The sequence below is a fragment of the Paramisgurnus dabryanus genome, chromosome 5 (genome assembly GCF_030506205.2).
Source record: "Paramisgurnus dabryanus chromosome 5, PD_genome_1.1, whole genome shotgun sequence".
NCBI lineage: Eukaryota > Metazoa > Chordata > Actinopteri > Cypriniformes > Cobitidae > Paramisgurnus > Paramisgurnus dabryanus.
This window is the reverse complement of record NC_133341.1, coordinates 16576361-16864718: the sequence shown is the minus strand read 5'-3', so window position 1 is coordinate 16864718 and position 288358 is coordinate 16576361. Positions and strand designations below refer to the sequence as shown.

At 38.6% G+C, this 288358-nt stretch overlaps 5 protein-coding genes and 2 long non-coding RNA genes across 11 annotated transcripts; 5 read left to right on the top strand and 2 right to left on the bottom strand.

The window, feature by feature from the left end:
* Positions 1-63790: 63790 nt before the first annotated feature.
* LOC135775015 (uncharacterized) lies at positions 63791-64280 on the top strand. The gene is made up of 3 exons (XR_012336769.1): positions 63791-63849; positions 63938-64005; positions 64083-64280. It is a non-coding gene; the product is annotated as an uncharacterized lncRNA (long non-coding RNA).
* Positions 64281-70085: 5805 nt separating this feature from the next.
* Positions 70086-70556, bottom strand: LOC141282241 (uncharacterized). Its single transcript, XR_012336768.1, has 3 exons — positions 70498-70556; positions 70342-70409; positions 70086-70264 (listed from the first exon to the last, which is right to left on the bottom strand). It is a non-coding gene; the product is annotated as an uncharacterized lncRNA (long non-coding RNA).
* Positions 70557-75767: 5211 nt separating this feature from the next.
* Positions 75768-188809, top strand: lamc3 (laminin, gamma 3). 2 transcript variants are annotated; one of them, XM_065266769.2, is made up of 29 exons: positions 75768-75901; positions 76189-76565; positions 87553-87857; positions 113247-113377; positions 116962-117128; positions 120378-120566; positions 122114-122231; positions 127617-127715; positions 128017-128153; positions 130551-130667; positions 144233-144431; positions 150811-150914; positions 155944-156177; positions 171490-171678; positions 171784-172035; positions 172386-172539; positions 172687-172829; positions 174503-174681; positions 176647-176827; positions 177040-177284; positions 177366-177442; positions 180314-180448; positions 180756-181002; positions 181492-181635; positions 183376-183478; positions 183746-183948; positions 185182-185325; positions 185638-185737; positions 188305-188809. In XM_065266769.2, exons 2-29 carry the CDS (start codon positions 76193-76195, stop codon positions 188550-188552), a joined length of 4917 nt encoding a protein of 1638 aa, XP_065122841.1. In that variant the 5' UTR covers positions 75768-75901; positions 76189-76192; the 3' UTR covers positions 188553-188809. The 2 variants fall into 2 exon arrangements, with proteins under 2 accessions (XP_065122841.1, XP_065122840.1); XM_065266768.2 differs by having other exon boundaries at positions 75784-75859.
* A 3260-nt stretch (positions 188810-192069) lies between these two features.
* aif1l (allograft inflammatory factor 1-like) lies at positions 192070-215548 on the top strand. Of its 2 annotated transcripts, XM_065266926.2 has the most exons (6): positions 192070-192210; positions 192376-192437; positions 201107-201173; positions 203665-203706; positions 204238-204400; positions 213828-215548. In XM_065266926.2, the coding sequence occupies exons 1-6, from the start codon at positions 192192-192194 to the stop codon at positions 213913-213915; spliced, it is 441 nt and encodes a 146-aa protein (XP_065122998.1). In that variant the 5' UTR covers positions 192070-192191; the 3' UTR covers positions 213916-215548. The 2 variants fall into 2 exon arrangements, with proteins under 2 accessions (XP_065122998.1, XP_065122999.1); XM_065266927.1 differs by lacking the exon at positions 192376-192437 and having other exon boundaries at positions 192111-192210.
* Positions 215549-218241: 2693 nt separating this feature from the next.
* gfm2 (GTP dependent ribosome recycling factor mitochondrial 2) lies at positions 218242-228159 on the top strand. Its single transcript, XM_065293461.2, has 20 exons — positions 218242-218541; positions 218638-218719; positions 218827-218872; positions 219040-219137; positions 219372-219497; positions 220592-220680; positions 220891-220979; positions 221107-221167; positions 221246-221431; positions 221553-221633; positions 221758-221906; positions 222656-222796; positions 223404-223503; positions 223702-223891; positions 223975-224051; positions 225652-225790; positions 226123-226302; positions 226416-226531; positions 226621-226803; positions 227550-228159. Exons 1-20 carry the CDS (start codon positions 218509-218511, stop codon positions 227676-227678), a joined length of 2295 nt encoding a protein of 764 aa, XP_065149533.2. The 5' UTR covers positions 218242-218508; the 3' UTR covers positions 227679-228159.
* On the bottom strand, positions 227920-236529 carry hexb (hexosaminidase B (beta polypeptide)). 2 transcript variants are annotated; one of them, XM_065266796.2, is made up of 14 exons: positions 236234-236529; positions 235873-236021; positions 235531-235596; positions 234592-234638; positions 234131-234241; positions 233210-233311; positions 232734-232866; positions 232461-232641; positions 232108-232194; positions 231871-231943; positions 230992-231166; positions 228718-228808; positions 228408-228512; positions 227920-228283 (listed from the first exon to the last, which is right to left on the bottom strand). In XM_065266796.2, exons 1-14 carry the CDS (start codon positions 236473-236475, stop codon positions 228220-228222), a joined length of 1626 nt encoding a protein of 541 aa, XP_065122868.1. In that variant the 5' UTR covers positions 236476-236529; the 3' UTR covers positions 227920-228219. The 2 variants fall into 2 exon arrangements, with proteins under 2 accessions (XP_065122868.1, XP_065122867.1); XM_065266795.2 differs by lacking the exon at positions 230992-231166 and adding an exon at positions 229526-229703.
* Positions 236530-238357: 1828 nt separating this feature from the next.
* On the top strand, positions 238358-249464 carry enc1 (ectodermal-neural cortex 1). 2 transcript variants are annotated; one of them, XM_065293466.2, is made up of 5 exons: positions 238358-238558; positions 238663-238780; positions 240235-240534; positions 240724-242252; positions 246741-249464. In XM_065293466.2, exons 3-4 carry the CDS (start codon positions 240241-240243, stop codon positions 242203-242205), a joined length of 1776 nt encoding a protein of 591 aa, XP_065149538.1. In that variant the 5' UTR covers positions 238358-238558; positions 238663-238780; positions 240235-240240; the 3' UTR covers positions 242206-242252; positions 246741-249464. The 2 variants fall into 2 exon arrangements, with proteins under 2 accessions (XP_065149538.1, XP_065149536.1); XM_065293464.2 differs by having other exon boundaries at positions 238358-238780.
* The last annotated feature ends 38894 nt before the right edge of the window (positions 249465-288358 follow it).

Here is a 288358-nt window from a genome sequence, read left to right as displayed (position 1 = left end):
ACACAGTTTCATGTGATGCACCTGCATTGTTGCGGTTACGGACAAAACTTAACTTGCGATTTCTGTTTGTTTAATGGTCTGACTAGTAGTTACACTGAACTCTGGAACAAATACCTCATCAAAAATAGAGAGGGCCATCATTCTGGTCATATATGGACCTAAGGCCGTCGTATGTGCTCATCCCTAGGTTCGCTTTCTGCACATGCGCACTTTTAAGGTGTATATGTGTGGTGGTCTGGTTTCAGCCATTCATTGAAGCTTGCGTTCTCACCGTGTTTTTTCAAAATGTCTGAGGGTCACAAGAGAAAAAGTGTCTACAAATTGTATGACAAGAAGAGAAAGGCCTACACTGCAAAAAATGACTTTCTTACTTAGTATTTTTAGTCTTGTTTTCAGTAGAAATATCTAAAAATTCTTAAATCAAGATGTATTTTCTTGATGAGCAAAATGACCTAAGAAAATAATACTAGTGTTTAGACAAAAAATATACAATTGAAGAAAATTTGTGCTTAAAACAAACAAAAATATCTGCCAATGGGGTGGGAAAAATTTACTTGAATTAAGTGTTTAAGGAAAAAAAAACTTATTTCACTTTTTTTTTCTCACCCAATTGGCAGACAATTTTGCTTGTTTTAAGGACAATTTCACTTAAATTGTATATTATTTGTCTTAAAACTAGACTTATTTACTTAGGTAGCTTTGCTCATCAAGAAAAAACATCTTTATTTAAGAATTTTTAGATATTTCTACTGAAAACAAGACTAAAATACTAAGTAAGAAAGTCATTTTTGCCATGTATGGAGAAAGAAACAAGACCAGAGTGTTTTGGGGAGGCTATTTCACACACTGACATGGGCTAAAAGCACAGGTTGGGCTTCTCACGTGAAGTTTCTACTCGACAGATAAAGTTTGGCATGCTAATTTAAGAAATCCATTTAAAATCACTGCTAGTAAAAGTTGATGTAAGCTATTATTAGCGATGCTAGCCCTGGCACAAGTCACGGACCGCGCAGACACGGTAAACATGCCGACAGCAACTTGTAAACAGAGCGAAGAGAAGAACTATAGCTCATGCATGCTCTATCTCTTGTGCACACGTTTAAAAGGCATTCCCTCTCTGGAGCGAAGGGGCGGTTCTTTTCAAAAATTCAGGAAAATCTTCCGCTATACCGTTTAAGATTGTGTACATTATATAAAGGGATGCATCGATACCGATACTGGTATCGAGTATCGGCCTCGATACCACATTTTCTAAAGTACTCATACTCGTTAAAAGTCCCCCGATACCAGGAATCGATACCACGGTCTGAGAAATGTCTATGTTTGAGCGGCGTGTACGGGGTTAATGCCTCTTGTGTTGTCCAAAGAGGCAGAGTTTACAACAAACTGGAAAACTAGTCCCTTGTTTTTTTGTTAAATTATATGACTAAAGCTGTTACCTGTAAATTTAAATCATGTTTTTTATTAAGTACTCGGTATCGGTAAGTACTGAAATGCAAGTACTCGTACTCGTATTCCAAAAAAGTGGTATCGGTGCATCCCTAATTATATAGTACACATTATGTAAGCTCTGTATAGTTTTTGAAAGGCTTTATATACTTTGAACTAAGGTAATCTACATGTTGTTTATTTTGCTTGTTATCAGAAAAAAAACTACTATAAAAGGACTTTGTTGTTATTGATTCTTTGCAGAGTTAAGTTTATTCAACGAAAGCAGTTTGTTTATGTTTTTACTGCTGAAACCGTATATAGCAGTCTTATATGACAAGCCAAAATTGGTTGACTAAGTTATCATGGCTACAGGAACAAAGAACATGACAGGACAGATAAACAAAAACATAAGCATAAACAAAGATTAGCTGTCAATAATATAAATGTCAAGTAGCTAAAGAGAAACAGTGTTCATTAAAGAGACACCTTGTCAAAGGTAGAAATAGTTTATCTACAGTATAATACAATTCTGACAAGACTATTAAACAAGTGGAGTCATGCTTTGCAATATACTGCAGATTCTACTGCCTGAATTTAATTGGATTTTCTTTATTATTTACACTTTTGTAACTTGTATTTAAAACATTACCAGAAACCTTACTTTATATAATGTTAAACAGGCTTTTGTAAATATTTAATTCAACATTCTTAAAGTAACCTATACAGTACGTTTGATCCTTGATGAGCTCTTTCAGTTTGTCCATTAACATTTTAGTAGTATGTATATTATTTTTGTGGCATTTGTACTAATGCATACCAATGCACTTATATAATATGAATATGAATGCACTTATATAACCAGAACTTTTTATAATAGAGGATGGATTTTTAATAATAGAGTTACTCAGTTGTGTCCCCATTCGGTTCTCGTTCATCACCTTATGGACTTTGTGTGAAGAGAAGTGAAATAAAACGACTCATGGGAGAAAATAATTGAGCAACTGACCTGAAACAATGCTGAATAAAAATTGGCTTGTTTGAAGTCTGTGGCCCGGGCAGCAGATATCCTCAGATATGCTAAGTAGTTAACTTTAATGCCATTGGAACCACTGGGGCAGCAGTTTCTGGTAATAAACGTGTTTTGAAGAATAGAGGCATACTAACATAAAGACAAAAAAAATGTTAATAAATAAATCCAACCACATGCCAGTTTTAATAACAGGTCTATCAAAAAAAAAGTACATTTTTGTATTTTAGTCAATCCTACAGTATAAACAAAAAGACATTTAAATGTTTATGAAATAGTTTACTTCAAAATCTCATTATAGGTTCAAATAAAAAACAAAAACGTATATAAGCGTCATGACTATCATATACTATTTAGTTATTATTTGACTGGTTCTTCCTTTATTGCCTTCCCTCTCTGCCACCCAAACATAAAATATTTGGTGCTTCAGTGCGTGTTTTAGTTGCATTGTGGTGAAAACTGAATTGCTATTTCTGAGCATTTGAGAGCAAATGGCTCATATATCTTGTTCAGCTTTGAAGCAGCTTTGCTGAGTAGATGTTTTGGGCCTGAGCCAGCCCTTTGTCCCTTTAGTGCAGAATGGACTTCTAGAGTGTTCCACAGAGAGGAGAGGTAATAGAGTCTAAGAGCAAAGAGGGTATCACTAAAGGGAGTTAAATGAGATCTCTTAAAACATCTTTGTCTATGCCAAAGTATGTCTTCCTGTACAATACAAGAATGCTGACTGAGCAATCTCTCTTTCTCTCTGTATGTTGCTCTCATGACTCAAGTGCATGCATGATGGATATTAGCTGTTTCTCAATATGCGTTCCTGTCTGTACTTGTGCTCAAAACGTCATCAATCGCTGTCCAAGTATTATTCCCATTCATAAAGTCCCCAGACGTGTGTTTGACCCACTCCTTTAATCCAGGATGTATCAGGAGGTGAATTGTGTTTTCCAAAATGCATTTCGCCTTAACAGCAATGTACATTCAAAATATTACTCTTTCTGTGTTACTAAATGTAGTTTTAATTTTAAAAGCTGTTTAGTACTCAGACTCTGATCCCCGAGTTTATATTACTGAATCTGTTCTTGTCAAGTCCAAAACTACGAAGGACACAAGTCTGAAATTACCATTCTTGTTATTGAAAAAAGGCCATTGACATTTCCCTGAAGTTCAACTGGCACAAGCAAAACCGAGGAGGCAAACAAAATGTATCTTGAATGAAAGATGCTTTGGTCGAAGGCATCTGCCAAGGCATTTAAATTTTATGTCTATTTAATGGAAATCAAATGCATGGCCTTGCATTTGCAAGCATAATGCTCTTAAAGCTGAGCATATATTTTCAATTATTTATGGCATTGTTTTTATCCTTATAGAAGTTAATAAATATTAGTGTCAATGCCACAAGACAAGCAGCAATGGAAATAAGGAATATACAGGGTATTCCACTGAATCGCTGCTCTTATTTTTCGAGGTTTCAATTAGAGCAGGTGCAAAACAGAAAGACGGTGTGAGTTAGTCTTACCATCCACTGGTTTTAACAAATACTGTTTTGTCCATCAACAGGCTAACTTAGCCATTTGGTATTCATGGGCACTAATGCAACTCCCTGTCTCCCTCCCTCCCTTCCTCCTTCCCTCTCTCTCTCTTCTCATTCACATACACAGATACATTCACACTAAACACTTGTTCTCTCTCTATTTCGCATTGCTATTCCTCTATGATGCTCTTGACGTCGCTTGAATTACCAAGTCAATTTGTAGGGCTTAATAAAAGACCGTCTTTCTTTGAAGGCAGAAAGGAATGAGGAAAAAAGCTGGAATGTTTTTGAGTTAGTTCTTGCACTCCAAACCCAGGGCATGACTTTCCTTGTATAATTTTTAAGTTTCCAAGAAAAGCAACAAATAACCATTTACATATAACAAATAGCCATTCCAACAAAGAACTGCAACACATTCAACTTTGACCTCTGCACACACATATCTCTGCCGTAGCTCTAATGCACCAAACAAAGCTTTCTTCTCCACCATTGTAGAAATAAATAAATAAATACATAAATGCAGAAAGAAAGAAAGAGGCAAAACCTTCAATAAGGCTTTCTTGAATTAAGAGTGGTAGTTGTGTAGAAATCACAAGTGTTTGACATTAAATCAAGGATAAAGAAAAACTGTAAGAATACAACTGATTTATTAGCAATGAAATGGACACTCTTCGTTATGCAAACACAAAATATGACTGCACTTTCCTTAAATAATTTTTTATCTGTTTTCAGTATTAATTGAAAACGCTTTTTAAGCAACTTTTAAAGGAAATATTTTTAATATTTTGCTATGTTCTTATCTCCACCTATAGATAAATTAATACATACCCATGTTTTTTTTCAATGCGTCCACTTTTAATCTTTGTACAGCGCTTCTTGAATGTGTTAGTATTTAGCCTAGCCCTTATTCATTCCTATGGCTCCAAACAAAAGTTTTATTTTGTGCCACAAAAGTCTTTGGTGGCTTCTAAATTCATTCCTTGTTTGAAGCCATAGGAATGAATGGGGCTAGGCTAAATGCTAATACATTCACAAGGCGCTGTACAAAGATTAAAAGTGCATGGACTGATAAAAGATAGGTATGTATTAATTTGTCTAAGTTGAGGTAAGAACTTAGTAAAATATTGAAAAATGGTGGTGTTTTCCTTTAAACAAAATGAATAACTTAACCCATGTTTTCACCATTTGTACAGTAAGTTGAGCCCCCATGCATAAGTTACAGTATAGTGCTTACATTTTAAAAACTACAATTTCCCATGTGATTCATCTTACTGTATATCCAACACAAATATATAGTTGGAAGTAAGCTGATAGCAGGCCTAAGAAGCAGATAAACCATGTGCAGAGAACTTTTGATAAAATGCAAAATGATAAAATACAAACCTACACAAACATGGCATGAACTATTGAGAGCCAAACAGAAACCCCAAACTTCACAAACTATGCTGGTTATCTTTAGGCTGAGCAAGAAAAACATTTCCACTGATTAGAAAAGCATCCATTTTCCCCTCCCTCAACACCAGGGGTGCCTTGTGACTGCTCTTCTGAGGGGCGCAAATTCTAAAATATGCTTTCGGAGTATTATGTGTTTTGCTCGTGTTTTCAAAATATGTGTTTGTTGCATCATGTGAACAATGTGCATCACATGTTTTGTCAAAATAAGTACCTGCTGCACATGCGCTGAAACAGTTTATGATAAAAGAGACGCTCACGTTCACAAAATACACTCTAAAAAAAAACAAACGGTGCTATATAGCACCAAAACTGTTGATTTGAATCGTAACCATAGAAGAACCGTTTTTAGTGCCATATAGCACCGGTGAAGCACCGGTGAAGCACCTGTGTAGAACCATATAGGGGCTATATAGCACCACTATAGCACCACATTTGGTTCTACATAGCACTATATGGTTCTACACAGGTGCTTCACCGGTGCTTCACTGGTGCTATATGGCACTAAAAACGGTTCTTCTATGATTACGAGCAAAGAACCACTTTTGGTGCTATATAGCACCGTTTGTTTTTAGAGTGTACTTGCAGGACACTCACTTAACAGTAAACTCTGATTACTCATGAGATGTGAGTATCTGGCAAATGCTAGTCATAAATTGTTTGGACATGTGTGCACCAGGCACTTACTGTAGTTTGACAAGACATGTGATGCACATAGGATCCCTTGACGCGCAGAAAACATATTTTGAAATGAAGCACACTCATGACGGGCAGGCTACAATATTTAGGTTTTAAGGTACAATGAATTTGATTTTTCTGTCAGTGAATCTAATCTGTTATTCTAGAATACAGGATTTTTTTATCTAAAGCAACTTACAACACACATGGGGACAAACCCTCTAGCTATCTGATACCTGAGCCTCACCAAATCCTCAAGCCTGCAACCTTCCAGTTACCATGCCTAGGGCCATATTTTTAAAAGTTGCTTATTCATGAAACTAGCCAAACAAAAGCTATCATAAAAACTAGAAATGTGTGTGCACAACACTGCATGCACATAGTGATTTTTAAAAAATCAATAAATATGTTCCCACCAGGAAATCTGCCTATATGTATAACTCTTAACTGGACAAGTCTGTAAAGCCCCATAAATTGCTCTCTGATTCTCTAATGCTTTGCCTCAATAGCTCAAGCTTTAAAGGTTGCTAGATTAACATGGTCTTTTTTCATCTGAGTCATCAAAATGAACATTCAATTTATACATTGCATTTTCTTACCCGCACAGCTGTGAACAGCTGAATTGTGTGTCTGTGTACATAAACACTTACAGCTGAAATGAAATGGCCGATATGTTAAACCTGGAGTCTCCAGCTGGTGTGATTGTCTTATTCAACAAGTGCCAGATAGACAAGTGATCTTCAGGTATGGTAAGGACAAACATGATAGTGTCTGAGTTATTTGGCTCTGATTCAAATATAAATTTAATGTATTTATTTTAGTTGGATCAGTTAAATATTATTTTCTTGTCATTAGGTGATGGGGTATGAGATATTGGCGGGGACAAAATTATTTTGCAGATAACGATAACAAACAATATTTTGTATCCTTCAAAATGTGTTTGTGAAAGACTTTTATTGTTCTAGCTCTCACAACATATTAATATGATTAATTATTCATCAAACAGAAAGGTCTTTATGATTTAAAAAGGAAGCATTCAAGTAAACAGTACTAAACAGTAGCGTACTTGAAGCAAAATAACATTGTAATACATTAAGTCAGAAAATGCAAACTTCTATTAAACACAGCATAAGAAGTAATGCACACCTTTACATACTGTATTGGCTTATTGCTTTAATGTAGCGTGTTTCTCTTCAGCCATTTCACACTGTTATGTTTATAATAGTTAATTGTTCATAGTTCATATTGGTAATCTTATAGTCCATTTAAAAATATTATTTTGGATTGTATTCATCAGAAAAACAATAAACCTTTTTAAACAACTTCCCTTTTGCCGCTGTTCTCTGTTCGTGTTCCCTCACAAGCATCCCCCGCTCGTGACAGACATGAGAAAAAGCATGTCACCAGTTCGCATTTTTAACATAATTCATCAAATATTGCTATGTAAACAAGACAACACAGACACTTGAGGCTTCGCTGACTAACAATGCAAAAATAATAGATTTCATTCTTCTTCTTTTTATTTTGTCTAATTCTACACTGTCAGAAATGAAAGTCCAAACTGTACCTTTTCTGTCGCTGGGTTGTTACTCTCAAAAGTTTATTTTTGTACCTTTATGGGTATACAACACATTGAAATGTTGTTCCTTTTGGAGTATTATTATACCCCAATGACCTATTGTGAAACTTTAAGGACCAATTTTGTGCAATGTACAAAACAGTTAACTGTACCTTTAAAGACACAATACACTGAAAAAAATGATTCATTCAATTTACTGCAATCAGTTTATTTAAGCTACATTTAAACATTTTTTTTTAAATGTAGCGTAAATAAATTGAATGCGACCACTTAGTAAATTGAATGAATAATTCTTTTTCAGTGTAGATCCTTAAGGTACAGTACAGTAATTTACCCAAATAGGTACAATATTGTTTTTTTGTATAACTGTAAAGGTCCAAAAACGTAACCATAAGGTACCCCCAGTGAAGGAAAAGGTAAAGCTCTGTACCTTTATTCCAGACTCTAAGAAATAAGGGTACAAAAGCTGTCACTGGAGCTGTACCCTCTTATAAATTATTTGTACCTAAAGGGTGCACATTAGTACCTTAAATGTATATACTTTAATGGTACACATTAGGACCTTTTATGAACTTTTGTAACTTTATTTCTGACAGTGTATGAAGACTGAGTGATTATTTGAAAGATTGATAAGAAACTCTTTTAACGTCAGAAAATGAATGAACCTATTTATACACCTTTATAAGTGTTCACCAGGGAATAAGTATGGAATGAACATCTATGTTCTAAATGTCAATTCTCTCTCCCATAACGCAGGCCTCTTTGGTAAGAAGTAAGTCATCAAATGTATTAGGTTCCTCCTTTTTTTCATAGGGTTAGGCTTGTAATTAACCTATGGATATCATTTATGCTATGCTGTACAGCTCAAGAGGGTTATGGCTTGGTTAGGGACGGCTAAATATTTTAGTGGATGAAAATCTATTCCTGTCCATAGTATAAAAAATTTCTGTTCTGCTAGCTTATTCTTTTCTATTTTTTAGTTATCAATATCCATTTCATATGCCCAGGTTCTAACAAACACCCTTCCATGTTTATTACTGCATACTTACCAACTGTGCTGATTTGGGAATTTAGCACAATTATCTTTGTTTTTCTGATTAAATGTATTTACAGTATATTTTCTAAATATAAATTATGAATGACTTGAAGCAGACTAATCTGAAGGAAAGTCATGTAATAGTCAAGAAAAATGTGATTATCCAATTTGAATCCAAGGCACGAAATTCAGCTTTTTTGTGCCTTGAGCACAATATTTTTGTGTGTCACTCACACAAATTTTCTATAAATAGTTTTCTGTGTCCGTGGCACGGCTTTCTTTTTCTTTTTTATTGCTTGGGGTTAGAATCACTTTCTGTTACATTTTAAACATCCCAATACATAAAAGTACATCCTAACCCAGAGCCCCAAATTTATCCCCAACCCCAAACTAAGATGATATAAAAATAGGGGAAAATAATAAATAAAATGACACGAAAAAGAAAGACGTGCCACCAACACGAAAAACGATTTTTAGAAATTTGTGCAAGTGACACAAAAAAACATTTATGCTCAAGGCACAAAAAACGGAATTAGACACAAATAAATGAATCATATTTATCTTGACTATAACACGACTTTCCGTGAGATCATGTTAATTGAAGATGTAACCAAGGACTTATGGAAAAAGTTATGAATATAATAATATATTAGGTTATGTCCTCTAAAAGTTAAGCTTCTGTTAAAGTCTCAGGAGATTAGGAATTATCCTAGAGGAACAGATTTAAATGTCACACCTAACTTGCTATAAAAACCTAAAGATCTAATTGCTATATTACGGGTATTGTGTGCAGACATGGTTGGATTTGAGAGCATGTATGAACATGATACCATTTAATGCAATACTAACCTTAACTATTTTAAAAGATGGCTAATTGGTATGAATTTTTAAGATCTGTTAATTTTGTACAATTTCTGCTTTCATACCTGGGACATTCAGGTTAGGGGTGGGGTTTCATAAAATACCTGCTGTCAGTCAAACATACGTTTTTGTGTGACTAACATCATATGAATTTATTTAAAAATCGCCACCATGTCAATAGATATGTTTTAGAGTGAGATCAGGTTTCTCAATTCTGTAACCACCAAACAAGACATTCATATGCTGGCCTACAGCAGATGTGTAGATATGGGGCCCTATTTTAACGATCTGAAACGCAATTGCGAAGCGCAATGCACAAGTGACTTTGTGGGCGGATCTTGGGCGCTGTTGCTATTTTCCCGGCGGGAGAAATAACTCTTGCGCCAAGCGCAAATCAATAAGGGGTTGGTCTGAAGTAGGTTCATTATTCATGGGTGTGGTTTGGGCGTAACGTCAAATAAACCAATCAGAACGCTGTGCAACATTCCCTTTAAACGCAAGGGTGCAAGTTCCATGGGGGGTTGCTATTATTATGACGGATTTACCAGGCGCACACCAGGAGCGGTTCACAGCCGAGGAGACCGACGTTCTTGTAAGAGCAGTCAAAGACAGAGAAGTTGTTTTGTATGGGGATGGGAGAAACCCGTCCAAATCAGGGTAGGTTAAACAGGCGTGAGAGGAAATAGCCACAATTGTCTCCTCAGCTGGCATTCCCATCGTTGTGCCAAGCGTTACAATGATGTCAGGAGACGGGGGAATCCCACGCTTGCCAGCATAAATCGGGCACGCCGTGTAACGGGAGGTGGATCTGCCTCTTCACAGATCTGCGTCCACCCTCACCGCTGAAAGGGTTTGGGGGCTTTGAAATCGGACCAAAGAAACGCAAGCAAGGTCCAACCCCAAAGAACACTTACAAATCAAGTTCATATACATTAAGGTTTCTTATGAAAACAATTTAATTATTATTTACATAAAATAAACGTAATACAGCCACACAACAAACTTATGAAAATATTTTAATCGTTATTTGCATGATAATTTTTTAACGCAGCCACACAAAATAAATAAAAACTATCACCACAATGCTCACCCCTATGATTTCCCTTATCTCATGTGTTAATATTTTTTATTGTAGCAATTTATGATTTGCAAAAATAACTGTTAGATTAGATAAGCAAAGTGTGTGCGCGTTGTGCACGCTATACATTATGGTCAAGCATGCGCCCTTAAAATAGCATAATGAACCACGCGCAATGCGCCACTGACTTTAGACTATTTTTTTTTTTGGTCAGTGGCGCAATTGTTTTTTGAAACTGCAAAATAGCATAAGGGATGGTTTGCGTCGGAACAAGCCTCCTTTTTTGTGCTGAACCGCCCAGGGAGCGCAAGTTCATTCCTTAGTTTGCCGACGTGCGTCTGTGGAGGGAAAAACCCACTGTGCGCCGGTGCAAAATACGAATGAAACATGCGTCACTGACAAAGTCAATTGCGCTGGGTGCAAGATAGGGCCCATGGTGTGTGGACTGATATGTGAAATCTCCATTCACTTTGAAAAATATAACTGAAACTGGAGAAATAACCTTTTAACTTTTATAGGAACATTTTGAAATTATTAGATATATTTCAGCCTGTACAGCATAGTGAACGTTGGTCTTTTTATCCACAGCTATGCGAAAAACAAATGTACTTTTTCATACTTTTTACATTTGACTTTCTACATGTCGTTAGATTGGAATATTTTAATGGTGTTAAAATAAAAAAACATCAAAAGAAGACAGCTGTCAACCGTACAATGGTTTAATCTGCACAAAGAACACACTACAGCTTGTAGCAACTTGAGTTACGTAATCTTTTAGTTACAGGACCAGTGCAGCACTATGTGTATCAATGCATGTATCTCTCTCTCTTTCTCTCACTCTCTCTCTCTCTCTCTCTCTCTCTCTCTCTCTCTCTCTCTCTCTCTCTCTCTCTCTCTCATTCTGAAATTTCCTTTCACATCTGATCTGGCTGTGTATCACTCACACTTTCTAGATTTAATTAGCGGAGGATTGGAGAGACTGCCCTTGGGAAACAAGTTTTCCCTCGTCTTAATTAGTCTGTTAACTTCATCAGAGAGGCAGCACATGGTATATACCCACAAGAGAGAGCAAGAGAAACAGAGAATATGACAGACTTGTTATTTTATTATGGAAAGCTTGCCATTTTTCGCACACTTAGACTTCCATCTCTCGTAATAAAAGTAATTACTGTCTACCTGGTGATCATATGTTTGTCTTATATCTCTTGTTTACATATTTATGCATAGATCCATACATAAATTAAGCCTCAGCAACACAGTTAAATGTACCATGTCAAAAATAAATAGACCCGCTATTCTCTGCTACTGGCAGAAATATTATAGAATGAAACACGTCTTTATACTATAAAAGCTCCCTAGAGAAGTCTTCCACACGGGATTATGGAAGTGCTTTATAAGGCATACAATAATCTAAAAATATGCGATAGGGATCCGTTGAAAGCATCGCTTTGCTTTGCCTTAAACTAACCGAACATACACTCACTGCACAAATGAAAGAGATAGGCCATACAAAATTAAAAGTTTGGTCATAATTTAATCATCCTTGTGTTGTTCCAGACCCTAGTTTGCTGTACAACTTTTTTCCGGTATGCAGCTCTTGCCATAAAACCACAATTGTATGATTTGTCAAGCTCTTAAAAGGACAAAACAAAGGATAGAAATCAGGTTTATATGAGAAACAGACCACAGTGCATCATAATTATCTGTACGAAAGTCTTTATTTAATTCTACTTATGTGATCCGTGGATAAAAACAGCATGAAATGAGAACTGCTATTATGTACAGTATATTATAAAACACAACTCTCCATATGTTTACTTTATACATTTGCGTGTGAGACAAAGGATGATGAATTCGCCCGGTAGATTTATAGACACTCTATCGGCTGACATTTACAGACAGTAATGACAAGTGACAATGAAAGATGTGAACTAATAGAAAAAATGACAGAAAGACTGATAGAAGGTAAGAATGAGAAGGTGGTGGCATTTCATAGTTTGCCAAGAACCCTTACAGGCTTGTCATATCCTTCAAGAAGTGAAGGAGAAGAATCTAGCATTAAAACCATTATAATGAGTGTGCGAGTTTGTGTGTGTGTGCAATACTCACAAAATCTAATATTTGTTTAGGATCTCTAACACTGTTCTCTGCAGTTCATTGCTCTGTAGTTAGTCAGGCTTTTTCGCCTATGGTGACATCCCTCAGCCCCCTATCTCAGCATGGGTTCAAGAAAATTAAATGTTCAGAAGAGCACCAGCAGCTCTGACCTGCAACATGTGAGAATGACTAGCCTCAAGCACGCTTTAGGGATGCAAAACGCTAAGTATACACCATTTCCCTGGTGTGACTTGCTGTATATGTGCAGTGCTGTAAGGCTTCTTCTTGGTTCTTTTGCACCGTCTTATCTCTCACCCTCAACCCAATTACATTCATTAGAGTCTATTAGAGTTGTAGGATGTACCACTGAGAGTTCGAGATTCACTCTATGTTCTCTCATTATATCTTTTCAAAAACCTAGTAAGCTGCTCACTGCCTACTTCCTACATTGTTAGCTGTTAACTCATAGGTGGAAACTCCTGACAGGACTGGAAACAAATTTGAATGGTATAGGTGGGAATGCCATGTGTAATTTTAACACAGACTGATCTCACAGAAAGTCGTGTAATAGTCATGAAAAATTTGATTCAAACTTTTCGTGTCACTTGCACAAATTTCTATAAATAGTTTTTTTGTGTCTACGGCACGACTTTCTTTTTCGTGGCATTTAATGTATTGTTTTCTCATAGTTTTTTCCATTGACGCTTGGGGTTAGAGTCACTTTCTGTTACATTTTTAGACATCCAAACCCCAACTCCAGGCGAGAATAGTTTTAAAAGTTGAAGAAAAACATGTAGAAACCAATACACAAAACTACATCCTAACCCAAACCCCAAATCTAACCCCCGTTCGAAGTGACATGGATTAAAAATAGGAGAAAAATACATAAACAATATATAAAATGACATGAAAAAGACAGTCGTGACACAGACACAGAAAACTTTTTTATAGAAATTCATGCTGAGTAACACGAATAAAACATTAATGCACAAAAAAAGCTGAATTTCGTGCCATGTACACAAATAAAATTCAATTTTTTTGTGAATATAACACGACTTTGCGTCAGATCATGTTGTTTTAACAGCATTACGTTAGCATGTCACTTTGCTAAAAACACAATTCTCTAATAAGCATAAAAACACAAAGCATGCACTTTATGTTTTTAAAAATACATAAATTAGCCCAAAGTTGGGTGTGTTTTAAATAAATTATTGCATCTGTAACAAATAATGAATATAATAAGTTGTAATATTATATATTGTAATAAGTTGTAATGCATGTTAAGCATGTTTTTTTACTTGTATGAATTGTGCGTTTGTCACGGGGTGACGATCTTTCAGGGCGGAACCAAAAGTTGAGGAAGTTTTGGTTCCGCCCGGATGTTTCCGTCCAGACCGGAAAACGGAAACACCGGACATCCGGCAGATTCACGGAGGCTGTAATCAGCCGATTGGGCACAGCTGTGCCTAGTTGAAGAGATCGCCGGGCAATTGGATGATTATAGTACAGAGAGGAGTATATAAAGCACAGTTAGAACACAGTTAGGAGTGCTTAGTGTGTGCTGGGAAACGGAGCTGTGCTCGTTTTTGGACGTGGTGGCTGTCTGTGGTTCTCTCTCTCTCTCTCGTTGCAGTCTTGATTGTGGACCTGCTGGAGTGAACAGGAAAATCCTATGGGTCGAAAGGAACTTGTTTTAATCAATACTGAAGGAGTAAAGCAGGAAGAAAATTGACCTTCTGGTACAACGTAAACAAAGGCTATTCGCCGTGAGTATACCCTTTTTGTGTGGAGTAACTGGCAAAAGTTAACTTGTATAACTATTGGAAACCTCCAGGAGAAGGAGGGCGGCCCTACCCCTATAAGAGTGTGGTGGGCGAGCCGTGAGAAGTCCAACTTCAAACAGCCACCGCAACGAGACTTATTGTGGTCGTATTTCCCATCGCCTTATCGTAGCCCAAGCGCAGTGGAGGACACCGGGCGCTTCCCTTGTTGTGGTGCACTTCTAGTGTGGTGAGTGAGACTGTGTAATAAATCTTTTTCACGTTTGGAGTGGTGCTGTGTATTGCTGTGGGTTGCTGTGTGTCTTGTAGACGAAGCCCCGCATCATCCATTTTCTTCCACTGGGCAGAGGACGGAGAGGCCAACGACTACAGAAACCACTGTTACTATAAATAGTGTGCTGTTTGGAGTACGAAGGGACGCAGACTAAGAGCTGTCCGTGACCCGGCCACCTGTGGAGAGAGAGCAGAACGAGAATGAATCATTGAAGAGCAAAACTGTGAACGTGATATCTACCCAGAAAGCTGTAAGCAGCAGAGCCGGTGAGAATTACTCGAAGTCTCAGCAACAGTGCCTTTGTGTTCTAGCGGCCACCTGTGGAGAGAGAGCAGAACGAGAGTGAATCATTGAAGAGCCACCTGTGAACGTGATACCTACCCAGAAAGCTGTAAACAGCAGAGCCGGTGAGAATTACTCGAAGTCTCAGCAACAGTGCCTTTGTGTTCTAGCGGCCACCTGTGGAGAGAGAGCAGAACGAGAGTGAATCATTGAAGAGCCACCTGTGAACGTGATACCTACCCGGAAAGCTGTAAACAGCAGAGCCGGTGAGAGATACTCGAAGTCTCAGTAACAGTGTCTTTGTTTTCTAGCGGCCACCTGTGGAGAGAGAGCAGAACGAGAGTGAATTATTGAAGAGCCACCTGTGAACGTGATACCTACCCAGAAAGCTGTAAACAGCAGAGCCGGTGAGAAATACTCGAAGTCTCAGTAACAGTGTCTTTGTGTTCTAGCGGCCACCTGTGGAGAGAGAGCAGAACGAGAGTGAATCATTGAAGAGCAAACTGTGAACGTGATACCTACCCAGAAAGCTGTAAACAGCAGAGCCGGTGAGAAATACTCGAAGTCTCAGTAACAGTGTCTTTGTGTCCTAGCGGCCACCTGTGGAGAGAGAGCAGAACGAGAGTGAAGCATTGAAGAGCAAACTGTGAATGTGATACCTACCCAGAAAGCTGTAAACAGCAGAGCCGGTGAGAAGTACTCGAAGTCTCAGTAACAGTGTCTTTGTGTCCTAGCGGCCACCTGTGGAGAGAGAGCAGAACGAGAGTGAATCATTGAAGAGCAAACCGTGAATGTGATACCTGCCCAGAAAGCTGTAAACAGCAGAGCCGGTGAGAATTACTCGAAGTCCCAGTGACAGTGTCTTTGTGTTCTAGCGGCCACCTGTGGAGAGAGAGCAGAACGAGAGTGAACCACTGAAGAGTAAACTGTGAACGTGATACTTACCCAGGGAGCTGTAAGCAGCAGAACCGGTGAGCAATACCCGAAGTCCAAGTAACAGTGTCCTTTGTGTCCTAGAGGCCGCCTGTAGAGAGCAAGGAGAAGCAACTAGGAAACAGACTGTGTAACGTGATACCCACCCAGAGAGCTGCAAACAGCAGAGCCGGTGAGAGACACCTCAAGTGCAAGCTAACAGTGCTTTTGTGTAGCAGTGACTATCTGTGGGGCATAAGGAGAACGTGGACGGACGTACGACAGGGAACGTAAAGGCACGTGGGGCGAGGACCCCCTGCCGGCCCGAGGGAAGGTACACCGACAGTGGAGATCTTCCTTACCAGTCATACCCAAATTATTCTGCCTCCAGGACGGAAGAAGGAGGGCGCCACGGTTAGCAGGGTCCAGGCCGGAGCCTGACGTTCCCTTTCTCCCCCGGCTTATGGTGGTTGGCACCCCTGTTGCCCTTGGCCTGTCTGCCCGTGGCTGCAGTCTCCCTGGAGGGAGAAGAAGAGCCCTATTAGTTTAATTTCCCCTTACCCCAAATTCCCAGTTCTTTTAAATATTTAAACTAAATAAAGCTTGTTTTAAATTTTACTTACCTGTTCCCGTGTTTGTCTGGTCATTGGGTTGGCTTTGGGGACCTCCTCGAGGTGGGAGTTGCAAAGGGGCGTGGCTTTAGTCTAAAACAGCCAGCCCCTGGTGGTGACAGATTTTGGCGTAGTCGGCAGGGCCCCACCTCGAGTTGAGTAACCAAGGTCACCCAATGACTGACAACGCGGGGCCTGCAGCCCCACCCCGTGCCACATCTATTATCATGGGAAGCCCATGGATCCAGAAATACGGAGGAGCAGAGTCGGAGGTACGACTGACCGAATGGAAGGCCCAATTAGAGTACTTGGCCGACTTGCAGGGCCTTAGCGCCGCTCAGCGGCTCCAGTTTGTGTTGAACTCCCTAGAGGGAGAAGCACGGCGAGAGGTACAAGCCGCCCCCGAAGCAATCCGAGCCACCGCCCAGACTGTGTTCCAGTTCCTTACTGAACAATATGGCGACCATACCCCCGTAGCTGTCCTCCGTTCACAATTTTTTAATTGTAAGCAAGGCCCCCGACAACCTATTAGAGCTTTTGCCCTCAGGCTGCGAGAGCAGTTCACTCGCCTGCAGGCCCGACGAGACCATGGGCTAGGAGACGGAGAGACCTTGTTACGCGACCAGTTCCTCCTGGGGATGAAAGAGGGCCCCGTGAGACAAAGTGTGAGGGTCCAGTTTCGACGGGACTCCGGGCTCACCTTTGAGGACCTAAAGAAGGAGGCGCTGGCCTTGGAAGGTGATGAGGTCGAAGTAAGTGAAACCCCTGTATGTGCAGCCGTAAGTGGGAACACCGCAGCACCACCTGAACACGCAGATTGGAAGCAAGCCCTCAGAGTAGAATTGTTGAAAGATGTCCGAGAGCAGATGTCGGAACTATCTAAGACTCTTCTGGGAGAACTTCGTCAAGGTAGGGCGCAAGAGGAACCGAGGCCGGCACCCCGAGAGCGAGTCTACTCTGAGAGGGGCCGAGAGCCACCGGGGCGCCCGAACCGTTTTAACCGGCCCCGCTTTGAGTGGGATGACCAAGGGCGACCAATCTGCAATCGTTGTGGAGAACCAGGGCATTATAGCCGTCAGTGTGGGCCTCGCAGGGCATCGGAAGGGGGTTTTTAGGACGGCCGGCCACAGTGGGTCGTGTGGCCGGGACCCCTCGAGGAGACCCGGAAAGACGTGATAATTCAAGAGGCCAGATGGTGGGGCATAGCCCAACGGCGGAGGTGAAGGTATGTGGCAAGACAGTACAGTGCCTGGTAGATACAGGCTCTCAAGTGACATTGTTTGCCGAAAGTCTCTCGCAGGAAGTATTCGGGAAGCAGAGAACCCAAGGAGGAGAGGCCCCCTGGCTGACGTTGCGGGGCGCCAACGGCTTAGAGATTCCTTACATTGGCTATCGGCTGACGGACTTAGAAGTGCACGGGGTGTTAGTTCCCCAAAAAGGGGTGATCATCGTGGAAGACAGGTGTTTGGGAGTCCACCGAGCCCTACTAGGGATGAACGTGCTCTCCGAGTGTTGGGAGGAGTTATTTCGGGCTAGGCCCGGCCCTAGGATCTCCCCTGTTGAGAGGCCCCTATGGGAGCGAGTGGTCGCCGACTGTCGTCGGGTCCAGATGACCCAGGTCCGTAGAGGCCGGGAAGAGGTAGGAAGAGTGATGTGTCGCTATGCTTTATCTATCCCCCCTAGGAGTGAGGCCATGGTGTGGGTGAGAGTGGCCCCCCGAGGAGTTGGCCCCGAAGAGTGGGTATTGGTTGAACCCCACGCTGATTGCCCCCAAGTGGAGGTAGCACGAGGCCTAGCGGCGGTCCACCGGGGGAGGGTCCCTGTAAAGGTTCGAAATGACCATCCCTACCCAGTACACTTACACCGACACCAGCGGCTGGCCCGACTCACGGGGGTTGCACCCCATCAGGTGAGGGAAGAGAGAGATGTTAAGTTCCGTCAGGTGTGCCCCACTGTCATCGAGGTGGCCCTGACACAGATGGAAGCCCCTTCGAACAACGGGGAAAGGGACGTGCCGAGACACCTGGCAGGTGAGTCCCTGCAAGGGGAAAAGCTGGAACAGGCGCAGACACAAAGACTCCAAGCCCTCCTTCAGAAATGGCAACATGTGTTTGCAAGACACGAGGAGGATTACGGATGCACTAAGGTGGTAGAACATCATATCCCGACTGGAGATGCAGGACCCAGCAGGGAGAGGTACCGGCCGATCCCACCCACTTTGTATACAGAGGTACGCTCACTATTGCAGGGTATGCTGGGGCGGGGCATCGTCCGGGAAAGCAGTAGCCCATGGGCAGCCCCCATCGTACTGGTGCAGAAGAAGTCGGGAGCTTGGAGGTTTTGTGTGGACTATCGTAAGCTCAACCTGGTGACTAAGAAAGACGCTTTTCCCCTACCTCGGATCGAAGACTCCCTTGCGGGTCTCACGCGGTCTGCATGGTACTCCACTCTGGATCTGGCCAGTGGGTATTGGCAGGTGCCAGTGGCCGAGGCCGATAGGGAGAAGACCGCTTTCACGACCCCGTTTGGATTATTCGAGTGGGAACGGATGCCCTTCGGGCTCTGCAATGCCCCAGCCACGTTCCAACGCCTGATGCAGCGCTGTTTGGGAGGTCAGTTAATGGAGTCAGTCTTGGTATATCTAGATGATGTAATTGTGTATTCCCCAGATTTCGATTCCCACCTCCGGCACCTCGAAGAGGTTTTCCAGGCAATGGAGAAATATGGGCTGAAGTTGCAACCCGATAAATGCCATCTGCTGAGGCGAGAGGTCCAGTTCCTGGGTCACGTGGTCAGCGCTGCTGGGGTGGCTGTAGACCCTGGGAAAGTCTCTGCAGTGAGAGATTGGAGTGCGCCCAAGACTGTGAGGCAAGTACGTTCATTTCTGGGGTTTGTGGGATACTACAGACGGTTCATCAAAGATTTTTCCAAGATTGCTAAGCCACTTAACCAGCTGCTGGTCGGTACAGGGCGGAACCGGGGACGGGGATCACCCCCGATTGACTGGGATGAGTCCTGCGAGGGGGCATTTCAGAGATTGAAACAGGAATTGTTACAGGCTCCTATCTTAGCCTATGCAGACTTTACTCAACCATTTATCTTGTATACAGACGCTAGCAACCTGGGGTTGGGGGCGGTCTTGGCCCAACGACAAGCGGGAACAGAACGGGTGATTGCTTATGCAAGCCGAAGCCTCCACCCAGCTGAGAAGAACGATGCCAACTACAGCTCATTTAAACTGGAACTGCTGGCCCTGAAGTGGGCCCTGAGCGAGAAGTTTAAGGACTACCTCTGGGGTGCTAAGGTAACGGTGATTACAGACAATAATCCTTTGGTACATTTACAGACAGCGAAGTTGGGAGCTGTGGAGCAGCGCTGGGTGGCACAACTTGCCAATTTCGAGTATCGACTGCAGTATCGGCCTGGGCGAGAACACACGAACGCGGACGCCTTGTCCCGATTGCCAGAGGCGGACCACCCCGGTTGCCGGGGAGGCAAGGAAGAAGAAAGCCAGAGGGAGGGCTATCTGATAGGGGCCGTGGAGGCCCCCGGAGGCCAGCAGGAGGCGGTACCGGAGAATTGGGGCTGGGACCCCTGTCGGTGGAAAGCGAGGCAGGCCCAGGATCAGGATGTGTGTCAGGTAAAGATGTGGGTGGAGCAGGGCCGACGGCCGACATCGTCTGAGAGGCTGACCCAAACAGAGACGGGAAAAAGACTGCTGGGACAGTGGGACAAGTTGGAACTACAGGAAGGGGTGCTTTGCCGGAAGGTTAGTGACCCAAAACTGGACGAAGAGGTGCGCCAGATCGTGGTGCCCGCCGATCAAGCAGCAGCCTTGGTGTCCGCCTACCATGATCAGCTGGGGCACCAGGGACAGGAACGGACAGTATCGCTGCTGCGCAGGTTTTTCTACTGGCCGGGGCTGGAAGCGTCAGTACGCAGCTTGGTCCAAGCTTGCCCCAGGTGTATGTTGTTTAAATCTCGACGAGAGGCTCGAGCGCCGATGGTGCCCATACATGCCAAAGCCCCCCTCCACATCATGGCGATGGATTTCCTGACACTGGGCCGGCCACAGGACCGCTATCCGAACATCTTAGTAATCACCGACCTGTTTACAAAATACGCATGGGCAGTTCCCACCCTTGATCAGACGGCAAACACCACCGCAACGGCTCTATGGCGGCATGTCTTCCAAACGTTCGGATGCCCAGAGTTCCTGCACTCAGACCAAGGGGCAAATTTCGAATCAAAGGTGATCCGAGAATTATGCCAGCTGTATGGGTGCACGAAGACCCATACGACGTCGTATCACCCTCAAGGAAATGGCTGTTGTGAGAGGTTTAATCAGACCCTGTTGGGGCTCCTAGGGACCCTGGACCAACGGAAGCAGAGCGATTGGGTGAGTGCTCTACCGAATCTTTTGCAAGCTTATAATAACAGCGTTCATAGTACGACGGGGTATGCCCCCACTTATCTGATGTTCGGCAGACATGTGCGGATGCCCACGGACCTGGTCTTGGGAGTGGCCGCTGGCCAAGAGGAAGGGAGCGTGACGGAATGGGCGGGGCGCCACCACCAACGGCTACACTTTGCTTACGAGCAAGTATCCCAGAAGATACGGGCTACAGGGGAAAAGAACAAGCGGCTGTACGACCGGACGGCCCGGGACGCCCCCTTGTTACCAGGAGAGAGAGTCTTGGTACGAGACAATCGGCGGCAAGGCAAAGGAAAGCTGAGTGACCGTTGGGAGCCCATCCCGTACGTAGTCTGCAGGCAACAGAGGCCGGGACAGCCGGTGTATACCATCCGGCCGGAAGGAAAGGCCGGCCCGGAACGTGTGGTGCACCGAAACATGATTCGCCCTTGCCCAAATTATCCCGAGGTCGCGAAGGAGGTAGTGGCAGAACCGGCACCGACGGCCCCCTGGATGGAAGGATGGGCTGTGGTACCAGGCCTACCCGTGGCAGCACCACCCCCGGCCGCCCCAGGAGAGCCAGAGCTAGCACCTGAGCCAGTTGAACCCCCGGCCGCCCAGAGACAAGCAGAGCCGGTACCAGCGCCAGCCGAACCCCCGGCCGCCCAAGGACAACCTGAGGTTGTGCCCGAGCCCGCCGAACCTGACTCCCCTGTGAGGCGCTCCCAACGGGAGAATCGAGGCCGACCCCCTTCCCGTTACGGTGAGTGGACTACTCAAAGGCATTCCAGGGACTGGAAACGATTGGGCACAGCTGTGCCTAGTTGAAGAGATCGCCGGGCAATTGGATGATTATAGTACAGAGAGGAGTATATAAAGCACAGTTAGAACACAGTTAGGAGTGCTTAGTGTGTGCTGGGAAACGGAGCTGTGCTCGTTTTTGGACGTGGTGGCTGTCTGTGGTTCTCTCTCTCTCTCTCGTTGCAGTCTTGATTGTGGACCTGCTGGAGTGAACAGGAAAATCCTATGGGTCGAAAGGAACTTGTTTTAATCAATACTGAAGGAGTAAAGCAGGAAGAAAATTGACCTTCTGGTACAACGTAAACAAAGGCTATTCGCCGTGAGTATACCCTTTTTGTGTGGAGTAACTGGCAAAAGTTAACTTGTATAACTATTGGAAACCTCCAGGAGAAGGAGGGCGGCCCTACCCCTATAAGAGTGTGGTGGGCGAGCCGTGAGAAGTCCAACTTCAAACAGCCACCGCAACGAGACTTATTGTGGTCGTATTTCCCATCGCCTTATCGTAGCCCAAGCGCAGTGGAGGACACCGGGCGCTTCCCTTGTTGTGGTGCACTTCTAGTGTGGTGAGTGAGACTGTGTAATAAATCTTTTTCACGTTTGGAGTGGTGCTGTGTATTGCTGTGGGTTGCTGTGTGTCTTGTAGACGAAGCCCCGCATCATCCATTTTCTTCCACTGGGCAGAGGACGGAGAGGCCAACGACTACAGAAACCACTGTTACTATAAATAGTGTGCTGTTTGGAGTACGAAGGGACGCAGACTAAGAGCTGTCCGTGACCCGGCCACCTGTGGAGAGAGAGCAGAACGAGAATGAATCATTGAAGAGCAAAACTGTGAACGTGATATCTACCCAGAAAGCTGTAAGCAGCAGAGCCGGTGAGAATTACTCGAAGTCTCAGCAACAGTGCCTTTGTGTTCTAGCGGCCACCTGTGGAGAGAGAGCAGAACGAGAGTGAATCATTGAAGAGCCACCTGTGAACGTGATACCTACCCAGAAAGCTGTAAACAGCAGAGCCGGTGAGAATTACTCGAAGTCTCAGCAACAGTGCCTTTGTGTTCTAGCGGCCACCTGTGGAGAGAGAGCAGAACGAGAGTGAATCATTGAAGAGCCACCTGTGAACGTGATACCTACCCGGAAAGCTGTAAACAGCAGAGCCGGTGAGAGATACTCGAAGTCTCAGTAACAGTGTCTTTGTGTTCTAGCGGCCACCTGTGGAGAGAGAGCAGAACGAGAGTGAATTATTGAAGAGCCACCTGTGAACGTGATACCTACCCAGAAAGCTGTAAACAGCAGAGCCGGTGAGAAATACTCGAAGTCTCAGTAACAGTGTCTTTGTGTTCTAGCGGCCACCTGTGGAGAGAGAGCAGAACGAGAGTGAATCATTGAAGAGCAAACTGTGAACGTGATACCTACCCAGAAAGCTGTAAACAGCAGAGCCGGTGAGAAATACTCGAAGTCTCAGTAACAGTGTCTTTGTGTCCTAGCGGCCACCTGTGGAGAGAGAGCAGAACGAGAGTGAAGCATTGAAGAGCAAACTGTGAATGTGATACCTACCCAGAAAGCTGTAAACAGCAGAGCCGGTGAGAAGTACTCGAAGTCTCAGTAACAGTGTCTTTGTGTCCTAGCGGCCACCTGTGGAGAGAGAGCAGAACGAGAGTGAATCATTGAAGAGCAAACCGTGAATGTGATACCTGCCCAGAAAGCTGTAAACAGCAGAGCCGGTGAGAATTACTCGAAGTCCCAGTGACAGTGTCTTTGTGTTCTAGCGGCCACCTGTGGAGAGAGAGCAGAACGAGAGTGAACCACTGAAGAGTAAACTGTGAACGTGATACTTACCCAGGGAGCTGTAAGCAGCAGAACCGGTGAGCAATACCCGAAGTCCAAGTAACAGTGTCCTTTGTGTCCTAGAGGCCGCCTGTAGAGAGCAAGGAGAAGCAACTAGGAAACAGACTGTGTAACGTGATACCCACCCAGAGAGCTGCAAACAGCAGAGCCGGTGAGAGACACCTCAAGTGCAAGCTAACAGTGCTTTTGTGTAGCAGTGACTATCTGTGGGGCATAAGGAGAACGTGGACGGACGTACGACAGGGAACGTAAAGGCACGTGGGGCGAGGACCCCCTGCCGGCCCGAGGGAAGGTACACCGACAGTGGAGATCTTCCTTACCAGTCATACCCAAATTATTCTGCCTCCAGGACGGAAGAAGGAGGGCGCCACGGTTAGCAGGGTCCAGGCCGGAGCCTGACGTTCCCTTTCTCCCCCGGCTTATGGTGGTTGGCACCCCTGTTGCCCTTGGCCTGTCTGCCCGTGGCTGCAGTCTCCCTGGAGGGAGAAGAAGAGCCCTATTAGTTTAATTTCCCCTTACCCCAAATTCCCAGTTCTTTTAAATATTTAAACTAAATAAAGCTTGTTTTAAATTTTACTTACCTGTTCCCGTGTTTGTCTGGTCATTGGGTTGGCTTTGGGGACCTCCTCGAGGTGGGAGTTGCAAAGGGGCGTGGCTTTAGTCTAAAACAGCCAGCCCCTGGTGGTGACACGTTAATGAAGATAACAGGGGTAAAGCTTACCAGAATACAATACACTACTTCCCTGACCCAGCTATCGTATATTTCCTATCATTCTTTGTGGGACAACAATAAAATACAAAGATAAAGCATCAGTTACACACCTAGAGCCTAATTTGGTTGCTCTGGAGCGAAAAGCATGTATTTATTATCACAAAACTTTCCAAGAGGACAACAATTTGGAAAAGTCTTAAGATGTTGCCTCCATAGGCAGTTTACCAAGCGATCAATTCCTTCAGATGACAGGAAGATACAGCTAATGTTAGGGCTGAGAAAGACAGAAAGAAACATAAAGAGAAACAAGTTATCAGTTAGAATGACATAGGAACAGAAACAAAAATAAATAGCTAAGTATTACCATTGGATAACTGTCCTCCTGCAACTTCCCTTGATGCTCTAAAACTCAGCAATTCCGAGTTCAGGTCAGGAATCTCAAAACACTCTAAGCTGTGTTTTCAGGTTTACTTCCCGTGGCAGGCAATTCATAGTTCACTGGGGAATCTCACAAAAACAGGCTGCCCATCGCAAGTCATCTTTTATGAAGTGTTTCTTGCTAGAATAAAATAAATATTGCGTGAATTACATGCTGGCTTTTAGGTTATAGACATACAGATAATATTATGTGCTATATGGAGATAACTGAAGAATTTTCTGGAACTTGAGCAGGTGCTAGTGAAAAATATTTAATAACTAATCATTAAATTTAAATGTATTAAATTTTGGTCCTGAAGGGCCACTGTCCTGAAGAGTTTAGCTCTAACCGTAAACCAACACACCTGAAGAAGCTAATTGAAGTTTACAGGTGCATCCCAAATTGAACACTTATGCACTATCCTACTCGTTTTATAGTATAAATAGTGTTATAATTAGTGTTTTAGCCCCTCAGGGCCCCCCATGCCAGGCCTGTATATGTACATTTCTACAGTGGCAAGAAAAAGTATGTGAACCCTTAGAAATAAACTGGTTTTCTACAGTGATTTGCCATAAAACGTGATTTGATCACATTTGTAGGATGACCTCAGGAGAGCGGTTCACACCAGACATTCTACAAATGTTTCTGAGTTGAAGCGGTTTTGTAAAGGGGAATGGGTAAAACTTCCTTCTGAATGATGTGCAGGTCTGATTTAGAACTGAAAGCGCTTCTTTGAAGTAATTGCTGCCAAAGGAGGTTCAACGAGCTATTAAATCCAAGTTATCACTTACATTTTCCTCTAGCACTGCGAATGTTTAATGGGTGTTTTCAAAAAAGACACAAGAAACTAGAATGATTTGTGTGTTGTCAGCTTATGCACATGTGTTTGTCTATTGTTGTGACCTAGATGAGGATCAAATCACATTTTATGGCAAATCACTGTAAAAAAACAGTTTATTTCTAGGGGTTCACATACTTTCTCTTGGTCCTCAGTATCCCCCTCTTTTTCTCTGTCGGCTTTTAGTCTGGTTAACGACCATAGACATTTTTTACATTCCTCCATTTCTCTTTCTATTGTAGCTTTACATTCATCTAATACCCATCCGTACTCCAGTTAAACATTCTAATGTGTGGAAAGGCATTAACGTTATATAAAACCATATAAAAATCTATAAAAGAGTGGTCACGTGCATAGCCGCTGGAAAGCTTTTCCAACAAAAAGCTGACAGAGAATGTTAGAGCTCTGAGGCAATTACAGTAAAGTTAATGAGAATTTGACAGAAAGGGAAATGTATTCTGGATTACTGAATCCTGACAGACAAATAGATACCTAGAGGAATAAAAAAGGTGTTTTGCCCCTAAAATGAGACGAATACTCTTGACGCTTAAGTTAAAGGAAGGCTGTTTGTGTCTCAGACAGAAAAACACATGTCACTAGACAAATATCATAGCTTCGGTGACAAGCAATGTCTCATCGCCTTGCCCTGTGCACCAAAAGGGGGAAGAGAAAGCGTGAGGAAGGATATAAACAGAGAAGAGCGAGATGCAGAAGGACACAGGTGGGCCAGCTGGTATAGCTGAGAAGAGCTTCTTCACTCTGCTGAGGATGTATAAGTGTCAACGAAGTATCAAACTGACATTTTGAAAACAGCAGAAGAAAAGATGTGTCGAAGAGGAAAAGTGGCACACACATGTCTGTTGAGGGAGTAAAGCTTAGCTGTGTTGACAGCTTTAAATGGTAAAGGAGGATCCTTTGCCACATAATGTTTGTGTCAAGATTACAGTTTTACATTTTCTATTTCTTTTGCTATTTATGTTTATTAAATTTAACTTACAGCTTTACTTTCAACTTTGGTAAGCTTTTGAAATTTCATCTTATTTTAATATATTAAATTGTCATAATACCACTACTGAAGTTTGGACTTGCTGATCTTGAGTTTTCTGGGGTTTTTTTTGCAATGATAAAATACCATAATAATAATAATAATTATTATTATTGTTATTAATATATAATAAATAGTAGATAAAAGTATATAAAAAGTACATTAAAATTACACAATTATATAAATTATTGTAAATGTATATCAAATGAATATATACTGTAAATAAATAGAAATAAATACATGTTTAACAAGCCATTTTTTTTGTTGTTCTTAGTGTACCAAAAATTAAAGAGACAAATAAAGTGAATTTAGTATTTACATGCCCTCACATCAAAGATACAGCAGTAAAAATATTTATGCATGAATTGAGTTTTTATGATTTTCCTGCTCAGTGGTTCTGTGATCCATCTCCATATTGTTTTCATTGTGTTTTCCTCCTGTGGTAAAAAATCTAAATTTTATTGTTGTTTATATGTCTATCTATACGGTGCTTTTAATATGCTTTAAGACAAACCATGTGCAAACACCATTGCTGAGTATTTTCTCCATAGAATTGGAGTTTTATCAAAGACATTCCAAAAATCATTTGAAATTGCTTCGGTTTTTTATGTTACAAACATGTAACCAGAAAATATAAAACCGGCTGTTTATGATCCTGCAGGTCAGCTAAAATATGAACTTAGTCAGTTTTCACCTATTTCAATTTAAATTACATTGTTAAGCAGCTCAAATCCCTTCCAGGTTATTTAAAAAGTGTTTGATGTAATGAATCCAACAATCTTAGATTTTATTAACAAATGCCTTGAGGTAGGAGTCGTTCCTGAGCACCTAAAACATGCCTCATTTTAATTCAGACTTAGGAGGCCTAACTTAGACTCTTCTGACCTATCAGACTTCAGACCCATTTTAAACCCTCCATTTTTAACTAAATTTTTAGATAAAGTAGTGCTGGAGCAGCTCAAAAGCTTCCTGGGAGAGTACAATATTTTTATATATATTTCAATCAGACTTCAGAAAATTTCACTCTACTGAAACAGCTCTTTAAAAATTGATAACCAGGTAAAGGACAAAGATCATGGGTGATCCAAGCGAATGTAGGGATTACATCTTCCTAGCCACTGACTCCTGTGATTTGGTAGTATTAATACCCTTAGATTTAAGTGTTGCTTTTCACACAGTAGACCATAATGTCCTGCTGTCCCGTTTAGAACAGATAGTGGGCATCAGAGTTTCAGCTTTACAGTTGTTTCTGTCAGTATTGGAAAATTGTAATCCTCGTCTGTGCCATTGACCTGTGGGATTCCTAGGGCTCCACATTAGTCCCTAAGTTATTTTCTTTGTATATGCTCTCTCTTAGTACCAACTTTTGAAAATATTATGGTCTGAATTATCATTGTTATGCAGACAAATATATTTTCCTCTTAAACACAAGAATGGAGTAGAGCTGGTGTCCGCCTGCTTTAGGATGTGAAAGCATGGATTTCTTTGAATGAGAGTAAACATGAGGTCATAATGTTTACCCCCTCTGATGTGTATGGTACAAGTAATGTAAATCTTAATGTTCTGGCACTGTATGCTAAGCCAGTGGTTCTTAACGTTATTCCTGGAGGCCCACTGCCCTGCACATTTTGTATGTCTCTTTTGTCTGACAGACTCAGTTCAGTTCATTGAGATCTCTTCTAATGAGCTGATGATTTGAATCAGGTGTGTTAAATAAGGGAGACATACAAAATGTGCAGGGCAGTGGGCCTCATGGAATAACGTTAAGAACCACTGAAAAACCAAGGCGTGGTGCTGGACTGGGCCCTAAAGCTGGATAGACACGTTAACCAAGTTGTTAAGTCCAGCTTTTACCAGCTGCGAACCCTGGTAAAAATGAAATCTTTTCTCTCTTTCACAAACTTTGAAAGAGTAATACATAGTTTTATCACTTCAGGGCTTGATTATTGCAATTCACTTTATTTGGGGATTAAATCGCCTTCAGATAGTTCAAAATGCTGCTGCCAGAGCTCTGACAGGAGTCTGCAAACGGGAACATATAACCCCTGTCCTTCAGTCACTCCATAGGATATCTGTGCATTATAGGATACATTTAAAAGTTACTACTGTTACTAGTTTTAAAGTCGTTAAATGGATTAGCACCATCTTACCTTTCTGATTTGGTGATAGTCCATCAACCGACAAGAGCTCGTAGGTCGGCCAATGGGTGCTCCTAGTGGATCCTAGATCGAGGCTTAAGATAAAGCAGATCGTGCTTTTTCAATAGCGGCACCAAGACTCTGGAACAGCTTATACTGCATGACTGGTTACTTCATTGCCCTGGCTTGATGTTGTTTTATGTGTTTACCTATGATTTGTTGGTTTTATGTTGTTTTTATGATGTTTTTATTTTAAGTTTTTTATTTTGTACAGCACACTGGTCAACAGCACTTGAGTTTAATTGTGCTTTTTAAAATAAATTGATTGATTAATTGATTAATTGAAGGGCTGTCGCAGTGTATGAATTTCCCTATGTCTCACTAGCACGGTTTGCGGTATTAACGGCATTATTTATTAACATTATTCATAATTTTTTTTTTATCCAAAACAAACATGGTGCACTGAGTAGAACGCAGGGTGATATATGTCTTTCCCCTAATGAAAAATAGATTAACACAAGCTACACTACAGCTAAATATATATATATATATATATATATATATATATATATATATATATATATATAGTTATATATATATATATATAGTTATATATATATATATATAGTTATATATATATATACATATATAAAGAAAATTCTATTTACAAAAAACAAATTACTCTCTTAACTCTTGACGATTTATTTGGCCTTTATTATACATGTATGAAGTGTAAAACAAGAAGATGAACTTGAAGATCATGGTTGTTGCGGTTGCTTGTCATTCATGCGGTTGGCTTGTCAGTATCGCAGTAATACAGGATTGTGGTTAACGCGACAGCCCTACTAATCACATCAACACAGTTGAATGAGTGAATCAGAAAGCCATAGATATGTTCTGTATGGATGTCGCATAGACTCAGCACTTCAGATCTACTTTTGTGATGCTTACATGTGCAGTGTTAACATCAGCACTAAAAAAATTTGTGCTGCATCACGTATGCATTGTGAAACAGAACTTAGCTGTTATGTGTCTGAAACTGATGAATGTAGCATCTATTTACATATATATCTATGGTCCAAGCTGTATGATTGAGGAGGGGATTATTTCGTATAATAAATGAGGCATGGGTGTTAAGTTACATTCAAGCTCTTTTAAAACTTCCTATTATGAGGCTCAAAGATAAGTTTCAAGGGGTAATTGTTGACTATCGAGGAATTTAAGGTATTTAACATAATATGCTATTGCAGACACAATCAGCTATAGACTGTTTGGTTAAGCAGTTGACTATTCATGCTTGAATCGTGAATGAAAACAGTCTGGATCATTTTCCATTCAAATCAATTCAAGTAATCCATACAGCTTAATCATGCTTTGAATTGTTTGCCGCAATGTCTCTAAAGCAGCAACCTTAAAAACATAAAGAGAAATATGAACGCTTGGTGAAATGTTTTCCTATAATCCATTAAAAAAATAAACCTGCAAATGAATCCCCTCACAAGCATTAAGACCAACACCTGCAGGTAAGATATTACCCATACATATGATTTACTTATGTGATTAGGTTTAGCCTATTAATACCACAAACAGCCTACTCGTAAATGGAAAATAGTTTTCGGAAAAAGGGTCCAAGATATTTAGTTTCAGTGTAAATTATTAATCCCAGTTTGTGCATATAGCCACAAAAATACAATAAAATTCCCATACTGCTGGCCAAATGGCACTCTAATGCTTAATGCATTGCACTTCATGTCCCATAATGGACTGATTCTCATTGTGCCATTGCACTTGCATATATCATCAAATAAATTAACTTTGACTTCTCTAATATGTGCTGCGAATGTTTGTCACCCTACAAATATACCACACAGCAAGTCTATGAGAATCTGTTGTGTTCACTTAAACTCAGTGCACTCTTATTGGAGACATTCGCTTGAAGAATAGCGTGGCCTTGGAATCTAAATTTCCCATTTATAGTCTGTGTGTGTGACTAAAAAGAGAGATGATGGTGATCATCTTTTGTTGTCCCCAGCCTTTCATTCAGCAAGATCTATCATCAGAATATATCATATAACCTTCAACATTATTAAAGAGAGAGAAAGAAAAAGAAAGTGGAACTAAAGAGTGTAATGAAAAAGCTGCTTACGAATTACTTTGGATATCTGACAGATTGGGTAAAGGTGGAAAGAGGCTTATTTGATGAGTTGCGTCTGGGTAAGTGAAAACAGATGCAGTGGGTGTGGCCTGTGGATTTAGAGATGTAATGTATTATAAATTAAATGTCCATGGGAAACATACAGTAGTGATAAGTGAAAGAAGGTGTTGTGTCTTAGCTGTTATTGAGCAAAGGTAGAGAGCTGCTCTTCCCCAGGTCATTTAATGTAGACCTTTTGACGCAGGGAAATAGCGGCCCATCATATTGGCCACACATATATTGACACATGCGCCCATCTTTGGGGTGTGGGTCTTTGTTGGTGAAATGCTGATCACCATTGTCTTTTCGAGAACATTGAGTCTAGTATTTTATGGAGAGGTGTTTGTAGGATTTAACATCAGCAGTGATAGGGCATCATTAAGTTCTCATATGCCTTGCTGTCAGCGGCGTTCATTATGTTCACCCTTCTCTCTCATGCTTGGATCCTGACCGCAGGTTGGCGATCAAAGTTTTTATGTATTAGTGTGCAAGTACCATAAATTCTGGCATGGCTCCAAATGCTGCAGTTTTGCCTTACACTGTATTGTAGAGTTGATACCAGCTTTGGGCGTGCAGAAATTCATTAAGAAATCATTTAAAACTCCGTCTCTCTGGGAGTGAAAAACCTGGGCTTCTTTCCAGCTTGAGATTTATGTGCAACACATGAATCGTCTCTCGGCCCTTTGAGACGAGAAGCTAAAGATTTTATTTTATTTGTGTACACATGGAACAGCTGAATAAGGGAATTAGACAAGGTGGGAGAGAATTTGTCTCCTTCCCTGTGTCAACATACATCTTTATGTGTTAACACATGCTTAACCATTTTTACAGTGACACAGTTGAAAACACTTTGTCAACACTCACCAGCCTAAACAATCACTGCATATATTTACTTTGTTAAGCCATACAGTAAATCCTCAGTTTAATCTGTTTTTGGCTAAAAATTTCCCTGAATCCAGTACCTGCAACAGTGCATGCAATGAGTGACGCAAGTTGGTGATTCTCACGAAATTAGACTTTTTGATAAAAAAAAGTAAATGCAAAATAAGAGTATCAAAATAAGAAGCATACAGTTACAAACAGTGGTGGCTGGTGACTTCTTTTTTTGAAGCGCACGATGCGAAGTTCTTCACAACATGTGTGTAGCTTGTCATGTGTGTGGTTCGTCATTTCAAAATATGTGTTCTGCGCTTTGAGAGATTGTGTGTGCATCACGTGTCATGCCAAAATAAGTGCCTGCTGCCTTGAACTTGAAAAGCCACATACTCGCATAATCTCATGCGTAATCAGAGTTTACTGTTAAGGGAGTGTCTTGCGTGTATTTAGGGAAACCTTAATCTTATATGTGCAAAAAATTGGCTTCAAGGGCTTTTTAAAAATCTGATGCTGGACACCTTCTAAATCTGGATTTCGTGAGAATCACCCAAGTGTTTTTTGCTAGTTTCAGCCCGACAGAGTTATCGTTTTCACATGGGAGATGAGACTCTCACAAAACACACCTGGCCATGACTCATTAAGAAAATAGGGACAACCTATTTGTCTGACCGTTTGTCTCGTTGCTAAACTAGCAAAAGTGGATTCAAACACGCCCTAAGTGAGCTGTGCGCTTTAGACCATGCTCTTGTGTGTGTGTGTGTGTGTGTGTGTGTGTGTGTGTGTGTGTGTGTGTGTGTGTGTACCTGGTAATTATCATGTTGTGGGGACCAATTGTCCCCACAAAGATAGGAATACCAGTGTTTTTGTGACCTTGTGGAGACATTTTGATGTCCCCATGAGGAAACAAGCTTATAAATCAAACAAGATGATGTTTATTGAAAATCTAAGGTACAAGAAAGGTTTTTGTGATAGTTGGGGTTAGGGAATGGGGCAGGTAAGGGGAATAGAATATACAGTTTGTATGGTATAAAATGCATTACGTCTATGGAATGTCCCCACAAAACATGGAAACCAGAATGTGTGTGTGTGTGTGTGTGTGTGTCTGTGTGCGTGCGTGCGTGCGTGTGTGTGTGCTTTTAATTGGAAAATAAACAATTTTAGGTACATTTTGTTTAATAACAGCTAGTGCAAAATGTGAAGTTGTGGTTTAAAAGTGTTTTCGGCAAGTGTTTTCTTTTTTTTATCTGGATTTTTTTAAGAAAGTGGATTAATCCTTTTATCCCAATGTACAATAGGGTTTGTCCATATTTCACCCAACGATAGTTTGAATAGAGATATACTTTTTATATAGAGATATACTTTTTATAATTTTTATATACAGATATACTGATTAATAATAAAAAATAAAGTTATAATGGAAAACATGGCTAAAATAGAAGTATTTAGTGGTTTAGGTGTTTGGAGTAGTACTGATGTAAAGCTAAGACGCATAGTCAAGATTCAAAGCTTTTGAGGGCCATGAGCACCAATTCAAATTGATCTGCCTTTACTTATTCAAAGGTGTGCTGGCCCAAACGAAAGGTCCAGTTCTTAAAACGGCCTCAGGTGAAACTGGATGTACATGAGGAAGTTTGTTAAAGATCAAAGTAAAGCGGGGAGAGAAGGTCTGAAAGTGAGAGGGGTTTAAATACTGAACTCGACCTCAGATAAAAGCCTAGCTAGTTCTCTTTGAATTCCCAAGGGAAAAGGTGGTTTCGACATCGCCCCACATGAAAGATATGTCAGTCTGAATTGTGTACAGGTCAGAGAGGCTTCAGTGTCGGATGGTCCCCAGATGAAAGCTACACTATTTATGGGTCAGAGCATTTAAAGTGCTCTTACGGTGAAGTGCATGTGTGAAGCTGTGTGTATGCACGCACGTCTCCTCTTGATCAAAAAGAATATTCTTCATTTGTCTCATCGTAATAACTAAAACACACACTGGCTTTCTGAACTTCTACTTCAATGACACACACACAGCTGTTGTTGCTGCATAAAGTACATTTGAAATACGCTCACCAATATTCATAAGAAAAAGAGGTTGAATGAGACTAAATGGAGAGGAAGGTGAAGAGAGGGTCTGGATAAAGGCAGAATTGTGCATGTAGTTTGAACACCACTTTCAATGTTTCAGAATTAAGGTCATTTTAATAGCTTCAATATTTAACAGGTGTGAAACAGTTGCAGTGAGTCCTTGGCGATTGTTTATGAAGATAAATGCAGACCTTAACCTCCTCTGTGAAATAAATTGTTACATACTGGAAAATTATTACACAACACTTCTCTGTGGATGAAAATGAGGGAAATGGTTGATGGGCTTTAAAATTATACAATACAACCTACTCGGATTATTTACTTGTTCCAATACATTATTTTCACATTGTATATTTGCATTCTTTGTGTCAGGCAATGCAAATAAAAACCCACGATAATACCCCAGTGATTTCAATATACACTGTGAAAAAAGGTACTGTCGCTGGAGTGGTACCCACAAAGGCTCGTTTTTGTACCTTTATGGGCATACAACACATTTAAATGTTGTACCTTTTGAGGTACAATAGGACCTACTGTGCTCCTTAAGGAACAATTTTGTACCAATTAAATTTTTGGGGTACAAACAGTTAACTGTACCTTTAAAGATGCACAATAGATGGTACAGTAATGTACGCAAAAAGTAACATAATTGTATTATGTTTAGTATACCTGTAAAGGTACAAAACGGTACCACTCCAGCAACAGAAAATGTACACTTTTGTCCCTTTTTTGCTAGGTAACATTCATAAAATTGTCATCTAGGTTTTTTCTGGTCTGAAGTGCCGAAACTAGAACTTGGACAAATTTATATTTGGAAAGCAAATTAGGCATATAAGTAATTAAAATGTTAAACCAATATTTTTTTTAGATTTGGTTATTTTTTTTAACTTCAGAACCAGAAGATTTTTCCATTAAACTAGCCAACCGGTCTAATGTGAGACATGACATGGTGCTGAACTTCGTTTTACTTATAATTGTGACCATGAAAAAGGCCAAGCCGTGCTGATCATTAAATTGTCTAATTGGAGTTAATTAATCATTATCTTCTCTCCTTCCTCTGAACTCTTCCTGAGGCGCGTATCATGTGCTGACGTTGAATAATGGAGCTCACGGAGGTGTATAAAGGTTTGAATGACTTTGGCTTTTCCTGTCACTTGACGATTTATCTTGATTGCTTCATGCTCCTTTATCTTGTTTACGTCTGCTCGGCTTATTTAGTAAATTACAATAGGAGACCGCTGATATCAGACTAATTATAGGAAGATTATAGTCATTTAGTTGTGTGTGATGTGAAGTTATCAGCCTGTGTGTCTGGCAAGATTTTTGAAACATTGAAATAGTTTGTCCTTTTTGAATGTCTTCTTTAATTGTACATAAGAAAAGGTAATTTTGATGTTAAAGATGAGCTTCAAAACCTGTCCCCTAGGGGGAGCACACACACCCCTGCTTTAATTAGACAGACTTTGATGCTTTTACATTTAGATCATTTAGCAAATGCATTCATCCAGAGCGACTTACTTTATGAATCGAGAAAAAATGAGTCATCCTGGGTAGACAGTAATAAGAAAAGTCCCAGAATAGTGGGGAGAAGCAGTGGTGTAGTCTACGTGATACGCAGGTATACGCCGTATACCCACTGGAAATGGTCAAGGATTTCCGTATACCCACTAAAAATAGCGCGAGGATGCGTAACAGCATGGTTTTGTGACATTTTAAAACTTTTAGTCATAATATAGATGTGAAGCACTGACCATTAGCATGCTACACTTGCCACTTTAGCGGGTTGAAATACATATTAGGCTATATACTTCCTGCCGAACTGCGCGATCCGATCGGCGTATGAATTTATATGAAATCAAATTACTATAGTGACGCGAAAGTGACTGAGGAGCAGACTGGTGTGGCGCCACAGGCGAGTGACAGTAAAGCACCGCGAGAGCGACTCCAGATATCACATGGAGAAATCTGCTTTGACTCGCTCTCGCGGTACTTTGACATCACCAAGAGGTCTGCTTAGCGCCAAATGAAGTCGAACCTACAGTGTAGCTGCTCACGCGACACTGAGAAGTGAACGAGTGAAGCAGTGCTGCAACATAAAATCCATAGAGCTTACAACGCACATGTGAGTACAACATTTAAATCATCAGTCCAGTTTATTACTTTATCTGGAGGTAAGGCTCCAAATGCAATAAAATAAGCCCGTGATAATATCCTGATGGTTTTTAGCTGCCTTCAGGTTCCTCTGCATGTTTGCTTGTGCTTCACAGTGTTAAACTTTCCTTCTCTGTGTTCATTTATATATCTGCGTTCAAGATCATCTTGACAAGATATATGATCTTAAACTACTGTGAGGAAATTCATGTCTGCGTTGATCTTCAGTTTAGACTTGCAAATATTAGACTACATGATGGTCTTGTAATAATAATTAAGTATAAGCCTATTTTCATTTTTAGACAATGCTTATATTATATGCAAAAATAAGCTTTAATATCAATGACTATGCAAATTATAGTTAATTCATGGTCATCTTAAATGTGTATTAATTAAAAACATTTACACCATTAAATTACACATGGTAATGTTATCAATAGTTGTCAGATAATAGCTGTTGAAAGAGTGAATATTTTTTCTCCTTCAATGCATGTGTTTGCCACGGATTGAAGATTGCAAACAGTTTATTTAATTTTAATTAACAGTTAAGTAACTTTTGTCCCCCCAAGTTAGAAGTTGATTAACACTAAACCAGTCTAAAAATCAGTCCAGTTTCCCCAGCTGTAAACCCATTGGCTGTTAAAGTCTTTTTTTTTCTTATAATAAACTGACATGTTGAGAACACATTCAGTTTATGTGTTTATGAGTACACTTTCAGAATGCTCTTAGTTACATGAATATCTATACTGTATGCATCTGTGAGTGTGGTGGTGCTTATGAGGTGTCACGCTAGGACGAGTGAGCATAAGGGTGAGAGGGAAAAATCACAGTATACTCACTACAAAAATCTAGACTACACCACTGGGGAGAAGTGAGAGTACAGAGTACTGGTGTGGATATGTGAGTGCGATGCGGTGTGAACAACTGAAAGAGAATAGCAGAGAATTTTGAAGTTTGGTTTTTTTAGCATGTGTATTCATGAGTCAAGTACTAACATTGGATGTGAATTTGTGAAGGAAGAGAGAAATTCAGATGTTCAGATAATTTCAGATCAATGGGTAAAGAGAATGTGAAGGTGGGCGAAAGTGGTTTTGTGCCTCTTTCTTTTGGTACCATGAGGTGCTGCTGACTCAGAGATAGATATCATACTGAATCAAGACTTTTCAAATCCAATGTGGATCAAGTTTAAGTTAATTAAGTAAGAATCAAGCTATTTAGGTCTGGATGTATACTACATCATTGAATAATTGCATGGTACCAAACACAAACACATTTATCCTTAAATTTACATTGCAGATCAGTTGCTATAGTGATTTCAAAACAACTTCATTTTCTCATATGTCTAAAGGGCTATGACTATTTTGGAATGATTTAAGGACTTTCTGAGGGAACCAGACAGCATTGCCTGTATATTCAAATACTTTCCTTGACTCTTCTGGATGGAAAAAAATGTAAGCCTGTTGCTTTCTTTTGATGTTGGACTGATTTAAGACTATGAGCTTAAAGATGCTCTTTTGGTCTCTTCTTCACAAGTTAATTTCACATTCTTTCACTATGGATTTATATTTTCTGAAATGAGTTATAGTTTCTAATATACAAGAATTTAAGGGTTCATCTACTTTGCTGAAAAGATCCGTGTCAGTATGGCTGTAGTCACCACACTCTCAAAAAAAGGTGAAGGTACAAAAGTTGTCACTGTTGTATACCTTTAAAAAAAACACTTTTGTATCTAAAAGGTGTTTGTTGTTACCTCTAAGCTACCCAATGACAAAGAGGTACAATTTTGTACCTTTTTTTCTGAGAGTGCAGCATATGTTCTTGGGTTTGAGGGGAAAAAATAAATAACTTAAACCAGTGGTTCCCAAACTTTTTCACTTCAAGGCCCCCTAGTTGCCCATAACAATATTTAAAATAAAAATTAAATAAAGCTTGGAATGACTAGACAGATGTATATTCGTCAAATGGCCAAAAAAATAAGGAACATCTTGATTTTTGCTTCTTTTAGCCTATTTCAATGCTTGTTTTATCCATTTTTTATAATTTTAAGTCAGTGGTTCTCAAACTTTTTCTGTGTGCGGCCCCCCTTGTGTACGGTGTATTTCTTCACGGCCCCCTCAAAGAAAAGTTATGACAAAAACTGTTCTAAAATGTAACATTTTAATTCAACAAAACATATTAAGTTGTGCTGTTGGTTAGTAGCCTTATTTTTTTTAGGTTTAATTACACAGAATTCATGATAAATGAATGTATTTTGTAAAATGTCATAAATGTCAGGCGCGGAAGGCTGTGGTGTGAGCGCAATCGTGCCTGAGCGCGATTCAAAAGGTGAACATGTCAGTTGCATGACCACTCACGTTCATCTGCCTCCATAAAAAACTTTTGATGCGAGCAGCGGGGTTATGTGAATGTCCGAGCTGCACATGTGACAGATCAACTAAGCAATATGATGACATGTGAGAGGGCTGTCTGTAATCGCGCACCAAATGACTCAGAATAAAAAAAACACAGACTTATCATTACGGTGGGTTCCAGTGTTAAGAGAGAGCTTTACTTCCTGCTTTTTTCAAAACAATCGCATCTTAATGACGACAGCGCGCCCGGACTTGGATCGATAAGAAGTACAGTGTGAGTGTGTGCATCTGGGGGAGTAGGGAGGGGTGACAATCACGCTGGGGCATGGTTTGGTTTGGTTTGGATAATGTGAGTGCGCCCTAAGTCATCTTGAGGCCCCCTTGGAAAACTGATGAGGCCCCCTGTGGGCCAAATCTGATGAGCACCACCACGCCCCCACCATGCCGTGGGCCCCGACCCCCTGGTTGGGAAACACTTACTAACCATTCGAAATTATTTGCTGGTATTGGTTTAAGTTGTAGTTAATTCCCCCTGTCCAAGCTGTTATTATACCTGGTCTACCAGCCTGATCAGCTTATAATGTGCACAAAATAGCACATGCTGCTATTTTTAGCTGGCTAACTAAGCATTTTCCCAAAAGGTCTGTCTTCATTTTTGAATGTCTCCTTATATTAATCTGTCTCAGTCTTCCTATTATCCTGTCTCTTCATGTCCATGATTCCCCTTGTCAGTCTTTCATCCCTTTTCAAATGCTAACCATCATTCAGAATGACATAAATTCAATAACATCAAACCAATTTAGGTTAATTCATTAGCACTCTACCCCCACTTCCCCCTTGAAATCATAATTGTGTTACTTGGCCATGGCAGTCACTGAAACATGAATATTGAGTCTGCCACAGGTGTTGAATACAGAATCTCAGAAGCATGACAGTCTAACCTTCCACAAAATGGAAGCACATAAAAAGGTGGCATGTTAAAAAAAAAGAAAAAGAGGGACATACAGTCTCACCGCAAATCTGAGCTGGACAACAGCCATAGAGAGAACGTTATGTTCTGTAAGGAAGCTAAGAAGAGGGAGAAGTGTGGATCAGTTGCTGTGGGAAAAGAGCTAAAGGATGTTCAGCTAACCATTGGAGAAATACCAAAACTGAATGTTGATCAGAAGAGGATGAACTGTAGTGTTCAGATTATACCTGTGCCTGTGAAAAACCAGCTAAAGTCATTTTTTGGGATTTCTGTTTTCTTCGTAAATTCATGTAAAGAACGTTCTGTGAAAATATAACATTTACATCAGATTCCAAATTATTATGCATGTCACATATCAGTAAAATTTCAGTAAAAAGACACTGAGATTTTAAAGAACTTGCTTTTTGATTTAGTTCCCATCTTTTTAGCAAACTGGTATCAATCTCAGACAAGTTTCTTCATTAGTTTGCAGGGAGATCTTAGTAAAAGGGAAACCTACTTGAAAAAGTTGTTCCACATTATTAAGCAAGTTGTAGTTTTCATACAATATGGGTATGACAAAAAAGATCTTGCTAAAGACAAAAAAGTTTGCATTATCTCAAAAAAGCAATTTATTTCCTATAACAATTTATATTTGGTTGACCTAGACAGAAATTATTGAACTGTTGTAAGATTTATGAGGGATTTACAGTACTGTACAGACAGATTTGCCTATGAAGGCTTTTAAAGGAAAATATTAGGAAAAGGCAGCAATAATAAAAACACCATTAACTCATTTCCTGCCAGCCATTTTTTTTTTTTAATTTGCCTGCCAGCACTTTGTGTGATTTTCACAAAAGTTTCACAAAAGGCCTTCCAGGAAAATTTCTTCTAAAAATATATAAACATACAAAAATATCAAATGAAAGAACAGACCCTCTGCTTTCAAACAAACAATAAAAAACAAACAAAACGAAAAAAAAAGTTTTATCCTATCTATAGATGATTTCAGTAGTAACAACATAAACAAGCGACTTTCATGGTCAACAGGTAACTTCCGGTAAACTCCGCTAAGAATAAATAAGTCCTTTTAAAGTAGTTTATTTATATAACAGCAAAATAAACAACACATAGATTACCAAGGAAACCAAAACATTTGTTATTTTCGTCGAGGTATTTGTTCACCATCGCGTCCGATGAAATGTCTGTAAAATATGGCTATTTTTCTTTTTAGCAAAGCTGAAAAAATTGCATTTTTGAGAAGGCATTTTGTTAGAGGTCAGATTCAGAAAGATTATCAAAACAAACACAGAGTCTTAAATTAGTAAATTACGTTTTGGCTTCAGTTTTTTTCATAAATGCATCATCTAGTGGATAACCGCGGTATTGCAGATTAACATAAAAGTTCATCAGGAACATGTTTTTTATGGAAATGTTTTCTCTTAATTGACGAGATAACTCGTCAATGGTGGGGAAAGAGTTAAGATACAAACGTGTTTAAATCTGCTGGTGTTTCTGTAACCCCTCAATATGTGATCCTTCTGTGCATAAAGCTGTACCCCCCAAACGAAAGACTATTTTCAAACGGTTTTATTAATTGACATGCCATAATACACTGAATACTATTCTGTAGATGAATGTCATTTTGGATTGTTGGTACAGTAGACAGTAACAGTAACATTAGGGCAGAGTAATGATTTGGACTGGAGCATTGGGAAGTAAGATGGTAGGTCCCTTTAGGGTCCCTGAGGGTGTCTACAAGATACAATATGTCGAGTTCCTAAAAGATGGTTTTTCACTATGGGATATGAAAGGAATCATGTCTTCTGAAATAAATGTATTTTCATGCAGGATAATACACCATCTCGTTCTGCAAAAAGCACAACTTACTATTTAAATTCAAATGGGCATAAAATAAGAAACAAATCAAGGTGTGACCACCATCCTCCTCTGACCTTAGTCCTATTTAGAGCCTGTGGATCATCATTATATGAAAGATCTTTGAGTTGGAGATCACTATACAGTAATTCCACCAAACTTTAAACCTTGCTTAAATAAAATGAGATTTACATTTTACCCATCATTTTGATCAGGGGTTTAAGTTATATTAAAGATGAGCTTTAGCCCTGTTGCACCATAACTTTAAACTTTAAAATTTAATAGAGGTTTTAATAAAATGCACATATTTGACTGACTGAACAAAATAGTAGAGGTCTGACAAAAGCAGGCTTGCATATGCATGAAACTTTAAACACACTTAAACATAATGAAAAAATGCCTGCAGTATTATCTGAAAACTATTCATAACATGCTGACCACGAATGCTCTCATTTGCATAGTGGCTGATATGAAAAGCTGTTTTATGCATATAATACAACCAGTGTATAGGAATGGAAATGGGCTTTCATTTCATTATTAACGCAGAATTACCTCACAGAAGTTTGAGATCCTATACATTAAAATCTTGAAAGTAGATATAAAAATGAAGACTTTTCCAAAGGGAAGTTTAACACTGAAGCACAAGCAAACATGCTGAAAGAGGTGAAACTAATGGAAGCTACTGAATATGAAAAACCATCAACATGGGTTTATTTTAGTGCATGTGAGTCTTTACATCCAGATAAAGTAATACACTGGACTGATGATTTAAATGTTGTTTAGTCACCCGTGCGTTGTTAGCTCTCTGGATTTTATGTTCCAGCACTGCTTCACTCATTTACTTCTCTATAGTGTTGTGTGAGCTACACACTGTGTGCAGGTTCGACTTCATTTGGAACTACAGACCTTGTGACAGTACACCAGTCTGCTTTCCAGTCACTTTTGCACCGCCGCGATGATTTGATTTAATACACCAATCGGATCACACAACGGGTCAAGTGCATGCTAGAGGGACCCATCTAGAGTGATAAGAACTCTGATTATAAAGTCTTTCATTATCAGTCACAGGGCTCAAGTCCAAGTCAAGTCTTGAGTCATTGCTGTCAAAGTCTAAGTTGAGTCTCAAGTCTTTTTAACCCTTGTGTGGTGTTCGTATTTTTGTTACTTAGACGATGTTTGTGGGTCTGGTGGACCCAGAGCATTATTAGTATCTTAAACCAATGCATTCATACAAATTTATGTAATATTGTTTACAGATGTTAACTTTAGCCTTATTGCAAGTAATATAGACAGAATTTATGGTTAATATTGGTCATTTACCACTGGTAGAGGACTATTTATAAACTAAAGTGCCATTCGTTTTTGTGGTAATATGGAATAAAAGAAGAAAATTCTATTCTGATCCAGATATTGGGGGGAAAATCATATTTATCTTAAATAAGTATAAATGAAACAAAGTTTTTCATCACTGTTGATGTTTAATTATTTTAACTTTTTGAAATTGTACACATTTGTGTCAGTCTACACAGCACAGGTCCCAAACTGAACAGATGCCGTATCATAAGACATCATCCACACTAAACACATAACCTGTTCATGCCAGCCAACACAACACATAAGAAGCAAATTTTTAATGTGTAGCTGTGTTGTGTATGCATTTCTTGCATTTTATACACATATACTGTCTCCATCTGGTCCACACACATTGAAGTACAATGTGTTGCTATTGGCCACAACTTAGAATGATGAAAATACATGGATAATATTTTACTTTCTCTATTATTCTCTCTCTCTCTCTCTCTCTCTCTCTCTCTCTCACACACACACACACATCTTTGTGGGACATTTGGTCCCCACAACGTGATAAATAGCAGGTACACACACCATAGGTTTTGTGGTAAACCCATGGTTTTACAAATGGTAATCAATATACCAAATAACCATGATTACTACTCTTTTACTACAATAAAACTATGGATTTTTTATAATGGTAAAATGTAGAATGGTTCCTGTTAGACAGAAGGTAAAGTGTTTGGGACAGTAGGTACAGACAAATGTTCATGCACGGCATATAACATGTTGTATCCTTGCGGCATTACAGCAAAAGCAGAAGGAGAAAACTATGACATGCATCCATCACATATGTACAGACATGTATACAAACACACTCATGCACTCACAGGAGTCCCAGGTAGGAGAAAAACAGAGTAAAGTTACATAGCACATTCAATTTTTACACTTTTATTAACCCCGGGTCCAGTGGACCCGAACACCACATATGTAATATAAATGTGTAGGGGGGGTGTACAGTGTACATTAATTATAAAGTTGTTTATTTTTATGTTCTTCATAGAAAATGAGCCAAGGCCAATGAATCTGAGGTTGAAACAACAATTAATTGCATAATTTTTCTTTCAGTAAACATTCAAAACGGGTCCCACAGACCCGAACACCACACAAGGGTTAATTATGTCAATCGTCAAATTTGGGACTCGAGTCCAAGTCCACATCCCTGGCGCTACACCACTGCTTAGAACTTGATGATTTAAGTGCAATCATTTCAAAATGATGTCTAGTAAGCTACTTTGTATTTTCAGTCACGTAAACACATTTATATCATGGAAAGTAGATGAGGATGTAAATGAAGAGCTTACAGTAGATGCAAAAGACACTAAACGGCACCTCTGTCAAAATAAGATAATTATTTTGACCAAATGTTCTCAGTATGTACATGTTCTTCAAATCCGCTTAATCCCAGCCTCGCACCATTCAGAAATACCACATTGTTGTTGAATCCGCCCAAAAGCCACATCGATTTAATTACTGACTAGCCTTTTTATTGGAATTAAAGTGAAATTACTGAACCTAAAAATAAGAGGCTGATAAAAATGCTAATTTACAAGAACACATGTCAGATGCACTCCTCAAATACAGCTATATCCTCTTAATAGCAACCATTCATTTCTGACGATGCTCAAAGTTTTGGGGCATATTGTAAATTTTTTATCTATTTGTTTGTAATTTGCTGTTAAAACAGCCATATGCATGTTGTAATTCGGTCCAAAAAATGGCGCCCCACGATGTGATGTCACATGAACCCATGAATACACTGATGGTTTACTGTATATATACTGAAGCAGAGTACATGGTTTTTCAGCATTAAACCAGGATTAAGCAAACTGGATCCGCATGGAAATGTATACTCTACTCTAAAAAGTAAGACCATCAATTATGCTTAATTTCCTACAATTAACAAGGATTATTTTTTTTACCTGGATGTTAAAGACCATTATTCAAGTAATCTACTTACTGGTAAAATTACAGAGAAAGCCGAACACTTTTTGTATTACTGATGATACAATCTTTGGCCTTTACTACCTAGGATCAGTCAATGTCTATCATGGTGAGAGAATTGCAGACGGTTCAATAGTGAAATGGTAAGAATTGATCTGATTAAAAGACAAGCTATATTGAACCTAGTCAGAGTCAGTTGTCTAGGTGGAAAAAGTCGATCATTAAGATATGACTCACTCTTGTTCACTCTTCACACTTAGTTATTTAAAAAGTAGGTAGATAGAGAATCAATCGATTTCTTTCTGAGACTCTGTAAAAATGTATAATTTGAATATATGGTATACTGACAGCCTAACCCTACGGTCACATTAGCTACAAAAGTGAGCGACACAGAGCGACAAACACTCGCTTGATGGGCGTTCCTTGGCTAGTATCTAAAAGCGGTATCAAAAGTCACTTTAGATGTATTGTTAAGTTACAAGTTAAAAGTATTTATTTCTCGATAAAAGTAACAAAATATATGAGGTACAATGCCAAACTTATCAGATGTATACAGAAATACACATTTTTCGCCATTTTGAATTATTTTCTTCGACTCGGCCACAGACGCTGCCCCTTCACTCCGATTGGCAGTCGCTTTGTCGCATCGCTCAGCATTTGCATAAAATAGCCTTCTTGTCTATTTTGTCCCCATCTTGCTCGCGCAGCGGCGACCTCGTCGCTTGTCGCTGGCAAACGGCCACTCCCAATGAAAATGAATGGTAGCCTGTCGCTCTGTCTCTGTCTCTTGTAGCTAATGTGACTGGGGGGTAATAATCATAAAATTCGAATGGGATTAGTTTTACAAAGGGAGGTGGGGTAAAGCCATTTTTATCAGAGCTTCTCAGTGATTTTAGTCCCGTCCGAATGCTCCATGTCAGTAATTTTACCTTCTATAAAAAGGTCCAGAGAAATTACCTCAGTTAATACTAATACAGTCCGAATATACAGTACACGTAAATTTCGTAATTTCCTGTAATTTTGCGCCGTTTTTTAAAATATAGAAGCGCTTAAAGAAGCATTCAGTTGCATTCTAGGTGTTGGAACAAGTCAGTGGCAAGTCAGTTCCTGCCTACCACGACACAGACTTTAAAAAAAGAACAAAATAAATTCTCAAAGGCCCCAAACTTTTTTGAAACAAACGTTCTCCCCAAACCGAAATTAAACACAGTGTTTCCTCCCTGGTCCAATTTAGAGTTTTTCTCGTCTGCATCATGTTGCGTGTTTGCACATGTGATATCAGAAAGCAAGGTAATGTGCATGTGGGATTTACCCCTCTCAGTTCTAAACATTTTACTGAGATTTTAATCTCATGTGAATTGACCATCAATATTACGGACATCCTGTGGTAAAATTATATTACTCCATTTACCGCCGTAAAACTAATCCTGTCCTAATAGGGCTTTAATATGTACCATTTACTGTAGGTACAGATATGAGAGTGTCACGCGTGTACCTTAGAGGTACCAATATACCCCCCCCAGTGACACGTTTTGTACCTTCATGTACCGTTTATTCTGAGAGTGTACACGTTCACTTCAACTAAGATAGCAGATGCTCCTCACTGCCTTCTCATTTTGTTTCCTCTTAGTAGTGCATAAGTGCTATGTACACTTACATGATGAACATTTATATGCATCAGAACTCAGGTGTGAATTGATGGCCATGTAGAGAATATAAGTGGAGCTTTATGGTAAGCAGTAGTGCTGACTTGCAGATGGAAACTATATTAGCTACATCTCATTTAGAATGCAGCGAGCCAGACCGTCAAGCATGTAGACCTGACTCCCAATCTGCGGTAATATAGGACGGTTTGCACGCAACCTCTCAAACTCACTGGAGTTTTCGTGAGCGCCCAGGAAGGACTAAGAGATGAGTTTTGACTACCCTCGGGCAGTAATCTTCTCGCCTAGTCTCCCTCATTGAATGTGCAGACATTGCTTCTGCAAAGAGTCAGCTCATGTCAGACATGAATGCACTTAATTAATGTACGGCTACCTCCCGGGAGAAGTGAGCTAAAGGCAGAGAATGCAAATATACGCACGCTGGTGCAGAACGCACATCCAACTCCTCACAAATGCACACAATATCCAGGGTCTTGCACGTGCAGTTACTTAAACAGGATGCACAATAGGGCTCAGAATAACAACAGCGGAGGCACAATGTTACCTAACAAACATCACACAAGCCCGTGAGCTTGATATTGACGTTCCAATTATTATTCAACAATTAACGCTCTTCAGGGGGGAATTAGCCGGAAATCTCATTATTACACAAAAACCATAACTCCACATGATTGATGGTAAACAGTGCACATTGCTTAGGGATAGCGGATGACACTGACACCTTTGCTTTTTCGCTCCTTACGCTGCACGCTTCATGCGCAAGTTGTCATTCGCAGCACACAGCCCATAAATCATATTGTGGGCTTGGAAAAGCCCCTCCTGTCAATCAAACATGTTGCTTTGATAGTGGTGGCTATATTTACATGTAAACCAGTGATCGGGGTAGGAAAATTTCAAATGCATGACCTCTTCGATCTCATTTGCATGCTATTTTACTTGCCAGCGCTTCAATTACTTGCTGAGTATTGCTGTTGTTTTTTACCAACATTTTATCTATGTTCACTTGTTGACCAAATCAACAACGCAAGACATTAAATTGTTAAACGCAGATGTTAGACCTTGCCTGCCTCCAGACAATTCTCTAGACAAAAGTTTACACAGTTATAATAAAATATTTTTCTGTGGTTTGGTCAGCAATAATTGTGGTAACAAGATATACAATACCTGTAGCAGTTACTGTAAAACCACAGTACTCCACATCATTTTTCTGTCATTATGGTATTATGATTATGCTCATAACCACAATCAGAGTATTTCATTAATATGAGCATCATTATAATCACAGTACTCCCTTAATCGCATTATGAGATGGCATTTAAACATTGCAACTAATGGATTTCCAGTAAAGCTGCTTTGAATCAATTCAAACTGAAAAAAGAGCAAAATGAATTGAATTGATTAGTTTTTTTATTATGATTGTGAATATTACTTGTTTACTGCCTGTAGGAAAGAGCATCGGAAATGATGATGAGATTTATCTCGCAGTTGTTTCTTATAGACTGCAATGAGATTAAATGGTAGGATTATCAACAAATTTATGGTCTACAAGTGTGTCTGATATAGAATTCAGTCCATAAAGAAATCTGATATTTGGAAATATTCAACATAATGGATTTTACAGACGTAATACTAAGATACATTCTAAAAAAAAAATATTTTGTTACTTGAGTTGCTAAGTACAGTATGCCTGCATACAGTATACTGCATATATACAGTATATTGTACATATTAAAAAGACTATATCATGCTTTTGTGGTTTTTGACAGTGTCTGTGACACATGTGACCCGACTGTAAAAACTCAACTAAAGTATTTTTTTGAGACTTTAGCCTGGATATCATGGGCAGGGTCACAAATCCATGCTACAGTCTCATAATCTAATAATGAGAATAGGAGCATCAAACTTTGAAAAGTAAAAATTGATTTCCAGTTTATTTGCAATCTTTAAGTCTTTCACATCAAACAATGACTTGTTTTCGAAGGCAGGGTAATTTGTATATTTGAAATCGTATTGTGCAGTACTGTGCAGTAAAGTATATTAGAGCACATATAAAATGTATAATTTTCTATACTGTATATGTTCATACGGCATTATAATTCTGTATTGGCTGAAAGAGATTTACTGTAAGCCAGGAACTGCAATAGGAGGATTTCGCTTTGAAATATCTTAAAATTACATTTTCTGAGCTATAAACTTTATAGCTCTATTGTGGTACAGAAACATAATTGAGAACTCCTTTCAGTCTCTTTTTCTCTAATTATTGGAAGTTTAATTTCAGTTTCACCATATGTTTCACCATCATAACTCATTGTTCACAGTTAAGCAGGAAGTGCTTTGGCAATGAAAATGTTAAGTGTTAGTCATGCAGGTAAAGATGGCATCAGAACAATGCCTGGTGAGGTTGATACTAATAAACATACAGAACACTGGAAGACAGACATACAGACGTGTGCTTTAATTGAGGTTTTGAGAAGGCAAGGTGTCTGCGGGTGTGATTAATGAGTTACTGTGCAAGAAAGTCGAAGAGATGCAAATGTCCAAATGTGAAGAAAAAAAAGGCAATCAAGAGAGACACCTGTGAAGAACATCTCCTTCAGACTGTCTCTCTCAGACAGAAGTCTCTGTCTCTCTCTCTCTCTCTCTCTCTCTCTCTCTCTCTCTCTCTCTCTCTCTCTCTCTCTCTCTCTCTCTCTCTCTCTCTCTCTCTCTCTCTCTCTCTCTCTCTCTCTCTCTCTCATTGACTGAGTAATATCTGCCGTTGACAGAGTGACAGAGAAACAGTACTGTGTGCCTGCTTGTGTGTCAGAGAAATACATAGAAAGGGCATAAAGGAGCAAACTGGTGAATTAATGCACAATTGCCCAAGGCGCCTATATAGCCTGAGGGAAAAAAAGATCGAGAGACTGAGAAAGTTGAGAGCAAGAGAGGCAGAGATGGAAAGAAGTAAAGAAAATGAATACTGACAGCTCCTGAAGAGGAATACACTGAGATAAAAAAAGGATTACACAAGTCTGGGAAAAATAAACACAAATGCAAGCACACACACTGTGTACAGACAAATAACGCAATGATTGTCCTGGGGTAAGACAATGGTGCAGCGTAAGTCATGTTTTTTGGCCATATTTTGAAGAACACTCTTGTGATCAGAGAGAGAAATTGGGAAGATAACAGGGCTGCAAACCATTTCTTAAATAATAAGCGAGAGATTGAGAGTTAACACTTTACATTAAGGTTACACATCATATCCCCACAAAGATAGAAAAAGTGTTTAAAGGAAAAGGAGCATCTTATTTTGTAAGTAGAGATTTAGAAAGTGTGTTAAATTGACATTCTGTTAAACTTATAGGGAGATTGCGTGTATGAGAAAAGTTCACTATGAATAAAAATTGTTTTGTGACTTTTGTATGCTGCTAAAAGTTGACTTAATTGATTTGGGATCAGATATGCGATTTTAAAAACCACACCCTTTGTCGTCTGAAAAATAACAAACCAAAAAATATTGCTAACTTTAAATGCTTTCCAGAATAGGAATGTCCCTTCCACTACAACTGACTAGCAAGTACCAATAATAAGCTGTTTTTGTAAAGCAATTTCATGGGCTTTTAGGAAAGAGAAAGTATGACAGGTTTTTCTTCTTTTGAAACAGCTCTGAACCCGTTGTTCATTAAATTAAGAGAAATCTTCCCAACCACACCACTTTGTGTGTTTGAAAGACACTGATGTGCTCTGTAACTGCTGACTTTATGTTGATGACATTGGCTTTACACTGCCTGAATTATTCCGGGGGTTCTTTTATTAATTATTCATTTAATTGCGACCCGCTAATGCGTAGCAGCAAGCTGTCCATGTTTGTATGAAATTCCCGTCGCTCTTGATATGGTTGGGTCATTAATGCAGGGTTTTTAATTTACTGGGAAGAACACGGGAGTAGAACAAAGACTAGCTATAAGCTTTATAACAGCAGCGCATGTCATTTTCACGTAGAAAGTCTTGTTAATTGTATCATGGTGTTATTAACCAAGTTGGAAATGACTTAAAATTGAATATTAACTGCTGAAACTTTGTGTACATTCATATTCTTCACAGACACTTTTCCCTTTGCTCAGTGGTAGAGCATTCCATTAGATGGCATGGGTTTAAACACTTTAAAAACTTTCTCATACCTTACAATTTTAAGAAACATCATTCTGTTTGATTTATAAGCTTGATTTCATGGGGACCTCAAAATATCCCCAAAAGGTCACAAAAATACTGGTATTATCTTTCTGGGGACATTATCACCACAACGTGATAATTACCAGGTACACAGAGAACACACACACACACACACACACACAAACACTAATAAAATGTATAAAAATTATGCTAAATAGTCCTGAAACTGGTTCACTGTGTTGTAATCATAGGGAACCACTTTAAGTGCAATAGAACCTATGTAGAACCATAAGCAGTGCTCTAGCATGACTATAGCACCATTATTGGGTGCTATAGGTGCAAATGTATTTATAAATCCTTCTTTTTTACAATTTTGCATTGTTACAAGGCAGCAAAGTGCTTCTCTCGTTGTTCTCAGAAGAAACATGTGTCTTTAGCTTTACTCCCACATACAACATCTGCATTCATATGTCATTTTAACAAGAATTTAATTATTCAAACCAAATTCAAGCTATGAACTCTTATGTTAGCATATGTCTCAAAGTTAACAGCTTTTTTTAAATTCAAAAGAAACCTCTGAGCAATTTAGTTATTCTCTGTCAATCTAATGGTGAATTGTTAGAATCCACAATAACTGCACTTATAAATGCACTCATACATTTTGAAGATTATTACTACATTAATACACAGAATATTAAGATATATACATACATAGTTATATATATATATATATATATTAGTTGCTGCAGGTAAAGGATAGTACATGTGAATTGTGACAGTTTTCTATTAAAGGGCACCTATGATCTGATTCACGATTTTATATTTCTTTTGGTGTGTAAGTGTGTATAAGTTCATGTTAATGATATGCAAAAGGTACATACCCCAAAGTGAACGATGACGTGAGTTATCGTCTCCAACGTAAATCTCTTTTCTTGGACTACAACAAACACACAGATTGTAGGCAACAGTTTACTTCCTGGGATTGGTGATGTAGAAAAGACCGACATTATCATAATTCCTCCCGCTTCGGACTCACAGCCTGTAATGGCGCTTTTCCATTGCATAGTACCCCACGGTTTGGTTTAGTTTGGGTCGGGTCAGCTTACATTTGGGAGCTTTTCCATTGGGTGCAGTACGTAGTACCCAATACTTTTTTTCGTACCACCTCGGTTGGGGTTCCAAGCGACCCGAGCTGATACCAAACGTGATGCGAAAACACTGTAGGTCACTGATTGGTCTGAGAGAATCGTCACGTCATCGCTATAATGTAAATATTAGCTTTAGCTTACTGCTAGCTTGCGCTGTCTCAAGCAAACCTGTTGTTATCTGTGTTCTGCTATAAGTTTCCAAACACCCTTTTAGTGATGAAAAACATCCACAGGTTGAGAATCCGGGACACCATAACAGTTTTTTTCAGACTTGCAGTTTGTGGCGGCACATTCGCGACGTGCACGTCCGCATTATATATGCTTAAATGCAACTTGAATGAGGCTCGGCGAAGCGCCGTCGACTGACGCAACGGGTCCGGTGTTTGAACAGAAATGGTCATGTGAGACAGAGGTAGTTATAAACGCAATGTGCAAACATCTATTTGTGGTGGCCAATTTTTATTTTGTGGCAGACTGAGAAATAAATGAATGTATGGGAATGTACAACAACGCTCTCACTTGTATGATGTCACAGCAGTAGGCAGCGTAAATATAACGACACGCCTATAATCCCTCCCACTCCGAAGTGATACTAAACTATATGGAAAAGCTAACCACGCCAAAGTGAAGTGAGCTGACCCGACCCAAACTAAACTAAACTGTGGGGTACTATGCAATGGAAAAGCACCATAAGTTAACTCCTGTTAGCATTGCATTGTGAGCAAACCTTTCAAACATGGTAAGGAGCGTCACATTTACGGCTGACGTCAGAGGTATTCAAGCCAATCACAACATACAGATTAGCTGGCCAATCAGGGACACAGCGTTTTTCAAATCGATGAGTTTTGTACAAAATCAGTGAGTTTCAGGAAGAGAGGGAAATCTAAAGCTACAAAACATATATGTATGTGTTTTTTAACCATAAACCACGCAAACACATTGTAAAAATTGTTTTTAGTCATTCATATATTTAGAGTGAAACCTGGATCAGGTGAATCATAAAGAGGTGGGTCTTTTTTTTATTTTGTGGCAATCAGGGTAAAAAAAACTTGCTAATGCGATTTGACTTTCATTTTGTCTAATTTGTCATTAATTTACTTTCTGAACGTCTTTTGAGATGACCATATTTTAATTCATAAACTCACAGCATCTACAAGCAATTAGGAGAACAGTAGTGGAGTTACTCTTGGGGGTGGCGACAGACAAAACCACCAAAGCATAAAAAATGCATGTTGCTATGGTGCTTTGAATATTTAAAGTAGTCAGAAATTTCATTAGCATGTATTGTGAATATCCAAGTTCAGAACTGCATGTCTAGGAAACCGGAAAAAGAATAAATGCAGCATAGAAAGTATGTGTGTACAGGGTGCTATAGTTGTCTCTTGAGACATGTGGAAAAATGTATTTTTAAATCAAGGCTGACAGTCTGGTTTAAAATATAATTATAACACAATCTAATCTATAGCTAGGTTCCAAAAATGGTGGACTGCTTCACTGCGTACTACCTGCATAGGCTGCTGCCGTCTATGTTAGTATCCTAAACAAAATGTAATCTCATAAGGACTGAAGGGCTGGCAATGTAAGGGGAACAGAGTGATACCAGAGACACTGTTTACTGCAGAAATGGACCATAATCTGACATCGATACTCAACATTCAGTATGCAGCACTAGAAAAGGAAGCCCCACCATCCAACAGTCGCCACTTGGTCTATTAGATCTCGTCTGTTTGACTGCAGTTGAATGTGATGGACATAAAGATGGTGAATAAAGTAAAATTTTTAACATCCTCAGATTTGAGGAAAAATGTAAACCACTCCCAATTAATTTAATGACACTGGAAGCATCCGTAGCATTTTGCCATTGGTTGCCAACCTGTTCTGTTTTTAACCCTTTTGTGTTGTTGGGGATGTTTTCATCCACCAAGGGTTTTTTAAAGTCTTAATTTGGCCACAACTTTGAGTAAGGAAACTTACATTATTTCTGGGAAGAGAAGATCACTTATAGCCATACTTTATTGGGCATATAGTTAGCTGTCATTTCAACGTCCGCGGTTTTTGCTTGCTGGGATCTGTCATTCACTGTCTGTGTACTTTCTCAATCTCTCGTTCTTTCCTGTCTCCCTTACTCTATTTTGCTCTTTCTCTCTTTCATGTATGGGGTACAGGGTTGCTGTTCTGGCTTCCTGCTGCGTCTTTAACTTTATTTGAAAAACAGCTTTTTATAAAAAGAAAGAGATTAAGAGAGTAGAAGGAGATCTAGACGCATGGCGCTTTTCACCCCTTAGCCCACTTCCCTAAAGTTAGTCTGCACCGTATAGAGACGGTCTGGTCAAGATGAACAATGATGAACTTTTGGATCCTGTAAAGGTCTCTCACACACACATGCATGCATGCACGCACACACACATACGCAGTGAATGCAAGTAATATAGTCTGTGATATGAATAGATTTTCTCCTGCCAATTTAAGAATTACGAAGGTTGAACATGAAAAGGAGCAATCCAGACTGTTAAAGAGTGAGAGAAGATGAACTGAGCATGTGGCCATATGTGACGGTGCAGCAGAGGGCATCAATTGTACACCAGACTGTCACATTATAGAATGACAGATTTAAACAAGTCCAAAGAAATTTCTTGTAAATGAGACTGAGACAGCAAAAACACACTTGAAGACTTCTGCTTCTGATGACTTGAGAAATAACAAGTGTGATAAGATGGATATGAGAAAGGAGATGACAATTAGGTAGTGGAAGGGTGTGTGGGATGCAGAGGAGGTGAGCTAATGTTACATGGAGATAAAAAGAAGAAAAAATAAGGTTGATTGGGTAGGCAGATGGTGACATGGTATAGAAGAGAAAATTGGTCTGCTCCATCAAAAACTGAGCTGTATGTCTACTGTTCTGTATGTGCAGATAAAAACAAGTTAAAGAAAAGGTTTTGTATATAACCATAATGAATCTTTGTAAAGTCCATACAGCAAGATAAATCCCCAGATCACCAACACTAGAATATAAAATGATCGCTATTTTACTTGCATAACACCCCTTGAAGCAAACTGCATCACTCCATTAAATCCACTCCAGTGTGTATCCCTGTTGAAACCCAAAGCAGTTTAATTCTCACCTGTGCTTTGATTACAGTTTGAACACATTTCACAGAGTAAATGAACTGAGGCCTTCGGTCAACAGGGAAAAGAGAGCAAACTCAAACGACGATCGGCTTACAAATGGCTGCATATTTGTTGCCATTTAAAAGCACTTATATATACATGCAGATAAGTGCAAAATTTGTACTTCGTCCTAAAGCTGATTAGTTTGAAATGAGATCAAATTAACTGGCATTGATAGCTAAGTAGTTTGTGTTCATGCTTATTAAAGCATTGGTTAAAGTCGCAATGAAATTGAAATGAAAAACTATATATGTATTTTTAATAGTGTGGTATTATTAACAAATGACTTATCTGTGAGCTTCATTATTTTTTAAAAATTCGTGTGTGCTCATAATCTTTAATCAAAAATGCAAATCTCCTCCCCTCCTCAAAACGATCTCTCTTCACTTCCGGTCAAAAGTATGGCAGGTGGGCGGGGTCCGGGAGAAGATCGCAGTGATTAGCAATTAGCAACACGACCCAACTTCAAACGATCCAATCAGATCTCGATGGACAAATTCAAATCCAGCCCTGCCTTATTTCATCTCAAAAGCCGTTTCATTCGGATATACGTCACCACGGGGAAAATAAGGCAATCGCTACTTCCGTTTCATGGCGACTTTAACAAAATACAGATGGACAGAGAGAAAGATAGAAAAACAAAGTAGATAAATGATTCATCCCACTCACAGCAATTACTTTCATAACAGCACATGAATGTAAATATAAATCTGCTATAGAACATGATGCTATTTCTGCAATTGACAAGATTTATGCATTAAAAGGCACTCAACACTGAACTATGTCCCAAAGGGAAATTAACAAAATTAGTGCAATACATTTAAAGGAACAGTATGTAGGATTGTGGCCAAAACTGGTATTGCAATCACAAAACGTGTGGCTAAAACTGGTACTGCAATCACACAGCTGGTGGCCAATATACCAAACGACAACATAAACATCAGTTGAGGGCTGCAACTCCACTTTTTAAATGACAATATCCTGGCCGGACCACTGTTGTGAGTGATATAAGTATTTGAAATGAAAATGATTTCTTAATGTCTAGTGACATTTCAGGACTATTTAATGATTAATTGATATAAATTTCTTACATATTGTTCCTTTAATTAACTAAATAAAATAAAGCAAAAACCACCGTGGAATTAAGCAATAAGGAAAACAATGCCCCTAGTGGTCAGGTGAATTTTTATTGTAAGTAAAGTGCACTAGCATGTTTTCTTGATTTCATGTAAAAGTGGTACGCTTTATAATCTTTGCTCTTTTGTGCACCTCCCGGAATCCACAGGAAACAGAGAAAGAAAATGAGAGAGCAGATTGAAATCAGCAATAAACATCTGTAAAGGTCAAACTGAGACCACTGTGGGAAATAAACGGCATGGCTTTTTTACCATCGGACCCTGAATTAAGAGCAGTAGCAGCAGTTAAACAGGAATGCTTTTCCTTTTGTTTTTCCTTAAAATTACTTTTGGGGATTTTTTAACCATGCGTTCCGTTTCAATGTGTCTCTACACAAAGACAAATGAGTTTATTATCTGAAAATGCTTACTGAATAACACAAAATCTTTCAAAGGGAACGTATACAGAAGAGTGACTTGCACACTCATTTTAAAAATTATCTATTCATTTCAGTTTCCGTGGAAGGGAAAGTATTACCTGTCTAGTGAAAAACAGATTCGTAAAGCTTGATGGAAGAACGAGCTATTGTACTTCCTGCAAGTGATTTGCATGCCTGACACCAAATTCCATTTGCACTTGATCACAAAGCTGCTTTTACCAACAACACTCGACTTGTCTGATGTCCTCATTTGCCCTCACAATGATAAATACGCTGTCACAAAGGCCAAAGAGGACAAGCAAGTCTTAAGGCCGGTGACACTGCGTGGCGTGAGAAATTCTAGTCATTCGAGACATTCACTCAAACTCCGCTGAGACTCCGGGACTCCAGTCTCTTCCTGTAATCACATCACTACAACAGCAAGGTCCTGATTGGTTAATGTGGCGCAGAAATCCTCCGAAGTTCAGATTTTTCAACTCACGCGTTTCCCGGAGCAACGCTCAATTCGCGTGGAATGCGCCATTTGCGCAGTGCTTACCGTGTGTACCACGCCGCAGGATGCCTAATCGCGTCTTTGCATTGACTTAACATGTAAATCACTCGCGCTTAGCTTGCCGCCTCTATCGCGTCTGATGTGAGCCCTGCATTATGCTACATACACACCAAACGCGGGGCATCGCGTTACTCACTCTAGATTACTCACGGGACTTTAACCTTGTGTCATGCAAATTTTTCGCTAGAGTTTAATATTTTCAACTTGGGCGAAGACGCGTTTAAGGTGAATAGTGCATGTTTTCGCAGCAAACACACCGCCCCTATCGCGTCATTCACATCGCCCCACGCGAGGACGCATCTGATCACGTCTTTGCATTGACTTTGTATGTAATCTACTCGTGCAAATTGTTGAACTCGCGTCTGGTGTGAATACACAGTTAGATCTTTACAGATTGTGTCTGAAAAACTCATCCGAAATTTTTGCACGCTAAAAAATAAATTCAACCTCATGTTGTTTGTCGATTCCATTTACAACACTGCCAGATCAGGTTCAATTTTGGCAGTTTTTGCCTCAATAGCAATCATTTTGAGAGGCATTTTGACATCAGAGCCACCGTAAAAGGGAATGCCAAAAGTCAAGAATGTTTGACAAGTTGATTCACATCGTCTTGCAGCACAAAGTAGGGAAGGAACGAATAAAAAAAGACAGAATATAAAGACAGACAGAAAGTGCTGTGATTTTCAGGTAACTCGAAATGTGACCTTTTACATTCAATTCAATCCTGTAGTGAACGTACACACATGCATGCCGAACACACCTGGAGGAGTGGACAGTGGCAGCATCCCCATTCATCCATTCATAGTGTAAACATTATGAAGACTTAATTTTGTAATGTTTTGCGAATTTTTTACAACGGATGAACTGATATGTATCAAATACAGTGTGCAAAGTTTGTGTGCGTGACAAACTAATACGAAAAAATAATGCACACAAAAATTATGACTACAGTGTGCAAAGATCTTTAGAGTGAGTTTAAAACACATTGATAATAATAATCAAGGTTTCTTATGGGACAGTATAGACAGTAGTAAACTAGTCATCAATCAGAAAAATGTCAGGTGTCTCTGACCCACAAAGTGTCACAATAGCAAAGACGTGAAAAGATAACAAAATCAGATAACAGGTTTTACTATTGCAATGCTCTAGGCTGGAATATTTGTTCTCCTTGTCAAATCTATTTACTGAATCAAAGATGACAGCCACATTTTTTACATCAGCATCCACATTAGCAGATAGAAGTCCTAAGGTGTTACTGTAGTTATGTCCTTATATCCTTACATCCAGTAAGGCCAAAATGATAATTCATGTTTCATTCTCATTTAACCGGAAAAACGATTTTATTCATTTAACATTATTTAGACTATCAAAAAGGGATTGAAAAGGATCATTGCCTAGTTTAAAATCTCTGCACCACCAGGATCCCCAATGTTATAGAAGCTGAAGATGGTGACAAATGTTTAATGCTGACAGAGAATATACTTTTATTAAGGTAGGAGGTAAACCACCTTACAAATCTATTCCTGGAATGCCAAACCTCACACAGACAGCCAATGAGAACAGCATGATCAATTGTATCACTAACATCCAATAAAATTAAGTTGAAACAACAACAAAGCTCACTTTTAGCTATAAATCTGTATCTGACTTTATTTACCAACCCTTAAACACAACTGAAATGTGCCAGAGAGATTGATCTTTATTAAGGAAGAAGTAAAAAAAGACTTTCAAGATTTTTATATAAATATCAATTTAAAGAGAGCTGTAGTATGGTTTAGGGGGTCAAGACTTTGGTTTTCGTGAAGAGTCTGGACTGAGATGGAGCAATCCCACACTTTAAATATGTTAAAAATAAACACCCGCTGGGTTTTAATTAAAGTATGCTAGATTATTTCAATCCAAAAAACTGGGTTAATTCAACTCATGGCTGATTCAAATATGGACAATTTCTATGTTAATTTAAACCAAGGGTTCGGTTGTCCATATCTTACCCAATCATACTGTAGGCTGAAACAACCCAGCAATTGTAGTGCATTTATAACACTCTTCATCTCAGACCAGTAAAGTGCATCATGCATTAGGAAGGCGTGGACATGACATAACAGAGCAGGACATATTGTACAATAACATCTTGTTACAGAGACACAGCTTCAATATACAGTATAACGAGTTCGAAGAGAAGCATCTTCTCTTTATTCTGTCATACCGAACAAGTGTAAGTAAATGGATGCTTATTTATATCTTGTGACTTATTTTTCTGGAATCCCTTGACAGCCCCAACTCCATTTCTATTCATTTACATTAAACATTCAGTAAATCATTTATTAAGTGGTTTGTGGGGATATCTCGAGTATGCTTAAGCCCTCCATCAATGACAGCAAGCCAATTGACTTTAGATTTATCTCACTCCAGGATTTTATTACATGTAAAGTACTATTTGAGCATAGGCATGGGGGTCTTTCAATGGTGGACCGGTCGTATGTCATCAATCGTACAAATGCAATATCAAAGCCATTTCACAAGTGTCTATGTAAAGTATGAAACAACAGGCTGTGACCGAAAACAACTTGCTTTGTCATATCTTAAAATATATCAGTGCGAGTGTTGTGTCTGAAGATGCACATCAGTAATGTTTAGTTATAAATGATGCTTTTAAAAAGGACTTAAATATCCTAATTTAACTAAGGCCTAGTCCTGGTTTAAACTAATCCCTGTCCGGGAAATCGCCCCCATAATTATGAATTGTGGATCTGTGGGTATTTCTGTGAGATTGTTCAGATAAATAATTTGGTCTCTGTGCTTTTTGAAACTTTTCTCAAAAAACATCTGCAGCTCATTTGTCTCCTATTTGCATTTTCCTTCTTAGCCCAATGACTAAAAATATATTGTATTATGTTGATATTATATAATATTAACAACAAATGCATTGTAAATTATTTTTGTTTGACCATGGTTGTGGTCCCACATTAAGTCTCCCAGTTAGTCCAGTTAAGCCATATAAGCCATAAACAACTGGCAAATCTTGAGGTAAACCTAAAATTGGTGGTCTGTGTTAACTTTAGACCACAGTGAGTCTGCATGTAAAGGTTGCATCACAAACATAAGGGTTATGATTTGAGAGTATTAACGCTGTATCGACATTGCAGACCATAAAGGAACTACAAAGTCCATGTGGGTCAGCAAAGAAAGTGACAAAACATAAATGGATCAAAATAAGCTAAAACTTTTAAGGCTTAGAGAGAGTCATACTGTAACTGCTTTTATGCACCTTTCAGCCAGAAAAGCTGAGGAACCCCGAATTGTGCCTCTAGGATCTTTACAGTGTAGAAAAACAAAAACATTGTAGACCGATACATCCTGTATATATGAATGACCCCCAACAAGCACTGTACAGCTGTATTTGTCTAGCAGTTTTTTATTAGAGACATGTGTCTCAGCCCTCAACATGATGACTCATCAACACTGCAACAGTATTAACTCTGTGTTTGCTGTTCTTATCATATAATAAGATCATATCATTCTAATTCACACTTTTTTTGTCTGAACAGGCCCTTGGTCCCATAAGGCCAATTCACACTGGTTAGACAACTACCAACTCCAACAGACACCAACAGACACCCACATTCTAAAGTCTCATTTACTTTGATCCAACAACTGCCAACAGGGGTTTCACACTGGTCAGATAGACTCCAACAGACGCGTCTGTTGGAGTCTGTCTGGGTCTGTCTGACCAGTGTGAATTGGCCTATAAAATGTACAGTCATACATGCCACAAACAACCCTGTTAACTTATGATGGATCAAATTATGAAAAATGTGATCCATAATAAAAATGTCAGTGACTGGTTGTTCATAACAATATGCCTGTTATTAAAAATCTGTTATTGCGATTAAATTGTACTTTAATTAACCAACAACAATAAAAAAAATAGAAATATATTAATTGAATACTCTCGGCACATACAGTATTATACATTCATCAAATACATTTAAAATCCGCTTTATCCTGGTCTCAGGCCATTCAGAAATACTGCTTTGTTGGCAGAACAAAACTAAAAAGAAAATCAGCATAATATAGCACAATTCTTTGTCATTCAACCTCTATGTGATTGTTTATGTAAAAAAATAAAATAATTTGAGACAATGAATATCTGCATTATGTTTCATTCAGAGGCTCATGGTTCCCCAGTGACACCCTGTCCTCCCAGACCAATTAAAAATCTGATAAAAAACAGAGGCTTGAGTCATCATAAATCATGTTAAAGAGCATTATTCATTTAGTAAATTAATGAACTTGTCCAAAACTACCTTTAATAAAGATACACGCACAAATGCACACACACGATTTTCACTCATTTCTACCAGAGAGTGGGATATCGCAGCTTGATTTTTTTCATAAAAGGCAGGCTGACTCATACTGTAGCTCAGTGTCTAGTCTCGATGGGAAGTTAAGTGTGTGTGTGTGTGTGTGTGTGTGTGTGTGTGTGTGTGTGTGTGTGTGTGTGTGTGTGTGTGTGTGTGTGTGTGTGTACCTGGTAATTATCACGTTGTGGGGACCAATTGTCCCCACAAAGATAGGAATAGCAGTGTTTTTGTGACCTTGTGGGGACATTTTGATGTCCCCATGAGGAAACAAGCTTATAAATCAAACAGAATGATGTTTATCGAAAATGTGAAGAAGCAGAATGGTTTCTGTGATGGTTGGGGTTAGGGAATGGGCAGGGGCGTCGGACTGGGGGTAAAACCAGTACTGATTACCAGGGCCCCAAGGGGAGAGAGGGCCCTTGAAAGTCTGGAATATATTTTATTTTACCTGGATATTTTCATTTCTTATTTTAATTTTATAATGTCAAATGAAATGTAAAGTTAGTGTATTTGCTGAATAACTGTTTGAATATATTTTGTATAAGTAAAAAACTATCTAAAGTCTCACGGTCCCACCCCTTCCTAATGCACCAAATGGTTTAGTCCATCTGCACGCGCATTTTGTTTGTAGTTGTGCGTCTGGTAGAGCGCAAACTTCTGCGTGCGGTTGAAATGTCTTTGTCAAAGAAAGCTAAATTGGGCCACCAAAACAGAAAGAAAAGACAGCAGAAGAAAAAAACAAACGTCCTACTATACTACTTCGCTACATTTTTTAAATCATATCCGTTACTGAGTAAAGAATATTTTTAAAAATGCAAGGTAATCACGGATGAATGATGATTGATTGATGGGCGGGGAACGCGCTAAACTCACAAAAAGAACCATGGAGACGGACGAGACAGGCACGCGCTAATGCAGACCCTCAATTAATTTCTTATGAAAGAAACCTCTGGCCATATTTAAGCGACCACTTTCCTCTGACGTGAAGCGAGTGTTTCATTCCTATGTAAGGTAGGATTTATGCTTATATGAACGGAATTGTGGACCGGGGTTTTATCGCTCATTTGCACGACGCGTTTTTAATACCATGCGCATTATCTTCCGATGTCAATCAGCTTTGCATCAAGTCAACCACAACTTAAGAACGTCCTTGAGAATGCGCAGGTCATTAGACATTGGAGAGAGAGAGAGAGAAATAAGAATAAAGGTCTTACATCAGGTACCCAGGTCTGGGAAGTTAGATAAAAGACAATAAGGATGAAAGTATATAGCCATGCACTCATCTCATGATATGCTCATTTAAACTATATAACAATGTTCCCAGCAATACATCAATTTCAACCTTACTATAGTGATTGTATTTACTAGCTGCTGAGCTCATTATTTTTGCTTTAAAAGTGCATACTCACCTGTAAAAATCATTAAACTATTCCATAAATGTTTCTTAGTTATATAAAAGCTTTTACTTTATTAACTTTTTGCTATTGCACTTTAATTGTAAAGATATTCCTACAATTAAAAACAACTAGTTTGAAATGTATATTCCCTTGTCGTTTTTGAACTATACTAGAATTCTCCACTTCTTCTCGCTGTAAAAAAGTAACTTTTACTCTGAGTAAAGTTAAAGTGACTTACTTTTTACTTTTACTTGAGGAGATTTTTAGACAAGTAACTTTACTTTTACTACTTAAGTAAAATATTATTAAAGTAACTTTACTTTTACTTAAGTAGAATATCAGTAGTTGTAACGGGCCAGCATTCGTCAAACTTTTATGACCCCCTCCCCCACCCGGTGACAGTTGCTGTCTGACAGGTCGTTTTTATGACCCCTTTGACAGGGGGGCGGGACCATCAATCAAAATCTGTACAAGTTGTCAACTTTAGACAGAAAGTATTTAATGGTTTTATTGCCGGTCATTTAGAGTGATTGTTTTTCCTGAGTGTGTTTTATGTCAAGCGTATGCTGTCATGTTTAATGACGGCTCGTGTTTCGACATTTGCTGTTTATTGACATTTGATGTCAGCTCTCAACCATACTCCCTCCTTTGCTCGCCCGTGCGCTTCTCAACACTGCGTGTCACACCGCGGGGGTGTTGTTGAATCTAAAGTTTTGCAACAGCATAAGTTTATTTAAAGGCAATCACGAATCATATATATATATATATATATATATATATATATATATATGTGATTAGATGTAACTGGTTAAACTTAAAGCCGATATTTTCTATCGAACTAGTCTATTTTCTGTTCAGACACAAAGTTTTCTGATGCTGATATTATGTCAGTGTGTGTTTGTGTGGGGGTCGTGTGATGTAATCTTTGAAAGTTTATGACCGAACCTTTATTGGGGAGCAACAAGAGATCTCCCGGAATCAGTTTGGATGGAGCAGAGCTGTTATACTCAAGTCTATTGGTATGTATGTGTTTCGCTGTGTTCGTTCCAGTATTTTGTCTGATTTATTTAAAAACTAAAAATTCAATCTGGTATTGCAGCGAAATTGTCTAAACTGGTATTAACTATTCCTGGTAAATCGCGGAGAAGAGTGGTCTGAACAAAAAAGTCAGCCGAGACTAGAACCTCCGCAGCGTAACAAGGAAATCTTGGAACAAAAGAGACGCCGAGTGGATCGTGTTGTGCGGTGTGTATCTATATAATCCTGTTACAATAGATTTAAACAAACTGGTTTGTTTTAATATTTTCTAATAATATGTGTTATCTGTTTACAGATTGGATATCAGAGGCAACGCGAGTATTGTGTGTACTATTGCAAAAATATATATATCGGATCTCCACGGTACGTTTATATTGCATAAGAAAAAAGTTGTTTTATTTAGATATTTGTCCTAATAACTTGTTTTTATCTGTTTACAGGTTAGGATACAGACCACAACGCTTTGGACGTATCTTTAAAAAAGAGAAAAATCAGAGACTTTTCGGATTTGTCTGGGGACATTTTAAACATTTTGTGTCAAATTGGATTTAAAACATTTCGGATACTGGATACCTAGTTTGATTTGTCCACAGAGCTTGTTTAAGACGTTTTCACCTCATTTTAGGGTTTATTTTTAATTAAAGGCTTCTTAAAACATGTATGAAAATGTGTTTATTATACAATGAGTCTTATATTGTCTGCTCTGACAAAAATAAATTATTATTTTAGATCTTAGGTCAAATGACTGCGTGTGTTTTATGTCAAGCGTATGCTGTTATGTTTAATGATGGCTCGTGTGTGACAGCTCGTGTTTTGGCATTCGATGTCAGCTCTCACCCTTCCTCCCTACTGTCTCACAAGCCATGCATTCATTCACAGGGGTGCGTGTTGTAAAGCGAGTAAAGATTTCTAAAACCCAACGTGGGTAAAATAATTCCCCATTACGGGGGTCAAAAAAGTAAATGTTTATTTTAGATTTAGACAAATCATGAACAATGTTATAATTAAAACTTTTGTTTGTAACATCACAAGTTATTTAATTAAATATTCCGTATACGTGTATAGTTTAAGCAATGACCTGAGCCATATCCTTCGGCGCCGTCAATACTACAATATTTAGACGATAGTCTAAACTAAATAAAATTTTTAAACGGTTTCAGGAACTCCGTGAATCTTTTCATAACCTGCTCTATAGTTTCACGCGTATTAAAGATCCGGCGGTGCCTGACAAAGCGCCGGGTGTGTGTTCATATATGCCGTTTTAAATTAACCTTAATAAAACGTAATTCTGTCCACTATGGCAAAATAGGAGTTTATTTTAGATTTAGGGGAATCTTTAACCAAGGCTCTGATTAAGACATATGTATACGTGCACCGATGGTGACAGAGAAACTTATAGCTGACGTTAATAAACTTTTTAAATGTTTTTAAGACGTCTACAACTCATTTTAGGGGTTTATTTTTAATTAAACGCTTCTTAAAACATGTGTGAATATGTGTATATTATACAAAGAGTATTATATTGTCTGCTCTGACAAAAATAAATTATTATTTTAGATTTTAGGACAAATGACTGTGTCTATCTTATAAATACAACTTGATATATACGTTTGTTTTGTCAAGAGACTTTTTTAAAGTCACGCAAGAATAAAATCTTTTAGTTGTAATTGGTTAACATTAAATGTACTATTATCTATTTAACTATAAGCTATATTTTTCTGATCAGATATTTTTCTGTTTCTGATGATGGTCTTATAACAGTGTGTGTGGGATGATGATGGCTGTTCACAGCAGGTGGCGGGTTGTAAACTAGGGTCTTTTTAAAACTGTAGTGGTAAAAATGTAATAGCACACTGACAAAAATAAAGCATTTAGTTGTAACAAATTATTTAATGAAATATTCAGTATGTGTATAGCGATGAACGATGTCAAAATCACCGGGGTCCCAACAATACTAAAGTCTTTAGACTAAAGGGTATTTATTTTAATATAAATAAAATCTTAATCTTTTCGTGCACAATATTCTGATCAAGCCATTAGATTGTGTTCCAGCGTTTACAATAGAGAACATACGCGGATGCGTGTTCATATACACCGTTAAGAAACTTTAAAACGATTAAAAAATTCATATCTTCGGGGTTTTGTTTTAAATTAATGACATCTTAAAACCAACTGGGAATATGTGTTTATTACACAATAAAATGTAATTCTGGCCGCTCTGACAAAATAAGGGTTTAATTTTAGATTTAGGGAATTCTTTAATCAAGTCCCTGATTAAAACACATGAATGCGCGAACCACAGTTGCCAGAGAACGTGCGCTGAGGTGCTCTTATGGCGTTAAGAACCTCATTATTGTTTAAGACATTTTGACCCCATTTCCTGGTTTTGTGTCCGCTGTGGATCCCAACCTCTATGTGTTTATTATACAACAAATGCAATTCTGTCAGCATTTCTAGTTTAGAACGCCTCTGATTTAAACATGCGGGTTTTAAAATGAAACGGCCATGTGACTTTTATGACAAAAGCTATTCGATCTTAATTTTTTGTTTTAACATCCAAAAGTTTTTATACACATTCCATAATTAAACATCTAGGTGTGTATGAGTAAGTTTATATCTAATGTCACACGAGCAGCACCAAATCGCGCTTGTGTCTCTGTGTGTGCATCCAGGCTGTTTATGTGGGGGCGTGTTTATGAGCCCGTGTCTTTGCAAGGTGTGTGTGCGTGTGTGTGTGCGTGTGTGTGTGTGTGTGTGTGTGTGTGTGTGTGTGTGTGTGTGTGTTTGCATGGTGGTCTATGATGTCTCTGTTTGTTACTAAAGTTTTGATATTAAGTCTGTGTCCTCATTGACAATAAGTAAGGGTTTTTAGATGTAGGCTTCATTACACAGATACTGATTAAATCATGTTATCCATTATTTGCGATTTAAAGAAACTTAAAAGGTTTAAGACATTTTATCTCACATTGTGGTGTTGTTTTTTAATTAATGTAACCTTAAACCCCTCTGTTATCCATTTAGGGAACAATAAAATGTTAGCAAATATTATTTATCAAAGTTGACGATGTTATAAGCCAGGATGTCACTAACGTGACAACAAACATTTATTTAAAGACAAAACATTTTAACAAAATTGCCATGGCTTACAGAGACACACTAGACTTAATAATAAAAATAAAAATATACTATTCGAACATCCTAACCTGATATTAGGTTAGATTAGGTTTAAGGTCAATCAGAGTCTTTAGCTTTACAACTTACAGCACAAACCCCCCCAATGACAGGATTTTTTATGAAGTGGAGCAGACCCTTGGTATGCCTGTGGGGTTAGGTTCAACTAAGGTCAACATCTATCAGTGCATAATAAGCAAACATGAAATTATATTTTACCTATGGTTTGTTAATGATGTTGCTAGGTTCGCGTATTTTTTCTGAAACAAACTTTTCTTTTCAAACTTAGTTAGGATACACATGTTTGTCGCCTCAAACACCTGATCAAAGTTTTTTCTTCGCTAGCGACAACTAATGTCTGAGATTTTGTAAATTCATCAGATGTTTCTTACTTGTGTATTTTCTTAAACAAACTATTCTTTTCAATCTTAGACAGTCTTCATACGTTTGTCTTTCGATAAGTTGTTCATAGTTTTTCTTCGCTAGTGTCAACTCATGTCTGAGATTTGTAAATTTCATCAGATGTTCTTACATGTGTATTTTCTTAAACAAATTTATGCTTTTCAAACTTAGGTAGTCATCATACTTTTGTCTTTCGATAAGTTGTTCATAGTTTTTTATGTGGTAGTGTCAACTTATGTCTGAGATTTTGTAAATTCATCAGATGTTTCTTACGTGTATATTTTCTTAAACAAACATTTTTTTGTTTTCCAAACATAGTTAGGATACACACTTTTGTCGCCTCAAACACTTGATCAAAGTTTTTTTTCGTTAGTGTCAAATAATGTCTGAGATTTTGTAAATTCATCAGATGTTTCTTACTTGTGTATTTTCTAAAACAAACTTTTCTTTTCAATCTTAGACAGTCTTCATACGTTTGTCTTTCGATAAGTTGTTCATAGTTTTTCTTCGCTAGTGTCAACTCATGTCTGAGATTTGTAAATTCATCAGATGTTCTTACATGTGTATTTTCTAAAACAAATTTATGCTTTTCAAACTTAGGTAGTCATCATACTTTTGTCTTTCGATAAGTTGTTCATAGTTTTTTATGTGGTAGTGTCAACTTATGTCTGAGATTTTGTAAATTCATCAGATGTTTCTTACGTGTATATTTTCTCAAACAAACATTTTTTGTTTTTCAAACATAGTTAGGATACACACTTTTGTCGCCTCAAACACTTGATCAAAGTTTTTTCTTCGTTAGTGTCAACTAATGTCTGAGATTTTGTAAATTCATCAGATGTTTCTTACTTGTGTATTTTCTTAAACAAACTTTTCTTTACAATCTTAGACAGTCTTCATACGTTTGTCTTTCGATAAGTTGTTCATAGTTTTTCTTCGATAGTGTCAACTCATGTCTGAGATTTGTAAATTTCATCATATGTTCTTACATGTGTATTTTCTGAAACAAATTTATGCTTTTCAAACTTAGGTAGTCATCATACTTTTGTCTCTACATACATTTGTTCAAAGTTTCTTGTAGCTAGTGTCAACTGATGTCTGAGATTTTGTAAATTCAACAGATGGTCTTACGTGTGTATTTCTTAAACAAACATGTTGCTGTTCAAACTTAGGCAGAGGTCATACGTTTGTCTTTTCATAAGTTGTTCATAGTTTTTATTTGTTAGTGTCAACTAATGACAGAGATTTTGTAAACTCATCAGATTCAAACAAAACTCATTCATTTCTGTAGTTTATGTAACACCTTGTCAAACTCTTAAAGGTAGTACTAACTGTTTAAAACAACAATGCAAAGTATTTTAGATTTACTTGATAAATCTTTTACATCAAAACAAACTAGGATAGCAATATGTCTGAATCTGTAACAGGTGATACCCCCAATAGCGTGTTGTACATAACAAAGTCTGCAAAATAATAAAGATTGATTAGGTTTTTATTTAGTAAACCTTTTAACATAAAGTGTAGAGTCTTTTGTATGTAACAACAAAGATGCGATGAAACAACGCAAAACAAGAGAGGATGCGTTTGTTAAAACACATATAAATTAAGATGCATACATCTACAAATGGGGCAATGTCTTTAATCTATTGGTCCCGAATTTAGATGCTATACGGGCAAACTATTTCAAACATTGCCCCATTTGTGTGTGGGATCATCATCCCACACACACTGTTATAAGACCATCATCAGAAACAGAAAAATATCTGATCAGAAAAATATAGCTTATAGTTAAATAGATAATAGTACATTTAATGTTAACCAATTACAACTAAAAGATTTTATTCTTGCGTGACTTTAAAAAAGTCTCTTGACAAAACAAACGTATATATCAAGTTGTATTTATAAGATAGACACAGTCATTTGTCCTAAAATCTAAAATAATAATTTATTTTTGTCAGAGCAGACAATATAATACTCTTTGTATAATATACACATATTCACACATGTTTTAAGAAGCGTTTAATTAAAAATAAACCCCTAAAATGAGTTGTAGACGTCTTAAAAACATTTAAAAAGTTTATTAACGTCAGCTATAAGTTTCTCTGTCACCATCGGTGCACGTATACATATGTCTTAATCAGAGCCTTGGTTAAAGATTCCCCTAAATCTAAAATAAACTCCTATTTTGCCATAGTGGACAGAATTACGTTTTATTAAGGTTAATTTAAAACGGCATATATGAACACACACCCGGCGCTTTGTCAGGCACCGCCGGATCTTTAATACGCGTGAAACTATAGAGCAGGTTATGAAAAGATTCACGGAGTTCCTGAAACCGTTTAAAAATTTTATTTAGTTTAGACTATCGTCTAAATATTGTAGTATTGACGGCGCCGAAGGATATGGCTCAGGTCATTGCTTAAACTATACACGTATACGGAATATTTAATTAAATAACTTGTGATGTTACAAACAAAAGTTTTAATTATAACATTGTTCATGATTTGTCTAAATCTAAAATAAACATTTACTTTTTTGACCCCCGTAATGGGGAATTATTTTACCCACGTTGGGTTTTAGAAATCTTTACTCGCTTTACAACACGCACCCCTGTGAATGAATGCATGGCTTGTGAGACAGTAGGGAGGAAGGGTGAGAGCTGACATCGAATGCCAAAACACGAGCTGTCACACACGAGCCATCATTAAACATAACAGCATACGCTTGACATAAAACACACGCAGTCATTTGACCTAAGATCTAAAATAATAATTTATTTTTGTCAGAGCAGACAATATAAGACTCATTGTATAATAAACACATTTTCATACATGTTTTAAGAAGCCTTTAATTAAAAATAAACCCTAAAATGAGGTGAAAACGTCTTAAACAAGCTCTGTGGACAAATCAAACTAGGTATCCAGTATCCGAAATGTTTTAAATCCAATTTGACACAAAATGTTTAAAATGTCCCCAGACAAATCCGAAAAGTCTCTGATTTTTCTCTTTTTTAAAGATACGTCCAAAGCGTTGTGGTCTGTATCCTAACCTGTAAACAGATAAAAACAAGTTATTAGGACAAATATCTAAATAAAACAACTTTTTTCTTATGCAATATAAACGTACCGTGGAGATCCGATATATATATTTTTGCAATAGTACACACAATACTCGCGTTGCCTCTGATATCCAATCTGTAAACAGATAACACATATTATTAGAAAATATTAAAACAAACCAGTTTGTTTAAATCTATTGTAACAGGATTATATAGATACACACCGCACAACACGATCCACTCGGCGTCTCTTTTGTTCCAAGATTTCCTTGTTACGCTGCGGAGGTTCTAGTCTCGGCTGACTTTTTTGTTCAGACCACTCTTCTCCGCGATTTACCAGGAATAGTTAATACCAGTTTAGACAATTTCGCTGCAATACCAGATTGAATTTTTAGTTTTTAAATAAATCAGACAAAATACTGGAACGAACACAGCGAAACACATACATACCAATAGACTTGAGTATAACAGCTCTGCTCCATCCAAACTGATTCCGGGAGATCTCTTGTTGCTCCCCAATAAAGGTTCGGTCATAAACTTTCAAAGATTACATCACACGACCCCCACACAAACACACACTGACATAATATCAGCATCAGAAAACTTTGTGTCTGAACAGAAAATAGACTAGTTCGATAGAAAATATCGGCTTTAAGTTTAACCAGTTACATCTAATCACATATATATATATATATATATATATATATATATATATATGATTCGTGATTGCCTTTAAATAAACTTATGCTGTTGCAAAACTTTAGATTCAACAACACCCCCGCGGTGTGACACGCAGTGTTGAGAAGCGCACGGGCGAGCAAAGGAGGGAGTATGGTTGAGAGCTGACATCAAATGTCAATAAACAGCAAATGTCGAAACACGAGCCGTCATTAAACATGACAGCATACGCTTGACATAAAACACACTCAGGAAAAACAATCACTCTAAATGACCGGCAATAAAACCATTAAATACTTTCTGTCTAAAGTTGACAACTTGTACAGATTTTGATTGATGGTCCCGCCCCCCTGTCAAAGGGGTCATAAAAACGACCTGTCAGACAGCAACTGTCACCGGGTGGGGGAGGGGGTCATAAAAGTTTGACGAATGCTGGCCCGTTACAACTACTAATATCTTATTACTCTTTCCACCTCTGGCTAAACTGTTTGAATTTTCCTGGCTGCGATTGTTAGTGCTAAAATGAACTGAGACAACCCAATGAAAAAGCAGAATATACACTTTCAGATGATAATTTGGTCATAGACTACATGCAAATTGAGTTGAAAGGCTAAATAAATAAACTGTATACTAACAGCTGTTTGCATACAAAACAATAGCCTATTTTTGAAAAAAAATGTTTAATTTTAAATGAATAGGCTATAGTATGCAAGCAATAGCATTTGTTTCATTTTGCCTTTTTTCCATATAAAATGACTAGTGATACATGTTTTGTTCGTCTTTTAATATGAATGGAGCTTTTTGTTAATGTACAAAACTAAAATGGCATATTTAAGATTTAATTTATGCCTTAAAGTAATAAAGCATAATATAAAAAATGTTCTAAAATTTAATGTCTTGTTACTTCAACAAAATAAAATATTTCTGAATCAATTCTTGTTTGGTTATCATACAGTTTGTTCGTGTAGTGATTAGAAAACTATATGGAAAAATGGGGGGCCCATCAGGACTGCCTATGCATAGGGCCCGGGACCTTGTGCTACGCCCCTGGGAATGGGGTAGGTAAGGGGAATAGAATATACAGTTTGTATGGTATAAAATGCATTACGTCTATGGAATGTCCCCACAAAACATGAAAACCAGAGTGTGTGTGTGTGTGTGTGTGTGTGTGTGTGTGTGTGTGTGTGTGTGTGTGTGTGTGTGTGTGTGTGTGTGTGTGTGTGTGTGTGTGTGTGTGTGTGTGTGTGTGTGTGTGTGTGTGTGTGTGTGTGTGTGTGTGTGCCTGGTAATTATCACATTGTGGGGACCAATTGTCCCCATAAAGATAGGAATACCAGTATTTTTGTAACCTTGTGGGGACATTTTGAGGTCCCCATGAGGAAACAAACTTGTAAATCAAACAGAATGATGTTTATAAAAAATGTGAAGTAGCAGAAAGTTTTTTGTGATGGTTGGGGTTAGGGCGTGTGTGTGCTGAAGGTTCATTTTAAAAGGCTCATGGCTCATTTCACTGTAAAAAAATAAATGTAAAAATTTTATTGGAGCCCCAAATAATTAGTCCTAGCCCCTGTATAGACCCATAAAGGTACATCATCTACTTTATTCAGATGTTTATTGCTAAAACACTACAATATCACACAAATAAGGGTTTTCAAGATCTGTTTAGACATGACATAAATGTGGTAACAAGGCTGAAAAAATTACAAACCTCATACAAAATGAATAGAAAATAAAATAGCTCATATAATATTTAGTTTGTCCTCTTGAGGTTGACAAGGACTTGAATCTCCTTTCACTGACCATTCATTGAGGAAAAAATTATATCTTAGAAGTGCAGTGCCCTATTTTGTACCCCATTTATGGAAAGTGCCATATGCTCCTGTGGGAATATGCATTAATAATGCATTATACATTCTACACACAAAAATGGTGCTAAATACTAAAAGCTCGTAATCATAAGGGAACAATTTTTAGCACTACAGAGCACCTATATAGCACCTCTGTGGAACCATAAGTGGTGCTAAAGCATAGCACCACTTATGGTTCAACATAGCACAATACGGCTCTTCACAGGTGCTACACAGGTTCTACATAGGTGATGTTTAGCACTTAAAGGGGCAGTTTCCCGGACAGGGTTAAGATTAATCCAGGACTAGGCCAGATTAATATTAGGTCATTTAAGAAGTTTTTACAAACACACCTTACAAAAAACACTACAGCATCTCAAGACAAAACAATGTCAACAAAATATTTAAAAATTTAACAGGACAAGCTGTTTTTAAATTAAAGCAGCTCAAACATGCATTTTAGTCTGGGACTAAGCCCGGTCCGGGAAACTGCCCCAAAATGGTTTCCCTGTGATTACGAGCCAGTGAACCACTTTGAGTGATATTTTAGTGCTAGATTACACATTTTACACAGCTTGTTTAACTTTCTCAAATATTATTATAAACAAAGACAATGCAGTGATAACAGAACAACCTACATTACAGCATTTTTGACATGTTTCATTAAATATAATGCATGTAAGCATTATATAAGGCCTTATATTAGGATATTTAAGTAGTTTTACAAACATACCTTACAAGCAATACTGGTGTGCATTTTAAGACAAAACAATATCGCTGATATATGTTACGATATGTCAGTGTAAGAAATTCAATGTTTTGAAATTAAGGAAGCTCAAACATGCATTTTGATCTGCGACTAGGATACAGTAAGCCCTGTCAAGGAAACCAGCCTTTAAAGGAAAACACCACTCTCTTCCGCCATACAATATCTAATTTTTTATCCGCTTAAAAAATCACCACGTTTTATTTTGTGCCACCATACTTACTCGTGTAACTACTCATGTAACAGTCTTTAAATAATGAAAACATTGAAGTGTTTGGTGGCTTCAAAATTCATCCCTGTTTGGATCCTAAGGAATAAATTCTGCTAGGCTAAATGCTAACACAGTCATGACGCGCTGTACAAAGATGCAAGTGCACACATTGAAAAGAGGTGGAAAGTATGTATAATTCATCTAAGCTGAGGTAAGAACATAGTAAAATATTGAAAAACGGTGATGTTTCCTTTTGTTTACAATATTGACAATATAACCACAACTACTGTAGTTTAGCTGGTACCGCGTTGTATTAGTAGCACAAAAGGCTTTGGGGGCAGAGGCTTCATGCCCATTCAAAGTTTTTTTTTTTTTTTGCCAAATGGATTTTGCATGCAACCTCAATATGCACAATATTCTTCTAATAATTTTATCTACAAATGTTTTAAATCATTTACATTCTGTGAGCTGTGTACACTGTGGTCTCTTAAAAAAATTGGTGCATGATGCCACTGTTTGGGGGGGCGGGTGATTTCCAGTGAACACAATTACTGATGAAAATGTATACCTGTAGCTCATTTTGAATAAAAGCAAAATACATAAATTTAAAATGTTAGTGCACAGTTTGAAAGTTACAGTAGATATTGATCCACATTTGTCAATGTCCAAGTCAGGCCTTCATACTACAGTTAAGACACTGAATTTCTTTAATTATCCTCATTACTAACTCATATCATTATAAATGTAAATTATGACAAGACGTTTAGACAGCTGTCCTCCCCCAAGTGTGCTACTAAGAACCGGTTTTAGTTCATTTACAAATGATGCCCGTTTTTGTGTGCCAAATGATAAATGAATGTCCGCTCCCCTACCCCTGTATTCTCTCCCATGGATGTTTAGTTGGTCCGCAGTGTGAAGTGTGCTCATTCATCTTGATAAAATAATGATGGGCCGTTTTTACAGCAGTTGTGGCTCTAAGGAGCTGCCCGGCAGCACGGTGCTATAAAGCCGCCAGATTGCACCCTGCTCGCTTTGAGACAAAGCCAATTAAATGCCTGTTTACTAATATGGCTACAAGTATGGAGATTTTTTTCTTTGTGTAACAAAAACTTTACAGAGGAATGATGTTGAATACAATACAACAGTGACATTGCATTTTATTAGCAAAACTGAAAAAAGCACAACTGTGATTAATTAATAATTAAAGCCAATTATCACTTAATTTAAATGAGTGATGATTTGCTTTGAAAAAAAGAAATCCTGAATTAACCTGATAAAAATGACATTCACACTTTGAAATATAATCCACACATTTGATTATATTGCAAGTGTATTGTTTCACATTTGGCAGGTACAGCTGGCACATAATTGCATATCACCGCATGATGCTGACTTTTGCATTGCATTTCAATTTAAGCAGTACAGAAATTGCTCCACAACTAAATGGAATCACTATCTATTCAAAGAAAAGCCATGTCATGGGTATATTGCATTTCATTTTGCTCCTCTGTAATGACTGCATTTCAGTGCGGCACAAACTCTCCTATACTGTATTTAAAAATGAAAATCAAACAATCCATTCTCTTCACTGCATTTGTTAAACAAATAATTTAGTTACTACTTGAGATTGCATTTACTCAATAAGCTCACATTATTAAACTACACTTTGCTGAAATTAATTGTCATTTACCGCAAACACTGTGCGACTAACTGATCAGTTCAAATATTTATGTGTACAACGAAAACTTGATTTAATTTGCATTCAATTAGATTAAGTTAAATATTAATGTATTGCTAAGTGATAAATGGGTCCCCACAAATCCTGTTGTCAGTGAAGTTTATTAGCCATGTCTCACCACACAGAAAAGGCCGTCTCTCATCCAAACTTCTCTTTTCCATTTTGTAGCCCCTCCCTCTTTTATCTAATTATTGGTCGACCCCTTAACTCCCTCCAACCTTTCTCTCCACCCTCTATTCTGACTGTGAATTCGCATGAGAGAGTTTGTATCCCAGGCTTGATAGAGCTGTTGAATAACCTGTTGAAAGGCAACAAGATGGAAATAAACTGTGGATAGAAGGATGAAGTAATATTTTGGATTCTTCACACCTTTCCTGCTCAGTCAAATGTATGTGTGCATGAATTTGTATGTGAGATAAATCAGCTTGTGTGTTGTGTGAAACACTGTTGCATGTATGCAAATTCAGAGGTGTGCTTTTTTAAAGTTTACGAAGAATAAGTGCATCTTTATCTACTGTATATGCATGACTGCTATGGGATATTTTTCTGCTTGTCTTTGAACTTTAGCACAGAAAAACTCAACTTCCTCTAAGTTCCTGTGTAGCATGTGGGTCTGATTTGGATAATTTCCTACACGTTCCTTGTTCTTCTGAAGTTTGTTTCTTTTTTGAGCAGAATAATGGATAGACTCCACACGTCGCTTTCTCTTGTTCTTTTGCTTTTCACCACCTTCTCCTCTATTCTTGCTGGTATGGACTCTTGTTACGATGAGGAGGGCAACCCAAACCGCTGCATGCCTAAATTTGAAAACGCAGCCTTCAATCGTTCCGTGATCGTTTCAAACGTGTGCGGCATCCCGCCCGAGGACTACTGCATGCAGACGGGCTCCACGCGATCATGTCACCGCTGTGACGCCTTTGACTTGGAACTGAACCGCAACGCCTCTTACCTGACGGACTTCCATGCGGATGAAGAGCACACCTGGTGGCAGAGTCAGTCCATGTTCTATGGAGTTCAGTATCCTAATTCAGTCAACCTTACTCTGCATCTTGGTAAGACGCCAAAGTTGGGCTTTAAAAAATTGCTTTTTATATTAAATATTTTTGTGTAGAAAATATACACTACTGTGCAAAACTCTTAGGGCACCATGTTACCATTAGATTTGTTGTTTTTGCAATTGTATATTGATCATATATAATTATTTCTCAGTCTCTTTATTAAAATATACAACCAGAAAATACAGGAAATGTGTATTAAAAACAGTATAAAAGTATAAGCTGAAGTGTCAAGTATTTAGGGTAAACTCCCCTTCCACTTGAGCAATAGCAGCCAGCTGCAGGATCTCATAAACCTAAATGAAAAGACATTCTAATTTCTAATTTTAATCGAGTGACTTCAGCTCAAAAAGCTCAAAATGTGTTTTGTGCCAAGAGAGGTCACACTAAATACTGACTGATGCCTGAAGAAGACATCTGAAAAATTTTTGGTTTTTAATTTTGTGTACATAGTTCCTGTATTTCTGTTTGTATCTTAAAAAAGAGTGAAAAATAAATAAGGATGAACATTAAAACTTTGCTAAAACAAAAAAGCTGGTAATGGTGGCCTAAGACTTTGCACAGTACTGTATGTCTCTAAATGTGTAAAAAAACAGCAATGGAAAGATAATTGTTGGTAGAATGGACGTAATGCAGTATGAAAAAATAAGGAATATGTTTGAAACATGCAGGATTGCGTGTTACACTTTCAGAAAAAAACTGTCAAAAAATAGTCCCAAGCTGTCCTTTGGGCAGGCAGAGCACTTTAAAAAGTACTAATATCTACAATTAAGGTACAGATAATACATTTGGTACCAATATTTAACTCTCTGTTACTAATATGACCTCTTTTTGAAATTACTGTATGGATATTTTTTAAACTGTTTTTCTGCCACTATATGTGAAAAAGTGTAATTTGTATTAAATTTTTCTTAATTTGTAGTTAAAAATTAAAAATTGCTGCTGTATTATTATGCAGCTATTTGCCAGTTACTGTAGATTTGAATTTTTGTTATTTACTGGCAACAGTTTGTTCAAAGTTAAATAAACATTAAACATTAACAAGTCTATATCTTTAAAGAATAAAATAACAGCCTCATGCAAAGCATTCCGGGAACCAGAAATCCTCATCAACCTTTTTCTGTTTTTTTTCTTAAGGTTTTGGTTCCAAGAATGCTTTGCATGAGGCTGTTATTTAGGTTTTATGTAAAGACACTTTATGCTTAATGTTAATTTAACTTTGAAGAAATTGTTGCCAATACATAATATAAATTCAAATCTACAGTAAGTTACTGGCAAACAGCTGCCAGTAGTACTGCAATTTCTACAGAAATCATAACAGTGAATGCAAGCATCTCTGTATGCTAACTTAAGTTGACAGAAAGAGTCTATAGCTCATGATGGGTTTCTTATGAACATTGTACTTTCTGTAAATCAGAACACCTGTGTCCTATGAAGTTAGATGACTGTGATATCTCAGCTCGGGGGGATGTATTTTTATTACTTTATTGTGCTTCAACATTTACAGTACAATTTAAGCCTTTCCATACAGTATACTTCTATGAATAAGTGACAAAGAAATGTATTGAAACTTCAGTTCCCTTTCAGTCGGTCACTACGACGTCACGTCGTGACCGACGAATTGGGAACTCGCTTAGAGAGACCAATCTGCTTCGTTTACTACAAAAACGCCAATGAACTTGGCATTGAGATATTTGCATAATGCTGGCGCCGCCCCGCCAGGTGCCTTTATAAGCAGCAGGTGCAAATAGGGAAATTAGCTTTTTCGCTTCGAAAGCCGGCTTTATCTGCTACTGAGAAGCTACTCTCTGCTCTTCTGGGAACGGTTGCTGAAGTTGATTGACAAGCAGTACTAACACAGCGGACGCTCGCAGTATTCCACGGCTCTGCATCTTTTTTGTTTTGAGTTTAGTGTGTGCGTTGCCTTCCCTGTGCGCATCATCAGCTGAGCACCTAAAGAGTGATTTCCCTAAAAGAGTGATACGTGAGAGCTCTGTGTCTTTTTAAAGGCAGCCACTCTCTCGTATATGCGGGGATCAGCGTCCTTTTCAGGATAGCTTTTCGCCCGTGCGATCTTGGATGTGAGAAGTATAAGGGTTCCAGTGACGGTCACGAGCGCTGTCTTCGTGCTCAGGCATCGAGCACTCCGGGGCTGCGTTCGTGGAGAGTTTCTGTTCTCTCTGTGAGAGCATAACCCTCTTGGATTGCGGAGACGACTGTCGTTTCTACGGGAACGCTGTCCGCGCCTTTGCAGTGCTGACGTCGCCATGGTGCGGCTGTCAAGCGCTCGCAGGGCGCCCTTCGCGTCACTACGCTGAGTAGGATGGAGGATGCGTCCTCCGCCTACCGGCCTTCTCATCCTCAGCCGGTTGAGGCTCCGGTGGAGACTGCAGAGTCGTGTTCTACGATGTCTGCCGAATCCATTGGACCTCCTTCTGGTCCCGTCACTTCTGCAGCATCAGAGGGGTGTCCATTTTTCCTCCGAGGCAGAGTCGTTCCGGAGATGGCGGCCGTGCCCGCGAGCGGCGGAGACGGTAGAGTTGGAAAGGTTAACCCCTCTCCGCCCGAACCGTCCCGCCCACATGATTGGTACTTCGGAGCTGCTCGGGCCTCTCGGTCCTCTCCTCCTGTGCCTTTCTTTCCCGCGGCACGAAGAGCTGACGTGATTTGCGGCCGTCCGGCCGTTCAGCTTCACCCCTCACCTCCCTCACCAACGGAGCCGCTAAGGGCGGGGACCCCTTCAGTGGAGCGGGATGCGTTCCTGGAGGGACCACCCAACCCTTTCCTCCCGTGTTTGTAGACAGTCGTCCGGTTACGGACGCTGCCCATCAGGCATGTCGGAGAGGCGGCTTCGGCCCTGCACGCAATAACGTTGCTGCAGGCTCACCAAGGCTTTACGAGGGAGCCCGCGACCTTCAGTCGTGCGATGTCCACCACAGTGGTTCAAGATCGCCACCTTTGGCTGTGTCTGGCTGACATGACGGACGCAGACGAGAACAACTTGAATGCTCCTGTCTCACAGACCGGCCTCTTCGGCGAGCCAGGGGAGTCGGACAGCTCCGCTGCGCAGACTGAGGCGATCTCCTAGGTCATGCCCCGGCGGAAGAGAGCTGCCCTTGGTCCACCACGCCGGCTCCTCAGTCTGCCTCTCGCCGTCGGCGTCCTGCGGCGACCACCTCCGTTCCCCTCCTCGGACCCCATCTCGGCAGCGCAGGGGAACCGGTCGTCAGCAGCTCGCCCCGCCCGCTTAGCCGCTTCCCGTGAAATTCGGGAGTTTAAGTGGCCAGTGAAGGGCGACCCGGATTGGCAGAGGATCACTCTTCAGGAGATGGAGCTCCTTCCCCCGATAGAGGGTCGGGTGGAAAATCCTTGGTTTGCATATGTTCCACCAGCTGTTCGGCCGGTACCCACTTAACCACACATAAGAGTGCATTCCTCTTCCCTCTCTAGGTCTCCGGAGGATCGAGAGAGCCGTGAGCGGGTTCACACCAGCTCCCCTACCTCTCCTCTATCGCCTGCGGGTGACCTGAGGAGTCCGAGTTCTCCGCTGAGGAGACCGGACCACCAGCACCCTCATCGGAGTCTGCACTCTCCGTAGAGGAGACCAGACGACCGTTACCCTCAGCGGGCTCAGGTCAGTGTCACACACACATACTGTAGATGTTTATGCTGTCACAGCAGACGCACCGGCAGTCCCACCTGTCTCGCTTCGCTGCCCCACCGCGGGTACTTCGGTAGTGTCGTTATTTCTCCTCGTACGGTGCCTGGGTGCTTGGCTTCAGTTCCCAGCCCGTTTCGTTGGGTTTTACGCACGATCCGCCTCGGTTACGAATCCGGCACTCCCCAAAATTCGGGCTTTCGTTTCACTGTGGTGAAAGCGTCCGATGCACATGTACTGCGTGCAAAAGTCGATATCCTGTTGGCGAAGGATGTTCGAGCCGGTCCCTCTTACCGAGATGATGATGATGATGATAGGGTTTTTCCAGCCTTTATCTCATAGTACCCAAAAGTACGCGGTGGGTTACGATCGATTTGATTTACGCACCGGCTCTACGAAGGTGTTCTTTTTGGATGATAACGCCGAGGCTCGTATTTCAATATTCAGATCGGTTTGCAGCCTTAGACCTGTAAGACGTGTACTTTATGTGTCCATCTCCCCTCGCTTTAGACTGTTTTTTCGCTCTGCGTCCTGGGGTGGGCATATTAATACTAAGTACACCGTTCGAGCTGTCTCTCTCTCTCCGTGTCTCCATGTAGTCACGGCATTAAAATATCAGAGAGAGAGAGTTGTTCGCATTCTGCTTTTATGTACGTCGACTTATAATAGCCCGTTCTCGGCAGACGTGCGCGAACACAGAGAGTTAATGCTTCGGCATCTCGCTCGTTTAAGTCTTCAGGTCGACTGGGAAAGAGCAACTTTGCCCCGTGCAGAGGTTCTTTTTTCTCAGTATGGAAATAAGACTCGATCGACTAATTGGCGTGTTTTATAAGAGCGCGCAACCTAGTCAGTTCTGACTTGCCTCGGTTTAATTCGAGGGAAGTACGCGGTCCCTCTGAAACAATTTCAGAAGCTCCTGGACATATGACAGCATGCTGCGGCTGTGACATCCGCCCGAGCTGCTTCATATGAGACCGCTTCAGCGTTGGCTTACGATCGAGTCTCGAGGAGAGCGTGGCACACCGACATACACCGTGTAAACATTGCACCTGCGTGTCATTTCAATTTTTCCCCGTGGTAGACCCGGCATTTCCTATAGAAGATATGCCCCTGAGGGGTCTCCTGGCATTTTCTAGCATGCAATGCCCTCAGCACGGGATGATCAGCCACGTATGACGGGCTTGCAGTCTCAGGGGTGTGCATAGCACCCCAACTGCCGCGAGCGGTGCGCTGTATATCTGGGACTTGTACGCTCCGCTATGGAGATGCGAGGGAAGGATGTATTAGCCGACACCAATAACATTGCGACTGTTGCGTTATTTACCGTTAAGGCGGTTTTGCGCTCTCGTCACCTGTCGCATCTCGCTCGTCATCTCCTCCTTTGGAGTCAGAAGCATCTGAGGTCCCTTCGTGCCATTTACATCCCGGGTACGCTCAATACAGCGGCAGACGCGCTTCCCGAGCTGCGCCCCCGGCGAATGGCGACTCCACCCCCAGACGGTCCAGCTAATTTGGAAGAAGTTCGGTTGTGCGTAGATAGATCTGTTTGCGTCGCCGGACGATACCCACTGTCGCCTATTTTATTCACTAACCGAGGGCAGCCTCGGCGTGGATGCGTTGGCACACAGCTGGCCGCGGGGGATGCGTTAATACGCATTCCTTCCAGTGAGCTTTATTGCGCAGACTCTGTGCAAAGTCAGGCAGGACGAGGAGAGCCTTTTATTAGTCGCCCGTACTGGACTCCAGGAATTGGGTTTCAGAGTTAATGCTCCTCGCGACAGCCCCTCCCTGACGATTTCCCCTGAGGAAAGACTTTCTTTCTCAAGGAAGGGGCACATTATGGCACCCGCGCCCCGACCTGTGGGATTTCCATGTATGGTCGTTGAGCGCGCGCAAGGTTTAGGTGATTTATCGCAAGCGGTATCTAACACCATCGACGCGGTTCGAGCACCGTCCACAAGACGGGCTTACGCGCTTAAAGAAACCTTTCTCGTCACCCGGTGCTCTTCGCAACGCGAGGACCCCAGAGAATGCCCATTAACATTGTGCTTTTATATCTTTAACATAGGTTAGATGGTAGGCTGTCCCTCCGCCATTAAAGTTGATATCGCCGCTATTTCTGCTCATCACTCTCTTATCAACGGCAGATCAGTTGGCCAGCATGATTTAATTATTACATTTAAGAGGCGCTCGCAGGCTAAACCCCTCGCGCCCTCCCTCTTTCCTCCTGAGACCTGTCCATGGTGCTGAAGCCTTCAGGTCCCCCTTTTGAGCCTTTGCAGTCTACGAGTCTGAGGTTTTTATCAATGAAAACTCTGACCCTGATAGCATTGGCCTCCATGAAGAAGAGTAGGGGATTTACATGCATTCTCTGTTGACGATTCGTGCTTTAGTTTGGTCCTGCTGTCTCTCTGAGACCCAGACCAGGCTACGTGCCCAAAGTTCCCACCACTCCCTTCAGAGATAAGGTGGTGAGCTTGCAAGCGCTGCCCCCGGAGGACGCAGACCCAACCATGGCTTTGTTGTGCCCCGTACGCGCACTGCGACTCTACGTGGTTCGCACGCAAAGCCTTAGGACCTCAGACCAGCTCTTTGTTTGTTATGGTGGCCAGCAGAAAGGGAAAGCTGTCACTAAGCAGAGGATGTCTCATTGGATAGTTGATACTATCACCCTGGCTTATAATCTTCAGGGTATTCCTTGCCCCTTTAATTTGAGAGCGCACTCCACACGGAGCGTTGCCTCATCTTGGGCTTTAGCTCGTGGTTCCTCGCTAACAGACATCTGTAGAGCTGCTGGTTGGGCGACACCTAATACGTTCACTAGATTTACAGTGTTCGTATCGAGCCTGTATCCTCTCGTGTTCTTTCCTCCACCAGGGGGAGCACGGAGAGCAGTCTCGCAGGTCGGCTTGCAGCCTCCAACTGATGCTTCATAACTGTGTCAGTATGGAAGGCCTTCAGAACAAAAATGCGTAATGGTTTGAATTGTTCTTCCTCCGCTGCCTTGGCAGCCTTTGTTGCGGAGCATTGGCTGTCAGCCTTTCACTAGCTGTATCCTCGCGAACCTACGTGTCTGGCTCGGGCTCCACATTGTGTCCCACCGGGTTCCTTTGTGAGTATTTTTCCGTGGGGTTAATCCTACCAGCCCACGTTTCCCTTAGCAGAGCACTGCTTTGCTTACACAGCCACGGCTGTCTTTATTCCTCAACTACGGTTGACTTTCGCCCACCATTAGCCCTTAAGACGGGTGGTGGCTTCCGCAGCGTTCCTATCCCGCTCAGGTAGGGCGCTTCCCAGTCGCTGGCACTTCTGTGGGGTTAAAGGAACATCTAGTGCCCGGCCTTCTGCCCTAAAACCTACCTCCTCCTCCTTAAGTGGAACCGGAGGGCTTTTACGCAGTCACTGGAAGAGGTCAGCCCCTAGTGGCGTTTTGATAGGGATTCCCAATTCGTCGGTCACGACGTGACGTCGTAGTGACCGACTGAAAGGGAACGTCTCGGTTACGGATGTAACCCTCGTTCCCTGAAGGAGGGAACGGAGACGTCACGTCCCGTCGCCACAGGTGCTGCCACCTGCTGTTACGACCGGTCACACTTTCTCCCGGCTTTCTCAGCGAAAAGAAGCTAATTTCCCTATTTGCACCTGCTGCTTATAAAGGCACCTGGCGGGGCGGCGCCAGCATTATGCAAATATCTCAATGCCAAGTTCATTGGCGTTTTTGTAGTAAACGAAGCAGATTGGTCTCTCTAAGCGAGTTCCCAATTCGTCGGTCACGACGTGACGTCTCCGTTCCCTCCTTCAGGGAACGAGGGTTACATCCGTAACCGAGACGATATTACTGATTATGTCTTTTGAAAGTTCACATGAATTTTTTTTAATCTTTTTGGGATTTTCTTTAAAATCCCACAATAAGGTGAGTAGCACAATTTTGGCGTGGTTCATAATTTTTTATAGTTTTTTAGCTGAACAGGTAGAAAACAGCAGATGATTAAAATGCAGAATGGGCTACTTTGATGCACACCTACTACTATCCAGTTTCTTTTAACATGTGAAAGCAGGGAAATATAACACATTTTAGACCAAAGATGACAAGACTTGTCTATCCTCCGGAGAGGACTTTAGACACGCTGAGATCAGCCATTTGGCAGTCTTTGGTGTAAAACAACAACATTTCAGTTTATTCCTATTACACTGTTAAAAAAAGAAAGAGTTCAAAGCCATCAGTTGCTCAACAAAATACCTGACTGTCTGGACAGACCTGTGTAAAAGGAACTACAAGTAGACATGAACATAATACAATGTTTTCACTCCCGAGAAAGAAAGATAAAAAGAAAGAAGGAAATATACTTAAGTTTTAGAGCTGAATACTTAGATACTGTAGCAGAACCGCATCCCTCATGTTCATTTATTAGCTTTGATTCTAAGATGGGTTGCGGTTGGGTGTTTATGAAAGGTCTTTTCATGTTTCCTAACCAAACAGAATACATCTCAGGGAGGCCTACACATACAGCGGAGGAAGCTAAAGGGGTGGTACAGAAAATATTACAAAGAATAAGACAAACACACAGACCAGCCAGTGTCCAGTGGCAGGTCAGGTCTTTCCCATACACACACATGTAATCACACAATCAAACACACATACACAGACAATTGAGGAATGTGTCCACATCTGGTTTCCATTGTGGTTCATTCATCTTCAAAGAAACAGTATGAGATACAGATGTTTGTAGCTAGACACTTTCCGACATAAAAAAAATTGTCAAATGCAAATTACACAGACAACCAAATTACATTGTGACTGAACGCTGCTGTTATTTTTAACCTATGGTGTTTATCCTCTGCTAATGATGTTAATGATATACCAAAACGTTAATTTAACAAAACATAGTTTACTTTTAATCGACATGATTGCAACAATCCAGCAAGCAGATTTGCGTTTTTAAAGACGTCTAAGCCCAAAAACACTCCTAAAACATGACCACATTTGGGCTGTCAGTGAACATTTTAAAGATCCCCAAAATAAAATAAGTAAATGAAACCAAACACCTTGTACAAGATAAATATCGTACATTCGCCAGTTATTTTGATAAAAACAACATGTAACCAAATTCAAGTTTATTTTGGCTAGAAGCAGGTCCACTCATAGCTGAACTTTTGAGTTTTATGTAAATATTAAGTCTGGTCAAGTTTAAATGAATTCAGACAAAACACACCCACAGATTTATACACAGATACGTTTAGTCTACTGATTTTGTTTTTCAGGACAAACAAGAACAGCTGCAGTGCTACAGTATGACCAGATTGCTTACTGTATAAAATAAAATGCACACATAAATCCGGTGTGTGGTAGATATACCAAACACATTAAGTAATTTGCTGTTTTGTTTCAGAATGCAGATTCATTCATCACAATTAGAGTTGGAGAGGAACTTTAATTTCTAGCTTTTCTTTTTCATTGTTTCTCTATTTCCTTGAACTGTTTTCTCCAGCCAAGATAATCGCTTTTCATGCTGAGATATAATGATGCTTAAATGATTTTAACATGGCAACCATCATGTTTGAAGACAGACAGCACTAGAAAGACAGAACGGTATAACGGTGGATACAAATATCTGAATTGTATTCTGAATCTTTCAGGTCAAGAACAGACCAAGGTCATTTTTATGGAGTCCCAACTCCCAAAACCACATGATCTGTCTGTCACCAGCCATGATTTTAACAACTGGGAGAGAGATACAGTAGCCTATAGTTTCTTGTCATCTGCAGATGTGCAAGTCAAGATATTGACTCTGCTTTACATTGACACTGTAGACAGGACGCATACTGTAGAGCCAGTTGGGAGATGTTTCAGTTTATTTGTGGATTAAGACATAGACATTCCATTTGTTTTACAAAAATGCAACAACAGCAAATTTTTTTGATGGTTAAATATTTATCGATCAAACTATATATTTCGTAATGGCCAAAAAGAAAGCAAATCAAATAGTATTTCTTGTCATTTTGTACACAACAGCTTTCTTGACATGTTTTATTTATATTTCTTAAACAGATAAACAAAATGTCATTGATAGCAGAAATGCACAAAATCACAGTTCAATGTGATGTTAAATACATAAAGGATAAAAAGATGCGCAGGAAAACCTAACACAATTTGGTTTACAGCAGGTGGGTCGCCCCCCAGCGTAAATCACCTGTGCCCCTGTATAAATCTCAAATTTAAATTTTAACAATTAAATTTCTTAGTGTATTCATTTACATAAATAATCGTGGCACAAAAAGAAAAAAATCAGTTTGCATTGCAACGTAGTAGTCCAATTCACACTTGTTAAAGCCAAGCAGTCGTACTTCAATAAAGAACACAAACTAACGCAGAAATCCATGTCCACGCGCGACTACAGTTGCCAAGTGCGCGACCTTCAGGCGGAGTTCTATTGGGCTACTTTTAAACTGTTTCCGTGAGTTGTTTTTTCAGTGGGTTAAAGGTGGTATGATTTCGATCATTATTTGTTGTGAATCATCATTGGAATGCTTTTGGGGCTAGTTTTGAATGGACATTGGGATGATTCTGTTACGCGGATCTGGCAACCCACGTAGCCGCGCGTGCGCGCGCACACAGAAGTGCAGGTGACGGTGCGTGATTGAGGTACGCTATGAATAACTGACGAAACGAAAGTGAGTTTCTAAATAATATTGATAATCTTATTTTGACTCTCTCACTATGGCTCATGTAGCGTTTACGTGATTTTTTGGGCGACGCGGTGAAAGAGTTCAACAGATGAGAGGAAGGTAAGACCTGATGAACGAACTAATCAGGTCAGGTTAGATATCAAATGAAAAGTCTCAGGAAAACCTCTTGTCAAGTCTATAGAATTGCATTTTTGTATGATAACAATGAATAAATCTTCCAGATATTAAACGATTATTTATTTAACTACCTAATTTAGTTGGCTGAGAACCTCAGTATTTTAAATGCATACATGTAAACATTCCCTAGTACTTGTAACAGTGTAAATATTTATCGATCAAACTATATATCCACCAACAGTGGATGGTGGGTTAAGCAAAGGTGGCTTTTAAAAAAAATGTTATAGAAAAAAGACCCAGTAGAGCTTTACTGTAGGCCTATGTTTAGCAACGTCCCTGGTTTACAGGCTACTCTGTTTGCTTTAATTGTAGATCACTTTAATTGACTTTTGTGGGATCTTTATAGCAACAGCTGTAATCGAATAATAATTTCTACAATGTCCATTTTATAACAACTATAAATATTATTTGTGTGAAAGCGTTATACACAAACTAATTTTTTGAAACATTTTATTCCCCAAGGTAAGGCCTTTGAGATCACATATGTTCGTTTAAAGTTCTACACCAGCCGACCAGAGAGCTTTGCCATCTACAAGCGTACAGAAGACAATGGACCATGGCAACCTTACCAATATTACAGCGCTTCCTGTCGTAAAACCTACAGGAGAGACAAGAAGGGCTTCATACGTCCAGGAGACAATGAGAGGATGGCTGTCTGCACAGATGAGTTTAGTGATATCTCTCCGCTAACTGGTGGAAATGTGGCCTTCTCCACGCTGGAGGGACGACCCAGTGCCTACAACTTTGATCAGAGTCCTGTTTTACAGGTTTGTTAAATCATCTTATACAGTTTATCTGGGTCATGGAATATAATGCATTAACAACAGGTTTCTAAAACATGGTTGTGCCAAAAAGTATAGTGTATTTCCAAATGTGGGTTCCTGAATAAGAGGTCAGTCATACAGTTTTGCTAAAGCCAATTATCATTATTCTGAATTTGCTGACCACTAAATACCATGCATACATAATGTTTATCTTTATTGTTGTCAATAACTTGTTTTAGTGGCTTTTTAATGCTTCCCTGTACAGTATATGGAGACTTCAAGGAAATATAAATTACTTTTAAAGGTGCAGTGTGGGGCATTTAGAAGTATCTCTTGACATAAATGCAATATAATATACATAACTATATTATCAGTGGTGTTTAAAGACCTTACATAATATTTCCTTAGAATGAAGTCTTCTTCATTGAAGTCGTCATCATGTTTCTACAGTAGCCCTAAAAGGACAAACTGCTCTACAGAGCGCGTTTCATCCCTATATTGTCTTAGATGACGAAGTGTCCAGTGGCAGCAACCATAGCTTCTCATTGTGTTTTGAAATTGAGTTTGGTTGCAATTCGCAATCTAAATGCTATAGATGCTGCTAAAAACCCACATTACACCTTTAAGGCCATATTTACATGACAACGATGAAGTGGAAACGGATAAGTTTTTCTTTTGCGGATCTGCGAAGATGACTAAATTACGTGTGCCAGGACAGTAGATGGTAATTTTACCTTAAAAAAATATAATATACATGTGCACACATTATTCTACAGCGTGATAATTCAAACTAGATAGATACATTTCCTGAAGAAAATGTGAAGTGGTGCTTGCCGTGGCAAAATTCTCGGGACAATATATGATTATACTCCAAGCCAAAAGTAAAACGGTCCAACCCCCATGTCTCTACGGTGTTCTGATGCGGAGATATAAGGCTTTGTTTATTCCGTTGCTAGGGTACTGTATTTGGTTGCTAGGGAAAAAATTAGCATCCACTAGTGATTGCACTCCGAGTCACGAGTCAAACGGTCCAACCCCTCGTGTCTCTAAGATGCTCTGATGCTGAGATATAAGGCTTTGTTTACTCTGTTGCTAGGGTACTGTATTTGGTTGCTAGGGAAAAATTGGCATCCCATAGTGAATACACTCTGAGTCACGAGTCAAACGGTCCAACCCCCGTGTCTCTACGATGTTTGATGCGGAGATATAAGGCTTTGTTTACTCTGTTGCTAGGGTACTGTATTTGGTTGCTAGGGAAAAAATGGCATCCCATAGTGATTACACTCTGAGTCACGAGTCAAACGGTCCAACCCCCGTGTCTCTACGATGCTCTGATGCTGAGATATAAGGATTTGTTTACTCTGTTGCTAGGGTACTGTATTTGGTTGCTAGGGAAAAAAATGGCATCCCATAGTTATTACACTCTGAGTCACGAGTCAAACGGTCCAACCCCCCTGTCCCTACGAAGTTCTGATGCCGAGATATAACCGTTTGAATTTTATGTACTTATCTCTACGACACTGTAAAGCAAAGATATCTCATCTGGAACTGTTTTATTCCCTTATATGGGCGTGTTCCCTGCCCCATTAAAAGTCAATGGGAATTTTCGGGTGCCTCTTACACCCCAGGGGTACAACTTACACCCCAATGCCATGTATGTTCTTACATAGCCTACCAACCTCTTCAAATTTAGTAACCCACATGTTTCTAAGAAATCCTCGCTCGGACCTATGACCTGACAAAGTTTTCCGCAATGTTAGTCTATGGGATTTTCGCCCCATTGACTTTTCATTAGGGCACTTTTGGGAGCCTCTTACACCCCAGGGGTACAGCTTACACCCCAATGTGATGTATGTTCTTACAAAGCCTACCACCCTCTTTAAATGCTGTGACCCACATGTTTCTACAAAATCCTCGAGCGGAGCTATGACCCGTCAAAGTTGGGCCCAATGTTAAGTCAATGGGATTTTTCGGGTGGTTTTACGCCCCCCTTTTGGAAATCCTGCACCCGATCCCATATAAAAGTCATAGCACACCTCTCCTCAATAAACCGGTCGATTTTAGCACTCTTTCATGGGTCTACAACAAACCGTGCGGGACGAGTTACACGCCGAAAAAAGTGTCCGGATGTAAGAAGAAGAAAAATATCCCCGCACAATAGTAATAGTGATGCCTTGCATAAATGCAAGCACCACTAACAATCAAGATGGCAAAGCATTGAGCAGTTTTGTTTAGGAGGACGATGAGGTGAGGAATCAAAGCGGGAAGAATTATGATAATGTCAGTCTTGTCCACGTCAACAGCCCCAGGAAGTAAACTGTTGCCTACAATCCGTTTGTTTGTTGTAGTCCAAGAAAAGAGATTCACGTTGGAAACGATAACTCGTGTTATTGTTTACCTTTGGGTTTGTAGCTTTTGCGTATCATTAACATGTACTAATACACACCAAATGAAATGTAAAATCATGAATCGGACGATAGTTGCTCTTTAATATACTCAGTATTTTGAGTCCTGTAGTCCACCATTGTTGTTTTGGTTATACTTGGCATGCTTACAGGCTGAATTGCGTATTTACACGGAGATGACAAGGCATATTAAAAAAGTGCACTTTTAAAAACCCATTTGCGTTTTCAGGACCCCAAAACGCTGTCGTCATGTAAACGAAAAAACAAATTGTCTTGTAAACGCCGGACCCTAAGTTTCCGACTTTCACAGCAGAATCACATGGCCAATTGTGAGCGTGCTCACCATGTCATATTTCTAAACAGAGCCTACAATCTTTTTTTAAGGTTTGTAATAGGCTTTTTTCCAAATAGAGATACAGTCATAGCCATCAAATGAATTTCAGAAAATCTGGAGTGACAGACAAAAGCCAGAGCTTGATAATCTCTAAAAAAAGACAACCACATTCACACATTCATTTAATGTATAGTTCCAGTACAAATCAAACCTACGTTGAAGGGATATTAGATGATAACTACCTGCCAAAAGAACACTAAGAATGACATGTCTCCTCCTCCACATCTATTTTTAAAATAAAAGATGATGATAAGAAAAAAGAACACAGGACTGGCCAACAGATGGATTAAAGTGTGCTCATCAAGATTTTTTTTAGCAATCTTTGTCTGTAACTTTGAAAAGATTATGATCATTGTAAAATGATTCAAGGATAAAAGGCTTGAGAAGTTTCACATAACACTTAAAGGGGCGGTGAATTTATCGATTTTATTGTTTTATACTGTTGTCTGATGTCTACTTATGATGTTCGCGTGGTTTTTACATTCAAAAACATCAAAAGCAATAAGTAATAGGCTATTTTGTAACATGGATTAGTGGCTGTCTGGAGAAATGGTTCGTTTGAAGGGGCGGGCCGCACTGAAGACCTGGACGTAAACACCCACTGCTATGATTGGACAGCTTCATTACCTGTCATTACATGTGGGCAAATGTTTTAAAAACATTAATGTGTAAAAAAAGCAGCCGAACAAATATATGTTTGAGCCACAAAAGATTCTGGGTGCTAAAGATGATACACATAAATGACAATACGTATAGTAAAGTAGAAATTTTTTTTTAACTTGACGTGACTAAATTACCGTATACAACACAGTAAGCGCGCATCAGAATATAAAATGCGGCTGATAAATCCTTATTAATAACTTTGTATATTTCTATTGTGCTTGTGAGGTTGCTCTTAGATACATGTAATGTTACATACCACAGTTATATGATAAAAAAAGCTTTGTTGAGTTTTGGACCTTTCAAACGCAACTCACCTAAATTACCGTACACAACACAGTAAGCGGGCATCAGAATCTACACTGCGGCTGATAAATCCTTCTTTATCAATAACACTGTATATTTCTACCGTTAAAGTACAGTCGTGTTGTTAAGTGGTGTATCTTTATTAATCGTTTAATGTTTTTAGTACATTAAAACAGTCAAACATACGTGTTTAGACACGGATGTTACAACAGACATATCAAGCGATCTCTTCTAACAAAGCAATAGTGAAACGCAGTAACTTAAATAAACTTACTGTGTACTGATGTGTCATTTTTGTCAGATCCAATATTAGTGGTGTTTATAATCACAGTCTCTCTGCAAATCCAGCATCGACTTCTTTACAAATGAATCCGTGTACACAAAGTAAACACTCCCCACTCGAGCTGGAACTTCTTCAAAAGCAAACTTTATCCATGCATTCCTAATGTTGAGATTCCGTTATCCAGGGTCTGTGTTCTTCCCAAAGACCGTTCTTCCACAACCGAAAATGCGTTTCCATGGTTACTTCAGATCACCGCGTCAAAATAAAAGTCTCTCAGAAAAAATGTATTTAAAAGTCATTTTGGTTACATTTGGCAATCTTTAAATACATGTTTACTTATTGTTGAGCCACAAGTGTGTCACGCGAAGCTGTGGGCGGGGCTACAAAAGTGGTCCTTGTATTTGGCTATGGGGAGGTGCTTCAATTCTACTTTGACGTCATACTTTTCCGAATTCCACACTGGCTTGTTTAACTGGCTTGGTGCCAAAAACTGTTATATTTCAGTAGCACGGACGTTTTCAGTTCTGAAACTTGCAGGATGTTCATTTAAGTATGATGACCTCTTATATAACAAATTATCAAGTTAAAATTGAGTATTTGATTCACCGCTACTTCAAACTACACTCTTTAAAAATAAAGGTGCTTAAAAGGTTCTTCACAACGATGCCATAGAAGAACCTTTTTTGGTTCATCAAAGAACCAGTCAAAGGTTCTTTAAAGAACAATTTCTCTATAATTTTTTTTAATATAAAGAACCTTTTATCATCTTAAAGAACCTCTTGTGAAACAGAAAGGTTCTTCAGATGTTAAAAGTGCTTTCAAGAACCCTTTAGACAGAAAATGTTATTGTATGGCATCTTTATTTTTAAGAGTGTATACTATAAAATCAGCAACATGAATGATACTGTAAGAGTTACTGGTGCTCTCACAAAAGAAACGTTGAATAACACATCTTTTATCTTTCTTTTCTAAGCCCTAAAAATTCAGCTTGGGCAGTAATAAGAAAATAGATTATGTGCATAAAATGGAAAGTCGTTTGATGAGAAAAATAACAGACCGTTACAGCATACACCTTCACATTTACTTTTTAGTATACTCAGATGCTTCACATAGTCAGATGCTTTATTCCAATGAAATAGTGCAGTAGCTAAACAGGCATCATTATATTTTTGACATGAGGTTTGTTTGGAAGCTCATATTAAATAAAAGCTTCATGCTTCATTCATCATGTCCTTGCGTTAAACCTTTTTCAGAAAAATCCTAAAGAAAGGATGAGGGAGGGGTGTAGCAGAAAAGATGTCATTACATTATATGTCAGTAGATATATGAGATAGAGTTTACTTTTTGTGACTGACGCTTGGGGTCTTGTTTGAGGAATAGTGTCTCTATCACAGGTGGGAGATGATTTGAGTTTTTAACAGGATAATGTGTGAGAACTATGTGAAGGAATCTTGTTTTGCATGTTTAGATTTTTGCAAAAGATAAAAATATATACTAAATGGGCTGAGTCACACAAGGCGATATTAACTCTCACACAGAGGCGCGAGAGAAAGAGAGAGAGAGGCAAACTTCCTGTCCACGGTAACAAATAAATAGCTGAGATCCATCTTCACCACATAAAGGCTCAGTGGACACAAGCTTATTATAGAGATGGACACACAAAAAAACATGGCTGCCACAGGAGGACAGGTTGTGTCTGCACTGTGACCAAAACCAAATTGAGACACAGCTGCAAATTCCTAACAGAATGCACAAAGTACACGGATATACAGACAATTTTCTACCAAAAAATAAACTGCATAAACAAAACTTATCAAACAATGAGAAATGGAGAATTAGGAGAATGCAAGGACGGCTGTGTGTTAGCAGCACAATATGTGTCTGCATGTTTTAATAAAAGAGAAAATCAATCTGACCTGACTTAATGTCTCCATTTTATGTAGATATACTTAATGTTTATTACTGCTTTATTTTGTTACTTAACTTTGTGTTTAGCTTTTTGTTCTTATTCTTTTATTGTATTTCTATGATTTACTATTCTACCTTTAAATTGAAAATTGAAATTGAGAGAGGCTAAATAATGGTCACTTTTTCAGATGCAATATAAAGCTATTTTCTTTAATGCACACAGAGCGCACTTCTCCCCCACCAATCTATGTTCTTTTTTATTGCACAAACTTGTTTATAATGACTAACAGCTCAGTATCCATTTATCACCTACACAGCAAAATCACTGGTCTTAAATGTACACTGCTGGTGTATACATGGTACCACCAGGTTGGTTTGGTGGTACTTATATAAACCCCAGCATTATATAAAGCCTGTAATAAAGGTTTTATATAATGGCCTCTGTACAAGCAAAATTGGATCCTCTGCAGATAGGAGCAGTAACAAAACTCTCCAATTATTTTAATGTCACCCTGTTGTTATTTTAATTCACTGACTTGCTTCTTTGTGATTGACATAAGGATGTAAACAGAACGAGAAAGCAGTAAATAGCTTAAATGATAGCTTAAAATAACTGCATCATTTAAGTTAAAATGTTGGGATCATAATGACACGAAAGTCAACATATGAGAAGCTCAGATGCAAACGCTAAATGTCAACTACGTCAAAAATGAAATAATGATATTAACCAAATGCTCTCTGCAGGCATTATACGGTCATCAAATACCTTAGCCTAAAATCATGGCATCAGACCTCATTCGGAAATACCAGTTTGTTGGCAGAATCCATTTAGTGAGTAAATAATGCTATTTACAAGAAAACAGCAATGAAAACTACATGGCACCAGAGGATGAGAAATAAGTGAGGGTTCAGTATACATGCAGGGTGTGAAGTACAGCTGTTCTGGGCGAGATGTGGGGCTTGGCAACCCCAACTGCAGGTCATTGTACTTCTTTCAGTATGGCTTTTCTGTCCACACAAGCGCACACACACACACTTGTATTTCACCCTCCATTTATTTCCCTCTGTACTCATTACTTTAATCACTAATTCTTTCACTCTGTAATTAGAGAGTGGATGTAGTGATTTAGTCACTTGAATAAAGTGTCAAGTGTCTTTCATTATCTTCTTTCACCTTTGCTAATGTCCAGACTGCTGAACCTTCCACATGCACAGGTTAGTCTTTATATAAGCCGCAGTCTGACTGCTGCGATCGCTTGCCTCAGGTTGATTAGTTCTTCTTCTTTCTCCAATCAAAAAAAAAAAACTGCTTACCTATGCGTCCAAAACCGTACTGCTCCCAAATTATATTGTTGGTTCCTCATATTAATTACAGATTTACATTTATTCAATTAGCAAATGCTTTAATCTAAAGTGACTTACAAATGAGAAAGCATTTTGTCTAAATCTCAGTTTCCTTCTCAGTTTTCCCATATCATTAACTTACACTCTGCACTATAAATATATTTTTTTGCAAAATTGGGCATGCCTGATGTTAAAAGAGTCATTCACTCACATAATTTGGAGTAAATTGATTGAAAAATTGTCTTATTTTATAAAAAACTTCACAACTTGTATATTAAAAAATGTAAAGATGCCATTGTGGACCCGCCAGAATTTTATTTATAGTTCGATTTAAATGTTGTGGCCATGCTGTGCTTTAGTAGAGGGCTTATTTCAGAAATGAGACACAACAGGAAACGGCAAACATCTACCACACATTGAAAGGTTTAAGGCCAATTGAATCTCTGTGTGCACCACATTACTGTAAATGCTTGGCTTCTGGAGTTTGCCCACTAAAGCCCTATTCGCACGGGATTAGTATTATCTGGGGAACACGTGCGATTTGAAAATTACTTCCCTACATCTGAATTTGTGGCGCATTCACACGGGATAAGCAAAGCCTGTGATTTGACTGACTTACACCGTGTCCTATACACGCAGTGAGACGCAGTAAAAGTTACCTTTTCCATTTAATGAAAGTTCTGAACATTATGATTATTAATCATTAAACATGGATGAGGAGAGACTGATAAGACATTTTAAAGTGTATATAAAACAAATCTCAAGTTTCACAAGGAAAGCCACAAGAAGTGGAAGGAATGAGTGCAAGTGGTGCGCAAAAGTAAATAAAAAGGTGCACAGGTATCATCACAGGACCTCTGTGTTTGGCAAAATATGGTCATTTTGGGGGAAATTTTTACATTACAAACATAGCCGATTTACACAGGATTAATATCACAGACAACCTGCAATTATTTCAAATTATTTAATCGCAACGATGCCATAAGAACGTCTCGGTTACGGATGTAACCCTCGTTCCCTGAAGGAGGGAACGGAGACGTCACGTCGTGACCGACGAATTGGGAACTCGCTTAGAGAGACCAATCTGCTTCGAATACTACTAAAACGCCAATGAACTTGGCATTGAGATATTTGCATAATGCTGGCGCCGCCCCGCCAGGTGCGTATATAAGCAGCAGGTGCAAATAGGGAAATTAGCTTCTTTTTCGCTGAGAAAGCCGGAAAGTGTGACCGGCCGTAACAGCAGGTGGCAGCACCTGTGGCGACGGGACGTGACGTCTCCGTTCCCTCCTTCAGGGAACGAGGGTTACATCCGTAACCGAGACGTTCCCTTTCAGTCGGTCACTACGACGTCACGTCGTGACCGACGAATTGGGAATCCCTATCAAAACGCCACTAGGGGCTGACCTCTTCCAGTGACTGCGTAAAAGCCCTCCGGTTCCACTTAAGGAGGAGGAGGTAGGTTTTAAGGCAGAAGGCCGGGCACTAGATGTTCCTTTAACCCCACAGAAGTGCCAGCGAATGGGAAGCGCCCTACCTGAGCGGGATAGGAACGCTGCGGAATCCACCACCCGTCTTAAGGGCTAATGGTGGGCGAAAGTCAACCGTAGTTGAGGAAAAAATGACAGCCGTGGCTGTGTAAGCAAAGCAGTGCTCTGCTAAGGGAAACGTGGGCTGGTAGGATTAACCCCACGGAAAAATACTCACAAAGGAACCCGGTGGGACACAATGTGGAGCCCGAGCCAGACACGTAGGTTCGCGAGGATACAGCTAGTGAAAGGCTGACAGCCAATGCTCCGCAACAAAGGCTGCCAAGGCAGCGGAGGAAGAACAATTCAAACCATTACGCATTTTTGTTCTGAAGGCCTTCCATACTGACACAGTTATGAAGCATCAGTTGGAGGCTGCAAGCCGACCTGCGAGACTGTTCTCCGTGCCCTCCCTGGTGAGGAAAGAACACGAGAGGATACAGGCTCGATACGAACACTGTAAAATCTAATGAACGTATTAGGTGTCGCCCAACCAGCAGCTCTACAGATGTCTGTTAGCGAGGAACCACGAGCTAGAGCCCAAGATGAGGCAACGCTCCGTGTGGAGTGCGCTCTCAAATTAAAGGGGCAAGGAATACCCTGAAGATTATAAGCCAGGGCGATAGTATCAACTATCCAATGAGACATCCTCTGCTTAGTGATAGCTTTCCCTATCTGCTGGCCACCATAACAAACAAAGAGCTGGTCTGAGGTCCTGAGGCCTTGCGTGCGATCCACGTAGAGTCGCAGTGCGCGTACGGGGCACAACAAAGCCATGGTTGGGTCTGCGTCCTCCGGAGGCAGCGCTTGCAAGCTCACCACTTGATCTCTGAAAGGAGTAGTGGGAACTTTGGGCACGTAGCCTGGTCTGGGCCTCAATGTTACGCTTGAGGCAGCAGGACCAAACTGAAGGCACGAGTCGTCAACAGAGAATGCATGTAAATCCCCTACTCTCTTCACTGAGGCCAATGCTAGCAGGGTCAGAGCTTTCATTGATAAAAGCTTCAGACTCGCAGACTGCAAAGGCTCGAACGGGGGGGCCTGAAGGGCTTTCAGCACCATGGACAGGTCCCAGGGAGGAATAGAAGGAGGGCGCGAGGGGTTTAGCCTACGAGCGCCTCTTAAAAATCTAATAACCAAATCATGCTGGCCAACTGATCTGCCGTTAATAAGTGAGTGATGAGCAGAAATAGCAGCGATATCAACTTTAATGGTGGAGGGTGACAGCCTACCGTCTAACCTATGTTGAAGATATAAAAGCACGATGTTAATAGGGCATTCTCTGGGGTCCTCGCGTTGCAAAGAGCACCAGGTGACGAAAAGGTTCCATTTAAACGCGTAAGCCCGTCTCGTGGACGGAGCTCGTGCCGCGTTGATTGTGTTAGATACCGCTTGCGGTAAATCACCTAAACCTTGCGCGCGCTCAACGACCATACATGGAGATCCCACAGGTCGGGGCGCGGGTGCCATAATGTGCCCCCTCCTTGAGAAAGAAGGTCCTTCCTCAGGGGAATCCGCCAGGGAGGGGCTGTCGCAAGGAGCATTAACTCTGGAAACCAATTCTTGCTCGTCCAATATGGGGCGATCAGTAAAAGGCTCTCCTCGTCCTGCCTGACCTTGCACAGTGTCTGTGCGATTAAGCTCACTGGGGGGAATGCGTATTTGCGCATCCCCCGAGGCCAGCTGTGTGCCAATGCGTCCACGCCGAGGCTGCCCTCGGTTAGTGAATAAAATAGGCGACAGTGGGTATCGTCCGGCGACGCAAACAGATCTATCTGCGCACGACCGAACTTCTTCCAAATTAGCTGGACCGTCTGGGGGTGGAGTCGCCATTCGCCGGGGCGCGCAGCTCGAGAAAGCGCGTCCGCTGCTGTATTGAGCGAGCCCGGAATGTGAATGGCACGAAGGGACCTCAGATGCTTCTGACTCCAAAGGAGGAGATGACGAGCGAGATGCGACAGGTGACGGGAGCGCAAACCGCCTTGACGGTTGATATACGCAACGGTCGCAGTGTTGTCGGTGCGTACTAGTACATCCTTCCCTCGCAGCTCCGTAGCGAAGCGTACAAGTCCCAGATATACTGCCCACAACTCTCGGCAATTGATATGCCAGTGCAACTGGGGTGCTGTCCACACCCCTGAAGCCGTAAGCTCGTCGTACGTGGCACCCCAGCCCGTGTCGGACGCATCTGTATGTACAACAGCATGCCGACAATCTGTCTCATGGACACACCGGACCTGAGAAACGCGGGGTCCGACCACGGGGGGAATGTTAGGCGACACGCAGGTGTAATGGTTACACGATGGATGCCGGCGCGCCACGCTCTCCTCGGGACTCGATCGTGAAGCCAACGCTGAAGCGGTCTCATATGGAGCAGCCCGAGGGGTGTCACGGCCGCTGCTGCTGCCATATGCCCCAGGAGCTTTTGAAATTGTTTCAGCGGGACCGCATTCTTCCCTCGGAATGAACCGAGGCAAGTCAGAATTGACTGGACGCGCTCTTCTGTCAAACGCGCCGATAAATCGATCGAGTCCAGTTCCATCCCGAGAAAAGAGATCCTCTGCGTGGGGCAGAGTTTGCTCTTTTCCCAGTTGACCCGAAGACCCAAACGGGCGAGATGCCGAAGCATTAAATCTCTGTGTTCGCAAAGCGTCCGTCGAGAATGCGCTATTATAAGCCAATCGTCGAGGTAAGCCAATATGCGAACGCCGCTCTCTCTGAGGGGTTTTAACGCCGCCTCCACTACTTTCGTGAACACACGGGGAGAGAGGGATAGCCCGAACGGTAAAACTTTGTACTGGTATGCCCGTCCCTCGAATGCAAACCGGAGAAACGGTCTGTGACGAGGGAGAATGGACACATGAAAGTACGCGTCTTTCAGGTCTATAGCCGCAAACCAATCTTGGGGGCGAATTGAATTGAATATTTGCTTCGGTGTTATCATCCTGAAAGACCTCCTCTGCAGAGATTTGTTCAGAACGCGCAAATCCAAGATCGGTCGTAACCCCCCGCCCTTTTTGGGTACTATAAAATACGGGCTGTAGAAGCCCGATCTCATCTCGGTTGGAGGGACCGGCTCGATCGCGTCCTTCGCCAGCAGGACTTCGACCTCTGCACGCAGTACATGTGCATCGGACGCTTTCACCGTGGTGAAACGAATGCCCGAGAATTTGGGTGTGTGCCGGTTGAATTGTATTTCGTAACCGAGGCGGACAGTGCGTAAAACCCAACGAGACGGGCTGGGAAGCTGAAGCCAAGCCCCCAGGGACCGTACGAGGGGAATTAACGGCACTACCGGGGTACCCGCGGGGGGGCGGCGGAGCAGGACAGGTGGTACTGCTGGTACGTCTGCTGGGACAGCATAAGTATCTACAGTATGTGTGTGTGTGACACTGACCTGAGCCCGCTGAGGGTGACGGTCGTCTGGTCTCCTCAGCGGAGAGCACAGACTCCGATGAGGGTGCTGGTGGTCCCGTCTCCTCAGCGGAGAGCTGGAACTCCTCAGAACACCCGCTGGCGATAGAGGAGAGGGAGGAAGAGCATGTGAATGCCCGCTCACATCTCTCTCGATCCTCTGAAGACCTGGAGAAGGAATAGGAATGCACTCTTTTTGTGGTTTTGTGGGTGCCGGCTGAGAAGCCGGCGGAACAAAAACAAAACGAAACCAAGGATTCTCCATCCGGCCCTCTACCGGTGGAGGGAGCGATGCCGTCACCGTCTCTTGACTTCCAGGTTCTAGTCAGCTCCTCGTGCACCTCGGGGAAGAAAGGCACCGGTGGAGAGGGTTGTGAAACCCGGGCAGCTCCAAAGAACCAATCATCCAGGCGGGACGGTTCGGGCTGAGGGGGGGAACCCACTCTAACCCTACGGTCTCCGCCGCTCGAGCGAGCACGGCCACCATCTCTGAATCGAACTCCGGCGTCCCAACCCGACCAGAGGGAGGAAGGGCGTCGGGGTCCACGTCAGGGGGAGGAGGCCCACCCTCGGATGCTGCGGCGTCGGTGGACCCGGAGGGCGGCACGATGGATTCTAGAGACATCGTAGAACACGACGCTGAAGTCTCCATCGGCACATCAACCGGCTGTGGATGAGGAGGCTGAGAGCCTGAGGACGAATCCCCCGCTCGGCTCAGCACAGTGATGCGCAGGTCGTCCTTTGAGAGCTTCACAGCCGCACCGTGGCGGCGTTCAGCACTCGCATGACGAGGGTTGCGTTTTTCCCGGAGGAAAGACAACCGTCTGCGCAAATCCACAAGGGACATGTTCTCGCAGTGAGAACACTTACCCCCAGCGAACGCTGCCTCTGCGTGCTCGATGCCCAAACACGAAAGACAACGCTCGTGACCGTCCTTCGGACCCATGTATTTGCCGCACCCAAGATCGCACGGACGAAAAGCCATCCTGAAAAGGACGCTGATGTCCGGATATACGAGAGAGTGGCTGCCTTTAACAAGGCACAAAGCTCTCTCGTATCACTCTTTTAGGGAAATTCACTCAGATGCTCAGTTGATGATGCGCACAGGGAAGGCAACGCACACACTACTCAAAACAACAAAACAGGTGTAGAGCCGTGGAATTAAGCGAAGCGTCCGCTGTGGTACTGCTAGTCCAACCAACTTCAGCAATCGAATCCCACCAGAGTAAAGTAGCTTCTCAGTAGCAGATACTGCCGGCTTTCGAAGCGATAAAAAGCTAATTTCCCTATTTGCACCTGCTGCTTATATACGCACCTGGCGGGGCGGCGCCAGCATTATGCAAATATCTCAATGCCAAGTTCATTTGCGTTTTAGTAGTATTCGAAGCAGATTGGTCTCTCTAAGCGAGTTCCCAATTCGTCGGTCACGACGTGACGTCGTAGTGACCGACTGAAAGGGAACTATTTTTGGTTTTTCAAATAACCTTTAGGTCAAAGGTTCATAAAACCTTATCTTTTTTATAGTCTGAAGAATGTTTTTCCACTACAAAGGACAATAACGTTTACTTAATTATCTCAAAACATTTTCTAATTTTAGGTTGGTCAGAAGTAGAGGTTGCAAAGTAAGAAGACTTTTGAGTTTTGTGGTTGTTTACACGTGGTATTAAGATGTGGTTTGGTCGATCGGATCACAAGTGGATGACACTAAATACTAGGGCTGGTTATTAGCAAGGGCCTCACGGTACGATACATATCACGATACATGTGGCATGATACAATGTATCACAATACTTTACAATGTGTTGCGAAACATTAAAATAGAGCTGATTTTTTTTAAGCCAAAGTGCTTCCAATCATCAGCTTTGAAAGCTACAGGTGTTTTTAAATTTTCTGCCATTTTTTCACTTCCGCTAACTTCTGAGACATTGGCCGAATGGCTATATATGACAGACAACTGGACAGTGCCAAGTAGAGCAGTGGCGGAGGAGGTCGTTTGACGCACACAGAAATATCTCTCTCAAATAGTTTTAAAATATTGATAGAGATTGAAATACCGATATACTATTGTGGAAAAATGTATTACGATAGTTAGCTGTATTGATATTTTTGCGCAGCCCTACTAAATACAGGTGTAAACTATGTGTAAAACGTTTTGAGCTCATCTACTTTCAACCACATTCAGAGATATTTTTTAAAACGCATTTTACTGGATTGCTTTTCTGGTGTAGACGCTCATGTGGCCAAATGTGTTCCAGTAGCCACAAAAGACGACATTCTCTCTGCCTACTGACCTAATGTGTAATGTACCGAGCACAATGTTTTTAATCGGTTCTGACTTCTTGTGCGGTCTTTATGCTATCATTGATTAAATGAAAGCGTTTTATGCTTCTTTCATTTTGGTTTTATTTTGCAAGCGTGTGAAAGTTGCTCTGACATAATATTAATGTGCGTTAATTTTAACCCGTCATTTCTCCCGCTTGTGTTTTAATGACTCGCCCATAGACCATTCCCTTAAAGTAATCAGGACAGAAAGTATGAACGGGAATGTGTCTCACTCATCCACTTGTGATCCGATCCAGCAAAGCGCATCTTAATACGAGGTACAAACATCATCTCTATTGTTTACTCTGCGTAGAGGGATTGACGGCCTTAACTTGCAACACAAATTTTCTCGTATGTCGTTTTAGTTGAAAAGGATCTCCCCGGGAATAAAATATATATGTTGCATCTCTCAGGAGACAGATAAAGCTATTATTTGCTGTTACCTCCCAAGCTTTCATGGTGGAACTGATCAAGGTTGCGCGACGCTGCAGTTCTGCATTTTTGTGATCGTTAACAAGAATGATGGCACAGCATGCCTCCCATTTCCCCTCTCTGTCACTTCTTTGATGATTGACTGTTTTTTGCTTTCAAAACCTCTGTCGGGGTTTTTAATAGCTGAGCTTTCCCTAATGGCCCAGTTTTCCATAGATTTCTGCTCGGCGAGGCGTTCATCGACATGCTGATTATAAAGCAACCCCAGATCAATAAGCAAGCCAGTTTACATGAAAGCGGTGACAAATCTTTTTATTTTTTGAGCACCTCTTAGCTCCTCTATTTTTCATTTTTTCTTTCGTTTTACAGTAGCTCAACTCTGTAGAGCATGGCATAAGCAATCCCAAGGTCATGGGTTTAAATCGTTTAAAACACACAAACAGGCAAAAGTATATGGGAATGAAAGTTGCTTTGGATAAACTTGTCTTCCATAAAATGCGTAAATGTACAATAAACGTTTCATCATCGCTGTGCACTTACGAGAAAGTCTGTCACAATAAATCCGTGAAGCATCACAAGAAAATGCGATCGATTCTGTAAATCCCATCTGGGCAGAATCTCATTCTGCCACCCTTTGTCATTTCTTTGTCTTTGCACGCCTCCTTATTTTAACGAGAAAACAGACTAAGTTCTAATCTGAATGCAACTGAGATCAATGAAGTCAAACCCTTTCATTAAAACGCACACATTTTCTCTCTGTCTCTCTCTTCTTTCTGTCTGTGACACTGTTAAATTAAAATGTGAAAAGGGAAAATGACTCCTTTGGCTGACCGCTTGCAACTCTAGCTGTAGCGACCTGAATGTTCATGGAAATGAGCTGAACTTGTGGATGTTATGAAGATGTGCTGACCTTTGTAAATGTGGCAGACAAGACTTGGGAAGTATGTTTTTCATTATTCGACTTCCTCTGCCTTTTTCAGTCTAGACGGAAACTATTTTAAAAGCCCTTCAGCTCACCCACTTAGCTAAAGAAAACCATTAAATGCAACAAACAAACACAAATGCAAGAACACAGACCTTTTTACTAGTATATGTTTGGCTAGGCACATTAAATCTCTAAAGGCCACTCTGAGGCTCTTGCTTTGAAAAAAAAAATGAAAGACTTCAAAATAAAAACTAGCCAAGTTGCCATGTTGTTCTGGACTAACCATGAAGGTCTAATTGTTCTTAAGTCATTTTCAACATGAACGAAGCATGAAAGAGAAAGTGCGAGTGTATCACTGACACATGGTTGACCTTCCTGCCTTGATCTTCACCAGTCTCTGCGAACCCATTCATATTTCATCAGCTTTAAAGCCACAAGACGACATCCTGCCTTTTAATATTAGCATTTTAATCCTCGTGTCTCTCCTACTGCTCTTTCTGTAAGAAGAATTTTAACAGACAGCTTTCTCTTCGCTTAAACCTCTCAGAAGAAAAAAGAGAGAAATGGAAAGCTGTTTGAACTCCAAATCGGATGACAGAGATGAGAAGCCCCCTGGGCTACATTTCCATCTTGAGACTAATTTGGGGAAAGAAAAAAAACAGAACGGTGCTTGAAATGACAGTAGTGTGGTTAGTGCTGTATTAAGCCTTTTTTGAACTCTTTTGTAAACTCTGTCAAATGCATGGTTGGGTTAAAGGTGACATAGAATGATTGAACGGGGTATTTATCCTTGTTCTGTGATGTGACGTGTAGACAATTTTTTTTTGTTTGGGTCTGTAATGCCTTAGAAGCTTCCTAAAAACCTCTCTCAGATAGCTCTGTTAGGGTGGGGGATTTTAAACAAGTGGTTTTGCACCTATTTGGCTCCCCCTACTGGCTTTACTTGCAATCTAATTACTGATTGGCTGACTTTCCTGCCACTCAGTTAGATGCCTGTGATGCCATAAGCATCAGTTTTTCAGACTGGGCCGTTTTCTGGCTGACATTTCTAAAAGAGGAATTTCTATAAGACTGAGATTTTAAGCATGTCTAGCACTTTTGTATGTTTGTGAATGCGGGTAGACTACCATTATTCAACAAAGACAAGGTAAAAATGTTTTTTCATTCTCTGTCCCCTTTAAAAAGGGACTAACCCAATGGTTGGGTTACACATTTACCTATGCTGGGTTGTTTCCACCAAAAATGTTGGGTTGTTTCAACTATGGGTTGGGTCAAAAAAAATATTTTAGTGTGGATTCAAATAACTAGCATATTGTTTTAAATGCAGCTTTTTTTCATAAGTTATTTTCAAATAATTCAAAGGACCGGAGTCAATTATTCCGCTTACACCACGGTTACCACAAAAATTGCTCTGGTGCCTATTTTAAAGACATTTGGAAAGTAAGGTGTGCGGTTATCGAAAAATAATGCATACCCATGTGGAACATTTCTCAACCAGAATACAGCATTCAACAGACCAGTGGTATAAAAAAGCAATAATGCACTCACAGTCATACTGTAGTGAGTATCGCCAGCCAAATCACATATGTTTATAAAATGTAATATTGCTTGAACACAATTCACAAAGTTACTACCCTGGTCCATCCAAACAGGAGTTTTTTATCTGAATGGGGGCGAAGTCTAATGTTGATCTTTTAATGTATGCATCTTTTCAATTTTCCACTATTATAAAACAAATTGGCTGGAATAAAAAACACTCACCTTGTTACCAGATGCTTAATGGTTTCTGCAAAGTAATGGATTACATCAAAGAGGGATTTTTGTATGCATGTTTTTACTCAGTACGGCATTATTATATATATTAATCCCGCAAACAAAATTCATGCTGAAGATGAAAGTTGTCCTATGAATTCAAATTTAATTTGTTCAGTCATCCATTAAATCAGCATACGCGCTCTCTCTCTCTCTCCGGGTGGGTCTGAAGAGTTGGGTGTTAAATTGGAATGCCAGCGTTGAATGAGAATGAGAGATGGGGAGAGCATAAAAGAGCAGCACACAGTGAACTTAAGCAATCAAATTAAAAAAAGTTATTCAGTTTGAAATGAGGAACAAGCCTTTTCCTGATGCATTCTAATCACGAGACCCTCCTGGCTGAGACCCTCATATTAGAGAGATTGGAGAGGGAGAGAAGTAGGACTGTAAACAAAACGTTGCAGTGTGTGATGGGAAGACAGGATGTGCGCCCCTGAGAGGCATTCAAGTATGCTTGTGAGGAGTGTAATTTTACAAAAAAAAAAACACTGCGAAGAGTGTAAGAAAAATAAAAACATGCTGCAAAACTGACCAAAGAGGCGATATTTAAATTTTTGACTTAAAACATTTTCTCTTTAGTCAGCAGTTTTAATGAACTCATCAGCCAAACCGGCAGAAGCAAATGAAGAGTAATTAACTGCATGCTGCCGTTTGCACAAAGAACCGCCAATAAGCCTTCTAATAATTAACCTTTCAAAGATTACTTCCATCCTGCCATGTAAATAATATCTCAAAGAGCAACCGGCCAGAGACAATTAGCTATAGTTCAGTTGGTATTAATCGGGAAAAAATAGCCAGACAAAATTAAAATCGAATGTGATATTTTCCTCATTATGGCATGCCGTCACTTTGAATGTCAATGCGGTTTAGCCGTATAATATTGGATTACTTTTATCAAGGTGGCAAGCTTTTTTCAATTGACTGAAATCAAAACATCTGTTTTGTCAGAGTTATCTACAGTACTGGTCAAAGTTCAGTCAGTACCTCCAGAAAAACGTTATTATGCGATCACATGATTCAATGCATAATCAGCCAAAGTCTGCATATTTATGCCTGGGCCACATTTTTTAAATACGCCGCACTTTCGCTGCATAACTTCTGCGTCTGATGTCTGCTCGCAAATTATGCAAGGTTTGCATGATTTCATAATCTCTGCATTTTCATAGCAAAAAGTCATATATATCTTAGCAGACAGTTGAAAAATGTTGCATTTACTTCACACATGCGCAGTCATGTCCCCTGTTGTCATGGCAATGTTAGGAAGTGACTTAATTATGTGACGTGAACATCAATGAAAAGCTGCAAACAGTTTTTGCAAGTTCACGCAATTTTTCCAAGTTCACACAATTTTTGGCAAGTTCCCGCAATTGCATTGCATAAAATTGCATCAATATCCAGCATATTCCATCGCTTTTTTTTAAGAAAACGTGCTGCAAGATCAAGGATTTTTGCCCGCAACAAAAAATAAAAAAAATTTTTTCTGGAAGGCCTGTTCCCTTTTTCCACATTTCAGAATAAAAGTAAACTTATCAATATGGAATAAAATTATGTAATTATAGGAATAATGTTGAGACAGTTCCATTTCGCTAAAATTTGCTAAATAATCTTTCTTATAAAGTAGTCTCTTAAAGGGGACATTGAAAATCAACTTTTTCAATGTTTAATTGCTACATTTGGGTCCCCAGTGCTTTTATCAACCTAGAAAATGTGAGATCAACCCAACTTAGTTTTGGTAAACAATTCTCTGCAAGCATGTGAAAAAATAGGTCATTGAAATTTGGCTCCTCTTGTGATGTCAGAAGGGGATAATTACGCCTCTAAATCTGCACTATCCAACCACAGCACTGCCATTTTGTGCAGAGATCATCTCTGGCATAGCCCTCTCTTGGTTCACCTCCTACCTCAACAACAGATCTCAATTCATATCCATCAATAACTGTATGTCTCACACCATACCTGTCAATCATGGAGTCCCTCAAGGCTCTGTGCTAGGTCCCCTTTTGTTTATTCTGTATATGCTTCCACTTGGATTTATCAATCATAATCACGGACTAAAAGTCAACCATTTCAAAAAACTTTTTTTAATAAACTTTAGTTTTCTAATAAAATTAATTAACAAAATGATTTCAAACATTTATACTTTCAAATGAATAAATCTTTAAGATCACGGAAACGCTATTTTTTTGTTTAAGTTTTAAATATGGCTATTTTTCTTACAAAATTGCATTGATTAATCTCAGAAGGCCTGTATTTACCCCCCTGGAGCTGTTTTGATTACTTGGTGAAGGATGGATGCACATTCTTTAGACTTGAAGGAAGTGGACCCTATTCTAACTGTTTAAGGTAGCCTGTACACCAAAGCGCTCACGCCAGCAGCCAGTGTATGTTTTCAATTGCTTCTTTTTTCCGAGCTGAGCATTGAGCGGCGAGAGTTGTAAAGTGTTCAACTTTAGGTGAATAGCTCAGCTCGCCAATGTCACTTCTCACTCAGGCATCCAATCAAAGTGGAGGAGGGGAGGGACAAATATCACAACAATGAACCGGTGCATCGCTCAACGACTGATAAACTAAGCAGAGGTACCACAGCAACAAAAGCGCTCCGTGTGTCTCACTGCAATGTCTCTCCAGTCGCGAGTGATTTCTTTGTGCTTCTGTCAGACAGTATGACGCGAGTGCCACACGCACACACAAAAGCACAAGGCATTATATTTGATGCGCTTTGTGGTATTCTTATACTGTAAATGATGCGATTGCAAACAGGACATCTATAACCTTATTTACTTGTGCCTGTCACTGAAAGTTCTCTCCAGACGCTAGTGATTTCTTTGTGCCTCCGTCAAACAATACAACGCTTTATTGTGATGGTTCCCCAACAAATATACTGCTGTCTATAAAGTATCTTTGCAGGTGAATGTCAATTTTTTTCCACTCTTCCCTAACCTTACCCCTTACAGTCTACTAATTATCTAAATATAGTTGCAAATTAATGAGAGTTCGTTGACGTGTGGTTGCAAAGTTATAGTTACAGTAGTAGAATGTCTAAAGTGGACTATCAAAATAAAGTGTAACCCAAAAAGCTGGCAAACGCATACAGTACGTGTTCCCCTGGCTTTTTAGCCGCATTTAAGTACTTTGGTGTGCACACCCAATTAAGGTTGGGAAAGCTAGGACATTTGCTAAAATAACTGAACATGTGTTTGTTTGAAAAAATTATTGACATATGTATCTCAGATGGCTTCATAGTGAGTAAACAATGTCCATAACTTTATCATTAAAAATAAATTAACAAAAATCTGTTACTATAGAAGTACATTCATTTTTCTTGTGTGTAAACTGATTTATCATTTGAGCTGTCATTAACGATTTTATGGAAAATATCAGTTTGACGTAATTTCCCTTCAATCCAAGTACATTACAGATAAGTAGGTAAAATAACCTTTTTCTTAAATTCTTTTAAATGCAGCTTTAAAATGGTTTGTGTTTAACCATATTCTGTTATCATACAGTGAAGACATAGATAAGTTGCAGTTGGGGATTATCTACCATTTTACTTCCTCATGGCACTTTGAATCAAATGTGCCTTTAATTTTAACCCAGGGAACATCCTTTAATGGCGTAGAGTCTGAGCCAATAAGCTGAGCTGTGAAGTGGCAATACGATTAATCACGGTACAAATACGGAGAGATGATAGAGCGCTTGCTAACACCGCCCTGACTCAAGCAGATAAACCAACAGGGTAAAGAAATCTTTGCATCTCTTTTCATTTCTGCTTGCTCGGTTTGTATGTTCTGCTTGTTTCATTTTGATCACCATCCCTATTGAATTAGACCCCCATTTATTGAAATGGGGCTTTGGGAGGAAGTTTTTAAGTTGGTGTCTCACAGAATAAATACACGGTTAACAGTGTGTGTCTGGTTGTACTGAGAAGCATTATCTCCATCTAAATCGAAAATAATATGCCACTTTTTTTGAAAGGCCTCTGAATGTTAGGTTAATAAATAAATGACTTGCTGTTTGCATTTACTGAGCCATAGCTCATACCGCTTAAAAATGAAATAAATAAAAGAAACATGAATCTAAATGTCATCTCAGGACCTGCTTGACACCCATGCATATATTAAGCTCTGCATGCTTATTTTGAAATATCCCCAGCCACTGAGGATCAGAAAAGTGATGCAGTTTGTGGGGATTTTAGGGACTAAGAATAGATTTGCCAGGCCCTTCTTGCAAATTTGTCTAGTGTACTATTGGAATTACACCAATCTCAGGGGCTGCCTCTCAGGTACGTGCCCATGCGATTGCCAGGCTTACCTGTCTTGTCAAACCACCTTTAGATATTTCTACTGTTTAGCCCAATAGAATAGAGTCAAAGGAGATCAGCTAACCACTCCATCTCTTCTAGTTTCTTTTTTCGCTCTGCAGTCCTCAAGTTATCTACGTTTATGATTCACATCACATTGTTTCTCCCCTTAAAAACATGATGCACAAACAATGAAAAACATAGGCAAGGGAAGACGCAGAGAGGATTGAGACAAAAACAAACTTTTAAAAAAGGGATAGGAATAAACTGTGCAGGATTGCGGATGATGGAACGAAAAGACAGCAGGGAAGATGAAGAATAATTTACACGGGGAGGATGGAGGGAGAAGAACAGAGGGACAATATTATGAAAACAGAAGCAAAGCCGGAGGAGCATTACTGGAGAGACAAAGAAACATGGATGGGGTTATTTGTTTCTCAGTTTTGTTTACTCAACTCTTCTGAATAGGAATGGAATTAGCAGCCCTCCGAGAGCAAAGTTGGATTTGCTTCTAGTGTTGTGCCGGCCAACTCTTTTCTTTCCTTTATCCTGGTCTCTTGTTCCACAGAATGAGAGATGCATGCAGTCACCTTCTGTACGCCGAGTTGTCACGCATGCTCATAACCCATTAACATGAACAGAACAGGAGTCAACGGGCAAACAACCGATAAGGACGGCTAAACTCTGTTCCATTCACACAAGATGCACACACAGACTTGACCAGACTTGTATAACATGGTAATATTTACACAGGCAAAATAAAATCACCCATCATTATTTCCAATTTATTTTGTCTCATGTGCAAACACATGAATAAACAAACAGGCACCAACCTCAGAAGATCTGACCTTGCACTATAAAATTAATGGTTGACATAATGGGTCCGACTTACTGACAAGACATGCAATGAAAAATTAGCATTGAAAGGCGTGGACACAGTTACTTTTGCTGACTGATCTTATTGCAAATGCATTTGTAGGAGTTTTCCTTTCAGATCTGATGCAACATTTGTGGGAGGAGAGTATTTAAATGAATCATGCAGCAAAATTTACTAAGGTTTGTGCTCGTCAGTTTACTGGTATTTGCACCATTATTTAAAGGAACAGTATGTAGGATTGTGGCCAAAACTGGTACTGCAATAACAAAACTTGTGGCTAAAACTGGTACTGCAATCACACAACTGGTGGCCAATACACAAAATGACAACATAAACATTAGTTGAGGGCTGCAACTCCACTTTTTAAATGACAATATCCTGGCCGGACCACTGTTGTCAGTGATATAAGTATTTGAAATGAAATGATTTCTTAATGTCTAGTGACATATCAGGGCCATTTTATGATTAATTGATATACATTTCTTACATACTGTTCCTTTAACGCCTTAAACCCATTGCTATAATTTGCACTGCTCTTGCTAGATTGCGTTGGTCATTCTGTGAATGCAGTTTTCGTGCCTGTGTTCTTTAAAGTCACAATGAAATTGAAACTAAGAACTTCAATTAATTTGGAATATTGTGGTATTTTCAAATGACTTATCTGTGAGCTTTATTGTTTTTTAAAAATTCTCCTTCTACTCGAACTCTCTGCCGCCTTTGACACCATTAACCACTCCATTCTACTACAACGCCTACAACATATTGGCATCTCTGGCACAGCCCTCTCTTGGTTCACAAGAGAACAACAGATCTCAATTCATATCCATCAATAACTGTATGTCTCACACCATACCTGTCAATCATGGAGTCCCTCAAGGCTCTGTGCTAGGTCCCCTTTTGTTTATTCTGTATATGCTTCCACTTGGATTTATCAATCATAATCACGGACTAAAATTCCACAGTTACACAGATGACACACAACTATACCTAAGCACCAGATCCACCAGTATTAACCATCACAAACTGCCTGTCTGCAATAAAATTCTGGATGAATGCCAACTTCCTTAAACTCAACTGCAATATATCGGAAATCATAATCATCAGTCCCAAATCACTCCTTCCCTCCTCCCAAGATTTCACTCTATCTGTCGATGGCCATACAGTTACCACCTCTCTCCAGATCCGAAATCTTGGTTTCATTTTTGACCCCACACTCACATTTAAGCCTCATATCCATCACAACACCAAAACTGCCTTTTTCCACCTGCGTAATATTGCTTGTCTACGCCCCACTATCCACATCTGCTGCTGAAATCCTCATCCATGCATTTATTACATCAAGACTCTACTATTGCAATAGTCTCCTATATGGTCTTCCTTCCACTGATTTACAAAAGCTACAATATGTTCAAAACTCTGCTGCCCATCTCCTCACCCACACCCGCTCCAGAGATCATATCACCTCTGTATTCTGACAGCTTCACTGGCTCCCTGTACAACAGCGCATTCACTACAAAGTTCTACTCATCACCTACAAAGCCCTCAATAACTTAGCCCCTCCATACCTCAAAAACCTCTTACAGCATCACCGCCCTCTCCAAAGTCTCCGCTCTACCGATTTAAACCTTCTCAAACCTATCACCAAATCAAAACACAGAACTTTGGGGGACAGAGCCTTCGCCATTGATGCCCCCACCCTTTGGAACTCACTTCCTATCCACATCAGAAACTCAGACTCACTGATCACCTATAAAAAACTGCTTAAAGCTCACCTGTTTCAACTAGCATACAACCTAAATTAGCAATCTTATTTTTGTTTGTTTCATTTGTAAAGCGTCTTTGTGTTCTTTGAAAAGCGCTATATAAGACTTATGTATTATTATTATTATTATTATATTTAATCATAGACGCAAACTCATCCACTCCTCGTAACAATCTCTCTTTTCTTCCGGTCAAGAGAAATATGAACAAACGTTGTCTAAAAGAGATTAGGATAGGATGGGGAATGCGCATAAAATAATAGATTCCTCAGCAATCTATCATCATAGGATTAGTAAGCAATACATTGATTATCGGAAAATCAGGGCATCTGTGATACTGCTGTTATTGTGAGTCATGTATCAAATTGTATTGTGAGGTACCCTGCGATTCCCACTTCTATTTTAAAAGCTGTTTCACTTAAAAATACGATTGGGAAAATAAGACAATCGCTATTTATGTTTCATGGACTTTAACATGCGCCTTCTCAGTTCCACTCTCATTGCTGCTTTTTTGAAATTGCACTCATATGCTATTTTGCCCTGTGTAGTAACTATGGCCCTAAGGGTTAACAATTCTGAGAATTTAAAGCTGTGTTAACACTCTTTATCATTGCACAAACAAGCGAACCATATGATCTTACAAGACACAAAAAAAACAAGAACATACTGGCACCAAAGTATTGGGCGCTCAAACTCTTTTTTTGTATCTTTCTCTGTTTAGGACTGGGTGACAGCTACAGATATCCTCATCTCTCTGGACAGACTGAACACTTTTGGTGACGAGTTCTTCAAAGATGCCAAAGTGTTGCGCTCATATTTTTATGCCATATCTGACTTCTCTGTGGGGGGCAGGTAAAAAATACAACACAACAACTAGTGAAATATGACCTAAGAGAGACAACATTGAAAATCTGTGTTTTTGTTGTTTTGTTTTCCATTTAATCAAATGAAAACTTTTTTAACTTTATTTTTAAATATGAATACAAGTTCCAAGTGATTAACTAATCATAAACTTTGACAGGAATAGTGACTTGCATACAGAAGTACCAAAAATAGGAGAAAGAAAAACATACAACATTGTTATGAGAGAGAGAGTGAGAGAGAGAGAGCGAGTGAGAGAGAGAGAGCGAGAGAGATAAAGCAGGGAATAAGTAAAAACTCTTTACTCATCAATTCAACTTTAATGCACATACAAACATTATAACAGGTGTCAATCCTTTAGTAGAAAAGACTTTGGGACAACACTTGGAATATCCTCAGATCATGCTGGGATGTGTTAAACAACTTGGGACATCCTCAGATCATGCTGGGATAATATGGACTTTCAGGTTTTTACAAACTTGGGAAGTTTATGTTATCTTGAGTCAAAATGCTCCTGGATATTTCATTTGTTTTTTTGTTTGTTTTTAATTTCAAAAAGGGGAGGAGCCACACAATATGTCCCGCCCTGAGTTTAAAGGGGCGGTGAATTTGTCGATTTTATTGTTTTATACTGTTGCCTGATGTCTACTTCTGATGTCCGCGTGGTTTTTACATTCAAAAACATCAAAAACAATAAGTAATAGGCTATTTTGTAACATAGATTAGTGGCTGTCTGGAGAAATGGTTCGTTTGAAGGGGCGGGCCGCATTGAAGACCTGGACGTAAACACCCACTGCTATGATTGGACGTCTTCGTTCCCCGTCATTACATGTGGGGAAATGTTTTAAAAACATTAATGTGATAAAAATAGCAGCCGAACACAAATATGTTTGAGCCACAAAAGATTCTGGGTGCTAAATATGATACGCATAAATGACAATACGTATATTAAAGTAGAAACAAAACTCGACGTGACTAAATTACCGTATACAACACAGTAAGCGCGCATCAGAATCTAAACTGCGGCTAATAAATCCTTATCAATAACTTTGTATAATTCGATTGTGCTTGTGAGGTTGCTTTTACATTCACGTAATGTTAAATACCACAGTTATATGATAAAAAATAAGCTTTGTTGAGTGTTTGACCTTTCAAACGTAACTCGCCTAAATTACCGTATACAACACAGTAAACGGGCATCAGAATCTAAACTGCGGCTGATAAATCCTTCATTATAAATAACACTGTATATTTCTACCGTTAAATTACAGTCGTGTTGTTAAGTGGTGTATCTTTATTAATCGTTTAATGTTTTTAGTACATTAAAACAGTCAAACATACGTGTTTAGACACGGATGTTACAACAGACATATCAAGCGATCTCTTCTAACAAAGCAATAGTGAAACGCAGTAACTTAAATAAAGTAAAATGTCTTACTGTGTATAATGCTGTGTCATTGTTGTCAGATCCAATATAAGTGGTGCTTTTAATCACAGTCTCTCTTCAAATCCAGCATCGACTTCTTTCCAAATAAATCCGTGTACACAAAGTTAACAAACACTCCCCACACGAGCTGGAACTTCTTAAAAAGCAAACTTTTTCCAGGCATTTAATGTTATGTTCCAAGCCTCTGAATTAAAGTATTTAGCTTCTGTGTTGTTCCCACGCGGTTCTTCCACAACCGAAAATGCGTTTCCAGTCTTTCATAACAGATCACCGCGTCAAAATAAAAGTCTCTCAGAAAAAATGTATTTAAAAGTCATTTTGGTTACATTTGTCAATCTTTAAAGACATATTTACTTGTTGAGACACACGTGTGTGACGCGAAGCTGTGGGCGGGACTTCAAAAGTGGTCCTTGTATTTGGCTATGGGGCGGTACTTCAATTCTACTTTGACGTCATAGATTTCCGAATTCCACACTGGCTTGTTTTACTGGCTTGGTGCCAAAAACTGTTATATTTCAGTAGCACGGACGTTTTCAGTTCTGAAACTTGCAGGATGTTCATTTATGTATGATGACCTCTTATATAACAAATTATCAAGTTAAAATTGAGTATTTGATTCACCGCTCCTTTAAGTGGAATTTCCATGAATGCATTGAACAAAGCCATGCATTTCAAGGCTCTTTATAGGGTCTTTAACTTGAAAGGGGTGCACCCAATACTAAAGGGCTCGTTGTAGTTGTGCGTACATCCTAAAAAGTAGCAACGACGGCATAGGCTATGCGTCGGTTTTCATATATACTTTTGCATCGTCGTCCGCGTTGACATGCAAATACATGCGCAGACCACTGGTATGCAGTATCCTCCTGCGCCACCACAGTAGCCGCTTAACCGCCAAAGAAGCAGCAGCTTGCTCAGTTAACCCACAGACGAAGAAGAAGAAACAGCTTGTTGTGTATGTTTTGAGAAGACCAGCAGTGATGGAAGTAAATAAACAGTGACTTTTTTTAAATCACTCCTCAACTTGGCTCATCTTTGTTCTCACAGTCACAAACGGAAATACATATGACACAGTTTTTTACCTAACGGGAGGGATTCTAGTGGACCAATCACAGCGCTCGATGTCTGCATAGAATAAATTGGACTTAACATTCCTAGTTGATGCTTATTTTGTAATTCAAGTTATTTTTTTACCAAAACCGTCATGCGTGACATTCATATGCAATAGAATACAATATAATCAGTGACAATAAAAGCATTTTTTCAGACCTTTGGAACTCTGTTTTTGTAACATCCATTAAAGATTACATGCATCTGGTTGCCAGATGTGTGATGCCACACATAAAGACGGGAAAACAGGATGAGGATGAGAATAAAATTAAAATGTCCACAAAGAGACTGATGAATGAGAGAGATATTTGTGAGTGAGTTGTGTGCTGCAGGGCCAATTTTTTTCTCACCTAGTTTATCTGTAGAGTAAACAGGATGAAAAGGATATGTGTATTTTTGTGTATGCACAGATGTTTTGCCATCTGTGTATTGTGATTGTGTGTTTCTGCAATTGTATACTGGGGTGCATGTCTGGTTTTGGTTTCATTAATTGAAAACAGTCTGGTCTTTATTCTGATTATTCTGTTTTTTTATAATAAAATACACGTTAATCAGGTCATGTAGTGGTCAAACAGTTGACGCACACACCAAGCATAATAAGTAACAATGTCTAGAGCCTAGACATTGTTACTTATTATGCTTGGTGTGTGCGTCAAATTCTCACCAATAACCCCCTAACCAAGCACAGTCTAGACTCTAGACTGTGCTTGGTTAGGGGGTTATTGGTGAGAATTTGTATATTAATCTATTGTAATCTTTCTTTGTTTTATTTTTAAAAGTATTTATATGGTCTGCAGATTATTACAGTAGTCTCATTTAAAGGTCCCTACAGTATTCCAATATTTGCCCTGTATTTTGGTGAAATATTCAACCAATTTTTAATGTAACCTTTTAACCAGTATACTGTTGTTTTGTTTTAGTTTCCTGACTAATATCCACCCAAACACTTGTCTTATAAGACATTTACAAAGGTAAATAGTAAGCAGGTAATGTTAACACTGTGATCTCGCCATGATTTCAGGTGCAAGTGTAACGGTCACGCCAGTGAGTGCGGAACCAATGAGGAGGGACGTCTGGTTTGTGCTTGTGAGCACCATACCGCAGGGGTCGATTGTGAACGCTGCGCTCCGTTCTACCAGGACCGCCCATGGGCACGGGCCACTGCTGACTCAGCCAACCAGTGTGTGAGTGAGTACTAGCCTACCAGAAGCCTTTCTATTTATGAAAGAGAGTTCTGTTTATAATTGGAGACTGTGAAATTAAAAAAGTACAAAATACATTTGCAAAAAGTATATTTTATAAATAATGTATAAGGAACAGCAAGGTCATCATGGGTTTTATTCCCAGACAACACACAACTGCACAGCTGGTTTTGGATTAAAGCATACAGGTAAACAAATGGCAATATTTAAAAATGTGTGTCTTAGAAAACATTACTTAGGTCTATATATATATTTTTTTGTCTTATTAAAAGTTTTATAAGTTTGAGTTTGGCCTGTTTTACACATTTTTTATTTGCGATACCTGGGTGGCGTGCATTCACTTCGCTGCCCATATTAACAATCACAGCATTCACACTGCATGAGTCCCAGAGGCGGTACAAATACAGAGATTTAGCGCTAAGATTTTTGCCTTACCTTACACCTTGAAATGTTTTAACACATACGAAATTGACTATAAACTTATTAACACATAATTTTATTTAAAGGCACCTTATATAAAATGGAAATGATAAGCACACCACACACAAACAGATTTTCAACCAGAGTCTCAACTGTGAACTCTCGCGGCCAAAAATTACTTCACAGTAAACAATCATGGCGGACAACAGAAAAGAAATGACATAAAATGTGCTTTCGAACATCTCTGATGTCTACAGGTATCTCACTTTGGACTGTTCCTGCCATGACTGTAGTTGTTATGGTTTGTCTATCAGCTCACTTTCTGATTGGATATTGTTTCGTTTCACGTGATAATCTCAAGAGCGTGCATGGGTTTGTCCTTGGGGATTTCCGAAACGTTTAATATTTGCGATTCACAATTGGGGTGGCTCCGAAGTTCTTCCGATCAGTTTCGGACAATCTTAACACACCTCACACCAAGGGAAAATCTGATAAAATAATCTGTACAACCATCAAGATAATCGGGACATAGTTTGTCGGAAATTGCCCAAAATCAGCACAAAATTATCTTTTGGTGTGTACCCAGCAACACAATCAGAGTTAAGTTAGAAAATGTCCTGACTGTTCCCAGGTTTATAATGGTAGTAAATGGTGCTTCTGATTTAAAACCAAAAAATCGATCCCTTACAAAAGTAATCCAAATGGTGAAGGGCACTCAATGTAATTTTGAAAAAAATAAAACTTTACAGACTAAATTAGCTAGCTTCTGGTAACGGCCGACGCATGTTCAGAAGATAGTATAGCGACTTAGTAAAGAAGACATAAGAGAGATGAGACGGCGCATCCTACATCATATGCTGTAAATGTAACTTTGTATAGTTTACCATTTACCCTCACATCACATCTACGAAAGTGGCATTTAAGAAAATTCTGTGAGTGTGTGTGTGTGTGTTGCTTTAGTGGAAGACTGTAATTGGCTATTCTGACAAACCCATAAGGCGAGAAAAGCATGTTAATTATTTTCTTTCTGTATCCCGCTAAGCCCCACGTTCCATTAATTAACTTCAGGTTTCTGTGGTCAACAGATGGGTTTCTGTTGTTTCTGTTGATAACTGTTGTTCCTTCTGATCAAAGTGGATTTAATGAATAAACAAGTTTTCATAAGCGTAAGCGGCATCAGTTGGTAAAGAGGTGAAATGGACCATTGATGCATTCCACGCATGGTTGCGTCACAAAGTTTTTGTGCCAAGTGTATCATTTGCATGGCATGCTGTGAGTTCTACCACCATATGTCTCTTGTAAAACTTCATTTAACAGATATGTTAATTGACAAAGGACGTCTGTTTTACCCCCTTGTCTAAAAGAGGCACAAACAGTGCGAGAGAAATTATGCGCATTTAGCTGGCGAACATTAAAAAAGGCTTATTTTTCCTTCTCTGGAATCGTTGCAGCCCTTCACAAGGTTAATACCCTAGTTTTGATATCTGAAATGAAAATGTTTTATGTTTTACGCTGCTATATATATATATATATATATATATATATATATATATATATATATATATATATATATATATATATATATATATATATATATATATATATATATATGCTTAGCATGACTCTCTGCTGACATTTAAGTGTGCCATTTTTCAAACATAGGAAATGGCACAACCTAAAGATGTTTGAAGATTACATTTACACATCTTCTCTTTTGCAATGTCTGGATTTTTATATGTGATCTGTAACCCAGCTAAAATATTTTTTTTTGATTAACAAATTTCTATATTAAATCATCCTACTGTACATAATGTAGTAAACAACCTATAAAATGTTACGTTGAATCTAAAATATTGCATAAGGTCATGTCAAAGATGCTCATTGTCTTATAATTAAATGATCACACTTACTGTAGGTTCACATTTGGTCATTCTGTCATATTTAATGCTGCTAGTTTGCGTTGCGTGTTTTCTCAAACCAGTTTCTTGAACATCCCCAAACAGAGCAAAGTGCCACAGAGCCATAAATATGTATACTTTTGGGCTAAAATAGCTTAAAATGGCTTTCATATAGTCTGTGTAAATTATGCTGGTAAAGAAAAAACATTACAATGTACATTTCAATGGATGCCACTTTACTATGCATTTTATCATTTGGTCAGTATTTGAGTATCAATAACTGTTCATTGTAAACTTTTGACTATACATCTTTATATGGTCTTTTTGTACCTCATAATTCGGTTCTGAACAGGTTAATAATTGTTTCTCACAATCTTCTGTGCCACGCTTTTGGTATAATGGTGGGTAATCCTTTTCTCAGCGGCAGCTCCAGAAACCAGGCCCCATTAGAGTGTGGTAATGTGATAGTTATTGCAGAGTCAATAGACTGGTGGATTGTAATAAAACAGGTAATGTCCCACAATGCCCCCCTGGGTGACTGGTGCATAAAAAGCTGGGTTTCGAAATTCTGATTTGGTGATATGATAATAAGGAAAATTGTTATCTCACAGGCCTGTGGCAGGGGAGCTTATTAGGGTGGTTGGTGTTTGTGTTACTACGTGATATAATGCTTAATAAAATTGAACAAGCTGTTGTAAAGTTTAACTAAAGGTTTTATTAAACTGGCTACTATTTTTTTTTTGTCAGATGCATTCATTCATTCATCCATCATTTACTATTTTTATCTTATTTTGTTTCATCTGTTTTACCCCGTGCTCATTCTGGCCCATTTATAATGTTGTACTTTTTCAGTCAATTTATTCTACTCCCCCATGTCAGTTTTATTCATGTGTTCCTCAATTGACACTTTTTCTCAGGGTGTAACTGCAGTGGTCGTGCTGATGAATGTGTGTTTGATGTGGAGCAGTACCGCAGCACAGGACACGGGGGGCGCTGTGTTGGCTGCAGGGGAAACACAGCTGGCCCTCACTGTGAGACATGCAGAGAGAACTTCTACAGATCATCACCACAGCAGCCCTGTCAAAACTGCAACTGCAATGCCTTAGGTGACTCAAGCATACACACACACACACATAATGTTTGCACACATGCACGTTATGTAGTCTTGTGTGTAATGAGTAGTTCTCAATTTATTTCTTATTCTTGGTTCTTAGGGGCTTATCACACCAAACACGCTTTAAGAGCATGGAAACGCAAGGCTTTTTACATTGCTAGGCAACCACAGAGTCAGCTGTCTTGTCAATCAAATATTGACGCGTGAGCGCTCTTTTGCTGTCATATTAGCAGAAACTTTACCTTGTTTGAGGGTAAGAGGTGCACAAACATGCAGGAGAGAGAGAGCGAGTGGAGTCCGGTTCTTCAAAGCAACTGTAAACTTCCCTCACCACAACGTAAGGCCCGGCTCTCCCCTGATTCGATTGGACAATGGAAAGACGTAAATGACGTCGGCTGCTTTTCCACTCTCAGCGCTCCTTCAAAAACGCGTGCTGCGACCGGCGGCAACAACCCACAAGGCGTTTGGCGTGCATACGCTCACTGCCCATAGTATATCATTCAAAGAAGACGCCTGCAACTGCCATAAACGCGTTTGGTGTGATTGGCCCCTTATTCTGCATTTTTATTTTTTGTCTATTTAAAATTATTATTTTATAATAATGCATTTTTTAACAGTGTGTAAGCTCTACATGGTTAAAAGGACAAAGCAATACATAACTCACCTATTGTGTAGGACTTTTAGTAGTACCTTGTTTTAGCTCATGTAATCGTAAATGCTTTAAATCTCACACATACATCACCACCATGCTCATGCAAAATCAGTAAATAATAATATTCAGTTCTAAAGTATGTGCACATGAGAAAATAAGAGTATCTCTTATTTTTTCATCTTTGTCATAATAGATAACCGTATAAGTCATATTCAGTTCACTTTAAAAATGCTGGGTTATTTTCAACCCAGCATTGGGTCAAAAAGGGACGAGTTGGGGGTTAAATTAACCCGGAAAATGTTTATATTTGACCCAACAATGCGTTAAAACAACCGAGCATAGGTTAAATTACAGCCCAAGGGGCTATGCTCGTCACTTTTTGACCCAAAGCTGGGTTAAAAATAACCCAGTATTTTTTAAGAGTGTATGTTTGTTTATATGTGTGTTCTTTAAAATATTGGTGATTTAAAGTTTTTTTGCTCTTCACAATGTAAGTGAAACTTGACTCTTTTAGCAAAAAGAAGCAATACGTAGGACTGCAGGATATCACAAATCAACAAGAATACTGTGTTTATTATTATTTTAAACAGTATGCCCTGCCTGAAGCTATAACATTTTAAATATGAAGTTGCATTCAGAAAAGGTGTTAATTAATTTATATTTACCAAATATATGATATAAAATCAAGCTTTATCAATATATCATTACGCACTATGTCCATCTTATATCTAAAATATTAGCTATTGCTTCAGGTCACAGACTGTATGCGGAAACTATTATAATTTATTGATCAAAAATAAGTGTAAGAAACTACCCATGCACTCATTAAAAACCCAAGAGATGTGAAGGACTATGTTAAAATCTGTTCACTCCTTCTCTCTCTTCAGGTTCCATGAGTTTGCAGTGTGATAACAAGGGAGTATGTGTGTGCTGGCCAGGTGTTTCTGGTGTAAAATGTGACATTTGCAAGTCTGGTTTCCATTCTCTCAGCCCTGGTGGATGCAGGTAATAATAGATAATCGCTTCCAAAAATTTGTCGAAAGGGATAAACATCACACTGAGAAATAGCTTTATTCTTATACAAATATTCTGTGCAAAGCAGAATTGGGTCAATAAACATTAATTAAAAAGTGCAAAAATAAAATTCTGGAAAGACTGTGTGATTCTGACTCCATTATAACATTAAGCTATATAAAGGCTTGCCGTATTAGTTTAGCACAGCAAACAAAAACATTATCCTTATTTAGCTGCCCTGTATCTTCAGTCTAAAATGTTCACTAACATCTATTAAAGGACAAGTTCGGTATTTTACACTTAAAGCCCTGTTTTCAGATTATTTATGATGAATTAGAACGGTTTTGACTGATATTTGGACATATGATGCTGGCCCGAGAATTTGTGGGTGTTTGTTGTATCAGCCCCCACCTCTATAACGGCTGTATAGGTGCACTGGAACATTCCTTCCTAAAATGCATTAAACTTTTGTTTACAAAGACGTGAAACTCACCGAGTGGTCAGGGGGGTGTTCACTGATATGCTCACAAAAATCCCTGTAAAAGATGCTTTCCAACAGGTTTTATCGTCGTTTTTGTCCAACTCCAGTGACTTGTATTAGATGTGCTGTGAGGTATGGTATTACTCCGCCACCGGGAACTTTGTTTGTATTCTTGCGATTGGCAAGGGCGGATTATCGCCACCAACTGAGCTGGAGAGTCTATTATTCAAGCTCTCAGCAGAAGAATATACGGATGTAAGGCGTTGAGAAAAATAGGTCCACAAGTTTACAACGAATGGTAAAACAGCTGTTGGAAAGCATCTTTTGCAGCGATTTTTGTGTGACCATATCAGTGAACACCCCTGACCACTCGGTGAGTTTCACGTCTTTGTAAACGAAAGTTTAATGCATTTTAGGAAGGATTGTTCCTGTGCATCTATAAAGCCATTGTGGTGGCTGATACAACAGAAACCGAAAATTCTCTGGCCAGCATCATATGTCCAAATTTCAGTCAAAACCGTTCTATTTCATCATAAACAATCTGAAAACAGGACTTTAAGTGTAAAATACTGAACTTGTCCTTTAACATCTGCGAATCCCCCTTACACTAAGACAGGGTTCCCACATGGTTTTAAAGCCTTATAAACAAAGTGGCGGAGACAGAAAGTGTATGATGAGCAGGCCTCTAAAAATCGCACCAGAGAATGCACATCATGCAAATCGTACCATAAGCTTTATTTTAGGTGTTGTGATCTGACTGTATACTGTGGGTTTGTTGAGAAACAAACCTTACATTTTGTTTTGCTTAAGCAAAAATCTTTTCTGGGTTAATTTAATTCAGCTAAATGCCCGTGGCATCCCTAAGCATTGCCATGTTCTGAAACATACTGTAGAGGACCCAGAAGCGAAAACAATCAGCACTTTTTTACGTTTTTACTCTCTTTACTTCAATGCTGCTCTCTGCTGCAGTGCACTCTGCGCACTTAACTAAGGCCCTGTCCCAAGTGGTGCACTTTATGTGGACTTTCGGTCTTGTGACCTTAAATTGCGCATGCTGTCTTAGTCTACGAGTCCTTAGGGTGTCCCATTTGTCATTTTTACGCTCCGAAGTGTGCTCATCAGCGCCCCCTTTGCAGCCTTGATGCAGTCTTCGGTGAAGCCTGCACTGCTGCAGGCTTCATGCACTTTACCAACCCAGAAGTCCTGGTAAAAAAGAGGATGGAAGGAGTTCACACTAATGGGCAACTTCTCTACCAAAGTCCGGCGTGACGCTCGAGTCTGTCCCAAAATACAATTCCAGTGCACCCTCGTGGACTCACGTCAAGGATCCCTAAAGCCCGGGATACACTGCACGATTATTGGCTGTCCCAGACGAAAGATTGCTATCGTGAAACAATCATCGTGATTTCTGTGATCGTGGCTCTTCATCGGTGGTCCTATGTCGTACAATGAGAGAGGTTCAAAGACTGCTGTTTTCCCGGTCTTGCGTCCAAAGATAGCCTACGATAGTTTTCTGACAGTGTCAGAAATTCGGCATGATCACCGCATGATGTTTGCTGCTACGACCTGCGTACTGGTATTTGTTTACCACGAGCGCATGCTGGTGAAGCTGCACTAACATGTGACGCAGCCACCGAAGCTTTTGTGTCATCATGGTACAGTCACCATGCCTGTCGTGCCCGAGTTTAAACGATCCATGTCACACAGTGTGATAAGTTAATGATCTTATAGGAGTGCAAAAATCTTGCAGTTTATTACGGGCTTGAGGGGGTGCATTACATGATGTCATCAAAGAGTGGACTCTGAGGAAGTCCACAATTCCAGTGTGTGCCATTTGGGACAGGGCCTAAAAAAAAACCCTTTAGCTCTTCAGATAACAGCAGCAATTGGCAGACAGAAAGCAAAAGCCAAAAAGCGCAATTTGTATTCTTTCATTATTTTTTTTGCGCAAATGGTTGAGGAGTTACAGTTAAATCAATAGCAGTAGAATCAGAGCCCTTTAGCAACAGTTTCGTCAACTACGTTCACTCCAATGGATTGTATAGAAATACATTTGAATCAAATCACTTTGTGCATTAGTTTGTAGTGGATTATTTCTCATTAGATTAGTACATTTAGGGGATGTTAGTAGAAACGGCAGGCTAGAACAGACTGACAATACCGTTAGCAACACATGACAAACCACGAACAGCCTTTTAATGGTACATTTTGTTTTCTTAATGCAGATTCATCAATTATTGTTTAATTAACAAGGCTATTAAACACAATGGCGGTACATAGTGACTATTTATGCATAAAACATATGGGTGGAGTGTTTTTGGCACTGTGATTCTGCTGGTTTATTAAATTAAATGCAATAAATTAATTTATTAATAACTTAAAAATGGATATATTGATAAGTCCAGAGATTAATAATAATTGAATGTGATGAAGATGGCATCTTAAGATGTTCATATTAACAACAAAAAGAAAACAACACAGAGCCAGTGGTATTATTATAATTTATAATAAACTTAACATGCCTTATGCTGAGTTTACACCAATCGCTTTTCGGGCGTCAAAATCGCGTCTACCGCGCGTGGTTTTCCGCTTGAACAATTTAGATGCATTCACGCGTGTAGAGCAGAGTAGACGCTCGGAAAAAGCAAGCATTTGACGCGCGTCAGAGGCAAACTCCGCTTCTTGTGGGAGGGACAAGTGCTATGCGGTTGTCTGTTTGCAAGATGACTGATGGTGATTTGTGCATTTATCAAGAGAGTTACCAGTTTGTATTTGGTAACCTTACTATAGGGGGAAAATAAACGATGCGGGTCGATAAACATCACGTGACTCCCCAATGTCACGTGACTGCCCAATGTCCATACTGACACTCTTCCAAGCAAGGTCCTTTTTATTCCTGTCTCCACTATAGAAATAAGAACTTGTGTCGTATAGCTCCAGGTGACTGCTTACGGACAATATCAAGCGTTGGTTGAATGAGTGACTCCGGGCGGGGCTGCCACAGCAGCAAGCAGGCTCCTGATTGGTTAACGCGGTGCGAAATTCCGCCAAAGTTCAAATATTTCAACTCGGGCGTCAGCCGCAAATTCGCGTGAACCGCAAAATGCACAAAAAGCACCATTCGCGCGTACCGCGCACAACGCTCAATTCAATTCAATTCAAAACGCCACTTCACGCGCGGAAACGCGTCTTCCTCGCCGCGCCGAACGCCTCTTCCGCGCCGCGGGACCTCTTGATGCGCGTCAACGCGTCTTCACATTGACTTAACATTGAAATCACTCGCGCTTCACACCTTTACCGCAGTTGGTGTAAACACAGCATTATGAGTCTATTTTTAATCTTGATCTTTGTGTATTTATAAACAGGCACAAAATATATACACAGCACACAGTCAACATGCATAAACATTATAAGCTTACACACTTGTTGTCAGGATCCCAAATGTTATTAATTGTATTTTGTCTTGTTTGGTGCCAGGATCCTGACACCCCCGTATACATGTTCTGTGTTTGTGTGGAGAGTCACGTGACCTGTGTGATGTGTGGCACGTGCTCTCCTGTCTTTAGTCTTAACCTTACCCTCCTGTTTCCAAATTATGTATGATTAGTTTCCTCACCTGTTTGTTATTGTCCCCTAATTAGTTTCCCTATTTATATGCCATTGTGTCTCTTGTCTTTGCCGGATCATTGTGTGTGTGACACCGTCAGGAGTCTTTGTCTTGTTTTGCCCTGGTTGTTATTTAATTCTTGTCTTGTTTACCCCCTCGAGGGAATTTTTTTTATATAATAAAAGTCTTTTGGGTTGAGAGCTGTCTGCACTTGGGTTCATCCACCACCATTCCTGACACTTGTGTGATGAATTTTAAAGTGAAATGAAAGTAGCGATCGTCTTATTTTCCCTGTGGTGACGTATATCCGAGTGAAATCGGCTTCTGAAATATAATAAGGTTAATTTGACATTTTTCTATAACTGAATCAATAAAGTAGAATGTTTAAAGAATTTCTGGGATCATTCGAATGCAATGTGTCATGTTGGTCTTAAATTTTATTCATAATGGTCTTAAAAAAAGTCTTAAATTCAACTCACTGAAACCTGCAAGAACCTTGCTAAGGGCTCTGAACTAGAACATTGATACCAATTAGATTAAACCCAATTACAGCACTAATGAAATAGTTCATCATATCACCTTTGAAAGAAAGACAAGCATAAAAAGCAATGAAAAGCAATGTTTATTATTACTAATAACCTTTATAATGCATTTTTTATTATTATAATTCACAATTTTTGTGTTCTTTTGTTATTTGACCATTTTTGTTATACCATGATTTAAATTAGCACTGTGTCTATGTTTCTATTTCCCTGTTATTTATAAATGTGGTTTTATTGTTGATGTCTTGATCTGTTGCCACTATGGAAAGCACTTTGGGCAGTCCTGAACTGTGAAAAAGTGCTAAAGAAATAAACAAACTCGAACTTGATTTGTTTGTGTAAAAGTATTTGTTTAAGAAAAATTATTTAAAATGAAATCCAATGAATTTCCTGTTGAAGCACATAATTGCATCCATCTGAGGAGATCTGCACTTTTTCTTACCATCATGGTTTCCTGTGGCCCATGTGGATCACTGTTTTTGGGTGTAAATTAGTTGGTTCATTGGAGCGAAACTTGAATGAAGAGAGATGGGAAAAGGGTGAAACAGGTGGAGCATTTGTCAGGTAATAGCATTATGGGTAATAGCAACTCAGTTAAAGCTTAGGTTTAAGGCCATGCTGCAGATCATAGATGGTGACATAAAGTTTACACCTGACAGATCAGCTCCAGCTAAACAGCAGTGCATCAACTATGGTTTGCTCTTTTTAATGGATCTGTGTACAGTACATGTCTGTGTTTCAAACAGGTTGTGTGAGTGTGATGAGAGGGGAAGTGTGGGAGTGTGTTCAACTGAAGATGGACACTGCCATTGCAGAAATAATGTGGAAGGACAGTTATGCAACAGGTGACCTTATACCTAACACCCCCTTGGCCTCTCTTCCTCATTGGAGGGTTTGGACTATATATGTTATAAATTGCTAAAAATGCCTCCTATTGTTTTCGTATCACACACATACAGTCAGGGTAACTACAGTTACCATAAATCAATAAAGAAACTGACATTTCTAATCACTTCTGCAAACAACTCAATAAATAAGTAGAGCATTCAAAATATCTTTACATATATAATTTAGATAGATTGGAGAAAAAAGCACACTGGCCTACATTACTATTGTGCCTGATATGTGTGTGTGTTTGTATAATAGGTGCAAACCAGGCTCCTTCAACCTTCAGCTGGATAATCCAGAAGGCTGTAAGAAATGTTTTTGCTTTGGCCACTCCCTCGCCTGCTCATCCTCCAATCAGCATGTTGCTGTCAATATTACTTCAGATTTTCTAGAAGGTAAATTGCAAAACATCATACACTGGTTTGACAGGTTTCATACTGTATATAGAGTGGTGGACAGATGAAAAGTCCAGTTTTGAACAATTGACATTTTTGGTTTTTTTTTTATGCATGTTGAATTGATTAATAAATGGATTTACATTTGAGTATAAAATGCTCAGCGTTGATTTCCATGATTAGAAGTAAATCGCCATCAGCTGCTTTCAAATAGAGTGGTGATATGTATGCAATATGGCCCAGCTTGTCAGTGAACTACGGCTTTGTGTAGTAAATGCCACTCAATCTGAAAGCAGCTGATGGCGATACTAATCAAGGAACTGGCTTTACTGACAAAATGCGCATGATATCGCATGCAAATTACCGCGCATCCATAGAGGCTTTTATAAAGTTTATAAAGACATAGCCCAGGACAATTACTACAAATTATAACCACGAAAGATGATATTAATAACAGATAAAATTGTAGTTAATATTTGCTTTATTATTCGTTTGCCATTTTTCTAGTCATTTCTTATATTTAAATAAAACCCAGATATACTTTGGTTTGCCTTTTTTGGCAAATGATTTTGTCCAGTATGCATTAAAAGTTTAGTGCACTACTGCATGTATTCCCATGTATGGTAATTTTGGTCTTTCTTCATACGTTATACACACTTATATGCGCACATTCTTTTAAATTAGAGCTGTTCATTTACAAGTATATGAGTTTACTTGCTTGAGTCATCTGATAATCATTGTAATCCTTGTGTAGCCTTTTCAAACCACACAGTGAGTTTAGAATCGATTGAAATGTGAATGTACCTTTAAAATACATATTCATGGGTACCAAAGACGTCACTTCCGCCATGCCCGCCACCATATTTGTGTCCATCTTGGCAGTGAACACAGCATATCTAATGCACTAAATGGTTACATTTATTAGTTTAATTGAGGGCTTACCTGAGACAAAATGCAATCTGGAGTTAGATGTCGGGTGCTAGTCAGTCCTTTAAGTTTTTTGCAATCGTGGAAGAGCGCAATATCAACACAATGTCGAATTTTAGGAATCCTGCATTATTTTTCATATTCTGTATTAAATATTTCCAGAAATTAAAAATGTATCATATATATATATATATATATATATATATATATATATATATATATATATATATATATATATATATATATATATATATATATATATATATATATATATATATATATATAATATCTGTCATTATAAATAGAGTAGAGAACTTGGTGAACATTTTTTACTTTAATTTACGAAAGAGGACGGACAATCCCTCTCACAGCACGCTGTATCCTGTTCCCATAACAGCCCAGCACCCCACAGTTAACAGTGAATCACATCTTCTGAGTACGCATAAAACCATTATCTCTAATATATTTCTAAGTTTAATAGTAAGTTATAATGCATTATTGTCATTACGATACACACGTGAAATGTCCTCGTGAAACTTGCTTGGCGCACCTGCTGTCTCATATGCAAGGATCTGGTGAGGCAATATCATAATGCATTACAATTTATTGTTTTGTAGTCCTTAAAATAAGTTGCTGGGACACAAAAGAAAGTTTGCTGTCCATAACATCTCAGCGGGAACAAATGTGCACATGCAAAACTGTGATCTTTCAGGCTTTAACGGTCACATACGCTCATAATTAAGTCAAAATGTCCATTGGCGTATATAAATGTATTTAAAAAGGTTATGTGTAAAGTGAAAAGTTTAGGGAAAAAGTGGTTTAAGATGTATGAATCCATTACTTTAGACTTTTATAGTGACAGCTGTATATGTTAATCAAAAACAATCTGCTACTTAATGTTATACTTATTATTTTAACTCCTTTGGAATAGAATAAAATTGTAGTTCGGGGTTCCTTTGACGACTGTTGTTACATCCACAGCACAACATATCCCAGGCATTTGTAATCTTGTTGTAAACCTCCTGGGAGAGTTTTATTTATCTTCATCTAGTAGTTGTGGCTGCTCTGACCATAGACTAAAGCAGGGCACGCAGCTGTAACCGGACACAAAATGGCGGCGGCAAAACACAGTGACGTCACGTGGTCTGGATGAATAGTAATGGTACCTAAAAGGTACATATTTCTACCTAAGTGGTACATAAGGACCTTTTTAAAAGAGTGTAGTCCCAGATTAAAATGCATGTTTGAGATGCTTTAACAACTTTGACATATCTTAACATATACGAGTGCCATTGTGTTGTTCCAATATGCACACCAGTAATGTTTTTTGTAAGGTGTGTTTGTAAAAACTTCTTAAATGTTAAAATATAATATAATCCTGGATTAATCTAAACCCTGTCTGGGAAACTGCCCTTAGTGTTTTACACATCCTTTAAATATTTCTCAGTGTTGATTGTGCTCTGTGTGAAGGTCCAGATGGATGGAGGGGTGTATTCACCAGAGGGCAGGACCAATCACTGATCTGGAAGGAGGGAGAGGTTTATCTGTTACCCAACAGAGAGGAGAATGGTTTCTACAAAGCACCTGGTAGGAAAGCCGATGCCTTACAATTGATCAAATACTAATTTCCAGAGTAATTTTTTGTATAACATTTGTTAAAGATTTCTTGTGTCATTAAATAGTTTACTATGATTTATATTGTTTTTCCCTCTTGGTAATTGCCTGTAATGTACCAAGCTAGTTTGCATGCATGGCAGTTTAACATTAGGCCCTTTCACACATACAGTCTTTACTGGTAATTTACTGGTAAATTGCAGTTAATATGTCATGTGTGAACAGAACCTTTCCGGTAAATCAGTGCTCCCAATTTACCAGTAAGACAGGTTGTAAGATTACCAGTAATTTACCGGTAAGCGCTATGTGTGAACGAAAAATATAGGATTACCGGCATTTAGAACGGATGACGTCAGACCGCGCTGACAGATCGGGCCAATCAGAACGTTTTTAAACAGATGACGCGTTTACCACCGCACTGTTTACGTACGTTTCCACACCCATGCTGCTTAAAAGTCGAGCACAACTGAAGTTAACATCCACATTTCTTCAAAGTTGTTTAAAACAGCTTACCAAATATTTGCCAAATTGCCGACGTCCTTAGCACACCCTCGGTGAAGCCTAATGTGCAAACACAGGTTCCGTTTGACGCCGCCTAATGCAATGTTGTCACGAGCAACTTCGCGACCGTTTGCCACAGATGTGAAAACAACAAAATACGGACCGACAATATTAAGTCATAACCCGCCATTGTGTACAAATACGACACGGAGCTCGCGGCCGCGCGCCACAGGTAACTTCCGCTTTCTCTCCGAGTTTACTGGTATTATGATACTAATGTGTGAATGATGTCTTACTGGTAAAAAGACGGAACGTCACTGCATGTGTGAACAGCACATTTTTGTATTTACTGGTAAATTCTTTCTGGTAAATTCATGGTAATTTACTAGAATTACTGTGTGAAAGAGGCTACTGTCCTATCCAACAAAGTGATGAGCAATCTTAGGGCTCACTCATATTAGGGGTAACCCAAGCAAACCGTGCCTGAGCACGATTGTTCCCCTCTCTGCTCCCCCAGAAGCATGCAATCAAACTATACTTTGACCGCCGCGAGCCCGGTCACGTGTTTTGATCATTAGGATGTAATTGTTTTGAAGAAAGAGGATTATATGCCAAATACCTTTACCGTGTAACCCACATACCATGTGCCAACTTTACAATGACTTTAAAGCAACACCAAAGAGTTTTTTTTTTACCTTAAAATAACGTTTCCAAAAAAGTTTCAGTGGTTCTTCCACTCAAAACAGGGTGAATGGCACTTTCACATTCGCTTTGCAGCCCTCTATCGGCCAAAACCGCACCAAAGAAGTTTCCAACCGTCGGGTAGTGGTCCTGTAGTTCGAGTGAAAACTACAAAAACTTGCTTTACGGCAGACCTACAATCCAATCAAAGCCAGCTATGCCGCAGTATTTACGACAGTGCTAATGAACAATTACGCGTCTAACCTGTAGGGGGAGCAAAGAGCAATAACTCTTTAGTGTTGCTTTAAGCTAGGCCTGTCAATGACATAATTTTGCGTCAACGCTTTGACACATCTCGCCACACACACTTGTGAGACCAAAAATTAAACATTTAATTTAAGGCCCAAAAAATGAATGATCACATTCGTCTAATCTTTCGCTAGCTGCCAGTCCCATAAGCAGGCTGTCAAAAAAATGTGTGCCTGTAGGCAGCCTGGGCTCTGAGATCTGCACACAAAAACAATTGGTTTCACCAACCACTCAAATCCAAAATAAAGTTTTCCAACCAATCACAGACAGGGGGTGGCTGTTGTAAGGTAGAATAAGCATAATCTGTCTCTGTCATTAAAGTTAATTAAATATCAAAAAAAGAAAAGGTTTGTATCTTCATAAATAAAGATTAATCCATATTTACTTTTAATTTTTTGCCAAACATCCTTTGTGTTGAGCTCTGCTATTTAAAATAAGTTTAAGGTTTATCATGGAGTTTAGATTTCCTGATCTTTTGCTTCATTAAAGGGATAGTTCACACAAAGTGAAAATCAAGCAACAGAAACTAATCGTTAGATTAATCGTCCAATTAGTCGTTAGATTAGTTGACTAATCGGAAAAATAATCGCCTGATTAATCGTTTAATGAATAGTTGTTTACTCCAGCCCTATTTTAAGCAATGAAAAGCTTTGCGTGGTTAATACAGTAGATAAGGTTTTTAGTCCAACAATTTTCCTTACAGAAAAGGTTACCAGACACACAATTCTACTGTAAAGCAAAAAGTGAAACCAAGCCCCTGACAAAATGTGCAGCTGTTCATTTGTCGCATTTCAGAGTTAGAATAAGAAATAACAAGGAAGGGGTCACTTTTTTCCTTTGTCAACACATGATATAAATAATAAACAAGAATCAACATGGTTGGCCATAAATCATAATCCAGAATGCAGCCTCTGATGTTAAAACAGTGAGACGAGGCAACCAAGAGGCAAAATTTTTGTCCAGATCCCCCAAGTATAGTGGAGAGGCTAAGGGTATTTACTTTTGAGCAGTTTACACAGCAATTCACCACCACGGGAAGACACTCAGCCAAAATAACTCTCCTGAGGGTAAATCCTGTTAACATCATGTCTTCATCTCTGAAAGCTTACTACAAACAAAACTAAACGCTCTCAAAATGCGTCCATGTCAGTGCATAAATTGCACGTTAAAGAGACTTTCTCATGTATTTACAAGGTCCAAATGAGCAAGTCTGTTTGTGTAGCGTGCATGTTTAGTCTCATCTGTCTTTGTTTAACCTGCGTTGATTAGTGGCCAACCAGCCGGATAGATGCAGCGTTGCATCTCTTTGCAGCTTTCTGCAACACTCGGTACCGTTTTGCTTATCGCTGCGGCCCAGAGCTTGTTTGTGCTGTTCTGGCTGCTTGGTTAAAATGTGCAGAGATCTATTGCTCCCCCGATGCTTTTAACGATCTCATTTTCTCTCCTTCCCCCCCTGTCGTCTCGTTCGGTGGTGTCCCTGTATTCGTGCGCATTCCACCCGCCACGCCACCCGAGGACTGCTTAGATGATCCTTTCTATAAACGCTGTTGTTTGATTTGAGCCGTGTGCTTTCTTTGGACTTTTAATGCTTTCCACACATCACTGCACTCTGCAGAGAGACATTTCTATGCGAAGAAGGGATGTTTCTCTGACTAAGCCTGTCTTGAGTATTGGAAGGAGTTTAATAGATACTACTTTTGTGTCTGTGTGTGCTTTACTGAATGAAACCGCAAATGTTTCTTCACTTGAATAGCTCATCTAGCCGGGCACAGCATTGCGCTTTTGACACCAGTGAGGCTGCCATGTCAACAGTGGTGACAAGATACCATAGCCAAGCATCCAAGCCAAGAGTTTAGCTAGCAGACCGAGCCAGACTTTGTATGCGTGCGAGTGATCTCCCCAGAGCTACATCTGCTCCGTGGTGAGAGGACAGAGTAGCACATTTATCATAGCTTTGAGGAGAAAACAACGTGTCACACACACACATGCACACGTAAACACACATGCACACGCAAACTCTCAACACGCCGCTAAAGCTGGTCACAGTCTGTCTCATTGTCAGGAACACAGATGGAGAGAAACAGAGGTCGGAATAAGATTAAAGTTAAAGAAGGATGGGGCAAGGTTTGAAAGCAGAACTAAATGTCCCCTGTCGACTGAGAGATGCGGTCGGGTACCAGTTCCCTCATCACATTGTGTCCATGGACACCTTTGCCAGTGCACTCTGACAGCCCAACGTATGCCTGGATGAACTCTCACAGGCAATTAGGACTCATTGGTGGGATGTACGTTATCTATGGTGATCAACTGAGACAAATTATGTTTAAAGCTAGATTCAATCATAATTTCCATCTCAAGTAGGGCTGACTGATAGGTCAGATATTTATGATATACTATTACTTACAATGACTAATATAAATAAAATTTTGAACAAGACAGGGATATATTAGAAGCATCTCTAATTTAACTAAGGTTGCATTAAAGTTGGATTAGGGGTTAGTTTAAATGAATATTTTTGGTTAATTAGTTGTGTCCACTGTTTGTTGTGGTAAATCGATTCAAAACTCTAATTCAGGGATTGTTTACAGATTTATTAAAGGGTAGTGAAAGCCCCCTCTTTCACCTCCAGTGTACCTCACCATCGCTTCAAATAAATGCAACTTAAATGGCAGAGCAACTGTGATGTCAGTTGCCTGCCTCTCAAAAATAGTAACAATTGGTAAGACTTACTTAGAATAGCAGCAGTGGTTTTACAGAAAGAACTAAACTTGTTTATTTCAAATGAAAGTTAGGTAAAACTGTTGAAATATAAAAGTACCGCATTTCATAAAATGGAAAAGTCCTCGTACCGCATCCTTAGCCTAGACGCAAACAGCCTTTCTGAGCAAGAAGGAAGTCCACCCACCTTCTCTAATTCTCAAAGCTTTCCCAAGAAAAATGATAGCTGATGGTCAACCAACTGCCTGCATCCAAACCAGGTCTAGCCTAGGGAAAAGCATGCAACATACTTACACTCTTACGCCACAGAAACATTTAGTTTTGACCCATGAACCCCTCTTTTTACTAAATGATCTTGCAGTGTGTGTATATATTCTCATATAATATTTTACCCCACCCAACCATACAGAAGTGCAATTTCTCCACTCCTCCGCTGGCCTGCGTGGAACACAAGTGTTGGGCAATATGCCCCATTGTGAGATCTTCTTATCATCAGCCTGTGAAATTGCTGATTCACAAGAGTATCGAGGGCGGGGCAATAGTTTACTAATTTATTTATTTGTTCCTTTTTTACTTATTTATGACAAGCAGAGCCGATCGGCCCTATACGCATACTACGCAGACTGCATAGGTGCCCGCAAATAACGTAAGGCCCGCCTCCTCCTGCCTCGTTTTACAGCGTGTGTTACTGTTTACTGAGATGACAATATGAAGCGGAACTATCCATCTGGCCATGAAAAAGGAAATAAAATGAGAGTTAAATGCGAGAACAGCAATCAGGTAAACTTGTGTTCTCTTCAAGTTTGATGTAATGTCAACAAAGGCAAACAGTAAAGTTAAGTTGATGTGATTCTGTCTCTCTCTATCTGACTTGCTAAATTAGCTGTGTAGTGTTGCCAGTGCATCTCTTAGCCTGTCTGTTACACAACAATTTATTGCGTGAATATTTGCTTGAATAAACGCAAGGGCAACGGTGTTTATAAACGACAGCTCGATAACTGCGCCGCGCGTGAATTTGCGTTCATATGCGCGTTCAATCGTGCACGAAATGACACGTGCGATTTCCAGCAGTAACATCTGTGTGAAGACCATAACAAAAATAGCGCGATAACACTCCTAAATGACAACGTTAATGCAATATGGAAACCAATGGATTTACATTGGAATGGGTATAATGCCAATGATAAGGTCAAAATGAATGCACATTCCTCAGTAAATAATAACCATCAGGGATCAAGTATTGCTCTTATGCATACTATAAACAGTTATACGGTATGGCAAGCCATTTTAGCTTTTATACATTCACATGATATGGATTTTTTTGTATATCAAGAATTCAGTTTTCACTACTGAAAATAGGATTAATAGTAGTAACCATATTTTGTATGTAGTACAGAGGTGGGCACAAATACATCAAAAACTATTTTGTTACAAACTACAAATATTGGCTTATGAAATGTAACAAAATAAATACTGATGTGAAAACTGTATTTAAATAAAATACAAGTAATTAGTATTTTGAAAATACAAAAATACTCCCACAAAAATCTTAAGTCTTTTTTATAACGTTACTGCAGAAAATGTTGGGGATAGGCTAATTCAAGGGGAAAAAATAACAGACTGAGAATTTTCGTCACAAAATCAAAATTCCATTTTAATCATAATACATATCGTATTAATCCTAATATGTTTGGGTTTGTTTTGCACACAAGACTCTACTGACCTTAGTACTGCCTTTTCCATAGTACAATCACGCTGCTGAATTGAAATAGTGCCCATGTCTGTGTAGTGAGGGCAGTGGTGTGTCAAGTGTGAATGTGTGGCAAAGCTCACGGGTCATGGCTCACGGCCCGGTTCAGGTACCATGGCTCAAGGGTCAGGTAGGAGGGCCCCTTACCAGAATTTTGCTTAGGGTCCCAGGGAGGTCAGGATCGGCTCTAATGACAAGCCACTTGATTGGTGAACAAAAAATAAGCTGATTTATCTAAGGGCAACACTGTCATGACCGCAACCTTCTTAAAACTGATGCCATTAATCAGAGTGCGTCATTAAAGCCCAAGCAGCAGGCGCTCTGATATTTTCTGTGTGCCAGGGAGCGGAAACAACACACTTGCTGGTTCAAACCCCTGCATGCATAACATCTCTAGTGCAAGGAAATGGCAGAGACGCAGGTATTAGGCCCTGTCCCAAACGGCCTTATGGACTTTCTCAGAGTCCACACTTTGATGACATTGTGTAGTTCAGACCTTAGGGACCCTTGACGTGAGTCTACGAGGGCGCACCAGAGTCGTATTTTGGGACAGACTTGAGTGTCATGCCAGAAATAGGAAGAGAAGTTGCCAACGTTGTGAACTCTTCCGTTGTCTGATTCGTCTGATTGCTCTTTCGCAAGGACTTCTGGGTTGGTAAAGTTTGTGAAGCCTGGTGCACCGCATCAAGGGTGCAAAGGGGGCACTGATGAACACACTCCGAAGTGTAAAAATGACAGATGGGACACCATACGGACTCGTAGACTAAACAAGCATGCGCAATTTAAGGCCATGAGACCGAAAGTCCACATGAGTGCGCCATTTAGGACAGAGCCTTTCAAGCTGAGTCATGCGAATTTCAAGTTCAGGTGCTAGAAAGAGTCCATGCGCTCATTTCAACTCCAGGTGCGTGCGAGAATGAATCCGCGCACGTTACAAACTCTCTCACGCAAAGTGAAGCTCACAAATCCTCTCAAGCATGCAATTCGCATGTTTATAACGATAATATATGATAAAATAATAACTATCTTCATGAAAGCCTGCTATCGGCTATATGCCTGACTATCGTCTTTGTCTATCGGCACAACTCTAGAACACACCATGTGCTATCATGAAGAATTAAGCGAACGTCTTATCGTTGGATAAGAATGAGACACAAAGACAACCTGTGATATTTACACAATGTAGATTTTAAACCCAGAAGATGAAAATAGCTCAATAAAGCTCAAACTTAACTTTCTCCTTTTGTAGAAAATAATAGATGCACATTGTGTTCTGCGATGTGCAACATATGTTTACATATGGGAAAATGTTATAAGGAATAGTTTACCAAAATATGAAAATTCTCTCATAATTTCTTCACCCTCATGTCTTTCCAGATATATTTAACTTCTTTATAAATGTCATCATGTTATCTTCTGGGCTCATCATGGTGAAGCTCCAAAGACTTCCATCCATCATTATAATAATCCAAATGACCTCAATGAGTTGATGTGTTTATGTCTTCTGAAGCGAATACATTTGAGAGAAAAACTAGTAATATTTGAGCTTACTTTGAGGGTGATATTTTTTAGTTTATCATTAAAATAGATAATTTTAGCTGACCACAGTATTATTGTTTAATTGGTGCATATACATAAAAAATCAACATTATTCTTCATTCATTTAGTGAAAAACCATGTAATTGTTTTTATTGTAGTTGCATTTGAAATATGGTTTCATTTTGTAGTCTATTTGGCTTGAATGGCTCTTTGGTTAAAATGTTAAAATAGTAATTTTAAAAAGCAGAACTGTCAATAGAACTGCAGCAATACAGCCAATTATGTGGATGAACACACACCTCTATTAAAAGATCTGCTGTGAGAGAGTATACCGCATTGATACCCCTGCAGGGTTTTCTATTAAATTAAATGTTGTGGGATGACACCGGCGAAAAGTGCTAGCACACCTCACCGTGGTTGCAATGAGAAGCTCAGAGGTTAATACTTGATATGAACATGTCGACCCTCACTGGCTAGATGCAACTCTAAACGGAAGTCCTAGTGAAGACAGATGATGCAGGTGTCAACCCATTTATGTTTCTCTCCTGCTCCCATGGCTCCCAGTGTAACAAAAAACTCCGAAGTGTGAAATTACAGACCTCAGTATGGGCAGACAACATATTAAATTTGACGCTAACAAAAATGTGGCTGTGAGGGATAAAGGGGATTGTGTTACTTTGGAGATACTGTTTATCGTAATCTCATTTTCTCATTTCCTTTTAAAAGCACAAATCCAAAACCTCAAAAAGATGTAAGGAATGCATTTTATCAGCGTCTCCCCTGGGTCCGTTTTCTTTCCTCTTGTTTGTGTGAAGCTCAAGAAATATAATTGCAGCTTTGTTGGTTTAATTGAGTCAGGGAAAAGTTAAAGCTCGGATTGATTGTTGAGTTTGATGGTGGTTGGCTAAATGTCACCAGGCTTTGTCATCGTGGCCACGATTAATTTGTTTGTCTGAGAGAGGGTTAATGGGTTGAGAAGATGGAGTTAAACACAAGTGCTGGGAGGGATATTTTATTTGTCTGCGCTGTGAATGCTCTTCACTTTCCTTCAGTCGTTTTTATATTTTCTCATTTATAGTTTCAGTTTTTCACCAGAGACAGAATCGTAAGTGCCTCTGGTTTTGGAAAGTCAGTGTTGGGTTATATATATATATATTTTTTTTTTGAAGTTAAAGTTTGCCTCTGCATCCCTATGGGTGCCGCAGATTGTGAATCAACTCTCATAGGGCTGTTTTTAACATGCTGTCAAGCCTGAAAACAGCAGGACCTCAACAGGTTTTGAACATTTTAGCCTCCCTTTGTTGAAGTTGATTCGTACTTGTCACTGCATGCAGAGCGATGGGGGGGGGCGGAGAAGAAAACGCACTCCTGCTAAGTATCTAACAAGCTTTCGGGTTGTCTAGGCTCAGAATGTTTTATGGTTCTTTGTTTCAGATGAGGCATGCGGTGCGGTACATGTTTTTGAGGCCTTAGGTCGATGGTGAGAGGATGATGGGAACAGGAAACTCTCAGGGGGTGTCTGATAATGGTCCAATATGTGAGATTTGTGCCCTACGGAGTGGCCGATGCGTTATGTAACATGAAGGACTGTAATTTTACTTTGATTTGCGTGTGGGCTTGCAAGTATGCAGATAAAGAAATTTAAATTTCTTTTAGGAAATTGTTGGAATGAACTGTGCCTTACAGATTAACAGTTTTTTTGTATGCAGTATAATTTTATATTTTGATCCTCAAATCATTTGCTTCCAGGTATGATGAATATAAAGAAAAAAGTTCCAAAACGCAGAAGAAAGAAAATACCTGACACTGTTGAACACATGCTCTCAAAAAGTACACTTTTGTACCTACATACTGGTACCTCAAAGGTACATACGTGTACCTAAATCCCAGTGATAAAAAGACACAACTTTTGTACCTTTTTTATGAAAGGGCAGACGCCAGATGATTTCTCCTAAAGCATTGCTCGAATCAACACCAATGTTTATATAATACCAGCTATTTTCAAATATTGATAGTGTTGCGAAAGGTTTCTCAACGTCCCAAAACCATAAAACAATTTTACTCTAACCACTGGCTATTTTGATGTCTAGACAGTTTTTTACAGCCTCTCTTTCCCATGGCTTACCCCTTTACGTTCTTTCTACCACATACTCGGAGATATTACTTTCTCTTTATGTCCTCATCTTTGGGAAATGAACTTTACCTTTTGGGAAATGAAAGCTTTAACATCTGTGTAAGGTAAAAAACTGCTACCTGAATACAGAGTGAGACAAACTAACAGCACAAACAGTATTTTATTTTACTAATTTCTCGATAATAATGTTATTTTTATTTTTAATCTGTTAAAAACAGAAATTAAACCAATAAAGACTATCAAAAAAAGTTTTATGTTGTTTTTAATTGGCACTATTTTTGTAAAATTACACTATTTCATAGAAATAATTTTCTGTGTGCATTTTAAAGGGTGGGGGGGGTCAATGGTATTTCAAGCATTCTGACTTATTAACTCAGTTATAGAGTTGTTTCCTCATGCTAAACGTAGTCGCCAGGGGTCGTACAAGTCATGGAAAGTTTTTTTTCGATTACAGGTCCAACTGAGGTTTCAGGGGTTTTCTATACGTATCACTTCTTTATATGGGCACTTCCCCCGGAAAACCCCGCCCACACGTCAATCAGCGGGAGATGCTAGAACTTGCGAACATCTTATCACGCGATACAGCTTTGTTTCATTTCAAAACTCAACAATGGCACGAAAGAAGTGTGTTTTTGGATGTAAGGGGAAGAAAGCCAGCCTTATGGAAACAATGGATATAGTTTATTATCCGGGGTAGCAGCAGAGTTTTGCTTGTGTGTTTAATGCGCTGGATTTTCCCAAACCGGGTCATGAGTTGCATGCGGCAAGTAAGACTTCTGTCTTATGTTAGTAATAGGCGCGTGCATATTATATAAATGACACAAACATGTAGTAAATCATAAGTTATAAGTGTTGTATAGTGTTGCATGACTCATACTCGCTCCTCCTGTGGTAGTGACTTTTCCTTCTTCATTTTTTGTACGTTATCAGAAAGATTTTGTAAAGCTAATATTTATTTTATAAATTTGATTAAACTAAAGACTATTCGGTGATAAAAGGATATAATACTACTCTATAGGTACTCCAGATTAACATCAGAAATGCAGAAACGTGTGTTACGTGAGCTTTAAGTTTAATATCCCTACAGCTTTCATTTAGGGTCCACAATGTTGAAATACAGTACAATGTAAAAAACAAACTATAGAATCTACTCAATAAAATTGAGGTAACAATTTGCATTCACTTTTTTGGTAGATTATATACTATATATTTAGGTAAAGAGTACCTAAATTTAACAACTATGACAATCTCAAAAGATAGGTAAGGTCTACCAAATATTTCTCATTACATTACATAAATAATTACTTATAAAAATATGAGTAACATTAACTCTATTGGAAGTAAGGTACAGTTCATCTACTAAATTATGGTATTATTATTAATGATTAGCCATTTAAGACAAATTACACATTAAGTGTATAATACAACATAAAGTATTACATTATGCTTTGAACATATTCCATTAAAAAATAAACCAAAGTCTTCCTGAGATGTCAAAATAGCAACATGATCTCACAGAAAGTTGTGTTGCAGTCACGTTGCCGCGGGAAATGCGAAAGTTGAAAAATCTGAACTTCGGCAGAATTCCACGCCACGTTAACCAATCAGGACCTTGCTTAAGTAGTGACGTGATTACAGGAAGCGAGTGGAGTCTCAGCGGAGTCACAGAAGCCCCTCCCATGACGCGAATTTCCACGTGAATGTCTCGAATGATAAGAATTTCACGTGCGACTTTCACGTGCGAATGAAGCGAGTGAACTCAAATGTTCAAGCGTCCAACTACGCGCAAACAACGTGTTTTTGCCGCCTCTACCGCGGCTGGTGGGAATGCACCATTAGAGTTGGGGTTTGAATGTCTAAAATGTAACAGAAACTGATTCAAAGTTCTAACCCCATCCCCAAGTGACAATGGTAAGAAAATGGGAGAAAACAATACATAAATACATAAAATGTGCAAAAAAAAAACACTCGTACATTCAATTTTAAGTGATTTAACTTCATTAACAAGTAACATTACATATAACATATAAACCTTAAAACATTTTTTTTAAAACAGGCATTAAATATAAAATGCTAATTATAAATCCCTTAATAATAAAAAATGGCTTTATAAATTGATCTATTCTAACAAAAAACTCAATATATCAACAGATACATGCAATAAAACTTTAACAGTAAATATATAGTATACTGCATCAACAGCTCTAATGTTTTTTGTCTGCTCGACGCCTTCCCGTCTGTACATTAACCATTTCTCTCTCTCTCTCTCTCTCTCTCTCTCTCTCTCTCTCTCTCTCTCTCTCTCTCTCTCTCTCTCTCTCTCTCTCTCTCTCTCTCTCTCTCTCTCTCTCTCACTTGCTCAAGTTTAACCACTCATGTGCAGCAGCTTTGCTGTTCACGAATTTCAGCCATGTAAATAATAATAATGCAAGTTAATTTCAATTATAAATATAGATTTTACTCTCATTCGCAGGTGCAAGAACCAGACAATGTATTCCGCTTTCAATGCTAACTTGACTGAAAACAAATTATAACCTCTGTCACCCAACAACAAAGACAGAGAAGTGCGCAAATGACTAATCTTCTGTCAGATTTTACCGTTAAACAACTTACACTTCAATTCATGATGATATCAACAAGTTAAATAAAAACGTACCTGTAGCTCAGCAAATTAGGGTTCTGCCGCCACGCCAATGACATGGAAAATGGTGATTCCGCGTCCCGCCTGGATGTTGATGCATGCGCTCTTTACGGTGCCAAAGCTAATATTTCGGGGCATATTTTACTTTATTTTTAACCGTAATAACTGCAACACTAAAAATTGACAGTGTAGGTTGAATGCACCCATTATTTTGTATTTTACTTGCTAGCTCATACTTTGTCTACAACAAATTTTCATTGATTGTATTTAACACCCTCCTAATTTTTTACAGTACTGTATATGAGAGCCTTTACTCTTACAATATATTAATCAAACGTAGCATTTTTTTCACACAACTTGCACCCATACCCACAGAGCCATGCAAATTGTGCCATTTCTACATTTAAAAGCAATTTAATATAGACCTACATACTGTACAGTAAAAACACAATGTGAGTTCACCCCTATATTCAATGAAAACAGATAATGGATTCAATAACAAATGCATTGCATTGTTAACTAGTAATAGCAAAAGAAATGTTTTCAAGCATATGACTGCTGCTACTCTTTAAAATGAGTTGGATGCATATAAATCCATTTTGACAATTTACAATAGTACTTACCCATTCGCAATGCAACATTGAACCTTTATGATGTTCATGAGATCTAACGGCAGACGCTGAAAAACATGAAAAACAAGCAGTGTAATTGTATGTGTCTGCACTGTGTGAGCTCTGCTGTGTCCATGCATGCAGATATATTTTGAGGATATGTGTGACGGTACAAGGGGTGCTTTGAAGTTTTGTTAATGCCTTTTAATGAGGCTGTGGGACATGAGCTGAATTTACAGCCATCCTCTTGCATTCTCTTGCATCTGGAGGTGTAAAACACAGAGATCCATAGTAGAAAGATCTCTTTCTTCTGTGAATTAAAAATGTTTGCCTCCAATTATTTTTACAGTCATCGTGTACACACACACACACACTTTCTTCTATTCTTCTGGTGTTTATCTTTGGTAATCGGGTCATCTCAGCTCAGTGGCTGGTGTAATGTGCTGGTAATCTGCAGGTTGTGAATTTGTGTTCCAGAAAATTCTGCGCTGCCCTTGAGCAAACCTCTTAACTCAATTCACAGGCCAGCTGTTGCTGCCTGATAGATGTTACAGTTGGGTTTCCCAATCACACCAAAACAGTATGCAAATCGTAATACACATGATAATTGGTGCCAGTTTGAAAAATTATGGTCTGTTTTATCTTATCTCACAGACAGATTTCTGGGGAACATGTTGCTAAGTTACGGGCGGACCCTTAGCGTGTCATTTACGGCTGAACTGGAGGAGCTCTTGCCCAGAAGTGTGACCGTGGTGTTGGAAGGATCGGGAATATCTGTTAGTGCTGAATTATACTCTCAACAGGAGCCTCATCGCTCACTGGACAAGACACCCATTAACACCTTCACTCTCAGGTGTGTGCAAGTTTGTTATTCTTTAATATATATGAAGAGTTCTGACTAAGTACCAAAAAAGTGACAAGAAAAAAGTGACATGAAAAAAGGGACATGAAAACCAATATTTTCTGTTTCAAACTTTTACATAGCATCTTTAGGTTATAATAACAAAAATTTAAATCCATAATAAGATTTTCAAAGATTTATTATAAAAACTGTTTTTTTTTTCAAAATGCAATAAATCTATTGAATCAATATATGAATGTGCATTTATCTTTGCCATGTTACATTGATTTAGTTGACTAGTGGTATACACTGATAAAAAAATAATCTGGCATTAATCAAAACACTTACTTTGTCATATTAAGAACACTGTCATTGCTGCTGTCATCCTTGGGACGTCATCGATTAACTTTTTGACAGATGACAGAATAACACGCCAGATATCGGATTTTGCGTAAAATAAAGAATTTACTTTTTAATACTGACAATACTGATTTTGGCAGTAACTATTTTTTTTTACAAATGGCGTTTATCACGTTTTGGAACCAAATTTTGATGTGGCTGGAATAGTTGTCAAAATCAGATGTTGAAATTCAATGCACTATTAATTTTTTTATTTTATTTACATTTTATACATTTGGCAGAAGCTTACAGTGAATTCAAGCTATATTAATTTATATGTTTGTGTGTTTCTCGTGTTTATTAAAGCTGCTGTCGTCAACTCTGGAGGATTGAGCAGTTTCCAAATGTTTACAATTTTATGTCCCTCCCCCACAACCTTTGAGCAACCTCCCTCAGAGCTCGTTCTCGTCAGCACGTGTGCACCAGTATTATTGTGAACGCATACTTAGCAAGAATACTTAGATTACTTACATAACACTCCGAAATACAATTAATGGTTGATAAAGCACAATTACCTGTCAAGAAGAAATGTGGCAAGCTCTGCATCCAGCTTGAACCCTTTAAAATCTCGTAGATTCCTCCACCTTTCAAATGCCGGTCCGACAGGCCCGGATTAAGAGGACTTTGGGCCCTGGGGCTATAGCAAACACCAAAGGCCCCCCTTCATCTGATTGCCAAGCCAGTCTTCTACCGCAATAGCCTACATATTTTTTATTGTTATTAATCAATGTATTTAATTAGTGTTTTTCTTTAACATTATTTATTATTATTTTTGCACACGAGTTCAGGCTATTTAACACAGTAACCCTCAACTGCACAGATTTCGGGAACATTTTATTGATAAAACATTTGTACCCTATGTAGTGCATTTACTCCAGATATGAACTCAAAAACATAAAGGTTGCCAAAAATCAGCAAAAACATTACTCCTACTTCAGTCATACTTCCTCAATAAGTACTTAACAATGAATAATTTAGGGATAGTTCAAAAACATCACCCTCATGTTGATAGCATGAGGGTTATTAATAGCCTATATTTACACTGCATTTACAATTACATAAATGCTATGATTGTTATTTTAGAAGAGTTTATTGAAGAGCTGATATACAAAGTGATTTTGGCTACACTACCTCTCAAGCATTGCAGAGCTTTAGGCTACTGATGCTCTTCTCATCTTGTTGTGTTTATGAGCGCTTTTAATTTTAAATGCAAGTGAAAATTGGATTGTAGATCGCGTATGGCGAAGACAATTCAGCGCAAATTCAAAAATATGAGAGAATACACTGTTACACAGAACTACAGAACACGCGCGCATAACGCACCGCACCATAGGGAAGGAGAGAGCTCGCACACAGAGAACCGATGTGTGTGTGGGAAAACACTACTAACCTTTCGTTAAGTTATGATAAAGTCTGTCAGCCGTCTTCTCTGTCAGTAACATCTGTTGACGTTTACGTGAAAATACAAGTACATTGAAAAATGACATGAAAACACCGCCAACTTTTAATTCTTTCACTCAGTGTCATGTGAGAGATGCACTGTCGAAGTGCCGCACACAGCATGAGACAGAGAGAGCGCGTGCGCACGAGAGAGGCGCCGCTGAGCCCTAGCAATAGTGAATGAAGCCGTTTTAAATATTAAAATAAAAATGTAAATGGTAATCATGAAAATCTATTCGTGGAGCCCAGTGTTGATTCTGTGGCGGCGCGCCACAAATAATGTATGGGAAACACTGCGATTATCATCCAAATAGTGCTTAACTCATTAACTTCAGCTGCTTGCTTACCCTTTTCGACATATAAAACACGCGGATCGGGGACGAGGCAGGGGGGTGAAGCTTGTTTTTCCTTTTTTTGTGAACCACTATAACTAGTGCGTAACTATTGCTCCAGCGAGCGTTTTATAGCGCTACAATGTTCATGAAAGCATAACGAAAAGAGGCGTTTCCCAACATCATGGCGCAAATTGTGGAGTTAATTTGATTGGGCGGTGAATTATATCATTCAAGTCACATTTTCCAATAACGTCTTGTTATTTTATTATACACAAATCAACCACCTATGATTTGACAATCTCATTTCCTCCAGCCAATCACGGGCCCCCAAATCCCGCGGGCCCTGGGGCTTCAGCCCCACCTAGCCCTTATGTTAATCCGGCCCTGCGGTCCGATATTGATCCTAGTTTTATTACGGTCACGGTCGCTTTCTATCTTTGTTTCCTTCTTTTCATTGGTTGTTTTTCTAGCTCTGGTTGGTAATCGGAAGTTCGTAAGTGAATGTTCTCTCTGCCATCACGCCGGGTTCAAACCAAAACACCTATAACTTCAGGCGGATGCACGTGATATTGTAACGCACGCGAGTGGGAGGGGGATCTGTGGCGCGTGCAGGTACTGTGATTGACAGGCAGATTTTACACAGCCCTGTGCTGATTGGACCAAATGAACCGGTCTGCGCTGATTGGACCAAATGCTGGGAGTGGTGGATTTTTTGCAAAACAAATAACAGGCTCCAGGTGGAGCTAGAAGCGCGGGTTTTTTTCTTAAACAGTCTAATTTATGTTGTTCTATCGGAGCATAGTGTTGGTTTCAGTGAATATAATCAAAAAATATGATCAAATAAGTTGCCGACCGCAGCTTTAACCTACTGAAAGGTTTTTTTCTGTAATTTGCAACAAACCATAACATGGGTTGATTTATGGCTTAAATGTGATTCAGTGATCAGATTTTGCTCAAAGGTTTGGCAAAATAACAAGGTAATGTGTACAGTATGTGACTGCATTGACTCATGCACTATAAAAGACAACTGGTTTATAATATGAGAAAGCAGGTCATTTTGAAACTGTGTCATCTGTACTTCATGTTTGTACTGTAAACAATGGTAATAGGACCAGATGGAGTCAACTTTTCCTGCCCTCATTTAATTTTCTGCACTCAGTCCAATGGGAAAATCTTTAGGATGGATTTTGATACAATTAAAAGTGTTAAAGGGGACATTTCACAAGACTTTTTTTGAGATGTCAAAAAATCTTTGGTGTCTCCAGAGTACGTATGTGAAGTTCTAGCTGAAAATATCATAAAGATAATTTATTATAGCATGTTAAAATTGTCATTTTTTTTAGGTCTGAGCAAAAATGTGCCATTTTGGGGTGTGTCCTTTAACATGCAAATGAGTTGATCTCTGCACTAAATAGCAGTGCTGTGGTTGGGTAGTGCAGATTAAGGGGCGGTATTATACCCTTCTGACATCACAAGGGGAGCCAAATTGCAATGACCTATTTTCTCACATTCTTGCAGAGAATGGTTTACCAAAACTAAGTTACTGGGTTGTTCTTTTACACATTTTCTAGGTTGAAAAAAGCCCTGGGGACCACCCAATTAGCACTTAAACATGGAAAAAGTCAGATTTTCATGATATATCCCCTTTAAATGGAACTAACGGTACCAACAAAGATACTGGATAGCTTGCCATGACTCACGTCTCTGCCTGTATCTCATTGTTCAACTACATCACAATGTTGACTGGCCACATCATGTTAAAACAATGTTGAATCTTTATTATAATATATTTTTGTTGTTTAGTTAAGGAAGGCACTGGATATAACAAGATTGAGCACTTTTATTACTATGAATAGGGAACAATGCAATGCTCAATATAGCTGCTCTGGCAACGGAAGTCACACATGGCAATGCTAATTATTTAGTAAACAAACATATAAGGGGAGGAATCAGCAAAAATCTGTGGTGCTTTCTGTGGAACACTGCAGACAAGATTAATGTGAGCTTTGCAATAGGCGTATAAAGAAACTGTTCAAACATGTTACTGCTGAGAAAGAGTTTTGAAATTTTGGTGAGAGCAACTTAATTTACAAAAGAATGAAAAGAACGAAAGGGATGCTACCGGATGACAAGACGCTTGCTTGATCTGTCTATAATTATGCTCTTTTGTGTGCTGTCATCAACTTTGTCTTCAGTTTTTGTGTGAGATAACCAAATAAACAATCTTCCTAGAAACTATGCTTTTTTAGGAAGTTTTCATGGCCTTCTGAGAGCCCTTATTCCACTTTCACGAGTGGGTGCTGGTGTTTAAGAAACATGCCAATCCCTGCAGTTTAGAAAAGTTTTAGGAATTATTAAATCAACAAAAAAACGTTTGTTACATTCATAAGGGAGGTGCACAGCAAGTCCATGTTGAACTGAGAATGCGCTTGCTGACAATGTTAATGTTTGTTACGTTGCACCTGTATGAATCTGTCATGGGTGAAGGAAAACAGATTTATCACAGGAATTAAATGACTGAAATAAAAAAAAAGGTGTTCATGTAATTGCTAGAATCATCAAAATTGTCACCAGGACACCAGGTAAAAAATAAGCAATTATAGCTATTGCTAAATGGCTGAATTGTAAATGCTATAGCTAATGGTAAATAGTCAGATGACTTAAAGGGACCATTTAACATGTCCGCCCAAAAAAAATCAATTCATACTCCACACACCAAACAGACGGGGGCAGTATACCTCCAGAAAAGTGAGTTGGTCTATTTTAATTTAGCAGCTGCAAATTTAGCAGTATATATCAAGTTTGATTTACATTAGCAACTAAGTTATCATTAGTCACAAAAAAAAACATTCGGTCTCATTAAAATTGCAATGTTTTCCGCTATGTTTCGTGCGTCCATTTGGTGTTCATTATAATCGAAGACATTTCAAGCTTCTTAGCTAATGTTACATTTTAGCATCAGCTTGGTAGATAACGGGTGAAAACCGGATCGGATCCGTGGGTAGAGCTAACTATTAAACGCTAACAGCTAAGGATGCGCAATAATTTGCATGCGATAGTCATTGCGCTTCTCGTCAGTGAAGCCAGTTTCTTGATTAAAAGTGAATCACCATCAGCTGCTTTCAGATGGAGCCATATTTACTGCACAAAGCCGTAGTTCATGTACAAGCTGAGCATAGGTTATCGCAATGCCTATTATAAGTGAACTTCTAGCGAAATACTAACAGCATCTTACTTACCAATCGAAAAGAAATGTTGTCATTTCGGAGTCGAACCTCATTTCTTTCATGTCCATTAGTTGTCTCCAGCGATGAAAAGCAGTGCCAGTATTTACTCTGGTTCGGTTACTTTATTTATCATATTTTATTTGTGATTCCGAGCGCGTTGTTCCCTGCAGCAAATGTTTGTGGTAGTAGTAAATGTCTCTTGCTTTAGCCATTCTTCCGCTCTCTTCCCTGAACTGAAATACGTCCGAAACCCCTATTGCAAGGCAGGAAGGCATCAAGGCATGTCCGAATCCATGGCTGTCCGAATTGCATTTCTCTGAGCTGCTTTCATGAATCTTAAGCCAACAAGTCGGCTGCCTTAGTTTTTGGACTAAGCGGTAGTAGTAGAGGGCTGTACTCCCACACATGCGACTTATTCGTGTATTGCAGTTTGGCTGGCGGTTATGTGCGTGGCCCGCATACCGCCTCCCATGGTCGAAACTGGTATTACAACACCAGTCGGGCTGTAGCTAGTAATTTAGCATGCTAATTCAGATTGATATTTCTGCAGCACTATACCTTGTCATTATTTTAATGACACCTTTGCCCTTATTTCTTCTCATTCTTTTGATGCGTGTAGCTAATTTTTTTAAATCTTTTACCTCAATTATTACAAATGGCACCTTTAAAATAGATCATATCTTGTTTTTTTTCTGTTTGTTTTTCTTTATTATAATCTTTAAGCAGGGACAAAGAAGATAGAATACTATTAATATTATGGATAAAAAGAACAACAAGTATGCCACCTGTATATGTGATAATTGAAAAGGTGGGAAGTAGTGCTAAAATATTTCCTTTATAGGAAAAATATATCTTTATAGGGACCATCTTTTTAGAGATTTGGAGGCCAGTAACAGCAAAACCCCAAAGCATCCTAGAAACCACTTAGCAATGTATTAAAAAACACTCTGATTACTCTAAAACCTTGTTATTACTCTTTACTGTTCCCAGGTTGACAGAGATGGATGTACAGCCACCTATAACCCCACATGAATTTCTCAGAATGCTCTACAATTTGACTGCTCTACATATTTACAACGCAGGAGGCCAGAACTGTGAGTGATTGTTTATATGCGTGTACGTTTGGGTGAGCATATAAATTAGATTTAAATTTTTCCGCTCTATATTTGAGTCTGAAGCGTTAGCACACTCCCGACCACTTGATGGCGACAACCACTTTGCCATACAAGTACGCTCGGTGTCTAGCGTTTAGACCAGGCAGGGGTCTTCAATTAAAATAGCTTGAGGTCCAGAAATGAACCCTCCTCCAAGCCAAGGTCCGGACAATTATGTACTGCAGGTAAAAACATAAATTGACGGCTTTCACCAGACTAAAGAAATTAGTGTAAATATTTGCTTTTATTGAACAAAATGTAATGTTATCATGTATTCTGAATAATCTCTCTTAATTCATTTGGATTTTCTCTCTTAATTTGTACTGTTCCTTTAAGTCTATAAAAATGTAAATAAGCTCAAATGAAATAAATGAGGTTAAACTGAATTTAACTTAAAGATGGAAGCATAATCTTCCTAGTTTAAAAAAATCACATTACATTTATGTTAACTTGCCTACATTAATCTGACTGAGAACTTTAGTGGGAGAAATTGCTTTTTCCTTTCCAGCTAACATTTTAAATATTATTTTCCTCACTTCATGTCTTTCTTTTCCATCTAAAAATGTTTCACGCAGCATCCATGCACTATTTCCCCATCTGTAACGGGCTTGTTATGCTTTCCTAAAATCCACTGTATTTTCAGTGAACACTCATAGGCTCGTTTTTGGGTGGAAGTGAGTGAGGACCCGTGTGGGTCGCTCATACTGGGCTTTTAGTTCATATATTTTTCGCACCCTTCCCTCGTACTGCTGAGGGTAAGTTTCTTTAAAGTGTCTATGTTTAGTTTCGTAATAGCGTTTAATGTTACCACTTTTGACAACCGCAACAGACTCCAAATGAGAAAAAATAAATGAGTATTTTTCCACCCACCTCAAAAAAGAAGTTTTCAGCACCAACTTTCCTAAATTATGAGAATGCCATTGTTTTTCACTCTCTGCTCTCTTCACTGCACATCTGTCTGTGATTGTTCTTGTTCGTGTCGGCGCGCAGCACTCAAACCTGGGTCGGTGTAGGACCCAAATAGCGCTACTGAGCTGCCTTTAAGTGCCTGATATAAAAAGGATTTTATAATAACGTTAAAAAGTATTTGCTTTTTATTTATTTCATTGCGTCAAAAGGATTTGCGGTCCGGAACGACGCATCTTGCGGTCCGGATTCGGACCGGGGTCCGCCATTTGGTGAACCCTGGTATAGACAGTCACAATCGAGCTCAACTTCAAACCTAAAGCTGGTCACTGAGCCATCAAATATGGGAAAAATTTCTTCTGAGAGAAACCGAGCGAAAAAACCACAACCACATGTAAACAGACCCTTTTTTGTTTCCCGGCGGCGGAGTGATATATCAGCGAGCAATGAGTCTTCCAAGAGAAGTCAATGGAATTTTACAAAATGCCAAATAAAACACAACAGAAACTGTTTTTCGCTACACAATATGTTTTTAATCATCAACGAACACCACAAACCACTCGGTGAGTAGCACAGTTTTGAAAATGAAACGTTAAGTGTTGTTTTAATGACATGTTTGTGAATGGTCATTGACTTCCATTCTGAAGCAGTCAAGAGACGCTTCTAAACGAGTCAAAAAATCAAGACACAACCCATTGTCAAAATTTCAGTGTCCATCACTGTAGTTCATCCAAAACAAACCAGAAATGAGACTCAAAGTGTTAAATACCGGAATTATACTTTAAATTACACTTCAAAATTTTCCTAATGATGGTTTCTGTTATTTTAATTATTTTTTATCATGTTGATATATTTTTAATAAACCAAAATATAAGTTTGGTTTAAGTTGTTAATTAGATGCTATTAGGGGTGTAACAACCTGTGTGTTTGTGATTGACTTAAATGGAAAAAATAGGCGGGGCCTATTAACTGGGGCTCCACCTCATGATCACAGGGTTCCCACGGGTCTTGAAAGTTTGTGAATCTGGGGGGTTCAAGGCCCTGGGAAGTTTTTGAAAATTAACATACATAGATACAGGTAATTGAAAGTGCTTGAATCTATTTTATGCAAGAAGTTTTATGGGAAAAAAATCCATATTATTACCTGTGTAGTGTAGGATAATATCATAATTATAGACTTTTTAAGCACACATGCTAAACTGTTCACTTTAAATGTTTATATCTTCTGTATGCGAATGTTGATTCATACCAAAATGCTTTTTTGCATAGTTGTGTTTGACACATGAAAACGTCTCGGGTTACGTATGTAACTGTTGTTCCCTGAGAAGGGAACGAGATGCTGCGTCTCCCTTGCCATACTTCCTGCGTCCCGCGTCACCCTGTCTTTGTTGTTAAGCCTCACCATTGGTTGAATTTGATATACATATTCAAACGCACATGGAGGCGTCCCCAAAGTGTCATCGCAGTGATGCAGCATGAGTTCCAGGAAACTGTAACAATGTATCTTAAAAAGTAACACAATGTAACCTTGCTCTCATAATGTGCCCCCCCATTTATTCCTTGAATTTGAGGGTATTGGACCTGGAAAGTCCTTGAAAGGTCCTTGAATTTGAAGTTAACTAAAGTTTGGGAACCCTGTGATCACTCACTACTTTGGTCCAAATTAGGTCATCGGCGCAAGATGTCAGCGGCCATTTTGGCTTCATTTTTTTACAATGGAAGTCTATAGAGACATGCCGTCCATATTTTTTACATTCTATGATTGAGTCACTGAACAAATAAAGTTTTAAATTCATGAGGCAGGTGCAGCAAGTCAAGTCTGAACTGAGTTCTGGGTTGTGGCTGGGTTATATTTGCTACATTGCACACATTTATCACACCGAATTCATGACAGGAATAAGATTTACTGTACTTTAATAAGCGATCAAATTGTCGTTTTTCTGGGGAGCCTGCAGTCTGTGCCATGCCCCTAAATTCTCCCCTGACCTGTGATTGGATATTGATTATATGTCATATGGCCGGATGTTTGCACAATTTAAACTGTTCAGTATTAAATATACTACAAAATGTAACAAAATATTGTAAAAGGTCAATTAAATTAAAACATAAATAAATAAATGTTGAACGTGTCATTAAATCGGTATATTTCCTTTAAAGTAAATCATCATAGATAGGTTTTAAATTTGCTTTTAAGAGATTTGCTTATGATTGTGGCACAGTTATCATGGCTAATGAAAAGCATGCATTTGTTTTATTCCTTAAAATTTGCTGTAATTCGAATAAAAAAGCTAAACATTATGGAGTTAAGTTTGTCACGACACAGATGCATACATCAGTAGGGAGCTGCTGAAAGAGTAATTTACAAGAAACTGGGTACATACCTGCCAACTTGTACACACACATACATGCTTTCTAGCTCATCAGCATGAGTCCCATCCTCTTTCTCTCTCCCACACATTCAATCTCTGTCTCTTTGTGTTTTCTTTATCAAAGGAAGTAAATTAAAGCTCACCAAAGACTATTATTATTCATCTCCCAGTTCTTACACAGTTGCTTTTATTGATTGAAGAAACTGCAGTGTTAAAATGAGTGCATGTGCCTTAAAGGAAAACACTACCGTTTTTCAATATTTTACTATGTTCTTACCTTAACTTAGACAAATTAATCTTTTTGCAATGCGTGCACTTTTAATCTTTGTACAGCGCCTCGTGAATGTGTAAGGATTTAGCCAAACCCCATTCATTCCTTAGGATCCAAAAAAAAAAAAAAAAAACGTTTTATTTTGTGCCACCATACTTACTTTGTGTAACTACTCATGTAACAGTCTTTAAATAGGGAAAACATGGAAGTGTTTGGTGGCATCTAAATTCATCCCTGTTTGGATCCTAATGAATGAATGGTGCTAGGCTAAATGCTAACACATTCACAACACGCTATACAAAGATTAAAAATGCATGCAATGAAAAAAGATAGGTATGTATTATTTGTCTAAGTTAAGGTAAGAACTTAATCAAATATCGAAAAACGGTGGTGTTGTCCTTTAACTTATCTACCTTACAGCCACAATATGCTGATTATAATTAATTTCTCTATAGATAAACTCGCGCTATAGATACTACAACAACATGCATGCATATCAAACTTATTGACAGTAACAGTGGTTTGAATGTTCAGAGGCTGAGAAGCAAACGACCCTGAGACGAGAGAGAGAGAGAGAGAGAGAGAGAGAGAGAGAGAGAGAGAGAGAGAGAGAGAGAGAGAGAGAGAGAGAGAGAGAGAGAGAGAGAGAGAGAGAGAGAGAGAGAGAGAGAGAGAGAGAGAGAGAGAAGTTGTCTGTGTACAGGCTCCCTCTAAGTATTTATGAAGCAGCATGGATCTATGAGAAACAAAGACCCACTCACCTTCGCCATGTTCCACCTCTCCTCCACCCAGTCCTTATTGATTAATTCATTCCTTCTTCATTTATTCATACGGTGATCAAAGATTCAATCTGTTTGCACCCAGTGGTCCATATGTCTGTGTGTAAGCAAAGGTGAGCTTTAGCAGGCAGGCTAGCTGTGATGCATCGTGAGGGCAATTGCAATTGGATGGGACACCGTGATTACTTTTCCTAAAGTGAATCTGGCATGACAAGTAGTGGCTTAGCTTAGTAACAGTGTGGCAACTAGCTTAGAATGCAAGAAGAAACGCTTAAGCAGTATCACACGGGCCAGAGCTGGCGCACTGAATATCAACACAACCGGGTTTCGGCCGAAGGCACAAGTCTGAAGGTTGAGCCGAAGGTAATGTGACTGGTATACAGAGTAATTTTAACAAGATGACAGTATTGAGTAACTTACTTTTAGACACAATATGGCAAGTTTTCTTCCACTAACCGAAATTGTTCCAAAAGAAACCAAATCAAGCGCAGGATATAAACTGGCAATGTATCTGAAAAGCCAGAATGAATTGTTATTCATTATTGTATGGATTGACTTCTTCAGTAAAAAAAAAAAAAAACATACATCAGCCATCACCCTGCTTTTTCACACAGTTTTTCTCTTATTTTTTTTCTCATTTACAGACACCTCACAACTCTCCATGGTAACCCTTGAATCTGCAGTCCAGTTAACTTATATGGGAGGACATGGTCCACTTGCTTCATGGGTGGAAGTTTGCTCATGTCCCACGGGATTCATGGGACAATTCTGTGAGCTCTGTGCCCCTGGATTCACCCGGGAGACCCCTAATGGTGGACCCTTCTCCCATTGTGTACCCTGTAATTGCAATCAACATGGGACCTGCCACCCTGAGACAGGTAAGAGAGTGGATTTATTTGTTTGTCTGTGTAGTCTGTAAAGAGCTCCAGTGCAGTGTGCCATCCAAACATACAGTAGTGTGCATTATTTTCTTTCTCCAGCAAAACAATCTCCATTTAAAGGTGTCATTTTCTTTTGTTTTCCTTTGTCTTTGGAGTGTTAAAAGCTGTGTGTAGCAGATCCGTAAAGTCGCAAAGATTAAAGTAAACACCCCAGAGAGATATTCTTTCTAAAAGGCTCATCCACGCCTTCCTAACACACCCCCACATATCTATGTCACTGTTTCGCATAACACCACCCAAAGTTTATGCAAAGAAGGAAGGTGTAACTTTAATATTGTTGCCCCTGCCATCGCTATGTTGTGGAGACCTGTATATGAGAGACAAAGCTCTAGATATAGATATTATAAATATGGCAGGTGTTATGTGATGATCATGATGTCAGTTTAAAGGTCTTGACGCCCTTTACTTTCTATTAGACCTCTTTCTCGTTTTCTGATCAAAGATGTTTGTTCTAGAGAAGTGTTTCTCAAACTTTTTCAGCGCACTGCCCCCCTTGTGTACGGTGCATTCCTTCCCCCCCAAAGAAAATTTACAACAAATTTGTTCTAAAACGTAACATTTTAAGTAAACAAAACATATTAAATTATACAAAGTAGTGCTGCTGGTTAGTAGCCTTATTTTTTTAGGCAAAAAGTTGAAATAATTGACACAGAATTCATGAAAAATTAATGTATTTTAAAAATGTCATAAAACTGGGGCCCCCCTGGCACCATCTCGCGGCCCCCCTGAGGGCCCCAGCCCCCAGTTTGAGAACCACTGTACTAGAGGAAATGGCACGTGAAACTTCATCGCTCACCAGCGCATGTGTCAATGAGATAAACGCAAGTTTTGTCTTAGCTTGCTTAAAGTTCCGAAAACTTTACAGCTATTAGCATTTTGTGAGTGCAGAGTTAGCCACGCCCACTTATTTACATTCCACGGTCTAGACGGAATAGAAAAATCTGTTACGTCTGACATTTTATTTCGTGGTAACGGAATTTACTGTCATACCACCCAGCCCTATAATGGGCATAACATTTCCGTCACACACTTATGGGGCGTGCACACCAAAGCTTTTACGCCCGCAGCCGGGGCATGTTTTCAGTGCAGCTATTTTCTTGTATCCATTTCAAATTTTTTTACATTATGCCAAGACACATTATTATTTGTAATGAAAGCTTAAAACAATTTTAATTCAAATGCAACAATAAATAAATAAAAAGGATGGTCCAACTAATGCACACACGTGTTAGATATAAAAATAATACAGACTCCAAAAATAAGATTTTCAACTAATAAGCAGGACAGCCATTCCTGCAGCTGCCATTATTGCAAGTATTGCGATTTGTCCTCTTCATTTATCTACAAGTGGTCTGTCTCCTCCTCCTCCTCCTCATATTGTCTCTAACTACAGTCTCTTTATTTAGTTTATTTACACCTTCGGCACATTCTCTTATAATCCCATTCCTGTCATATCCTTTACAGCTTCCTCTCATTCCCTAAGGTCTTCCTCTATTCTTCCTCCTGTTCTTTCTTTGACCCCATTAGCAGATAGAAAGGTGGGCTGTGTTTCTGTTCAAGCTAGATAGAGTTCACTCTCACAGTTCTCTCTTCCAGTAGACCTGTGAACAAGCCCCCAGCTAATTAATTGTAATGTCGATTACACAACAGAATTTATTTGTGCGTGTCTCCTTTAAGCAACGACTCCTGGCGTGGATTTGTGAATTTGTCTTTTCATCTCTCTCTCTCTCTCTTTGTCTTTCTTTCAAAGTGATGAGTAATTTCACCCTTTTAATATGCAGCAAATTAAATCCCCATCATTCGTATTATGGGCATAATGTGTGATTAGATTGGTGCAAGTCTTTAACATTACAAATTAATGTCAGACATGACTTTATCTACTACTTGGGGGGAGAAAAAGAGCAAATCGTTTGTAAGTATGAAAGAGAAGAAAAATGAAATGATGGAATGAGGAATAAGCATGCGGGAGAAAAGGAATCAAAGCTTCAGGAGCTTGATGAGCTTGAGGGAGGTGCACAAATATCGTATGCACAGGAAATCTCCACCTCCCTGGAGAAAAGGAGGAGCTGTCTTTCTTTATTTATTTATGAACCTGTTTAACTTCAAAGTAGATTTCACAGGAGTCACAGCGGGTGCTGTTCATTGCCATTTAGCTGCTTAAATATTTTCCAGGTTTGAACTAAGTCCCGGCTTTTCATTTGCATACGCTCACGTCGCTCTTCATTTTACCGTGCACCATAAACACAGTGTATTTTATGCTCATTTCGTATTCGTGAACCTAATTACGTTATGTTAGTGCTTTGATGATTGCTAATTTAATCTCAACGTAAGGTTGCGGTTTTAGCATGCCAACAGGCCACGCCCCTCCGATTTATTTCTTCAGAATGATAGTGTGTTGCTCACGGTAAAGTAATTTGGGTGTAATTGGCTGTTAATTGGTTATTAGTCTTGTCACTCAGCGCAGGTGTTGTTTGTTTGGCTTGAGATTGGAAAGGAGGGACACTTACCTCTCCAGCCTGGAGCTAGTGGTGCTTCATAATTGTGATTTATTTAAAGTGTGCTTCTGTGTGTCATATCTATTTCCCTGCGAGCAATACAACAGATTGGAGAATGTTAATATTTGCAGCAGAAAAATTGTATTCTTGCGTAACGTTGCGCCGGAGGGCTAATGAAGTCAAGCATATGTCCTTCGGATGCACGTATATTCTGTGCCTGCGTGTTTTTTGGAGTAAGTAGAGAAAGTTAATTTAAGGGATTCCATCCATAAAATTAAGCTGGGAGTGCTGGTATTTGTTTTGTATGTGGGAAAAGGAAAACAATAACAGAGGACCAGTTGTTTTGGCTTTTTATATAAATGTATAAAGTGTTTTCACTCACTGATGTGAAGCACATTCTTTCTTCACCTTAATATATGGATTGTAGTTGTGGTGTGTATTTCTCCTTTTTATCATTCTGCACAATACAAATGCATGGAGTAATCAGATTTGGATCAGCAAATTTAACGAAAACAATGAATTGCTGTATGCTAAATATATACACCACATGAAACGCCTCATATGTATCAGCGAATACAGAATTCCCACAAGCTTGCCTAAAACCACACAAAGCCTGACATCGGCTTGGCATGCTTTTTTGTTGTACATTTACATAATACTGTATGGTAGCCTCAGAGTTTAAAAAAATAAAGTTTATTCTTAGATCATCCTGTTATACGTGTTATATCTGAGAAAGTGTTAAAATGTGTTTTAAAAAGTGAGTCATGGATTTAAAAGCTTTTTTTTTCAGTATGTTCCATTCAAGTTTTCTCTCTGTCTGCTCCTACAGACACTATTGTTCTCATTTACTGCTGCAGGACATTTTAAAATGGGTGAAAATAGATAATGAAAGGAGAAAGAGGTTCTTTAACGAGAAAAGACAACTGTCGTTCTTGTCATAGGAGATCAGCAGTTTATTTTTCAGAGTCGTGAACACACAAACTCAACATCGAGGATAGAATGAAAAGTATATCTCATAGTTTCTTAACTTCCCAGCCTTATCCATACAAATGAATAAATACACATTTACATTCTAATAAACACACATGCGGTCTCCTTAATAAATCTGTTTGTTGTGAGCTTTACTCTGAGGAAAAGGGTTTGCAACAAAAAGTATTCTGCTAACCATCTGGAGCCTCATGAATTAAAATGCTACAGTCTAATTAGGCCTTTAATGTAGACCGAGCTTTAATGAATATTCCAACCGGCAACTGCGTTACGACGGATACACGCCGACAGGTATCGGGATAAAGATATTCTTTTCTTTTCCTAAAGGACAGCTGGAGGGTTGGGTCCTTTCATTCTTCTGTTTTTAGAAAGAGGGGAACGTCTGTATTTTTTTGTACTCTCATTCTTTTACCCCTCTGAAAGAGTCTGGAAGGGCCCGTGTGGAGGTGCTGACATTTAGCCACCGTTGAGCAGTGAATAATTTAAAAAGAGGAGAGGTACAAATGTCAGGCAAAGAGAAAAAACATTGCCCGAAGAGATGCGAGATTTCAAATAAAGACATTGATATAATAATCCCAGTAGACATCTGGCCGATGAATATAGTTGTGTTAAGCGCAGGAGTCTGCAGATATTTAGGATTCTGAAAATGCATTTCCCATCTTGTGTGTCTATTAATTGGACTTAATTTAAAGTGCACCTGTTTCATTGCTAAAAAAACAATGTTATTTTGTGTATTTGGTGTAATGCAATGTCTTCGCGTGGTTTATGGTTAAAAAAATGCATTGTTTTCATATCGTACATTTTTGTGTACGGTTTGCGTACATTGAATCCTTCTCCTCCCACTGTGGTCCGAGACCGAGTCAAGACCGAGTCTTTGAAGGAACAAGTCCGAGACGAGTCTGAGCAGTGGCGGTTCTAGAAAAATTTCACTAGGGGGGCCAAGGAGGGGCCAGTGTTTTACCAGAGGGGCACATAAAAAAATGGAAAGAAATTATATTTAAAGATTTTAGGGGTGGTTACAGGAATTAGTTTAAGACAGGACTAGGCCTTAGTTTAATTAGGAAATATAACTAGTTTTAACAAACATGCCTTACTAAAAACATTACTTGTGTGCATTTTGAAGCAAAACAAAGGGCACTGGTGTATTCCCTGCTGAAAAAAACAGCCAGCTAAACCAGCATCAAACCAGCATAGACCAGCATAATTCGCATGCTGGTCCATGCTGGTTTGATGCTGTTTTTTTTCAGCAGGGTTTTAAGATATGGCATTGCAAGTTGTTTTCCGTTTGGACAGCTCTTACATTTATTTTAGTCTAGGACTAGTCTAATCCCTTTCCGGGAAACTGCCCCTTAAACTTTATTTTACTTTACAATCATATAAATATTTATTTAATAAAAGAGTGAGTGCAGGTGCAAAAGGGGAGCTGGGCTCTTTTCTAAAGCACCCCAACCGAAAAGCATGCGAGCCTACTCAATAAACTTTATGAAATGCAAACTTTTATAAAGACAAACGTTGGTTTTAGTTTACATATAAACACACATTGCTAGACAGTTAGGGACCACAATCTAATCAGTATTTAAAATAATATTTATTTTAAATTGTAAACATTTTTATATGTAACATTTAATCTTATTCCTCCAATTGTATGCACGTATATGTAAGAGCATAATTACAGCGCATTTTACAATGTGTAAACTTTAAAAAGTTAGCGAGATGTGGGTTTTGCCGGTTGTTGATGAGTAACAGCTGTGCATGATCACCGCGCTTAAGCAGCCACGTCACAGGAGAACCATTGAACAGTGTCCCAATATGAAGTGAGCTAGAGTCCTTACCAGTGCCCAAACCTGCATACACACTCTCAACATCGGGAGGTTGGGAACAAATTGAGACACTCGCTGAGCAGCACCTGCAGCCAGCTACAGTGGTTGGGTGCGCCGCTCTAATTCGCCCGTGTAGAACGTTGCGTCGCATTAGTTCCGCTTTTGGCGCTCGCGTGTAAAATCAAAATAAATGTATACTTTTTTATTTGGTCAGCACGGGGTGGCCACAGGGGTGGCCAGGGACATGTCTACAGAGGCACGGGCCACCCTTGGCCTCCGTGTAGAACCGCCACTGAGTCTGAGAAAGCAGAAATCGGTCTAGAGACTGGTCTCGAGTCTGAGAATGGACTCAAGTACTACATCACTAACTAAAACACACTTAAGCCCTATTCGGACGGGATTAGTTTTACAGGGGGACCTCTGAGAAAATTGTGCTTCTCAGAGGTCCTCTGTGTTTTTAATCCCGTCCGAACCGGCCATGTCTGTGTTTTTCTCTGAGGACCTCCGTAAGAATTCCAGAGCAATTTACCTACTGTTTTTCGCCGAACTCAGAGGTCCTCTGAGAAATTTAATCCCGTCCGGATGCAAATGTCTGTGTTTGCCCGCAATATCTTTTGAAAACGCGGTTCATTTCGTGTTTTGGCCAACGTGATCTGCCGTAAGGTCTTACTAATGTGCGTATATTGTATTTCCTGAGTCCCATTCATTCAGATATGGATGTTTTTACGCATTCGGCAAAATAAAATAATTAAATCAAGACGAGCTGAATATCAAACACAGTTAAGACTGGCCACTGTAATATCAGTAACGTTATAAGAAACTCCGTTCAAAGTTCTTCAACTCCGGAATGGTAATGTTAATTAATAAAGATAATAAATTGTTATTAATCATTATTTCTTTGGGTTTATTATAAGCAGACAGTTATATAAAACACGTAGGCTAACGTTACTTTAGTAGGATTTGTATATTTTATTTTGATTTGTTAAAATTAAATTAATAAATTACATGTTCTTTCATAATTTTACATTTAAAGCAAAATATTAAACATTACAAACACGCGTATCCAGAGCACGTGCTCTTCTGCAACGCCCAAATGCATGAAACAGACACTCCCATCTCTGGAATAGCCTGCATCATTTTAATCCTGTCCGAATCGGTACATAAAATCACAGACGTCCTGGGGGACACGTTGAAACTCAAACGTTGTTTGGAAAACTAATCCCGTCCGAATAGTGCTTTACACACCAAAGGAAATGTAAAATTGTGAATTGGATAATTGGTGCCCTTTACGATAAACCTGATTAATCTTGATTGAGTAGTCATTAAATATAAATCGGTTTCTCTTTGTGAGACTGTTGACCTGAAATCACTGTCAGCCAAAAAGCTGTTTGAAGAAACAAGGAGACTTTTATTCCAGAATGCAAATGAACAAGCTCTAAGCCAACAGTTTTTGATCTGCACACAGGGAAGGTCTTGTTCTGTTTTAATGCCTTGACTGTGTTTCTCTCTGTGTGTGTATCACATCTGCCTGTCAAAAGGTGCCACATCTGTCTCATATTACCATAAGGGCAACTCTAACATTCGCCGAGGGCAACAGGCAGATGGTAGCAAGAATTTCTTTTACACTCAAAAGGAATTAATGTAAAATGAATGTAACTCTCTCTCTCACTCTCTCTCTATCTCTCTTTCATTCTCTCTCTCTCTCTCTCTCTCTCTCTCTCTCTCTCTCTCTCTCTCTCTCTCTCTCTCTCTCTCTATCTCTCTCTATCTCTCTCTATCTCTGTGTGTATGACTTGGAGTCTGCCTCTTTATGCTGATGAGCTTTCCATGATTAATCATTTCAGATGTATTGCACACATTCTCATCAGCAATCGCAGTGCTGACAAGAATGTTGTCATCTGTCATCTTTAAGCCTTCGCGTTAGAGTGATTTTGAATGCCTTTGGTTTAAATCTACTTGTCACCTGTTGCCGTTGGATTGCAACATGGTGTGGGCACTGAATGAAATGAAAATCTCTCTCCTCATTGGCTACCATTTGCTGCACACATCAAGTTCAGGTCATTGCTGCTCGCTTGCAGAACGACCACTGGGTCTGCCTTTACTCTGTGTTGAACATCTACACCCCATCCAGAACCCTGCGGGACCCTCACAAATGACCACAAAATCACTCTCCCGCTCATTCACCTTTACTATTGCTTGCTGATGGAATTGTATTCCAAACTCTGTCTGGTCAGCTGCATCCCTCGCAACATTCAAAAAACATTTGTCAGAAACCTGTTGAATGCTCTGCTTGTAAAAAAATCTCTAGCCCTTATTCGCTTCTGAAACAGGTATTTTCTGTAAGAACCACTGAAACAACCACTGAACCACTTCTCATATTATTGCCTCCCTAAGAATCACTCTATTGTTTTTCTCCTTATGTAAGTCGCTTTGAATCAAAATGCCTGCTAAATGCCAAAATGTAAATGTAAATCACTCACAAAAGAATATTTTCTCTTTAGTCTCGTGTAAAGTGGGTGGTATGACCTGTGAGATGTGTAAACATGTAGCTTTTAGCCACCTTGTTAGTGTGCCTGACTCAAATGCTGCCTCCAGTTCAAATCCCACTCAGCGCAGGTCAAGTGGAACCGGTTGCAGTGGTGCCGTGACCCAGAAGGGAGTGAGGTTTATGGGTGAGTGTATGGGTGTGGTTTTTAAGCCTCATTCCCCAATCTCAAGAGGTGCACTTGCAGAGATTAGAACCTTTAGGAGTACATTTACTAACAGCTTGCGCCAGTGCAAACCATCATTTTGCAGTTGGGATTTCCTAAAGATGCACAGTAGATAATTAGCGCTGAAAAGGTGTGGTCTAGTTTTTTTTTGCAACTGACCTTTTTATATGTATTCATAGGAGTTTCCCTTTCAGACACAAAAATGGAAGGAGAGTATTAAATGATTCACACAACGCAATCTATTAATTTTTGTGCATGTGATATTACTGTTTTTTGCACCATAATTTAATGCCAAAATGACTTAAATCGTTTTGCACTTGAAATGGCTGAAATTGTAGCTGATAGAAGAGGCATCAGAGAGCATGTGGTACAAGGCAGAGGATTTTTTCACATGTAACAGTTTATTTGTAATATCAGAGGAACTTTTTATTTGCTGGAGGAAATAAAAGAGGAGTCATGATAAGTCACAAAATACCAGGTGTATCAAAACTTATTGTAAACCTTCACTTTTTAGTGTCCTATTGTTAGCAGTGATGTCTGTGGTGCTGAACTCAAGCGCATCAGACGTTAGTAGATCACCCGCAACTCTTCAGCTTTGCTTATTTGTGACCCTGCTCTTAGTAGATTGTGTTGGTCATTATGGAAATCACCTGTTGAGCCTATGTTATTTGCACCTTTTCAATAAGTAACCTGCAGATATTACCACTCCTATCAGCGCTTTTTTGGAATTGCACTCTCACGCTAATTTGTCCCGTTTAGTAAATCTGGCCCTTAGGGCCCTATTTTAACGATGTAAGCGCATTGTCTAAAGCGAACAGCGCACGGTCTAAATGGGCGTGTCCGAATCCACTTTTGCTAATTTAGCGCACGGTCGAAAAGGGTCGTTCATATTCTTTGTAATGAGTAATGGGTGTGTTTTGGCCGTAACGTGCAATAAACCAATGAGAGTCTCAGCTCTCATCCCCTTTAAAAGCCAGTTGCGCTGGCGCTATGTCTAATCCCTATTTAGATGACGGACTTTGTAAACTGAAAAACTAAGCGGAGGAAGAAGATTCCCAGTTTAAGATTAATGTTAAATAATTGTTGTTTTTCATTTGTATTGAAATTATTTTTTGGATTAAAACCTTTAAAAGCCGTTTTCTTTTAGTCATGAAAGTAAAAATAGCAGGATTTTAATTGCTGTAAATGTATGGCTATCAAACTAATTTACAAGTATGTAAGAAAAGGTTTGTACTCTAAAAATACTTTATTTGTAACAAACAGGAGATAAAGAATATACAAACGGTTCTCCACACGTTTCAGCATTCGGACAGCGGCCTGTTCTTTTAAAACATTACATAAAAATGTTTCTCATCTCACCATATCCACAGGTACAGAGTCATCATATACAATAAATCCGTGGGGTAGCATTTAAAAAAAAAACATTAAAAAAAAGATGCATTTGTTTAAAGCAAAGCATTTATTTACTTAACCAGGCTGCAGGTGAAGCAGTTCTTTACGCTTTCTAAAGTCTCATAATCGGTCCTCATATATGTCCAAGAGACTCAATAATAATCTTTTACATTTGAATGCTTTAATTTTTCATATTTAAAAGCTTTTTTGTGCTGCTGCGCATCCATGTGTGTGATAAGCAAACCCGAGTTGTCGTCCCGTTTATAGGCGTATATTTCTAACGCACTCATTGAATAATAAAAAAACATATTGCGCCATAGACTTTAGACTTTAGACCAGGTTTTAGTTGGTCAGGGGCGTATTGTAGTTGCCTTAAAATAGCAACGCGCCAACAATTCGCCTGAACACAACTCGATTTTAGATCAGAACGCCCATGGGCGCAAATGCATTTGGTATTTAAACAACGTGGCGCTAAGCGTGAAAATTATAATTGCGTTGAAACTAGCAAAAGACACTTGCGTCGCGCATTGCGCTGCATTGTGCCGGGTGTATGATAGAGCCCATAGTTTCCGTGTTAGTGCACTTACTTCCATGCTGGCCTGGTGACCAGTACAAATCCTGCTCGGACTTGATTTAATGCATCCAATTACACGCATCTTAGCTTGTTCAATGAGAAAACTCCAAGTGAGGATAAAAGTCCAGATAAGCTACAACAAATTTAAGTACCAATAAAATCACATCGCTTTTCATCCTACTAAATGTATTAAAATACAGAGCTTGTGCTTTGTGTTGCAGTGAGTCCTGTGTTTTGTTATATAAAAGAATAATATTGATCATTGTTACTGTTTAGTTGTTCTCGGTGAGTTGATATATGAAGTAGCGGTACATTTTAAGTTAATTTCATTTCCTCGAGGTCAGACTGACAGAGGCACATATGCCTGTATGCACACGTACACACACACACACACACACACACACACACACACACACACACACACACACACACACACACACACACATTCTGGTTTCCATGTTTTGTGGGGACATTCCATAGACGTAATGCATTTTATACCATACAAACTGTATATTCTATTCCCCTTACCTACCCCATTCTCTAACCCCAACCATCACAAAAACCCTTCTGCTACTTCACATTTTCAAGAAACATCATTCTGTTTGATTTATAAGCTTGTTTCCTCATGGGGACATCAAAATGTCCCCACAAGGTCACAAAAACACTGGTATTCCTATCTTTGTGGGGACAATTGGTCCCCACAACGTGATAATTACCAGGTACACACACACACACACACACACACACACACACACACAAACTGTCTCCAGACCTCCCAAAGACTGCAAATAAAATGCCTCTTAAATCTAATATACCAGAACAAATAAACAGAGGAAGAGGAATCCGGCTGCTTTCAAAATCAGCCAGACGCCCCCAAAGCAGCGGCTTTTCTATAAAGACTCCACACCTTTTATGGACTAAGGTGCTTTTTATTTAAGTTACCAGACTGGTTCTCTTTATTGATTTCTCTGTCTATCTATCTATTTCTCTGGCTTTCTCTCTCTCTGATTTAGATCTGTTGATGCACTCGAAATCTGTTCAAATTAGAGCCCCTTCCAGACCACAGACAACACACTGCTTTATTTATATGGCAGCATGCCTTCTTAGGTGTGGATGGGGGGTCTCAAGGAATGGAGACATGAGGCTGAGAGCAGTGATAGAAAGCAATACTGAGAATGAGAGTATTGAAGCTCTAGAAATGAAAAGTTTTTCCATACTTCAATAGAAGTTTTAAAATGTGAATAGAAAGATGAGGATGAGAGTGGTTATGAATTATGATATTGGCTATATGCTTATATTCACCTGATTATCGAGAATGATGAGAGTAAAGGATTACCTGGATTAACACGAAACAAATCTTTGAAGAGCTCAGATGCAAAACCCTCTAAGTGTGTATGACATGTTTTCTTGTAAATGATTTTTTTTTAAAATCTTTTTGCTGAATGGCCTGAGGGCACGATTTAGAAGATTTTAAGCAAAAGTATTGAATGAGCGTATAATTCTTGTCAACAGCATTAGCTTAATATAATAGAAACTTATTTTTGACCGAAGTGGCGTTAAGGGCTTTTTCATTTCCATCCCCTTTTTATGCTACTTGCCACTGCATCTATTATTCAATAGGGAAAGCGGCTGTTTTTATCATTTTTACTACTGTGTACTTGTACCCCGACCCATAACACAATGTATTCGGTTCAACTCAGCAGGCCTGTTGGTTGCTGCTTTTATTTGCCTGCTTCAAATGCTAATTTTACAATACCGTTGTTACAAGCCATTTCTTGTTAGCTGTAAGCATAAACATTTCCTTAGCTCTAAAAAAGTGTGACTTCCTCCAATGCACACGTTTTTAAACATGAAGAAACAGAGTAACACATCATCCATCTGAAGCTCAAGCACATGCTCACATTAGTCAGAGTGAAGCAAATGTGATTAAAGTCTAAATTTAAAGCGTAAAATGTAAATGCATTTTTCCATAAAATGTTTTACATAAATTTGTCAGGTTATACACGGAGCCTCAATAACCTGTATACACTCTATGGAATTGTAAACATAAACGCAAACAGATAATTATTGCTTAAATAAAATAAATGAGCATCTTTAATTTTTAATAGATTTTTAGAAAAATAATTCTTCGATTAACCTTCTCTTTTTATTTCTGTAGGCAGCAATACTGTAGTGTTAGTCATATTTGCTTACATTTATAGTACAAATTTAATTCTCTAACCTTACACATTCTCACTGGTGGTTAGGGATTTTGTGGGACAGCAGGATTCAGCAGTTTGTTCTTAAATGTTAATGATGGTGATTATTTGACTGCTAGTCGTAAATTAGCAGCACACAGGGCACCAATAAGTGCCCTTAGTTTCTCCACATGAACTCATTGATGGACACTGACATTCAATGCTGAAAGTATGAGTTGCTTTTCTGAGTGTGTATGTGTGCATTGTGTTATTTTGATCTCATGTTCTGTATGTTCCAAAAATGTCAACATTGATATTCATCTAAAAGTTATCGATTAATGGATTAAGCAATCAGGGAATACATTCTTTTCTCCTATAATGCCATAATGTTCTTTCCTAAGGGGATCACACACCAGCCGGGCAGCTCAGCGTCGCGCCGCGTCGAGTTGCGTCGAGTTGCGTCTAGGACAACTCGAGGTATTGTAAACCGGAAGTGCACATTAAATAGCGCGAGCTTCGTCAGATAGCGTCTACTTCAAAATGCAAAATATACGTTGGCAGCCAATGTTAATCGTTAATGATTTGGGACATATGATGTTATTTTATGTTAAACTATGTGAGTGGCGCTGTGTGGCGCGACAGGGATTTGAGCAACTTCCTGAGTCACAGCTGGGCGGCGCGGACAGGCGCCACCTGGCGGCGCCGGTGTGCATATACTCATAGAAAACAATGTGTTCTATTTTTTTTTTTTTTTTAGAACGGCGCGACGCTGAGCGGCGCGGCCGGTGTGCGATCCCCTTTAGAGCTCTATTGTCCAGTAAACTGACAGATAGTTATCATCATGGTTTATTTGAGGAGCTCAGACGCAGAAACCGCTAAACGCCTCCTTGGTACAGAATGAGATAATGATATTGAAAGAATACTCTTGTCACGTATTATACATATTTTTTAAAATTAATCTTCCCTTAAAAAACTTGTACTTCCGACTTGGACAGACCCATTAACCTCGCCCCTCCTATAACGTCACTCTGCTGCATGTTTATTAAATACCTTCACTTTGAAAACACTTTATCCCAACTTCAGGCCATTCAGAAATATGGCTTTGTTGGCAAAATCCTTTAAAAGCCACATCAATGTCAGACCCGATGATGTAGTGGGCAGCGTATGTGGTGCTTTCGCACCTTTGGCGACCCGAGTTCGCTTCCCGACTCATGGTCATTTGTCGACCCCTCTCTCCTCCCTGTACTTTCCTGTCGTCTCCTACTCACTGTCAAATAAAGGCAAAGTGGCCAAAAATATAACTAAATAAAAAGCCACATTGATTTTTCATCAATGTCCTCGAAGTCCACGGAAGATAAATTGGAAGAAAGACAGAACACTAAACGACCGTACATCACATTCAAACCTAAATCCCTTGTGAGTACTTGGACCTGCATACAACCCGAATGTGGCAGTCACATGGATCACAGTGCCCCTTAATAATGTGTGGTTTCTGACTTTCATTATTTAAATGTTTTTTAAAGTGCAGTTTTTTGCCAAAAAAATAAAAAGAATGAACGACAGTCAAATTGTTAAATACCAATCAAGTGACTAAAGTGACATTGTGAAAATGCATTTTAATAACCTTTTAATTGGCATTAAAGTGAAATCACTGGACCTAAAGAAAAGAGTGATAAGAAATGCTAATTTACAAGAAAATATGTCAGATGCACTTTAAGTCTTCGTCATTATTTTCAACAACAAAAAAAACTGTAGGACATAAATTAAATTAGTTTTTACCAATGAATCAGAAAGAAGCAGTACATTTTGAAAGATCTTTCTGACTGTCTTTGTTCACTGCAGATGTTTTTTCTCTCTCTCTCTCTCTCTCTCTCTCTCTCTCTCTCTCTCTCTCTCTCTCTCTCTCTCTCTCTCTCTCTCTCTCTCTCTCTCTCTCTCTCTCTCTCTCTCTCTCTCTCTCTCTCTCTCTCTCTCTCTCAAACTTAACCCTTACATAAACAGCCAGTTAACGTTATTGGATTTACTGCAGTAAAGTAAGCCTGTTTATGAGCATTATGGAGCATTTGGACTAATATAGTTTGGTCAACCTTAGTGTCAACCCAAATCAGTTTTTGACCTTTTTCCTCTTTATTTGAAAATATTTTTTTTAAGATTTGGCCCTCACATGTAGTTAAACCTGTACACTCACTGGCTCTCCTTCTTTGTCACACACACCTCCCTGTCTTTATATACTGTTTGTAATGGTCTATTGCCATCTGCTGTTTTAAATGGGTAGAGCATTTTCTGTTCCCTTGAAATCATCTTTATTATTGAAGGGTGCCTGCATACTGTTTGGGTGATTGTGTGCAGTCAAGCCTCTATGATATTGGTTGCATTATAAAATTATACCTCATTATATTCAATCGTATATTACAGAACTGTAGTATATTGATAGTTTATTATAATTTGTCTATGTGCTTCCTTGTTTACCTGGTGTAGACATTTCCAAGTGTTGTTTATCTCTGTGAATACTGTCAGGACAGCAGTTGCATGTGGGCAGAATCTAAATAGAGCCCTGTGTTTTCCCAATGGCAAATTTCAGGCTGTTTTTTAAGCGAAATGTCGAGCTGCATGTATGCACAGATGAGCTGATACATGAAAGGTTGTACCCTGGGCATTCTGGTTCACCACAGAAACACATTTGAGTTTGTTTGCTTTTTAGAAACTCATTACATTCATAAAGCTCTTCCATTACTAGATATTTTATTATTTTGGTTCATCTATCTGTTAAAATACTTAGAATAAGAAATTATGATCCACACTCACGAAAACATTCTTCTTTTTGCATTTTATTTTACATTCATTATTGGGAACAGACACATTGTATATCTATCTCCGTGTGTGTGTACCTGGTAATTATCACGTTGTTGTGGGGACAAATTTGAACATAACTGGCCAGTATTTGAACATTTTAGAATTTATAAAAAAGTCCAAAATTCACAGTACATGGGACACAATATTTATGATTAGGTATCATCTGATAAAACACACAGACACACGGGTTAATATCTAGTATAATCTTATTTATGTCTCATTGTGTATATTTTATTTCAGGTGTGTGTGACTGCACAGATTACACCACTGGCCTCTATTGTGAGCGTTGTCAGGATGGTTACTATGGCAACGCATTGACTGGCAGCCCAGGTGACTGCTCACCTTGTCCTTGTCCAGATCGCACCACCTGTGCCCAGGTACCAGGCACAGGGGACGTTGTTTGTACCAACTGCCCAACAAGCCAGAGAGGTCAGTTGCAGACTATTTTTTTGACATTTACATGCTTCTGAAACACAAAACTCAGTCCAGCATTGAATTAATATATTCTGTTAATGAATTTGAATATTGTCTCAGGTGTAAGGTGTGAACTGTGTGAGGATGGTTTCTATGGCAACCCTCTGGGCTGGGGTGGCGAAGTTAAGCCTTGTGAGAGGTGCACATGTAATAGGAATGTGGATCTTAACGCAGTGGGTGTGTGTGATCATGTGACTGGACGCTGTCTGAAATGCCTTGGACATACAGCTGGAGACCATTGTGAAAAATGCAGATCTGGTTACTATGGTAACGCTTTGGCTGGTGATGTCAGCCCAGAGCAAAAGTGCAAACGTGAGTGTAATTTATGACAAGAAAACATCACAAAATTTACTTTTTACTTTACACAGATTTACAGATTGTAGATATACAGTTGACATATACATACACAATGAAAATTCTGCGAAAATGTTGATCAAGAACTGTTATGTCAACACAAAAACAATCGTTGGACATCCAGGTAACATTGCACAGTGTAAAGAAAAAAGCATCAAGGATTGTGTTAATGTCTGTTATGTGAAATAGATTATTCAGGGAACTTCTAAATAAAAACTTATACAAAGTATATGTATCCACACAACAATTTTGGGTACAACATTGCAGGTTTTGCATTGTATAAGAGTTTTTTTTTCTGTCTTTCTCAGCTTGTGCCTGTAATGTTGCGGGAACATCAGGTCCTTTGAATGACTGCCACCCAGAAACAGGAAATTGTGTTTGCATGACTCATGTGACAGGAAGGGACTGTGGACAATGTGAAGCTGGCTACTTTAATCTGCAGCTAGGCTTTGGCTGTGAAATGTAAGATATGGGTACTATCAATCTGTCTGCCTTCCTGTCTATCTGTCTGTTTATCTATCAGTCTGTTCATTTTAATTGACCTCAGGTACAGTACAGTGGTTAAATTTTTTACAAAATATAATGCTCTGTTCTTTTCTCATTTTATAGGTGTAACTGCAATCCTATTGGCTCCTCCTCTTCAGCATGTCATCCAGTCACAGGCCAGTGCATGTGTCGAACAGGTGTGGAGGGGACGTCATGTGATGCTTGTCGAACCGGCTTCTTTGGTTTTTCCTCAAGAGGCTGCAGAGGTACCGACAGGCAGATAACATCAAAGTCCTACGAGAGCATGTCGAATTTAGGCTTCTCTGTATGTTCTCTCAAATCGCTTTTACGGTACTTTGATGTCAAGAAGCCCAATGATTTTCAAAACCTGTCTGAAATTCACCACACACTTCTAAATATATATATATATATATATATATATATATATATATATATATATATATATATATATATATAAGTTTTTCCCATAGACTGTACAAAATATAAACGTACTGTCCGTGATGTCACCCATAGGTTTGTGAAGAGCTTTTTTGAAGCCAATAGTTGGCGGGGCTTTCTGTCACCATCTTAGCATCGTGTCACCCACTGATCTATATAAATGACTAGATTGCGCATAGAACGCTTAATGTAACAGCGTAAGGTGAAGCCAGCGCAGAGTACGAGCAGCCATCTTGGTATACCCAACCGGCAGAGGGCGTCATTGACTTCCATTCAAAATAATGTTCTTAATTCAGCCCCTTTACAGCGTATCAGTCACACAAGATACATTTTTAGGATATGTGTAAGTAAATTAATAGTTAATTCTGGTGTTATTTGCAATGTTAATGTTTTAATCGGGCAGGATAATGGATTTATAAAAAAAATGTTAAGGTGAGTGTGTCTGCTGCATTATGTTAATGACACGGTTATAAATAAAGTTTTTGTGACATTCAGCTACACATACAAAACATGTTATTTATCTGATTTCAGAATGAGCACATTTGTCATTAATACTAAATATGCTGCGGCCTTTTTGCTGATCTGATACTGTAATAAAGATGAATATATAATAACTGATTAAAGAGCAAAATGTACAACTTTCAATAAATAACTATGTACATGCTTAGGAAGTTTGCGTTGTAATAATGTACAGGGTACCCTACAGATATAAAAACGAAAACTACTAAAGTGATGTTTTATCATTAAAATCTGATATTGTCCATTGATTTAATAGAATGTTTGGGCATACAAACTTGGCGGGGTGGTGGGTTCACAATTGTGACTTTATGCGCAATCCAGTCATTTATATAGATCAGTGGTCAATGCGCGTCACTCGTGGATAACCCGGAATGGGAAAAGAGGCGGGACGTGGGTAAAGCTGAAGTGGCTGGTTGCTGAAACCACGCCCCCTAGCTTAACAGTAGTAACAACAGTGGAGGTTCACCCATTTCTCAAGTGGCCACGCCCTTAATTATGCAGAACTTTAAGGCTTAATATAATTTAAATGGATGAGTTATAACAAAAATTCACCCCCCCTTCATGAAGGAATAAAGACCTAAAACACTTTTTACCAGGATGTAAATATGTTTTTTTTTATGTAAAGTTGGGCATTTTAACATGGGGTCTATGGGAATTGACTCCCTTTTGGAGCCAGCTGATGAATTGCAGTTTAGGTCACTTCCATATTGGCTCTATTAGAGAGATCCGAAGGTAACCCCTCGGTTTTTCATTTCTCCAAAGGTTTAGTTACAGTATGTTCATAGACAAAATAATTTATTATAATTTACTTATACTAAAACAACTTTAGAAGTAATAAAAATGAATCGTACTCAATTAAAAATACCTATTTTTGTATGTTTTGTCCAACATTTATTCAGTTTTAAAAAGTCATTGTCTGTGTATTATTATGCCCACCTCTCATGTAATTATCTGTCTTTAGCCTGTAATTGTGACCCCATGGGCTCGACCTCCATGCAGTGCCATGACAATGGGACGTGTTCTTGTCGCCAGGGGTTTGTTGGTTATAAGTGTGACAAGTGTGAATTAAACTTCTACCAGAACCGGCTGACTCACCAATGTGAAGAGTGTCCAGTGTGCTACAGTCTAGTCAGAGACCAGGTCAGTGCGTGTGTTAAACCTCAAACGCTGCTTTTGCTCTGTATACATTGTATGTCTATTTCTTTCTGTGATTGTAAACAAGACATTAATCACAAAAATCACACAACCTCTCCAATGTGTGCAATAAACCTTTGATAAACCTTCCTGTAGTTTTATGATACCTATTAGTTGCTTTTAACAATCCCTCTTCAACCTCTGGATTGGTCTGTAGGGCTCATATACTGAGCACTGAGGGTCTATCATTAGCAACTCCACTTTCCCCTTATTTAACATACAAAAAAAAAAATATTGTGGTGTGTAGGTTTTGTTCTTTATTGAACAAGGTATGATGCCGTTTTGGTGGCAGGTGGTATGTGAGCACAAAGGGCCGTATTGTCCAAACCATGAGATCTAAATATTTACAGTACACAAAACTTGAACTATTGACAAATGTTTTGGAAACGGTTATGATTTAGACGTTGTGGACCCATGTCTTTGCTCTGGGTCTCCTGCGAAGTTTCAGTTGTATAAAGTTACTGTCATATATTTAATATCCTTATATAATGCTACATTGGCATACTCCTATTACACTTCTAAAAATTCTTCCCCTTCCAGTATACAAGCAAAACTCAGACGCGGACATCATTCCCAATTGCTGTTTCGTAAATATAAGGAATTTGATCTGTTTATGTAATGGCTGCCAGGCAAATTAAAAGGTTCATAATCACTTTTTATCCTTAAGCATTTACTAAGCTCTTTTAGTTAAATGTCTTCCAATGGCAGGACTTTGAGTTGTTTATAATGACCATGAATAGGTGGTAATGGCTCTGAAGTGTAGTGCAAATCTGAAGGGTTTAAAGGTAATGGGTGTGATGAGTCTTTTAATAAAAATGTCTGGGGCTACAGTATGTGGGTTTTTAAGGAAGTTAGAATCTTAAATGTGGTCTAAAAAAGAAATTAGGTTTGTGATTTAATGTGAAATAAAAAAGTGATTTTAAACCAAAGTTTTGCCACTGCAAAAAATAAATGAAGATAATAAGGAAGATGAATCATTTGGGGGCCAGAATTGAACCTGTGAACAATAGTAACTAGGGGTGTGATGAGACGCTTAATCCACGAGACGAGAGACAATATTGGGTTCACGAGACGAGACAAGATTTTGACACTCCTCCATTATAAAATAAATTAATGGGAAACTGAAATCAAGTTGTTTTGAAATGTTTTAACTAATCTAGGACTGTCCCTAACAATTTTTTTTCTAATTGATAATAAAGTTATTAGATTTTTTTGTAATAAAATAGACCCAAGTGAACAAAAACCTTTAAAATTACATAATATTAACAATGCAATAATTAAATAGATACCTATTTTAGCCAAACAGCACTTAAATTTGTTTAAATCTTTAATATTCGTCCAAGTGTTTACAATAGATACAATCACTGTTATTCTAAAGCAAGAATATGCAGAGATAAATTCAGAAAAGTCAGAATGACGGTTTAATCTGCTAAAACGCTTCACATCTTACACTGATCAACAGACAAACACAACACGTCTCAGACGAACATTATTGGAAACCCAAACAGAAAAGCACACACAGTAGAAGACCGAATATAATGGATGCACATTGCACTAGAAAAGGTTTAGCCGGAAACTTAACTTTATGCTGATATTAGGACAGTGGCCATTTCTTAAACGGAAAGCTGCAGCCTCCGGAGGTCGCATATGCAGGCTGCTTTATTTCAGTTAATGAGCATTACATTCGCAATTCATAAGCATATTGCAACAATTTATGATTAACTAAATATAATAGTAAACTTTGTGCATGAGATCTCATCACACCCCTACTAGTAACACAATTATTTACAAAAATATTGTTATTTTATGTCTAAAAGGATTGTTTCAATGTGCTTTTAACATGCCAATCTTTTAATTATTTATTCTTTCTCAAATGTGCTTTAAAAAAAAAATCACATTATATGTGAACAGGCCGGTAAACTGAAAGCCAGACTACAGGAGTTGGAGACACTTCTCTCTAGCTATGACTGCAACAAACACATTCGCCAGTATAAGCCCAGACACCAGCATAACAGTCTGGACAATCACATTCAGAAGGACCAGGATGAAGACTACCTGCCCAATGCCCTTGAAGACCTTCTTGCTATTCAAGGTAAAAAAATCCATAGATGAATTAAATCACACATATAATCCTTTTAAAATAAACATTGTGCATTTAAGCAGAGGCGTATCTGGGCACCCTTTTCTAGCAGATTCAAGGAGACAAAGCAAATTTGTGTCTTGCTTTACTTGTGTTCACCTGTCATAAGACTGACAGTTACTTTGTTGAAGAAAAGTAATCTCTGATGTTCCTCCTTTGTGCAGAGGCTCGCGAGGCCTTCATCAAGCAGTTCTCACAGCTGGAAACATCTGCTCAGACCTTACAGCTGCAGCTGCGCAACATCGCAGCGGCGCTGAACTGCAACCTCACAGCGGGCGTTGAGGAATCAACAGAGGAAAAAGAAACTTCAAGGAGGGAACATGAGTGCCGGGAGCTTGTTGACACGCTGTCGGCTGTTCTTAATATGCAAGAACAACTTCAAACGATGACTGATGACCTTAACAGCATGGTAACTCTGCAAGGATCAGAGATATGAATGTTTAACCCATCTGAGGTGAGAACATGTTTTAATGGACAAATATATTCCTAGGTCATCCCTACTGTCATTCCGAAAGAGCCAAATGAATGGAACATCATAGTGAATGAATCTGAGATGCTGGTTAAAAGGTTTGCAAAAACATTTCTAAACTTATCTGACTCAACCTTGGTAACTTCTGGTTATAAATACAGTATACACTCACTTAGAGGATTATTATGAACATTACCTGCAATTTCTCATTAATGCAATTATCTAATCAACCAATCACATGGCAGTTGCTTCAATGCATTTAGGGGTGTGGTCCTGGTCAAGGGGACTGAAATCCAAACTGAATGTTATAATGAGAAAGAAAGGTGATTTAAGCAATTTTGAGCGTGGCATGGTTGTTGGTGCCAGACGGGCCGGTCTGAGTATTTCACAATCTGCTCAGTTACTGGGATTTTCACGCACAACCATTTCTAGGGTTTACAAAAAATGGTGTGAAAAGGGAAAAACATCCAGTATGCGGCAGTCCTGTGGGCGAAAATGCCTTGTTGATGCTAGAGGTCAGAGGAGAATGGGTCGACTGATTCAAGCTGATAGAAGAGCAACTTTGACTGAAATAACCACTCGTTACAACCGAGGTCCAGCAAAGCAGTTGTGAAGCAAGCCACAACACGCACAACCTTGAGGCGGATGGGCTACAACAGCAGAAGACCCCACCGGGTACCACTCATCACCACTACAAATAGGAATAAGAGGCTAGAATTTGCACAAGCTCACCAAAATTGGACTGTTGAAGACTGGAAAAATGTTGCCTGGTCTGATGAGTGTTGATTTCTGTTGAGACATTCAGATGGTAGAGTCAGAATTTGGCAAAAAGAGAATGAAAACATGGATCCATCATACCTTGTTACCACTGTGCAGGCTGGTGGTGGTGGTGTAATGGTGTGGGGGATGTTTTCTTGGCACACTTTAGGCCCCTTAGTGCACAATTGGGCATCGTTTAAATGCCACAGCCTACCTGAGCATTGTTTCTGACCATGTCCATCCCTTTATGACTCATCCTCTGATGGCTACTTCCAGCAGCATAATGCACCATGTCACAAAGCTCGAATCATTTCAAATTGGTTTCTTGAACATGACAATGAGTTCACTGTACTAAAATGCCCCCAACAGTCACCAGATCTTAACCCAATAGAGCATCTTTAGGATGTGGTGGAAAGGGAACGCTTCGTGCCCTGGATGTGCATCCCACAAATCTCCATCAACTGTCAGAGGTGGGTAGTAACGAATTACATTTACTTCGTTACATGTACTTGAGTAAATTTTTTGGGTAACTAGTACTTTTAGAGTAAATTTAATGATGGGTACTTTTTACTCTTACTCAAGTACATTTCTAGTGAAAAAACTGTACTTTTACTTCGCTACATTCGGCGGCGTTACTGCGCTACTTTCAAATGGTAATAATTAAGGAATATATATTTTTAAAAAAGTTTATAGGGCGTGTTCGAAAGTTTCGCGAGACAGGCTGCGTCACCCTGTAGCGCGCGCGACCGCGCGGTCACCCTTTAGCGCGCGCGACCGCGCGTAGATGACAGGAGAAGCAGATGAGGGCGCGTGTGCATTGTGCGAGATATCGGAGGCAGATCATGCATGGCGGCTTCAAGTTCGGTCTATGTTTTCACTCCAAGAGGTCAAAAAGAATAGTTTCATAATGCGATGCATGCTTTGTTCAGTAAACGAGCTGACATCTCAGCGTACAGGAATTCAAGATCCAACCTGAAGTAAGTGTCACAGTATTGTCTATTTGAACACTATTAATGGTCATTTCACACACTGTCCGAGTTTTTTTGCCATATGCACTCTTGTGCAAGCGATGACAAAACCTAGTGTAAGTTAAACCATACAAACAGCACGTTCATCTGCACATTTCCGTGTAATTTCCCCACTGAACACCAAAATGTAAGGACGTCTTGCATTTGTACACAAATCCTGACACCTCACTAATGTGTAGAAAATACATTCAAATAAACGGGATTGTATTTTATTTAAATCCTTCTAAAAGCATGAATGAATAAAAATAAAAGAATAAAGTTTGATTTTAAAGAAACATGTATTATATATTATAATAAATGTAGAGTTGATTTGCTCGTGTTTATGTTCAGTAATTGCACTTTAATGGCAATGAAAATAACCTATTCATATAAAAACATGATAACAAACAGACACACATGTCCTTTTTTGTTTACTGTTTGCATGTTTAAAGGCAGATGCTGACAAGTTTTTGTTGTGAACATGAAAATAAATACAGAGTTAACCGACAGAAAACATCTGTGTGTGTGTGTGTGTGTGTGTGTGTGTGTGTGTGTGTGTGTGTGTGTGTGTGTGTTTGAGATTTTTTCTCAAATGACATGTTATGTGATGTTAATGTCCCTTTTTAAGGAGAGGTTTGTGAAAACCCTCCAAGTAGTCTGAAATTCAGTGCTTTTGCGCTACTTCTTTATCAGATCGGAAGTAACGAGTAACTAACTACTTGAGTAGTTTTTTCATCTAATACTTTTTTACTCTTACTCGAGTAAATAATTAGATTGATACTTTTACTTTTACTTGAGTACATTTTTGTATAGGTACTTGTACTTTTACTTGAGTACAGATTTTGGGTACTCTACCCACCTCTGTCAACTGTAAGATGCTATCCTATCAATATGGGTCAACATTTCTAAAGGATGCTTTCAGCACCTTGTTGAATCAATGCCATGTAGAATTAAGGCAGTTCTGAAGGCGAAAGGGTGTCAAACACAGTATTAGTATGGTGTTCCTAATAATCCTTTAGGTGAGCGTATATCCACCAAACCAATATACAATATATATGTAGATAAGTCCCCTAAAAATAAAATGTATGCAAGTAAATTAGATTTGTGTATCTTTCATATGTTTGACACTGATTCACGTAAAAATGTTTGCTGTGATTTCTATAATGATGGTTTATATACAGTATTGTTTGTCTGACTCAACAGTCATATAGACATGGCAGCTCATATAGAACAGACTGCAAAAGATGCCTTCAAAACGGCTAACAAAGCCTATTCTCAACTCATCGGTCTGCTAGAAGACAACTCTACACAATCTTATATACAACATCTCACAGTCAAGTGAGTTATAATCTGTTTGTCTGGTCTTTCTATGCACATTTGTGACCCTTTCATAAAAAAATAAGGTTAAAGTTTTAATTGAATAATTAGATAAAGAGCATCAAAGTTTGATTCCATTCAATGATTATAATTTGAATCTTTCACGTGGCCTAAATCTCAGTCAATATTAAAGATAAGGTTATATTTTCACCTTATACTCTTTACATTATATGATGATTTTATGTAGAAAACAATAACAAACTAGTTTTGGGCATGTATTGACACTGTATTGGCACTCTATTTTCTGTCCCTATTTTCTTTCTGTAAGGCTGGAGGAGATGCAACGGTTGAAGGAGAACCTGACTCTAGAGGTTAATGAGACTCAAGCGACACAACTGTCACTTCAAAAGCAGAACTCTGAGATTGCCGCTCTTTTACAGAACATCAGCACATCAGTGTCACAACAGCACAGGACGGATGTCAATTTCACCTTCACGGGAGAGAAGACCAACATAACATCGCAAATATTCAATCAAACAAATGTCACAATGACTCAGGATCCAAAACTCTCTCAGGTTTGTCAATGTGGCCAAATTGGAAGCCTTGGGTTTATTATTATTGCTTTAATACAGTAATTATTGTGAACCAATTGAAATCTTATCGTGCATGTAGAATTGATTCACCGGAATGGAACACTGCTAGTGGTTTGTTGTTGTTTGGATTAAAAAGGCATTGTTGTTGCCTGCAAGGAATAATCCCTGAGCAATACAACGTTACCATGCAACAAACATAACAATCGGGCACTGCTGTGCTGTAGTATTAATAATAACAGTAACATAGTGAAGAGGCTATAGCTGTGATGTATTTTTAAACCGTACCAATCCGCATCAAGGTCCAGAACTGTCCATTTTACAGTACATCATGATAAACACTAACACTCAAAAACAAGCTTTCGTAAACCGTGTTATGTGGTCTAATTATGTTTATTGTGAGTGACGGTCACAGTCTGAGCACGAAAACTGCATTCAGAAAACAATTATAAACCAAATTTATCTGGATTTCAGAGCAATGAGCTGATGAACAGAACAGCAGAGTTGGACATGAAAGTCCAGGCTGAAGAGCATCTGGTTAACAAGACTAAAGAGGAAATTCAGCCTCTTGTGGATAGTGCAAAAGAACACCTGGAAACTGTTCAGAAGCTTGAGCAGGTGAGTCTGAAACACTAACCAATATGATGGTAGTCCATGACATTTGTGACCCTGAATTTGAAATCCAGACTGAAGTCTCATAATTATTAGATTAGGAGCATCAAAGTTAGATTTCATGAACTGATTACACTTCAATAATTATATTTTCACAAAATGTTCGTTTAGATTATGTATGGTCCCCGGTTTGGAGTGCATGTTTTCCCTGTGTCACCGTGGGTTTTCTTCGGGTACTCTGGTATCTTCCCACAGTCCAATGACATGCAGGATAGGCGGCCGTTTATGTTTTGTGCGTCATCTGACTTAAAGGCGGGGTCCATGATTAAAAAAAAACATTTTGGAGAAGGTAGTCAGGCCAACTATTAAAACACACCTGTGGCCAATCAGGAGTAAGGGGCGTCTCTACTAACCAACATCGTTGCCTGGGTTGCATATGTGTGCGGCGGGTCTATCAAGTGAAGGTCCAGATTCTATTGGGGTAGGGGCGTGTTTGTTTAGGTGATTTCAAATGTCAGCATTGGCTTTCAGAGATCATGGACCCCACATTTCATTTTTTCAGTGTGCTCTGTACCGTCCCCTAAGTAAGTCAGTGCAACTTTGGACCCAGCCAGCACAATGTGAGCCAACAGTCTGCGCTGCTTTGTTGGCATCAGTTTGGTGTGTCCCTATCTTTTATGCCAAATCATCCTTCCTTAACTTGAATGGATTACCTTGTGTGTGGATTAACCACCAGTTCTTACCATGTATATAGCCCTGGATGCTGAAATGCGAAAAAGCAAACAAACATTATGTATAATGATTTTATTTAAAAAAAAAAGACTTAAAGGGACACTCCACCATTTTGAAAATATGCTCATTTTCCAGCTCCCCTAGATTTAAACATTTGATTTTTACCGTTTTGGATCCATCCAGCTGATCTCTGGGTCTGGAAGTACCACTTAGCATAGTTTAGCATAATCCATTGAATCTAAGACCATTAGCACCACGCTAAAAAAATAGGAGTCTCTATATTTTTCCTTTTTAAAACTTGACTCTTCTTTAGCCGTAACATGGCGCAATGATATTACGCAGCAGCAGAAAATAGTCCCCTTGGTAACTTTCAATAGCAGGGGACTATTTTCTGGTGCTGCGTAATATCATTGAGAATCCTGCTGCCATGTTACGGCAGCAAAGCCATTGATTATTATGCCAGAATGAGAGTATAGTTCCTTAGAAAATTGCAACTTTTAATTTTCCGTCAGTCTTAGTATACAATGTAACTACAGAAGAGTCAAGTTTTAAATAGGAAAAATATAGAAACTTCTTGGTTATTTTTTAGCGCGATGCTAATGGTCTAATCAGATTCAATGGACTTCTAAGCTTTGCTAAAAATGGTACCGCCAGACCTGGTTTTTACAGGCAGGGTCACATTTACTAAATTACCTTGGATTAACACTACTGTATCTTAAGTACCATTGTTAATATATATGGTAATCCTTCAATACCATGGTGTATATCCAAGTAGCATGATTTTACCATTTCACATCGTATTGTAACGTGCTAACCAAACTTTGTGAGGGCATCAATTAGAGAACTAGAAGTCTCTTCATCCTGTGAATTGTGGCACCTCCTGCCAGTCAGTCGGGTGGGAAATTGAGGGAAAAACAATGGGGATGTTTTGTCAGCTCGAAGCAAATTCAAATGTGACAATTTCCTGCCAAAAGAACGTGTAATGAGACGCATGCTTTGTTGTTTTATCTGAAGATGACGACTGTGGCTGAAGGATTTAAAGTGTCAGCCATCTCCTCTGTGGTGACAGGGAAAAAGATTGAGGCGGAAATTCTGTCTCTGCAAAATGGTCTAGGAGGTAAGGTTTTCCCTTTACACTTAAAGCATGTAGTGTTATTTCATGTTGTTATTAAAATATAACCATTCAGGCTCACAAGGTTGACACCACTATATATATAAAGTCAGTTTTGAATGGTTGTATTTTCCAAAAATTATATACATTAAACATTTAACCGCTTTATACTTCTGGCACTGAAGTATTAAGCACAGTTATTTTGGATTGAAACAGTGACTGAAGAGGTGGAAGGTGGAAGATTATAATGTATATAATGTCCTTTGCTTGTAGACATTGAGCGAGATTGGCCTCGACTGCGCACCCTCAACAAAGAGTTTCTGAAGAGAGAGAAGGGGCTTAAGGAAAAGGTCCTGGTGGATGTGAAGAAAAAAGTGAAGCAAGGAGAGAGGATGAACAAAGCTGCAACTGAGAATGCTATGGCTGCTAACAACACGGCTAAACTCGCTGAGACGTCTGCAGCAACAGTGGCTAAAGTAGGCTAAACCAAAGTACAAATACAATAAATACACAGACTTCCAACCTGAATTCACAGGAATTTGTAGATATTTTAGAACTGGCTAATTTATATAAACTTAATAAAGTGAATCAAATTCCTATGACAAAAACATGCGATTAGAAAACAAACAAACCCCTCAATTCAACGTCACAGGGGCCAAACCAAATCGTACAAATTTGGCCGTACAAATTAGCCACTTCGTAAAATATGTACAAATTGACATGAGATTGTATTGAGACTTTACATAGACTTGCATAAATAAATCTACAATATGTTTTAGGAGATGCAAGCACTGATTTTAAAGCTTTTTCATGCATTGCGACTTGTTAACACTGTTTAAGAGTTGGATTCCTCATCCTCAAGTATTTCTATGCCGAATGCACTTCACCAGGGTTCTTAAAAGTTTCAGAAAGTTTATTTCAAACATGAAAGATTCAATTTCAGTGCATAAAGTACAGTGGAAGTCCTTATATGGGCACTTTAACCGGAATGGGGCACGCCCAACCAAGAGCTGACATGAAATCTGTCACCAAAGAAGTGTAATGTTGTTTGTGAAGAGAATTTAAGCTTGTTCAGCTTCCTAAAGAGCCAAGCCTTATGGAAACAATGAATAGTTTTTTTTTAGCAGAGTTGTGTGTGTGTGTTTGTTTACTGCTGGATTTTGTTGAAATGGGGCGGTCCCATTAGGGTCATGAGTCGCAGGCGGCAAGTAAAACTGCATCAAATGTCTGTTTTAGTTGGCAATATCCACGTAAGTGCATATAATGTAAAGGACACAAACATAGTGAATCATAATCTATCCAGAGATAGTGGGATAATGTTTTGTGTGTTGCTTGCCCGCTTATTGAGAAAGAATCAGTACAGCTTATCTGTCTTTTAAAAACCTAATAAAACTAAAGACTCTTTGGAGTGTGTATGTGTATATAATGCTAATGTTAACATTTGCCAGTAACTTTTAGCTAATTATTATTAAAATAAGTAACTGAAGAAGTGTTAAAATGTATAAAAATATCAGCAACTTTGGTTAATCACTGTAGTTATTGAATTCGTAAATAATAGATATTTTTAAGCAAATTTAATGAAATGAAACCTCTCAAAAAGAGTCCCGAAACACTCAAAAAGCGAATAAATGTGGCATTGCCTTAGGGCACCTTGCCTGAAACAAATCTAAAACATGAGAATTAAAAGGCTTTTTTGTTATTCATGTCAGGAGGCCAAAGTGTCCTTCACACGGGGGAAGCGGACAAAACATGCATCTGCACAGCTGAGCTCAGGGCTGGATGTCACCCTTGAGCAGTTGACTGAGTTGGAAAGCCAAGCTGCAGGGAAGCTGAAAGCCGCGTTGGCCGAGGAGGTAAACGTTTGGCATTCATAGTGGTATTGCCAGTCTTTGTGAAGTTGGATAGGACGCCTGTGTTCCTTTGCTGTACATGCAGGGTCATTAGCACAGTGGTTCTTTATCCTGGTCTTGCAGGGACCAAAGTCACTGCACCTTTTGTTATTTAACACACCTGTGTTAATGAAATCATCAGCTCATTAGCAGATTAACTGAACCGTGAAACATGTGCAGTACCACTTCTGTAGAATGACTGAATTGTATTAAAAGTATTAAGTGGGGATGGTGATTTTCAAGTTCCACGTTGTTCATAATGCTGTGTCTTCTCAGGACTTGCTTTCTTCAGAGAGTGTCTTAGGCAGCATGGAGACAGCCAAGGGTCAGCTGGAGTCATTTACAGAAATACTAGCTGAGCTCCTACAAAAACTGGGTAAATTTACAACAGATGATTTTTCTGTGCAAACAAATCGAATTGAAACATATTATGTCCTGACTCTTTCCACTTAATGTGCAAAATTTTAAATGGTGCCTCTGTCCATATTACTTTACTATAAAATGCTAGACAAATACATTTCTGTTCATACCCTACATACCGTATTACTTTGATCATAAAGCTAACATCAAATATCTTAATCAACCATAAAACCAATCACTATTAATCATCAATATGTATTTTATTATGTACAGACAGAGAATGATTGGATTCTTGATTTAATAAATTAATAATTTATAGGAATAATTGACCCAAAAATATTTTTTGTTAGTTACCTTCATGTTGTCTAAAGCCCATATATAAAAACTAAAGTAATTTTTGCGATTTACTGTTTTGAACATAACTTCATCCTACATAATGTAAATAAAATTTTGTAAAAATATAACTTTGCTATACCAGGTGGCTGTTGATTGCTTTATTCTGATAAATGTTTAAGGGGTCTGCATTATTTTTTGGTAAACGCTCACTTAAACTGTCAAATGTCTTAAAATAACCAACAAGGGGAAATGCATTATATATCATATTGACTGACTATAGGTCATGTCAAAAGATTGAAATTAAATGTCATGTTCTTTCTGATCCCATTTTTTAAAACCCTAGTTAGTGTGTAATGTTGCTATAATAGCATAAATAATAGGGGTGCACGATTCAGAAAATTTCACGATTCGATTCGATTCCGATTTTTAGGCACGAGATTCGATTCAAAATCGATTTTCGATTCAAAACCGATTCTCGATTAAAAAAAAAACGATTCACAGTAGTTTGTAGTTTACTTTTTCCTGTGTGACTGATTGTAGTAGATATACAATTTTAAAGAAAAGAAACACAACAAATTAAATGTTGTTTGATATTACTTTATGTCTTTATGGAAAAATAAAAACTGTTATGAAGCAATTAGATGACCCCTTTAATCAAACTCTATTAAATACAATAATATAGTATATTAATGATAGACAGTGCAGGTCTATAGATTAGAAATGTGACTGGTGTTATAATGGTTATTATTTCTATTAGATAGAGCAGAAGCAGGAAAAGTGTCTCTCTTTAATCCACTCATTATGTCAGATTCAAAAGTCTACTTGCTGTCCCACTGACAGGAGACTATACATTACAGCTTTGCGTTTTGTAAATATTGAGTCAGCTTGAGCTTTGCTCGTTCAGTGCAATAGATTTTAGAAAATATATGGTTTATTAATAATAATAGAAAAGAGCCAGTTTTATCGCCATACAAACCGTCGGCATTCTGAAACTGCACGCGAGCTTTAGCGCGGTAGCGCTCACTGTCATTCTCCGATCGACTCAGGTTTTATACATAATATTAATCAGACTTTGACACCGAAGTAATTTAACTATGACTGACCCGGACCCAACTGACCATTTCAAATACAAACCCGGAACCATACGGGCCGCGGGTGTTCCGTCAAGTTCTCTAATGTTAAAACTCTGCTCAAGTTCAGAAACATGAAGCACGTGAACGCATACCGAACTCATCATGTCGCACACAAAATGTCATTATTAAAGAGTGTCATCATCACGTAAAAACAAAAAAGACCAAATTTGATGCCAGATATACTTGGGCACTTGTTAATATAACTGGGCAGCGCTGCAGCAGCAATGTGTGGAAAAGACTGTGACAAGAGTGTGCGTGCGGGCGTCAGTGTGAATACGACGCAGCGCCATCTATGGGAATACTGAGATAAACTCATTTCAGGACAATAATAACACGGCATTACAAAAAAAAAATATTAATCGATTTTTGGAATCCTATGAATCGATTCTGAATCGGCAAAGCTTGAATCGCGATTCAGATGTGAATCGATTTTTTTGCACACCCCTAATAAATAATACCTGTAAAATGATAAAGGTCAAAGTTCACTGCCAGGCGATAGATTTTCTTTAACAGAGGACTACAGTCCTCTACTTACTGCTTTAATGACGTCACTAGAAAAGTTTTTTGACTAAACTCCGCCCACAGGAATACGTCAGTCGCCAGCTAAGCTAACGGCAAGCTAAGCTGCTATCGAATCACAACACACTAAACAATCTACACAATCAGAACTCGATACGTATTTCTGAAGGAGGGACTTCATAGAACAAGGAAGACATCAGCCCGTTTTAAGGACGGTGAAAATAGCGTTATAAAGATAAGTAAATTGTGTGAAAAATACTGAGTTTTTTTACACGTGAAACATGAACGCATGTTATATTGTGCACTTTAAACACAATCAAAGCTTCAAAAATACAGAAAGAATGGGAGCTTTAACTTTAATAACTGTGAGCTTTATAATTTTTTTATTATTTATGCTCTAAAAGCAACATTACACACTAACTAAAATTTTACACATGGGATCAGGAAAATCATGAACAATCCCATTAAAGCATATTTTTTCATATTAGTTTAATTTCTTTATAAGTTAATGTTGTTGTTAAATATGGTTAAATGTATTTCTTCCAATAAGTTAATAATCTCATATTTGTACTCTCTTCTCTGTTATTATGAGCAGAAGATAAAGTGGCGCTAGAGAACTTTGACAACATCCTAAATGCGACAGCAGCCCATCTTCATGTTCTCAAAGATGCTGTGGAGAGCCCAGCACTCACAGGAAAGATCCACAAACTTCACAATGCTGCACACAGTCAAGAGAAACAGCTTCAAAGTCTTGAAGAGAACCTACGGGAGATTCGAGAAGAAAGAGACAGTCTGACCGACATCGTCCAGAACTTGCCCAAATGCCCTCAAAGCCTGCACTGAGCTTGTGCAAGGGGGAAGGAAGGGGAATTATAGAGACTGTGTATTTCTATGAGGAATCCCAACATATAAATCTCTCTGTCAGAGAGATGTTGACTTAGATCAAGAGAAATATTCACCTTAGATAACAACAAAAGCTGAAGTGAAAAGGAGAAAAAAAATCATCTGTCTGCAGTCCTTCACTCTAAAAACAAACGGTGCTTTATAGCACCAAAAGTGGTTCTTTGCTCATAATCATAGAAGAACCATTTTTAGTGCCATATAGCACCGGTGAGGCACCAGTGAAGCACCTGTGTAGAACCATATAGTGCTTTGTAGAACCATATGTGGTGCTATATTGGTGCTATATGGCCCCTAAATGGTTCTACACAGGTGCTTCACTAGTGCTTCACCGGTGCTATATGGCACTAAAAATGGTTATTCTATGGTTACGATCCAAAGCAACAGTTTTGGTGCTATATAGCACTGTTTGTTTTTTTAGAGTGGTTTACTCTGTATTGACCATTACAAAGGGAGATTAAAAATATAAGTGACACATTAAATGCAAATAATATACTTATCTATTAATTTGTTGTGAAGACTGAGTGGGTTTTTATACTGATTTATTATTTAGCCTTACTGGTAAAAGTCAAAATTCAGGTGCACTTTAAATTTATCAATATTAAAGAATAAACTCAATGTCAATTTTAATGTATAATCATATTAACCTTATCCTTGAATAATGATGATGTTCAGACTTATATAATAATATTATAAATTGTGTATTTGCAGGAATTTTACAATATTTAAACACCACCAATTATCCGATTCACGATTTTACATTTTCTTTGGTTTGTAAGTATGTATTAGTACATGTTAACAATATGCAAAAGGTAGCTACATACCACAAAGTAAACGATGACTCAAGTTATCGTCTTCAGCGTAAATTTTTTTTCTTGGAAAACAACAAACACACGTATGTTAGCAAAAGTTTACTCCAGGGATTGGTGATGTAGAGAAGACCGACATTATCATAATTCCTCCTGCTTCGGACTTTAAGGTAACTCCTGTTAGCATTGCATTTTGAGCAAATCTTTCAAACATGGTAAGGAGCATCACATTTCCGTCTGACGTCAGAGGTATTCAGAGCATTCACAACATACAGATTAGCTGGCTAATTGGGGACACAGCACTTTTCAAATTGATGAGTTTTGTACAAAATAAGTGTGTTTCAGGAAGAGCGTGAAATCTGGAGCTACAAAAATGTATGGTATGGGAAAAATAATGTGTTTTTAACCATAAACCACGCAAACACATTGTATTATACCAAATACACAAAATAATGTTTTTTTAGTAATGAAAAGGGGTGCACTATAAATGTTCAGTTCATGGGAGTTCCTGTAAAGTCACTTTTTAGCCACTTGGGGGTGTTGTTAACACACATTAGTTTTGCATTTTGAAACAATATCCAAAACTCAGAATTTGTTTTTAAAATCTGTAAATCAAGACCAAATAAACAATTTGTTACCCCCTTTTTGAAGATTTTTATGATACGTTGTTTGCATTAGTGCATGTTGACACATTTTGACTGCATATTTAGTATCTAACATACTATTTAGTACATCACATTAAATATTTATTCTGTGCTTATTATCCATCTGTTCATTAATTCTGGCCACAAAAGGATTATGTATTAGCTGCTTTACTTCATTTCTGTTACTGTAAAGTAAACATATTATGCCAGAAACATATATACACTGCTGCTCACACATGTTTATTTCATTACAAATTCTCATTCATAACAACTTTCATCCTGTATTTGGTAGAATATGGTATGTAATGCAGACCATTTTTGATTTCAGATTATAGTTAGTAAAAGAACTAAAGATTATCTATTTTGACAGACCAAGGTAAAATAGTGTAACATATGAAACTACAAAACGAGAACCATGCATGTTCCCATAGCTAATCTTGTAGATTTCGTATTAAGCACACAGGTTATGGGTTTGATTACCAAACTTACTCTAGAAAAGGTTGAGTTGTTTTCAACCCAGCATTTAGTCAAAAAGGGACGAACCCAACCCATTTGATTGTAATTTAAAAGGATAGTTTCTAAAAAAAAATCATTCATAATTTTTCTCCTCAAAATGTCTTTGTGTTCATCAAAACAAATAAATAAATACAGGCTTGCAACAACATGACAGTGAGTAAATTATGACATCATTTTTGGGGGGGGTGAACTATCCCTTTAACCCAGTGTTTTCCAATCCTGGTCCTCAAGTACCCCCTTCCAGAAAGTTTTAGATGTCTCCTCATTTAAAACACCTGATTAAACTAATTAGTCTCCTTCCAGAATGAATAACATGTCTCCCCAACAAGCTGTTGAGTAAAATCAGGTGTTAGATGAGGAGACATCTATAACTTTCTGGAAGGGGGTGCTCAAGGACCAGGATTGGGAAACACTGCTTTAACCTATGCTGGGTTGTTTTAACAAATATAAATATAAGGTTAATATTAAAGGGGACATTACACAATGCTTTTTTAAGATTTGAAATAAATCTTTGTTGTCCCCGGAGTGTGTATGTGAAGTTCAAGTTCAAAATCACATATAGATTGTTATAACATGTTAAATTTGCCACGTTGTAGGTGTAAGAAAAAATGGGGTGAAAAGTTTTTGGGGGTGTGTCCGTTTAAAAACAAATGAGTGTGCCACTAAATGGCTGCGCTGTGGATGGATTAAGTGCAGATTAAGGGGCGGTATTATCCCCTTCTGACATCACAAGAGGAGCCAAATTTCAATAATTTATTTTCACAAGCTACCCAGTTCACTAAGTTACTGGGTTGTTATTTTATTTTTTATTTTTTTCTAGGTTGATAGAAGCACTGGGGACCCAAGTATAGCACTTAGGGGCAGTTTCCCGTACAGGGATTAGACTAGTCCTAGACTAAAATAAATGTAAGAGCTGTCTAAACCGCAAACAACTTGCACTAACATATCTTAAAATACACCATTTTGCTTTGCCTCAAAATGCACACAAGTAATGTTTTTAGTAAGGTATGTTTGTTAAAACTAGTTATATTTCCTAATTAAACTAAGGCCTAGTCCTGGCTTTAGCTAATCCCTGTCCGGGAAACCACCCCAAAAACATGAAAAAAGTCAGATTGCGTTTGTCCCTTTATGACCCCACATTGGGTTTTTTACTGTACATACTGATAAAATGCATACCTTGAATCATAATGCACTGTAAGCTGCTTTGGACAAAGTGTCTGCCAAAAATGCAGAAATGTCAATGTAAACTAGTGCTGTGGATATTACAGATAAATATCTATGCAAGCAACCACTACCCATAATAAAGCCCACTAAACAATGTTATAAATTAAAGCAAATATTATAATCTATAATATAAATGATCAAACATGAAAACAAAACGTAAATGAATCGTGACAGAATATTTCCCAGGGTAAAGCTGGTAATGTGCTTGCATTAACTCTCTTCACCACGCGGTGGCGTCTGCAGCTGCGTGCAGCGGCCAGTGGGCGCATCACAGCGTCTCTCTTTTGAAAGCGTGAGATTCCCTGTCTCCCGCATAACCGACGCGACCATTCACTGAGCAGCACCAGCCTTAGCCTCTCCCTGCTGTCCACCTACATTACCTTCTCAATATGCCTTCAAACTTACAAGGTAAACCTATTTTTATTAAATAATGCCTATTTAACATTTTATGCACGACGTTTGTGTGTTCGGTTAGCGGTCGACTGTCCTTATCTCGTGCCTGCAAGTGTATCAAACAGCCCGGCTAAAACACACCAAACGGGTGTGTAACGGTCTTTATGTCTCATTTTTCAGGCGGGAAAGCCTTCGGGTTGCTTAAAGCTCAACAGAGGGAAAAACTGGAGGAAGTCAATAAGGTAACGGATCTCGTGGATTATTATGTTTCTTTCGGGACACGTTGTTTTATGTGTGAGGCGCGTTTATCTCAGTGGCCTTGAACACTGCCCATCAGCCCTAATGGCATTAGTCTACCGCTTTTCTTATATTTTTTATTTGCTTCACTTCATCTCCGTGATCTCTTACCTGTAAATCGTTATTTCAGACTGCAGCTCAATTGTTAAGCTCCATTTTACAGCGGCATGACCTAATTTAGTTGGACAACTCGAGCACATTAAGCCGCAGAGATCATTTCACGATCCAGAGCAGGGCCGTGTTTCAAACCTGAGCTATTGTCTACCTTAAGCACATTTTATATTCATTTATCCATCCTGTAAGCATTATTAAGGGAGAAATGCTGTTTCTATAAAGTTTTTAGACCCACCCCAGACTAGTTAGACGCGCGCATTTAGTCACAGCTGCATTAAAATGGGCTACAAGAGGAGACGTGTTGAACTATTGTTTGAAAGGTTACAGACAATCTCAGACCTTTCACGAAAAACCCTAGAGACCGTTTTAAGACCGGGGTTATTGTAAAGCTAATATTTAAGATAAGCTGTCCTTGAAGTGATACGAGACGGCTGTCTCTGTGCTTTCATACGGGAAACAGGTGTCTGTGAGTGGGCATGAATAGAGTCATTATGTGGGAGAGAGATGGAGGAAAGGACAACCGCGGCTGTTCTCCACATCTCTCTCTCTCTCTCTCTCTCTCTCTCTCTCTCTCTCTAGTTCCCTTATGTGGACTGCTGATAGTTTGTTCTGGTCTCAATGAATTTACAGAAGAAAATCAGGACTAGTAATGGTCTGATATGATATCTACAGCGCTCACAGAGATCACCTGCACCTCTCTGGTCAAATAAATACAATGGCATGAAAAAAATGAAGCCTGTTTCAGTGACTGATAAGATGTTTGATATTTAATTTATTTTTTTAATACACATAATTAAAACTGCTTTAAAAGAGTTGTGGGAAATGTTGCTGCATACTAACCTTTTGGTATTATTATGCATTATCTTTAGTATAATGCAACACCACAAGATTATGTATCTGATACAATATCTGATCTGTGTGGGTTTTTGCATTGCACAGTTGTCTTATAGGTGAATTCGTTGTAACTGAAAAGAGTTTTTGATGGTAATGCTTAGATACTGGAGCAAATAGTTTGCTTATCGAGCCAGTTTCAGATACCTAGGTGAAGGAATGTGTTGATGGGCAGTCGTGATGCATTGAAATGTTGACCACGACCAGCTTTATCTTCTTCAGTCTACATGACTCAATAGGCTGATTCAGATCTGTCCTGTCCTCTCAGCATTGTGTTTATCAGCAGTTTATTTATTTATTTTCTTCTTTCATCTGTGTGTGTGTATGTTAGAGAGACGTAGAGACGAATAATGCAGCAAACCTAGCAGTTGTATTGATGTCATGAGTCATAATTGAATGTTCAAGGTTCTTGATGTTACACAGACACAAAGCCACAGTATTTGCTGTACAGCAAATTCATTTTCTAGTCAGCATCTTCACTAAACCTTAATTAAAACACACACCCCTACTATATATACAAACCCACACACACAGAGTTTAATGCCTCACTAATGAAGTAGCTGAATCATATCTTTGATTTATAGGATTAGATGTTTTTTAATAAAGTTATAGATTTTATGAATTGATTTAAAATGGAATTTTATTTTTATATGAACATTGTGGAGTTAATTCATAAATTCAGTTTTCTGATAGCAGTAGGACTTCAGAGTTGTTTTATTGCTGGTTAATATGCTTAGGGGTGCACTGATAAATCAGCCGATTATGTTTGCTACGCTTCTCAGTGAATTACGGTGAAATGCCACTACATCCAAAAGCCAGAGAGCGCTCTCGTACAGAAACTCAATATGTGCCACAGAAGAAGAACCATTACATGCAGCTCCTGAAAATGGCTTAAGCATATATTTATATTGCTGTTCTTCAAACCTTTTCAGGTATTTTCATGATAATAAAGAATATGTATAGACCAGTTAAAATGATGTAAACAACACTGGTCCAGAAACACTTCCTGTTACAGTTTGTGACAGTTATTTTTTTATTTTACATATATTATTATCTTTAAGATGTTTGTTTAACTTCAGTTAATTCAGGTTTATATTTTCTGTTGGTTTATTTTATCCCAACGTTTATCTAGTGTTAAAAAAACGGAAACAGGAAGTGCTTCTGGACCAGTGTTGTTTACATCTTTTGAACTGGTCTATAATGATTATGTTTGACAAGTGTTGCTTTTTAAATGCATGTTGTAAACAACTTAAACTCTCAGTGATTTCAGATTGATAAGGACTTTCTGATCAAAAGCCGCAGTAGGGGAGAACCGGGCGAAAGTAACAAAGCAATTTTTTTTAGGAGTCCTAATAACATTTGCATTCCAAACTATGATAGAATCTTTAGCACGCAACCATTGACAGAGCTGACAAATATTGCGTTGTTTCCTTTAAGGCTGGGTATTGGCAAGGGCCTCACGATACGATACGTTGCATGTTGCGATTCATTGCAATACTTTTTCTTTTTTCATATCAAAAAATGCAAAAAATAGAGCTAACTTCTTTTTACTTTTTTAACTCTTTCACCGCCAGCGTTTTTTGCCAGCGTTTTTCATAATTTTCACCAAAGTTTAATGCCTTCCAGAAAATGTTCTTCTTTAAATATATAAACATACAATATACCAAATGAAAGAACAGACCCTCTGCTTCCAAACAAAAAACACGGTTTCATCCTACCTTCAGTTCTTTTGTAATCAGCTTTTGAATATGGGTAGGTTTCTGCAAAAACACCACATTTTGAGCAAAAAGCAGAGATCCATTTTTGTGACGGACTTTTCATAGAGCTCCCATTCAGAGCGATCTTTAAAACAGACACGGACATGCAGCCACTTGCCATAGGGCAATACTTACAGGTTTAAAAAGTTGCGGAAGGGCGCCACCTGGTGGATAATAGCGGTATTGCGGAAAGACGGAAAATCTCGTCATTGGCTGGGAAGCGTTTTCTCTTAATTGACGAGATCTCGTCAATGGCAGTGAAAGAGTTAAGCCAAAGTGCTTCCACACGTCGACAGCTGTAGGTGTTTTAAAATTTTCTGCCATTTTCTCACTCCTGCTTACTTCTGAGACATTGGTTGAATGGCGGTATATGACAGACAACTGGACAGTGACAAATACAGCAGCAGATGAGGTCGTTTGATGCATACAGAGTGTTTTGATGGGGTTTTAAATAGTGATGCGCCGATCGGTATCGGGCGATAATGGCATTAAATGACTCGATCGGTGCTCGCTAAATCTGCCGATCTCATAAACCGATCTTTCTGTTTACCTTTGTCATCAAAAGGATCCTGAATGCGGCTGCAATTAAAGACATTTTTTACGTAGCGCAAGCATTTTTACAACCCATTGCTCATGTGCGGCGTGCAGATTTGTATGTCTCTCTTTGCCTTTACAGAGATATGAGTATTTTCTATGCGGACGCGCTCCGGTCAACAGCACGAGGCGTTTTTGCATGCATTTTAAAGTTTTGAGCGTTTAAACTTTTATTTTCCTCACAGCTGCTTGTCTGCGTTCAGCCGCCGCCCATACTCAGCAGCCTGTCATCAGTGCACGTGAACAGGAATCTCTCTCTCTCTCATGTCTGAAAGCTGCAGTAATCTAATTCATCTCTCAATAAAATCACTCTCTGCTCTTGACTAAAGAACTTTTATACTTCATACGAATGCATGTATATTTAATTAATACAGTAAAGACTGTGAAGTGTTTTATTTTCAGTAATTTTAAGAGACATAAGCCTTTTTAAAGCCACACTGTAAAAAATAAATTGTTGGCTCAATGAATTATTTTTTAGTAACTAGTTCCACAGAAATTTTACGTTCACTCAATTTCTGTCTCCAAAGTGTTACCTGGATTGATGTTTTTTAGTTGGCCCAAATTTGACTCAAATATAAAAAAGTATGTTGGCTCAATTAGCTTTATAGTTCATTCAACTAAAATGTTTTAATCAGTTGAATCTTTAAAAACTTACAGCAAAGACTCTGTCAATTAAAATTTAAGTATTCACTCAATGTTTTATGTGTTACTTCAATTAATATTTATTATTTGGGATTTTTTTTATAACATTTTTAAATTATTTATCAAATAATTTATGCTGGTGTTGTAAACAAAATAATTAACTTCAGTCACATAAAAACAAAAGCTTTTTATTCACTTATCATACAGACTGAACATACAGAATTAAGTCTTCTTTAAATAGAGGGCATACAACAGTCCAAAAAGCCTCCAAAGTCACTCAGAACATCACCAGGGCCATTTAGGAGACTTTCCTCAGCCAGTCCAAGCGGAGACTGTCTCGCTATGTCTCGGGTCTGCCTCTCACATCATCTCCGCTCTGGTTTGATAAACAGAGGAATATAAACACACACACATACATAAATAACATGTTTAATATAATAAAGTTTGACGGTGAAAGACTTTATTCCCTAAATAATGTTAATGTTAGGCCAAATTTCCCTCAGACATCACACATAATTAAACACTATTGGGCGGTTTTCTCGGAAGGGCTTTTCACTGACTAAAATAACTTACTGACATCTCTTAACATATGAGTGCTATTGTTTTGTCTCAAAATGCACGCCAGTATTGTATTATATAAGGTTTGTTTGTAAAAATGTCCCAATTATAATAAAGACCGAGTTCTAAACTTTGTCCGGTAAACCAACCCTATATCCAGGCTTTTTATCTTAACTAAAATAGCTCCACTTTACTTCGGTCACGTAACATAAGACACTTCTAATGTATCTTTACAAAAATATAATTACAAAAACGTTGAGTATTTGGGTCTTTGCCAATTAATATATTCTAAAATTAACATTTAATTACAAACACTTACCTGACGTGAACTTCAGGAAATGGCTGACTTGTGTCCTCCCTTGTGTGAATCAGTGAGTGATTCCAGCTGTTGCGTGCGGATTGATCTCAGATGAAATGACCTGTGATCCAGATCCTTCCGAGTTAAAACATTTTAAATTCAATATACACAGACGCACGCGCATACATACATACATACATACGCGCGAGCACGCGCGCGCGCACACACGCACGCACGCACACGGGTACACACACGGGTATATTTAGAAGTTTTAAGATTGTTATGATATTGGGACTATTTCTCCACTCGCACCTTCAGCTCTGAAGTTCAAAATCGCAGGCAGTACGCAGCCCAGTTATAACAAATGTGAAAGATATGAAATATCATTCAACAGCGATATCATTTAAGTGCAATCCTAAAATATGATTTAAAACATACCGATAAACCTTTTATTATTAAGTATAAGAAATTAAAATGAATTAAATCGCATGTTTAAACGCCACAGAGATATCAGAGCCAGCAGTCGATTTCTGATGGGCTTGCCGAGGCGAGGCTGCGCTGGGCGGGGTGTGAGCGCTTAAGTGTCTGTGATTTTCTGGAGCTCTTCTGGAGCTCATCTCCGCCCAAAAGTGTCCGAGCACATTTTTAAATAGACGCTATCTATATTAACCGACCGCATATTTAAACTTAAAGCACATACATTCACGCCTGAACAACTCTTAAAATTACATTTTGTTACCAAATAACAGTAATATTGTGAGCATTTTGTTGTCAGGAAACATAGCTGTCATAAGTCCACATATTGACCAGATTTGTCTTAATTAGTTCAGTCAACATAACCATTCTTGATGTTGACTGAATTTGGAAATAACCATTCACTTAATGTTTTAAACACAGATTTATCTAGACTTAAAATTATATGTCTACTCAACTAAGCCCAAACAAGAAAATTGGTTTAACTTATATATTTTTGCCCTTCCAACATTTCATTAATTGGATTTTTTACAGTGCATATTAAATTTCTCTTTGCAGAATAAATATTTGTTGTGCTTATTTATTTGAGTCTCTATTAAAACAATAATATACCTAATTACTGCAAGTAATATAACAAAGGCAACATCCGTGGTATTATTTTATCTAGAAAAAATGTAACAGTTACAGTCATCAAAGAGTTTGCATATCAGCTTTTTAAAAAATTGGTATCGGCCGATCACAAAGATTACAAATCGGTGATCGGTATCGGCTGCAAAAATCTTGATCGGAGCATCCCTAGTTTTAAATATCGATAGTAGAGATTGAAAAAAATATCGCTACATTATCGTGGAAAAGTGTATCACGATAGTTAACTGTATCAATGTTTTTTTACACAGCCCTAGTTTTCTTGCCGTTTTGCGCGTCTAGGTCCAGAAAGCTGGTTTCAAGTAAATTCCTAAAGCAGTCATTTTTTTCTAATAACGCATTGTGTTTCTCATTTCATGTTACAGTACTGATCAATCTATAGGTTATTTAAGGCTCTAACATATCCTGAAGTTTGACTTCGCAGAGTTTTTCAAAATAAAAGTAAATCGGATTTAAATGTCAGGAGTTCCTGTCGGGACTAAAGTAACACTTTTTACTTTTGTCCCGCTGCTAATACTGTACACAAAACAGCACGGGTATTTCTTAAAATATCATGGTTTGTGTTTCACAGAAAGAGTCATCATACAGGTTTTCAATGACATGAGGGTAACAGGGCTTGACATTAATCATTGTCATGTAGTTGTCTTTCAGGCAAGTAAATTTGTCATTCACTTCAGAGTTAGAGAAAAAATTAAAGAGATTTCAGCCGTGTGAATTTGGATAGCATTGAACAAAGGCTATTTCACAGATACAAGCATTTATGATAATTATAGTGTTTCATATACAATCATTTAATTGATTTTGTGTCAGCCACATAAAAATTGACCACCTCAAATACATATTTTCAAACTGCATTTTTTCCACTACCTTCACAGTTTTGTACACTTTAGTAGGGGTGGGCAGTATGAGCTTAAATTCTTATCAAGGTATTTTCCACACAATAAAAATCTTGTGTCTTTAAAACCGCTACTTTTTCATAAAATAGAAAAAACACAAAATACAAGTTATTAATAAATTAATTTCATGTATTTAACATAATTAACCTGCAGAATCACAATGCCAAAAACACTTCATATGTTTTATGCATAAATATGCACTACGTACCGCTATTGCGTTTACTAGCCTGTATCTCTAATTTCACAGTAATTGAGGAAACTGCCTGGAAAAAATGAAATTTACTATTAAAAGGCTGTTTGTGGTTTGTTATGTGTTGCTAACATTATCCACTAAAGGGCTCTGATTTTACCACTTTTCATTTAACGGTAAATCCTCAACCATTTGCACTATCAAAAAATTTAGAATTGTTCCTAAAAGAAAATGTGTGCTGTTGCAATAAATGGTTTATTACGATAATTTATTAATTTCCGTCCACCTTTTAATTCTTTCACTCACTTTCATGTAAGAGAGAGATGCGCTCTTTCATGGCTGCCAGTGTTGATTCTGTGGCCAGCACAAATAAATAAATGAATGTATGAGAAACACTGCTATGAGCTTGAGTCGTTTATAACATGCATTTAAAAAGCAACACTTGTCAAAAATAATCATTATAAATGTTCTTTATTATCATGAAAATGCCTGAAAAGTTTTGGAGAATATCGATAAAAATATGCTTATAGGAATTTCCTGGAGCTGCATGTGTAAATGGTGTTACTTCTGCTGGGCAAATGGAGTTTCTGCACGAGAGCGCCCTCTGGCTTTTGGATGTACTAACATTTCACCATAAATCATTGCGAAGCATAGCAAGAAAATTGCATGATTTATCATCTCAGCCCTAATGTTTATTGAATGTTGTAGAGGGAAAGTCCTGTGTAGCACTTTTTTTTTTACTTAAATTGAATAAATGGTTTTTTATATATATATATAAAAAAAGAGAATCGTGTGAGAATATTGTGACCTCATTTCCCATGGAGAAAAACCGTGATTCACATTTTAGCAAGAATCGTGCAGCCCTAGAGGATGAGAAAATGATGACAGTTCACTCCAAAATGAAAATTCTATCACTTGAACTCTTTCCCTGCCAGCATTTTTCATGATTTTCACTCAAGTTTAATGCCTCCCAGAAAATGCTCTTCTTAAAATATATAAACATACAATATATTAAATGAAAGAACAGACCCTCAGCTTTTAAACAACAAAAAACCCATTTCATCCTACCTTCATCAGTTCTCTTTTTATTACCTTTCAAATATATGTAGATTTCTTCAAAAACACCGAATTTTGAGCAAAAAGCTGAGAATTCCATTTTTGTAAAGGATTTTTAATAGAAATCAGATGCAGAGCTATCCTCAACTTAGACAGACAAACAGAAAAGTTTTTAAAAGCCGTTACCATAGCCATGAATGTCAGGGAATTTTAAAACTGACGACTTTCCAATTTTGAGAATCATGACAGTTTGTTGGTCCTGGGGTGTGAGAAACTCACTCGCGTATTTTAAAATTGTCACAGATTGCAAGCATCTCAGGATTTAAAAATAAATGGAGAATCAGCATTCGAAGAGATCCCTGTGGACACTGGACACATGCTCTATATTCATATTGCTTTCTGCCCTGAGGAAGATCAACCGTCCCAAGATAGTCGTAATTCATCCACACTCTCTGTTCCAGTTACAGATCATACTAACTCTCTCTGTCCTTGTTTTCAGGAGTTTATGGAAGATCAGAAGTACAGGGACGAGGAGGATTTGGCAGAGAAGCTGGATTCTTTTAAAAGTAAGCGGTGCAGACTAAAAGAGATCGTTTTTCAGTGATCTTCTACTTCTGTTGAGATGAGGTTGAACACCAACATACTGTTGAGCACCATATAGCCTACAAACGTTTGTTTGTTTGATGAGGAATAATTCATGAGCTGATGTCAATGCTTATAGCTTGTGTGGGTGTTTGCACATGTGCGGTTCAGTTGGTTTTCCATATGGTCTTGCAAGAATGTGCTGTTCTTGCCCCCTTGTTGTTGTTTTAGCGTTAAGGGCTTTTGAACATGTGCTTTTTGTGGGAGAGGGTAATAACAGCCTCTGTGGGTGTGTGTGTGGGAATAAGACAACTGGAATGTAAACTTCAGAGTCCTTCAGACTCTTCGGTCAGTTTGTATTGTGGTTTTGCTTTTCTCTCTAAAAAAAACTTGGGTCACCTAAACACTTTTAGAGTTTATCTCCCTCTTTTTAATCTCATCACTTCTCTCTTCCACTGTTTTTTTTTTTTAACCTTGATCTTTAAAGTTTAAAGTCTGTGTGATATCAGTATCTGTTTTATCTATGTTTTTCACATTACTGGACATGTTGTGTGTTCTGTATAGCTCCCAGGAAACACACATACATGTATAAAAAATATACCTTCTAATGCACTTAAATATATACTTAGTATGCCAAATGCATAAGTGTAGATTTATTGCTCCTCCTATAAAACGACTTTCCTTTTACATTTAGGGTGCACTCACATGATGGCTAAACCAAACTAAACCCCAGCGCGATTGTCCCCCCTTCCCTACTCCCCCAGAAGGATGCACTCACACTGTACTTTGAGCAATCCGAGCCCGGGCATGCTTTCGTCATTAGGATGCGATTGTTTAGAAGAAAACAGGAAATAAAGCGTTCTTTTAACACTGGAGCCCATCCTAATGTTAAGTCTGTGTTTTTTGAGTCGTTTCGTGCGCAATGACAACATCATATTGCGTAGTTGATTTGTCTCATGTGCATCTCAGACATTCACTTAACCCTGACAAAGGTGAGTGGTCGCGCAATTGACGTCTCTCCTTTTAAACAGCACTTTGGCACGATTTCCGATCACGCTGCGCTTTCCGTGCATGAGCCCAAGTGAACCGTACAAGATGCCACCTCGGGCTTTGGAGATCAAACGTACCTGTGTTTGGATAGAGTGAGTGCGCACTTATTCCCACTCCCCCATATTTATCAATCTGGTTCCTTTTTATATATAACACCCACTTCTTACCATTCAAATCAGTTACTGTCCAAGCCAACACTGTTTTTCTCATCAATTATCTGGAATCACTCACAAATGCATCAAATTACGAGGTAAAACTACATTTCATGTTAACTCAAACCCTAAGGCTTCGTCATTGCACGCAGTTAATAGTAAATAATTTAGAACAGTGTTCATATGTGGGTTTGTGGGTAATTATAGCAGGAGTTACTGTGGGTTAATAGGGTTAAGGTAGCTTTTGAGGTTATGCTATTGTTGTTTTGTTAAACAAAAGAAAATGAAGGAACAGAAAAGGACAAAATGCCTAAAGAGGAGAGCCATGCTCTCAAAATTGCTCTTAACAATGTTGAAGTGAAAGCCTGCATGCACATTCTCATGGTATGAGCCCTCAACACAGAGTTTGACCTACTAATGTCAGTATGCCTCTGTTCTAAAACCAGAAATGAAATGCAGAAGGGGGAAACAATAGCTTTAAGAATAAATGGGAACACAAACCAAAAGAGGTAAAAATCGGAAATGTTTACGAGGGAAAGTTTCTACAGTGTGGCTGCATCGATGCATTTTTAACCCACAACCTTTTTGACCATCGCTCGCACATGCATATTCAGCTCAATGGTGAACAGACTGTGTTTGTGTTCATAGGGATCCACTGTGACCCTCTCCTTCCCATCAGCCTCATCTCACGGGGGCTCCGTTACACTCTCAATAAGACCGCTCCGACAGAAGCCTCATTGTGAGCCTGAAACTATATAGAGAGGGAAAATACTCTGGAATGGGAATAATCAAATGGGACCAAGATTCAAATCTGGCACTAGCTGTCCTCATTTGCAGATATAGCCAGCAGCCCTTTGTAAAATAGGCCTCATCACGGTTAAAGCACTGAGAAGTGCATAGTTTTTCCAAACACGCCTCTCTGTTGTTTGTTTCAGGAGTGCATCTGTCATGCTTGAACTCTTTGTTTCTGCCACTGTCAGATGTTACTGCCAGTTGTGAGGGTGCGTGGGTCAGATTTTGCCTAGATTATGGGAGCCAACCACAAGGAAAACAGCCTAATAAACTACTAAATATTGGTTTCATTGGAATGTATAAATGCAGAAAGATTTGCGTAGGGGTTAGGGAGTAGAAAAATAATAATTGGCCCAGTGTAAATTGAATTAACATGTGCATACAGCTGTGTTTGTGCTGTAAAGGAAAGCTTTGTTAATGTGAATGTTGGTCCTTGTTCTTACTTGATTATAAAATGTTGCATATTTTTTTCAACCCCCAGATAAATATGCAGAATTTGACCTGAACGATCAAGGGGAAATCGGTAAGTGTGTGTGTACTGTATGTGTAGTTAAGACTGTGTGAGTGCTAGTGGGGAAGAGCTCTTTGTGTAGATGATACAGTGTGTGACAGATGGGAAACCAGAGAACTTCCCTGTAACCATTAACAGCCACTGGCTGTCATTGCTGTTGAAAGAGAAGAAATTACTGTGGCATGTGGAGAGATGTAAAGAAAAACACCATGTTTTTGGAGACACCATATTCATTTTTTTAGTAACTTTTAACTAGTGGTTTTGGTCTAAACACATTTGAATGACCCAATTCTCCATGCTAACGTTATTTGTTTGAAATAAAAACTATAAAATCATCAAAGACATTAAAGAAACCAAAAGTGCCTTTACATTCAGCACTTAAAGTATAAAGCTAAAAATCTAGTCAGCATCACTAATATACAGTATTTGTCAGATGGTGGCCAACTAGTCATCTATCCTGCTGTGAGTGTGTGTAGTATTTCCCTACAGTCATGTGCCATCAAAGGAAGTTGTGTAAATGTTGTATTTTTATTTCTTTTGTAGACATGATGGGTCTAAAGAGAATGATGGAAAAGTTGGGTGTGCCAAAGACTCATCTGGAGATGAAGAAAATGATCTCGGAGGTGACAGGGGGCTGTAGCGACACCATCAACTACAGGGACTTTGTCAAAATGATGCTTGGCAAGCGATCAGCTGTTCTCAAACTGTAAGTTTGTGTGTGTGTGCATGTTTTAACTTGTTCTGTTTCTGTCTTGTTTTTGTGTTGGCAAATGCTGTTATGCAGAATTTCTCTTCTGTTTTCTACTGAAGTGTGCTTTGGCACAGTCTTGCTATTTTTAGGTGTGTGTGTGTGTTTTAATCTTGTCAGCAAATCCACAACAGGATCAGCGTATCTGTGCCATTATCTCTGTGGCAGAAGGTCTGCTGTGACTGGTGATCATTGTGTCATCACGATGAGAAGCATGGTGTCACTGTCAGGCCATTGTTTTCTTTACAGATGGTTCTTAATAGGGCTGTCACTTTTCGTTCGAAAATCGATTGCACAATTGATCGGACCAACCAAAAAAAGTTTCGAAAACGAAAATAGGCAATCGATTTTAACCAAATATGTACACTATTAATTTTAAAAGAATTAAACAGTTAAAAATATAGATGTAACAAAACTCACAAACAAGCAGAAAAAGAAAATAAATAATTCCGAAAGTGCAGTAGGTGTGCGAAAGCTAGACAGAAAATACCCAGCAATTTTACGCACCTATAGTTTCATGCTTTCAATCGCTGCATCTAGTGTTTTGCAAAGAAAATGGAGGACAACGTCAATAAACCTGTGCAACACGAGAGAGCGTCGAAATTGTGACCTTACAGGAGATGATGAGTTATGACAAAGAACCACCCTTGCAAGCTGACAGCGACCCGCTTTTGTGATGGAAGATTGGCAGTACGAAATACGCAGCTGGCAACGAAGTACCCGAGTTTCCCTGGGACATCAGTGCGGTCGGAGTGCGTCTTCTCAACAGATGGACATATAGTGAATGAAAAGCGCTCTGCTCTTGACCCCTAAAATGTTGATCGACTTGTTTTCCTGACCAATAATTTGTAATGGCCCTAGCCTTTTTGCGCATTTCATTATGCCTGCCTAGTGCCGCCTAAGTGTTGGTTACGTTTAATAAAAAATACACAGCATGTTCTCAACTTCAAGTAAGTCTATTTAAAGTTTCACGTTTGAACAGTTGTTTGAAATGGATCGAATCATTATTTAAAATAGTTTTTTAATTGCCTAAATCATAAAAGCAGCCGGTTGAAGCCTGCAGTAATGTTTTTCATTTATGGCAGCAGTCCACTCTGCATATTTTTTTAGAGAATGTTGCACTACTGTTGCTGTTTTTTATTCTGCACGAAACTTAATGACAATGAATTAGAAATATTGCTGACTTATGCGTTTCAGGCGCTCTCTTTACTGTTATTTGGCGTTGAAAATGGAAAAGTTTTTTTAGACATGGAAAATCGATTTTACAATCGATTCAATGAACACTTATATATAAAAAATCGAAAATGTCACAAAAGTGACAGCCCTATGACAATGTATCGATATTTTGAACACAGCACTAGAAATAACGAGCGCGTCGCGGCGCTTCCAGATCGCACATACATTTGAAATAATGAACTTGAGCGCGCAATAGACGCAATATGTGAATCACCGCTTCCACAGTACCTGTGTTTGTGGCGTCATCTCTCCTAAATCCAAAATAATTCCATGATATAGCTGAAATGCTGTTCCTTTTCACCACAAGGTCTTCATCTGACAACACATTTTCCTCACTCTTCTCTCCTTCCTCGCCATCGTTTTTGCTAACAGGCACAGCGTCGCAACTGACACCTCACAAATCAATCTGAGCGTAGCTGACTTGGGGGTTCCCCTGATTGGCCTAATAGCATGAACGCGCAAACCATCCGTGCATCCCAAACTGCTTACTTCCATACTATATAGTATGCAAAGAGTACGAGAAGTAGTGCTTTTCGCCTACTATATAGTATGGAAGTATGCGGTTTGGGACGCAGGGCATGTCTTCAGGACTAAACGTGATAGGTCAAACGTTTATTACATGCGCTTACCGTTTTCCCTTCATTTATCGCGTCAAGGCTGTCTGTTGCGATGTGTTCATCGCGTGAGTTCATATCGCGATAACGATGAAAATTGGATGTATCGTTCAGACCTACTTCGTAATAAGCATCTGTGATATCACTGTTCTTCAAATATTTACAGGGATTTTCATGGTTATAAAGACTTTTTATAATGGTTATGTTTGACATGTTGCTTTTTTAAATGCATGTAATAAGCGATTCAAACTCAGTAATTTTAGATTGTTAAGGACTTCCTACTTATCAAAGAGTCCTAATACATAAAGGAGCTGTGCATAACATTGCCTTTGCAATTCAGATTCGATTCAGATGGGTATTATTAGTATGAATCACGATTAATCACCCCAGCCCTTCATAATTCATAATCCCAGTTCTTCATAATTTAGTGTCAAATTGTTGTCTAATTATCTTGTCTAGGACTGAACTGCCGAAAATGAGCTGTACAGTAGACATTAAATACAATGTGTTTGTGAACATATTATCCTTTCTTCCTTTTATGATGAGCAGCAATCAAAATTACATCTAGGGATATCGGCATTTTAAAACTGATCGGGACCGACTGCATGTATTGGTCAGATCCTTTAATAAACGTTATTTAAAGGTGGGGTGCGTGATATTTGAAAAACACTGGAAAAGGGAGTCGGGAAGACTACCAAAACACACTTGTATTCAGCAGGAAGGGGCGTGTCTACTAATCGACATCGTTTCCTGGGTTGCGTAAATGTGGGGCTATCAAATGAAGGTCCAGATTCTATTGGGGTAGGGGCGTGTTTGTTTAAGTGATTTCAAATGTCAACATTGGGTTTCAGAGATCATGGACCCCATCTTTAACTAAGTTTGGGAGAAACATGGTCAACCAGTAAGGCTGAACAGGCCTGTGTATATATAGCCGTCTTTCACCTCTGCCCTGTGACAGTTTTTGCAGCATCCCTTATCCACCCCATCACCTGACTCTCAACTGGTACCTATACCAGCTAAGGTGGGGGGTACAATTCTGAGTTCAGAGCCCTCCCCTCAAACAGCATGTTGTACTCGTTAAATTGGCATGATTTCGTGAAATAATCGACAAAGAATGAGAACTGTGTGTGTGAACACTGATATACATCAGAAGCAACATGCGCGGGTGAGTCAGTGCTACAGTCTCCCCCTCTCACTTTCCCTCCCTCTTACTCACGCTCTAGCTCTCTCGCTTGCTTTCACACTCTCTCCCCCTTCCTTCGTGTGTTCCCATGTATGAGAGAAAGCGATGTTTCTGAATTTAAACTGTTGCGTTAAGCGTCGTTTCTGCATAAGTTGCAAAGTTTCGAAAGTTAAAGATGTAAACCACTTGCGTTTTAAATCAGTGAACTATCTGTCATTTTTATGACTCTCAGAAATGATAAAGCATGTAGCAAGATGTTGGTTTACAAACTGTAATATTTTGTCTGTCAGTCACTCACGTTTGTGTATGTATGCATGTATGTACCATTATCATGGACTATATTGAACAAAACTTTTCATACTCGAATACTAAAAAACTGTGGCACTCTAAGATCCATTTCTAACATGGACTCTTAAGAAGCAGCACCTCATTACAATTGATGATTTTACGAAAGCAGTTGAGTTAAATGATTTTTTACGGTTTGATAACAGAATCTCTTCACATTCTTTAATAGGATCTGCATTGAGTATACAGCGTAAGCTAGATTGTGGACCCTCAAGAGTTCACTTCACTATTTCGTAGAATTTGCCCAAAGAAATCGTCGAGGCCAGATGACATCTCAACTTATCTCTTATGGGAATGTGCAGAAGAGTTAACCCCGGCATGGTGTCAAATCTTCCAGCAGTCTCTAGACCATCATATGGTCCCCTCGTTATGTAAAAAAAAAGATTCATTACACCTGTCCCTAAAAAAATGTGGTGCTGTTGATAATATTTGACTTTAGACCAATTGCATCTGTTATTATGAAATGCCTGGAAAAATATATGTTGTGTCCAGACTGAAATGTAATGTAAATTCATTGTTGGATCCATTACAGTTTGCTTACAAGGAGGGGAAACCTCTAATGCATATGCATGACTTTTTGTAGATTTTATCTCCGCTTTTAACATGCTTCAGCCACAGTTACTCTTAACCAAACTTGTAAATTGTAATGTTAACCATTTATTGTCAAGTGCCTTTCACTTAACAAATCATATTCAATATGTAAAAGTGAATAATACACTTTCTGATGTTAAATCTATTAGTATTGGTGTCCCTCAAGATTGCGTTTGCTCTCCTATAGGGACGCACCAAAGGTTCGGCCGCATACCGGTATATGCCGATAAAGCATTAAATGACTCTACCGGTATTTGCTAAACAAACTGGTCTTTCTGTTTACTTTTGTCATCATAGTGCTCCTAAATGCGGCTGCAGTTAGAGACCATTTTTACACAGCGCGAGCATTTGTTTTACCCGTTGATCATGTGCGATGTGCAGATTTGGATTTCTCTCTCTTTGCCTTTACAGGGATATGATTATTTTCTATGAGGAAGCGCTCCGGTCCTAACAGCCTGATGCGTCTTCACATCCCCATCAAACAGCGTAAACAACATGTATTAACCGGAAGTTTTTTATTTTCATAGCTTTAAAGTTTTTACCTTTTTAAACTTTCATTTTCCTAACATCTGCGTTTTGTTCATCAGTGCACGTGTACCGAGCGAAGTCTCTCACGTCTTAAAGCTACAGTAACCTAAATACGCTAACTAGTGTGTGATGTAATCCAACAAAGAGGTCCACCCCTATACTCTTAAAAATCCTATGGGAAACTCTGCACTGTGTAAGCAGTTACAAGGGGTGTGCAGATGAGGAGATGAGGTTATGTATTTGGATTCTGACTGATGTCATATTCCCATGGGGCTCCCATAAATCTACCAACACACTGTTGAGGACATACCAATCCCAAAATCATGTTTTGCATTAACACTAGTTAAGATCCTGTCCAAGTTGGCAAGGGTTCCACTGACCACCTCCCTAGTCCTGGAGAAGACGATAAACAAAACCTCAGGCTTCCTGTTTTTTTGCTTGGTTTCACAACTATTTTGGGTTGTGTGTGACAAAAATGTGACTTTGGTCCAAGTTGCACAATACTACCATATTAAGTCCTTTTTGTACACTAGGAAGTCTCTTATACACAGGTTAAAACAATGTTGACCTGCTCTGTACCAGTACCCAGTAATGGATCTCTCTGTACAGTAAATACTTAGAATGAGAGTGACGTTTGGGTTGAAGATGATCTTGTACATCTTAGAGTACCTTGTATCCTGAGGAGAGATTTGTACAGGGGTGGGCGATTCGGGGGGACTCGATGCACACAAGTGAGATAGTTTAGGTCTTCTTGGGTCTGTTTGACAAGCACATTCATTTTAAATTACCCGAGGCTGCTAATATTATACCCGACCCCTGTCTGAGGCACACATGAAACACGGGTTGGACCTCGGTTTTTTTGGATCTAAGAAGACCCATGCAGACCTGTAGTCTGTATCATCTGTATACATCAGAATTGTGCATGCTGTGAAAGTCTAATTGATGGGAAGCTGTTAGTTCAGTCAGGACTTGTTAAGGGCTTATAAGAGATTTGTGAAGGTTTACCTGACATGGAAAGTCACCTGCTTTCACTAAATCTGTTCACCGCCTCACTTTTCATTCTTACTGTGATGGTCTTGCTCTGTTATATCTCCATGTCATAAATCAGTTCCACATGCTTGTTAAAGCTTTTGTATCTTTTTATATTGCATAAAACAAAATGCACTATTTTTGAAGGCAGGAATCAATTTTCTGTGCTCTCTTTGCTTGGTCTATCTGTATTTTATGTACAATCTTTCTTTTTTCTTTAATATCTCTCTCTTTCTACTAATCTTTATTTTTAGCTTTAGTTGGAAGCTAAGATTGATTTAGTCAGAGCTGGATACTGAGTGGACGAGATGACACTTTTAAATCCTGACCTTCATGTGTTCTTAAATGTCTATAGTTGGATACTAAAGTCTTATCCTTTAAAAGGCAAGACCTGTGTAGTAGGGCTGTGCATTGCCAACAACTTCTTGATATGATATGCATACACCAAACCAACACCAAAGCCACGATATGATGCGCATCCTGGTATGGGACAAATTTGAATTTAATCTCTTGCTCCGAATTTTGGGGTCATCATACGTTCCTTCTTTCCGTCATGCTGTCTACGATCCACCACATTACTTAAAATGGTTACAATACCAAAAAAAGCACAATAATGCCTAGTAAAAGCACATAAAACCGAATCAATAGTAACAACGATGCGTATATTGTAATTAAAGTGTTTTGTGTATTGAACAGTGTTAATTTTAGCAGCAAATTCTGATTTAGTCTTAGTCTTAGTCTTTTGAATAACACCCCATTTAGTTTTAGTCTTATTTTAGTCATCTGAAATCTTTTAGTTTTAGTCTAGTTTTAGTCGACGAAATATCATAAGAGTTTTAGTCTAGTCTTAAGTTTTTTTAGTCTGTTATGGAATGGTATTAAGGTTTGAATATGCAATACAGACACAAATTTAATGTTTGTTATAGAAAACACGTATTTTATTTTATTCTTAATGTCAAAAAAACTGACCGTGGCTTTTTCACCAAAAAAATATCACATAAAATAAGCATAAGGCCCGCTCTACCTAAAAATATACATGGTCCCTGAAAAAGATATGCATTGTCCCTAAATGACATGCACTCACAGACGCACGCAGACACACAGACAGAGACACACACACGCACTTACGCACGCACTTTGTCCAGTCATGTAAAACCACAACATCTACTATAATAGTAACGTTACACATTTCATTAAATTTGAGGACACTGAATATTTATACTCCGTATTAATTCAGACAACCCAATACAATCAATACAGTTCAGATGTGTATTCCTTTCGTTTCTATGTTATACCAAGTTTAGCGAAAACACTGTGGTTTATCTGATAAAATAACCTTAGCGTGTATGCTTACCTTCGCATGTATTTCTGGATGAGTCATTTTTACAGGCTGTCGTCTTGTCATATTTGTAGTGTGACCAGATTAGACGCTAGCTCTGACATTTTTGTTGTTAATGAGACATGTCTTCGGACCGGGTGCACCGCAAAACGTTAGCGCGTTGCTAACGAGCGAAGTCAACTGAAATCAGCCAAAGCTGGGAACTAAGACTGTACAACTAAATATAATGTAAACAACCTGTTGTGAAAACAAACTTTGCCGCGGGTTTTCAAAATGACTCTGCCGACTGCTGCCTGTGTAGATCAACCTACCCTCAAAGATTCGCTCTGATTGGATTTCTTCCCAACTGTCCCACAAAATGAGTAGCTCTGATTGGATCTCTTCTCCATTCGTCCCTCCCTAACATTTTCATCTTATTTTTATTCGTTGACTAAAGTGTCAGTTATATTTTGTTACAGTCTTCGTCATCATATATGATTTTATTTAGTTTTTATTTAGTTTTCGTCCGTGAAAAAGGTTCGTTGACGAATATTTTTCGTCATCGTCTTCGTCAACGAAATTAACACTGGTATTGAAATATTTTGGTTATGTTGACCTGTTAATGTTTGTTAAAAGGGACATTTCTCTAAATTAATTAAACCTACATTTCTAATGTAATGATATCTTTAGAGAGCATTGTGTGTTTTCTGTCAGACTGATGTTAGCAGAATATGGCTGCACTTCCTTTTGTGGTGTTGAGTTCACCTTGCACATTAACTCTTTCGCCACCAGCATTTTTTTTTTAAAGTTGCCCGCCAGCGTTTTTCATGATTTTCACACAAATTTAATGCCTTCTGGAAAATGTTATACTTTAAATATATAAACATAAAATATACCAAATGAAAGAACAGACCCTCTGCTTAAAAAAAACTTTCATCCTACCTTCAGTAGTTCTTGTAATCAGCTTTTGAATATGGGTAGGTTTCTGCCAAAACACCACATTTTGAGCAAAAAGCAGAGATAATTCCATTTTTGTGACGGACTTTTCATAGAGATCCCTCCCATTCAGAGCGATATTTAAAACAGACACGGACATGCAGCCGCTTGCCATAGGGCAATACTTCCGGGTTTAAAAAGTTGCAGAAGTGTGGATAATAGCGGTACTGCGGAAAGCCGGAAATACTCGTCATTGGCAGGGAAGCGTTTTCTCTTGATTGACGAGATCTCGTCAATGGCGGCGAAAAAGACTTGCAAAGCATATAATAAAGCAATAAGCCCCGCAAAGCAGTGGGTTACCAGTGCATTTTATAAGAGCTAAGGGGCGTTGTTAGGCATGAAGTGAAGCGGAGTGCCTAAAACCCCCTTAGCTGTTATAAAATGCACTGTAACCCCACTGCTTTGCGAGGCTTATTGCTTTTATAAAACGGTTACTTCATATGGATAGCAGGTTTTAATTAAATAAAAAACAAATAAATTGTAAATATATTAGTACAAATATTAGTCTTCCGCCAAACAAAGTGGTTCCTCAGAATCAAGTGTGACTGAAACAGAGCGCAGTTCCCAACCAACACACACGCAGCAAATACACAATGAAAATATTATTAAAGACTGTAGTGTGTATTTTCATAAATCAACATTCATCTAATTGATACATAAAAATGTATATTGTGCAACTGTTGAAGTGATGATCAAATATGCGTGGACGCATGCTTAACTCCCCATCAGCGTTTTTTTTTTTTAGTTTAATGCCTTACAGAAAAATTATATTCTTTAAATAAACATAAAATATCAAATGAAAGAACAGACCATCCACTTTCAAACAACAACAAAAAAAGTTTCATCCTACCTTAATTTGTTCTCTTATCACCTTTCAAATTTTCAGCTAAAAGCGGAGAGAAAATTCAATTTTTGTGAATAACTTTTGTAATAGATCAGATTCAGAGCCTGATCAAAACACGCTGTTTTAGTGTTGAGTGAATGCGTAAGATCGCCACCCAGTGGATAGCGGAAATATGAATTTGAGGTAGAAACTCTTCAGGGAACATTTTCTATTTATTGACGAGATGACTTAACAGTATTTATTGACATTTATCTGGATATCGCCATTAATTGTGCAATTGTAGACAAATTAAAAATATGATTAAAGACTGTGGTGTTTATTTTTATAAATCTGTACAGCGCAACAGTGGCGGAGTGATACCCATGTAATGCGGTCTGAACCGTGGGTTTACCGGGGTATTTGATCATGGCTTAGAACTCGTTTCAACCAGTCAGAATGAAGAACCAGAACTGCCCGTTTTATAATAAATATTTTATCTTGTATGTTTCATATAGCTTGACTACTTGAAGATAAATGTGTTTTCCCACTGTAATTTACAGTTTTAAGTGCCAGAGGCTGTGACTGATGACTTTTATTTAAATTTTTCCATTTGCTTTTTGCTCCAAACAGCTGTTAGGTAAATGTGTATGTAGTATGTAATTTAATTGACTTTCAGTGTATATGTGCAATTTTACTTAAGGGTGAATTGTTTTTCTCCGCAGGGTAATGATGTTTGAAGATAAAGCTAACGGAACCAGCTGTAAACCTGAAGGCCCGCCACCCAAACGTGACATCACCAGTCTGCCATAGATCCCAAAGGAGTGGAGATTTTGATTGACATCCCTGCATTTGCAAAACTCGCCCATGTAACATTAGGGGCTAGGCCTTACCTAGAAACTTTTGCCAGGACCCAGGGAAATCTTAGTTTGGTGAAGGACAAAATGGAAAAGAGAAAATGTCTATATATATATATTTGCTGTGAATCAGTCAAAGCTTAAACTAGTAGCTTTTTATAAGTCAAAATGTATATATTTATATGAAAATGATGTTTTTTGAATAGTGTGTTCAAGCACAAATCCTGTGAGTGAAGTCATTGTTGAGTTTAGTGTGTAACACTGCAAGTATGGGGTGTACAGGATTATACCATTTTAAATTGTGAGGAAAGAATTAAGATTTCTCTACTCCAAACCATAGTGTGTTTTTAACCATAGCGTGTTTTATTATCCCAGTACATTTGCGTTTCCCAGTTCAGTCTAATTCGCTTTAGCTTTCATTAACTTGGCTTACCATTTCTTAGTGTGACATCATACTGTAGATGTGCATGGGCTATTTGCTTACAGTAAGATCCAGTTAGTGCGCAGCCATGAAACGACTCTTGATTGGGTTGTTCTGGTGCTCCTTACTGCAGGATTTCCTTTGTGTTTATTCTATTTCTTCACAGGAAGAGAAGTGGAAAACTAGAAGTTGAGAGAGGTGGCAAAGGAGGGAAGATTATTAGCAAGAGCAGGTTAAATTCATCCAACTATAATCGCTCGTATATTGTATCTCTCCATTTTCATTCCTTACATTGTTTCGTACTCTCCCTGTTGATTGTGAGTATGTTTTTGTGTGTCGTGGCTTGTCTGAACAGCAGTCTGTAATGTAAGTGTTTTATACATGAAATTCACAGATACTGTAAGAACATATATGCGCTGAATCAAACACCTATGACCTGCCTTTTTTAAAGTCTCCTACGTGAATTGTGAAGGATGGCATATGATAGATGTGAGACAGAGATGAGTCTGTGAGACGGGACAGGAGACTTGCTTGTGGTCAGTGTATAGCATATTAATTTGAAAAACTGCTCTTTCCAAGTGCCTCACTCATTTAATGTAGTCGAGGTTTTGAGTGAATATTGAGTGAAGCATCTTTGAAAAAGATTGTGTGTGTGTGTGTGCTTTAGATCTGTTTTTTTTATCTTTTTTTTAAGACATCCAGGAATGTCTTCGTGTGAAGTCCTTGGACATCTTATTTTAACCCAAGCAGGCTTAACTGTTGTGCAGCTCTACTGGTAATATTCTGTATTGTTTATTTTATAAGAGCTGATGTGTGGATTTTTAATTGAGTTTTATTTCTGACAGAGGAGGATAAAGAAGTTACAAATCAGCTAGCAGTAGAGGTTTGGCTTTCAATTGTATTCTGTATTACTACGTGCAAAACCACTTTTCTTTTCACCTGTCACGTGAAGTTTTATAGATTTTATTTTTGTGCTTTTGTTTAGTTTTGTAATTAACATGTTTTTATTTTTTCTGTTTATATGGGCCAAGTGTGAATCAATGGCTGCACTGTATTGCTTTTTTTAGAAATGCATTTTAATGATTTATTTGAATTATAGTTTACTCTGCCAGGCATTTGTAAAGTTTTTTTCAAACACCAAAGTAAACACCCTGCTGTTATGCCTTGAGCTATTAGTAGTGCTCCTTTGTGTGTCTGTTTGCGTGTGCGTGTTTTGATGCTATATTCACACATGAACACATCACTTATGATTAATCTGTAGATTATAATTAGCATGTGTGAGCTCACCCACATCCTGAAAAAATGTTATGGGTATAGCAACTATTATAGCAAGATCTATTAGGTTCATGGTTTATAGCACGCTTCATTGTTCTGTGTGAGGGTTTGCGTCTGTGTTTCACACATGGAAACAAGACACTTGATTGTTTCACTTGTTTAACAAAAACCCCAGATTACAACTGTTTCTTTTTTTCTAGTTGTGTTATGCGGTTCCCTAAACTAATTACCATTGTTAACGTATATTTTAAAATGAAGAAGTTTAGGCATTTCCAAAATGATAATAAGAACATTTAATAAAAAGGACCTTTAGGTTTTGACCTCAGTGGTCAGGTCACTTCCTTCTCTAGACTTCTGCTTTACTGATTTTGAAAGCACTGGCTTTGTTTACCAGATACGACAGTTCTTTATACAGCCATGTGCTCTACATATTAAATATTATTTGAAAATAAAGTGTCAAGTTGCCGCCTTGTCCACACACAGTCAAATGATGTGACTTGTTTTCTCACATGCATTAGCACGATTAACACTGAATCACATGCACTAATGACTGCTTTTGTAGTCTATATTTTACCAATCATGACATCTTGGAGTTTTGGTGGGGATTTCAGTGAGGCAATCACAATGATTGAACATATCAACATTTAGTGGTAGTTCCTACAGATTTAACAAACACAAAGAGCACTAATAATAAAATCTCACTGAAGCTTTACCAAAAACTTTATATACAATTATTATTATTTATGCTGTTTGCACCTGCAACTGTTCATAAGGTGCAAGACAAACTATTATTGTCAATATTGTGTTGCCCCCTTCTGGTGTAAAACAGGAAAGCACACGTTATTTCGCTAATGATTCACAAAAATGTGTCAAGGGTTTGCCCTGTTCCTTTTTAATTAAGTGTAATTGCCAAAATTTGGGGACGCCCCTCCAAATCATTGAATTCAGGTGTTCCAATCACTTTAGTGAAAGGAACTCTTATGCTTCATCCTACCAAGACATTTTGGACAATTTCGTGCTCCCAACTTTGTGAAAAACACTTTGTGGGCCCCTTACTGTTCCAACATGACTGTGCACCAATGCACAAAGCAAGGTCCATAAAAACATTGATGAGCGAGTTTGGTGTGTAACCTACCTGGCATGCACAGAGTCCTCCTGACCGTAACCCAATAGAACATCTTTGGGATGAATTAGAGCAGAGACTATGAGCGAGGCCTTCTCGTCCAACATCAGTGTCTGACCTTACAAATATACTTTTAGAAGAACACACTGTAGAAAGTCTTACAAGAAGAGTTGAAGCTGTTATAGCTGTACATTTTGGGCCAACTTCATATTAAACCCTATGGGTTAAGAATGGGATGTCATTCAGGTTCATGTGCATATGCTATAAAGGCAGATGTCCCAAAACTTTTGGCCATATAGTGTATCTTTTTAGTAACAGTTTTGTACAGACCTTGTACAGTTCTTTTTAAATCTGTTGTTGTCCCATCTTTTCTTGTTACAATTTAATTTTGATTTACAATTTTATCATGTTCAAAGAAACTCGCAACATTTTATGGTCAGGGTTAAATACCTTGAAAGTGTGTTGGGAGATTCGAAGCTTCGATTCATTTTTCACCTTCGAAAAATGATTTACTGTTTTGAAGCGCACGAAACACCTAAATATGTCGCTATCTGGTGGTCCAAACATACTTTTTACAAAATAATTGCCAAGGTTTTTATAAAACCATACTTAATACCATTATATTCTGTGTTTTTAGTTTTATTTAGGGCAAACAGGTCATTAACACTCTACACTTAAATTATGCACATGTTTTTTCATTAAATCTGTCTATAAACAAAAAGTTGGTAAAATGGTAGCACACTAGCACTATCAATCAGAAGGATTAATGTTTAATGAACTTGCATAATACCTATTTAGACACTAATAATATGTGATCTGCTCCCCCTTGGGGTTTTTTATAATCAAAAAAATAAAAAGTATAAAAGGGCATCACAAACAAATATTACATTCATTTAAAATTGAAACAGTGTTTCTGGCTTTTTGTTCTTTACAAATTTTATAGATTCTAGATATACTTAAAAGGCTGTTTGAAAATGAACAAAATTGGGTAAGTTACTCCATTTGACCTGGTGAATATAAAATGTCCCTAAAACTCCCCCTAGTGGTGAACCATCTGATTTTCAGTTATGACGTAAATGAAGCATCGTTTGCTAAAATCACGCGACTTGTCCAGTTTGAAACACATCCCAACCAATCATTCGAAACAAAACACTCGTAAATATTTCAAGGCTTCATGTGTTTCGAAATCACCTTTGCTGTTAATATTGGTTGAAATCGTAATTGGGATGGTGCTGAGTAACATGTGACGATTCACTTAGTGTAGTAGGTAATGTGTTTCAGTTCAATCAGTTTAACCTAATATCTAAGAAAAATTTAAATGGACAAAATACATTTTTAATAAGATTATATAAATGTGTTACATTAACAGTAAAACATTACATAACATTTGTGCAGTGAGCTATGGCCGGAACTTTTTCTGTTAATTTGTTTCGAACGGACTTATTTGACTGCTGCACTGAGTGGAGTGCGTCGAGAAACTGCTACCGGCTGGAATTTATCTATATAAAAAGCGTTTGACAGTTTTAATTGTATTTTAGGTGGTGTCAGTGACAGAAACAAATAACAGGGGTTGCTCCTGGTATTGTTTAATTTAGCGTATCATTAAAATCGATTTTGACATGAATTTAAAGTCCATACTAACCCAGTCTCTCAGTGACTTTGATCACGCACAGTCTTGTGGAACTAAAGAAATGAAGCTGTAAATCTTTATTCAAACATTCACCTTAAAAATGCACTTTGTAACGATTCCAGTTCTCCGAGGGGTAAGTCTGTGGTCTTGAATGTCTGCCAAATGAATGCGTGCATGTACACACACATATGACATTGATTCTCAACTGTCTGCCATCTGTCATTATCAGTGTATCCGACACCTCGTGAATGGATCCTCGCTGACCTGCAGATGCAGAATAACGTGGAAAAGAAATTACAGCTTTTTTAGAGGTAAAATAAATTGTATAGGTAATGAAAGCACAAGCAGCGTATTGAGTTGAATTAGTAGTATATTAGTTGAAATCTACAATGTTTCACTGTTCACAACATTTTTGCAGATGATGTCAAATCTGTTAAAGCGGTGCTCAACCCAGACATCTCAAAGTAAGATATGAGTATTTGTTTTAAACCGTCTGCAATAAGCAATGTATGTACAAATGTATCTCTTTTCTGTATTTAAACCTGCAAATAAACATTTTAGTGCACTAGACAATGAACATCAGTCACCTGTAGTCAGATGCAATCATACTGCTGATTATGTTCTTGTTTAGGATTCGTAACATAGGCATCATGGCACATATAGATGCAGGAAAGACCACCACAACAGAGAGAATGCTGTACTACTCTGGATATACCAGAGCTCTTGGAGGTAAGAGAAATTCAGATCTAATATGTTTATTTACATTTACAGTATGCATTTGGGCAAACACTTTCACCTGAAGTGACTTACAGTGCATTCAAACAGTGCATCTGTGTGATCCCTGGGATTGAACCCAGCGTCTTTATTTTTTTACACAACATTTTTCTATATGAACTATGTATAGGTAGCAGGCCTAGGCTTTTAGTTGTGCCTGTGTGATAAGACATCTGTTGTGCGGTTTAGATGTGGATGATGGAGACACTGTAACTGATTATATGGCCCAGGAGAGGGAGAGGGGCATCACCATCCAATCAGCTGCGGTTACCTTTGATTGGAAGGACCACAGAATTAACCTGATTGACACACCAGGTATGGGTCATGATCATACATGCTCACACACCTGAAGTAGTATATTGCAGCGTATATCCCCATCTCACTACAAACAATGAGAAGAAATTAGGTGTCTTGTTTAAAGTTGAAATAAGATCTACACCTATTTATTATTATTATTTCAGTCTAATTTTATAGAGACACATACAATAAGTCATCTTATGCATGCATCACAGTGCTTGTAAATCAAGCTAATTTGCAACACTTGTCCGTAGAAAGATTTTTTAACTATAATAATAACACAACAGTTAAGAGTAATTTAAAGTTAGGATTTTTTAAATAAAGATAAGTACAAGATTGTTGCTAAATTAACCACGATTTGGTAGCTTTTAAAAAAATAAATAAAACTTGCAACAGATTTTAGATAATCAGGTAATGAATTTCAAACTTTTACACCTTTCACTGTGAGTGACATCTGAGCAAAGGATGTTTTACAGTTTCCACTAGCAGCAACTATAAATGTGCATAGTAGTATTCATTGCATACAAAAAAATAAGATGTCAAATAAATATTTGGTGTCCTCAGAGTACGTAGCTCAAAATTCCAAATAGATAATTTATCATAGCATATTAAAATTGGCAGTGCTGTGGTTGGATAGTGCAGATTAAGGGGCGTGTTATCCCCTTTTGACATAACAAGGGGAGCCAAATTTCAATTACCTATTTTTCACATGCTTACAGAGAATGGTTTACCAAAACTAAGTTACTGGGTTAAACTTTTTCACAATTTCTGGGTTGATAGAAGTACTGGGGAGCCAATTATTGCACTTAAACATGGAAAGAGTCAGATTTTCATGATATGTCCCCTTTAAGACATGTCCCCTTTGTGTATGCATGTATGTATGTGTATATGTACATGAATGTGAATGTATACATAAAATTTTTTCTTATATATATTTATTTATACATGAATGAGTGTATTTATAGTGTACACACATATATTATGCAAACAAAAACTTTAATTTTGTATGTAATTTTGATTAATTTGGTAAATCGTTTGTCAGCCCTAGTACAGTAGTATGGAATAAACAGCTAACACACTCTGCACATGATGGATTGTCTTTCCTGCCACAGGTCATGTCGATTTTACTTTGGAGGTGGAAAGAGCTTTACGAGTGTTGGATGGAGCAGTCGCTGTGTTTGATGCATCTGCTGGAGTTCAGGTTCGACTTTTGTGGGGTTTTGGCGTATTGTGTCTTTTAATGAAGTCAATTAAAGTTATTTTTCCTGTAATTTTCTGTTTCGTACAGTATTTGTATACTAGTTTGATAGTTAAGCTATAGCAGAATAACCTATTGAAATAGAGATTAAAACGTACATTTATAATTGTATTTATTTATCATGTGTTTGTCTGATTGTAACCTGAATTTCAGGCTCAAACCTTGACTGTGTGGCGACAGGCTCAAAAACATAAAATCCCATGTGTGTGCTTTCTGAACAAGATGGACAAACCTGCAGCTAGGTTATACACACATATTTACTGTTCTTTATTCTTTGGATGCCATACCACAGTTTAAAACGTATTTTCACATTATCTTATGTTAAAACGCAATGTACGATAAGTTTAATTTCACTCTCTTTCCTCATAGCTTCAAATACTCAATAGACAGCATCAAGACCAAACTAAAGGCCAACCCTGTTCTCCTTCAGGTAACCTTTGTGTAACAGACCAGCTATTCGGTGACAAGTAAAAATGTTATAAACGGTAATATTTTGTGTCACGTTCAGATTCCTATTGGCTCAGGAAAGGGCTTCACGGGATTGGTTGACTTGATCACTAAGCAGAAAATGATTTGGCTTGGAAACTCGCTAACATCCGATGGTCGTGATTTTGAGATGAGAGCCCTTCAGCCATCTGAAGACCCTGAGGTGCTTCAGTCTGTCAGTGAGGCCAGGGGAGCTCTGATTGAACAGGTAAAGAGAAAAGTATGATGACCACAGCACCGATATTGATTGATTCATCATGTATGATTTGCTGCAGGGGCATTTTGTACTACATTTACAATCAAACGTTTACAACCACTTGTTTTGGCAGGTAGCAGATCTAGATGACGAGTTTGCTGAGCTGCTGTTGGGAGACTACAGTGAAAACTTTGATGCAGTGCCTGCAGGGAAGGTAAAAAATACTTCCTGTGTGTATTTGTACACCTTTTATCTCTGTGTTTCTCTAACCAACACTCGCTTACACACCGAATAAAGATAGAAATTAGGGCATACAGCTTGAATATGTTTGTGTCCAGTTGCAAGAGGCGGTGAGGAGAGTGACATTAGCACGTAAGGGGGTGCCGGTGTTGTGTGGAAGCTCGCTAAAAAACAAAGGAGTCCAACCTTTGTTGGATGCCATAACTGCTTATCTTCCCGCCCCCAATGAAAGGCATCATGATCTGGTGTGAGTGTTACACCCTTCTGTTCAGTTCTTCATCTTTTCAATTTACGTCATTATTCCTTAAAGGTGCAGTGTGTAAATTTTAGCGGCATCTAGTGGTGAGGTTGCGAATTGCAACCAACGGCTTAGTCCACGGCTCACTCCTCGCTTTTGAAACGCATAGAGAAGCTACGGTAGCTGCCACCCGACAAACATGTCATTGTCAGAGATAACTTAGTAAAAGAAATTGTCCTTAAAGAGCTTCTGTAGGAAAATGGCAGCACAAAATGGCGACTTCCATGTAAGGGGACCCTCGTTGTATGTAGATAAAAAGGTCTCATTCTAAGGTAATAAACACATAACGGTTCATTATGAAAGGTCTTTATACACCCCTGATAATATAGTTTTGTATATTATTTTGCATTTCTGTCAAAAGATCCTTCTAAAAATTACACACTGCACCTTTAATGAAGGAATGAAGGATCTTAGGATGCCTTCTTGTGAAGACATTACAGTACCTAATATAAGAATGAACAACAATGATAAATGATTAAATAAATAAACATTGAATACAATAAATACATAGAAATTAAATAAGTATGAATAGAAGTAAAATACAACCCAAATGTATGTTTGTACTCTCGACCCATCTCTCAGAGAATATAGACAAACACAGGCTGCTATTCAGACACTAAGATCCTAAGACCCTTCATAACATTCACAAGATTTATTTTCTTGTTCTCATATTGGTATCCATGTATGTGTGTGTGTAGGCGCTGGTATAAGGATGATCTGTGTGCACTGGCCTTTAAGGTGATCCATGACAAGCAAAGGGGTCCGCTGGTGTTTGTCAGGATATACTCAGGAACCATGAAGGCTCAGTCAGCAGTGTATAACATTAACAGAAACGGAACGTAGGTTCAACTAATTTTTTAGAATGTAAAGATTGATTATATAAGCACAGATTAGATACACACACAATTTTATTATGTTTTGTGCCTTCAGGTCTTTACACATACTGTTCCATGAAGATATGTTGTAAATGTTACCATAAATAAAAAATTATATATATATATGTATATGTATATGTATATGTATATATTATTTAGGGGCGGTTTTCCAGACAGGGATTAGACTAGTCCTAGACTAAAATATAAGTAAGAGCTGTCCAAACTGAAAACAACTTGCACTGCCATATCTTAAAATACGTCAGTGCCCTTTGTTTTGACTCAAAATGCCCACCAGTAATTTTTTTAGTAAGGCATGTTTGTTCAAACTAGTTATATTTCCTAATTAAACTAAGGCATAGTCCTGGTTTAAGATAATCCCTGTCCGGGAAACCACCCCATGAAGTATTTATTCAACTTTCCGATGATGTATAAATCTTAATTTAAAAAAATTTGACCCATATGGCTGGTTTTGTGGTCCAGGGTCACATAGCAAAAGTATTCCTCTTGATGTTTTGAATTGCTTTTCAGTTTTTGAACATGCAAAACATCCTCATATTTTTATATTTCTCAGAGAGAGAATGAGTCGGCTTCTCTTGCCTTTTGCTGATCAGCACATAGAAATTCCCTCCATTTCTGCAGGAAACATTGCGCTTACAGTAGGACTCAAACAGGTAAATATGTAATGTCCTTAAATGGCTTTTTCTTGGAAACTGATATGACTGTTCTTCATGTGTCTGTAGTTAACAGTTTAAATGTGCACATAGTAGTTTTTTGTTTATTCTGCCCCAATATTAATTAGGATTTTTTTTATATAATTTACTGGATCTTGAAAATGAATTTTTTTTATAACATCTTGTGGTTTGAGTCAGACAGTGACAGGCGACACCATCGTCTCCTCCAAAGCCTCAGCAGCAGCTGCAGTGAGAAGAGCTGAGAACGAAACTGAGGACAACAGGAGCTCAAATAGGGAGAGCAGCAGTCTGGTGCTTGCAGGGGTGGAAGTACCAGAGCCAGTGTTCTTCTGTTCCATTGAACCTCCTTCCATGGCCAAACAGGCAGGTAAGAACTTGAAAATTTATGGATTGAAAAGAGAGGATAGAGCCAGTGCCAAACAGAAGATCTCACTGTGATTTCTCTAACAGATTTGGAGCATGCGCTTAGCTGCCTACAAAGGGAAGACCCCAGTCTGAAAGTCAGAACAGACCCTGACTCAGGACAGGTACACATATGCTGTCGTTTATTCAGAATTGTTTCAGGTCTTATTTTTGTTTATTACACGACTCGTTGGAATGCTTGATTCTGATTGGCCAGTCATGACATTATTCTCAAACAACAACCACTTAAAACTAATAACACACGGTAACCCGGATGCTGCAAATCATTTTGACACATACAGTTTAATAATTACTCAAAAATTACATTTAAATATGTATTTTTATAACATGAAGCCTGTCAAAAGATTAATTGCGTTTAATCACATTCAAAATAAAAGTTTGTTTTTGCATAATATATACATGTGTACTGTGTGAATTTTTTTGTATATAAAAATACACACACATGCATGTATGTATTAAAGAAACATTTATTTTTATTTTTTTTTTAAATTTTATATTATGTATAAATCTTAAAAAATTATACATGAATATTTTTTTTCATATATTTATACATGTATTTGTGTAGTTATATATACATAATTATTGCACACAAATATATTATGCAAACACAAACTTTTATTTTGTATGCAATAATCGCGATTAATCTTTTGACAGCCCTAAATAACATATGTGACATTATATTTACAACTGATTAAACCCCAAATAGTGTGTTTGTGACATTTAAACTTCTTGTCTTATCTGACAATAACCGAAAGTAAACAGATTTTCCTCGCAGAAGGTCTGCATTCATTAAAAATGAGCAAATAAAATATTTTAAATCAATATATAATATTCCTTACCTTATTTATGAAGTAAAAAATAGCTGTGAACAAGCAGGATAATGTACAGGCAGCCAGTTGTTATCGTGAAATAAGCCCCTTCTATGTGATATAAGACCCTCTTGCTAAGGCAAGTACTGTATGGTTTTTGCAAGTCTTGCATTCTAAATGCTATGGAAATAAAACTTCAAATTATACAGCTAGTCGATAAAAGCAACCCTTTCACTTTTCTACAAATTGAAAGATTTTGTAGCATATGACAATATTTGGCTGAGATAAACTATTTGAAAATATACAAAATTAGGGTGCAAAAAGTCCAAATATAAGGAAACATGCCTTCTAAAGTTGTCCAAATGAAGTCCTTAGCAAGACATATTACTAATATGATTAAAAAATAAATACATTTTTGATATTTACGGTTGGAAATTTACAAAATGTCTTTGTGGAACATGATCTTTACTCAATAACCTAATGTTTTTTGGCATAAAATTTATATTTTGACCCATACAAGGTCTTTTTTGTGGTCTGAGGTCACATTTATGCAATTGGCAGACACTTTTATCCAAATAATTTAGCTATACATTTTATATTTATATTTATATTAGTATGTCTGTTTCCTGAGAATTTAACCCATGACACTGCTAATGCAATGCTCCACCACATAAGCCGCAGAAACACATTGTATAAAGGCATAAGAAAATTGTAGACAAAGCAATGCACGATAACACCACATCATCATAGAGGTGACTTTTTCACAAGCGAGACCCACTCACATTTTCTTTAAAAGAAAAATAGTCGAGTTAATCATTCACGTTAAATGAAGCATAAACCGAACCTGGTAAAGAAACCTCTTTGGCTCTCATTCTCAAATTCTGCTTGCGTACAGATGATCCTGTGTGGTATGGGGGAGCTACACATTAAGATTATCCATGATCGCATCAAGAGAGAGTTCAACATTGAAACTCATCTTGGACCGTTGCAGGTGGCCTACAGAGAAACCATCCTCCAATCAGCATCAGCCACAGGTGAGGCTTTAGCCAATCAGCAGTCACCAAAATAAATATCATGGTAGATAAACAAAAAAAGCGAATTGTATCTTTATCTGTAAGTCATTTGCATGTGGTGGATTATAACACAACATTTACATTTTATGGCAGGTGTATTTCTGTTTACGACTGTTTATGATTCTGAACGGTGGTTATAACAGACTTTGTCCATGTTGATGATAGTCATAAAATGATAAAATGTAAACACATGATATATATAGATAAACTTTAACACAGAAGAATTGCAAGAATTTTACTAACAACAACAAAAAGAGGTCAATTCCTAATCCTGTAAAACATGTGTGTTACAGATACATTAGATCGTACCCTGGGAGATAAGAGGCATGTAGTTACTGTAGAGCTTACAGTCCATTCTTGGACCGAGTCTGGTACTTCCTGTGACATCACTTTTGAGGACAAAGTAAAAGCTCAGCTCTCTGCTGACATCAGAGAGGCCGTGGAACACGGAGTTCAAAGCGCCTACTTTCAAGGTAACAGTACCATTTGCTTGTGTTGGGTACAGAAGAAAAGTCATTTAAGACTCATTTACAGGTATGCATTTGGCACATGCTGCTGGTAACCCATCTCTTATTTCTGTCTGCAGGTCCTGTGATGGCATGTCCTGTACAAGGAGTACAAACAGTCATCCAGCATGTAAGTTGGGAATCAGGCACTTCTTCAGCCATGGTGTCTGCCTGCGTGTCCCGCTGCATGCTCAAGGTATTTGCAACTCTACCTTGGATCTTTTTATAATGGTAATTTTGAAATTATGGCACATCTTTATTTTGTTGATGTCTTTGCGTTCATAGGCTCTGAGGCTGGCTGGAGGGCAGGTTTTGGAGCCAGTAATGGAGCTGGAAGTGACGTTGGGAGAGGAGCATCTGAGCTCTGTACTCGGTGATCTGGCCCAACGGCGCGGGACCATCCGCGAGATCCAAACTCAGCAGGAAAACAAGGTTTTACTGGCTACGGTACCTTTGGCAGAGATGATGGTAAGTGGTAACTGCAGAGCTTTTTTTGAGTCGCTAAAGTGTTACTGATATGCAAGTAATAGCACAGATTTACTGCTTTCAAGGGACACTCCACTTTTTTGGAAAATATGCTCATTTTCCAGCTCCCCTAGAGTTAAACATTTCATTTTTACCATTTAAGAATCCATTCAGCTGATCTCTGGTTCTGGCGGTACCATATAGCTTAGCATAATCCATTGAATCTGATTAGACCATTAGCATTGCGCTCAAAAATAACCAGAGAGTTTTGATATTTTTCCTATTTAAAACTTGACTCTTCTATAGTAACATTATGTACTAAGACCGACAGAAAATAAAAAGTTGCGATTTTCTAGGCCGATATGGCTAGGAACTGTACTCGGCATAATAATCAAGGACTTTGCTGCTGTACCATGGCTGCAGCAGGGGCAACGATATTACGCAGCGCCAGAAAGTAGCCCCATTGGTTGTCATTAGCAGGGGACTATTTTCGGGCACTGCGTAATATCATTGCGCATCCTGCAGCCATGGTACAGCAGCAATATAGCGATGCTAATGGTCTAATCAGATTCAATGGATTATGCTAAGGTATGCTAAAAGTGGTACAGCCAGACACGGAGATCGGCTGAATGGATTCTAAAACTGTAAAAATCAAATGAGCATATTTAAGGCTATGCTAACATAATATTGATCATGAAGAAAAATTTGATCATTTTAAAAATATATCTTGATCATGTGCTTGTTTCTAGGGCTATTCGACCGTCCTGCGCACTTTGACCTCTGGGAATGCCACCTTTTCTCTGGAGCTGTCCAGCTATGAGCCCATGAATCTTCAAGACCAAAACACACTGCTGAACAAGATGGCTGGACTGGCTTGAGCCGATAACTAAATCACCAGCTGAAATGTGAACTGACTGTTGTTACAGATGCAAATCTGATTGGACAATAAGCGTTGACATGCTAAAGCCAATCAAAAAGCAGAAGATATACTGTACACATGAGACAAGTCTGCATATGGACATAGCGAAGACATGCCCTACTTATTTTTTTTAGTTAACGCTTGAAAGAAAAACTTTAAAACTAATTTTCTAATGAAAATGGACAGGGTAAGTACAGATATGATGGTACGTAAATGCATAAACATTTTATTTATTTTGTGCATAAAACACATCCCATTTTATAATTACCAATAGAAGATCCTATTACAAAAGGCTTAATACAAGAAGTGTAATTCATCATCTCCTAATACAATGTACTACATTACTCATTTAAAAAACAATTCCAAACATCAAGTAATTTCCTGGATAAATGGCTCAGTGCATACCATAACAAACCATAAAAACTGGATTGCTAACATGATTTAGATTTAAGTGTTTTTCTGTTGCTCCCTTAAAATGAAGTTGAACTGAATCCCATACTTCATTTGCCATTGTACTCATGACGGCAGTGACCGACGAACAGAGGTTGTGCTGGTATACCTCTCCTGATGGTTAAAAAAAAACATAATTAACCTTTTAAGGTAAATTATTATTTGTTTGAGTTTTAAGTGGCTATTAAATTTATTTAGGCTAGCAATAGACTGGTCATACAATCATAGTCATACTTACTTGACCATGCGGCAACGATGCTGTGCTAGGCGTTTATAGGCATTACTGAGGTCCGTCACATTCTTATTACTCCAAAGCCTTTCTGCAACAGCGCTGGCCCTGGGCCTGTAATGATAAAACACACATTTATTGTACTTGTACAACTTTGAATATGTCAGTCAATACTAGTATTGGCTCATACTCCAATCTGAGATATTACAGTAGGTGAGACACACACACAGTGCTTACTGTGACATTATAGTTATAATGCACATTAATAATATCTGGTTTGTTCAGCACTTGGTACATTTAAGTGTGGTTTTAGTCGTACCACAATCGGGGGGTGAGGTTTGTGGCATCCACAAATTCTCCCCAGAGACAAGCCTCTCCACCAATCACCAGCTGCTTCTGCGCATCTGTGCCTGAGAACAAAATTACATAAAAATTGTTGTTTGGTTTACTAATGCACGACATTCGCAACAGAAAAAATTGCAAGGCTTCCATTGATGGTTACATTCAGCTGCCCAAAGATTGTTACAAACAAATCTTTTATAACATTACATTTAGAAAAGTTGGTCCTTCTGTATATAATCCTCTACATAAGTGTGAATTCACTCAGTGTTAAACATGCACAATACCTGTACACACCTTCTTCTGTACCTAAAGTCAATACAAACTAATTGAACTCGCTCTTAACTGGTTAGAGACAACTGTTAGTCTACAATGTGCTTATGGAAGGTTCATTTACATGTAATGCAAGGTTTTTCTCAATGCCAGTACTATGATGTAGGATAAAAACAATACAAACAGACTAATCATAACCTGAACAGGCTACACCACGGTTAAAACAGAGTAGCACCTACATTGTAAAACAAGATTTGTTGGTTCAACTTAAAAAAGTTAGTTACTTGGTTGCCTAAAGTTTAGTTAACTAATTTTTTTTAAATGTTTAAGGTTACCACTGGTAACTTGCTTTTTTATGTTGAATCGACTTTTTTTTACAGTGTAATACACATTCATGCACATTGTACTTCCCAATCATACACAAACCCTTGTTGTAAACCTTAAGTATTTACCCAAAACAGAACAGGTTGAACCTTTGCCCAAACAAATCTTTATCCTAGAAATAACAAACACACCAGTAAAATTTCGTGGGTCGGCTTTATAAATGTCCTTCCAGTCCTGGCCATAGGTGATTCGGTTGAGATACCAGGGGGTAGAGAGCAGAGCATTGAAACCAGCGGCTGTTATTCGCGCCATTTCATCCTGGTACTGTGGCTGTCTTTTCCACACATGGATCTGAGTGTCTGCTTTGAGCTACACGTGTACACAAACACGCATGTATAACACAAACATGCATGCGTCAACATATGCGGATACATCCCCCCCTTTACCACATTCAGATTTCCGAACATTACTTTGTTACACACGACAATAAATATTCCTAGGGATGCACAAATCTGAAACATGGTTATCTTATCCTGTTGTAGACCTAAAATTTGTATTTCAATCTCTTTCTGAACTTTCTTGATGCTTGATACATCAACAAAACGATTGTAGTTTTATATCTTTATCTCCGCACAATTCTCTCAATAATATGTTATATTCAACATATTTCCCAGCCCTAGTTCCTACTAATCGAAACACACCTATACAAGCTAGTCAAGCTGTTCAGGATAACCTGAGGAGGGTTTCAGCTAAACTCTGACGCCATACAGGACCTGAATTAAAACGTTGCAGTATAGATGTATAATAACTTCTATTGCAGTAAATCAGGTAGCTGTAAATAATTATTTCAATCTATAAACAATTTTTTTTAAGGAATATTATTGGAATAATATTGGTGCATCCCTAGAATATCAACATCTATAAATACTGTATATATATTAAGTAGGCAAAGCATGCTTAATGTACAGGTTAGTAGCCTTAGAACCGGACAGCAGTTAACACAGTTTATACTTTAATATCTGTGATCACTGAGGTAGAAATGTAGTGTTGGTATACATTTTGTTTTGCTTATCCGCTAAAGACAAGCAGAACATTCAGGGAGATGCATTTTGTGTAATGCCTTTAAATTGGCAGGGTTAAAGAAATTAAATAGTTTGTAGGACGGGCAAGATAGAGGGGGAAATATTGCAGCGCGTATTTTACAGAACATGGGCAAAAATGTGTGACATTGTTCAATAACTTGAGGAGCTCTGATTGAAATGGGGTGTTCAACCAAAATCAACACTACAGCCAGGCTGAAAACAACGACAAAAACACCACAGTACGCCCTTAAATTCCCACAACTGCAATAAATCCATCTGTCAAATTCATCAATGACATTTAGACTTTGATTTGGATTATTTCATATTTGCATACTTCACTCAGGATATCAATATTTTAATGCATGTATTTAAGGTATTACAGTATAAATATTAGGTTTGTTGAAACTGACACCACTTCTCAAGATTAAATTAAATCTTATCATTAATATTAGATTTTTACACAAGGTCTATGAACATGCACAGAACTACATCTATGTAAAACTCAACTAACTACTGCAGTATCCCTGAATTTGAATGCAAATCAGAGTAGTGGTGCTGAACAAAAATAAACTAACCATCGAAACTGAGTGGCTCAACTTTGTAGTATTTTTGCCAGTCCTGTCCATAGCTAATCCAGTCCAGGTACCAAGGGGCGGAGAGAATGGTTGTAAATCCCGCCCTGGTCACATTTGCTAGCTCCTCCTCCATATTGCTCGAAATCCACACTCCCACCACAGTGTCATCCTTCAGCTGGAACATGCATAAAGCACATTATGTGCCCTCAAATTATGTGCAAATTGTATTGAATGTTTCCCTCCCTGCTGTTAACTGCTGTTAAACAAGGGTAAAGCAAACAGTTCTGCATGCAAGCGCAATTAAAGGAATATTTTAGTTGCATGTTAGCAGTGAAATGAGCAAACAAGCAAATACATGTAAGGCGATGGTCATGCGTGTAATTTTTCTAAGTTTAGGGTCTGTTTCTTCAAGCAGCAGAAGACAGGTGTTCAGAAATCCCATTTACAAATCACTGATGCTAGTAGCTTAAAATTACTTTTATAATAACTAGTTTAGATTTTGTTTTAAAATCTTTATAATAAATAATATTTTCAAATTGACAGTTCAATTAAACGTATACCACGGGGCTCTTAAATGCTTTATTCTGATTGGTTAAGAAATGTCCCATAGGTATGCATTTTTTTTTCTTTTTTTTATAAATGCACACCTGACCTGTCAAATGTCTTAAAATAACCTCTAGAGCAATGTCTGGGGTTACCGTGGTATAAGCATAATAATTGACTCCGGTCCTTTGATTTATTCGAAAATAATGCACACCCACTGCGTGGAGATATATAAAGTCAAATGAGAGTGTCAGCAAGACTCAATGTTTATGTATGTGATTTTTAACAAAGTAAAATTACTTCACAACAGCCTTGATGAGTAAAGATGAATCATACCTTCACACCATTATCAAAGACTTCCTGCCACACCATGTAACCTTTCTTGGTAGCCGCCACAATGTCAACCAACCTGTTTGTCAATAATGACTAGTTTTATTATGTTAAATAACATCATCTTGAAATTTGAGGAATAGTTTAAGTCACAGTAAAGGGCAACAAATTAAAGTTTTATCATGTATTTATAATATTCTTCATTTTTTTATAATGACTTCCTTGTTGTATTGGGACTCTAACCTCTGTATGTAGTAGGACTCCAGTTTGGTGTAGTCTGTGCCAAAGGATTGCTCCTTCATAAACTTCTGAATGTCGGGATTAGACTTCCTACAGGAACATTTAAGTAGAAAGTGGTAGAATAAGTTATACAGAACAAAGAGTACTAAACTGTTACAGGTACCTGGAAAAATAGTTAAATAAGTCAGGAGATAGAAGATAAGTGCAGCTTTGTGTGTATAGACTGTACACGCCGTCTACAGTTTTGGTGGGCCAGGAAATAAGGTTTGACTATGGCCTTTGCATTAATATTTTGGAGAAGTATAACTTTCTTACTGAAGAGAAAACTAAAATTTAGATCCTTTTCTATGTATTACCAGCAAGTGAAGTCAACCTCATCTCCCCCCAGGTGAACGTAGGCATCCGGGAAAACGGTGCTGATCTCTTTAAATAACTGGGCCATGAACTCATAAGTGGAGTTTAGGATGGGGTTCACCGGCCCGAATGTTCCAGATGGAGTAGATCCAGAATAACAGGGTGTTAGTAGATCCTTTTGGCCTAAGGGCAGGGAGAGACCATGTCATGTTCATCAATCATGCTAAGTTAAATATAAGCAAATGCATGGTTATGGTTAGTGTTCACTGACTGACCGTTGCCCCATGACTGTGTGTGTCCTGGGGTGTCAAACTCAGGGATGACCCGAATCCCCCTCATGCGAGCAAATTCGATGACCATCTTTACATCAGACGGTGTGTACACATGTGTATATGGGTGATAAGCTCCCTGTCATTTCACAAAACAAACCAAAACAGCGCAAATGTTTAAGTGCTTTGAGATGAATTCCTCAAAAACTATAAAAAAAAGTGACTTTTTTTTTAGATCCTAAGGAAACAACTTTGGCATTTCTATTCTAATGTTCTACTTACCATTTTCTTCCAGTGCAGCATATACAAAAAAGGTCAATGAGAAAAGCAAACTAAATATTTGCTATTATAACCCTGTTATAATGTGACTCCTACAGCTGGTGTGGTATATTGCTACCAGTATGTTTGAAATAAATAGACAATACATCTGATAGACAGACCATACACTACTCTGACCATTTAAAAGTGCATGATATGCTCACCTTCTGACTTAAATCAGGGAAGGTACGGCTGAGATAAGGGAAAGACGGATCGTCCACAATGTGCCAGTGGAATACGTTAAACTTGTTCATCGCCATCACTTCCTGTAAAAATAAAGTGTTTTTATTACAGAACACTGTGGTATAAGAAGCACTTTAATATCAAAAAGAAATTGGTCATTGTTAACAATTGTTAATAATAATAATAATAATAATTATTATAATAATTACAGCCATTACATTGATCAGGACATCTCAGTTTAAATTATATAATCCAATAAATAACAAGTGTTCTTTCACAATATACTGGTATATAGTACAGCCAAGATTTTACCCCTAAGGTAAGATTCAACCTGTCTCGTGATTACTGTCATGTGTCGAGAACCTGACTTTCCTGTTTAAAAAATATTACTTCCTTCGTAGTTCTAAAGTCAAATGTCGCTTATATTAAACTGCAAAAGTGTTTTTCTTCATGTAACCATGTAACTGTAAGTTACATCAGTAACATACCCCTGTACACTGCATACTAGCAATCTGCATGTGTAATTGCATGTCGACAGGAATAACGTTGCCGAAGTATAAATGAAAACTGGTCCTACTATAATACTATACTATAATACTATAAATTGGTCTTTAGCAGCCCATGCTATATGGGACAGATACGACTGACTTTATAACAGTGCAACTCGCACTGCTTTAATGGGGTGGTAGGCAAGTGATATCACCGACCAAACTAATCAATAATGGCATTTGTTGAACAATATTTTTATTATATATATATATATAGCCCTACTATACAGAAGAGTGCATTTAATATTGGCTGAATGCTTCTTTCAGATTTAATCACTATACCTGATTTAATACACAGACCTATTTGTAAATGGTTAATGCTATTGTCATTAAAAACAAACCATTTCATCTTACCAAATTATCCAAAATGACTTTGAGTGGTAGGTAGTGACGGGATGTGTCGAGGAGAATCCCTCGATGGGCAAACCGTGGAAAATCCGAGATGACGGTCTTATTGATGTGGTACTGTAAAGAGAAAACAAAACCAATCCTTGGATTTGAAATCCACTATATACTCATAATGTGATTAGTCCTGTACAATTTCATGAAGAAATTATAAAATAGATAAAGGTATGCTTTTATAAATTGCGTTCAAGTTTTCCCTAGCTATCACCATCTCTGTTTGAAACATAAAATTACAAGTTACATTATATATATTTACATGTTCGAAGACAAATTAGGTAAAAACTGACAATACTTAACAACATTGCAAATCAAGATAAGGCAAGGAAAGTTTTCAACACTGATTTTTGACATGGGACGGATTTGATATGGGACTGCAGCTAAGGTTAAAGGTTTGGTCGGTGTACACTTACGGTTCCATAGTCATCTTCATAAATCAGCTGACTGAATGTTTCCAATCCTTAAAACAACAAACACAAAAATCACTTTAAACAAAAGGACATGTATACATCTTTTAGGTATTCAAGTTAGATAAGTAAAATTTTAAAAACATGTGACTGAAACTGAGCTGCTATCTTATATAAAGTTATAGCATGCTTATAATAAGGCACCTTATCTTGTAATAACATTGTTAGTAGTTTTACTAAAGTATAAGCAGCAAAAACTTATTACAAAAAAATATTACAAACTATCATTCTTTCATACACACATTGTTTGTAAAGCTAATTATTTGAAGACACAAGGAAGTGGCTAAAAATACTTGCACTTTGTCTATGCGTCAATGTAATTTTAATTAAAAACAGGAAATAAGGGTGGGACATATTGAGTGAATCCTATTTAAAACTACCAATGGCATTCAGTTTACGAAAAAGTGAAGTCCAAAATTATGTCATAAAAATCGTTGATCTGTAATGGCGTAAGAACTGTGGGGTGGTTTCCTGGACAGGGTTTAGATTAATCCAGGACTAGGCCTTAGTTAAATTAGGACATTTAAGTCGTTTATTACAAACTTTACAAAAAAACAATACAGGTATTGATCTTTAGACAAAACAATGGCACTGATATAAGTCAGTGCAAGATGTTTTCAAATTAAGTCAGCTCAAACATGCATTTTAGTCTGGGACTATAAGCCTTGCACGGGAATCCAGCCCATGAAAGAGTTGAATGCCTAGATCTACACCCTTACAAGGGACGTGTTTAAAACAACACAATTAGTGTTACTTTTAACACAACTTGTGTTTTGTTTTAAAATGAAAAGCAACACAACATGACACATAATGTGTTAAATAGCACAACACACAAAAAAATATAAAAAATAAACATCCTTTCTTAGAGTGTTCGGGCAAGCTTACCTCGCAATGCTCCCCATACATTAGAAGCTTTTAGTACAGCAGAGGGTTGATCAACTGTCAGCTCATCTACAGAAAGAGGACAGAATTTTACAAAGAAATATTGTTTACAGGACATATCAGAACATCAACTTCTTACTGGTCAAATCAATGTCACATAAACAAAAAGCTCAACAATCACTTAATGCGTTAACGAGATTACGCTCCACATATGTCGCCACTGGATTTGTCTTTTTCTATTGGATTAGAAAGAGTGGATCACCGGCGGCAGATTATTACGTTGAATGCCATTGTTTTTAGTGCTTTGTCACCCGCCAAACAAACACGGAAAGGAAAAGAACTCACATGACTCGTCGGTCTGTAGACTCGGGTATCCGTCACACTCTGGATCAGCTGATGTGATCCACACCTGAAGTTCGACGAGATCTGGACTGAAAGCTTGCTTTCTTCTTTTGTCCTGCTTCCTCACTTCACCGAATATGTACTCAAAATACCTAAAACGCAGATGGTTAGTTCATGACTTTCATGGATGAAAATGTCAATTTTGCTTACTACTGCAGATTTCAGCACAAAGCGCACAGTAACCCTTGTAGCCGCGCGCGCGATTCTGTAATTTCTATTTGCTTGAGTATGTAGGGATACTCAATAGCGTCATGCACGAGAGCGTATGTACACAAATACAAAAAATCTGTGTAAGTTACATTACCTGCGAAACGCGTTCTGAAGTAAACTGCAGCTCGGCCCGGCGGATGACTCTTTACCGTTGACGATCTGAAAGCTGTATGGGCTGAGTTGAAAAGAAAGATCAGACGACTTAAATATCTGCGGTAGCGGCCAGAGAGAGATTTCATCCAGCTCGTTCAGTTTTTCACCAAAGTCATCGAACAGCCAGCCGTGACTAAAGGCTATCGCTGCGACCAGCGACGCCAGTTTAAGCATGTAGTACATCGCTGTGTCGAACGTTGAGCTGTCAGCTGACTTCTGTTTCTAGTATGAACTATGAAGTTGCGAGATGTGCTTTGGGTTTGTGGGCGGTGTCTTAACTGCACTCGAGTCACGCGACTAACAAAGCCTATTTGTGTATTATTATACATGAATAGTTTTTCATACGCAGTGAAATTTGTTTTCCTTGTTAATATATTTAATGTTAATACGCAACATCTTTGAAAAAAATAAAATAATAAAAAAAACAAAGACAGAAGGCGAAACTGCGCAGACAGCTCAGCTAATGACAACAAAGTACCGCGAGAACGACTCGAAAGTTAGGCTTTCCAATAGCTATCGCGGCACTTTGATGTCATTGCTTTATTTCAGGGGCGCATGATTCTAGTACTAAGTACTGATGGATGTTAGAGCACCTGATCTATAATTGTTTAGAGCTTCCAACACCTCTTTGCGTAGTTTAGAGATTAAAAGTCTAAGGAAAGTACATGCTTTACTTAGTGATGGGAGAAACTCCGTTTTTAAAGCTTCGAATCAATTGCTTCGAAAAACGATTTCGAAACGCTCGAAACACCTAAATATGGCTCCACCTGCTGGTCAGTATAAACTTTTTACAAAATGCTGTTTTTTTGTATGTTTTAAATACAAATAAATAATTTAAGTTAATGTATTAATACAAGTGTATTATGTGTTTTTAGTTTCGTTTAGAGAGAACAGATCATAACACTCTAACTACATTTTTATGTATGCATTAAGTATACAGTTTGTCATAAAATCTGTATATAAACAAAAAGTTGGCAAAATTGTTAGCGTTATCAGCAAGAAGGATGAATGTTTTATGAACTTGCACAATAAAACTGAACCGTGTTCACCATCCCATTTGTGATCTCATTTGTGATCAACTCCCACTAGTGGTGAACCATTGGATGGTCAGTTATGACGTAAGGAAGCCTTTTTGCTAAAAGCAGTAAGCACGTGACTGGCCAGTTTGAAAAACACTCTCCGAACCACTGACTCCAAACAAAAGATTTGCAAATGTTTCGTATTCGTCCATCGCTAGCTTTACTTTGTTTACAAATTGCATGCGTCCCTTTATCACTAGTTTTACAGCGAATACATATTAGCTCTTAAACCTACGTAACTGGCGAAATTAGACATTGAAAAATAGATTAGAATATGATTTTCTCAGGTAAATCGGCAAGGCACCAAAGTGTGGTCCTAACATTTTAGGTATTATTGATATGACACAATTTATGTAAAACTTGTTACATAGGTAAAAGATAATAAAGCGTGAACCAGAATGAAAGGGGTTTGTGAATGCATGAAAAGAAAAAACGCTGCATTTTGTAATTGCGTTTCTGCATACTAGATGCATTTTTGCATTTGCCACTTTTCCACTATATATCTACTTAATAATGTGTATTTATTCGCAGAATTCGTTTTACTTAATATTAGCCAAACGATATAAATAAACTTCCCAACGGTACATTTTCAGTACTGGATTTTGAAAATGTTGAAACATCACTTCATGTTCGATAGGGGGCGGAATTGTTCCACTCATACAATTTAAAAGGCAGCTCACAACACAGCACACCAATATCCATGGCAGTGCATCTCAAACTAGTAATGATCGACAAACTTTGGTCTGGACTCAGATTGTAGTTTATAGATTGGATGACTATGACTTGTTACAAATAAGCACACATAGAGCAGATTCCACAGCAGGATAAGTTAAATTAAAATACCTACCTAAACAGTACTATTAACTGTGGTTTTAAATTGCAATGGTTATATGTTTATATGGCATGAATAAATTAATAATCGAAACCCACTGTGCAGCCTAATGCCACTTGATAAAAACCATTGATATTGATAAGTTGCTTTTACCAACGAATCTTCACTTCATCAATCTATCACCTCCTAAAGAACGGAGGTGCTCCGCCCCTTTTCTTTCTCCGCTTAAAGCTGTTCACACCCCTCAGCTGTTCATTATTCAGAGTCAGACCTGCGCGAGCGCTGGCGGCAGTAGGAGCTTGTACAGCGATACGCGCGAGTGTGTTTTAGAAACCGTACTCCCAAAAACCTAAACGTGAGTTGGTTTCTATGTAACTCGACAATCTGCCACACCGTAATAGTACGGTAGTTTGTAAAGTCTAAACCGTCTGGATTAAAGTAACCCATCATTTGTTTCAGTTTGTGGTTTATCCACAAGACATCGGACGCGGCTGCGAGAGCATCCAGCGCCGCCAATATTGTGGCATGATCGAGGTTTAAAGCAAAGGCAGCTGAAGTCCCCATTGCTCCTGAACAGGTAATATATACAGTTTGTGTATGCAAAAATGTTAATGCTTGTATATTTTTCATGTGCTGTGAATGTGTGTTGTATTACATGGAAAACCATCTTTCGCGGTTGGTTGGTTGGTTGGTTGTTTCTTTACATTTATTTACGCTTTATCCAAAGCCAATTGTCTTGCATTTAATACATTTTATCAATATGAGTTATTTGGGAATCGAACTCATGACCTTTGCGATGCAAACACTCTACCATCTGAGCTACAGGAACATGTTTATATTCGCTAGACCTCCGTCAAAAGGGTTGTCTAGTATCAGGCAGTGTTTTGACGTGCAGTTCATGAGTGTTCCTGTAGCTCAACAGCGCAAGGGTTGTGGGTTCGAATACCAGGGATCACATTCTGATAAAAATGTATAGCTTGAATGCACTGCAAAATGCATTGTAAACGTAAAAAAGGGTTGAGTCTGATTTTTGTACCTATTTGGTTAAAACATTACAGACTGTCATTACACCACCCACTGTAAACTATTAGCTGATCGTATATTGTTGTAGTTTTTATATGTATATGGTTCAATTGCGTTATGCACAATACATTACATTGCTGTTATACAGAGCTGTGTTGCACAATAATTAATAGGCAATGTCAGCACAGGGCTTCTGGCTCGTGTACTTCACAGCTGTGACCAATTGAGAAATGCATTATCAGGTGTGATACATCACCATTGCTTGTGTGTACCTAATGTATTTAGCTCTGTTCTGAACTACGTTTTACCTCCGCACAACATTAGCAGAAACACAATTAAATTCTCCCCGGAGGGTTGCTGACAGCCGGCAGGGACCAGGGGATGTGTATCGGTTACATGGAAATTCATACTGATTGGATTTGAATGTGCACCATATAGGCGACCAGATGGTGGCCGGTGACATTGACACACTAAGTGTTGACTCTGTGCCTGGTACTCGACTCTTTGTTCATTTTCCACAGTACGTCGCAGGCAGGGGTGTTTACGTCTGCAAGTTTTTTTTTCTGGCCTCACGTTTTTCCCCTGCATTTTTATCAGCCGCCTTTGAACACCTGGTAATGATTAGACTGTCTTGCAAATGTTCACATTCCAGTCGGCTAGACATCAGAGCGGCTTCCAGTGGGTTTTATATTGTGTTTGCAGAGTTACATCATTTGCTGCTTTACTGAGGTTTGCTGTGTGCTTTGTGGACTTTTGCAGATATTGATCAAATCACTCTTTAGAGTGATGTCAGTCATATCCTGCAATACAACAACTGACAAGCTGTTCAATGCCCTGCAGGCTGTCGATCCTCAAAAGCTTTCAGACGTGCTTATGAAATAAACATGATAAAGATCTGTATTTTAATACCATGTTTTTCTTAATTTGCCTGCAGGACAAACTGTCTATCAGAAACGTATGTCTGCTCTTTTGATTTATTTTTTTAAATATATCTCTCTTTCTTTATAGGATTCAATGAAAATGTCTGTCTGCGTTCACGAGAACCGCAAGTCTCGTGCCAGCACGGGCTCCATGAACATCTTTCTGTTTCACAAGTCCTCGTACGCTGACAGCGTGCTGATGCACCTGAATGCTCTTCGGCAGCAGAGGCTCTTCACTGATGTCTTGCTGCATGCCGGAAACCGTTCGTTCCCATGCCACAGGGCCGTGCTGGCTGCCTGCAGTCGATACTTTGAGGCAATGTTCAGCGGAGGGTTAAGAGAGAGTCAGGACAGTGAAGTGGACTTTAGGGACTCTATACATCCAGAGGTATTGTTATGTTGTTTGTATTTTGTGTGCTATTAACTTTCAACTTTCATGTTAAAGTTCAATTGATTGAAGAGTGCCACTTTAAAAAGTAGCTCTGAGTTCTTAGTTTTGTAAAACAAAGGTTGACATGACCATATTGTTTTTCTGTAGCTTGTGATTATAAAGAGGCTTTTACTTAATTTTGACTAGGTATTGGAGCTCCTATTGGACTATGCGTACTCTTCAAGAGTAATAATAAATGAGGAGAATGCAGAGTCTCTGCTTGAGGCCGGCGACATGCTGGAGTTTCAGGACATCCGAGACGCCTGCGCCGAGTTCCTGGAGAAGAACCTCCACCCATCCAACTGTCTGGGCATGCTGCTGCTTTCAGATGCTCACCAGTGCACCCAGCTGTTCCAACTGTCCTGGAGCATGTGCCTCAGCAATTTTCCTGCTATCTGCAAGACAGAGGAGTTCCTACAGCTGCCCAAGGACATGCTGGTTCAACTGCTTGCGCACGAGGAGCTTGAAACGGAGGATGAGCGTCTGGTCTACGAGTCGGCCCTCAACTGGGTGAACTATGACCTTGAAAGAAGGCACTGTCAACTTCCAGAGCTGCTGCGTACCGTGCGTCTGGCTCTCCTGCCTGCCATCTTTCTCATGGAGAACGTCTCCACAGAGGAGCTTATCAACGCCCAAGCCAAAAGCAAGGAGCTGGTGGATGAGGCCATCCGATGCAAACTGCGCATCTTGCAGAACGATGGTGTCGTTAACAGTCCATGTGCTCGGCCCCGCAAGACCAGTCATGCACTTTTCCTGCTCGGCGGCCCGACGTTTATGTGTGACAAGCTCTACCTGGTGGACCAGAAAGCCAAAGAGATCATTCCAAAGGCCGACATCCCCAGCCCCCGCAAGGAGTTTAGCGCCTGCGCGATTGGCTGCAAAGTGTATGTGACAGGGGGTCGAGGCTCTGAGAACGGTGTGTCCAAGGACGTTTGGGTGTATGATACGCTACACGAGGAATGGTCCAAAGCAGCTCCGATGCTGATAGCACGTTTCGGTCACGGTTCAGCCGAGTTGCGCCACTGTCTGTATGTTGTTGGAGGTCACACAGCTGCCACTGGCTGCCTGCCTGCATCACCATCTGTGTCCTTGAAGCAGGTAGAGCAGTTCGACCCAGTTGCTAACAAGTGGAACATGGTGGCCCCGCTACGAGAGGGGGTGAGCAATGCAGCTGTTGTCAGCGTAAAGCTCAAGTTGTTCGCCTTTGGAGGAACAAGCGTAGCCCATGACAAGCTTCCGAAAGTTCAGTGCTACGATCCTGCAGAAAATCGTTGGACTGTTCCAGCTTCTTGCCCGCAACCGTGGCGCTACACTGCAGCTGCCGTTCTCGGCAACCAAATCTTTGTAATGGGGGGCGACACCGAATTCTCAGCCTGCTCTGCCTATAAATTCAGCAGTGAGACTTATCAATGGACTAAGGTAGGAGATGTTACAGCAAAGCGTATGAGCTGCCAGGCGGTGGCTTCTGGGAACAAACTGTATGTGGTGGGTGGCTACTTTGGTACACAGCGCTGTAAAACGCTAGACTGCTACGACCCCACCTTGGACGCCTGGAACAGCATAACTACCGTACCTTATTCGTTAATCCCCACTGCTTTTGTCAGCACCTGGAAGCACCTCCCAGCCTGATGGATGCATGCATGTACCCCCTGGTGTGACCCTGCTGTTTGTAAGAGGTAAGTCAGAATGAAATCAGTATAAGGTAAATCAGTTTAAAATCCGTATGAGACCTTGTCTATTCTAGATCATATAACAAATAAACACGGGAGGAGGGAGTCTTGTGTGAAATTTCAATTCTATTTAATAGTCGATATTCCTCCAAAAAATCACGTTGTTGTGTTTTCCGTTCTGTCCAAATGACTCCATATGAGCTTGGGAAATGTTTAGATGCATGAAGCAACTGTTTGTTAAGGTCATAAACTTGTTAGATATTGTCTGTTTCCCAGATTTTTTTACCTTTTCATTTCCAACTTTGGCCTTTTGTAAGCATATCGATACATTAAAACGGTTAATCTTCGATCCGTCTTGGTTTATATGCACACTAGATATGTAAACTTAATTTATCCCCGATGGCCTTCCTGCACTGACAAAGAACCTTATTAAAATCAGCGGCAAATTAAGTATTGACATAGCAATTACATCGGCCTAGGTGTCCTAGAAGAAAGCCAGCGTTCCTTGAATATCAACCAGGTCAGCTAATATGCATAGTCAGATTTCTAATCTATCAATTTCCCACTTTTCTCTCTTCTCTCGGCTTCCTGTTGTGATGATCTATTTCCTTTTCTAGTTCTCCTATCAGCACCGTAAGGAGTCTTTTCTGTTGTGTAGACATGTCCAAAAATGCATCAGTTTACTTTAATCAATAACGTGGTGCTTTTAAATCTGGCACATTAATGGATGTTTATAGTGGTTTGCTACAGTTGACTTGTCTCCTGAGGCCGGTTCAACAAAGATGGTTGTGCAGAGTCCAGAAAAATACTGGCCATTAAGCATTAAGCCTTGCCCAGTCTCCAGCGAAACAGACTTGGGTCACAGCAGGACTGCAATGGAAAAGGGCATCAGGCCTTCCAGTATCTTCTGCTCGGCAGTGATATTCCCTGTGATGCTGCGTCTCTTTGTGTGTCTGTTCTGTCTGGTCTGGCTGATACAGAGACTGATGCATTTTATCGTCCTCCAAACACTGTGAAAGAGGAAAAATAGAGAGAAAGAAAGACTGGCACCTTTGCTTCAGAGAATTGAGAGCCTTTGAATTAAAGCCAGAGATTTAGCTGTCAGAGATTCAGACACATCTACGTATACCACAATGCCATAGGCTACACCTGCATTTCAGTCTATGTGTGGGTGCATGCAAATGTTCGCATTAAAATTTAGATTCAAAGTAAGCGTATGTGCGTGTGTGTGTTTTGAGGAGGTGGCTTGCGGTAGGGCTGAATGAGTTATGAGTGTGCAGTGAGGGGCGTTGCACAGCGGGTAATTGAAGCAGAATAGAAGACTTTTATTGTTCCTGAGGGGAAAATTTGTCTAGGGGTGGAGGAAGAAGGGAAGGGAAAGGAAGGGAGGAGAAGAGATGGCAAGAAAGGGAGAGAGAGGTTGTGGTGTAGTTGGATGAGCAAGCATGTTGACGGCATGCAGCATGCTAGCAGGAAGTCAAATCAACATTACAGTACCTGACATGATTGGTGTGATCTGGTATGATGGTGGAAAATGCTGCTGAGGCTGTAATGTTTGGTGATGCTTTTTAATGACCGGGCCCGCCTGTTTGAAATGCCTGTTGTTTTAAATGCCAAACATAACAGAATTTAATTGATTTATAGCTGTAGCGAAACATCATAGCTGAGAGCAAAGCCCCGCTGTTGCTGATTCAAATGATTTTTGAGAAAATTCTGGCTTGATTCCTGGATCGACTAACTTGAGAGTAAAAAACACACACAAGTAAATGAGATGAGGTAACTCGGATGAGTCACAAAAACTGTTTAAGTGCGGTCACTCATGTTTTACACTTTATTGAAATCATTGCAGTTCAGAGTAGGGCTGGGTATCGATTTAGATGTTCCAGATCGATTCAATTTCGATTCACAAGCTATCAAATCGATTCGATTTCGATTCTCGGTTTAATTTTCGATTCCGATTCTCGGGTTGGTTTTTACTCTATTCTTGATTCAACTCAATGAAAATAGATTTAATACAAATACTATATTAATAAAAAAACAGTGAACATAAGTTTACAAGTGGGTAATTAATAAAAAGAAATTAAAAGCCACAACACTAACTTTGTCGTCTTGCTTGCAAAATCTAAAATGCTTCCATACCTCTTACTTTTTATGTGAAGGTAGCATCAACGTCGATGAACACCCTAAAACCGCCATTTTAAGCACTGAATGAAAGAATGACAAGGTCCTTGGTAAATACGTTCAATGTTTGCAGAAAAAAATATGGGGGGAAAAAATCGATTCTGCTCTTTGAGAATCGATTCTGAATCGACCACGTAAAAAAAAAACGATTAATCGAAAAATCAATTTTTTTGCCCAGCCCTAGTTCAGAGCTTATGAAAAGATTCTGGGTGGCAAACAAAATTATGCACCATTGTGGCTAACGGCAAGCACATGGTAGAGAGAACACCACCAAAGAGCCCTAGCCAAAAATATAGACACACAAAACCACATGAAAAGGAGACAACATTTAAAGAGAACAATCAGTAGTTGAAATATTAACAGTATTTTCCATGTCACTACTGCTTGAGAGCTGATTGAATGGGGAAGCTAACAATAGAAACCTTTGGGTGGGAATTAATAATTTATACCTTCATTTTCATCTGTCTTTATGACTGGTAACCAGTTTGGCTGTGGGACGACTACCATAACCCCAAATAGAGTGAACCACATCCAACTGACGTAGTTGAGGTCAAAGACGGTAGACTAAGCAAGATATACTCCAACTTAACTTGAATCCTCTTCTGTGCAGAGCAAACCAAAACAAAAACTGAAGCTTTCCCACACTTAAATTTGTTTAGTGTTCGCCTGCCGTTGGATGTTTAGCTTGGGTTTTACAATCTTGGAACGTGCGTGTGAACGCCGCCCACCACGACAGGTCAGTTGATTTCAAAGCGGTGGTCCTTCTTTTGTTCAGAGAGGCATTCCTTAGCATTTAAAAGACCATGAAGGGTTTAAAGCAAGCTTCCTCCCTACAAACAATGAGAAGTTTTACTCCTGACAAGAGGAGTGGGAGGAAAACGAACACAGATGAGGGGAGAGATGGGGGAGGAGTGGATAATGGAGGGTAAACACAGATTTTCGGGTTTTCCACGCGGCTGTCTTTTCTCACACTCGTACTACTGATCTCTCTCTTTCCCCATGAGGATGAATCTGGCTGCAGATATCATATCCTCCCTTTAATTCTCACACAGACGTATCTATTTTCGTCTCTCTATACGAAAAAGTTTCTTCTGTTGAACTCTGGAAAAAGTGCAGTAATGTTTATCACAGATAAGCATTATTTTAAAATAATGAACATCTTTGTGTCTTAAAATGGCAAATTGGTTAGAGAGTCAATGATTTCCATCTCTTGACAAGCCTTCAGTCATAATTTAAAAGAAATCACAACATAGTTCCTTGGAAAAACTGGCCTGGATGATGCATTGTTACATCATCCATGGTGCTCATAATCAAAAGTAATTTGCTTCCTACAAACACAAAGTTACATCATGGTGTGTGTTGTGTACAGCAGTACTGTGTTGGATGGGTGTGGAAGTGAATGGAGGTCATTAGTCTAAACTACGTTCATTCACTGTCAGCTTCATGCTGCTTTATATGAAGTTCACGGTTCACCGAACATTTTGTCTTCAAAAGCAGCTCTGTAAAATCTACACCCATCCGACTCCTGGATCAATGCAGGCTTGGATGTAGCATTGTCTCTATATGAGTGTGTTTTAATCCGCAAATAAACCACAGATCTTTTTTGCCCCTTTTCTGTCATTTGTATGAACTGCATGCACAAATGTAAGGTAGTAATAAAATAAAAAGGATGGAAGCATATAACTTCTGCTTTCAAATGACCTCATGTTTTTAATTCAACCTAGAGGCGAAGAGAGAAAGACAGGGAAGCTATAACTTCAAAATAGATATTGGCCCATATTGGTAAAGCTTCAGGCTATAAGGCAGCTGTAGAGTCAAAGCCAAAGACTAAATAAAATCATGTTTAAGATCACTAGTGGATGAATGCTTTAGTTTTACTGTATTGCATGTGCTGTAGTTTCCTGAAGGTTTTTTAGTTAATTGCATTGTCGTTGTTGTTCCGGTAGGAATTTGATTGGATGAAGTACAGATCTGACCTATGTCTGCAGTTAAACAGGTGTGAGCGTCTGACACATCCTCTCCTTTTTGTTTTTCTTTGAGAGAAAAGGAAGAAAGCAGGACCAAATGGTCCGTGTCTGGGTTGTATCTTGTAAACATATTGTTTCCTGGACTGCATTTTGCATGGGAGTGAGTTTTCATGTGGGTGTAGTTGTTTGGCGGACATGCGAGAAGATCTGTGAGCGTTTATAGTTCTGGATTTTATTACAAGTCTAGTTGTTACAGTATTTAGCTTTTGAAAATGGTGAAATGGGGAAGTAGCTTTAGTGTTTAAACGAAAAACTGATGACTGTGTGTTGTCTTCTTTCTCCACAGAGTTTCTCATATCCCTGTGTCGTATCGTCTACTGGATTCGAACTGTGAAGAAATTCTATAACCCTCATGTGCAATTTTATGAAGAGACCATCTCTCCCATAAGAGCTAAACATTGATGTACACGGTGTCCAATCACGAAGCTTTTCTGCAAAATATTTCCTGCTTCGGAAGTGGCGTGCATTCATTGTCACACCCAGTATTGTGGGCTTCACCTTGAAAACCAAAAGAACTGCAATGCACCCAGCACATTTTCATCATAACCAGCATAATCGTCGCACTTGTCTCTCATATTTGTGTATTTTTGTACAATGCTGATGCCGTGCGAGCTAAAACAGACTTGTATGCCTGCCTCGATTTGTGTCCTGCATGAAGGAAGAGTGGAAGCTTTTCACTGGGAGATCGGGAATCTCGGCGCGTGATTGCAAACATTAGGATGGGAAGATGAACAACTCCCTCTCTTTCTAGGACAAGTACCTCACTTTATCCTGTGTGTTTACCTTCTCTTCTCCCACTTCTGAATAGATAATCCTACTTGGAATGACAAAGACTGAGGTCTTTTAATGGACCACATGTTAAGCTTCAGATTAAGATGATTGGAAAAAAATGATCAAGCCTTTTTTTTACTTGTTCTTCACACCTCTGTACGAGGAACGCAGACTGATGCTGGACTCTTCTTGCTGAACAGACCTTAGCAGCTCGGTGTGAAAATGGACATGGGCACAGTGTGTCCTAATGTACACACCAGCTGTGTTTATGTGACTAAGTGGGTGCGAGAGAGTCATGTCCCAGCATGTTAGTCCGAGTAAAATCCTTCTGACCCCGCTGAGCCCCTTCCCACAACAACCTATCGCAAACACACCCCCGCCACTGTAAACGCCTAAAACAGAGCGAACATGCCCTCTGAGGACGGCGTGAAATAACCAATAAACAGTGTCCGTTTCGTGAGTAGATTCTAATGACTGCCTGACTGACTCGAGGTACTACTGCGAAAGACTCGAATCGTGCAAGACACTTCTGCTTTGCCTGTACTATTCTAAGCACATACGCTCACAGTAAACGTGAACGACAGAAGGAGAGAGAGAGAGAAAGAGGTGAGAGTCATTTCGTCACCTTGCAAGGGAACGCAGTCTCTATGGCAACGTCAATGAAAAACCTGAACTGTAAAATTAAAAAAGGATAAAAAGTGCAAGAAGAAACTGGTTGTCTTAAAATATTTCAGTGTCTTAATGGTCTTAATTTATGATTTTTTTTATATATTGCTTTTGTTTCGATTCATTGTGTATTAACAGTTGTTTTGTATTTATTTTTTCTGCTTGCGTACATGTTTGGATGTATCAAAGACAGGTTTTTGTATCGCGCATGGCCCAAAATGCTAATGTTCCTGCTGCTCTTTTGCACATTAGCGTATGGTAATTTTGACTGAGCGGGTGGAATCTGTAGTGGTCAGCTTGAGCTCATCTGATCAAAACTAGGGCAGGGGGTCGTAGGTTATTGACAGGATAAGAATGAGCTGAATGACGTCACAGGTTCATATTACCCAGGGTGCAAATGGACAGGTCAGTGGGTGAAGGAGCTGTGAAGTGAGAGTCAGAAACTTGGTGGACTAGATAATCAGAAATGGACTACTTAAAGGGGTAGTTCACCTAAAAAAGAAAATTCTGTCATTCTTTACTCTTTATGTTGTTACAAACCTGTATACATTTCTTTGTTTTGCTGGACACAAAGATATTTGTAATCAAACAAGAAACAGGAGCACCACTGACTTCCATAGTAGGAAATAAAATACTATAAAACATTTTTCAAAATATCTTCCTTTGTGTTGAGCAGAATAAATACATTTATACAGGTTTATAACCGCATGAGAGTGAGTAAATTATTACAGAATTTTAATTTTTGGGTGAACTATCCCTTTAACACTAACCACTCCCCAAATGATCTCAATGCTTTAAAGGTCCCGTTCTTCTTGTGTTTTGGAAGCTTTGATTGTGTTTACAAAGCACAATATAACATGTGTTCCATTTACTCTCTATACTGCGGTTTCACTTTCCTAAAAATGGGCTGATGTCTTCCTTGTTCTATGAAGTCCCTCCTTCAGAAATACGTTACTAGTTCTGATTGTGTAATTTGTTTAGTGTGTTGTTATTTGACAACAGCTTAGCTTAGCCAGAGCCGTTTGAGCCAAAGCTGGCGACTGACATATTCCTGTGGGCGGAGTTTAGTCAAAAACCCTCATATTGACATCATTCAACCGGGAAATAGAGGGCTGTAGTCCAAACCGGCCGTTCGCTGTATGTTTTGAAAGGGGAATTCTGTTAAAGAAAATATATCGTCTGGCAGTAAACTTTGAGATTTATCATTCCGCAGGAATTATTTATGCTCTAACAGCAACATTACACACTAACTGAAGTTTGAAAATGGGATCATGAAGAACGTGACCTTTAAATTATGCCATGTTACCCAGTACTGATGCACAAAATAAAATTTAAAGGGGTAGTTCACAAAAATATAAACTTTTATCTTGTCCAAACTTCCTCTGTGACTTCCTACTTTCTGTTCAACACACAGATGTTAAGCAGAATATTAGATTGCCTGTCTTTGTTCTCATTCATGTTCATTGAATAGTAAGAAGTCAACTTTCTTCTTATTAATTCAATTCAAATTTACATGAAAAAGAAAATTAAAAACAGGAAAATTATTAATCTGATAAATGGGAATATAGGACATTGTCGATTATGACAATAGATGAAAGGTGTCATATTAAACCAGACACGAATTTCCATCTTACATGAAAGAAAAAAAGAAAAATTATTTATAACCAGATTTGCATAGTGAATACTGTGAAATGTATTGTGCTCCATGTGGGTACATGATGATGTTTTTCACTGTTTTTGTTGACCTATCCCTTTAACTACAACCTCTGAAACATTACCACAGATTGTTGTCCATTACAAGTGGTTTTAACTAGTGCCCAGTGCTAAACACAGTCCAGTAAGGAAGCTCTCTAACCCTGCTCGGCATCCATCACTCTAAACGTCCTTTGTGACTTGTAAGGAGCTTGTAAAGCTATCTGAGGAATTTGACATCGGCAGCTGCTCTAAGAACAGCTGGAACCGTCACCAGCATGTCGTAATTTTGACTGTCCCTCGCAGTTTGAAGTATTATAAGCAGTATGAGTGGCTTCTGAATACAACAGAACCACCTCCCTGGATGTTGTAGCTACAGCCTGTGGTGTAGGAAATGTGATACTATAAAAAAGATGATTTTTGTGTTGTTATGATTAAGCTGCATCCCAAATAACTTTTAAAAGCGATGACTACATAAGGGCAAAGACAATATGGTGCTTTTAAGGCAATGCGAAACATCTGTAGAGATAGATATTAGTTTCAATGCGACACAAAGATGACACAGGTTTTTGGGTTAGGTTGAATAACACCGCTAGCAACTCACTGCTGTAGCTTTTGTGTCGAGTACAAACAAACTAAATTGCTTTATATTTATGGACATTCAGAATATAGTGTTCTGTGTTGTTTCACTGCACAGCGACATAGCATGTAACCGCTATATATATAGTGTAATGGCTTTCTATTGGAAAGCCCACATAGAGAGAGAGAGAGAGAGAGAAAAAAAGCAATGAGGAGTTCACATTCCTCGCACAACCCCCCCCCCCCCCCCCAGCAAAGTAGGAAATTCTTGCTTACTGTGTTCCCTTTTAGCCTTAAGGGGGTCTCCATCTTTGACCCACCACCTTCCCCCATTCTGACCTTTAGCCAATCAGAAAACCCCATTCCACCCACAGTTGCCACAGTGATGGTCAACAATCACCCCCCCCCCCCCTTTTCTTCAACTGGTAATAGTCAAGTGTTTTGTTTTTCTCTTTCTCGCTCTCTCTAACTTCTTTTTCTCCATCTCAAGTGAACGATTGAATCAGATGTGACTCACAGGCCTGTGTGCACTGAGATCTCTTCAACGCTGTATGCCTTCACAAACAGATGCATTGCTCAAATACTGTCAATGTTGGCTGTACTGTTGTTTTCGTGAATGTCTTTTTTTTCTTTCTTTATTTGTCGTATTATATTGTTGTATTGTTATTTTATTCTCAACCACAGCGGTTAACATTATTTTGTACAAGTGATTTTTTCACAATGTGAAATTCATGGCTTAATAAAAATAAGAGTTTTTCCTCTTGATCGATATAAAAGCATAACGTTTCATTCGAACTTCTTTCCGATTTCAACACAATGTTTCAGAGCTCAAAAGTACTATTTTATGTTATTCATGCAGAGATTTGAAGTGTACAGCAGTTTTTTATTCCAGCTTTGGATGACAAGCTCATTAAAACATTTCTCACATATCTGGGCAGCTTTACGTGGCCAACAGCACTGTAGAAAGTATTAAATGACTTTGGGTTATTAAGAGCCCTTATAAAAGTAGAGAAAAGGCTGAGATCATCTCATTGTCGTGTGTGTCTGTCTGCAAGACAGGAAGCAACACCCTACGTGACCCACAAGATACTTTCCATTTCATTTCATTGTTGCCTTGGTAACCCTGACCATTATCACCAAACTCTGGCAGCTGATATAATACATAAAATTAAAAAAAAAAACTCATCACCCATCCATGTCCATCTTTACTCCCATACTCCTTTTATTGTCTTGCTTTTGTGTTATTTTATTGTCTGGTATATATTCTCAGCTGTCCGCCTTTTCCTCTTAGTTATTCCTATGCTTTTTGTTTTTAATTTTAACCCTAATCATTTAGTGTGCTTTTCAACATTATCAACCGCAAGCTTGCCGTAAATAAACAGACACACATGCATACAAACCTGCTCTTCCTGAGAATACAAGTGTTTACATTCCTGTGATAAAGCAACCACGTTTCAGTAGGTTAAAGTAAGACCAGTTTTTCAGGCTGCTGAGATGAACCCAAGCACACTATGGAAAGATAAGGATGTGCTTATTTGCACACCGAGAAAGTCACAAGGTTTGCACTTCTCACAGGCTTAGGAAACCATGATTACAATATTTTATAGCAACAGATACTGATATCAGAAATTAAATTAAATTATGCAAAAATTCATTCGTAGTACAGGTACCCTTAAAATATACACTGGAGCGACATGATGTCTTGTGTTCTTGTTGCCTGGCAACATGTCTGTCATTGAGCCTGTATGCTGTTTGTTTTACTGTCATCGTAAGCCTCTGAGATGTCACACGGTGTCTTGACCAATTAAAGGTCACTTTGCAAAATCTGATACATTTACCAATCAGGTGCAGTGCAACCTGGAGCTCAGCCAATAACAGGCAACGCTAACTAAAAGGAAGGTTAAATGTGACTGTAATTACAGACAATTACAGTCTTATATTTCATCTACTTTTTGAAGAAGTTTTTTATGGGTTGCACAGTTTACAACCTATAAACTAACAGAACGCTCCCGAAACGAATAATATGACAGTTACATGTCTGACTCAAATGACATTTTATAGGCCTAACTTTTATTGCTGTAATAAAACATAATTTATCAGCTTATTACATTATACCTCCATTATTTTTTTATTACTTGCACATCTACAACATTACACATGACCCTTTTCTGTAGCTTAAATATAAAAGTATTTTTTCCTGCGTGTGTAAAATTATGTTAAAAAGACATAAAAACCCACAAATGAAAGTGTATATCTTCATTTACCTACTTTTATGGAGCATTAGGCCCTTATGGAATCCAGTTCAAAACCCGAAATAAAACTTTCTAAGGGTGAATAGATAGACAGAATAAAAATGTTGGGGTAAACCATATTTTCAATACCAAAATAAACAATTTATGATGTCTTGAATTAGCAAGCCGTGTTTAAGTCACAGGGTTCACTAACGCTCCAAGACCACACACAAAAAACACGCGCACATAATGGCTCTCACTGAGCCTCTATATCTGTTAACAACCTCCATAAAGGTTAGCAGGGTCCCGTTAGTTGCCCCCAGTAGTGCCTGTTTGTGATCAGGCCCACCTGTAGCACATTAAAAAGAAGAGGAAGGGAAGGAAGAGAAAGTGAGCATGTAAACATGTGATAGATGGAGAGAGAGGGCAGCAGAGGAGGGGTGAGTCTCAAGGGGCTTGTGATTCAGACCACACACAAATGGCTGGAACCATCCGAGCCTGTTCCTTTTCTCATCCAGGCCTGGCTCCTCTCACACTAAGAGCTTTTTGGATCGGTATTACGGGGACTGGCAGAGCTGGATATCCTCACAGAATCTGCAAGTCGGTTATTTGGTTAAGATTACCTGCCTCTGTTGCTATTATTTTGTAATTCTCAAACAATTTAAGCTGTTATATTTAAAGCAGTTAAATTAAGTTAAAATGTAAAGTGATACAGAGAGCTGTGTCTGTCTTCAGATGTAATTACATTTTCATTTTCTAACCCTAATTCTAATACATTTTCTCAATTAGTAATAATACCTACATTGCCTAGATGGTTTCATTAGATGCACACGCATTGTTGCGGTTATGCGTCTGGACAGAAGTTAACTACATGTCTCTGTTTGTTTAATGGATCTGAACCCTGGAACAAATACCTCATTGAAAATAACAAATGTTTAGGTTTCCTAAAGGCGATCATGGATCACCGCTATGTGAGGGGAGGATTGGCAGCCGAACGTAATCATCGTATACATTATATTGTACACATTTTACACAGTTACGTTAGCTCAGTGTAGTTTTAATACGCGTTTAAACTAAGGTAATCTACTTATTGTTTATTTAGCTTTTTATCAGAAAGGACTCTCTTGTTATTGGTTCTTTGCAGAGTTTACTGGAACTTACGTTTGTTTCACGTAAGTCATTTGTTTATGTTGTTACTGCTGAAACCGTCTATAATACCATGCCCAGATTGTCTGAAACTGTACAAACACACACAAACATGCAATCTATCTCTCTTTTCTTATCGCTATACAATAGCATGAAGTTGTATTTTCTTATCCTTTTCACACACTGTTGTTATTACTGCTTTTCGACCTCACTATGAACTGGAAACAGCTCATTACATATCAAAACACACTATCATACCGTCCATTTCCTACACCACCTGCGTGATAAAGGTTCCCTCTGAGCCTTTGATTCTGATAAACGTCGCTTTAACGTCATTATTTTGTACTCCGGTACAGTGAGCTATTCATCAATTCTGAGCACACAGCCAGGCCCAAAACCACAACAACTCAGAGATTTTCTGGGTGTTTTTCAGTGACGAAGAAGCAGCAAAGTAGTAAATCCTTTTGGCTTGTGTGTGCGTGCGTCTGTGGTGTGGCTTAGTGCAGTCTCTCTTTAGGGAATAGTTTACACAAAAATAAAAATTCCCTTATCATTTACTCAACCTCATGCCATCCCAGATATATATGACTTCCTTTACAGCTGAACACAAACAATGTTTTTAAAGGTCCCGTTCTTCCTGTGTTTTTGAAGCTTTGATTGTGTTTACAGTGCGCAATATAACATGTGTTAATGTTTCACGTGTAAAAACATAGTATTTTTCACACAATTTACTTATCTGTATACCGCTGTTTTCACTGTCCCAAAACGGGCTGATGTCTTCCTTGTACGAAGTCCATTTTTCAGAAATACGTAATGAGTCACGATTGTGTAGTTTGTTTAGTGTGTTGTGATTCGACAGCAGCTTAGCTTAGCCAGAGCCGTTTGAGCCATAGCTGGTGACTGACGTATTCCTGTGGGCGGAGTTTAGTCAAAAACTGTTTTATGACATCATTTAATCAGGAAGTAGAGGGCTGTAGTCCAAACCGGCTGTTCGCTGTAGGCTTTGAAAGGGGAATTATTTTAAAGAAAATATATCGCCTGGCAGTAAACTTTGAGCTTTATCATTTTGCAGGTATTATTTTGCTCTAACAGCAACTTTACACACTAACTAAAGTTTTAAAAATGAGATCAGGAAGAACGTGACCTTTAATAAAAAATATCTGTTTTTACATACATATGAAGTAAAAAAATACATTTATCGTGTAAGAAATACATTTATCGTTTCCCACTGTAATGTTGTAAGCAAATATATGATGTTCTGAAAGCGCAAGCGATGTACTGGACAAAGTGTTATGCAATAGTGGAACTATTTACCATGTCTGTCTTTGTCTCCTTGATAAACTAGAACATTACACCTTTGTATCCCTAACACAAGTGGTCATATGATATTTTCTTTTATGAGACAGGCAAGAACCAATGAGATTCAAAGTTATTGACGTTTTGTAGTTCGGCACTCGGATGTGTTTGTCCCCATATGGCAAAAAAATATAATTCTCTGGCCAAAAATATATTTTAAAAATATACTAAATACATTTTGTAGAATGTTATGCTCAATTGAATATATTTTTTGAATTTCATATATCAACATATATTTCAAAATGTATTTCAAGGGCAAAAAAATAAATTTCTAATTTTACATCCCATATGGAAAAAATATTTTGTGCCTAAATATATTTTAAATATATGCTAAATACAAGTTAATTTGATAAAGTATATTTTTGAAGTTGAAAATATATTTAATTTTGACCTTTTTTAAAGGATCGTAACATAAACAAAGTTTTTCTTGCAATGCGATGTGGATATATTCCCTTGGATTGAAATTAAAATGGAGGGCAAATAAATTTTTTAATGCTTTGAAAATGTATTTACTTTTAAAATATATTTCAAAATATACAAAAAATGGTCAAATATATATCAATGAAAAATATATTTTTGTTAACATATTCCAAATATTTTTTTGGCCATTTTGGTATATTTTGAAATATATTTAAAAATATACTTTAAATTATATTTTTGCCGTATGCTAAATTAGCTCAGAATATCAGTTGTATTCTCACATACTTAACGTTATGTTTAATAAGACATTAAAGACATTTTATTAGTTAAAATTTATCTTTGAGCATCATAAAATCACGTATAAAAGTTTGACCTGTCACAGTCATTTCTTTATACTTAAAAAAACGGCTTGATTGTAACCCTGCACCCTTGCTTCATTTAGTATACGCTGATCTATAAATATGCAAATTCCTGCATCTACTCATAGCACAGCTCGGACCATACATATGAATATGCAAATGAATCCCCGCTTCCACTCTTTCGCACCACCTCGGACTATAGATATATATGTAAATAGATACTACATTTGGCAGTTTCAGACACACACTGCTAAGTTCGGTTTCACACAATGTATACATGAACTGCGCGTTTGCAGCACTAACCTTTTAGCGCTTATGTTAACAGGTTACAGCATTCACAGTGCATGTGTGAGCACCACATGTGAGCATCAGAGAAGCAGAGCTGAAGCAGCTGTGCTGCAAACGTCTCAGTTCATATGAGATATCCATACATAATATATCTATGACTCGAAATACTGATCCACGCATTAAACTGTGTTGATGTGATTGGTTACATGTTTGTGACGATGGAAACCAAGGCGATTTTAAGCCACAGGAAGAAGACTGTCTCCAGTTTTATGGAGAAAATACTCAGCATTGGTGTGGAATGATGAATTTGCACATGAATTGTCTTAAAGCATATTAAAAACACCACATAGACATATAAATAACAAGCAAAGCTTGATTTCCCCCACAGTGGGACTTTAACTCATTGTAGTCATTTAGATTATACTTTTTGGATGAATGTAGGCTACATGCTTTTAAATCTTTTACATTTTGGGACATACATATGAAGAATTCAGATGCAAAAGCTGCTAAACGCCACCTTCATAAAAATAAGATAATCATGATTGTAACCAAATGCTCTTAACACAAACTCTATGTTTATTAAATTCTTTCACATCAAATCAGTGGTGAGGCCAGAAATTTTAAACTGAGCGGTTGGACCTCAATTTTACATTATACATTTTTTTTTATTATCACAATAACACAAACATAAGCATATTTCTTGAGGGTACGGATACTTTAAGATTGGATAAGCACAGATCCATAAATAGCATTTTCGTTCACTTTAAGACATAACTGACTGTTTTAATGAAAAAAATTGCCAAGACTGTGGTATTTCGAGATAAATTTGCATGTATGTGTCCTGTCAAGTGCAGAGAGATTTTATGTTTTATGCTTTTTGTAACTCTGTGTGTGCGCTTATGAGTGTGTGTCCATTTGAGTATGTGTGTGCATCTGTGCACACAGAAAACAGATCACTTTAACATTTTCTGGCACTCAAAATGTTAAATAAGGCTAAAGGGCTCATTATAGTTGTGCGTAGTGCTACGGCGTAGCCGCGACAGCGTAAGTTCCGCGTCGGTTTTCATTCGACGTGCAAACACACGCGCATATCACTGGTAGGCAGTATTCACGCATGTAACCACAGTACCAGCATGACCGTCAAAGAAGAAGCTTGGCAAGTTAACCCACAAACGAAGAAGAAACAGCACCTTGTTGTGTATCATTTGAGAAGACCAGCAATGATGTAAGTAAATAAACAGCGACTTTTATTGCAGTTTGAGTTAAATCACTCCTCAACTTGGCCAGTCTTTGTTTTCACCGTCGCAAACGGAAATACCTATGACAAAGTTTTTTTTACCTGACGGGAGGGGTTCTGGTGGACCAATCAAAGCACTTGCAGTCTGCATAGAACTAACGCAGTGTTAAAATTTTTGCGAGGTGCACGTCAGGCTACGGAGAGCGACGCACAGGCTACGGATAGCCTACGAACTTATGCACTATAAATCAGGCTTTAGAAACACATGCAAATTATAAACTTTCTATTTATTTCTAAATTATGCACATTTAAGGAATTATTATTAACAAGATTATTATAATTTATGCATGATTTCTTCTGCTTTTTCACAAAAATACTCTCTTCTGACTGAGTGGGCCAGTGCCTTCCTGTGGCCCCATTTGTAAAGCGTGCGACACACAGATTTGATCGTAAAGTGTGCATACACAAAAATTCACTGCAAGGTCCATAATATAAAGACTGTCTTTGACGTGGAAAGTGCTTAGCACCATGTCAGGGTCTGAGAAGACGTACGTACTTTTGCTTGTCTGATATTATTTTGCATTTCTGTAAAGAAACCCTTCTAAAAATTACACACTGCTCCTTTAAAGGCGAAGATCTGAAACTGCTCAGCTGCGCACAAGTTCAAGATCATTTGCGTTTTGTAGATTTCATATCTGATAGAATGGGGTACAAGCGTTTTCTGTGTGTACGATAGGTTTATGAATCACACGTACGCATTTCTGATAAATGATCGTAAGATCAAATGTAGGATGGTTTCTACACAGAATTTTATAAAATGAGGCCATCACATCAAATGCGCTTAATCCTGCCATCAAGCTATTCAGAAATGTTGGTTTCTAGGCAAGAATCCAGTAAGAGTCTGATGCTATTAACAGAAAAATCATGCTAGACACACTTTGCGGATTTTGCATCTGAACTCTTCATATGTAATTAGTTACAAATATGTTTTATGAAAAAAGTTTTGTGTTCAGCTGATTAAAAGGATGTCAGATAGATCAATAGGATGAGAGCAATTATGAGAGAATTGTTATTTTTGGGTTAACTATTCCTTTAACCCATCCTAAAATATTATATGCACTGTTTAAGATGCTACGCATCTTACTCTGGCTATCATAACAACAAGCATAATTTAAAACAAGACTGGAAATTCTGGCATCACTGATTAAGGTGGACATTTAACCTACACACAATAAATAACCCCTCCATCCAGAAACTGAAATAAGGAAAAGAAAAATTTATCAGATTTACTGCCCTTTAATTAAAGGTGAGAATGCTCAGGCTTTAATCTGCATGAGGGACTTCACTCTTATCGGACTCGGCCACACTCATTAAAACGCTGGTCTTTACGAACTGGAAAAGTAATTACTTAGGAAGGGATGTTGTCAATATTATCCTGCTCTGACCCGGACATATATTGACTGTTTTCTCCATTGCTTTGATTAATTTAACATTAAATACTTGCCTAATGCGTGCTTAAGAAAGAGGGTTGTGTGCTTTACATGACATAATCTGTTAAAACTGTTAATTTATTACTTTTATGTGCTAAAGTCATCGATTGGATCTTTTTTATCCTTTTAAAAGTGTGTACATGAACATGAGAAAGAGGCCAAAACTACAATTCCAGACTGTATTGCGTGCAGTTGCAATACCTTTTAGTATGTTCATGTCTCACATGGTAGAGCATTGCATTAGCATAGCAAAGCTTGTGGGTTTGATTCTCATTGATAAAATGTACTGAATAGCTTTAAGTCGCTTTGGATAAAAAAACGTCTGCCATGTAAATGTACAACACACTAATTATAGACTGTGTACTTAATCATAAGGGCAGCTATCGAGCTATCAATGTGACGTATGAAGTTATAATAGCTACTACTAAAGGGGCAATATAAAGCACACACGTACCCATCGGCAGCCTCTGCTCCACCAGTTTGTGTTGTTAATAGTCTAAAACAGCAGTGAATTTAGATTCTTCACTGGCACTGTGGTCTGACGTTTGGGGGCCGCCTCCCCTTTCATCGGTTAAATAAGCTGCTCCCTAATTAGACAGCACACGAGCAGATGGAGTGTGCGTTTGGGGAGTGGGAGGCGAAGGCCTGTAGAGTTCGTAATTAGTAAAATATTGTAGGAAATTCAATGGCTGTTTTGAAATTGTCACAGTTTAATAAGCAATCCTGCAAGCCCTCACCATGATGACACTTTGAAACACCATGAAACTCTACAGCGGTTCTTATCCTATGTTAAATCTCCCTTGTCTACATTTAAATGCGAAAATGTGTGGGAGTTGGTTTGTTGAAGTCTATGAGCCTTTTACTGTAACTCCCGCGGTGGCTTATTAGCTGTAGGCTTCTCTAGTGAATCTTTCTTTTAGTTTGTTTCTCTATTTCCTCATTTATTTCAGTGGCTGAATGCCCCTTTCTCCCTCTTCTTCTTTTTCTCCCTGATCTGGCTTTTTCTGGCTAATTAACATTCAGATTCCTTTGTTGACTTCTGCAAGCTTTCCTAGATTTCAAACAGAGGAATTCAGAGATACACAGGAAACACACATATACTGTATGCAAACATACACATTCTTAGTATAAATGTTCTGAACATGTATATTAGTTTGATTTAGACCACACACACAAATGTCAAGACATCTGGCAAACGTAACGGGTAATTAGCACACTTTAAACCACTCATGCCTACTGTATTAGAAGCCAACAATTCATGTATACTGTAAGTAAACACACATACAGACACAAACACATGCTGGACACATTTTCACACCCATGGATTGTGGCCAGAGTTAAGATGAAAGCAATCATCCGGTTTCACAGAACATTATAGTCTGGTCTGATTTCGGTTTTAAAACCCAGACCAATGTGCAACTAGACTGTGGAAACATCTGCGAATATGGGTGGCAACCGGATATGATATCTTGTGCCACGATGCTGGTTTTATCCACACTTCATCAATTCCAACATCCTTGCACTGTTACTCTTTAAAAAAATTTTTTTTAAGTTTTAAAACTGTATTGTATGAAACACTCAAATGTGATTCATGATTGCTTTATGGTTGCATAAAGGACCTTTAAAGGTCCTGTTCTGTGTTTTTGAAGCTTTGATTGTGTTTCCAGTACGCAATATAACATATGTTCAATATAAACGTGGTATTTTTCACACAATTTACTTCTTTGTTCTATGAAGTCCCTCCTTCAAAAATACGTATCGAGTTCTGATTGTGTAGTTTGTTTAGTGTGTTGTAGAAGTCTTCACGGGTCCACTTAGATCCAAAAACCCGAGGTCCGACCCGAGACCCGATCGGGTTCGGGTCAAAAAGTTTCACATGTGCCTCGGACACGGGTCGGGTACAATAATAGCGGCATCGGGTCTCGGGTAATTTAAAAATGAATGTGTTTTTTCTGAACGGACCCGAAAAGACCCGAACTCTCTCGCCTGTGCGCATCAATGTCCTTTTCAAACCTCTCATCTGTTTGCCAAGAGCGCTTGCGACATTGTGTGGTTGTCGGAAGGTTCATTTTCGTTGAGACAAACATGTCAGTCAATTATAAATGTACATTTTAGCGGTTACGTTGGTGTCGTCGTCAGATAACAAAGCAAAACTAATGGAGCAGCTCGCCAAATTGGTTGCAAGGCCACCGGAGTTTCTTTCTGTCTGACTGCTGCGCATGGGTCTGCAGAATGCACACACGTCAGTGCCGTTTACATTCGGTTCCAGTCGGGTTAAAAAATTTTTTTCACTAGTTCGGGTCGGACTCGGGTCTAATTTTCTCGGGTTTGTCTCGGGTCGGGTCTTTCTTTAATTTTTGTTTATTTATGCACGTCGGGTTCGGGTATGAAGTGATTCGGGTCATTTCGGGTCGGGTACCTTTCTTTGGACCCGAGAAGACCTCTAGTGTGTTGTGATTCGACAGCAGCTTAGCTTAGCTTGCTGTTAGCTTAGCTGGTGACTGATGTATTCCTGTGGGCGGAGTTTAGTCAAAAAACTGTTCTACTGACGTCATTAAAGCAGGAAATAGAGGGCTGTAGTCCAAACCGGACGTTCGCTTTAGGCTTTGAAAAGGAACTTCTGTTAAAGAAAATATATCGCCTGGCAGTGAACTTTGAGCTTTATCATTTTACAGGTATTACTTATGCTATTATGGCAACATTGCACACTAACTAGGGTTTAAAAAAATGGGATCATGAAGAATGTGACCTTTAACATCCAAAGAACCTTTTTGTTACACAGTTTGTATTGAAATAAAGTAATTTTTACATTCTAGAAAGGTATGAAAGAAATGGATTTCTAAGAACCTTTGACTGAAGGGTTCTTTGAGGAACCGGTCTTCTATGGCATCGTATGAAGCTCCTTTATTTTTAAGGGTGAAGAGATTGTGTGATCAGTGTTTCCTTCAACTATAGTGGACATGCTATGCAAATCAATCTTATTTGGGTCACACAGCTTCATGTGATACAGGTCAGAGTCTTGTAGGCTACATTTAAAATAATTTACCCCAAAATGAAAAATTTGATTCTAGTTACTGAATGTGTCAACATAGTGTGAAAAATATAAGTGAATAAATACACATTTTTACAGTGTCACTGATACAGTGTAATTATACATAAGTACTGAGTAATAATGATTAACAACATTTATGGGCGGTTTCCTGGACAGGGTTTATCCTAATACCAGACTAAATGCATGTTTGAGCTGCCTTAATTTAAAACGTAATTTGCACTCACATAACTTAACATAGTGATATTGGTTTGTCTCAAAATGCACACCAGTATTGTTTTTTGTAAGGTTTGTAAAAAAAAAAACTTAAATGTCATAAAATAACTAAGGCCTAGTCCTGGATTAAGCTAAACCCTGTCTGGGAAACTGCCCAGTAGTGTTATGGTTTCGTTTAGGGTTAGTTGCATGGGCTAATTATGCATAATTAACTATTATTACTATAGTAATGACACACAAACATGTGTAACTATATTTTGGCTTTAGAAAAAGTGAACAAAGGAACTTTTAGCACTTTGACAGCTCCTGGTTATTATGAACAGTTTGCTGGCATATTAGTTTGACATAAGATGACGGTAAACGAATAATAACAGATTTTTGGGTGTATGTAATTTTTATAAAATAGATTGACAACTGCAAAAGAACAACACTCAATTTATTTGTTTAGTAAACACCAGACGGATTTAACAAAGGTTAATGATGATGTTTGTTCTGCACAAACAATGTCTGCCGGGTGAGTCACTTGAAAAGTATCACTTAAGCAACATGATAAACAAAAGTACGAAAACAGTGACACACACACTTTAATTTTACACTGTGTCTGGACTGTCAGGACTCAATGTAAACAGTCTGCACTCCACGAAAATGTTTAAACATTGAAAAACAACACTATGGACAAACTAGCCACTAAAAAACGAATGCACTGTAAGTTGCTTTGGATAATGGGAGTATTTTGGGCGTAACGTGCAATAAACCAATGAGAGTCTCAGCTCTCATCCCCTTTAAAAGCTAGTTGCGCTGGCGGTATGTCTAATCCTTATTTAGATGACGGACTTTGTAAACTGAAAAACTAAGCGGAGGAAGAAGATCCCCAGTTTAAGATTAATGTTAAATAATTGTGTTGTTTTTCACTTTTCACAATTTTTATTTTTTTATTAAAACCTTTAAAACCCGTTTTTTTTTAGTCATGGAAGTAAAAAACCAGGCTTTTAATTGCTTTAAATGTATGGCTATCCAATATCATCAATAATAATTTACAAGTATGTAAGAAAAGGTTTGTACTCTAAAAATACTTTATTTGGAACAAACAGGAGATAAAGAATTTACAAACGGCTCTCCGCACGTTTCAGCACTTGGACAGCGTCATGAGTTTTTTTAAGCATTACTTAAAAAAATTTCTCCTCTCACCATATCCACAGGTACAGAGTCATCATATACAATAAATCCGTGAGGTAGCATTTAAAAAAAAATTTTTTTCTTTGTTTAAAGCAAAGCATTTATTTACTTACCAGGCTGCAGGTGAAGCAGCTCTTTTTGTTTTCTAACGTCTCATAATTAGTCCTCATTTATGTCCAAGATACTCAATAATAATTTTTTTACATTCAATCCTTTAATCTTTCATATTTAAAAGCGTTTTTGTGCTGCTGCGCATTCATGTATGTGATAAGATAACCCGCGTTGTCGTCCCGTTTATAGGCGCATATTACTAATGCTCTCTTTAAATAACAAAAAACACTATTGCGCCATTGACTTTAGACTTTAGACCAGGTTTTTGTTGGTCAATGGCGTAGTCTATTTTAGTTGCCTCAAAATAACAACGTGCCAACAATGCGCCTAAACACACCTCGTTTTCAGACCAGAACGCCCATGGGCGCAAAAGGGGGCGCAAATGCATTTGCTATTTAAACAATGTGGCACTAAACATGAAAATTATAATTGCGCCGGGTGTAAGATAGAGCCCGTAAAGAAGATTAATTGATTAAGGGGCGGTTTCCTGGACAGGGATTAGATTTTTCAAAACTGAAAAAAAAAATTTGCACAGACATATTTTAAAATAGATCATTGACCTTTGTTTTGCCTCAAAATGCACACAAGTAATGTTTTTATTAAGGCATGTTTGTTAGTTATATGTCCTAATTCAACTAAGGCCTAGTTCTGGTTTAAGCTAATCCCTGTTCGGGAAACCACCCCTTAAACTTTAAAAGAAAATATTTTGACTCGTTTTAGCGATTCAGAGTCGACTACCTACTTTAAATACCAATAAATGTATTAATCGTGCACTTTTTGGTTTAACTAGTTTGCACAGTTACATTGATGGACAGCTACATGACACACTGCAATAATTTCAGATATTTGATCTGTCTGGCACTTTAAATTGAACATGGCTGATTTGTTGGGGCAGTGTAAAATTTGTGTCAAATTATTATTGGCAGAAACCAAATACACCACAGATGGTTTTATTATAATCTTTGGAAAATCCCTTTCCTTGTAGGTCAATCCTTTTGATGCATTTGTGAGTGTGTTTGGCCAAAGTAATACCAAAAAAAGAAGTCATGATTGTGAGTAACGACGAGAAGGTTTTGAAAGTTTTAGTTTGTGTTCAAAATGCTCTTTTATTATAAAAGTGTCTCTCATTCTCCTACAGTATTAATGTAGGTTTAATCTGCAAATATAGTTTTTATTTGAAATAGTTTGGTGTTGCATATCTGGAAATAACCATGACAGTACTGTCATGGCTGGTAAGATAAAAAATGACATTGATTATATTCTACCAACAGACGATCGAACAGCTTCAGAAAATATATAAATCATCGAGTTAATAAAGATGAAGAGGGAAATGAGTAAAAGCATCCATTTCCTCTTCTGAATAAATCTGATAAGAATATGATATAATATGAGCATTAAATTTGAGATACATTATTAGATAAGATATATTAAAGTCAAGATATATCTCATTGTACAAACTGAATCAGATTTAATCATATGACGAATAAGACAATTTTAAGAAGAGACTATAGGGAGATTTAAAAAACATATCACCCTATCCCAAGAGCCTTTGACTTTAAGACAATTTTTTAAAGTCCTCTTTGTCAAATTTCAATGTCTAAGAGTCTCATTTTTCAAGTATAGCACCCTACCACTAGTATAATGACTGAGACTTTCTCATAGGTGTAATGTAATTTATTACGTTTGTTTACTTCTCTAGGCTGGTGTCAATCCATCATAAAAGAGACACAAAATAACATAAATGTGAAGATTTAACATGATGATGTATTTTGAATAATAAAAGTGAATTTTATCTTACATGGTCCTCTTTTTCTCACATTTACTCTTTCACGCACACACTGACTCTTACTCTTATTATTACAAGGCTTTTCCATTGACTCTATTGTTTTTACAGTGAGCTAGCTCTATCCTTTATCCAGTCATTCGTAGAAGTATTATGGCAATTTTACATTTTCATTTAGACATTGTTTAGTCAGTTTTTCCAACATTGTCACATGAAATTCCAACAATATTGGAACACAAACACACACATACACACACACTTTATGGGCTGCACTTCTTTGCGTGTAAAATGGGCTGTTTTATGAGCTATACCTTGCTACACTTTGAAGGCCGCAAAGAGAATTGTGTTAATGTGCATAAAGGCTTTATCATAAACAGAGGTTACGATATGGAAACAGTATGTCAGTGAGCAATTACACATGTGGTGTATGAGTTTAAATACTACATTTTATTTTTCATTATACTACTAAAATTAAAATGAATGGCACATATGCAAGAACAAAATATAATAAAAATGTTCCTTTCTCTCATAACTTTGTCCCTGTAGAAAGTAATATCCAAAATCCATTAGCATGGCCATCTAATATTCCAGCCCTGATATTTTTATTTGGTAATTTTTCCTTATGTCCAGTCTCTGGAAGAAACATTTTATGGCATTTGACATTTTAACCAATGTCATCAGAGTGAAAAAGCAGACATTAAACTGAACTAATTAAGCATGCACAAAACAGAGAGAGAGAGAGAGAGAGAGAGAGAGAGAGAGAGAGAGAGAGAGAGAGAGAGAGAGAGAGAGAGAGAGAGAGAGAGAGAGAGAGAGAGAGAGAGAGAGAGAGAGAGAGAGAAATTAATGTTTGGTGAATTGAGTGTCACTAAGCCAATTAAATTCATATCCTTCTCAAATGGTCCAATCACAGCTGGGATATTGGATCTAAATGGAGCTTTTGTCTCTGACCAGAAAAACAAGTCCTCTTGTCATGTTGGAGGTTACATACCTGCTGTTAAGACATTTTATACTTTCGGCTAACACGAATGTATTAAAAAGCTCCCTTGAGAATATTATATAAAATAACATTAACTTTTTGTTGTCAACATGCAATAACCCAACTAATATGTGTTTGTCAGAACATGAGATATGTTAACAGTAATATTTTACAATAAGGTTGTATTTTTTAACCTTATAAAGTAAATGCACAAGTTAACATAAATTAACAATGTGTAATTTAGTTTATAACTATTTATTATTCTTTGTTAATTCTATGTTAGTTAATGGCAATACAGTTGTTTAAGTTAGTTCATTATTCTTGATTTTATGTTAACAGTGACAACTTTTCATTTAGAAAATGTATTAAATGCTGAAATAAATATGAAGTAAGATTAATATTTTGGTTACACTTTATTTTGATAGTCCACTTTAGACATTCAACTTACTATAAATAACTTAGCAACTACATGTCAGCTAACTTTCAATAATTTGCAACTATACGTCAACTAACTGTCATTAGAGTATTAGTAGACTGTAAGGGTTGGGGTTAGGGAAGAGGTTTGGGTTAGTGGAATAAGTTGACATGCACCTGCAGAGATACTTATAGACAGTTGAATGTCTGTTGAGATATCATCACAATAAAGTGTTAGTAGATGTTAAGCAGATAGTCTACTAATTCTCTAAAGATTGGTAGTTAATAAGTAGTTGCAAAGTAACTTATTATTAGTAAAATGTCTAAAGTGGACTATCGAAATAAAGTGTTACCATATTTTTTTATTTACACTAAAACTGTGCTCCAATCGCTTTCTTCGCCATCAATTGTGGGATATTGAAGGCAGCGAAGGAAACATATGCTGCATTTAAAAATCGACCTGAGGAAGGTATCTTAGGAGACAGGAGGTAAAGCAAAAATTGGATTCAGACGTGCCTTAATATCTTCCTACATGTCAGAGCTTTTAGATGCACCCAAACAGGGACGTGCACAGACATTTTGAGGGGCAGGGGCTCAAGTGAAATAAAGGGCACCTTTCATAATTATGTATATATTTTTTCTTTTTTTAAAACAATTCTGACTTCCTTTTTAAAAAAATTATTAAAAAAGTTAATTCATTTTATCTTCCTCAAACTCATGCAATTGTTTAATTTAAAAAAGATGTCTACAAAATAATGAGTTCACACAGACACCATGGTCTCCTTAGTAGTCTAGGTTTATTGAGCAGCAAAGGAAGCCATTACGCAATGTGCATGTTTTGAAAACATTAAATTACATTACAATAACATTAATTACAAATTTGTTAAAATGCTAAAACCAAAGTTGTGACTGCTGAGTTAGCACTACATGCCAATAAATGCTATATCATATGCTAGCGTTTAGCTGATTAGTTGTTACTTAAAATGTATTTTTGTCTGATAAGGGCTCAAAATATAAGGTCTGTTTACTAATGTGAGCTTCTGGCATGAGCCTCAGAGCAGAGCAATCAGAGCAGAGCTCAACATTATTATTCATGACCCTTTCAAATAGGGCAAAAATAGACCATTTAATTAAAATTACAAATTCTAGGGTTGTAAATAGACATGTAAAAACGTTTCTGGATAATTTTTGCACTTAATAAAGCAACATACCTTCTATGTAATTATCAAAGAATAATTTAACATATTATGACAACACATCCTATGGCACCTTTAATCTTAGGTTTCATATTTATTAGGGTTACACATGTCAGAAACAACAAATATAGATTAGGCCTATTTTATTTGTATTTTATATTTTACTTTTTTGTGATGTCAGTGAAAATTCAGACTAGGCAAGTAAAGTACTGAACCATCAGATTTCTTCCAAATCTACTCCAGCACTCCAGTGTAACACATTAAACTTATTTAACAGACATTACAAAAACGCAAACAAAAAAGCTTACTACTGCAGTTAGCAATTATTTTATTGTTTGTGCTTTATTATTTTCTGAGCAGTCTGTTTAAACTACATACACTACACTGTTACAAGTTTGCAACTCTTCAGGTTAATATGGAAAACAATGTCCCTGAATCGTTATGTGTAACAACGTGTCCCATATTTTGTGCATAAAACTGTTAATATAAGAATGCTTTCATCCTCAAACACTTACCGATAGCTGCCTGCATAATCATGGACATCGCGTCTCGTTCAGGCTGAGCTTTGGCGCTTGAAGCGCGAATGATGCAGCACGAGTGTAGACAAGCCAATCATAAAGCGAAGTAAGTTAGAGAGGCGGGACTAAGGAAAAGTAAAGCCAATCATATTAGCGATGTGAATTTTGGAGGCGGGACTCATCTGTTAACCGTTTGTGTGCCACAAATAGCGCTATTTTTCTTTATATAAGAGTTTAAATCTCATTTAAATGATTCCTGAATAAATTCATGTTAAATTAAATAAGCAACAAGTAAAAAACACAAGAAACAGACAGACATCAGTTGTTATATGAATAAAGATCATATTATTATTTTTTTTAAAAAAGCACCCCAGAAAAAAGGGGCACTTTCTCTCCAGGAATAAAAAGGGCAGGTGCTCAAGCCCCCTTTGATGTCTATGTGTGCACGTGCCTGCACCCAAAGAGAAAAAGTGATTATTCAAAATCTTGCAAATTTGGTTATTGAATTATTTGGAGTTGATTATAAAGGTTTTAGTACTTGAATTTTTTATTTATTTCTTAAAGGCATAAATAGTAAACCATCTTTATGATGTGAAGGGTCTTATTTATTACACCTAAATTTCTATTTGTCTTTTAAAATGTCAGATTTTAATGGCTGTTGTTCGTGTTTTAATGCTCGCGGTTTGTTTGAAACATTTTAATGTGGCTTCATTTATAAAGGATGAGGTAAGTGGAAGCTTTTATAAGGGACAATTACAAACCAAGACTCTCATTCACACACAATTAATAATCTTCATGTCTTCTCTTAGTCCCCTACAACAGTCTTGCTGAAACAGCTTCTGACCTCCATCTTCCCTAACACACACACACACACACACACACACACACACACACACACACACACACACGCACAAACACACACGCACACACACAAGCATTATCATTTCCCAGACCATTACCAGACACGACAACCATTTTTCTCAGATAAGGTTCTTTCTTAGAGGAATATTTCGTGATCAGGGCTGCTCTCCTCCCATGGTGATGTCTCCAGGGAAGTTTATCAGTTTTCCAGAGGCGTCACACCCTCCCTATCCATCCAGCCAGCTGACTCACATCCCCAGACTGATGATAGTGAAATCATCTGAGGTAAGACTCTGTGTCTTCATAGCTTCGTATCACAAACTCTATCCATCTCTCTCTCTCTTTCTCTCTCTCTCTCTCTCTCTCCCTCTCCCTCCGTCCATGTTCCAGATTGTTCTCCCAGGACTCAAGGTTCATTCCGGCCCAATTTCAGGCAGGTTATCCAAAGGTCAAGTCTCGTCTTCCCATTTCCTGTAGCCCCTGGAGGATCATGTGGGTTAGCACTCATGACTCTTTCAATTTTGCTCTGTATAAGTCTTTGTTCTACTATAACAGTTTAGTTGTGTGACTAGTGATATTCTCAGAACAGAGGTCATGGGTCAGAGGTTAAAACAAGGGGTGTTGTGGCCTCACCATTGCCATCCTGTGTCCTGTGATGACTTTCCATGAGACCATGTGGAATGCTAATTGTGCTTTTTATGTTCTCTCTGTCTCTCTCTCTCTCTCTCTCACACACACACACACACACACACACACGCACGCACGCACGCACACATGCACGCACACACATTCTGGTTTCCATGTTTTGTGGGGACATTCGTAATGCAATTTATACTGTACAAAATTCTATTCCCTTCCCCTAACCCAAACCCTAATCCCAACCATCACGGAAAACATTCTTGTACCTTAGATTTTCAATAAACATCATTCTGTTTGATTTATAAGCTTGTTTCCTCATGGGGACCTCAAAATGTCCCCACAAGGTCACAAAAATACTGGTATTCCTATCTTTGTGGGGGCAATTGGTCCCCAAAATGTGATAATTACCAGGTACACACACACATCATTTATGGCAGATGTAATCCTTATTTCTCATGTAGTTTCCATGGAGTCACTGTAGATAAAGAAAATACATTTTTTATTATGTGTAAATATGCAAATGTGGAAAGCACAGAAACAAATGAGTGATGTTAAGTTGTGTTTTTTACTCCCAGACTCACAAATGTAGCAAATATTCCATCTCATATTTTTACTAACAAGAAATCCCTGGACACTTGCCGAAAATTATTCATGGATTTTTCTGCAGGTTATTTATTAGAGATTTCACTCGCGCGCTTTGATGACTGAGAATTTCAATCTGAAATAAGTATCACCTTAAAAATATAAACACAGACAAAACCTCAGGACCAGTTTTTCACCTGACACACACGCACACACACACACACACACACACACTGTAGCGAGAAACATGCAGTATGTCAGGTGTTCACTTTTGCAGTATCTGTCCATGTATTGCATAAGCTGCAGGTGTTATTGCATAAGTTTTGCAATTTCAACTCGCTTCCATGTAACATGGATAGACAGATGGAATAATGATGATGATCTACAGGATTTGGTTGGTATATGTATTCGTATATGTCAAAAATGTCAAAACCACTTGTTTAGAAGCAGAACTTGATCCTCTTACAACCTCTCTCTACGTCAGCCTGATCCGTTTACATGTAAGAGGTCTTTACATAGAGCACGAACCCTCATTGACCCCGAGAAAACCTCATCTCAAGGACAGGATATGATGTTGTTTTTACAAGTTTAGGAGGGGGGTTTGTACTGACATGATATAAGACAACTTCGAGACCTCTTGACATCTCTAGAAGGCACAAATCTTTTATTATTAAACAGAGGAAATGAAGTGTTACATGTACAAAAACACACTTGTATATATATATCATATGAGTATAAACATCCACCCACAACCACACCATGGCTTACAAATTGTGTTTTTATGTTTTTGGTAAATTTGATGCTATATTTTCATCCTTATTAAGCACATGAGAATATCAACATGAGAGGTTGTGACTATTCTGTCATTTCTAGTCTAGTGTGCTCACTAAAGTGACTTTGACAAAAGAAGCGAATGCCTGCTTGTGCGCTGTTATGCGTCTGATAAATTGCACACATTACACCAAGAAATAGTTTTCACAAATGGAAAACCTCATTACAAAAAAAATAATATATATATATATAAATACACACACATTTTAGTTGCTTTTATCCAAACAACTTACACATTTCTTTAATCAATGTGTTTTCTCTGCGATCAAACCCATTACCTTTGTGTTGCTAACACAAAGCTCTACAAAGACCAAGAAACTATGACTTATTTATTTCTTATGCTTGTGAAATAGTGTTACATCTGCCACAGCAAAAGAGGCTTAAGCCAAGCAAACAATAAACAGAGCAGCTAATGCCCAAACTTAAGCCAGAGAGGCAACCAAGGCTTACTAATGCCTCTCTTAGTATTTCACACTGACTGCCCCCTGACAAAAGACTTAAGACTCCCTTCTCTCAATACTTCTTTCTTTTCCCCCCTTCACTCTGCTTTCCTGCTTCTATCATTATTTGTCATTTTAATACATTTCCATTTTGGCAGACATTTGTCCTGTGCTTTTAAACTGAGAGACTGCAGTTTCCAGCTGTCCAGAAGAGTCAAAACACGCCTCAGAGGAATGTGACCTTCCCTCTTCTTTTCCTTCATTACTGTGAATGTGCAGAATTAACTCACAACAGCAGGTTCTTCTTACATTAAACAGACATGTGAAATATCATGCTGTCCTCATATTACTAAAAACTTTTCCTGTGATGAATTAATTCATAGTGGGTAAAATGATCCTATATAAGGAGAAAATGTGCATTGGGGTTAAATCCTCTGATAGCACAGTGCATTGCTACGACATTTATATGATGTATGTGTCTGGAAAAAGTCAAATCTGCAGTATGTCACTGAAGCTTTGTTCACACCAAGAGAAAAACATTTAATATAAGCAAATCCAGTTAAAGCAGCACAGTCCACACATTTCAGTGAATTGTGTTCATTAGGTTGACACATTCCCAAGCCCTTCCACTAGTGACTTGCAAAATATGGCTCATTTTAAAGCTGTCAATGTTAGAAAATATTATTTTAGCTTGTGGTGCAGTTGTTAATACAAATTAAAATAAAATGTTTATGTTAATAAATATGCAATATATCAATATAATGCAAATTATTGCACATACATTTTAATGTTGCTTTCTGTTTGGGTAAGTTGCCTTTTTATATTCTTTTATGTCTTTGTGTGCGGTTTTATGTATTTATTTATTTATTTGTATTGGATATAAACTATAGTCAACACTCATTGTTTTATAGTGCTAAAAAAATAAAAAATAAAAAAAAATAATTAAATTAAATTAAATTAAATTAAATTAAATTAAATTAAATTAAATTAAATTAAATTAAATTAAATTAAATTAAATTAAATTAAATTAAATTAAATTAAATTAAAAATGTGTTGTTATGTTGGTCTAGTTAGTAAGTAAGTAGTAAGTAAGTACATTTTATTTATAGAGCACATTTAAGCTTACACTGACCAAAGTGTTGTACAAAACAATCATAAAATACAATAAAATTAAAAAAAATGTGTTGTGATACTGTATAGGGTCTATCATTAATGTTGTTAAATAGCTGGTTGCCATCCTCGGCAAACAATCTGTTTTCTTGATTTCTGTTTTTCCTTGTCATCCCTCTCTCTTTTTCTTTTTAAGCTATCACTCTTTGTAATTGTTGTGTTTATGTTCTCACTCAGTCCTACTCGGCAAATGCTTTTCTCACTGCGGCTGGACAAATGTGTTTTTAAAAGACCATGAGAAACGTAATCTTATCATCTGTCAAAACAAGACCCCCGGCTTGGCGAGAAACCCAATCTAGGATCAGGACATTAACATCGAGCCTGGTTCAGACTGGACGGGCCGATTCAAGTATTTTTGACGCATTACATGGCGCTTAGCGCTAAGCATAATCTACTCTGGTTTTATATTTCTAGTGACCCCAATTTTTAGTGACCACAGACAAAAATGTAGAAGGTAAACATGCACAAGCCTAACTGTGAAAGAGATTAGACGTATTCAGGCTAATTAGTGAGGCTCATGGTGAATTAGAAAAACATGCTGTGATAAAGAAACTACAGAGACCACCCACAACCCTGTGTACTGTATCCCACAACACTTTGACCTTCATTTATCTCTCTCACATAAACACACACACACATTTATTTAAACAAACATTATTCCTTTTAAAGCAACACTATGTAGTTTTTTTTACCTTTAAATAATGTCTCAAAAATTATTTCAGTGATAGAACAACTTTCAACTGGACAAATTGTACTGTTGCTGCAACCCGAGCAGCCTCCTAGCTGCTACAAGCACACTTTGAAAGTGGCGGTGGAGGGTAGGAAACACAGCCCCGCCCCTCCCCCTGCCTGCAGAAGAGTGTCTGATATCAGACACTGTTGCGCTTTTCAACCACATGGGGGAGCTGTAAGTCATTTTTACATGGAAACTACATAGTGTTGCTTTAAATGAATATTGAAGCTAAAATTCTAGCTTAATCTCACAAGAAATCGTACATGTTTTAGGAGTTGGCTAATTTGTATCAATTCATACGAAGTTAATTATGCAAAATCGTACAATTCTCATGAAAAAACAAAGACGAAACCGAACCCCTAACCCAGCCCTTAACCCTGCACATCACAGGGGTCAAGGCAAATCGTACCAAAACATACGAATGTGGCGAATTAGCAAACTCGTAAAATATGTATACGAATTCCCGTGAGATAGCGTTGAAAATTCAGGCATATACAGTATGTGTTTCACTGGCATACACACCAGTTTACATGCATGTGCCTGCACACATATAATTTTTTAAAAAGGTTTACATTTTATAGAAGGCTATTTGCGTGTTATCACTATTTTTAGGAATATTTACACAAGTATGGCAGTATATGTGAGCCCTTTTTACTTCAGTTTTGACTTCAATATCAACTTTATTCATTTTACTAATTTAATGAAAAACAAACATATATTACACTGCATTTTAAAATGAATGCTTGAACAAAGAAACTGTGCTTTTACGTTTGTTTTACTGATGTATTTTTACAGAATTGATTGATGTTGTTCGTTCATTCCCTAAACTGATAAAACAATAGAATAAACAATAAGGAAAAGCTTGGAGTAGTCACAAAACAAAGTCTATCTGTTCGTATCATGTGAGTATGAGAAAATGAATCTCTCAGCTGGAAGCTAATGTGCAGATGACAGTGTGGATCAGCAAGCAACTTCATTGAATAAAAGAAATGGGGGTTAAATGTGACCTCCGACCTTTCCTATTAGCAGCATAATAGAAGAGGACGCTTGCCATTCATATCCACCTCTACTCAAAAGGATAACTTCCAACAGAGAGGCCTTCAGGCACGCACCCCGCTGAATTTAAGAAGGAGAACCATCACCCTCACATCACCCTTTGCCTGGTTTTCCCTCCAAAACACTGACCCCTCTAGTGTTGAAGTGATCACTTTGGACCCCTGGGTAACTGTCTATGCAATAAGCATCACTTTATACAACCTTAAATGACCTTTATTTTCAGCAGTCCATTGATTTTCAGTCTTTTAAACTAATTTCCCTAATTGGAAAATACACACACCATTAATGAATACACATGCACACGTTATAAAACACACCAAAATCAGTTATCAAATTGCTAAACTCTGTGCCTTGTGTGCATCTGTGACTAACGTGTCACACACATGTGCACCCTTAAAGAGCATCAGCAGCAGGCACAGTGTATTGGCTTCATTCGGGGTAACAGGCTTAAAGTGTTAACAGCAAGCTTGAGTATTGCTTGGTCATTATGCGTATAATAGATTATTCAGTTTGTGCTTGATTTATAGTTTGTCCACTAATTCACAAAGAACCAGTTTAAGCACATGGGTCTGCGTTTGACCCGCAGTATGCATCTATAGGAGGATGATTCAAAGATTTCAAACCCAGTCTGGTCTGGAGGACATCAGTTATGAAATCAGCTGTTGTCACATCAGAAGGACACTGGGCTGAAGGTTTTCAGTCTGCGGTCGATTACTCTCTGAAGCCTGTTTGTCTGGGTGTCTCTGAAACTTCTGGCCTAGGGCCCTTTTCCAAAACACATGGTAGTGATTTAAAGAGGAAAACGGGGGCAGGAATGGGTGGGTACGATTATTTTTTTGTTTGTGTGAACATGAACGCATTGGCTATGCATGTGACAGGATTTAAATGATGGCATTGGCATAATGCTATTTCGTTTTTGATAGCAAAGATAAATATAATCCACTTGACACTTCAAATCAATTAGATTGTACTGAAGTCGACTGCAATCGCAGGGAAATATAACTAATTAACTGTAATAGCTATATTGGCTGTAACGTTTACAGAAATGTACACTGTTCCTGTAAATCTAAAGCACTTAAATAGGAGGAATCCTGACTCACAACATCCTCAAACTCATCCATCAGTCTGTCAGCCAACTGGATCTGGCAAGCATCAGGTTATGACGTGAATTTGAAAAAAACTAAAGTAAGTGAGTGAGCGAGAAAGGGAAAGAGAGACAGACAGACAGAAAATAACCATGTGGGGATAGAGAGATATGGACGACATTCAACTTCTTTTGGTTGATTTATTCCCTTTTTATGACACAATGAAGGTGTAAACACAGTTAAGATGGATGTGAATAAGCCTGCTATTAGATGGTTAATTTGTAATTGCTAGAGGGATAGTAACACATTCCCACTACTGTTTCAGGTTAATAAATAATAAGTAACTGTGCTTGTGAATAACACTATTATACCACGTTTCAACAGGGTGCAATGTTACTCTTTATTTTATAGGGGTGAGTGCAGCACAAACTAGAGCGGGTTAATTGTAAGTAACACGGCTAATTTACATATTTATAAAGAGCCGAGCAATCTGTGTTTATTTCTCTTACTGTCAAAAGATGATCTCCTTAGAATTTGTGACAAGTTTTGATGTGTTGATTTTGGTTGAGATATTGAACAGTGTGTGTTTTGGAGGCATTAAAATAATTCTTCATCTTCTTGGGGGGGGGGGGGTAACTCACTAAAACCAACCTTATATTATTTTAATCACTGTCTTATTACCCAAAACATTACATAATTTTGAAACATGTCAGTGACTCTTAGTAACTGAAAGCTGGGATTGAAAAGTAGTTGTAACACAGTGTTACAATTAACCCTCAGGTATTATTAATCAAAATGATGACTGTCAATACAATGTCGGGAGAAATAACTGACACTTATGATTTTTTTTCTTAATTGTGCATCCCTTTCAAAAATATCTAATAATTTATATATGCATAATACAATGATGGTTAGGTGAAGGATCATGGATAAATGTATGTGGATATCTATCTATTATAGGCTGATATATAAACAACATACCTTTATTATATATACATAATTTTATGAATTTTCTAGCAGGTGTTTCATTAAACCCATTTGTTTGCACTCCTATCAATTTTGGTGTAATTGTACGATACTGGTAGGTCCCACAAACAATCTTTTTTTGAGAGAGAGAGAGAGAGAGAGAGAGAGAGAGAGAGAGAGAGAGAGAGAGAGAGAGAGAGAGAGAGAGAGAGAGAGAGAGAGAGAGAGAGAGAGAGAGAGAGAGAGAATTCTGTGACTTCTCTGTAGTGACAATGAAAGTTGATTGAGGATTATTTGGCTATTCATTCAGTCGTCTCTGTAAGACTTTGCCATGAAAGGCAAATGAAAAGTGGGAGTGAGAATAAAAGAAAGAGGCTGAATGAAAGAGGAGCAGAGGAGAGAAATGAGCTTTGAGTAACAGTATCTAATCTGTTAATTCAGTTTCTGTAATTACTTTTATAGATCACTGCTAAAACATTAGCTTGGGATCTGCAGTTCACCTGAGGATAAAGGCAAGTTTAAAATGTATATTAATTATATTCAATGCATGCTGTATAATATAAACTGTATGTACGTGTGCATATTCACAGTTAGTGTGCAATAGTGCTGATTTATCATGTAATAATAAGGAAGATTGATAAATAAATATTTCTCAAATCCTTTCAATCACAATTCAGGTGTACCGTAGGGTTCAAAAGTCTAAAACCACACGGAAAATCTGGATTTAAAAAATATAATTTAAGGCATTAACGAAATATATTAGGACTTTGGAAATATGAAAAAGTGCATAATTTGTGACATTGATCATGCTGACATCTTTGTTCTAAGAATATATATATTTTTTTTAAATAAAAGCCTTTTTACCAGTGGTCTTAGATATTTGCACTCCACTGTATACTATACCTCTACCAATTTATCACCACCTTCACCAAATTTGTTAGCCTACATATCTTAAAGATCATAAAGAAATTTGGAGAATGTCCTCCAAAAACCACGACCAAGTAGTTTGTCTGTACAAGCACCATATTATGACATCAAGGTACTAAAAACAACGTATTTGGTATAATACAATGTGTTCACGTGGTTTATGGTTCAAAAATCACAATACAAAGTGCAATAAACTTTGGGTCTAATAGTATAGCTTTGCTAATTTGAGATTTTCATAAGCAGGTGAATGAGTAATTGTGGGGACCAAAACATTGAGGGCTCTACTCTCAGAAAGAAAAGTACAAAAGTTGTCACTGGGACAGTACCTTTTACCATTTTGGTACAGATATGTACCCTTGAGGTACCAGTATGTACGTATTAATGTATAAATGTGTACCTTTGAGGTACCAATAGCCTATGTCCCTTTTGGGTACAAAAGTGTACTTCTTGAAAAGGTGGCAACCTTTTTTTTCTGAGAGTGTATGGATATTAAAAATATCAAACATTGGGGGGACAACTTGACTGTTTCAGATTTTTTTGAGGAGGGGGCATGGCAATAACTATTGTGGTTACAGCACTGCACAAAAGTTAACTGTAAATGTTTTACTGTATCCATACGACATAGCCATACCCACACTAGGTCTAAGCCCATAGCCTTATGTGTATTAAACATAAAACATGTACAAAAAGATTCTGATTGTGACAGTTTTAGTATTAAATATTTTACGACAACGAAAAATCCATAAAAGCAAAAACATAAAAATCACGCACCCACAAAGCCATAAAAATATGAAGTGTGTGTTTTATGGTTTGTTGTTTTCAGTGTCATGTGAATGTAAGAAACACACGTTTGTCTGCTGTTGTGGGCTTGTAGCTCCAGGTAGCATTTCAGCTTTTATTGTGCACTGAACAAAATGCTTGCCGCTGGTACCTTGTCGCACCGTGACTACTTAGGACAGGGTTTCAGGCATATGGAGAAATAATACGTCAAGAGAGGATAAAGAGGGAGGCAATATCAGGAGCAGAGCCAGTTTGCTGACTCTTGAGTAAGTCCAGTGAGGTAAAACTGTCAAATACCAAACTTAATCCATCCACAAGGAGCACACACACATTCACACACAAAAAAACTTCTCTACACTCCAAAATAAAGGTGCTTCACGATGCATAGTAGTTCTCAAATGGGGTACGCATACCCCTATTGGTACTTAAGGGTACTGCAGGGGGTACGTGGAGAACATAAAGATTGACATTTAGGAATAAATCATGAAAATCAATAATAGTATGTTTATATGAAATTAACACTACACAAAAATGCATAAAATAGCATAAATTTAATACACATTTGAGTTTATTAGAGTACTTTATTGAGACCCAGATCCAGTATCAGGAGCAGTGTCTGTGCAAAATAATTTAAGTAAGGAGAGATTGCGATAAAATAGACTTCTTAAAAGATGACAAGCTTCTCTAACAGAAGGCGAACATGCTAAAAAGAAAAAAAGCCTCAAAAATATCGGCAGTTTCGTGATGAATACATATGACTAGGATTTACCTCTACTTCACATAACCCTCCCTCAGCACTGTGCTTTTTATGTGGTGAGCTGTTGTCAGCTCATCTGTAACGGCATCTCTGAACTGAAAACACTGATTTACCTTTAACAGTCATGCCTAATACTTTACATAGATTGACATAGTTGCACAAAGATATAAATGTTTTTAACCAATAAACCTGCTTTGGGGCATCAAATTCTAGCTCAAAATATCATATCAATAATTTATTATAGCATGTTAAAATTGTCACTTTGTAGGTGTGAGCAAAAATGTGCCGTTTTTGGGTTTGTCCTTTTAAATGCAAATGAGCTGATCTCTGTACTAAATGGTAGTGCCATGGTTGGATAGTGCAAATTAAGGGGTGGTATTATCCCCTTCCGACATCACAAGGGGAGCCAAATTTCAATGAGCTATTTTTTCACATGCTTGCAGAGAATGGTTTACCAAAACTAAGTGACTGTGTTTCTTTTTCACATTTTCTAGGTTGATAGAAGCCTTGGGGACCCAATTAGAACACTTCAGATTTTCATGATATGTCCTTATATTTGTGAAGACATCTCATAGACTAACGATATTGAACCCGGCAATCTAGGTATACCTCTAAATGTAACTTATTTTATTTTTTAAAGACATTTTTAAAATATAGGCCACATAAGTACAGCCAAATCTTCACCCACGCCTAGTGTAACTCTTGCATGTAGACTCTCTCTCTATCTTTCTCTCCCACACACTACAGACAGACTCACACTGACTCATCACACATACAGGACACTGTCACATTATATCAAGGCAGATGTGCTCTAGTGCAACACATCAATGTCTGTCCAAATGTTTAGTCTTTTCCTCACACAATCACACACACATACAAGTCAACCTTAGTGATGTAAAACAGGTGCTTGGAAATTGCATTACATTCTGCTTTTTGTAGAAATTGTAAAGCTGTCTCCAAGAACATCCTTGAGTATGTAAGAATGATAACGTATGGGGTTTTAACATATTAAGATCAAGTAACAGTGGCGGCTCGTGACTGCTCATCCGAGGGGCACTAATTAAAAAAATGTGTTCTGTGTGTCGAGAGATCCTGTGTGCATCACGTGTTTTGTTAAAATAAATGCCCTCTGCATACGCGTCAAAACCGTTTATGACAAAAGAGACGCTCACGTTCATAAAATACACACAAGACAGTCCCTTAACAGTAAACTCTGATTACGCATAAGATTATGTGAGTATCTGGCAAATGCGAGCGTCTCTTTATTCATAAACCCTTTAGGTGCTTCTGCAGCAGGCACTTATTTTGACAAGACATGTGATGCACATAGGATCTCTCGACAAGCAGAACACAAATTTTGAAATTACTAACCACACACATGACGGGTACATACATGATGTGACAAACTTCGCATTGAGCGCCCTCGAAAAAAGTAGTCACCGGCCGCCACTGTCTAGTAGTGATACCTAACTTTTTGTTGCATACATAGGGGAGTTTGTCTGACTGAAGTTGTTATTAAACTTAACATCTGTGTACTCCTATTATCTAAACACAGCCGACAGTCAGAAGAACATCACCAAAACTGTCAAACATTTGAATAGTTTCTAGAAGGAATGTATAAACTTGTAAATAAAACTATTTTGTGAGTTTTGTGAAGCCAAAATTATATTTCTGAGTGGCTGTACGTAAAATGATTACCTGGTTTCTGGATATTCTACCTTTAGAACCGCTGCTGCCAAACAATAAATCATTCAAAGCATTATTTCTTTCTCAAGGTCTATTTCCTTTTTTTTTTTGGATGTGAATTATTTATTATCTTGAAGTTCACCATGAGAGATTGCTTTCAGCGCACATCTTTTCAAATGTACAGTCTGTATTCAACTGCATGCGCGATCATCTCCCCAAATAGAGAGACACACAACATTGTCAGGTTATATTACCCCTGCATAGCGGTTTGTGCCGAAGGGCGCGTGAGCCAGCAAGAGAGATGGAGAGAATTAAGGAAAAAGAAGATAAAACAGCGACATCTTCCTCTTCTCTTTTTAATAGGATGTGCAGTTGTTTGGCTGAAATTGTGCAGCGGTGATGGCCATACCTACATAAATCATAGCCCCATAACTTCGGTAATGAAGAAACTGCCGGGAAGGGTAGAGAAAAAATCTATTTAATGTCAAGGACGCAGTGGCAGAGGGGGTGGAAGTGTGTGTGTATTTGTATGTGCATCTGTGTGTGTTAAGGGAGTCCATTTGATTTATAGGCCCAATCTTAAACAGTCCTTGGCAGTGTAATGCATAAAACTCTTATCTGCAGTGTGTGTCTCTCTGTGCTTGCTCGTGTGAGTCTTTGTCAACTCGTCCTTACAACATTTAATGCATTTGTTGTTTATAAAATACAACTCCAATGAGAGATTCATTACAGTCTCTGAACTTTCTGAGGTTTAAGTGTAAACAACAATAAAACAACAATTTACAAACCAAAACTTTAAAAATTTTCCTCACACAGCACACTAATGTATAAACAAGTGAAACAGGGAGAATTCACTATAAGCTTTCGTCTTGACTACTTTTGCCGTAAGTTATAATACAGTAAGAGATTAAAGGGGGAGTTGAGGATGATAGTAAAGAAGTTATTATTGGAGAGAGTAAGCAGACCACTTGTAAACCTTTGACTGACAGGATAGATGAAGATGCTTCTCTTAAACTTTTATTTGAAACTCTTTAAACCTGTCAGAAACCTCTATGTAAACTTCCTATCAACACCATACTCCAGTATCAGTTACTTGAATATACTTTTTGTTAAAAAAAACAAAGAAAAGAGAAATGTACAGCAATGCAGGTGAGCTTAATATAACATCTATTAGCAGATGTAGAAAACTGGTTTGAGACTAAAATAATGGATATGTCATTCTTAAGGAAAACTAATGTTTTTTGTAAAAATAATATTTCAGCATTAAACAATATAAATTTGGAAATCTATAGAAAAATAATTAAACAAATAATATCTCTGAGGTTTCCACACTGTCAGAAAAAAATGGTCCCTAGCTGTCACTGGGACGATAACCTTTCAAAAAGTATGCCCTTGCACCTAAAGAGTTCATATTAGTACCTCAGAGGTACATATTGATACCAAATGTATACATATCTGTGCCTAAATGGTATTATGACCTTTTTAAAGGGTACTGTCCCAGTGACAGCTTGGTGCCATTTATTGACCATTTGGTAACACTTTACTTTTGTCATGGACTTGCCAGACCTTTTACACTAGATTAAGGTCTGAGTACTATTGGCAAGACCAAGACAGTACTATGTTCTTTGTGGGGACACGTGTTGTGTGTGTGGCTTCCACGTGTTCCCACTGTCTTGTCGCTGTCTTGGTCTTGCCAGACCTTTGTGTGAGATTCAGGTCTGATCTCAGAGGGCAAGATCCTGGCAGCATTGTGTTTTGTGTGGGGACACGTGTTTCACATCATGTATTTGTGTCACGTGTTCCCAGTGTCGTCACTTTTAACCTACTCCCTTATGTACTCGTGTCTTGCGTAATTATGTTCACCTGTTCCCCATTTGTGTGTGTCTTTATAATGCCCTCTCGTTCTCTGTCGTGTGCTCGTTCGTTCGTCTTGATTCAGTGTATTTAGTTTCCGTCATCCGGATTACCTGAATCGCATTCTCTGAGTCTTTTTCTTATTTTGTATCTCGTGGTTGTTTCCTGGTTTTGTGTTTCCATCAGTGTTATCATCTGTTTTACCCCCACGTGGGTTTTTGTGATGTAATTTTACGTCTTGTCTGCGTGTGGGTTCTCTTCTGTGTAAAACGTACCATGACAACTTTACTTTACTTTACTTTACTTTACTTTACTTTCTACATAACACCTTCATAATCCTGACATGCCACGTTGCCGGGTGTTATGAACATTTAAAGGAATATTCCATTTCTTAAAAGAAAAATCCAGATAATTTACTCACCACCATCCAAAATGTTGATGTCTTTCTTTGATCAGTCGAGAAGAAATAATGTTTTTTGAGGAAAACATTGCAGGATTTTTCTCATTTTAATGGACTCTAATGGACACCACCACTTAACACTTAACTCAACACTGTCACGACACGGAAGGAGAGACAGGACGCAAACGCAAAGTTCAAAAATAAATAACATTTAATAATAAAACACGAGGGATAAGATGGTGAATACAGTGAACACAGGAACATCCAAGACAGGGAACAGACGAGGTAGCAATGACAATGATCCAGCAGTGAGCAAACAGAAGACAGAGGTATATATACACACAGACTAAATGACAAACAGGTGTGATGAGGCAGGTAATTAATCAATGAATGTCCAGGTGATAACAATCGGAACAGAGACAAGACATGACACGGATTAACCGTGACATTACCCTCCCCTCTACGAGTGGCTACCAGACACTCACATAAACACAACAAAAACAAAGTCTGGTAGCGAGAGTCCAAGGGAGGGGTGGAGGGCTTGGGGACCCTGGCGAAGCCGGCAGCCACCGGGATGAGACCAACAGGACGGTTGGCCGGACTGCGCCAGGAGAACCGGAGCGATCGCTCCGAGAACCGAGGCAGACGAAAATCGCCCCCGGAAATCATCTCCCATCCCCTCGCGGAAACGGAGACCCTCGGTAGCCACCCCGGGGAAATGATCGGGCGTGGTCCGTTCCGGATCCCCCTGCGAGCAGGATGGTGGTCCTCCGAGGGACCGTCGACGACGACTCAACCGTTGGGGGACCGCCTGGGCCGATCCTCCTCCCGCAGGCCCGCAGGAGCGAGCGATCGCTCACGGTGGTCCCCAAGAGACATCGGGGCTGATGGGAAATGAACCCCGATGTCACTACTCCCCCTCGACGAAACTCCTGGGGGAGCCGCCCTCCGTGAACCTGCTGCGTCCAGTTTGGCTGGATCATTCTGTCATGACTGGGTAAGAGTGACAGGACGCAAACGCAAAGTTCAAAATAAATAACATTTAATAATAAAAACACGAGGGCTGACATGGTGAATACAGGAACACAGGAAAACAGGAACATCCAACACAGGGAACAGACAGGGTTGTAATGACAATGACAATCTACCGGCAACCGGAGTGACAGAAACAAGGCATATAAATACAAAGACAATTAAACATAAGACAGGTGTGGTGTATTGGCTTAATGAGTCAATGAGAGTCCAGGTGAGACGGATCAGTGCAATACACAAAACATGACACGGACTAGCCGTGACAAACACTTAACAGTTTTTTCAACGGAGTTTCAAAGGACTCTAAACGATCCCAAACGAGGCATAAGGGTCTTATCTAGCAAAACGATAGTCATTTTTGACAATAAAAATAACAAATATCCACTTTTAAAGCACAACTTCTCGTTTAAATCCGGTCGTCATGCGCTAGCGTGACCCGACGCAATACGTCATCACGTCAAGAGGTCACAGAGGACGAACGCGAAACTCCGCCCCAGTGTTTACAAATGTGGTGAAAGAGGACCGTTCCTACGTTGTTGTATGTCAACTGATACTAATTAATGTCTTTGTGTCATTTTATTGTTTACAATGGTCAGCAAACGTGAGTTTTATATTTGTAACACGTGACCTCCCTACGTCACTACGCATTTACGTTAGGTCGCGCTGGACCGGACCTAAACGAAAAGCTGTGCTTTAAAAGTGTATATTTGTTATTTTTCTTGTCAAAAATGACAATCGTTTTGCTAGATAAGACCCTTTTGCCTCGTTTGGGATCGTTTTTAGTCCTTTGAAACTCAGTTGAAAAAAAATGTTAAGTGTTGAACTAAGTGTTAATTGTTGGTGTCTATTAAAGTCCATTAAAATGAGAAAAATCCTGCAATGTTGTTCTCAAAAAATATAATTTCATCTCGACTGAACAAAGAAAGATATCAACATTTTGGATGACATTGTGGTGAGTAAATAATCTGGATTTTTCTTTTAAGAAAATGGAATATTCCTTTAAGGCTCTCTAAGCGAATCTGCGAGACGTTAGTTATTGTTGACGTTTGAAACTGTTTTCAAACAGACGGAACGTAGCTAACTCCTCCCCCTCCCCCTCCCTTCCGTGCTTTCATGAACACACCCAACCCCCACCCCCAAATCCTTTTTGTCGTTTATTGGCTGGAATACTTTGTTTTGTTTTGTGATGCTAGGTTTGGCCATTTGTTGATATTGCCGTTTGTGAAGCCTGGGCTGTCTACAGAGATCGCGTTTTTTTACAGTTTGATCAGCGGACAGGCAGCAAGCAGATAGTGAGGAGATGTTTCCGGTATGTAACAAAAAATGTTTTATGGTCTAAAACGCTTCAATTCGCTTAGAGCACCTTTAAGTGTCATTTGTTCGATTATGTCATTTTTAATGCAAAGATAACATTGTTTGAATTGTCTTTGTTATGTCAACTTGACATCCAATATCCTAACTTGTCATAAATATGTCATAAACATGACATAGCAGAATAATGATCAAACTTAAGAAACTACTTATAGCTTTATGGGTAAACATTACATTAAACTGTCATTTAAATGTAATTAAGTGTTGATACTGTCAAATAATTTTAAATACCTTAACAAAATGCAACAGAATAGTAAGATTATACTTAAATGTATGTATGTGCACATAAAAAGCTGTCAACTAACAGAACTTGTTCTTTCTCACACAGAGGTATCTGAAATTTTCTGACATAGAAGAAAAAAAATTAAATTAAATTAAATTAAATTAAATTAAATTAAATTAAATTAAATTAAATTAAATTAAATTAAATTAAATTAAATTAAATTAAATTAAATTAAATTAAATTATTGTACTGTTTTATTTGATTTTAGGTGAATCAATCTCCAAATGCAATAAAATAAAATTTATCAATTTTAATGATTATTTTAATTATTATTATTATTATTATTATTATTAGATAATTGATTTTATTTCTTAAACACATGGAGGAAACTTAAAAAAACATTATGAACTGAAGAATATTCATGACGTGTTATAAAACTATATGGCAGTGTTTTAAAACTTAATAACATTTTAATGACAAATTATATTTTTACCACTGTGAGGTCAAGAAAAATATTAATGACGCTGCCATAAAACTATAAGACAGAGTATTAACCCTAAATTACATTTTAATTACAAATTATATTTGTATCACTTGTAAAAAGTGGTCAGTTATGTTGTCTTGGAAATGTCTAATTGTCATGACAAGTTAAGATGTCTTGGTTGATGTCAAGTTGTCATAACAAAGACATTTCAAACAATGTCATCTTTGCATTAAAAATGACATAATTGAACAAATGACACTTAATGACAGTTGTCATAAATGTGCATTGAAGCTCCTTCATGTTCATGACACGTGTCATGTCATGATTATAAAGGTGCCATGTCGGTCTTATGAACACCCCTTCAAGTAAAGTGTTATCGACCATTTTGTTCAGGCTATTTCCTTCCTTAAAGTTTTTGTCTAAACATGTGTATAAAAGAAAATAAAATGAAGTAATTGTTTAATGCTTAAATAACCGGGACTGGCTTTGTCATCCTTCGAAGACACTGGATAGTTCAGTGAAACTCAGTTCCTCTTGACCTGGTTGTGTCGGTTGAAATCAGGCTGTTGTATGACTCATACCCTATGAAGACACACACACACACACACGCACGCACGCACGCACGCACACACACACACACAGCCCACGAGCACTTTCTAACCCCGACCATGGTAATTCAATATAAATGAGTCATATCAAGATTTAATAATAATAAAACTACAAAAAAAGAGAGCAAAAGGTGTATAATCAGAGCTAAAAGCACTCAATTTTGCAGCATATTCATACAGCCACATTCACTTCTCTCCATTTCTGTCAAGCATAAGCAATTTCTGCATTTTTGTTAATATTATGCCCGACGCTCACTGATAGATTCATTTCATTAGAGTTCACATGAGTTGACCTGCAAGTATCATCAACCTGCTATGTGTGGTATGTGCAGCTTTACCACATAAATGACTTTGAAGAAAAAGCACTGTTGGTATGCGGACCTTTTCTATGGACTCTTTTTCATGTTCTGGTATGACAGCAAGTGGTTAAGTAAAGCCTGAGGCTGACAGCAAAACAATTAGCTTTTTATGTTTTAATAGGTGTAATGTTAACAACTCACCTATGTAAATGAATAGCGGCTGCTTTTGTAAAGGTAAAAGGATGCATTCATGAAAATACAAAAATAATGGATTTTATTACTATTTTAATGTTCACAGCAACACACCCTCTTGGTGTTATTTGCATAATTATTCTAAAGATCCTGCCCAACTGCTATAACAATATGTGAGATGTGTATTTCAATGGATTCATGTCAGTAGCACAACTTCATTCTAGCTGAAGTACAGGCATTAAAAGAGACAGTTCAATTGCTCTTGATTGTCACAGAGAGATAAGAAGTGAGAATGAATGAGAAAAGATAGAAAAGGAGAGAAGATGAGCTGTCTTCCTCTCTGTAATGGCTAAGTTCGTAGTACAAATAGAAAAGGCGGAAAGAACGAATGATGTGCTCTCCAAACACACATTCACTGATGTATGATACAAATCCACAATTAAAATAACTCAACAAGCCTCTTGGACACACATTTGCCAAGTTGTTTAATAGTTCAGTTTCCTAAAAGCAGCAAAATGGTTTACCTCAACTGATGAAATAAACATCAAGGTCATTGAGGATACAGATTGCAACATCTACAGTACTGTTGCAATGTTTGGTAGCTAAATCAAAGTTATATAAGCATTATTCTCTTAAAGAGCACACATTTTGCTATTTGAAAGGTTCATATTTGCTTTCAGGAGTTCCGAACAACAGATTTACATGTTTGCAAGGTCAAAAAACACTTTTGTTGTTGTATGCATTTATTTTTTTCTTATTTCCCATCCACTCTCAAATTAATTGTTTGAAGATTCATCTTGCCAATCCCCTCCTTTGCTCAATGCTACTCCGCGGAAAGGGACTACAGGGTAAGCCTATGGTGCTTGCATCTTTCTTTAAAATAATGATACTCTGATACCTATTTTAACAATCTAAGCGCACAGTGCAACGTCTAAATGGGCGTGTCTGAATCCACTTTTGCTAATATAATGACGGGAAAAATGGTTTGTGCGCCGAGCGCATGGTCGAAAAGGGTTGGTCCTATTTCTTTACGGAGTATATGAGGAATATGTAGGGCGTAACGTGCAATAAACCAATGAGAGTCTCAGCTCTCATCCCCTTTAAAAGCCAGTTGCGCTGGCGGTATGTCTAATCCCTATTTAGATGACGGACTTTGTAAACTGAAAAACTAAGCGGAGGAAGAAGATTCCCAGTTTAAGATTAATGTTAAATAATTGTGTTGTTTTTCACTTGTATTGAAATTGTTATTTT

Bases quoted from the DNA above. Each gene is read 5' to 3' on its own strand.
- lamc3 (XM_065266768.2), top strand. The intron at 87,858-113,246 runs GTTTGTTAAATC...TTCTCTGTTTAG, and splicing joins ATCAGAGTCCTGTTTTACAG to GACTGGGTGACAGCTACAGA. The intron at 120,567-122,113 runs GTGACTCAAGCA...CTCTCTCTTCAG, and splicing joins CTGCAACTGCAATGCCTTAG to GTTCCATGAGTTTGCAGTGT.
- aif1l (XM_065266926.2), top strand. The intron at 201,174-203,664 runs GTAAGCGGTGCA...TTCAACCCCCAG, and splicing joins GAAGCTGGATTCTTTTAAAA to ATAAATATGCAGAATTTGAC. The intron at 204,401-213,827 runs GTAAGTTTGTGT...TTTTCTCCGCAG, and splicing joins CGATCAGCTGTTCTCAAACT to GGTAATGATGTTTGAAGATA.
- gfm2 (XM_065293461.2), top strand. From the start codon at position 218,509: ATGCACTTTGTAACGATTCCAGTTCTCCGAGGG. The intron at 220,681-220,890 runs GTTCGACTTTTG...CCTGAATTTCAG, and splicing joins ATGCATCTGCTGGAGTTCAG to GCTCAAACCTTGACTGTGTG. The intron at 225,791-226,122 runs GTGAGGCTTTAG...TGTGTGTTACAG, and splicing joins CCAATCAGCATCAGCCACAG to ATACATTAGATCGTACCCTG.
- hexb (XM_065266795.2), bottom strand. From the start codon at position 236,475: ATGTACTACATGCTTAAACTGGCGTCGCTGGTCGCAGCGATAGCCTTT. The intron at 231,944-232,107 runs GTTAGAGTCCCA...ATTGACAAACAG, and splicing joins GAGTCCTACTACATACAGAG to GTTGGTTGACATTGTGGCGG. The intron at 228,284-228,407 runs GTAAGTATGACT...TTTAACCATCAG, and splicing joins CATCGTTGCCGCATGGTCAA to GAGAGGTATACCAGCACAAC.
- enc1 (XM_065293466.2), top strand. From the start codon at position 240,241: ATGAAAATGTCTGTCTGCGTTCACGAGAACCGCAAGTCTCGTGCCAGC. The intron at 240,535-240,723 runs GTATTGTTATGT...AATTTTGACTAG, and splicing joins GGGACTCTATACATCCAGAG to GTATTGGAGCTCCTATTGGA.